Source organism: Arvicanthis niloticus, chromosome 3, assembly GCF_011762505.2.
Source record: "Arvicanthis niloticus isolate mArvNil1 chromosome 3, mArvNil1.pat.X, whole genome shotgun sequence".
NCBI classification, from domain to species: Eukaryota; Metazoa; Chordata; class Mammalia; order Rodentia; family Muridae; genus Arvicanthis; species Arvicanthis niloticus.
The window spans coordinates 84,515,099-84,803,456 of NC_047660.1; the positions used below are offsets into that span (position 1 = coordinate 84,515,099).

Below are 288,358 nucleotides of genomic sequence, written 5' to 3' on the forward strand. Positions count from 1 at the left end.
TTAATGCTCCCATCATGGGCTGGAGAAATGATTCAGAGGTTAGGGATGTGTAGTGCTTTCAGGGATCAAAGTTTGGGTCCCAGCACCTATGTCAGGTGGCTCCCAACTGCCTGTGACTCTTGCTCCAGGAGCTCCATCTTGAGCAATGGTACTCACATGCACATACTCACACACAAATGCACATATACACACAATTAAGAATAAAATAATACATCTTAAAAAAATAAAAGAAGACTCTTAGGACTGAGGCGGATGATGTTATTTTCAGAAAATGAATTTTCAGATATTCAAATGATGCAACCCATTGAAGGAAAACCACCAGTTTATGAGGCTCTCCTTAAATTCAGATGGACAATTAGGAATCCTTCCAGCTCCACCAAGTATGGAATCCAGGTCTGACATGTCACAGACTCACTTTGTCATGCTGAGTTCAGTGGCTGATGAAGATCATTCCCATGAGGCCATCCAGAGGACAGCTGCCCACTGAGGAGGTTGGTAACTCTGCACTGGATCCAACCACCTGGGCTCAGCCCCCACTGTTCAGGATGTGGGTTCTTGAGAGTTTCTTCAGCATTTAACTAACTCTTTATTGGTTGAAGGTGCTGGGACTGTTTCTCCACACATGAACTGATCCTAAGAAGAAGAAGAAATGCTATTGGCCACCAGGTGTTTGTCCCACAAATGCACTAATATCACTTTCATTTGGCTATAAAATCAATCTGACTATTAAGTTTTTTCACTGTTCTATCACCTTTCTTTAACTTCTTTCTTTAATACTAGCAATGGAAAAAAATCACAATGTAAAATTTAGAGGAAAATCCAGTAATATTATAAAAATGACAACAAATTTAGTTTAAAAAAAAGACTTATGTACTAGTATTAACTTGTTCAGAGATGGACTGTGTGCTGTATAGTCTTAGCCCTTGATCTACCCAATAGATATCAGTAACTATCCCAGTTGACACAACTGGAGACAAAGGAACATTTTGAAGACTTACTTTTACTTTTTCACTTGTGTGTATGTGTGTACCCCACATGTGTGGGGGTGCCCATGAGGTTAGAAGAAGGCACCAGATTCCCTAGAGCTGGAGTTGCAGGTGGCTGTGAACCACCACTGTGGGAGACATAAATGCCTACTTCTTTTGGAAGCTCTTAGCCACTAATCCATCTCCCCAGACCCAATAACATTTTATTTTTGTACAGAAAGCTGGTGTCAGCACTAGAACCAGAATCTAAAACTATGCTGAAGTTTAGCCCTGAGGTCATTAGTTAATAAGCAGTGTCTCATATCTTAGCTAGGGAGCAACCAGTTCCCAGAAATAAACATGTCACATCTTTCAAGTTTTTATATTAATCAGATCAGTATCTGGTCATTCAAATATGTACTCTTCAAAATGAGTAATAAAAAGACTGTCTTTGTGTGTTTCCCAACACATACCTGCAACAGTAACTACTTGTACATGAAGTACAGACTCTGACCTTTCATCCTGGTGAAAGCTACCACATAACTTTCAGTTACCACACATCTCCTACAGTGTGATTCCCAAGGAGTCAGTCCCTAGTCTGTCTCTGTTGTTCTTTGGTCCATAAACCGTTTTAATATAAGAATGAATCATTACATTTCTGTATTATTGTCTAAATTAACACCTGCTTCTCACAAAGTTCTGTGCTTTGGCCCAACTTACCCTATATTCATTTTAGAATTTATCCTTAAGACTGTTAAATTCCTTACTTAAGACTCCAAAGCACTAACTGAACTTTGGGTGGGAAGTAAAGGCATTTACCCCTTTCCTATTGCCATTCTTTTTTTTTTTTTTTTTTAAGAATTATTTATTTGTTAGTTATATGAGTACACTGTTGCTGTCTTCAGACACACCTGAAGAGGGCATCAGATCCCATTACAGATGGTTGTCTTTGTCCCACCATGTGGTTGCTGGGAATTGAACTCAGGACCTCTGGAAGAGCAGTCAGTGTTCTTAACCACTGAGCCATCTCTCCAGCCCCATTGCCATTCTTATTGGATACAAAGGAACATGAAACTATAACATTGCATCTAAGAATTAGATCTCAAACAAGGTATACTCTATACATACATTAGGGAAGCAATAAAATGCAATCTTCTGCCAGGCAGTGGTGGCGCACGCCTTTAATCCCAGCACTTGGGAGGCAGGCAGAATTCTGAGTTCAAGGCCAGCCTGGTCTACAGAGTGAGTTCCAGGACAGCCAGGGCTACACAGAGAAACCCTGTCTCAAAAAACAAAGCAAAACAAAACAAAACGAAAGAAAGAAAGAAAGAAAAGAAAATGCAACCTTCTAGAAATGTCCTAGAGCTCTAAACAGACTAAACTAAATATTAAATACAAGAAAAATGCCAAAAGAAAGAACATCAATTAAAATAACCTTTATGATAATTTTTCATTATTGATTAAGTCATCAAATTTCATTACAAAGCAATTTCTTTTTTTTTGTTGTATTTTGTTTTTTCGAGACAGGGTTTCTCTGTGTAGTCCTGGCTATCCTGGAACTCACTCTGTAGACCAGGCTGGCCTCGAACTCAGAATTCTGCCTGCCTCCCAAGTGCTGGGATTAAAGGCGTGCGCCACCACCGCCCGGCACAAAGCAATTTCTTTATTGCTCTCTCCAAAGTGATCATAAGTTACATAATTTAAACTTTAACAAGATTAGCATACAGCTACTGACAATTTTTAAAAGCATTTTATAAATAGCCTTTCATGTAGCACATGGTTAAGAAACTCTTCCAGGCTGGGTGTGGTGGTGCACACCTTTAATCCCAACTTTTGGGATGCAAAGACAGGCAGATCTCTGTGAACTCAAGGCTAGCTTGGTCCAAATAGTGAGTCCCAGTACAGCCAGGGCTACATAAAGTCCCTGTCTCAAAAAACAAACACCCACCCAAAACTCTTCCACTCTTTCTATCAGACAGGCTGCTTTAGGTCTTTGTCATTAGCTCACACCACCCATCATCCCCTTTAATATATCCCTTACTTTGTCATAAATCACTTTTATAATGAGTGAGCAGCTAGGACACGTTGCCACATCTTCTCCATTTTCCAAATCTTCCTACAACGCAATCAAACAACATATGGTCAGCATAGCCAACTTCCCACAAACCTCTCCTACGTCTATGTGAAAGTCTTTGGTTGGGTAACAGTACAAAGAACTTTCCCCCAAGTCTCATCTAGGAAAAGAACCAGGGAGATCAGGTTGGTTCAACCGCCTCCAAAACCCTGGGGAAAGTCGAGTTCCCTTCTCTAAAGAAGCTCGGGGGGGGGGGGGGGGGGGGGGGGGGGGGGGGGGGCGGGGGTGGAATGAAGGGCGGGCCTAGGGAAAACAGAGCATTTGACCAGACCCTGTATCTAGGGGCGGGGGTTCAGAAGAACACGTGGATGACTGAGCTGTCCCTGGGACACCGGAAGCGAAAATGCGCAAGTTCAAGGAGTTGCCGGCGGAGCCTTTAGAGTACCTTGGTGATGGAGAAGTTATCTCCACAGGGGCAGGGGTAGAAATATGTCTCCGAGTCCTCGTCATATTGAAAGTCCTCGATCTCCACCTCGTCGTGAAACACCGCCATGGTCACCGGGTCAGCACCACATCAGTTTGCCTAGCTGCGCCCAGGCAGGGTAGGCCGGGGCTTCGCGGCCCACCCTGGAGCAGAAACAGTCACTTCCGGTCGCCCAGGCAATGACGTAACTTCGACCGCCGCTGCCAAATGGGTGACCGGGTCGCGGTCGCCATGGAGATAATGCTAGTAAAGATGGCGCTTCCTGCGCAGCAGGGTTGCGCAGTTCTCCGTCGGGTTCCAACGACCAATAGTGTGAAGGGCTCCCTCACATGGTGATTACGTCACTCCGGGACCCGGGGAGTTTGGGCTTGGGATCTAAACAAGTTTTCTAAGCCGGTGGAGTCTTGTACTCCATCTCTGACTTCAGAGAACATTTAAAGAATCTGCAGAGGCTACGCCCTCTTGAGAGGGGGGTCACTGAGGCTCAGGGAGCCACACAGCGTCCTCTCCAGTCCTCCTCGACAAACAGCACTCCTGCAATTGCGTTTCAGGCGACCTTGAGCTCCTGGCCTGTTATGAGTTCCTGCCTGCAGGTACATCGCTGCCTCTCTCACCCCAGCCACCCTCAGATACCCCGATTGTGTTGTAGAGGCCCAAGATCTGCAAGACATGGACGAGTTCTAGCCATATTTTAAATATTTATTGCAGTGGTGGGTACAGTAGCAGTAATAACACCACTTTTAATTACTAATTTTAGTGGGTCACCTATACGTTAAACGTTGATCTTGAGGGTCAAAAATCCATTTTATTCATCCTTAATATAGATTCAGAGACCGGGCATCTTGCCCATGATTACATACCTAGGCCATAATGAAGTGCCTGATTGTCTCTAAAGCCTAGGAACAAGTTATTTACGTGAACTTTAAGTTCTTGATAAAAGGAATGGTGTTCCTGGTAGTTTCGTCAGCGTGCAGCCTCTTCTTTGAAGCTAGAATCGAATTACAGATGAAAAGCACTTTGTTCTGAAAGCTGTACTGGGCTTGTTTGGGTTACAACCAGGGACTTTGGAGCATTGCTGTATTACTGAGCAATTACTCATCTCACTGGAGGAGTGCGGTATAATGAAAAGCCATTGTGGCAGAACTGGATCAGAGTCTGACTTGAAGGGCTCTGGGAGTTGGAAAATTATGTTCTTTGGTTCTTACTTCCTCTTCTGAGAATAGATCCTTTGGAATCTAATATTCTTTTGCACGAGAATTAATAGTTCAGCAATCATGTATGGCTTATAGAGTTTACATTTCTGTAACAGTGTTTAAGTATGTACAGCTGTTTGCATAAATTACCAATGTTGTGCTTGTTGAAAGGACACTGTATTTTGAAGCCTTTTTGACGTGTGAAAACCTAAAGGCAAAGAAACCTTTGGGAGGAAGAATCCAGAACTTTAAACAAGTGTATGGAAGGTTGTTTCAAAGATCTCGATTTCTTTTTTGTCTTCTTTCCTTTTTTCTTCCTTTCTTCCTTTCTTCCTTTTTTACTTTTACATAATTGGAGATCTACACAGCAGTTAGGAGATATTTGTGGCCTGTTGCGAGTTAACTGTACCTGTCTGGGCAGAAGAGAAACCCAGTGGAAGTCTTGTTTCTTTGTAGATATAAATACTTCCCAGGTGGCCTATGGGACACAGGAAGAAAACTGATTTTCTAGTGTCTTTTTAGGTCAGATGATCTTTAGTTCTTAAGAGCCATTCTTGAATGTGCAGAAAAGGATGCAGTTGTTGGTAGGGAATGGCTTGGCAGGTATATCAATCTGTAAGCCCAGCACTTACGCAAGCAGGGGCAGAGGCACAGAGACGGTGGATCCCTGGAGCATAGTGGCCAATGAGTTGGTGAGCTCCAGGTTCGGGTAGAGGCTCATAGTGTGTATAAATTGTTAGGTCCTTTATTTAAAAAGCAAACAAGCAAAGGACTGAAGAGCTTTTTCATCAGTAATAGCACTGGCTGCTATTCCTAAACACCCAGGTTAAATTCCTAGCACCTACAGTCAAGTTAGTTATGTCTATAACTCCAGTTCCAGGCCACCCTTTTCTGGCCTCTGAGGGCACCAGGCATGCACATGGTGCACAGATGTACATGCAGGGAAAATACCCCTGCATAATAATAATAATATAATAGTAATAATTAAAATGGAGCTGGAGAACTGGCACACTGGCTAATAGCACTCGTTGCTCTGCTAGAGGACCTGGGTTCGATTCCCAGTGCCCACATGGAGGCTCACAGCTGTAACTGCAGTCCCAGGGGATCTGACTTCCCCTTCTGACTTCCATAGGTATCAGGTACACAGATATTCCTGTAGGCAAACACCATAAAATACTAAAATAAAAAGCTTTAAGTAATAAATTTGTAAAACATTTCTTTTTACCAGTACTGGGAATGCAGCCTTGGCTCTTTTGCCAGATGCATGCTCTACTGGCTCAGCTGGACTCCGAGTCCTGACCTTTCAGAAAGCAATTCAGACCCATCAAAAACAATTCTCTGGGGCATCTTAAAGACTGAAGCTATAGCCAGCTAGCTTTTCTCTGTAACTTCTCAACAAATCATTTGCGTGTATATTATTTAAAATAGAAAAAGAAAAACTAATGACCATTTATTTATGGTAGTTTATGGTTCTGGATAACTCTTATGTGTGTTATATCATTAGAATAACAGTGAGGTGCAGATGGGGTGTATCTTTAGTACTGGGAAATGAAGTTTAGGGACTAAAGAATTTGCTAAGACAAAGCTCAAAAGTCATAGTGCCGACTTGGACTCCTTTAATCCTAGAACCAGACTCTTAATAAATAACTCTGCTATGCATGGTCTGTTTCTGGCAGAATTAGAGGAAGCCAGCAGGGCTGTTCCTACAGTAGAAACCTCAGCAAGTTGTAGGGCTCTGATCCCCAAACATTTTTTATACTGTCCTGCCATCTCTGGCTCCTGTTCTACCAGAATCTTAAACTAGAGTCTTGACTTCCTGCTTCAACTTGGGCAACCATTTAAAATTACGAAGATCATGTCCTTGTTCTGAACTTTCTTCTGTTGCTTCGAGTTCCCTTCAGGGAAGTTCCCTACCTTCACATTAGCCTCCTCTGTGACCCGGGACACATAGACAGCTTCCTGCCATCCTCACCTAGCTCCTCTAACTCGCCAGGGTTGTTTCTTGCTTGGGCTTTGTTCTTGCCAAGATCTCTGCTGCAGTGTTCTTCATGTCTTCTGGCTGCCTCAGTCGGCTCTGCTCTCAACTCAGCTCCTGTCACCCAGCAGAGGCCTTCACTAATACTCCCCCGCCCCCCATCACTGGAATGTATCTCCAGCCCCCAAACTCTTTTTTACCTGCCCCTAACACAGTCTGGCATTTCTCTACTTTGTCTGAAAATGATTTTAAATTTCAGTTCCATTTGCCCAGGAAGCACCATGGCCCATGCTGTCTTGATTCCTGGGCTGTCTCGAGGTTCTGTAGGAGCCATCTGCACTCAGGCTGCTTTGTGGGGATTGACTGCCAGCACTTTTCGCCACCTTACCCTAGCCAGGTGAGTTGTCAGCCTGTGGTGTCATGTGGGTTGATTCTCAGAGGTCTGATCTGCTGATGGTTTGTGGGGGAGGGGGAGTCCTTCAAGCTGAAGAGAGACAGCATGCTGGCTTTAGTGTGCATGCCATCAGATTAGAAACTCTGTTGGGTGTGCAACTTATTGCTGGTAGAGTTTCAGTATTTTGTACAGTCCACAATTAATTGTATTTTAAATAGCCATGATTTGGCGGGCAGGGTCAGGGTGTTGACAGGGAAAGCTAGTTTTATTATTTTATAAGGATAATGCTTAATAACCCAATTTTTCCTTCTTTTAAAAAGCTTAATGAAATCCAGAAGGAAAACTGACCACCTAGAGAGAACCGCCAGTGTCCTCCGCCGGGAGGTTTGTGTCTGTGGGGAGTGGGGGGGTTCCTGGCTGGGCAGCTTGCACACTGACTAGCTCATAGGAAAGGCTTTAGGTGAGGCTGGACCCCATGAGGGACAGTCAGGGAGATTTTATCCTCCCGAGCAGAGTATTTGTACCTAATTAGAAAGCAGTGACTGAGTACTAAGATTGTTACCAGATTTGGCATGAGTGGGTGTTTCAGTGAGGGGGCACAGCCCCCTCCTCACAGGCCCCTCCTCACAGATACACTGAGGTGTGCTGCAGGAGAGGGAACTTGTAGAGCCTACGCACTGTGAATGGCTTACCTTCTTTTCTTTTTTTGCCATCATGTGTCAAAGTCCTTGTTTGTCCTGCTTTTGAAGCACCTCCTTTCATCAGAGCAGCGCTGACATCTGAGACAGAAAGGTGGCCGAGTTCATTGCCCCTCCCCTGCAGCCTGTCAATCATGCCCAGGCTCTAGAAAGCTAAGCGGCCACCTGAAGGGTGCTGAGACCTGGGAAATAGAGGATCCTCACCTTTGTCCCAGTGAGTAGCCCTGTTTCCGTTTCAGATAGGCAGTGGATATTTGCTTTGACTTTGTTGAGTAGTTCACACATACTCAGATGTACTTAGTTTAGTGCTGTACATCTCTGTAAAGCAAGGAAAATCCTATATCTATGTACTTCTACAAACATGGTCAGAAATTATATTGTTGTTTCAATATAAGGAGACACTTTAACATATATACTGTTGAGGCCGTACTTTTAAAGCTTAATTCTGCTTCAAAGAATTGCTTTGTTACTAAGGTGATTGTTGCTTCCACTTTGCTTTTTTTTTTCTTTTTGAAAAGTATTCAGCAGAGTAAGTTAGTAGACATATAGGAATTAGATGTTTCCCATTGATAGATCTGAAAGCACACACAAAAGCGCTGATTGTGTGAATATATAAGCTTCATGAAAGTGAAATCTTGTCAGATTAAAGAGAAAATGGTTTGCATCACAAGCCTGTGTGTATACTTTTTGTGGCCTATGGAAGCATGTAGCCGCCCGCGGCCACAAGTAAACTGGGTACACCTGAAAGGGGGGCTGGGAATTGAAGGGGGAAGGAGGGCGAGAAGAGATGAGGCCAAGACAAAGTTCTCTGATCAAGGCTCCAAGCTTTAATGTTCAGCTCTCAATTTAAAGGGGAAGACCCAACCCACAACCCCTCCTGGTTTCAGATGGGTGGGATAATCCATAGTCCGTTCCAGGTCATGGCCGGAGATGTCTCAAGGCAAGCCCAGGGGCAGTTCTGCTGTGTTCCGGGCAGCCAAGGTGGGTAACTCCACCTAGATCCTGTCACTTGACCTTGTTGTGGTAAACAAGGTCTCTCAGGCCTGCTCATGGTGGGGGGCAGGGTACAGAAGCAGGTAGATAAATTAGGACAAACTCTATCCAGAGGTCTGGGTAGTTAAGCAAGTTCATCACTGAACGGCATGTTTGAGGTGTGGACAGCCGTGGACGGATGTAAGCCAATCAGGCTTGCTGTGTCCAATCAAACATGACTCACCAAAGTACTGAGGTCTAGCCTGCAGGTAATGGTTACCAGAGTTTAAATTAGAATCACCATTCAGGATCTTATAGGGCAGAAGAACTGGGCTTTGAGGAGGTTCTTGTGATCCTGGTGTAGGACAAAGAAGGGCTAAAGTAAGTCCGACGGTGTGACTGAGAGCTGAGCACCTGGTACCCAGGAGTCAGGAAGCACAGGACTACAGTTCTGATCTTGTTGCTGTCTTTAGGGGAAGAAATTTCTAACTTCATTTCCCCCTTTATATTTCTAACTTTTCTTCTCCCAAACATAAAGAGAAGTGGGAGGAAATGGGAGAAGCTGAGGAAACTAGATGATCTCTGGGGCAAGCACCTCAGCATTGTGTGGCATTAAGGAGGACTCAGTCCCCTCCAGAGGGTCCTCCCAGCCACAGAGATAGGGCAATAAAGTACATGGTAACAAACAACATACACTTCCTATGGGCCAGCGACATTAGAAGTGCTTTTGTTTGTATTATCTACCTCGGCGCCCCCAGCAACCCTATGAAGCAAAGGTGTTACTGGTTCGGTTCATAGTCGACGGCACCAACGACATTAACTTGAGTAACATGGTGGTAGTGGTGCCATCATTTAAGTCCGGTCTTTCTCACTGTGGAGTCCATCTGTTGGCAGCTATGCTCTGCTTCTTTCTGAGCTGTTCAAGATAAAGCCAGTGGCATCGTAGGCCATGTCTGATGATACAGAAAGGTACTGTGAACTGTGAACAAAAGGCTGACTAGTAGTCGATAGAATAGAATATGTCACAGAAAGAGATTAGGATGGGGAGTATAGGTAGAAGGGACATTGCCTGGTGACACAAGTCTGTAATCTTAGCACTGAGGCAGAGGATAGCAAGCTCCAGGCCAGCCTAGGCTATGTAGACAGACCCTGTCTTTTTTTTTTTTTTTTTTTTTTTGTTTTTTGTTTTTTTTTTTTTTAAGGTGCAGGCATAGAGGGCTATCATAGAAATCACCCACTTGTTCTCCAAGACAGGAGGAAGAAGGGATTAACAACAAGCAGAGAAAGAGAGGCAAGGGGTTTTACAGCAGAGGATGAAGGATGGAAATTTCAGGAGCTAGTTTGAGGTAGTAAGACTTTTTCTAGTGAAATTTTTTTTTAAGTGATCCTCCTTTGAGAGTTGGTTAGACCTGGAAGTCCTGTTGAAGAAAAGGCCAGACTGAGCTAGCACCAAGGTGGCAGGTTTCCAAAGCATCCCCTGGTGGGTCTGGTTGGGGTCCCTCCGTTGAGGGGACTGCATTTGATCAGCCCCTGACCAGTGCCACAGGTGGAGTTGAACAGAAGGAAGTTGAGGGGAGTCATGTGTGTCTTCTACCCTTGGTAATATATCCAAGTTTAGAGGAGGAAGAGGAGTACAGAGCAGAGGCGGAATGAAGGCCGTGGAGACACCTTCCATGTGATGGTGCTAAGGCATGGATAACCTTCACTGAGTACTTCCCAAGTCACTCAGCAAAATCAGCCCAAGAGTAGTGTGTCCCAAAACTCCCAGTAGGAAAAGGCTCTGCGGCGTGCTTGTTTTAAGGTCATGACTGCTTATATTTTGGAAAAATATAATAATTTAAGACATAAGCACACGAGCCAAGCATCGTAGTGCACATCTTAATCACCACTCGGGAGGCAGGGTCAAGTGAGTTCAAGTCCAGTCTGGTCCACTTAGTAACAGGCCAGCCAGGGCTGCATAGTGAGACCCCCAACTCAGAAAACAAAGGCAAGAAGGAAGCACATGAGTACACACCCAGTTTCCTGTTTCTTTGTTCTTTAAAAAGTGCTTGATGCTTTCTCTCTGCTGTTAGTGTGCTGTGGACTTCTTACTCAGAAGCAACTGTGCCCTCCCTCGCCTGGCCTACTACTGAAGGGGACTTTAGATGCCAGGCAGGGTTGCTGAGGGCGTCGCACCACAGAGCTCTTCAGGGTGCCAACACCCAGATGGATACTGGTTACATAGTCCCTGTAAGGACACCCAGATGGATACTACATAGTCCCTGTAAGGATGTTTGTATTCAGAGTGAGACAGCATTGTAATACGTCTTATAAAGTTCATTCAGTTTACACACTTGATGCAGAGCAAAGCTATGTGTGCTGTGCCTTGTTGGGAAGTTTCCCAAAACCACATGTCTCTAAGCCCCAGACCTCTCTGCTTCAGGTCGTGGCTGCAGCTAAGGTGTGTGAAATCACTCACGAGTCTCCATCCGTGAAGAGCCTCCGTTTGCTTGTTGCTGACAAAGACTTTTCCTTTAAGGCTGGCCAGTGGTGAGTGGAACTTCCCTTGTCCACATGTGTGCATTTATGAAAGTGCTATCAGGCAGCATATTTTCTTCTGGAAAGGACTTTTCCACCAGGAGCGGAACTTTGGGTCATTTCTGTTTTGGCTTGAACAGCTTGATTCTTTTGGTTGGAACCCATGTGTCCCTCTGTCTGTCTGAAACCTACCTACCTTTTGTAGTCCAGTTTCTTACGAAGCAAAGTGTTAATCTGTGGAACCACAGCTCGACAGTTGTGTCTGCAGATAGTCACCTGATCTGCTCCAGTTATGGTTGCTGGGCACTGATGCCTAAAATCAGTCTTTGTTCTAATAGAAAAAAGTGGCTGAAAAGGGCCTTGAACTCGGAAGTCTGTGTGCACCACACAAGACTGCCTTATCTTTTTGAGAAACACGTCTCATTGAACCTAGCACTTGCATTGATTAAAAAACTAATGAGGACAGATGTTAAGCCAGCCTTGTATTCTTTGAATTTTCCTGTCTTTATTTGAATGGATATTGGTCTATAGTTTCCGTTCAGTGTCTTTGATTATCGGGGTAATACCAGCTTCATTAGAGTAAGTTCCACAGTGTCTTTTCTCTTCTGTTTGGGGCAGTTTCCAAAGGGTTGCTTTTAATTCTACTTTAAGTGTGTGTTGCAACTTCCCAGTGACGCCACCTGAACCGAAGTTCTTACTGTGACTTACATTTTATTAGTTCAGTTCTTTGAGCTTGTGTAGATTGGATCAGGTTTTTCTGTTTCTTTTTGGTCCATCTTTGCTTGTTGATACCGTCTTAGTAATATATGTGGTTCATCTAAATTATATCTTAGCATAATAATTTATCATAAAATTCCTGAAGAATTTTTTTTATTTTTATAAGATTAGTTATACTTGTTCATCTTTTATTAATGTAGTAGTTTATCTTTTTCTTAATCCAACTAAAATGTTGTCAGTTTTGTTTTGTTGCCTGCTGTTGACAACTTTTAAAATTACTACAACAGTGATGGTTTGTTTGTCTGTCCTTTTAGGGTTGATTTCTTCATCCCAGGAGTCTCAGTGGTTGGTGGGTTTTCAATTTGCTCCAGTCCCCAACAGCTAGAACGAGAGAGAATGATAGAACTGGCAGTGAAATATACAGATCACCCTCCTGCTGTCTGGGTTCACAATAAGGTGAGCAACTGCTTTGAAAACGTAACTTTTTTTAATGTGCATGAGTACTTTCCCTGTTTGTGCACCATCCACATGTCTCTTTCTCTCGGAGATATTCAGAGTCCCTGGAATTGGAGCCGCTGATGGTTGTGAGTCACCATGTGGGTGCCTGGAACCAGATCTGAGTCCTCCGTAAGAGGGACAAGTGTTCTGAACTACAGAGCCATCTCTCCAGACCCTCAACTGACTTTTTTTAGAGACCTGAGCATCTCTGCCTCTCATTAAGTTTGTGTTCTGCTCAGTTGGTTCGCTTGTAACCTGAACCTGGATGGACGAGGGTCTTGAATGGCAGGTGTCGAGTGGGAGGACCAGGGATGAGAAATAAACTTAGGCCAAACAGGTCTATTAAGAAGTACAGCATCCTATATACTAATTAAAATGGGGAAATGCCCAAGGTCAGCAGAGAGCTACATCAGACACTGTTGGCCAAAAGAACACAGGACACCTCAGACACAGCTGCCTAAGGACTGATAACCTCAGGGGCAAGAGTCGGGTTCCCAAAACTACAACCTTGATTCCTTCGAGGCACTGGCTCCAACCTCAGACAGGGCCTACCAAATTTATTCCTGGACAAGGACACAAAACTAAGTTCCTTTTGTCCTTTAATCAGAACTGCTGAGAAAGTCTTGGGTCGGTCTGGCCCCATGCACTTGGCGTTGGATGTGCAGGGTACAAACCACACACTTGGTGTTGGATGTGTAGGGTACAAACTGAGCTCCCCAGGAAAGGTGGAGAAGAAGAACTTCATTTGGTGAACTGTCTTAAAAGGATTGGTAAATGTTTTTTACCAAGCATTCTATACAGTGTTTGAAAATTACCTTTGTTATGTAAATAATTTTTTATGACCATCCTAAAGTAAGGAACTTCTGCCTAGTATTTGGAGGGGAACCATGTGCTGTTACTGATAGTCAGTAAACCTGAGTCTGTGGTGCTTACTCTGTCATGGAGGCCTCTTCACATGGGGTTCTGAGAGGGCCCAGATCTAACTTGCTTGGACCTGGTGCTGAATCCCGAGGCTCACCCTTGACCCTGCACACATTGCCCTCCATACCTGTTAGAAGCCAGGGACAAAATGAACTTCAGTTTTGGCCTTCTCTCTTTCCGTTGCCCCTTGTTGCTTACCATAGCGTGACTTATGTTTACCTACAGTCTCCATCCCATGTCAGCCTTTGACCATCTCCTTAACCAAAGTGTCCCCAGAAACACAGCACCGCTTCATTCCCCACCCTGGGAACTACTGACAGTCAACAAAAAGAGAACAGAAAACAAGAACTAACTTTATTCTCATCGCTGTGTTTCTAAAGGTTGCAGAGAATTCTTGTTTGTGTAGGAACTGCGTGTAAGGAGAGGAAGGAAGCCAACAGGAGCAGGTCTTACCTGAGCACCAGGACAAACAGATGGTGGGGTGGACACGGAGCATTGTTCTACAGAACAGCTGGGAGAAAAGGCTGACTGTAGTGACTACAGTTTGGTTCACTTGGGACAAGAGCTACCCAAAGAATCAGAACCAAGCCCTATTTGTAGGAAGTAACATGCCCTTGTGGCTGAAGAGACCTTCTGGGCAGTGAAAACTTGCAAACTATATCACGTTCTTAGTCCATCCCCTAGTATGGATCTTCAAAACAAGGAAACTCCTTCTCCATCCTGCATGGATCAATGCATTCAAGGCATGCAGTGTTCTTGGACTAGGAGGCTCAACACAAGGAAGGTGGTTCCCCTTAAATTGTTGGTGGATTTGTTATAACATTCAGCAAGAGTCAGAACTGGTCTTACAGATAGACAAGTGAATAGAGTCTATGAAGGGCTCTGGCTGGCCTGAGAATAGCAAACTTGGCTCTGGCGGGCCTTGCTCTCCCCTCCCCCACTCCCTCTGCTTTGCTAGAAACCATTAGATCACATTCCCTTATTGACCACTTCCTCCTCCTGAGGCTGACTGCCAAGGTCCAACTATCAAAGTATTGAAGCCCCCGCGATCAAAAGCCCCCTCTTGGCTCAACTAATTACCATGCCCAATTAAAATTAAACACCTCATCCTAACATGGGGTTTCCCTCTTCACCTTTGTAAACTACCATTTTCTCATGGGCCTCGTCTGTCTCCTCTCTATCAGGGGCAGTCCTTTGTCCCTTCAGAACAAATAAACATACCCCATCTCCCTTGTGCCTTTCCCCTTCTCTCTGGTCCTCTATCTCCTATCTTTGTCTCTTCTTCCCTGCCCTCTGTCCCTCTGGGGCAAATCAATCTCCTTTGTGCTGAGAAGTTTGTCTTACTCCTTTCAGTTTACTTGGGATGGAAAGAACTGGAACAATTCTGAACAAGAACAGGACAGGAAGGATGTGGACGGCACACACCTGTAATCTCAGTTGGAGGTTTGTAGTTCAGGGCTAGCCTGGTCTACTCAGTGAGCCCTGTCTTAAGCCAACAGTGACAACAAGAAGATCACTTAAAATTTTAGGAGTAAAGTAACATGATAATAATCAAAACAGTGCAATATTGGTAAAGGACAGACACGGGAGTTCAGAAAGACACTGACATGCGCCACCATTCCAGTTTGAACAAAAGCGCTAAAGAAGCAGGTGGAGAAGGGATAGCTTTTCCAGCAGAGAGCATAGGAACATTGTATATTTACATAAAGACGTGAAAACCTTGGGCCTAAACCTCATACTTTACATTCAGATTTAAATGGCTGTAGATACAGATGTGAAGCATGAGACTGAAGTTCCAGTTAAGAACACTGGAAATATTTGAAACTTAAGTAGAGAGTTATATAGCACCAAGAGGAAGAACTATAAAAGAAAAGTAAGATATTTTAGAATTAAGAAAGATTAAACCTTTTCTGCAAAAGACCGTTAACAGAAATAAATATAACCTCTGGCTGCTGGGGGTCGGGGGGTAGGGGGGGAGATGTTGACCATTCATTAACCACCAGGGAAATGAAGACTGCAGCCATACCTGTTGGGATACAGACAGTTGCCTGGTCTGAAGTCAGGTCTGTCCTGAAACCATTTTCAGGAGGCTCCTTCCCTCCTAAGCTGACTCTTACTGAGCTGTTAGAGTGGACAGTGGGAATGTGTCTGGTGGCAGCAGGCTGCTCCGTTGTCGTGGGATGGAGTGCTTAAAGTCATCTTCCATGGCCTTGGCAGAGCAAGGAGTTCAGGACAGCTGTTCCTGGTCTGTACCAGTTGCTGTGTAAACAGAAAATCTCTTTAAGCTTAAGACAGTGCTCTGTGTGGCCCAGAGGCCCTTTTACTGCTTGTGTTAGGGAGTACAGTGGTGTTTGACTTGCGTGTCTGTGCTCCGCTGGCAGCTTCTCACACTCTACTTCCTAAACTAGAGTGGCTTTCTTTGTTGTCATTGCTACACATACAGAGAGGCATCAGAGAAAAGGTCTTTTGGTCTCTTTTGCTCTTGGCAAAAGAGAGAAGCGCATATGGGTATGAGGGCTACAGCAGGGGGCGGAGCCTCTTCTCACTTAGGACTTGAAGGATGGAGCAGGTTTTCAGCAGCCTGTGGCCAGTGCAGCCACACCTAGAGTTACATTCTGAACCAGCAGCTCCCTTGCTGCTGCTTCTGTCAGAATGAAAGCCCACTCCTGTCATGTTAGACTCCCACATATTTAAGATAGGTAAGTTAGGAGTTCTGCCCTAGAGAAAGGGTTTCCATCCACTCAACAGTTCTCTACCAAATACCTATTTTATGAATTCATTAGAGTTTCTTTTTCCCTTAGATTTTTCTCTAAGTTTGGTCATCATAAGTTGTAGAATCTTGAATTAAATCCCTGTCCAGAGTGTCTCCTGTTATCTGGTTTGTGACATCCAAGGACTGAATGCCAAGGCTTTACCCTCCAAAATCGTGTGATGTGATATGTTACTACTTCTAAATTCTGTCCATTTATGCCAGGAGCTTGCTGTGAGGCAAAACTGTGCTTTCAGTGTATTCACAGAATCTTCCTGGATTCTGGTTTTAGAAGGAAGCAAGAAAGAGGTAGACACACCCGGTAGTGTTTCTTCTCTGAGAGCCATAGTGACCAAGACATCTTTTCCTATAGAATCTGATGGAGTGTCATGGTGGCTGGCATCATCCAATCTGCTGTCTTATTTTCACACTTGGCAGCAGAGGCTCAGAAAAGTTTAATGATATGTGGCTATGGTAAACCTCTCAGATTCATTGCCTCCATTCTGGAACCATCCCGAAACAAAATTTATAGTTATAGTAAAGAAATATAAAACTGAAAAAAGCACCCCCAACTCACAATTCTCTAGCTGAAATACAGAGGAGTAAGGAAGGAAAGTGACTCATAATTAAAGAATATTTCCAAACACTCAAGTTAGGGCATATGGAAACCACAAGATAGATTGAAGTACTCAGAGGAGTTTAAAAGCAGCTACCACAAATATATATGGTCTGTCTGTGCAGCTGGTACAGGCCCGATATGTGGGGACAGAAGGACATGCATGTCACCACCTAGGCTGTGGTCTTCAGAACAGTGAACAGAGCCAAGTGCAGTCTTCACACTACTTAGATTCTGGGAGGTCCAGGTGAACTTAGATTTCTGCAAAGCTGTTTGAGCTTATTAATAAACGAGTCATTGTCCGTGTGAATCTTGACTGTGAGCTTCGTGGAGAAGGGAGTATAGCATTCGTTAGTAAGGCTCCCTCTGCATGTGTTCTGAGGCCATTTCCAAAGAGCGTTAGGGTGGAATACACCCCCTGAATGTGGGCAGGCAGCACCATCCTGTGGACTGAGTTGGGGAAAGATACACTACAAAGGGGAGAAGACCCCCACCTGGGCATTCTCTTCCTGTACTTCCAGGCTGCAATGTGCTGAGCAGATTGGCTTCTATGTCCTTATAGCCCCTCTGCCTCCCCACAGCCTAGAAGCAATGGCTCCAGCTAGTTGACCATGCACAAAGACCTCTGAAGCTGGGAGCCCAAAGCAAATATTTGTACTTTTTCAGTTGTTTCCTCAGATAGTTGTTCACAGCAACAAAAACATTTGACTTAGCAAATTTAGTCTGTGGCCTCGGGTCATTACAAATTGGCTTTTGCCCATGTGAACAATCTGTGGGTCACTCAGAAATCCTCCTGACAGTCCTGTGCATTGCAATGATGCCTTGCAGGTGAGCCAGAGCTCTGAGTCTTAAAAAGCCCTCGTTTGTATTATGTGCACATTTTTGTGTTCTGAAAATTCCCACAGTGGCTGATTCCAAACTACCAATAAAGAATAACTCACAAAATTCCTGCAGATTTAGCCATCAGTTTAATAGGAGCCAAGTTATATGGGACATCTAGCCCTATCCTCTGGGTGCCACTTAAGTTCCCCAAATCACTGTGACAATGAAAAAAAAAAAAAAATGTTGCCATAGGTTTCTCGAACACTCTATCAGAGGCATCTGGAGTCAATTGTAGTGTAAGTGACCTCACCAACTACTGGTACATTACCCGGGCAGGGCGGTGTGAGACTCGGCCTGCTGTCCTCCTGGCCGCTAGAGGGAGATGTGACCAGCTAGTGCCACAGTGCTGGGGCAAGTCTGCACACTGGTGTGACTGGGTCTGCCAGCTCAGGAGGGACCCCAGGGCCTTACAGCTTGAGGGCACACCAGTCTCATCTGGTCTTTCTCAGCTCAGAACATAGGAACTTGACCAATGAAGGAGTGCATACCCCAGAGGTTGCCCTGCCTGAGTCCATTGCTGCTTTGTCATCTCAGCGCCTCATCTGTGATGCTAATGGCAACTCTCTGAAGCAAGTTCCCTTGCTTAATACCAGAATATCTAGGTCATATGGACCACAAAGTTAGAACAGCAAGCAGCACAAGTGTGCTGGATACGTAGAATCAAGTCCCAAAGCTCTGGGAGAATTGCAAACAAGCTGTGTAGATCAAACCAAATACTGATAGGCAGCAGAAAGTCAGCCCAGTGGTTTCACTTACATAGACGTTTGGTCTAAGACTTGCCCTGCACAGGACCAAAGGATCTTTTCTTTCTTGCTTCAGTGCACACTTGACTCTGAAGTGGCTCTCAGAGTAGGTGGAGAGTTCTTCTTTGACCCTCAGCCCACAGATGCCCCTCGAAACCTCGTCCTGATTGCTGGAGGGGTCGGGATTAACCCCCTGCTTTCTATCCTGCGCCACTCGGCAGATCTCCACCGAGACCACGCAGACAAAGGAAGTGGCTATGATATAGGAACAATAAAACTGTTCTACAGTGCAAAGAACACCAGCGAACTCCTGTTTAAGGTAAGATGGGAGATGTCTACAGTGCGATCCAAGCATGTGTGTAAACTTGTGTAGTCCATAAACAACGGGCAATATGACATGATGGGTGCAAAGGGGACTGCTGAGCTGAAGGATGCAGGTGAGAGCTTGGGGCAGGAGGTAGGAGTGGGTGTGGTGCAGTGCTGTGTGGTGGGGTGAGCAACCAAAATAAAGTGTGCCTAAGAATGCTGTAACCAAACCTGTTACATTGTATGCTAATTAAACAATGAAAAGTCCTACAGGTGGTGGATAGGAGGAGGAGGAAGTGAGGCTGAGGACAGAATGGAAGGGTGAAGGGAGAAGGGTGGGGTGAGTATGGCTGAAGTGCCTGATGTAACGCCAGACTGGATTATCCAGTCATCCAATAAAGATGTCTTCTATGAAGCCCATCACTGAATGGTGAATATATGCCAATACAAATAAGTAAACATGTAAATAAATGGGAACATGTTTTTTTCTGTAAGTTCAGATTTCTCTGCAAAGGTTCACAAAGAAAGCTTAGCAAGTCTTAATCAATTCACCCCAATTAACAGATACATTAATAGATACATTAATTATTAATAATTAATAGATAATTAATAATTAACAGATAATTAGCAGATACATTTCACCCAGGACAGATAAAAATGTTTCCAGCTAAGTGACAACAATAAGATGAGATCTGGGGGTGTCTTCATTACTTTTCTATGGCTATAATATAACACTGTGACCAAGGCAACCTATAAAAGAAAGTTTAACCTGGAAGTTCTGGTTTCCGAGGGTTATAGTTCATGACCCTCATGATGGCAGACAGGCAGGCATGGTGCTGAAGCAGTAGCTGAAAGCTCACATCTTGAGACACAGGCAGGAAGCAGAGCGGGCTAACTGGGAATGGGATGAGTCTTTTGAAATCTCAACGCCCACCCCGATGATACACCTCTAACATGGCCACACCTCCCAATCCTTCCCTAACACTTCCACCAACTGGGACCAAGTATTCACGCATGAGCCGGTGGGGCTCATTCTCATTCAGTTCACCACAATGGGATAAAATCTAGAAGTTAATGGAACAGAAAAGTCACTAGGGCCAGGCATGGTGTCATACCTGTAGTCCTTCCTAGCAATTGGCATGTTAAGGCCGAAAGTAAGGTGTTTGTGGCCAACCAGCAAATTCACGGCTAACTTGACTACCTGAGACTCTCCAAAAAATAGGAGGAGGAAGTGGAAGATGAGAAAGAGGAGGAGGAGGAGGTGGTGATTGTGGTTGTAGTGGTAGCACCAGGCAGTGATGGTTTTGAGACATTGGCCTTGACTAGCCTCGAAAATGTTGTATAGACCAGATTGGGCTTGAACTCTTAGAGGTCCACCTATCCTGCCTGCCAAGTGCTGAGATTAAAGGCGTGTGCCACCATACCCTGCTGTTGGGTTTGCTTTTTTTTTTTTTTTTTTTAAATTGTAGCTTGACTCAATTTGTTTAACATTCCAGAAGGATATCCTCGATTTAGTACATGAATTTCCTGAAAAGATTACTTGCAGTTTTCATGTTACAAAACAGACGGCACAAGTCAGTGCGGAACTTAAGCCTTATGTCACAGGTGAGTCTCTCAAGAGATTGCGACTAGCTGCGTAGTTACTGGATAGACAGGCCAGCTGTTAGGAGTCACCTGCTGGAAATCTCATTCCCTGGGAAATTGAGATGGTTTATACTTGGGTTTATTATAGATAGACTTCCTACTGTTCATATTAAATGTATATTTTTTACAAGTTTTAGAAGTCTTTGGCATCATCATTATAATAGTCAAAAAAATGATAGTGTTGCTTTGGTTGAGTCAGTTCCATATACTATTAATAGTTATTCAAATTACTCAGTTTCCTTAGTTGTAAGGAGTCTTCAAAGTTATTTTCTTTAGTTTCTTTTGTTTGTTTGTTTTAGAGTTTGGGGGAGGGGGGAGACAAGGTCTTACTGTGTAGCCTTGGCTAGCCTGGAACCCATAAGGTCCACCTACCTCTATTCTTTAAATGCTAAGATTAAAGGTTTGGATCACCACACCCAGCTAAAGTTATTCTAAATTCATGTGTGTTTGTGTGTGTGTGTGTGTGTGTTGTGTGTGTGTGTGTGTGTGTGTGTGTGTGTGTGGTGTGTGTGTGTGCAGGTCTGTATGAAGACCAGAGGACAACATTTGGAGTTGGTTCTCTTTCCATCTGTGAGTCTCAGGGATCACACTCAGGGATGATGCCAGGTCATCAGACTTGGTAGCAAGCACCTTTACCTGCCAAGCATCTTACCATCCTGAAAGGGTATAAAACAGCCATTCACTTTGCTGAAGGCAGTTTTCATCTCTACAGAGGCAAGTAAGCTTATAGGCCCTCTCTAAAGAGCAGTGGTGATGAGCCTCCTGCTCAGATTGCCTCAGGCCAAGCCTGATGTGGTGTTTTCCTTGTTTTCCTGGTTGTTTTTAGATGGAAGAATAACGGAGAAGGAGTTAAGAGATCACGTTTCAGCAGAGACTCTGTTCTATGTCTGTGGCCCACCTCCAATGACAGACTTTTTCTCTAAGCACCTGGAGAGCAGCCATGTTCCCAAGGAACACATCTGCTTTGAGAAGTGGTGGTAGGGAACCGGCCCAGGAGACCTGAGAGCCGCTCGGGACAGTGGGGCTCTCAGGTATCCAGCCAGGACTGAAAGAAGAACCAGCAACAGAGTTACATGAGAAACTTCCTGCAGTCTTCACTGGTCACACTATTTTTAACTGTATTGATTTTTCTTTCACTAATACCTATGTAATTATCTTATGATATTCATCGTTATAGAAGTTCTGACCCCTAGGGAAAGACCATACTCAATCCAATTTTAATTAGAAGATTGTTGAGCTGCTGGCAGGATGATAGTCTGAAAGCCAAATTTAAGATTGCCATAAAGGAGGATATAGGGAAAGGTTTTCTAAAGGGAAAACTTTGGAAGGCCCACAATATCTACACAAGCAAGCAAAAACTGGCGTGTTCTGCCAAGTTAAAGTGGTTAAAGCAACTCAGAACCATCTGAGTATCTGCATAAGTGAGTTACAGAAGCTGAAAAAGTGGTCTCCATAACAAGGAGACGGTCACAGCTGTACATTTCTGGGGATCCCCAAGCCGGGGTTGTTTTCTGAGACCCCATCTTTCTGAAATTTTGAGTCTATGGCAAGCAGTCATTAGATGGAGGGAGGCCTAGAAAATAATGGAGTCTCTCTGGTCGGCCTTTACACCATGAACTGGTTGATACAGGTATTTCTTTTGCCTTTAGGGGACAAACTGGTCTACTTACATTAACTAAAGGAAAATGTGGGTTTTGTGTGAACTGTATACTTCTTTAAATTGTTGGACAGAAGTTCATAAAATTTATGTTTAGTGAATTTATAATTTTAAATACATTCTTTATTTGTAAAAGGCTTCATGTTTAATGTTTCGGTTTTCTTTCACTATGGATGGCCTGTAGCACCACCAGGAAATGAAAAATCATTAGGAAAAGAGCTTTGGGTTGGATGGCCATTTTCTTTTCCTTCTTGGTGTTGACTCCCCTGAGTAATCAGCATTGCTAGTTCTTCTGTAATGAAACCTTTCTGTGTCCTGTCCCTGCCTTACCGCCAAGAAGGTGGCTTCTTGTTTGGGGCGAAGGTGTTGGTGACTGCTCTTTCATTTGAATCTGCTTCAGTGGCTGGGCTGGCTGGCTGTGGAACTATGGTAGGGGAAGAGAGCCATTTCTAAGACCTGCTTGTGTGCTTTGTTGTGTTTTGTTGTTGTTGTTTGGTTTTGTTGTTGTTGTTGTTTTGTTGTTGTTTTTGGTTTTTTGAGATAGGATTCTCTGTGTAGCCCTAGCTGTCCTAGAGCTATATCTGTAGACCAGGATGGTCCCAAACTCTGAGATCTGCCTGCCTCTGCCTCTCAAATGCTGGAGCATGCTGGATTAAAGGCACGCACCACCACCAAGTCTGGGTCCCTGGAGGGGTGGGGTGGGGGATAGGGGTAGGGGTGGAAAGTGATGGAAGCTCATCCCAGCTGCTCTGATGAAACCCTAACCCTAAAAGAACACTCTGTCTCTGTTTAGATTTGGAAGGGGAAAAACAGCCTAAAGTTCATACAATGATTGAAGCAAAATGTCTTGGGTCCATGGCATCAGCCCAGAGAACACAGGAAGTAAAAAGATCCTAGGCAAGCCCAGTGCTGGAGACCCAGTGGAAATTCTGTTTTTGAGCTGACAGGATCCTGGTGCTGGCACTAGCGGGGTCATGGGGGAAGGGTAGGGGGGATACGAAGGAGGAGGGTCTTGGAGTAACAGGTCCATTGTTGAAGGATCTTGGAGGATCAACTTCTCAGGTCCGGATGCCTCCTCCTGTATTTCCTTTTTCTTGACAGCCAGAACCTACAAGGAGAATCTTGGGGAAGAAAGGCTTTTATCCACAGGGGGATGTGGGATCCTTCACTAGATTCATCCATATAACTATATAGGGCACTTGGTCTGGGTTACATGGTTGTGAACCACCATATGAGTGCTGGGAATTGAGTCCAGGTCCTCTGGAAGAATAGCTGGTGTTCTTAATCGGAGCCATCTCTTCAGCACCTCCCATGCCTCTTGAGAGCTCAGTCCTGAAGTTTATCCCTCAGCAAGACACTTGGGGGGCTGATCAGTAAGCCACACCTCATTGTGGCAGCTTGGGAGCTTCTCACGAGTCTCTTTCCTCCAAAGGCGGATGACTCCTTGGAGTGAACAGCATTTCCCTCAGATCCCCATCCCTCCTACTGGATATGAGATACAATAAGGTTTGCACTGAGTGTCAGTGGTTTGGCTGGTGACAGGTCATACACCAGGGATCTCATAAAACTATCTCACCTAGTAACACCTCAGTTTGTGATGTGTACTTGATGATGTCTTCATAATGCTAAAAGCACAGTTCAGAGTGAATGCAGCCATTGATGACATATAACTTTAGTTCAGTCTGCTTAAACCTGAAAAACTCAAAGCAAGGCAGAGGCTGCATAGTGATGCCTTCTCTTTGGTCCTGTGACTGAACTACATCTAAGCCCACAGGCTATTAGGCTGTGTGCAGCAACAGGGATAAGGGCAATCTGCCAGCTCAAGAACAGACTCTCCACTGGGCCTCCTGGGTCTCCAGCACTGGGCTTGCCTAGGGTCTTTTTACTTCCTGTGTTCTCTGGCTGATGCCATGGACCGAAGACTTTTTGTTTCAATCAATTATGAACTTTAGGCTTTTTTCTCTCCAAATTTAAACAGAGACAGACAGAGTGTTCTTCTTTTAGGGTTAGGGTTTCATCAGAGCAGCTGGGGTGAGCTTCCGTCGCTTTCCACCCCCACCCCACCTCCATTAAAGTGGATGGAGTAACTACCTGGGTTCACGTAACTCATGTCAGATCAGCACCTGCACCTGATGCTGACTGGAGAGCAGCCAGACACCTGAGCAACCCCCTCAAGCTCAAGATCACCTGCCCTTCTGCAAAGCCAGAGAAACCTTTAAATGGCTATGGTGTATCTTCCTTCCCACGCTGACCCTCAGCACCCCCCACAACCCTACCAAAGTGACTTGGCAAGTACTCTCAGTCACTGGAGATGTGGCTTGGTCCACTACAGTGGAATGCCCACCTTGTGTCTGGTGGCCAGACCTTTTTGGGGAGCCTACAGAAGGCGGCTATCATCCTTGCAGCCATCTTGAGCCATATACCCTGATAAGAGACCTGATTACAATAGCCTACAACAGCTGAGCACACTCTGATAACATCTTGTTTTAGATACCCAGGATTTTCCCTTGGGTGTGTGAGAGTTAAAGGTGTGTGACTTAAGGGCATGACTTAGAGATCAGATTTAGAGATAAGACCTAAGGGCATGATTAAAGGCATGACTTAGAGGCATGGCTTAGAAGTGAGACATATAAAAGGCGAGAGGCAGACAGGAGAGTTCAGAACAATTTGGAGTAACAGAATCAGACACTTCAGAAAGTACAACTTGGAACTAGGAATTAGGTTAGAACAACTTGGAGTTAGTTATTAGGCACTTGGCACTTGGAAGAAGAAACTTGGAACTTGGAGGCACTAGGGACTAGGAACTCAAGACTTGGGACTTGGAGAGAAGAAGAGAGACTGAAGAATAAACGGGATTGAATCACACTCTGTCTGGTCTCCATTCCTCGAGTCCGTCCTCACTCTCTCTCGATGAACCCCAACCCACAGACCGGAGCTGCTTGGGGCAGTGCAGCTAACAAGTTAGTCCTCAAGGCTTTTGGCAGTGCAGATTCAAACACTGACAGGATTCAAACACAGAGCGGTCCGAGACATTTTAGCCCCCAAGCGTGGGCTAGAGCAATTCTCAACATTTTTGACGCCCAAGTGTGGGGCAGCTCGGGCCGCAACAGACCTTGTCTTTGAGCTCTGTAAGTTAGGGCAGGCCTTGACTCCTGGGATATCCCCACCCTAGAGACACAGGGATGGGGATTACCATGTCCTAGATGCAGCCTTAGAGGGTGGGGCTTAGGGTGCACACACCTGAAGTTGATAAGTGTCCTTCGAGAAATCCCCATATATGTGTGCCCCCAAGATGGGAGAAGCTGGCAGCAGGCCCATCAGTGTGTGTTGGGGGTGGGGGGGTGCAACTACTTTTTCTGTGCTACCTAAGGGTGTGGAAAATTGAGAAGCACATACTGGAGACCATTCAGGGGGTGGGAGAAGGATAGTTAAAGATTCAATGGCAAAGATACAGGAGAGACTAGCCAAGAGAGAGAGAGGGAGGGAGCAAGCCCAAAGATGGCTTGAGTCTTAGTTTAACCACTAACTCCCCTTGGCTTACTACCTTGATTTCTCTAAATTGTTAGAACCCCTGATAATTTTGTTCCTGCCTCTGACTTTTGGCCCTTGTGTTTTGGATCACTTAGTTGTTTTTATTAAAGATCAAATAGGTGCAGCACAGTTGATGGTCCTGAGACAAAGGTATCAAGAGCTAGGTACAGAGGACCAGGGATGTGAGCTGCATAACTATCCAATAGCTTCAAGATTGAAGCGTGCACTAAGAAAAAAGGGGAATGAAGAGGTCAGCTCAGGAACTTTTGAAAGGTCATGGGACACTTGCCCCCCTGGAAGGGATAGGCTGAATAACATTCCTCAGACCACGGGGTGGGGGGGGGACACCAACCTGCAGGTTGGGACACATTCCACAGGATGGACCTTTGGCCACCCACAGACCACGGAAGTTCTTGCCACCTCATTCCCTAAGGACCAATCAGTTTAAAAATCACACTGTTCTGCCAATCATTGTGCCTAGTTATTGTTTCTCTATTCTACCCCCTGGAAACTGTATAAAGGTCCACCAAATGAGATGCCTGGGGTCGCCTCTCCTTTTGGATGCAGGATGACCCCAGCATACTGGAACAATAAAATTCCTCTTGCTTTTGCATCAATCCCCACCTCCGCATTGTTCACTCGGGGTAAGGCTCATCAGAGTCTTACACCTAGGTCAATATGATAGAAGAGACTTTCTCAGATCTTGAAATGTTAGAACAAGTGCCAGGATTAACAGGGACTAGATTAAATGCTTGACCTTTTCCAGATAGTTTACTCTCCAATGGGGCTCTCTCCAAGGCAGGCAACATTTGCCAACATGACATCTGCAGGTGACTGGCTCCAGGAGCCTGTTTTAAAAGGACAGAAGTGGGGAAGGAGATATCTCCATGAACCTTTTTATTACTTTTCTCAATGATCCAAAAACAGAAACATGTTTGCCAGGGATGAGCCTCAGCTTGGAGAAGGGTTCTGAGAAAAGGGTGTTTGGGAGTGGTAAAATCACATGACTCAAGTCAAACTGTGGGCCCAAGATAGCTTAGCTGCCTAGGTTCTGCTGAGATGGCTTTCCAGATTGCACTTGCACTCACTCTCTCTCTCTCCCTTCCCCCCTCTCTCCCTCCCCCCCCCCCGTGTGTGTGTGTGTGTGTGTGTGTGTGTGTGTTCTGCTCTGCTTTAGACAACCTCTTTTGCTATTTTAAAAACTGGCTTAGACAGCTCTCACTGCTGGTAAAAATTCTAAAAGCTATCTGGATAGTTCATGGGGTTTCTGACCACAAAAATGGGGAAATATCTTAGAATGGGACATCTGAGTTGGGCAGCCCTACTTCATCACATGGTTGAAAGTTCATGACACAGGAATGCAGACCACTAACCACCTGTGATGCCCTAACACTCACTGATGAAATTTTAGATTATTTAATCCTCCTAGAGAGTTCCCTATAAGAAGGCCTGCATGCCTTTTTCTGGGGTTACCATTTTGGAGAATGGTTGGCCCCCAAATGCTGGATGTTTCTGCAGAATAAATGTTCTTTGTTTTTGCATACTGAGTCTAGGGTCTTCAGTGATTTTTGGACCCTTAAAATACACACACATCAACTCCCTCTAAATACCTCTGGACCACCCAGTCCATCTCCTTTCTACTTTGTGTCCTCTTTTTAAATTAGTGTTGTTATTAATACCCATTGAGTCTAAATTAGTGCTGACCATATGCTGATATTGGGACATCCACTGGGACACAAGGTGTCCTGCAGCATGAGCTGGCTTCAAATGCACCATGTAGCTGAAGCTGGCCTTACATTTCTGAGCCTTTTGCCTCTACCTCGTGAGTGCTACAATTATAGGTATGTACCATTATGCTGGGCTCTGGGCAGAATAATTTAAATCCCAAGCCTATAGATGGGCTTTGAGGGCAGTGACTCCTAAAATCATGGGTGCCCCTACATATGCAGGTGGCTTTTCCCATGATGCTTTGTTTCTAGTAGCTTCTATGACCCTGGGATCTATGACCCTAGTCTGGGATGGCTCTCTGCTCTGTTGGTTGGTGAGCTTCTCTTCTAACCAGACACCACACAGGGCTGGGATAACCCTTCTCTTCCCACAGTCTAGCACCATTATGGATGACCACTCCCTGTACAGGGAGGGTGGGAAGGGCAAGGTTAGTACAAGCTTTCTGGTCCTAGAGTAACCCAGCCCTGCCCCTGTCCTGTCAGAACTTCCCAGTGTCCTTCATTGCATGCAGGGTACAATGTAGGACCCTTGTGAGGAATGGTCTTTGTGACTCCATAGCACTGGGTAGGGGAACCCCTAGGCAACTGGAATGAAGGATCCTCATGCACAAAGCAAGTTTAAACAGTGGGGTTGACTAGGGAAGTGTCCTTTCCTTTCTAACATGGCTTACCTTCTTTGACTGTCAGAATTCATTTGCCTGTGTACTTTGAGCAAAAGGATTGCCAGGTAACAGTCAACCAAGACAACTGCACCTACACTCTGGAACAGAAAGACCCAGAAAAGCCCTGCTTTGACTAAGTAGATATGAATGTGCTTCTAGTGGGCCCAGCACTCCCATCCTGAAGTCTTTGTAAGCCAGGCTGTATTCTCTATTCTTATTCATGAATTATGAGATGTCCTTGGATGTCCTGCCTATTAATGTAAAAACATGAGCAAGGATTTGAATTGTTTATACTTAAAATTTGCTAATTACATGTATGTTGATTCAATGCATATAATAAGAAACAAGCAAGCACTAACGAGTCTATATTTTGGTAGGTTGTTGTGCATGCATGCTTTCCCAGGGGGTCACTATCACAGTCAGTCACCACTTTTGCCGTGTCATGTTCTTCTGCCTGTGTCATGCTGTCAGGGGACAATGTGGGGGGAAACGTGCTTATGATGAAATTAGATTCTTTCTTCGCCCTAGCTACTCACATTTATCTTCTGTTAACTTACTTAGGAATGTCCTCTCGGCCATGTTCACATATCCCTCTGTGTTTGCATAAAGTTAGAACATGTCAGAGACATCCTGAAAGGTGGGGTGTACAGTGAACCAACAGGTGTAGACCCCTGTTCTCCTGGGTTCAGGGTGGGCTGTGTGTACAGAACTGTTGATAACACAGGGAAGCACCTGCTAAGCATTCACTGGCCAGGCATGACAGCTCATCTTGGCTGTTAGCTTCACCACGTCTGTGATCAACTCGAACTCGAGCAGCTGGGCACACTTGTGAGATATTTTCTTGACTAGATCATTTGAGGTGGGAAGACCTACCCTAAATCTGAGCCATACCTTGTGGCAGATGTGGAAGATGCCCAGCACTGCCCTGCCCAGGCTCTCAACACAGTGCTATGGCCAGGGGTGGGAGGACCATAACTCTATCTCAGAAACTAAAACAGAATTAACACTGTCACAGTTTCAAGGCAGTCTTCTCTAGATGGTCTATGTGACACATGTAACTGACCCTAGAGCTAGTAGTCCCTACCACCACAGAAGTCTGGCTTCAGAGTTCCCTGTCAGACTGAGTGAGGTCCAGAGCGCCTCTTCTTGGATGTCTCTAACCTATTCTAACCTTATGCAAACACATACACGAGGGATTCAGGGACTCAATGAAGAGGACGTGCCTGGTAGGTGGAGGGAAGGATAAAGTGAGTACCAAGGGCAGAGGAGTCCAGTATCAACGTGAACACATTTCCCCCATCGTTCCCCAGAAAGCTTACTGCCTCTTTGCCCTCACTCTCGATGGTGAGTTTAGTTTATCTATTCTGAGGCATTCCTTTGCTGCTATTAGATTCCACTTCCTAGGGATTCCAATGCAGACCAAAACCCACATGCTCTCTAGGGACTTCTCCAGGGTTCCAGCACCAGATTAGGTTTTTGGATCATCCGGTCTTGTGGGCTGAACAACTACTGGGTTCTTTGTCTTTCTGTCGGCTGGCAGCCATTGCAGGACAACCCACACTCAGGCCACTCTGGATATTAACATCCTAATATTCTAATTGTTCTTTTCATGGTTCCTTTCCTGGACCCAGACTAACAGAGTAGGTGATAAGCTTGCTATTATCTTTTCCCTTATGTGTTTAAACATACTGTGCAACCCAAGCCAGTTTCATAGCAACACTCTGGCAATATGAAGTATTTTGGTTACTTTCATTACAATAAAAGTCACATTCCAGAGTCTGCATCTGAACTAAGGCCACTGAGGACAGGAGAGTGATGGGCACAGTGTGGCTTTTGCTATTTCTGCACAAGGTGATCAAGAATGGCTTGTTCCTGGGGTTTTGGCTGCTCTAGAACAATTCCCCTCTGGTTCTCTTTCTGCACACCTCCCCTTCCATTCATAGGCTACGACCATCCTCCTCACTTCCCGGGGCTCCAGTTTTCTGTTGCTGTTGCCTTGAGCCCTGTAGGAGTCACTGTTTTATAGGATTCATGAAGCTCTGGTACAGTTCTTTCATTTGCTTGGAAATGTAGGGACACAGTTGCCAGGAGAATGGGGTACATACACCCAAACATTTGGTTACAAATCAACAACAACAACAAAAACCAACATGGGAACAATAGAAAGACTATAAAGAGGACCGGCATGTTGGATGGAGCCTCGTGTGTTACATAGCCGTTTCCTCTGAGCTCAAACAGTCTGTCCTGGAGGAACACTTTTTAAGACTCTGGAAGCTTTTCCTAAAGGGAACCCTTATTAATTGTACAAGGTCCAAGTCTCAAGATCATAAGCAAGAAGGACCTCTTCAGAAACTCAGATCAGCCAAGCTGCCTGGAAAAAAGTGTCTAACCTATCCAGCTGCCATGTAGAAAACCCAAGGCTCCAGCTTTTGTGAGTTGTCGCCCATGCTGGGGGTGGGCTCTCCAGTGATGCAGCTGTCTTTGAGTCATCTTACCCCTGGAGTAGCCACTTGTGCAGACCCTGTAAGGAACCCTGATGAACTCCCTCATTCCCAAAGCTGCACCTTATCAGTATCAGTACTCTGGGCTGCTGTTGGCTTCCAGTCTGAGGTGAGTAGCCATTTCTTCACTTCTCTCCAGAAATAGTGTCAAGACAACAGGTGTCATAAACATATACTTTGGAGTCAGGTGACATGGTTTGAAATATGGACTGTAGCATTTACTTAATATTTTTTAAAAATGTAAGCAAAATGTTCCTAAGTTTAAATGTATCATCTGTCATTTGTAAGTGTTCTCGGAGTACATCTAGTTGTTCTTCGGCCTTCAACCCCATCCAACCTCAGAGCTTTCCATTAGCAATGACTCCCCAGTCACCCCTCCCCAGCACTGACTCCCCAGTCACCCCTCCCCAGCACTGACTCCCCAGTCACCCCTCCCCAGCACTGACTCCCCAGTCACCCCTCCCCAGCACTGACTCCCCAGTCACCCCTCCCCAGCACTGACTCCCCAGTCACCCCTCCCCAGCACTGACTCCCCAGTCACCCCCTCCCCAGCACTGACTCCCCAGTCACCCCCTCCCCAGCACTGACTCCCCAGTCACCCCTCCCCAGCACTGACTCCCCAGTCACCCCTCTCCAGCACTGACTCCCCAGTCACCCCTCCCCAGCACTGACTCCCCAGTCACCCCTCCCCAGCACTGACTCCCCAGTCACCCCTCCCCAGCACTGACTCCCAGCACTGACTCCCCAGTCACCCCTCCCCAGCACTGACTCCCCAGTCACCCCTCTCCAGCACTGACTCCCCAGTCACCCCTCCCCAGCACTGACTCCCCAGTCACCCCTCCCCAGCACTGACTCCCCAGTCACCCCTCCCCAGCACTGACTCCCAGCACTGACTCCCCAGTCACCCCTCTCCAGCACTGACTCCCCAGTCACCCCCCCCCAGCACTGACTCCCCAGTCACCCCTCCCCAGCACTGACTCCCCAGTCACCCCTCTCCAGCACTGACTCCCCAGTCACCCCCTCCCCAGCACTGACTCCCCAGTCACCCCCTCTCTCCAGTACTTATCATTTTCTGTCTTTAAGAACTTTATTGCTCTATTAGCCAGAGTAGAGTTGGACAGGAAAAACGGTGGCTAATGTTCTACAACACAGTAGGCAACTACAGTTGATAGTAATTTTCTGAAAATTTCCCTTCTCACTTCCTCCCTCCTCTTCTTCCTCCTCCTATCTGGGTTTCATATAGTCCAGGCTGTCTCACCCTCTCTCTCGGTACCCAAAGCTAGCTATGAATTCCTGAGTTTCCTACCTCTCGAATGCTGGAGTTAGAGCTGTATTGTGTCACCTCCAGCTTAACTGAATGTTTCAATATAACCAGAGCATAGGATTTTTAATATTAGCCATACAAAGAAATGATGCCTGGCATGATGGATTAGCACTTACCCACACCTGATCAACCCACAGGGTATACTTGTATAGGTCACATTGTACCCAATAAATATGTACAATTATCATGTGTCAATTAAATTGATGAACTACATAGTAATAAGTTTTACCAAACAGCATGCTCTGAAGAAGCAGTGAAGACAGTAAATGCCTACATCATGGTTGGAGTGTGTCAGCAACTCTTCTACATGCTTTAAAGGCATTAACTTTCAATTATTTTTAATAATAAAGTATATCCACCTTCAGAAAATGAAGGTTTTTGAGAAAAGGTTTTAGTTTTGTTTACATATAGATTAGATCATGCACTATACGTTCACTTATGATTTCAATAAGTGTTCTTGCATATGAATGATAAGAGTGAATAAAATCTACCTTGTGAAATTTGGGGTGAGGGGCTCACTTGTAACATATCTTCAAAATATGGCATGTTCATTTAGTTTAATTTGACTTATTTGCTAGGTGTGAAGAGAACCCAGACAGAGGGTGGGGACCACTGCATGCTTAGAGGCTTGTAGAGCTCTGCAGAGGGTTTTCCTGGGTGTGAGCAGAAATCTCACAGACTGTCAGAATGCAGTGGGGCTGGACTCCTTGGAGAACTCCACCCAAGAGTTGTGTGGCCCCTGTCAAACAAGGTCTCCGCTAGGTGGCACCTTCACCATCGACTCCTCATGAATGACCCTGTGCTAGTCACCTTAATACTTACTGAATGTAATGATCCCTTCAAAATATCGGGTGGGGCTAGGGTTGGAATCAGATTCAGTCTCAACTTGGAAGCATGTGAATATGGAATATATATTTAACCTTGTTGGACCTCAGGAGTGTTTGTTTAATTTTATGAGCCAGGCATGATGGCACCTAAAGAAGGCTTTAAAAATGCCAGCACTAGAGAGGCAGAAGTAAGTAGATCTTTATAAGTTAAAGTCCAGCCTGATGTAAATACTGAGTTCTAGGTCAATCAAAGGTATATAGTGAGACCCTGCCTCAAAGACAAAATAAACAAACAACACCAATAACTCTCTCTCTGTGTCTCTCTTTCTCTCTCTCTCTCTCTCTCTCTCTCTCTCTCTCTCTCTCTCTCTGTACAAGTGTTTTATGTGCACAGGTATTTTACCTGAGTGTGTGCCTGAGGAAGCCAGAAGAGGGTGTCAAATCCTGTAGAACTGAAGTTACAGACAATTGTGGACCACCTTGTGGGTACAAAGAATTTAACATAGATCCTCTAGAGAAGCAGCCAGTCCTCCTAATCACCAAGCCATCTTTCCAGCCCTAGTTCCTGTTGCCTTTTTAAGGTGACAATACCCAGCTCAAAGTTTTTTGAGGATTAAATAAGAGAATACATTAAAAAGCAAGAGGCCCAGCAAGATGACTCAGCTTGTAAAGGCTCTCACCACCAAGTCTGAGTTTGATCTCAAGGACCCACAAGGTGGAAGGAGAGAATCAACTTTGGCAAATTGTCTTCTGACCTCCACATGTAAACGCCATGCAATCAATCTGCTAATCAAAAATGTAAAAAGATTTTCTTTTCATTTTTGAAATAAGATTTCTCTGTATAGTTATGGCTACCCTGGAACTTGCTTTGTAGACCAGTCTGGCTTCGAACTCAGAGACCACCTGCCTCTGCGTCCCTAGTGCTGGGATTAAAGGTTTGTGCCACCACTGCACAGCTAAAAAAATTTGTTTTTATTTGCATGTTTTTATCTGTGTGAATATATGCTACATGTATTGGGGTATCTTCTGAAGCCAGAAGAGGGCATTAGGTCCCCTGCAGCTGCAGCTGGAATTATACCTGGGGGTTCTGGGAACTGTAGCACAGTTCTCTGCAAAAGCAGCAAGTGCTCCTAACTAAGCTTATAGCCCTCCAGCCTTACTATACTTTTAATTAAAAAATTATCAGGCATTGACAGTACACACCTTCAATCCAAGCATGGGGGGGGGGGGGGCTGAGACAAGGGGATTTCTGCTCGTTTGATGTTAGCCTTCCTATATGTAAAGTACCAAGTCATCTAGGACCACATAGAACCTGTCTCCAAAATTAAAAAAAAAAATTAAAAAGAAAGGACTTTATACATAGTAAACTATACGTAAATAGGCACTGCACCCCTCCCCCCACCCCATGTGAAAGTTAATAGAGAATATTCAAAAACAAACAGTTTCTACATGTCAGCCTGGGGTGAATACTATGGGAAATAAATAAAGCAGGGGAAGGAAAGCTGGAAGAAGAAGGCACCGTATCCCTATTTGCAGATGACTCAATTCTATATAAGAGAGAAGACTCCACCAGAAAACTCTCAGAACTGATAAACACTTTCATCAAAGTTCAGGTTATAAAATCAACATACCCAAATCAGTGGCCTTCCTGCACACCAAAGACAAGCAGGCCAAGAAAGAGATCAGAGAAACAGTCTTATTCAATATTATCTTAAAAAGGAGATGCCCTGGAATAAACCTAACCAAGAAAACAAAAAACCTGTGCAGTGAAGCTCTCCCACGCTGAAGGGGGTGAAGAAGACACCAGAAGATGCAGAGGCCTCCCCTCCACAAGGATAAGCAGGATTCATTATGTGAAAATGACTACTTTACAAAAGCAACAATGTGAGACTCAATGCAATCCCCATTAAAATTCCATCTCAGTCCTTCACAAAACTTTAAAAAAAAAAAAATTTAAATTCATGTGGAAACCCAAAAAATCGCAGAGAGCCAAAACAATCCTGAACAGTAAAGACAGCCCCGGAGGTATCATCCATACTGACTGCAAGTTATGCCACAGAGCCTTATAACACTGGCACAAAAACAGACATCAGTGGAACAGAATCGAGGACCTAAATGGGAGTCCACAGCCATATGATACACAACAAAGACAAAAAAAAAGACATAGTGGATACAAGAGAGCATCTAACGAAGTGTGTTGGGAAGACTGGATGGGTGCAAGAACAAAGCTTGATTCTTCTCCTTCATCCTCCACATAAATCAATCTCAAATGGACCAAAGAACTCAATGTTAGATTCTGAAAGTGGTACAAGAACGAGTAGGAAGTGCCCTTCTGGATATAAACTCAGCTGAGGACTTCCTGAATAGGGAGGGCTCCAGTGGTCTAGGAAAGAGAACCAGCAAGGGGATTTTATGAAATCGAGGATTAGTCTAAAATGAATACCTGAGACACTAAAACAGCTAACCTCTGAAAGACAAACAACCCATTTAAACAGCTGTGGACCTGAGGCGGGTTCTCAGGAGGAGAAATGCAAATGGCTAAATGATGTTTTAAAAAATGTTCAACACTTTAGCCTGTCCAGGCCAGCTGGACAATCAAGTGGGACCCTTAGACCCTGTGGAGAGGACTGAGATGCGAGAGAAAATAAGGAGGCACAGCAAGTCAAGAAGTCTGATCAAGCTGGCAAAGATTTTATTGTTCACACAGGTTATATACTCTGAAAACAGGATATGGGGAGGGGTAGGAAAGGAAAGAGGGCTTTGTAGGTGGAGGAAACTAGCTGCAGCTGTGGGGTCTAAGTTATTCTCACAAAGCCTTTCTGTTACCAGGGGTTCTAAAAACATCTATCTAGCAGGATGTTGGCTAAATCTAGAGATGAGGAGGAAGGGTTACTAAGGTGGGTTGCTATGAGGCCTTGTTTGAAGTTCTGAGAACTGACAAGTGAATCATGGAAGGTAAGCAGAAAGAAGAATAGTAGATAGGAGAGCCAAGGGTGAGTGTTTGCCAAGAGTAAGGCCTTGCCATGGCTTCCCACATCAGCCATGACAAAAGTACAGATTAAAAACTACCTCAAGACTGTGTGTGTGTGTGTGTGTGTGTGTGTGTGCATATAAAGGGAATTTATTAGAATGTCTTCCAGGCTTTGGTATGTATATAGATATAGATACAGATATATCATACAGATAATATATAGATATATCATATAGAAAAATACCAAGGCCTATGTCATTCTAATAAATCCCTTTTATTTATATATATATATATATATATATATATATATATATATATATCCCTGACTATTATTACAACCACCTCAGTAAGATAAGCCTATGGGTGCAGTAGTGGCACTAATATTTATGGGGATAACCAACTGCATTCTGATGAAAATTAAGACCACTCCACAGGAGGACATACATGCTTCATACTTTAAACAGGCCAAGAACCCATGGTTGGGAGCTCACAGGCCCCAGGGGTGAGGCTATTACTATTATTTTGTCAAATGGACATAGTATCAAACTGCCCTCTAAACTTGGACCTCTGTACCCAGATTTGTGTAGTTCTCTGTCTTCATCAGCGATGAATCTTCTGACAGTGGACTGTGGTTAACACACAGAATCATAACTGGTCAAAGAGTCAGTGGAGTGCCCAGACACAACCCGACCTCCACAAGACTGAGATGACATCAAACAAGATGGGGAGGAAAGACTGCAAGTGCCAGAAGCCAGTAGTACTGGAGTGAATTAGCGTCTTCTGGACATGTCAGGGTCACTGCACTCCTGTGCTCACAGAAGCTGTGGTTCTGTCACAAGTCCTGCACACAACCCAGTCAGTGTTCTAGCAAGAAAGTGGGAAGCTAGTGACAGATGGCTTCTGGGGAAAGGGGAGTCAGTTTACTTTTTGTTTGTTTGTTTGTTTTTGTTTTTTTTTGTTTTTCGAGACAGGGTTTCTCTGTGTAGCCCTGGCTGTTCTGGAACTCACTCTGTAGACCAGGCTAGCCTCGAACTCAGAAATCCGCCTGCCTCTGCCTCCCAAGTGTGAGTCAGTTTACTTTGAGGCCGTGGTTGAAGCTGTGGGCCCTGGGAGGTCAGCCACATGCCAGGGTATGGACATACACTCATGACTATATGGGAAGCATAACTTGGACTCAGGTGGTTATATTTTTTTTAATAACTTTTAAGACAAGGTCTCACTATGTAACCCTGGCTGACCTGTAACTCACAGAGATTTGTCTGTCCCACCCCATAAATGCTGGGATAAAGATCTTGTCCCATCACATCCAGATTAAGAAACAAATTGGTGGACATGAAGTTAAGATGGTGTGAGGGAGGTAAGGAATAGATCTGGGAGGGAGAGTAGAGGGGGATAGTTATGGTTAAAATACATTGTTTGAAATCCTCTAAGAAGTAATTAAAATGCAATGCTTTAAAGGGGAAAGAGATTCTGGTGGGGATGTGGAGTAAAGAACCCTTCTGTGGTGCTGATGGGAGTGTAGTCACTATGGAAACCAGAAGGTGGCTCCTCCATATAAACAGACCTTGAGACACAGCTATACTATTCCTAGAAGTTTACTCAAAGGACTCTGTCAATCACACCCATATTGATGGTAGCCAGTCTGTGTGTCCATCAGCAGAGGAATAGGTACAGAGAATGAGGCATACACACAATGGAATTTAATTCAGTCATAAAGAAGAATGCAATTATGTCCTTGGCAGGAATATGGAGATCACCATATTAAGTGAGTTAATTCAACCTCTGAAAGACAAATATTAGTGTTTCTTCTATCTGTAGTCTATTTTATACAGATACATAAAATTATATAGATGCATATATATTTCTCCTATCTGTAGATTGTCGGTTTTATAAAAATTCATTATATATATATATATATATATATATATATATATATATATATATTAGGTTAAAGTTTCCTAGAATAACAACAAAGGAGACCAATGTAAAGGGGGCACATAGTGGGGCACATAAGAGGAGAGGAGGAGGGTGAGCTGCTGTGCCAGGAAGCATTTGTGAACCCCAAAAAGACCACCAAGGAGCCAAATCCAATGCAATTGCATTAGGGTCTCTTTATTCAAGCTTGAGCTTGGGCTCCCCGTCAACCCTGACACAGGAGGAAGATGGAGCCCTGAGCCTAGTTTTAGGCAAGCATTTATAGATGCAAGAAGGGAGTATCTAGCCTGGTACACATCTGATTGGGGGGCTATTATGGCCTTTAACACATGAAGTATTTATATCTTCTCCAAAAGAGTGAAAATGGGTTAGTTTGTTTATATATTTTAAACTATATTAAAGAATCTTTCTTGTTTGTTTGTTTGTTTACTGTATGTACATGGGCATTTTGCCTGCATGAATCTGTGTGCCACATGTGTCCCTGGTACCTATAGAGTCCAGGAGATAGCTTTGGATCCCTTAGAACTACAGTTAGAAATGGTTGTAACCACCGTATGAATATTGGATGAATATTGGGAAGCAAACTCAGGTATTGAGGAAAGGAAGACAGTGCTCTTGATTAATGAGCCATCTTTCTAGCCCCTGATTTTGTTGTTACTGTCATTTTGAGACACTCTCACATACCCCAGGCTGACCTCAAACTCCTCATCTCCTGTTTCCACTTCCCAAGTACTGGGATTGCAGGCATGCCCCCACCATATGAACAAAGCTGTGCAGCTTGGTACTTTTTTTTTTTTGGTTTTTTGAGACAGAGTTTCTCTGTGTAGTCCTGGCTGTCATGGAACTCACTCTGTAGACCAGGCTGGCCTCGAACTCAGAAATCTACCTGCCTCTGCCTCCCAAGTGCTGGGATTAAAGGCGTGTACCACCACTGCTGGGTGCTTGGCACTTTTAAATAATAATGTGGGCAGGAAACATCACTTAGACTTACTCCACCCTACTCTGAAGGCACCATGAATCTTTATCCTTTCTGACCCACATCACATTCAAGATTATCATCTTGGAAGGAACTCAAAACAGAAGCCAGCACCGATACCCAATGTGGAGCACTGACCACTTACCCAAGGTAGCTGTGCCTCCTCCACCACACAGTGGCTGACAGGTAAGGCCATAGGTCCTCAAGGGTGTGAAAACACATCTATATGCATTTCCAACATCACCAGCTCTAGTATTCACATCCTCACGATCAGACCGTCTAGCCTGATGGCTCTTCCTGGAACAGGGGCAAGAGTAGATGTCTTGCCTGGGAGCTCAGGGGTCTGTGCTGTGTTGTGTCTGTGCCAGACTGGTACTAGTACTGTGTTTGATGGTGTGGGGATGCTCCAAGATTTCTCAGCTTCCCAAGGTCCCACAGGAGGTAAAAATATTTTTCCTACCCCTGAGTCTCTACTGCCTGAGATGTCCTCTAACACTCATCCCAGGACAATGTGCAATTCCCAACAGCACAATTCCCATATCAGGCTGACATGGTGTCATGTGCCTTCAGTTATACCACTTGAGAGGGTGAGGCAGGAAGGTCTCCATGAAATGGAAGCCATCCTGGTCTACATATTGAGTTCCAGGCCAGCCAGGGTTACATAGAAACTCTGTCTTTAGAAACAAAGGCCAAATCACTATCCCACATCTGCCTCCCACCCCTTGGCCTCTTGCACCATCCTCTAGTCTGGGTAAGCTTTAGGTCTCATGTGTCTATCAGTGCTAAGAAGTGGGTTAGCTGCTCATGCCTTCCTGTGCTAAAGCAGTTTTATCTGCTATAAACTAGGAGAGGTCATTTTGTAATGAAACAATAGAGCATTGGTACTCTCTCTCTCTCTCTCTCTCCTGATTTATTGTGAGATCCTTCCTGAGCTCAGAAACCGGGAAATAAATGAGAAGTGGACAGATCACTGCTTGTAAATGCCATAAAGTTTGGTTAATTAATTTGGAGGAAATAAACAGAGTGTGTTTACCTACCTTAAATATTGTCATTATTTAATCTACCTAAAATGTTATCTAGTTCAAATATTAACATTAGCTGTCATAATCATTTCTCCTTTGAATGCAGTACAAATTAAATATTTGTTAAACGTTTATAAGCTCTCATAATTCCTTCTGACTTTTAAGAAAAATCAGATTAGGAAATATCTTTATTGAGGCTTTTTTAATCCTATTTTTTTTTTTTCTTTAAGTGCAGCAAGGATACAACGGCACAGTAAAGCTAGCTTGGACAAGCAAGCGATTGCTAAATTCTGGGATGGGATGTACCTGGGGAAGAATGATAGCTTGGCGTTTGCTGCTTCTTGAGTCTTTCTTTTTCCCATCCTTTGTCCTCCCTCTTCACCCCAGCTTCACCCCTATCAATCACTAGACAGGAGACAAAACAAACAAACAAACAAACAAACAGGATATTGGAGAAAGAAAGAGGTAGCCTTAAATCTGATTTCTTTCTTCTAGTTTCTTCTCTAAGTAAGACTTCTTCTTTGACTACCAACACACTGCAACCAACCCTCTGAACAACCAGCCACCAACCAACCCCTCTTCTCGGGGCCATAGCATTTATATACCCTCTGAAAAGTTCCCAGGATTCCAAACATTACACAATGGCAGAAACTATCTGCAGCTAGCAAAATCACACCTCTGCTAGAGCATGAGGCAAATCATAGTCAGCTGCTTCAAAGCAGCCCCATAGCCCACATTCGGGATTAAAAGAGAAACATTCGTATATTTCTGTGTTTTTTAAAGAAACCAAAATTCCAGAATTCTTACTACAAAGAACATTGTTCCTGGGCCTAGAGGAGAAAGAAAGGAACTTTGCTAATGGGAAAGACTTTATGAAGGTAATTGGAGAGAAATCAATGTCTTCAGCATGCATCTCAGTGTAGGGGTATCTACTGTACTCCCAACATGATGAACAGGTAGATTCTTTCAGAAAGAGTCTTCTTTCCAGGACCATTATGGATACTTTCTCAGACCTCATCTTAGATATCAGGTGTGTGGCCTTAGTCCTCAGTTTCATCTTAGTGTCTTCTTGAACCTCCCTCAACATGACAATAATACGTCACACAAACAGGCTCAGGAATGGAAATCACGTGATTGTAGTAATAGATGCAGAAAAGGCCTTTGACATTATTCAACACACCTTCATTTTAAAAGCTTGAGACTGGGGATGAAGAGAACCTTGTACGTCAACACAACATACAAAGACAACATCATGCTAAATGGAGAAAATCACTTGGACATGACATAGCTGTTGTACTCCAGAACTCACAGCCACTTGCCATGCAACTCCATATATAACCATGGTTCTGTGGACACAGGTGCTGTGTGCTGGCCCTGAGAAAGCACACCCCAATCATCCAATGAAGCACAGGTGACTTTAACACCTTAGTGCTGATCTCTTATTAATCACAGCCGGTTCTTCAGCCTGGGATCAACAGCACTTAGATTCTTAGCCAAAATCTTTGCTCCCCTCTGAAACCTCCCAAACCAAGCTTTGACTGTCTACTTTTTCTCTCAGCACTCATGTCTCCCAAGCTTCTACCAGAGTGACCCGCTGAGCTCCAAGAACATCACTCAGTTGCTTTTTCAACCGAAAGTTTCAGATGCTTCTGAAATCAACTCGGGGGAGGAAAGGGTTGTAGGTTATAGTCCATCATTGAGAAAAATCAAGATAGAACTCAAGCAGCAACTTGAAGCAAAACCATTGGTGCTGGTTGCTGATTTCCTTTGGCATACTGATGGGTGCTTAAATAGCTCTCCTACATAGTGTAGGACTACTTGCCAGAGGAATGGTACTGACTACAATGTGCTAGGCTCTCCTACACCAATCAGTAGTCAATATAGGCTCCTAGAAACATGACCTCAGGTCAATCTGATTGGAACAGTCCCTCAATTGAGACTTCCGTATCAGGTCGCTGCAGATTGCATCAAGCTGAGAGCCAAAGGTAACTAAGACAAGGACCCATCCCCATTTCCAGGTAGCTTTAAGGCCTAAACTTTAGCTTGTGGTTTTAAGTACAGATGTATAACACCTGTACTTGTCTCCGGTTACTTGTGCTTTTAGAGAGGCTCTGGGAGGAACGTGCAGATAAAGCTGTATGTTTAGAATACCACCAACCAGCAAATGCCCCTGATAGCTAGAATGTTGTGTGGTCCCAGTCAGACAGGGACAAAACCTCACATTAGCAAGGAAGAGGTGTAGAAGACTGATTTTTTTAAAAAAGATTTATTTGTTTCTTATATATAGGTACACTGTAGCTGTCTTCAGACACACCAGAAGAGGGCATCAGATCTCATTACAGATGGTTGCGAGCCACCATTTTGCTGGGATTTGAACTCAGGACCTCTGGAAGTGCAGTCACTGCTCTTAACTGCTGAGCCATCTCTCCAGCCCCAGAAGACTGGTTTTTATCCTTCAGCTTTTTTGAAAGATTTCTGGGGCTACAAAACTCAGGAGGCATTGTCAGTAGTGTGGAGTAGAAACTGAGACAAAATTAATGTAAAAAGGAACAAAGCTGGAAAGTCCCCTCCACCAAGGCTGATGTGTACAAAAGTACAGATAATACAAATGGTCTATAAAGGTCCCACCTCAGGGCACAGGGATGCCACTTAAGCAGCTAAGCTTTCCTCCCACTCCTTATTTTGGAAGTTTCTCCTTCTTGATAAATGGTCTCTGTTTCTACTGCTGTCCACATGTCTCTGTCCAGTTTCTCCTTCCATCTCACAAGAACCTAAAAATGGTGGCAGTTCCCACCAGAGTCTAATGTTTGTCTGTAACACCAGGACATCCTCTTTGCCACCCTCCACTGTTTAAACATGTTACAAAACACATTGCTCCTGATGGTGGTGAAACAAGGTCACATTCTACAGAACAGATATGCCTTCAGCCATCACTGCTGCAAAATATGGTTGGCCACAAACAGTTTTGCACTTTGCTTTTTACTTAACATTTGTGTGGGGCTCTTTTAAAAATAAAAATCAGGACATAGCGATTACTGGTTTTTAAAAAGAGATAACAATAGTACTGGATAACTCATAATTTATGTAACTACTTCTCTGCAGATGGGTATTTACGGAACATTCTCCCTCCCCACCTCTTTCCTTTATTTAAATTTAAAACTTTTTTTCTCTTTTATGTTGAAGTCATTCTAGCATATACATTTTGTCATATGTTTGCCAATATATCTAAAAAGTAAACACATGTATTTTATTTTTGTTTATATTTATTATATCTGGCTTAATTTGTGAAGAACCATTTCACCACAGAATATCAAAAATCAAACATGGTATCCTAAGCAATCCTTCATGACATAGTGCCTGCTGCATCGGAATCAGGTGCTAGGCCTAGCTCAATCAGCATGGACACTTCTTAGTGTGGAATTATACTCTTTGGGGAAGGGTCCTAGGAATATCCTTTCAGAATATCTCCAGCTGGTTCTTCTCTTTCATAACATTTCAGAAGAATGATTTCATCCAGTTCCTTAATTGCATGTATAGATGCATATGTGTATGTATGTGGTAGAGGCCTGCTGTGTGATCCAAACTAGCACTGAGTTTGTAATCCTGCTGCCTCAGCTTCCTTCAGAACTTTCAGGTCTGCACCCCAAGACCTGGCTGTTTCCTCACTCTGCAAATGGGAAAACTTAAGGCAGACTGATGGATTTTGGGTACTCTATTATGATTTTCTCAACATAAAATGTGTTCTGTGGGCCCCGCATGGCACACCTACAATCCCGAAGCTCCAGAGGCAAAGGCAGGTTGATCTCACTGATTCTCACACCAACCTAACACATACAGAATTCCAGACCAACCAGGGCTAGAGTAAGACATTGTCTCAAAAGCAAACAAACAAAAACAGATGAAATATATTCCTCACAAAGCTAAGAATTATTGAAGACGGGTCATATAGTTGTGCCAGTACTTAGTAGCATGTATGGTTTCTAATAATGTTGGGTTTCCTTTTGCAGGGTCTCCATCTTCATGATCAGAGACTTTCAAAACAGAATCAGAAGGAACCTTGAGCATCAGCAGAATCTTGGAGGATACAATGGAGGGGGCAAGCTGTGAATTTGTGCACCTGCCAGGAGGAGAGAGTGATGGAGCTGTGTGTTTCAGTTAGAGATAAGTGTCTGTGAACAGCTATGTGGACTGATAGTACTCTTCAGAGACCCAGAACAAGCAGGCTTAGGATTTAGGCCCAAGTGATGATTAGTCTTGATGGGATTTAGAATCACCATTGGAAACAAACTTCTGGGCATATATATCTATGATGGAATTTTTAGATTAGGTTAGCTGAGATGAGAAGACACATCCCAATTGTGGCTGGCACCATTGCATGGGTTGAAATCTTGGACCGCATAAAAGAGGAGAGAAGTGATCCGAGCATCCACATTCAAGAATTTCTTCTTCCTGAAGATGATCATGTTCCTATCGCTGTGTCTTCAGCACCAAGATGGACGGTGGCTTTGAACTGTGAGCCGAAATAAACTCTTCCTTCCTTAAGTTGTTTGTGTTGTGTATTTTATCTCAGCAAGAAAAGTAAGAATGCATTTAGTGTCTGGAAAGGCAGGCAGAACCAAAGAAAGAAAGAGGGAGGGAGACACTCTCAGTGAAAATGGGCAGGCTTAGTAGCAAAGAACATCAGGCAAATGTCTTTATGGACCTTTTCCAGTTCTAGCCACTTGCATACTCAGGAATGCTTTCCTCCTCCTCCTTAATAAACTATCTCCATTTCTACCAATACCAGGGCACCTGATCAATCCCTTGTTCTGGGCTATGAGAATCTGTAGGTGTTGGTTGGTGGCTGCCACCTAGAGAACTATTCTTTGTTCCAAGCAAAACCTGACCACAGGCTCCTGACCTATCTTTGTCTCAGAACATCTATTTAGAAATTTTGAAGTTGCAAGTGCTCAATAAACCTACAACTTGGGCATGGCTTTTTTCCTTTCAAGCTTCAATCATCAGGAAGAAGGCCACATGTCCAGGCTGTGTAAGAGTTAGAACTCTCACAGAGATGGGTGTCAGCTGGCAAACACAGGTGGCCCAAGACACAGTGACCAAACTTCCAGGCGCTTTCTCCTTTTAACCTCCTCAGTGGGAATGATCAGATCAGAAAGGAGCAGACTTTCTGCAGAGGGTCAGACAATCAATACTTTTGACTTTGTGGGCTGTGTCCAACTGAGCGCCTAGCTTTTTAAAAGCACAAGTACAGTGTTCAGCTGTAAAGGAAACCAGTCCTGCTATTTGCTGCCAAATGGATGGAATTGACCATCCCATATTAAGTCAAGTGAGAGAAACACAGCAAGACCACAGCTACAGTTTTCCCTCTGTATATGTAATACAGATAGACGGCTAGTGGGGTTTTGTAATAGGGAAACTAAAAAATTGTTGGCTAGATAATAGGAGAGTGAATACTGGAAATTCGGAGACAACATGAGGAGGAAGATGGAAAGGGGTAGTTGGATTTTTTCTTTTCTTCTTCTAGTTGGATTTTAATATACACATCAGTTTTAGGTTTATGGATGGTAATGTGTTGCCCTTAGTTTAGATGGTTTTTATTGTAGCTTTCTTGTAAACGTTCTTACACTTCTTTTGTTAAGTGCACTCCTTAGCATTGTTATTCTTTTTTGAGCAGGTTTGCTTCATTAATGCTGTTCTCAGATTGTTCATTGCTAGTATGTAGAAAGGTAGATGGCTCAGTGGGCAAAATGCTTCCTGAGTGGGCATGAGAACCTGAGCCTGGGTCCCCAATACCCACATAAATAGCTCACATGGCAGTGTGCACCATTATCCCAGAACTGGAACCACTGTCATCCACTGGGAAGGTGGACCCAGGAAGGTCCTGGGAACTAGGTGGCAGCCAGTGTAGCCAGTCAGTGAGCTCCAGTTCAGAGAGAGCCTTTCCTTGTACAGGCCTACTTAGATTTTTTTACTTCTTGAGTCAGTTTGGGTCATCATAAGAATTTTGCTCACTTTCTTGTGGTTAAGGGGAGCTCAACAGAGATGACCACTCAGACAGTGTCTGGACAATTGAAAGGCTTTATTCCGGCCAGCCGGGACCACACCCAAATGTTTGGGAACCTAGGTGTGGCCCCAAGTGTCCAGATAATGGGGTTCAAGGGCAGAAATCTTGTTGAGCCACCTGGCTCAGCAGCCACAGAGGGAACTTTGAAGAGTAAGCAGTTTGAATCGAGCAGTTTTAACAGAAGCTCAGATAAGCAGTGTACTGGCTGGCTTGTGCCAATGTGACACAGGCTAGAGTCATCGGAGAGGAAGAAGCCTCAGTTGAGGAAATGCCTCCATGAGATCCAGCTGTAGGGCATTATCTCAATTAGCTATCAATGCAGGAGGGACTAGCCCATTGTCAGTGGGGCCAGCCCTGGGCTGGTGGTCCTGGGTCTATAAGAAATCAGGTTGAGCAAGCCATGGGAAGCAGTCCAGTGAGCAGCACCCCTCCATGGCCTCTGCATTGGCTTCTGATTCCAGATCGCTGCCCTGTTTGATTTCTTGTCCTGGCTTCCTTCCTTCAGTGATGAACACTGCTCTGTAAGTGTAAGCTGAATAATCCCTCTCCTCCCCAACTTGCTTTTTGATCATGGTGTTTCATGACAGCAATAGAAACCCTAAATAAGCTAAGCAGTTAGCCAGCCGAAGGGGGGGGGGTTCTTCACAAACAGGCAGCTAAGAAACAAACAAGCAGCCAGTGTAGCCTTAACAAAGGCTAAGGTAAATTAGCTAGGACATCCTGATCATGGGTTCCTAGAATAGAGTTGGGTAACTTTCCACGGGATTGTCCATCAAGGAGATCAGATTCTAGTTAAACCTGAAATGGCCTCAGCACGGATACAAGACAGAGGGAACCGCACCCTCTTGCCCAGGCACATTGTGAATGGATACTGATTTTATCTTGATATCTTGATAATTTTATAATATACATGCATATCAAATCAGATGTTAAGACATCTAATCTCAACTATAAAAGAATATAAAACTATAAAAGAATATAGTGCCAGATTAAGCAATAACTTTAACTTTCTAAAGCCTGAAATAGTCCAGTTCAAGGCTGACAAGTGGAGAAGAGATGGGTAGAGAAGAGAGAAAAGGGTTTCAATATCACCTTCAAAGGAATGCCCCTTCATGTCAATCCTCGGAGGTGGGAATCAATGTCTCTGTTTCATAAACAAGTAGACAAAGAGCCAGAGATGTTAAGACATTTCCCCAAGTTCACACAGCTATTCAAGGAAGGATTTGGATGAGAGCCCTTGTCTGCCTCAGCCTCTCCATGCACTTGGCCTGCACCAATGCTACATTCTTGTTAGCAAGTCATGTAAGACTATTAAAAGAGGAAATTCCTGGAGGAAGGAAGGGTGGAGCCATGTGAGCCATATACTCTATTGTGTGAGGGTATCACCAAAGACCCATGCCACCTGGGAGATGACCCTTACAAGAACCTGACCACAATGGCACGTTGATCTCAGACATCCAGCTTCCCAGTCTGTGAACAATTCATTTCAGCTATCATTTGAGCATCTCCAGTCTACGGCCCATGCTATGCCAGCCCTAACTAAGGGCATGGTTCACACCTAGTAAGACACATGGGAGGAATAAGGTTGGTATCTTCAGATTGAGGATTATTTTCCCCCTGATAAGATCTTTATTTAACATTTACTTTACAACATTTAAATTAGATTTTTGCTGGATGTATAAAATCATAAAATTATACATACTAACAGGGAACCATGTGAAGTTTTAACATATTTATGTTGTAATGATTCATCTTCCTATCTTCTTCAGTGCCGTGTGTGTGTGTGTGTGTGTGTGTGTGTGTGTGTGCGCACACACACACATTCTAGGTACACGAATACATGTGGAGATATTGTGTGACACTATTCCTGGGAATATATGAACACATATCTATTCACTCCACATAAGGAGTCAAGGACAGACCAAATTAACAATATCACCAAAGGAAACCATGGCAAAGTCAAGAGTTTAGTGGGCTGGTTATGTGAGAACCGGTAGGGGTTAGTTACAGAAGCAGGGATGGCTCAAAGGCAGCTGTGCTATCAGAAAGCCCATCCAAGTGGGGATGTGACTCCAGCTGCAGCTCTGGAATTCTTACAGGACTTATAGACTGATCAACAGGTGACAGGTCAGAGGCTCCACTAACAGTTGTTAATGGCTTTCATAACCTTGGGGGTGGGGCAGGCTAGTGAGTCTTGTCAAGGTTTCAGCTTCCTGGATTGTTCAAGTTCAAATACTTCTTGATTTTCATGAACCTCCCTTCTCCTTCCTTAAGGAAACGTTTCAGTTTGGAGGAAACTGCTATATACAGAGAGGACAGATAGCAACCTCATTTGTTCCTCAGCTGTCATCCACGCTGTTTTTGGAGACGGCCTGTCACTGGTCTGGGGCTCACTAAGACTTGACTTGCTGGCCCATAGGCCCATAGGCCTACAGGCCTGAGAATCCACACGTTTCAGCATCACTAGTGCTGGGATTACAAGCCTGTCCCATCGTACATAGCCCTTTGATATTGGGTTCTCCAGGCTGCAGCCAAGCACTGTAACTGACAAAGCTAGCTCCTTAGCCTTTATACAGGGTCTGGCTTCGGGTGGTGCTGGAGGTGAAACTCAGGGCTTCACAAGTGCTAGACAAGTACTCTACTAAGTGAGCTACATCCAACCCCCAAAAGTTCACCCTTTTCTAGCTCTATATGTCCTTGTGTATGCATCAGCTATAGACACGGGGGTGCTCCATCATGTGGCAATTGTGAACAGCGCTGCAGTAAACCTTCGGGAGTGCAGACAGTTTCTGAGTGGGATTGCTGAATCATAAGTTACTTTTCATCGTTCAAGGGAACACTATGCTGTTTTCTATACAGGAAGTCACTAAAGAACAGAGACAGGAAGGCCTTCTTGAGGAAGCAGAGAAAAGACCACACACCTAGGAGAATGAGATGGCTTGAGAGATTTGAGCATGTAGTTTGTCAAAAGACAGCTATGCTGGTATGCATGACTCATCCACATCGTGGAAGATGGGTCCTTGTACGTGTGCTTTCCCATACTGAGCCCTCAGGCCTCCTGGGCCCCAGCTCCCTAGCCAGTCAGGCTGACCCATGGGGCTAACCTTATGCCTCAGTGTTTGGCTGCTGTGAGTCACATTCCTGATCCCTCATTTCTTTGTCCATGAACCAGGAAAGAACATGAGGGGTACCCAGTAGTCTGCCAGTGCAGGATGAAAGATCAAAGGGAAAGTTCTTTCTCTGTCTGCTCTCTCTCACCAAGAGCAACAACTTGTCAAAGGTGAGGAACATACCCCAAATTGGTCAGGAGGCCCCACTGCCTAGGAAACCCCAGTGATAAACACATAATTAGGGTAGAAGCTTGATATTCGAGAGACTCATGAAGCAAGAGAAATTATAAGTTCCGGCTCAGCCCTCAGTAAATACCCAATATGTTCTTGGAACAGAATCATTCCAAGAACATCCACGAGTGGTCATTCTCACCTGTATAAATAGGGAGCTAGCACTCATGCTTGCTAAAACTTCGCTGGAGATACCCGCCTGTAAGGAGTCCTGCTTTGTCACCATGGTAGGGGACCGATTTTATACATAGGGCTCCTTTCTGTCTTTAGTTAAAAATGGGTCTTTAAGTATCTTTTACTTTTAAGTATTTACACTTTGTTTAAGTATCTTTTCTGTAATCAGGGAATCAGAATCAGGGAATGAATGGGGTTTCCCACAGGACTGGAGGAAGGAAGCAGGAGCTGTGGAAGAGGGCCACGTGAGTGTGGAGAGGGCCTCAGGAAGGGACGCTGGCCTCACTTCAGGACAAATGTACTTTGTGAAACCCTCCTCAGACAGAGCTAGGGGTCAAAGAGTGGTGGGCGGAACCCTCCCTATCCACTCAGATTCCTCCTCTCTTCCCCTCCCATGAGGCCTCGGAGTGAACTCAGGAAGCTTCAATAACCTTTCCCTGTCTAAGATTCTGAAGACCCCTGACCCTTAGTTACAGAGAGCAGGGCTCTCTTTCCAGGAATAGCTACTTAACAAAGGGGACACAATTCAGGGGACACTGACAGTCTGCTTCACCCCAAACTGGTCAGGAAGCCACACTGCCTACAAAGGCCCAGCAAAAGCTAGTTTCCTTTACTCTCCTGGGCCTGCATGCATCAGGTGGGTACGTGGTTACTGTCTGCAGCAAGAGAGGCAGGGCAGAATAGAACGCAGGGGAGGGAGGGGACTTTGCAACCTCCTCCTCAGGGATGGTCCTCAGACTAGAGTCTCAGCATCATCTGGGAGCTTTGATGGTAAGCCTGAAGACCCACTGAAGCAGATTCTTCAAGCATGTTCTTTGCCAAGGTCTCCCTGAGTTCATGTGCTTATGAAAGCAGCAGTGAGCAGTCAGAGTGGATTGATTTTCCACTCATGTGACACTCACATGGGAGAGCAGGAGACACAACAGTCCTGTCGGCTGCTGCTGAGGAACTTGATACCGCAGTACTTCATTAGGAATTTGAAGTGCCTTCCCTGGGAGGACAGACAGACAGACAGACAGACACACACACACACACACACACACACACACACACACACACACACACGGGGGGGGGGTAGGGAAGGAGGGGAGGGGGAAAGAGAGGGGAAGGGGAGGGAGAAAGAGACAGAAAGAGAGAATTTGTGCCATTGGCAGATAGGTAGGTAATTAAAGCATCATTTCCTTTACCCTGTCATGTCTGGACTCCACCCCACACTGCCTCAGTGTTGTGTGTGCGCACGTGAGCCTAGAGCTGCAGGAGGCCAGGGTGTCTTACACAGCTCACAGTCTTTAGGGTTCAGTTCTGCCTCTTTGATGCCTTTGTTCTGTGACTCAGCAAACCAAGACTGTGCACTTCCATGATCATCTCAGCATGGAAGAGTTTCCTTTCCATCTAAGGAAACAGAAGTCCTCTCAGCAGGCTGGGTGGGGAGACAAATAAATATAGAAGTTTTGTGCTAAAGATTGTGGAAGAAAAAGGATTAAAATAGGAACAACAATGAAGTTTAAGTCTTGGTGTGTGAAATATATTAAGAATTTTATGTAGGTTTTCCCTCTTCCTTCTACTTTTTTCGGAGGGTGGGGGAGGTGTCTCTCTATGTAGCCTGTAGTCACCAAGTAGAGCAGGAAGGCATCAAATTCAGTTGAGCCTCCTGTCACTGCTTCCCAGTGCTGGATTGAAATAAGTGAGCCACCACACCAGGCTCCTTCCTTCCCCTTCCCCTCCTTCCCCCTCCCCCTCCCCTTCCCCTCCCCTCCCTTCCTGTTCCCTTTCCCTTTCCATCCCTTCCCTTTTTCTTCTCTGTTTTTCACACCTTCCTTTTGGAAGGATTCACACATTTCTTTAGAGTTTTAGTGCAGTGATTGCACTGTGGAAGAAAAAAGCCCAAGAAGAAAGGCATTACAATCACATGGCCACAAAATGTCTTCTTAGCAGGCTCTAGTAGCCCACACTAGTATCCCAGCACTTGGGAGGCTGGCAAGATATTGTCTTGAGTTCAAAGCTAGCTTGGGCTACATAGTGAGTTCAGGGCAGCCTGGGTTGTGTCTCCATTTATGTCACAGGAATCACAGCCCCCAGGCTGTTGTGTGGCCTGCAGAGTTTCATTTTGAGATGCATAGTAGATCCCTGGTACCTGCCCCTCTCCTCTCACTTTTAGCTCATCTGTCATTGACTTGTTTGGGTTCTGTTGTTGTTTTATTGGGAGTCACTGTGCTCTCAGCTATTTCTTGGGTGTTGCATGGTTTTCCATCTTCAGTGAGCTGAGTTGCCTTGTCAGGAGTCTGCCTTCACCTCTGTGCTGTTCTTAGGGTTGTGTTAGAAGTGAAAATGTGAATTCCCAAGTGTGAGTGGTCTTAAGTTACACTTTCCAGTTGCTCCTCAGCCACTTCCTCTTCGGATTGTGAAGAGCGTTCTCTGTCCTCTTCTACATTCACATTTATCTTGCTTTAGGTTAAGTTGAATTTCCAGGTGTTTATCAATCTTTCTCTGTCTTCATACACGCACGTGTGTGTAAGTGTGTATGTATGTATGTGTATATGTGCATGTGTGTGTGCGTATGTGTGTATGTGTGTGTGCACGTGTGTGTGTATGTATGTATGTATGTGTATATGTGCATGTGTGTGTGCGTATGTGTGTTTGTGTGTGCGCACGTGTGTGTGTGTTGTCCCTTTATTGCCTTTGCTACTCTTCTACTATGACTTTATGTTTTTTATTGTTACATTGAAATTATTTCAGATGGTATTTTCTAAATTTTGATACTTTCTTAACTTTATTTATTTAGGTATTTAAACACCCAAATCTCTTATATCTTTAAAACACATTTTCTATAATTACTTAATGATCTTACTGTAAAATTTAACATGTGAGTCTTTAAAGAAAATTTTTAAATTATCCTGTATTAAGATAATTTCAGAGTGTACTGCAAGTGGGACTCAAGTGGGCAGCGAGCTGCTTCCTCCTCTGTAGCTGACTACTTCCAACATACTGCAACACTATCTGCTTTAAAGCTATTCTCCACAGAACCCCCTCATTTTGAACACAATGCTGATTTTCCAGTAACACTTCTATATTTTGTCATGAGTTATCTATTTTGTTCCTCATTTGCCTTTTTATTCTTCCATTGTAGGAAACACCTCTTCATGATTAAGCTTTTTTGAGACATGGCAATGTAGCCCAGGCTATGTTGCTGAGATGATCTTGAATTACTGAGCCTTTTGCTTCTGGAACTCTCTGGAGTTCTGGCATTAGGGGCATGTGCTGTTAGATCTGAAAACAAACAAACAAACAAACAAACAATTCCACAACTGTCTGATTAACTGAAGCTATATTTAGAAATGACCTGCTGGCTGCCTCTCCCACAGTCAGGACTTCAGAGAGCAGCCCCTCACTGGCTTTTGAGGTCCCTTTGATGGGGAAGGGCTGAGTTGATAGAAAACAACTCTGTTAGCACCTGGACAGAAGAGTGAGGAGCCCCATCTCAAGACTGCCCTGGGGAGATAAGTGCAAGAACACATCACGTGGAAGGGGAGGCATCAAGTTATCTGAACACTTTTGTAAGGCAAAAGGCAACCATAAGTCACAGGTTCCAGAGTTTAGCACTGAAAAGGGCAGGCATACATCATAGGGTCACAAGTTTGGTCTAGGCTGAAATGGCTTGTAGGATACATTAGACTTAGGAAACTTATTCTTACAAGGTTTAGAGACTTAATAACAATGTATACCAACATGACTCCTTAACAACAGTGTCGCTCATACTTTGGTTTTACAGAGCTACACCAATTCTGGTTTTACGTGTTGCTGGGGATTGAATCCATGGTTTTGTGCTTTCTGGGCAAACACTCTACCCACTGAGCTATTTTCCCAACCTCCAGCCACTTGGTATGATATCAATCTTCCTCTCACCCTTTGTCTTAAAAGGACTCCAAGAGTACCACACTATACTGTCTGCACTTATTTAGCTCCTCTCAAAAAGATGACACGGGCAATTTGCTATTTTGGGACTGTGGATTCCAGACCCTCCTCAGAGCAGAGGGGTGGCTGGTCCTGGCAGTTCTGTATCCGAGTGCCTAAACCTGAAGTTCCTGAAGTTCCTGATTACATGGCCTTGGGTTCACTCTGGTGCTGAACTATGTTCCTAGGCACATCTGCAAACTCAGCTCCAGCAGGCCTCCCACTCTATTTTGCTTGCCTCTGGGTTCATGTTAATGTTGTTGTTTTGGTTTTTTTTTTTTGTTGTTGTTGTTGTTGTTGTTGTTTTGAGACAGAGTTTCTGTCCTGGCTGTCCTGGAACTCACTCTGTAGACCAAAACTCAGAGATTCACCTGCCTCTGCCTCCTGAGTGCTCGGATTAAAGGTGTGGGCCACCAACACCTGACTTCATGTAAATCTTTTATTTTTAATTTTGCCTCCTTACAAACCTACCTAAGATTTTTCTTTTTATGTAACCAACTTATGACTTAGTCTTTGATTGCTCTCTACTCTGCTCTTCTTGTCAGAGTTCAGCAAGGATCTTGTAGGACAATCAGTCAAGAATGACTCAAGAATTGCTGCTCATTCTTCACTCCTACCCTTTTCCCTGCATTGCAGAAAGCTCGGCTGGGTAGCCTCCTATTCCTTGCCACCTTGGTGATCCCATCCAAAGCAGAATGCATTATCGAAAACCAAGAGAGACTTCCAAACCAAAAGTATGATGGTGAGTCCTTGTTTTCCAGTATTTTTAATGCCATTCCAGCCTGGTAGATACAACCCGTAGATATGACCTAGTATATAGGGTAGATGGAGAAGTATTAGAATATACGCTAGAAGAAGGATTTGGGCAGATACAAAATAGTAAGAAAGTTCTTCTCAACTCCAGCTAGATGAGATTGCCCAGAGAGCTTTGAAACTTAGCTCAATCAGGCCTATTGAAGAACAGCTGAGTGAGAATCTCTGAGGGCTAGAGTTGACCAGTAAACACTCTCTGACTTTCACGTGCAGTCAGGGAAATTTTGAATGCAGAGAAGCTGCATTCAAAATTCAATGTACATGATCATTCCTGTAATCTTTCTTAAATGCAGAGCATTCGTGTGTGTGTGTGTGTGTGTGTGTGTGTTATGAATGGTGGTCCTGGAGAGTCTCATACATACCAAACAAACACTTTAATACTGTACTAGTTTCATTCTGCTGCTATGAAATGCTATAACCAAAACAAATTTAGGGGAGGAAAGGTCTTATTTGCATTGCACTCCTGGGTTCATTGTTGAGAGAAGTCAGGTGGAAAAACTCAAGCAAGAACTTGAAAGTATTTCCCGGATGGCATTAGTCTGTATCAAGTTGACAACTAAAACTAAGTATGATGACAACTAGGCCATCTGCCTTAGCCCAGGACAAGTCTAATTGCCAGTAACTCCCTAATGGCTACTAGGTTAAAAAGGAAGGTCTTATTTGTTCTCCAATGTCTTCTCTGAAACAAAATCTAGAAGGATTTAAGCTTGCTTAAGAAACTATCAGGCCAAGCATGGTAGCTCAGGCCTTTAATACCAGCAGAGGCAGTTAAATATATGAGTTTGAGGTCAACCTGGTTTACACAGTGAGTTCTGGGCTAGCCAAGGCTAGCAATGCCTTGTCAATAAATAAATAAATAAATAAATAAATAAATAAATAAATGTTATCAGAGCCAAGAACTACAGAACTGTAGTGAGCAGGACTCTAGCCTTTTTGAATACAAAAATACAAAAGCATTCATTTTTTCTGACACTTTTTTTTTTTTTTTTTTTTTTTTTTTTTGGAGACAGGGTTTCTCTGTGTAGCCCTGGCTGTCCTGGAACTTACTCTGTAGACCAGGCTGGCCTCGAACTCAGAAATCCGCCTGCCTCTGCCTCCCAAGTGCTGTTTCTGACGCCTTTACAATTGCCTACAGTCACATGCCAGCAGCTCTGACTGACAAACTTCCTGTTTGTTCTTGTGTGTCTCTGGGATTTGCATCCTTTTAGAATGCATGGATGCTGATGGTGGCAAGCATTTCCTCAACAGTACCTGGAAGAAAGAGAAATGCACGTGGTGTTTCTGTAGCAAAACGTCAATCACCTGCTGTACAAAGTAAGTCTCTACCGCTGGTTTGGGCAGCCCAGAGAGCCATTCTTGAGGACTTCTGCTTTGCTTAGTTTAGTTTGTTTGGTTTTGAGACAAAGTTTCCTTAGGTGGCTCTGTCATCAAACTCCAGGGCTCAAGTAATCCCGCTACTTCTTGTCTGTAATGTGTGCACTGTCTGAGAAGCATAGACAGACATGTTTGTGTTTTATCCATATGAATTTACTGAATAACAGCAAATTCATAAGTGACATTGATTTATTTTTAACATAAATGACATTTCTCTCTCTGTGTGTGTGTGTGTGTGTGCGTGCGTGTGCGTGCGCGTGCACTTGGGCACCAATTTGTTGCTGGAATTTCCAACCCCAATAAGCTCATATAAAAACATATTATCCAGTTATTATAATTATAAGCTATATGTCTAGATTTGGCAGACCTAACTTATTCCCCAGCTATAAGACCCCTTGCTACTTGTGGTTTCTCCTGGCCACGTGGTTCTGGTCCACTGTGTCTTCCTCCTCCTCTTCCTCTGTCCTCTTTTTACCCTCTCATCCTCCTCTCCCCATCTACCTGTCCTCACTCTCAAACCTCCAGTCCCACCTTTCCCTTCCACTGCCCAATCACAGGCTCTAGCCTTTATTGACCAGTTAAAACAGGGAGAAGGTTCACATGAGATCACCTGAGTACTTGATGGACTGCTCAGCAGGGGAAACTCACACTGAGGACTGAACCTAGGACTTCACACAAGCGCTCTACCACTGAGTTGTATTTCCAACACAAAGAGCAATTTTAGACTCACAGGAAAATTAAGCATAGAACAAGAGGTTTCCCATATATTCTCTGGCCCCACACGCCCAGTCTTGTCCATTACCAACATCCCCCACAGAGGACACAGTTACCATAGTGACTGTGCCTGCACTGAGCTGTCACCAACACTAGGGTCTGCAGTATGATCTACTTTGGACTTTGGAAAGGAGTTTTTAGTCCAATTTCTCATGGTAAAATATACATAATATAGAATTCACCACTTTTGGCATACATTTCAATTACATTAAACATATTTATGTGTTGTGTATCCTAACTATCTCCAGTGGCTTTTCATCTCGAGCTGGTACCTAACTGTTCTCTTAGCTACCTGGGAAGCTGAGCCATGAGTGTCACTTGAGTTCAGGAATGTGATGTTGTTCTGATAGAAGCTCAGTGTGTCACTTTAGCTGGCCTGGAACAAGCTGTGCAGACCTGGATGGCCTTTAACTCAAGAGATATGCCTGCCTCCGCCTCCCAAGTGTCTGGATTAAAGTTGTGCACTACCCCCACACAGCCTTGAGCTCAGGAATTTTAAGTCAGATTTGGTAACATAGTCAGACCTCCATCAAAAAAAATTTTTAAAAATCAAGTGAACAAACTCAAACCTCAACCAAATAAAAAGCTAAGACTCCATATTCATCCACCATGCACTCCTCAGACCCTTCATCAGTCCCAGCTGCTGTCTTTTAGGAACGTGATTGCTGTAAACCTGGTGCAAGAAGAGAAATGATAGAGTGTTTGTCCTCTGAAGACCACTCTTCTTCACACAGTATAGAGTTTCCTCAGAGTTTATCTGTGCTGCTGAATCGTTGGTCTAGCCTTTCTAGGCTACTAGCCTCCCACTGTATGAACACCATCCTGGGGTGGTGCACACTCAACCTGCCCATTCCTGGGCAGTTGCTTTCTTCCAGCTGAGTTTCTTTTCTGTTTTCACGTTTTTTTTTTTTGTTGTTGTTGTTGTTTTGTTTTGTTTTTTAAGCTTGGCTATCATCTTGATTCTTAAATCTCCATCCCACACAGGTTCCTAAAGACAAGCAAGTTATCCGGTGATGTAGTCTTGAGGCTGGGCTTGTGGGCACTGTAGCCTTGACCTTACCTGTCTGTAACAGTGGTGCAGCCTGAATGAGGCAGAGGGAAGAGCTGTGTGGTGTGAGGACGAACCTTCAGGGTGCCTGGTGTGCTAACCCTGTGCTGCTGCGCTGTGGACGTCAAGGCCAGAGCCGGCCGGAGCTGGGCAGATGGTTTCTGCTGCATTGCTGTGGATGCTAAAGGTCTAGTCTTTGACTAAATGGATGACAAAGCACCTGCAGCTGAGGCCACACCAGCCTCTCCACTCCCAGCTTCCCAAGCTTCTGACAGCTTCTGTTTGTCTTCTTTGACCAGCTGAATCTTGCATGGACAGAAGTAGTTCTCTTTTTGTCTTAGCAGTGCTGGGATTAAAACCCAGGGCCTCAGTCTGGGTTTATGCCAACTCAATAGAGGTACTGTATAAAGTAGCATTTTCCAAATTTGCTTCTGAATCCGAACTTTACCAAGTGCCTTGGACAGACATAGAACTTTAAGCACAGTGCTTGAGTTCTGTTAAAGTTATATGTCTCAAAAGTTCTGCCTGCATATACTAAGCATGCCTCATGGTAAACATAGAGTCAATCAAGAGAAACATCCAACTGAGAAGTAGGCTGGCAGACAGACTGCCCCAGCAGGCTCCCAGGTATTGAACTGGCTGGTTACCAGGTGTCACAGCTGAATCTTGATTTTTTTTTTTTTTTTTTTTTTTTTTTTTTTTGGTGGCTTCAGATATCTAACTTTTTCTGTGACCCTGGAGTGTGGTTGAAGCCCCACAGTTTAAGGACTGGTGAACCATTCCTCCCTCAGATGGTAAATAGATCTCTATAGTGACTAAGTGTCCCCAGACCGTCAGCACTGCCATCACAGAATTTTGACACAACCTCTTCTGTGATTACCAGTGGGTCTGGGGTAGGAAACAGTGAGGTTGATCCTGGTGGTCACGTGGGAGGAATCTGAGGCTGGAGTCTGAGTACCTTTGTCTGACTCTTATTCCCTCTTATAGCAAGCTGTGTGTGCCGCAGCAAGGTTTAAGTCTCTTGTTCTCAGTTCCAACTTGCTATGAGAACTGAGATTCCGAACATAAACTCATCAACCCAATAGATATTGTAGGTCTTCTCTTGCTTGGCCTATACAGTGAGTCTGATAGTGGCTGGCACTTGGTGAAGGCTCAAATGCTCTTTTCCCCTTTCCTTCTGTAACACCTGTCCCATCTGGCACTGCTCCACCCTGGGGAAATGTGCCTATTTGGCAATTCTGTTCCAAACTAGTTTCTGAAATGGCCTAACCTCCTGTCTGATCTTTGTGCCAGCTGTTTTTATAAACTTCATTTTTCTAGAGAATATGCAGATTTGGATTAAGCTTTCTGTGTGGGAAATTCCTGGACCCCTTTGTACCTTCTATAGATGCTGCCCAGAACTGCAGATGTCCAGGGACTGGAGGCCTGGGCAGAAGGACCCAGGGGCAGGGCATGGGAAATATCTGGCCTTTGTCTATTGCCCTTTCTAGGCCCAGGTTGCTGGAATGGAATGTGAGAAGCAAGGGCCAAGGTCATCAAGACTCCAGTTTTGGATCTGCTGATATCTGTATCTTCCCTTCTCCATCTCCTGTCACAGTTTCTTCTACAATATTAAGTCTGGATTGCATTATAGTATGCATCCATGGGCTGGAGACATGGCTCTTCCAAGGGACCCAAGTTTGGTTCCCAGCACCCATGTCAGGTGCTCACAACCACTTGTAACTCTAGTTCTATAGGATCCTACACACTCTTCTGGCCTCTATCGGCACCTGCATACATGTGGCAAACACACACACACACACACAAATAAAAATAAACATAAAAAATAAGCATTCAGTAACACACCCTTTACCATAGCAACACGTACCCATACACCAGTGACAGAAGTATATTTCCTAACAGAAACTTGTAAAAATAATGGCTATCTATTTCAACCAGTTTTACTTTTAATCCTTAGACACTGATGACATTGACTTAGTTTGTATGCATATGTGCACATGTACATGCATGTGCTATGGCATGTGTGTACAGATCAGGGCACAATAAAAACCAGTCCACTAGGCTTGGCAGCCAGGATCTTTGCCCACTGAGTCATCTTGCCAGCCCGCTTAAAAGTCTTTTTTTTTCCTTTTTGTAGTACAAAATATATTATACCGAATTTTTCATTTAAACAATTTTCAATTGAACTCTTCAAGGACACAACATGGATTTCTAATATTGTGCAGGCACCACTACTCTTTCCAACAATTTCAAAGAGCCCAACTAAAACTGTTTCCATTAAGCATAGACCTCCATTCCTCCACCCTGCGCCGGCAGCCTCCCCTCTGCATTCTGTCTGCGGACCTGACTATTCTGGATCGGCCCTGTAACCACGAGGCATTTCTCTGTCTGGCTAATTGCTTTTAGCAAGTTTTTCAAGGTCAGTCCATGTTGCAGCATGTTATTAATTATTTCATTCCTTTTACACGGACTGATACTCTACAGGATTGCAGGGTCACGTTTTGTTTATTCTTTCATATGCTGATCAATGCTTGTTACTTTTTACTGCTAGTGAATAACACTGATGTTGTGAACCTTCATGTACATTGGAAGATGCTTTGCAATAATTTTGGGACAGAAGACTAGGAGTAGGAACCATTTTATAAATGGTTCTGCTTTGTCACATATCTCTTTGGCAAGTTTTCTAGAGACATTTCTTAAGAGGCCTTTTCTGCCAGCTGGTGACACCCTCTGCGTCTAAAAGGTCTGCACACTGCTTCTCCAGGATGTGCGGCTCCCTGGAGAGAGCCGAGCTTCATGCAGTTGCCACAGGTTCCACAGCAGGAAGAAGGTACAGCTGAGATTGTTGTTGTTGTGACAAAATCTTAGGAAACAGCACTCGTGCGTCACGATTTGTTCTTTTAGCTTCTCGTTAAAGAACTTCAGGTAGAACACACGAGATGGCCCATGGCTTCAACATCCAGTCTCTCTGCTTAAGCAGTAATTTCTTTATCAGCGAGTCAATTATGCGTTCTCCTTTGTAATCACAGGCTTTTCCACCTGTGCCCAAGTTCCCCAAAATAACAACTCTTGAGACTTAAATTATTCATGAATAAATGCTTAGACCATAAGCTTGGGCTTGTTCCTGGTGGCTCATAACGTAATTAACCCATTAAACTAGTCTAAGTTCTGCCATGTGGCTGGTTACCTCTCCTTCAGTTTCACGCTACCTGTTTCCTCAGCATTTGGGGCAAATCTCCTTTCCTACCTGACTCTATCCCAGAAATCTTCTCTCCCTATCAGAACTTCCACCTCCCCACTTCCTGCCTCAGCTAATGAGCCTATTATTGATAGGTGATGCTCCCACAGATTGCATAAAAGATTCTCTCAATCCTTCTTTCTTTCTCTTAACAAAACCGAACAGGATGTTGGCTCACTCACTTCTGAAGCCTCAACGCTGCTGTCGTCAGAACTTTTGCATGGTCATTTGTCTCAGGCATTCCACACCTCATCCCTTCTTCCTTGGCTGTCTCCTTCCCTGAAACAGCCTCCTCTTCTTCCACAGTCCCAGCAGACTAATTTCCCTTAGCGATGATGTCTCACTGTGGGATGCGGAGCCATCATCCTTGCCTCCGCCCTCAGTTTTTCTTTCCTTCCGATACCATGGTCACTAATCTCTGGTGGGAGTTTGAGAATGAATGTACAGAGTTTATGATTTGTATGAAGCATGGCTGGAGCCTGGATACTCACAGACTCAGAGAGAGAGAGAGAGAGAGACTTTTTAATGAATCTATCTAATATGTCTTGCAGCTTATTTGTCTCATGAGACCCACTGAAAATATATCTGTTATTGTTAGCCTCAAACTGTGTCTGTGCTCCGAGCCCAAAATATTTGGAGGGTCCTTGCTAGTCAAACTGGGAACCCTGCAACGACAGAACTAGTCTGACGCACTGCGGGTGAGAGTGACAGGCATTTTGGCTTATTAATGGCTCTATCAATAAGATGAGAAATCTTCGTAGTGTTTTGGTATCTTCTAACTGGAGAAGAAAGGGTGATGTAAACAACTACTAGAGTTCTAGTCTCTAACATGAAAAGGTTTTCCCCACTGAGGCTGTTAGTGTATTGCTTGTGGGCTGTTTCCCCAGTCAGGGACCGATGGCTGCAAAACTGCTTGTTTTCATTAAATAGAGACATAAATGCCAACCCTGGGAGTGGGAGGAAGGGGTGCTGGAGAGATGGTCCTGAGAAGCCAGCTGGGCAGGCCATCTACCCAGAGCAGCATCTAGTTCTAAGCCCGCAGAGCCTGCCAGCCTGGTGGAAACATGGATGTGGGTGGCGTCAGTGGAGTGAAAAAGCTCCCTAGGCAGAGAAGGAACAAGGGCTGCCACCCTTACGGACTCACCTTTGGAACTGATAATAATTTATTTCTGTTTCTTTTTATACATTTTTTTTTCGCTGGGCAGTGGTGGTGCACTTTAATCCCAGCACTTGGGAGGCAGAGGCAGGCAGATTTCTGAGTTCGAGGCCAGCCTGGTCTACAGAGTGAGTTTCAGGACAGCCAGAACTACAAAGAGAAACCCTGTCTCGAAAAAAACAAACAAACAAACAAACAAAAAAAAAACCCCATTTTTTTCTTTTACAACTAAATGTCAAACTTACTTTGCAAATTAATTTAGACCTAAAAGATTTTTTTGAGACACTTTTCATTAAATACTATATACTCAGGCTGCCCTTGATCTGGCAAACTTCCCGCTTCCTTCTCTCAAGTGTTGGGATTAGAGGTGTGTACCACCATTACTGCTTATATCACAATTTGGTGCTCTATTTTTTTTTATCTAATTAATATTTCTGCATTAATACCATCTAGCTCATCAAATGTCTTCAAAATGTTATATACTACAAGTAACCTGCTGTTAGCCTTACAAAGAATCAAACCAGAATACTCCATGTCACTGGGGGCTTCCTCTCACAGGACAATGTTCCTATGGGTTTGGACCATGCAGGGTTGGGTTGAGTGTCCAGTGTCCTGGTCAACTGTGAGACAATTTCCTGCCAGTGTCTCTCTGCATAGCCACTGAGGACTGTGAATTCTGATGTTCTCGGAACCAGATGTCTTTTTCCTTTAGGATGAAATTCTGGGTCTTTTAAAATAAGGAGGCATTGTTATAGAGGGCATCGAAATGGCTGCTTTTATATACTCTAGCCAGAGAGGTTTATCGATTCTTTGGTCTATAGGAAAATATTTATTATTTATTTATGTATTGTCTATGTGGATGTATATGTACAGAGATGCTATTACCCATGAAAGCCAGAAGAAGGCGTTGACTCCCTGGAATTCTAGGCATCCACGGGTGCTGAGAACCAAACTCCCATCCATTGAAAGACTAGAAATTGCTTTTAACCACAGACTACACTTCTCTAGCCCGTAGCTTTGCTTTCTGAGACAAGGTTTCTCATAGCCTAGACTGGCCTCAAAATCACTATGTAGCTGAGGCTGGTCTTAAACTTCTAATCTTTCTGCCTCTAATTCCAAGTGCTGTGATTATAGCTGCATGCCACCATGCATGGCTCTGGCAGGGCAATTTAAATTCCAAGCCTATAGATGGGCTTTGAGGGCAGTGACTCCTAAAATCATGGGTGCCCCTACATGTGCAGGTGGGTTTTCCCATGATACTTTGTTTCTAGTAGCTTCTATGACCCTTGGATCTTTGACCCTGGTCTGGGATGGCTCTCTGCCCTGTTGGTTGGTGAGCTTCTCTTCTAACCAGACACCACACAGGGCTGGGATAACCCTTCTCTTCCCACAGTCTAGCACCATTATGGATGACCACTCCCTGTACAGGGAGGGTGGGAAGGGCAAGGTTAGTACAAGCTTTCTGGTCCTAGAGTAACCCAGCCCTGCCCCTGTCCTGTCAGAACTTCCCAGTGTCCTTCATTGCATGCAGGGTACAATGTAGGACCCTTGTGAGGAATGGTCTTTGTGACTCCATGGCACAGATGGTAACAAATGCCTAATACATACACTTCATGATGCCCTTACATTCCAGGCGACAGGAATGTATGTTGTCTGCTTCTTGCATAGAGCAGGTCTGAGCAGCAGGGCTGGGTGAATAATGTTTCCTCCCCTTCTAACATGTCTTGCCTTGTCTCATTGACAGTACTGCTAAGCCTGTGGACTATGACGAAGAGAAGTGTTCCAAACAATTCCACCCAGAGAACTGCACCTATAGTGTGGTGGAACGGACAAACCCAGGAAAGACTTGTCGAGTCAACAGATGGACAGTGTAAATGTGCTTCTTGTGGGCCCAAAAGTGCAGCAACATTTGCACCTTGTATAATTAGCAATTATAAGCTTGCAAGGAGGTGACCTATAATCCCAGCACTCAGAAGGCAGAGGCAGGATGTCTCGAAAATCTCAAATAAATAAATAAATAAGTTTGCCAACCATACTAGTATTAACTTAATGCATGTTATACAACCAAACAAATCAACCCAACAATACCAGGTACCAGTTACAGCATCTTTCCTGTGTTCCAATGGGTTTCATGCACGTGTGCTTTCCTATGGGGCCCACGTCCATCTCCACCACTTCTGCTACATCAGGCTCTTCTGCCTGCATTCTGTTTCTGGTTTACATTGGGAAAAAGCATGTGTGTTCATGATGAAACCAGACTTCTTCTCTGCCCCTGGCCCTCTCATTTATCCTTCCTTCCACCTACTTAGGTACCCCTTCTTTATGGAGTCCCCACACCACCCTGGGGTCGCATGAGGTTAGAACAGGTTAGAGACACCTGAGAAGGGGCTCTCTGGACCTCACGCAGTCTGACAGGGAACTCAGAGGCCAGAATTCTGTGGTGGTGGGGCCTAGCTCCAGGGTCAGTTATGTATGACATACAGATCACCTAAAACACACTGACTTGAAACTATAACATTAATTCTGACATTTATTTACTCAATATTTTTAAAAAACTGTAGCGTTCTTTTTCCCTAAGTTATCAAGTTCATCAGCCTTGTCTTAGTCACTGTTTTATTGCCATGAAGGGACACTATGACCATGGCAACTCTTATAAAAGGAAGCGGTTAGTTGGGGCTTCTTTACTGTTTCAGAGGCTTAGTCCATTATCATCATGGCAGGCAGAAGTAGCTCAGAGCACTGCATCCAGACCAACAGGCAGCAGGGAGAAAGTGACACTGGGCCTGGCTTGGTCTTCTGAAGCCTCAAAGCCAACCCCCAGTGATATACTTCCTACCCAAAAGCCACATCTACCCCAACAAGGACACTGACCTTCTAAGTAGAGCCATTTTCTCATCAGTAAGCATTTAAACATATAGGCCTGCCGGGTGGTGGTGGCGCACGCCTTTAATCCCAGCACTTGGGAGGCAGAGGCAGGCGGATTTCTGAGTTCAAGGCCAGCCTGGTCTACAAAGTGAGTTCCAGGACAGCCAGGACTACACAGAGAAACCCTGTCTCGAAAAACCAAAAAACAAACAAACAAACAAACAAACAAAAAAACATATAGGCCTAAGAGGGGCATTCTTATTCAAACCACCACAGACCCCAAAGGCAAAAGATTTTATTTTCTTTATTTGCCTGACTTTTTGCCTGTGCATATACATTTGTACTGTGTGCATGTCTGGTGCCCTTGGAGGTCAGAAGGCATTGGAACTAGGGGTTATGCGATGGTTGTGAGCCATCATGCAGGTGCTGGGAACCAAACTGGGTCCTCTGCAAGAACAGTAAGTGCTTTTAACTGCAGAGCCATCTCTCATGTCCCCTCATAAGGAAACTTATTAAATTAACACTCAGCTCAGTCTTCTCTCCAGCCTGCTATGCAGCTATTTTCCTGTCTGTCCTTGAGAATTTGACTGTCCTATTAACCAGGGTAGAATTGGGTAGGAGGCATGGTAGCTAGTATTCTACACACTGTAGGACTATGCTGATAATAATCATCTGATATCTCTGCCTCCCTTTTCTCTCAAACTCTCAGTAGTGGAGGCTGGCCTTGAACTCCCATCCTCCGTCTTCCTCCTCCCAATGCTAGGATTGCAGCCGGGTGACACCACACCCAGATTAACTATTTCAAAAACAATTAGTTGAGAGAATTTTCTGTATTATCAATACGGAGAAATAATAAATATATCAATTACCCACATCTAGTCCTCACAGATTGTTTACACGTATTGAAAGTTAACACTGTACCTCGTAGATATGTAGTTAGTGTGGGTCAATTCAAAACGTTTTTGAAAAACAGGATTTGCCTTGATTTGAATAGACATGTAATATATGGCCTTTTGTGTTCTCTGACATATATTCTTGCATATGAACGTTAGAGTTAAATAAAATCTACCTTCTGAGAGCATTTAGTGTGAGAGACTCATCTTGCATATTTCTCTAGAGCATCTTCAAAATATTTAATTGACTTACTGATAGGCATGAAAACGATCCACATTAAGGGCAGGGAGAATTATTAGCGCCTCCACGTTGAGCCCTAAATAGGTTTTGCGCAGGCGCGGAAGGAAATCTCGCGAAACTGTCAGAACACTAACGAGAGGCGTGGTAGAGAGGCCATAGTATCGCGAGAACTCTGTCTTCAGGGTCCCGATCCTTCTGTGAGTAGGTGTCTGGGTCGGTCCAAGGTCCGCTCGGGTCACCGGAAGAAGCGCTGCCAGCTGGTAAGGACGAGAGAGCCCTGCGGGCGAGCTTCCTCTTTTGCCCTTCGCCCCTCTTCGCTCCGGCCCGTGGCCTGTCCTACCCTCAGTTCTTCCCGACTCTCGGGGTCCCGGGCCACCACCCCACCTGCCTGCTCACGGGCTCCAATCGCCTTTCCCTTCCCCAGGTCACGTCTGCCGTGAACTCCTTTCCAGTCCCCTTGTCGTGCCAGGCCAGAACTCCTCTCCCTCCCCTCGTCCCGAGGCTGCCGCCTTTTCCTTCATGCCCAAGCGCTGGGCCTGTCTCCTCTCCTCTGCCCTGTCGACATGCACCGTTCCTGGTCCCCGATTGCAGCCTGGATGCTTCTCTTCATCCCTTTCCTTACATTGCCCTGACTGTCCTCTGGGTTTTCAGTGGTGACAGCCTTGTTTCTCTGTCCCTTGTCTGGGTCTCTGGTCCCAGTGGGCCTGTTCTCCATTACTGACCCAGTGCATATTTGCCCCTATTCCTAATGGTTTGGCAAGGTGGAATGTTTTTTTTTGGAGGCCGACTATGTCCTGACCGTGTTACTTAACGTTCCGTTTCCTTCTCCCATCAGTCCCCGAAAATCGTTTGATTCCTCCCCTCTGCTGATGAGAAGACAGAGCTTGCAGGATCATTGATTCATTGCTCGGGCGTACATTTATAAAATCTATCCACAGAGTATTGAGGGTCTAGTAATGTAAAGAAATGGACATGCTCCTGGCTCTGATGTAACTTAACCCTTGTGGTGGGACCAGTACAGTCCTAAGTGCTATAGGCTGGAACTTGGGAGGATGGCTCAAGAATGACAAGTCAGGGGCTGGAGTTATCTGACCCTCAGTGCACACAGCTCTCCTGCTAGTGTTGTTGAGTAGGTAAGGCTTGGTTGGCCCCCTGGCGTCCTTTGGGAAGGACTTGGCTTTTCACTCACTTGGTAATTTGGAATATGGTCATAGGGCTTTTGAGTTACTTCGCTGGGTGTGTCTGGAACAGGTAAATCTTTTGGTTCTCCGTTAGGACCCCATTGTAACATTTCGTACATCAGAACCTCGGAAAGGATTTTACCCTGTGTGACAAACAGAAGGAGATTAATTTGTACTGCTCAAGCCACTTGATTTGCTCTGTGAATTTTTTTTGTTTGTTTGTTTAAAAGAGTGTCAGATACCCTTACAAGCCATTGTGAGCCACCTAATGTGGGTCCTAAGAACTGACCTCTGACCCTTTGCTAGCCACTGGGCCATCTCTCCAGCCTGGTTTGTTTAGTTTGCTTGTTTGAGACAGGCTGCAGGAATCCTGGTGGCTTTGCTGGGTTTACATACGTGCATGCCACCACACCCAGGTGATTTGCTGTTTGGAAGATTTACTAGCCTTAAGAACTGTTCTGATAAGTGAGATAATATGTAGCTTCTGGCACTGCTACCAGTCCTTGCATTTAGTTCTTTTTTTTTTTTTTTTTTTTTTTTACCTCCTCCCTTGGGTCTTTGTCTTTGAGTCTTTCAGAAAATAACTTAGACATTTAAAGTTTCCTGATTGAAGTTTGAAGATGACTTAAATCTCTGTCTCTACAGTTACATTATTCTTTTGAGGAAATATTTTCAAAAGTGGAAAATCATCAATCAGAACTACAGATGAACTAAGATGCTTCTCAAAGCATCTTGTATCTAGTTTTAGAAGTGTGTAGGACTTAACTCCCGGGGCCAGTTTATCAAACCAGCGCAGATTGCTGTGTCTCAGGGATCTGTGTATGGGTCTTATAAAACCCTGGGGATTCTGGCACACACCCCTTCTGTACTTGAGAATCTCTCAGCTGGCTTTCTGATGCTTGCCCATACAGTGTTAACACACCGGTCAGTACTTACAGCACCCACTGGGCCTGTTAAGTACCCTTTCTTTACCTGTGCCTCTTATTTCAGAAATCTGTTGTTGTCTATGAACCAGTGGCACAAAATTTCTGCTAAATGGCAGATTCACCATTGTATCCTCAGGGACAACGACACTGTGCCTTTCTGTTCAAGACCTTAAATACTTGAATGACTACATAAACCTTAAATGGCCCCTTCAAAATACATGGTGCAGCTGAGGGGTTTAGACTTACGCTAGATCTTAGCCAAAAGGCTAAGAGGCTACCAGACTCAGACTTTTTGGCTTGGAAGCTTGTGACAGTCGGTATCCTATTTAACCCTGTCAAACCTATAATAGCTGCTAAGTTGAGCACTTTTGCTTTGGGTGTGTCACCAGTAGTACTCTGTTGCTATGCTTGTCTCTTAGAGGAGCCATCCTTTGTCCTCAGCTTGCCTTCTGTGGTTGTTAGATCTAATGTTTCAGATGTCACTGTAAGCTTATCGTCTGTATACCCCAGAGCCTAGCATGTCATACATTCTCCCTGAATTAGATAGATTCATAGGCAAGTGAGCTAAGTAATTATTGTGTAGGTACTCTATTTTTGGCTCCATGAACGACTCATCAGGTGCTCATGACCATCTTCCTCCAGGTTGGCTTTGCTTGGCTTGATTGTGCGGTAGAATCAACATGTTTTTTGGGGACTAGCCCTACAGACTGAGCAGTTTTGGTTTAGTGTGAGTAAGTTAAATGGGCTTTGCTTGTTTGTCAGTAAGTAAAGCACAGTCTTTTAATACGTGGACAATTACAGCTTCCAAAATAATTTGTCAGGTATGTTTTGAGTTTTAGCTATAATGCTAGTCCCTTAGGCTTTAGAGAGGAATTTCTGTGGTACTTACTGCAAAATCTGAGGGGGGAAAATGTTGAGTTGGCTGTAAATACAGTGCACATTTTAACCAACAAGCCCATTGTTATTTTGAGTTTGTGGAACTAAGATTTTTGGGTCTGGCAGTTTTAAAAACTGCCTTTCTCAGCACTCACTCTGGACTATTTCTGTGGAGACACCCTCACTAGTTCTGTTTTGTTTGAAAACAAGGAATTAAGTTAATCTGGGTGTTGTTGCCAGGGTTCTGGGAGTCCAGAAGGTATACATACCAAGAGGCAAATTACTGAATTCAAGACCAGCTTGAACTACATAAAACTGTCAGAAACTAAGGGCTAGAGTATAGCTTAGTTACAGTGTTGTCTAGCATATACAGAATTCAGCATTGTACCCCCAATATTGGGAGAAAAATATGTTAGAAACATTGTCCTCTTCTAAATTATTTTCCTAAGTTAATACTACAGGCATTAATGGGACAACATCAAGTTGATTATGTTTATAACACAAAGATGATTTATTGCAGCTGCTCTGAATTTGATCATTAACACATTCATCCATTAATGAAAGATGTATTAAACCACTGGTTAGTTCAAGACCAGGCATTGGTACAAGTGCTATGGGTACCTTTCTTATTTAGGCCAACTCTGTTGCACATACAGCATGTGGAAAGGATTGTTAGTGCCAAGGTACAGATGATACCAAGCTATGTGTACAGTGCTGTGTGTTCAAAGCTGGGAGAGCCCTCAGGGTAAGAAAGCAGGCCTAACAAGAGAGGCATGTATTAAAGCATAGATTCTCAACCTGTGAGTCTCAACCCCCTTTGAGAAGTCAATGACCCTTTTGTAAGGGTCACTTTAGAGCATCAGAAAACAAATTATTTATATCATGATTCCTAACAGTAGCAAAATTACAGTTAAGAAATAGCAACAGAAATAATTTTATGGTAGGAGGTCACCACAACATGAAGGAACTATATTCAGGGATGGCAGCATCAGAGAGGTTGAGAACCTTTGTGTTAGAGGGTTCCTACTGAGAAACCTATATAGATGACAGTAGGCACAAGAGGGCAGCATGACAGTTCTATTTGCTGGTAATATTGAAGAATGGTGTGTTTGACCAGGAAAGGCTTTCTGTTGCTTGTGACTTGCAAAGCAGATGGCTAGAAGGAACTAACATAGCATGTTGGCAGAAAGAACTTGGAGAACCAAGCTGGACAAGACAGAAAGGGTGGAAAGAGGGACTTCTTAGTTTACTTAAATGGAAACATCAAGAATCACAGCAGTCCCACACACAGACGAGCTGTGCTCCTTTTCCTTTGGACAGGGTCTTGGTGTATATAGGCTTGCTTTCAATTCATTATTAGCCCAGGATGGCAAAGGTGATTCTCCTTCTGTAGCCTGCTGGGATTACCTTGCTTAATTAACATCAGATATACTTTATTTAATAGACTAAGAACCAGCCACTGTCATGAAGTACAGAGAACTGTACGTTTTTCATTCATCTAGTCTTTGTATCTTCACCAAATGTGCTGTCCAAACAGGATATCTGGAACTAGCTGTTTTCTGTCTTTCTTTTGTAATGAATGTTTGAATTGGGATCTCAAACTGCGCTTCAGGATAAAGGAGCTGATGCTGTGTCTGGGATGTTTGAGTCTTCTCTCAAATGGTTTTGCTTTACTCTTAATGTCCACACAGTCACTTTATATGCATATAGTCACTTTATAAGCATAGAAAATAAGTGTCTGATGTAGCTCATACTAGTAATTGTAACTACCCCCAGTGTCCTAAGTCAGCTCACATGCCCTTCCCTCCACTCTGTAAGGCTGGATCCTGGCCACACCTCAGGATAGAATGTTCTAACTAGTTTGAGTGAAGCCAAGTTAATGAGTTTATTAAGTAGAGATAAGAGATGTCCAGCCTTCTGTTCTGGCAGTAGACATCAAAGGCATAGGTAAAGAAAGGCTGCTTTAGAGTTTTGCACGTACATGTCTTTACCGTGATTTATGCTGCATTGTTCAAAAGTGATTTACAGCGAAGTTTAAAGATTAAGCAAGGTTTAAAAGTTGAGTAAAGTTCAAACATTTAAAAAAAATAAAAGCTGGTTTAAAGAATTAGTGTTTGTAAATGACAGTGTGGTGGTTCTATGAGGTGTGTTGTTGGGGGCTAGGGATGAGAAGAGTTAATACAGTTCTACTCCAGGTCAGGACGTGCTAGCCTCAAACAAGCATAGGGCTTTTGTTAATTTGTATTCTTTGAAGTGTGTCAGGAGTCCCGGACCAACCTTGAGTTCTTCTGTGGCTGTGCTTGCCTTTAACTCTTGATCCGATTTCCTCTTAACTGTTTAGATTCCAGGTTTGAGCACCACCGCTTTGGCAGTTGGTTGTTTCTGATAATCTTTTCTGAAATGCCTTTAGGAAAACAAACTCCATCTCTGTTGGCAGTTTCTGTTTTATCGTGTATTTGAAGTTTCTTTATTCTCAGCAGACAGGAAATGTAAAGTAGATCCTGGGGTGAGGGGCCTGTTTCTCTTTCTGTGTCCTGGCTCCCCACCCCCCACCCCCCACCCCACCTTTGTATCTGCCAGTCTCTGCTCTCTGGAACCCCTGGCACTGCCGGAGGCCAGCCTTAACAACGCAGCAAGAGTTTTCTGTTTTTTTCCCCTCCCCCCTCCGCTCCCCCATCCTAGGGTTTCACTGTGTAGCTCCAGCAATCTGGAACTAGCGATCTAGACCAGGCTGGTCTTTAAAACTCACAGAGCTTGCCTCTGCCATCCAGCCAGTAAAAGATTTTCTAAGCGCAAAAAATTAGAAATCTCCTAACTAACAAAATCAAAATAGTTCTGGAGAGAACCCCAACCGGAAGCTGGACCGTTATCGCGGTCAGTCTGCGGGCCCCGCTTGTTCTCTGTAGTTAGTGACTTGCTGCTGAGACCTCTGGACCGCGGCTGGGCCCTGGGGAGGGGCTGCTGAAGGCCTAGCGTCCACGGAGGCCCAGGGGTGGGCGGAGTAGCAGGTGTGTTTGTGGAGGGGGAGGGGAAGCGTGACGCTCGCAGGGCGGGGCAGACTGGCCGGTAGGGTATAAAGGCCGTCGAGCGGGTTCACGCAGCAGTTTTCGTCGCGGGGCCAGAGTACCCGGTAAGTGTACAACCTGAGTTAGACTGCGCATGCGTGCGGGAAGCCCTGGGAGACCGATTTCACCAGCCGCTCCTAGAAAGGGCAACGGGAAGTCTAGAAAGCTGTTTGAGTCACTGGTACTCTAGCTTAATTTTACCGTTCGGTTTTTAGTTTTTGAAACAAAAACTTTACTTAGTTTTGTCATTGGGTGGCAGAATTTTGCAGCCGTTTTTTTTTTTTTTTTTTTTTTTTTTTCCAGTTACTGCTTAGGGTTTATGTGCAGGGCCTACCTAGTAGCTACTTGTGTACTTGTGAATGCAAACTAGAGCGCTGTGGAGGGTAAAGAATTTGAACTGGACCTAACTTAAGATCTGTATACTCTTTGAGATAATGTGCTATGATTAAAAATCCCCTTTTCACCAAGAGAAGAAACAGCAAGTGAAGTCAAGTAATGGCTCAAGGTAAAACTGCGAAATACCATTTACTTTTACTAAATTGGTAGCTTTTTCACTCCAAGTTTGTACAAACGGTCTCATGTAGGTTGTCTCTTCAAACATAACTCAGTTGACAGTATTTTAAGATATATTTGTGTGTGTCCTGTTGTTTTCTTATGGCCTCTTGACTTCATTGTCTCACCTGCCAGGAAAATCAGTAAAAAGTGGAGGGCATTTTTTGGAGGCAGAGAGCAAGCTGACACAGAATGAGAGCTGGAGGCTAGCATTAAGAGATTATTTATTCTAGCCAGGGGAAGTGGCACCCCGCTTTTAATTTCAGCACTCCAGAAGCAGAGGCAGGCTTGGTCTACTTGGTGAGTCCCTGCATTAAATTAAAAAAAAAAAAAAAAAAGATAATCTAATTTAAAACCTATATCCAGTCAACAGCTAAAGCCCGGAGTGGTTATGATTACATATACATGCTGGAACCAAAGGTTCTCTTCTTCCATTCTTCCAGCTTGACACTTTTACTTGGTAATAGTTTGATTATTTTGAGCGTATTGTGACAGTGCTGCCTGTTTTTGTAGTTGCAGTTCAAGGGAGATGGTTCTGGAACACAGCTTATAATTTGTCAAGGACTATAAAATGTATTGAGACTTTTTGTGGAAATTAATACTAAAATCTTGAAAACATTAATCTGAAACTCTGATTTTGGCAAACATAATTCATGGGTTATAGTACCCTTGAGAACCCTTGTTCTAAATCCAACGCTCACCCCTTGTGGTTGTGACTCTTTAAAAGGGCCATTTAGGGCTGGAGAGCTGGTTCAGCATATGAGAGCACTAGGTTGGTTCCCAGCACTCATGTGGTTCAACCACCTGTAACTCCAGTTCCAGGGATCTGTTGCCTTTTGGCCTCTAAGGTAGAAGGTGCACTCATTGTGCATATAGTCTATGCAAACAAAACCTGTGCTGACCTCCAGGCTCATTGTTGTACACACACACACACACACACAATGTATGTATGTATATGTCATTTATACTATGTAGTCCTTTGGCTTCATGTATGAACTGTAGGTCCTGTATTAAAATAGCAAAGGCTTTATTTAATTATATTATTGTTGTTGAGAGTTGAACTCAGGACCTCGAGCATGCTAAACACTTTACTGTGCCCCCAGTAAGCTTTTCCATCTTTCAGTTTGTGGTTAGTGTGAATCATGAGAATTACAGCTTTTTGGAAATCTTATGGTTAAAGCATATGATATGAAGTTATCTTTAGTTTGTGGTTTGTTGCTCAATACTGGCTCAAAGGTCTTTGGACTTAATCACTAGATATGTGTGCTGCATATAGATACTACCCCTTCCAACTTGCTGGCATTTTTGGAGGAGCGGGGGTTGTGATGCTTGAGGATTGGGTATATTTCTTTCACATTTCTCCAGTACTCTAAAACTTGGTACAGAGTTGTGGCACAAGCCTGTAATCCAAGGTGTTGGGAGGCTGAGATAGGATTGGGAATTTTAACAAGATGACTTCCTTTTTGAAAGATAGTGCCCATTTTAAGTTGAAAAAAGTGGGTAACAATATAGTAAAAATCAATTTTATAGCTTCTCATTGCTGATAGGATAAAATCAACTAGGATTTTTTATTTTGTTGAGACAGTCTCATCTTGTAGCCCAGGATGTTTTAGACTTCACTATGTAACTCAGACTGGATTTGAACTCTATGCAGTTTTGCCTTAGCCTCCTGAATGCTGAGATCTGCCATGAGCCACTATTTGTTTTGTCTGTGTCCACTCCTGGGAACATGCTTGTAATTGGATTTTAAGGATTACTGTTAAGGATCTAGTGATACAGTCTGCTCTACTTATATTTGAGTGTTTCTGGCTTATCTAGAATTGTAGGGGGTTTCGCATTGTAAAGCAGAATTTTAATTAAAAATTTCATGGTGTCAGGCATTTTAGCATTCCACACAAGTAAGGACTTAGGATGTTTGACACAGGTGAAGACAGTTGGGAAAATAGTTACATAGGCCATGCATGGCTAACTTGAGGGCAGTGTGGAACAGTCTGTGGTAATGGGTGACACTCAGCATTCTGAACCTTCCAATATTGCTGTGTTGGCAGGGTGTTTTCAAAGACCCTACACTGTGTGCCCAGTACGCTTGAAGCCCACTTACCTTTTTTTTTTCCCCCCCGAGACAGGGTTTCTCTGTGTAGATCTGGCTGCCCTGGAACTTGCTCTGTAGACCAGGCTGGCCTCGAACTCAGAAATCCACCTGCCTCTGCCTCCCAAGTGCTGGGATTAAAGGCGTGCACCACCACCGCCCGGCATTTGAAGCCCACTTATAATATGAGATGGAAACAAATTAATACAGCTGCTGTTTCCAGGATTAGGAAAAATTCCACAGGGCTTTTGACAAATGTGATTGAGGAAGCTCTTTCTTCTGTAGTTCATTGTGGGTAAACATACTGAGGTAACAGAATTAGCAAGTGGGAAGTTAGAAAATTTACCGAACTTTGAGTATTCGGTAGGAACTCAGAAGTTGCTCCATCTGTGAGTCCTTGCTGAAGGGGATAAGAACGCCTGTTGAGCTTTATCTTTCTACTAGTTAGTTAGTTAGTTAGTTTCTTTCTTTTAAAACTATTTCATGTGTATGGGTGTTTTGTCTGCATTTACGACTCTGTACCACTTTCATGGCTGGTGTCTGAGGACCCTCCCAAGACTGTACCTATAGATGGTTGTGAGCCACCCTGTGGATGCTAGAAAACTGTCTCTGGAAGAGCAACCAGTGCATTTAACTGCCTAGCCACCTCTCCAGGCCCCTAGTTTATTTCCAAGGGTGAGAATTCAGTATTGCTTCTGTCCAGCTTTCAGCCTGATGTAAACCCTGTCTTGAGGATTTTGTCAACACCAGTCCAAAATGCTGCTTTGCCTCAAATGGGCAGCTAGCCATTGTGACTCCATTCATTGAGCTGGATGCTGCTACAGAGACCAAAGCAGGCTTCTTTGAAGTCATTGCCTTCAGGACTTTTAGGAAGTTTGTTAAGACAGTCCCCTCCTTGGAGCTATTCTGAAGTCCGATTCTATTAGACAGGTCTCCAAATGTTGGAGAGTTGTAATCATGTCCTCCCAGAGTTGCTTATCTAGGCCAAACAGCCTTCCTGTTTAGACATGTTCCCCTTCCACCCTCCATGGTTTTGAGGCCTCTTTCCCTTTTTCTAAATGTCTCCATAGCATGTTACTCAGAAATAATTTTCAGCCTAATAATCAAAGGACCAAGTAGCCTTGTGACAAATGCATTCAAATAACACATATATTAAAATTTCCCAATATCCAGTACAGTAGTACCAAGTCAGAATTTGCCTTCAACAACCGTCTCCATCTTTTATTTATTTCTTTTAATTAATTCTTTTCTAGCTGTCCTTACCCTTCAATGTAAACAAGTTATTTTTGCTTTATTAGGTTTAAAGCTACATAGAAATAGTTTTGGAATCTGTTTTTGTCACAGATCTATGTTGTTTTTTAACATCTGCCCTTCGAATTTTTAATCCCAGTAATTAAACAAACAAGCTAACAAACAAACCACTCCACACAAGCCTGGTGACCTCTTGGGCTATGACTATGACTGGCTTTACTTACTGTATAGCTGAAGATGGGTAATCAGATGACCTTTAATTTTTAATCTTCCTCTCTCTGTCTTAGGAGTACAAGGGTTCCAGGCATGCACCTCCATGCCTGGGCTCTATAGTGCTAAGGATTGAACCAAGGTCTCCATGCATGCTAGGCATCCTGTGTTTATATCTTAATTCTAAATCTGTCCAAGACAAACTCGGTTGTCTTTCCAATGAACTTTGTATACTTCACTTCACTTTGTGACACTCTTCTTTTTGTTCATCTAATTCTATCACATGCTTCTCCTTCCATTTGTGCTTTTCTCCCACTTCTGTTAGAGAACTCAGGGTACTCACTCACAGGAAATTCTTTTTTAGAAATCTTTTATATCTTAATTACATGGAATTGTTTTGTTAGATATAGCTTACTAGCTATAATATTGTCTGTTAAAAAAGTATTTTTGTGTGTCTGTCCCGTTGTTATGTGGGTACCCATGGTGGCCAGAGAGGGATGTTAGCTCTCCTGGAGTTGTAAGCCGCCTAGGTGGGTGCTGAGGACTGAACTCCGTCCTCTCTGAAACAACACTCTTACCTGCTGAGCACTCTAAGCTCCTGTGATAACATTTTAACTTTTCTGCCTTAGAATCCAACTCTGAGCAGTGTTTAACTAAAGCTCTATCAAATTACTGTCAGCAGATGGTTTTCAAAGTAATCATGGCTCCTCCCATACAGCTTCATCCTAGTCTGCAGATATAAGTGCTTTATGACTTCAAGTGTGCTAGCAAAGACATTTTCATTCTTTTAAAAATATCTTTATAAACTTTACTGTAAGAATACTTGCAAATATCCATAACCAGATTAAAAGTCTGTATTATTTTTAGTGAACAGTTTTGAATAGCAATTCTGAAAGCAATGTAGTTTTACATTGGATTTTATACTTTTACTATCAAATACATTTTTATGTACTTTATCACCATACAGGCAAAAACCCATGACAGAATCAGAACCAGAACAATTAGCTTTATATCTTTTTAATATCTCAAGTCCATTTTTATTGTCATTATTATTTTGCAGTGATAGGGATAAAACCCAGGGAATCATAGGTGTTAAGAGAGTTACTTCTACACTGAGCCACATCTGTAGTCCCGAAACTTATTAATGATTAGTTGTTTTGTTTTAGTTTTGTTGTTTTTTGATACAGGGTCTCAAAACCAGTGCTATGTAGTCCTGCCAGCCATGATCTCCTCCCCCACCTGTGCTGGGATTACACCCTGGAAGTATCAAACATGGCTTAATATTCTTCCGACATTTTCACTAGCATGTGTCCTGCTAATTCAGGGCCACTAGTGTATTTTTCTCAGATATATATGTTCACGTGTAGATTGTCCTTAAATAAAATAATCAGAATTCCCTCCCTCCCTCCCTCCCTCCTTTCTTTTGTTTTTTTGAGATAAGGTTTCTGGAACCTTGGCTGTCCTGGAACTCTCTCTGTAGACCAGGCTGGCCTCAAACTCACTGAGATCTGTCTGCCTCTGCCTCCCAAGTGCTAGGATTAAAGGCGTGCCTCCTCTCCATCTAAACTTTTCTAGCAGAAATAGGTTGGTGAGGAAGGGAGGCAATATGTATTAAGAATACATGTGTTGGAATCACCAAAAGTGTTAGTAATGAGAGCTGATTGGAGAAACCTTTGGGCCATGATTGAAAGATGGCTTGGGGATGTAATTATGGTGCTATTTGGATTTCTTTCTTTCTTTTAAAGGAACAGTGAGCAGAATGAACACATCCCTGGAACAGAGTGGCTGCTACAGTAATAGAGAAACACTTTTGAGGTGCAGTGATGCAAGGAGGGAGCTGGAGCTTGCTATTGGTGGAGTACTCCGGGCTGAACAGCAAATTAAAGATAATTTACGAGAGGTATGCTGTGTGTTTTTCTTGGTCTGGCTGTAGCACAAGGCTGGTTAGAGCACAGCAAAGGCCTTGTCAGTGCCACCCAGAAAGTTTGATCCCATATCCTGAATGGTTTTAGCCCTAATCCTCTGCCTGGTGTGTTGGAGCTTTTGATCTCACAGGGAATAAGTCCTGCTGGAAGAATCTGAGAATCAAATTGTAGGATGCCATTTACACACGGCTTTAATTACTCCTTTCTGTGGTTCTTGTACCTAGTCATACAAAGTAACAGAATAGGCAGCATTCTGCCTAGCTGTGTTTGTTTGTTTGTTTGTTTATTGAGGCAGGGTCTCTCTACATAGTTCTGATTGGAATTCTCAGAGATTTACCTGCCTCTGCTTCCCTGGGTGCTGGACTTAGTTAAAGTAAAGGCATGTGCCATAATGCTCAGGGTAAAACATGTCACTTCATTATGTGCCCACTTAATTTAACTTATTGGTAACATGATTTTAAGTGGTGTAGTCTCTAAATGACTGTCACTTTGCATGTCAGAATGAAATTTATTAGTTCTTATAGCATTCTGCTGGCGAGTGCTTCAAGTTGTATATAACTTAGAAAACAATTTTTTTTCCAAAGGGGAACTTTGATGATATACTTATGTGGGTGCCCATATGATTTATAGATGATTTGGATCTTTCCCTCAATATGTTTGTATATAGATAAAATGTGAATCGCTATATACATTCTTAGGAATGTTAGTTTATAAGTAATCTAAATTATAATACATTAATTAATTACAAACAATAATTAATTATAGTTTATAATTAAACCACTAAAACTATTGGTTGGTCTCCTTGCTTTCTAACTTACTCTAAAGGACTGTTTATTTTGTACATGTGGGAAAAGGACAGACTAGCTAGCATATCCCCCTCACCCCCACCCCCTAACCCCCAACCAGACAGGGTTTCTCTGTGTAGGCCCTGGCTGTCCTGGAACTTGCTCTGTAGACCAGGCTGACCTCTAATTTACAGAGATCAGCCTGCATGTCTCTCTAATACTGGGATTAAAGGTGTGCACCACCAAGTTTATCAATGATAAATTTTGTAAGACTATATTTTAAAGTTACAGGGAAAGCTGAGGGGAATTAGTATCCCTGGCATATCTTTTTCTTTTGATTGCTGATACCCCAGATAAGCCTGATCCTCTCAGGAGGAGGAGTAAAGGAGTTTAGAAGTTAGGTATGCTTTTTGGCTTGGATTTTTTTTTTAACTAGGATTCATAGGACTTCGTGGGATCACTGAAATTATAGGCAAATTTTTGAGTATATGTTGAAAAGGGGAGACCCTTCATAGTGGTCAGTGAATAATAAAGGATTTCTGACCCTCAAAAGTTAAAGAACATGAGCATTTTATGGGAATTGTCATTCTTTGGCTTATAACACTAGTTTATGCTACCATGCATTTCCTAGGTAAAAGCTCAGATTCACAGCTGCATAAGTCGCCACCTGGAATGCCTTCGGAGCCGTGAGGTGTGGCTCAATGAACAGGTGGATCTCATCTATCAGCTTAAAGAGGAGACACTGCAGCAACAAGCCCAGCAGCTATATTGGGTAAGGTGACTGTTTGAGTATGCCTTCTAGATCCTGGTGAATTTTTTTTTCTCTGCCTTGTATTATTATGTCATATAAAAAAGTTCAATCTAAAATGTTTTTTATTAGTTTGAATATTCCTGGTACTTTTAATATCTTTGTGGCTAGATGTTTGCATTTTTCTTGTAGCTAATGGGCCAATTCAATTGTCTTATTCATCAACTGGAGTATACCCAGAACAAAGATCTTGCCAATCAAGTCTCTCTGTGCTTGGAGAGGTAAAGACATTTTACTTGTTTTGACACTGGTCTATACTAGTAGGTATAAAAGCAAGTCATTTGTAGCTCATTGTATGTGTTGGGTTTAACTCAATTTTGTATTCTTGTGTAAAACCATCCTACATTTATATTTAATGTTACATTTGCTGATACTGATATTCCTTGAAAAATACCTACATTTTATCATTTTGGTAGACTGGGAAGTTTGGCCCTCAAGCCTGAAGATTCAACTGTCCTACTCTTTGAAGCAGATACGTCTGCTCTGCGCCAGACCATCACCACATTTGGATCCCTCAAGACCATTGTAAGTAATGTTAATTTCAGCTGTTTCCTAGGGCACTTTTCAAGTCTCTGACCTCATGGACGGTGGCTTGCTAGAGGCGGTGGCCTTTAGAACCTACATCTAGACGGAATTGTCGGCAGTTTGGAGACTCTTGCTGACTCACTGAGAATACTTGGATCTCATCTTCTGTCTTCAAAAATATTTTGACACATTTAAACATACATGTTAAAGATTTGGACAGTCAAATATAGTCTCATGGGTCTTGTTTTAAATCGAGGTACTGCTAAGTATAGGGAAGATATCTTACGATGACGTAGATAATTCAAACCTTATAGGCCATTGGATTTACAGTGAATAGTACGTTAGTGAAAATAGAATGCTTTGTTTAATTATCTTGAAATTTAGGATTATGCTATCACTTTTTTTGGTAGTAAATAACACAGTACAAAGAACACAATTCTCTTCTTCTTATAGCAAATTCCTGAACATTTGATGGCTCATACCAGCTCTTCAAGTATTGGACCTTTCCTAGAGAAAAGAGGGTGTATCCAGGCGCCAGAGCAGGTAAACTGCAGTTTTGTTTCTGGTAACTCAGTCATTACATTATGAATTCTTTTGTGTCTTGATAACTACTTTTTTTATTTGTGAAAATTATTTACTTGATTGCCTCTCTCAAAACATAGAATGTCAAATAGAAATTTAGTTTTATAAATTTTTAAGTTTTATAGATTGAGCCGGGCAGTGGTGGCGCACACCTTTAGTCCCAGCACTTGGGAGGCAGAGGCAGGTGGATTTCTGAGTTTAAGGCCAGCCTGGTCTAGAGAGTGAGTTCCAGGACAGCCCGGGCTATACAGAGAAACCCTGTCTTGAAAAACCCAACAACCCCCGACCCCCCCAAAAAAACAAACAAACAAAAAATAAGCAATTGAATAAAAGATTGAAGACATCCAAGTTGAGAACTCTAGCACTCAGACTGTCTACCTCAATCTGATTTAGTAGTTATATAGTACAAACTGGCTTCAATGTGGAAACCTCCTGCCTTGGCCTCCCAGAGTGCTAGACTGTAGGTGTGCACCACCACACCTGGTCTTGTTTTGTAACTGTGGAAATTGGGACTGGTAGGATGATGGCTCAGGGTTTAGTAAAGGCTTAACCCTGCAGGTTACCTGAGTTCAATCTGTGGAACCTATGTAAAGGGAAGAGACCCAAATCCACAAAGTTGACCTTTGACACATGCCATAGCATGTGTGCCCTCTCACACAATAAATTTTAAAAATTATATTTGTGTTTATGTATAGTGAGATGCACACACCACACTGCATGTGTGGAGGTCAGAGGACCATGTAGATCCAGTGGATTAAACTCAGGTCAATCATGCTTGGTGGCAGGTGCCCTCACCACTAATCCCATCTCACCAGCCCAGTAAGAGAAATTTTTTAAATTGAGTTTGGGGAAGTTTTAAGGTTAGTGGTAACACTAGGTTAGAGTACGGGTTTCTGTTTCTGATAAGTTTTCTCTTGCATTTGATACTGCCTTGTTATGAAACTGTTTCTTTTTCTTTTTTTCATGGCTTCAAGAAGTCAGCATCCAGTGGCACAGCTGTCTCTCTCAGTGAGTGGCTTCTTGTAAGCAAACCTGCGACTGGTCCTCAGGCTCCTTATGTACCCAGTACCAACCCACAGGACTGGCTCATCCCAAAACAGATGTCAGAGAGTAGTCAGGTGTGTGGCTGCCTTTATTATTTCTGAGGTAGATTGGGTTAACAGTAATTTGTGGTTTTTAGCATACATGTTTTAAAATTTTTAATTACAATAGTGAAATTACTTCACTATAGGTAGGAAGTTTAGGAAAAAATCTTGAAACATACAAATTCATAATCCTAAGTGAAATGACGACATCAAGATATTTTTGTTGGGATCTGATGCCCTCTTCTGGTGTGTCTAAAGACAGTGACAATGCACTCACATACATAAAATAAATAAATCAATCTTAAAAGAGTCACTCAAGCTTTGTATACATGGCTAAAAAATCATTAAAAAATATTTTTGTTTACAGCATTTTTCTGTACATGCATATAATTAAAAATCATTTTTGCCAGGTGGTGGTGGCACACACCTTTAATCCCAAGCACTTGGGAGGCAGAGGCAGTTATGAGTTCAGGGCCAGCCTGGTCTGCAGAGCAAGTTCCAATACAGCCAGGGCTACACAGAGAAATTCTATCTTAAAGCAAAACAAAACAATCATTCTGTATTTCATTTTGGCAAGTGTATAATGTTTGATTACATACAATTCAGTTGGCTGAAACTTAAGATTCTATTCCCTAAATATTTAGGAGCTATTAGTTCTTGGGAGTAAATTCCTATAAATTGAATTCCTAGGTTACTATTCTGCCTACCTACCCTTTTGACTTTTTGATACATTGTGCCAGTTTGGCTTTCTAGGAAGTTAGCAGTTGGTTGATAAGTGGAGTATTCACCACTGTCTTACTTTTTTCTATATGCTGCGAAGAGAAACCAGGTCCAAAGCAACTTATAAAAGAAAATATTTAAGTGGATACTTGCTTAAAATGTCAGAGGGTGAGTTCATGAATCATTATGGCAGGAAGTGTGGCAGCAGGCAGCATGGTGCTGGCCTGCAGTTGAGAGTTTACATTATCTGCTAGCTGGAGATACAGAAAAGAGAGACAGAAAAGACACTGGACCTGGCATGGGCTTTTGAAATCTCAAAAGCCCACACCCAGTGATACATCTCCTCCAACACCACAGGTCCTAGTTCTTTCTAAACAGCTTACCACCTGGAAACCAAACATTCAAATATATGATCCTATGTAGCCATTCTCACTCAAACTGCTAACCACCAAACCTCTCCAATAGCGGTAGTTGTTTTCAAGTTTCTTTGATTTTTTCAGAGTATCAATTTTGCTTTTGAAGCAGTTGAGTATTTTTGTTAGACTTTGTGTCTGTCCTATCATACAGCATTATACCAAGAATACTAGTTTCATCTTATAAAATCTAATACAATGCTCCAAATACTTTTAGTTTCAATTTCATACTTTGAAAAGATTACAATTTTCATTGAAAAGTTTTAGTATTTTTATTTTTTCAGGAAATTAAACATGAATTTTGGGTACTTCTTTTTATAGACTTCTGTCAGAAGCCGCAGTTTCTTCAGCGATGCCTTGGGTAATCTGAAGGGCTTAGAAAACTGGCTTCTTAACAGTCATCAACAAGAAATTCCTGGAAAACCAAGTTCCTCAAAATGTAACAGCCATTGTAGCACCAGTTCTTTCTCCACTGAAGTTGAAAAGGCTGAAGATGTGGAGCTCCTCGATCATGATGAGCTGGACCTGTCTGATTGGTTGGTGACTCCTCAGGAACCCTGTGAACTGGAGAAGCCTGTGAACAGCAGCTGTGAAAGCAGCGAGAAGTTTAAACTCTTATTTCAGGTGTTCAGAGAGCCCTACAATGTGAGTGATTGGCTTGTCAAGCCTGACTCCTGTACCAACTGTCAAGGTAACCAGCCAAGAGGTGTGGAGATTGAGAACCTGGGCAATCTGAAATGCCTGAATGACCACTTGGAGGCCAAAAAATTACTGCCGGTCCCCAGCGTAATCACTGAGAGCTGGCTTGTCCAGAACCATCAGGACACGTGTAAAGTAGAGGAAGTATGCAAAGCCAATGAGCCCTGTACCAGTTTTGCAGAGTGTGTGTGTGATGACAACTGTGAGAAGGAAGCGATGTATAAATGGCTTCTGAAGAAGGAAGGAAAGGACAAGAATGGAATGCCCATGGAACCCAAATCTGAGCCTGAGAAACACAAAGAGTCCCTGAGTCTGTGGCTCTGCCCTTCCAGAAATGAGCTAACTGAACAAACTAAGGCATCTAAGGCTATGGCTCCTGCTAGAATTGCTGATTCCTTTCAAGCCATAAGGAATAGTTCCTTGTCAGAGTGGCTTATTGGGCCTCCATGCAAAGGAGCCCCTAAGGAAGTGCCTAGTATGGAGGAGAAAGCTGGCAAAGAAATGCTTAAAAGCCCCATGACCACTTCCTGGTGTCCTTTTAACACTGCTGACTGGGTCTTACCAGGAAAGAAAGTGGGAAATCTCAGCCAGTTCTCCTCTGGGGAAGATAAGTGGCTGCTTCGAAAGAAGGCACAGGTGAGCAGAGACCAAATCTTGCCCATTTCATTACTGCTAAATTTGGGTGAGGTAATAATTTTCTCAAGTCACAATAACTTACAACTAGCTGCATTTTTTGTGAATTTCCCAGGTCCTTAGCATTCATGCTGTAGTAAAGAAAGTCCTACCTGTTTTGTTGCAACAGTTGGTACTTTTGTTCTTAAAAAAATTAATACTTACACTGTTCTTTACCTTTTGATTGGGAGTTTAGTCCCATGCCTCCCAGTAGTCATCTTTTTTATCTTCTTGCAGGAAGTATTTCTTAATTCACCCCTACAAGAAGAACGTAACTTTCGCCCAGACTGTTATGGCCTCCCAGCAGTTTGTGATCTCTTTGCCTGTATGCAGCTTAAAGTTGACAAAGACAAATGGCTGTACAGAACTCCTCTACAGGTAGGTACCTACATCAGTGTTGTTACCATAGTGGCTTATAAATGTTTCTTCTTCTTACCAACTTATGTTAATATTCCTGTTAATTTGTACATGAATAGAAGTCTCTTAAATTTAATGTAATTGTGTTAGCAAAATAAAATGCCTGATATCTGAGTTCAATTCCTAGAACCCATTAAAACTCATTCCACAGAATTATCCTTTGCCCTCCCTACCTACACCATATATAGTACACATGCCCCCATGTGCATCATATAATAAACTAAAAATAACACTTGAACTTTATCATCCTTTTCAATCTTTTAAATGCCCATAATTTTTTTATCCCTTCATGGCTTGTGGTAGCTTAAGACTTGAGTCTATTTCACAGTGGGAAGAATTTTGCTGTCAGCAGTGAACTGAAATTTCTGTGTCTTTCTTTACAGATGTGAAGGAATGGACTACTAGAATTGGGCAACTTTCCTGCAGATTATCACACATCCTTGAGCTGAGTGATCGCAACTTGCCAAACCATTGTGCATTCCAGGCCTGACTAGTCAGCTTAGTTTCTCTCCTGCTTAGTTCTGAACTAGTAAACAGAAATCATAAACGTTGAGTTGAGTCTGTGAAAGAGGCTTGAAGTGAAGGTGATTCATTCTTATGGAAGCAGTAACTTGATCGACTCTCACACTAGAAACCACATCTTGGTACACAGGCCTTTACCAGCTTCTTTAGCAAACACTAGTTTTAAACGTGAAATATTTCTATATCAAGTGTGTTGATGTGTTCAAGTTAGTAAAGTTCTCTAACATTGTCTTTTGGCTGTTTTTCTTGTTACAGGCTTCTAGTGATTTGAAACTTTTTTTTCTGTTCAGTTGATTATATAGACTATTTCACACAAATAGTTAACCTTGCTAACACAGTATATTTTTCCCTACTAAATGTCTATTAGTTACATTGTATTGCAAATTTTGATACTCATTAGATATTGTCATTTCTAACATTTCTCAGTTGAAAGAAATTAAGCTACTACAATTGTTGCCTTTCTTTCTTTCCAAGTCTCCAGTGAGCTCTGACTCTTACTGTTTCAAGACCACTCTTAGGGCAGTCAGAGCCCTTAAAGTCCTAAACCTTGGCTTTAACTAAAGAGCTCTAGGCCAACTAAAGCAGAAACGTAAAATGTGTTAGGAATGTAGTACCTGAACCACACTCATCATCCTAAGGATTTATTGGTGCATCCTGTGTATGGAAGCTGAGCTTGACACCTGGTGCTCTTAACTAGGGATAAAGTCAATGTCCTGTCACTTCAAGCACAGCATCCTGAACCTCCAAAAGTACAGTGCAGTGACATCTTGATTAACAGGCTGTGCTCAACACTTGTGCCTTGGAGTGTTTCATTGAAACTTCACAGAACTGACATCCTTGAGTTATTTATGTCTGCAGGAGAGTAGCAGGACTTATCTTTTATAATTCTCCAGGATAACTTAGCTGCTTTCTATGCTTTCACCTATTAATATTAAGCCTCCAAAATGCCCATGCTAGTACTTTTTGGAAATTTTTTTTTTTTTTTTTTTTTGGAAAATTTTATGGTCCCATAGCGACATTACCATGCAGCTTTACTAAAGCTCCAAATCATAGCTGAAAAGAGCCTCCTATTTTCTTATGTCCCCCACAGGAGCCACTGAGTATTATAAAGCTGGTAGGTAAGAACAACTTAAGGAGCCTTTCCAACATTTTAGGTTGCAGGGAACTTAGTCTCTTTTTTGATGTCTAACACTGTATTCACATTATTAAAACATAAAAATTTTAAGTTAATCACTATTGCTAATGATATATGAAACTTTCTTTTGCATTGTTAAGTTTTATATCTCCATTAAAAGCATAATGGTCACATGACAGTTGTTTGCGTTATCTGTAAAGCTCAGAATGTAACATTTGGTTAGGGGTACGATAAACAATATAAATATACAAAGAGTATATATATAGTTTATTATCTCCAGCCTTTCCCAAAAAACTACATATATATTAAAAACACACATCTCAGTGTGATCTGGCCACTTTTTAGTACTTCTGTTACTAGATATATTCAAAAAGGTCCCAGATACACTAGAAGAGCTGCTTAATATTTATCATGTTATGCACCCAACCCTGCACTGTAGTTGTGTTTATTACTTGAGTTTTTCTAGGCTTAGAAAACTTCCAGGCAGTTCTTAATTATTCCCAGAGAGGTCAAGTGTTGTACAGAGTGTGCTGTTCTAGCATACCATTCTTAATGATTAACTTGAAATATGTTGAGGAAAATCTTAGGTTATACTACCAGTAGCCCTTCATTTCACAGTGTATCACTTCATACTCAAGTAGATCTCTGTGTGTGTCCTTGTCAAGTTGACAAGTGTTCGCAAGCATTCTTCACCTTATCTAGTGGATAAGCAGTCTCTCACAATGCTCACAGTGCCAGCCAGCTTGCTCCAAGGGTTCTATCTCTGCTCTCTGAGCACTGGGATTATAGGTGGGCAAGTGTGTAGGTGCTGGGGATCCAAACTCAAAGTCTTCACATTTGCACAGCAAGTGATTTACCTGGCAAGCCATCTCCTTATCCCCCCAGATGTTATTAAATGGAGATACCATGTTTTATGTTGGAATTATGACTTTGGTTCTATTTTCACCCTTTATTTGGAAAACAGGGCAACATTAAGTTTTAGATTTTTAAATGAATTAACATGGTAATAAAAGTATGGCCTGAATTTGGAGAGTAAGTGGTTTTCCAGTTTGGGGATAAGAGGTGCAAGATCATCTCCAAAGGAGAAGAGAACACATACTCAGTGAACCACCAAAGGGTTTGGCTTCCACTCACTGAGGGCAAGCAGTGCAGTCCAGGCTAACCATCCATGATCTTTGTCACAGCAAATCAGAGTCTCCAATTGTTCAAAGTAATTGTAGGTACAAGAGAGAAAGCAACTCCAGACTGACTTATTAATTGATCTGGATGACTATGAAGTGTCCCCCACTCCTGAGGTGGCAAAAATCTTCAGAGTGACTGTTGGAGCAGGGAACCTTTCATGTGCTCCCAGTTGTTATACAGTGCATAGAGACTGGTGAGTGTCAGTCCTGCCAGGCCACCTCGTGCTATTCCTCGAAGACCACCTGGGCAAAAAAGGAGAGCAAATGAAACAACATTTTATATCACATGACCTAGCATTAAAGGTAGAAAAAGTACTGCAAAATACAGATACTGTAGAGAAAGCTCCTCTTTTAAGTAATATACCCTAAGCAAGAGGAAAGTTTTAAACTATTATTAAATTCAGGAGGTAATTTCCCAAATCACATAATACACATTTTTGTAGTTTTAAGTTGGGTAACTTCTTAGCACTTGTCATGACTTGTACCTAAGATCTTTTAAGACTGATGAGGTGGCTAATCCCAGTCCGACTTGTAACCATAGCAATTCTGGTTAAAATGTTGATGTTTAAACAAAGTAGTCATTCCATGTTTGTTGAAGAGTTCAGAATGGCACTAGCACTGTCAGTGGATTTAAGGCTGTAAACGAAGTGAACATTTTATGTGGAAACAGTATTATCAGCATTTGGACTCTGGACAGGTCCTTCAAATATTTGAGGACTCTAGTGGTGATAAACGTAATCAAGCACGAACACAGATGTGCAGACACATGAGAAAATAAACGCACAAACCAAAACCTCAATGGTTGGGTCAAAATTGGGTAATAAGCAACAAATTCTACTAGGACACAGAAAGAAGTATTTACTGAGCAATATGTTCTGCAATAAGTAACATCTTACTATAACTTTCATTAAAATGTATCACAATCTTTAATTAAAAAGTGTATTTACTTATTGTATTTGTGCATGTAGGTGTGCATGTGCTGTGGAGGTCAAAGGGGCAACTTGTAGGACTTGGTTCTCTCCTTCATCATGTATGTTCCAGAGATTAGATTTCTGGCACTGGGTTCAGCAGCAAGTGCCTTTACCCACTGAGCCACTGAGCCATGTTACGGCCTTGCATCATAATCTCTAAAGTGTCTCCAGATTCAATAGATGAATTCACTATTAATGCATTTTTGTTTTAAACAGATTAATTAACAATGTATGTTCTATATTTATGCCTCTGAAAGGTATCTTTGTTTGTATGATTGCTTTATGTGCATCATACATTATTTTGGGTTCTAGTAGTTCATCCATTCCAAATAGCAGTTGTACTTTATTGTAGGCATAAGATAAAACTTCAAAAGAATTGTAAGATCTACATTTTCCTGAGACATATACGAATAAGAACAGCTTCCTATATTAAAAATGGATTGTACTTGGAATTTTATTTTTTTATACAATACACAAATAGAACCTCTAGGGGGCCTGGGAATGTAGCTCAGCTGGTAAATAGTTGCCTAGAATGTCTGAAGCCTTGAGTTCAATCCCCAGCACCCCATAAATTGGGTACAGCAGTAGCACATGCCTCTATTCCATGCATATAAGCACAGCATTACACCAATGCCTGGGATTTCCAGTGCTGGGTTAAATATACGAACCACTATACTAGGCTTTAAATATTTAAAAACAGGAGCTAGTTTCTGTTTGCTGGTAACCTTAAACCTAAAAATGTACCAAACTTGCTTCTTTATGACAAAAAATTCTATGTCAAGTGATAAGGACTGCCAATTGTGAAACAGTTGGTAATAATATACTGAGCCAACATTGCAATATTAATTCACACGGAAGTCACTCCAACAAAAGCAGACCAGTTTCTTTTCTAATTTCTGATTTAAAGCAAAACTCAAGAGGACAGGCTGCCGGGTGGTGGTGGCGCATGCCTTTAATCCCAGCTCTTGGGAGGCAGAGACAGAGGCAGGTGGATTTCTGAGTTCGAGGCCAGCCTGGTGTACAGAGTGAGTTCCAGGACAGCCAGGGCTACACAGAGAAACCCTGTCTTGAAAAACCAAAAGAGGGCCGGGCGGTGGTGGCACACGCCTTTAATCCCAGCACTTGGGAGGCAGAGGCAGGCGGATTTCTGAGTTCGAGGCCAGCCTGGTCTACAGAGTGAGTTCCAGGACAGCCCGGGCTATACAGAGAAACCCTGTCTCGAAAAACCAAAAAAAAAAAAAAAAAAAAAAAAAAAAAAAAAAAAAAAAAAAAAAACCAAAAGAGGACAGGCTGACCACAGAAATAAACTCTTTGCGACAGAACAAAACGTAACTTCAACTTTTGGATTCAAGGACTTGGAAAAGAGTTCAGACATGTTTAGTGTAGCGTGTAAACTATTATGGAGCTCCTAGAGTAGAAGAAACTCAAGCTGAGCATGGAAGCACAGCACATAAACCTAGAACCTGGGAGGCAGAGGCTAGAGGATCAGCAACTTAAAAGTCTTTAGATACAGAGCCAGTTGGGGACCAGCCTTGGCTACATGACATTCTGTTTTAGAAGAGGAAAGATGAAGGGAATTTCACTATTTTAATTCAGTCAATGTCTCCAAAAGGATGTGAGTTAGAGTCCATGTAAAAGCATTCCATTATGATTACATTTTACCAGAAGAAGAACAGCTCCAGTTTTGCTATCAACAAGCAAGCATCTTAGAATGTGCTAATAAACATATATTTGGGAAATATGATTCAAGAAGCTAACAAAGGGTGATCCCGTTTTCTCTCCTAATGCCTTCCATTATTCTACCTTTCCACAAACAATGTCAGTTTACAAAAATAAAAGTTAGTTAAAGTATAAAAAGTATAAAAAGCATAAAAAGTTAGCATTTCCGTGTTGTGGATAGCTGTAGCCTTTTGTTTTCACGTTATTTCCACTCCTGGGAGGGGCTGCAGAGGAGGAGTGAATCTTGAGAACCTTCTGTCCAATTGAATTTGTAAAATAAAGGCTAGAGCCAGTGACTAGGCAGTAGAAGGGGAGGTGGAGAAAAAGGCTTAGGAGAGGAGTCGTCAGAAGAGGAGGAGTTAGAGCGGGGGAGGGGTAAGGGGAGGGAGGCAAAGGAGAGCAGAGAGGGAGAGGAGCCATTGGAGTTGTTGGTGGAAGGACAAGCAGGAGGAGAACAACATGGCTTAGAAAACCGCAGGTTTTAAGGGATCTCATAACTGGGGAATAGAGTAGTACAATGGTAAATCTGCCCAGTCCAAGGCTTACAGTTTATAATCATAAATATTGAGTTGTGCTTTCCTTGACTGGACGTGTTTGGGTCAGAGATTTACCACAACATTTCTGGGTTGGAGAGATGGCTCAGTGGTTAAGAGCACCAATTGTACTTCCAGAGGTCCAGAGTTCAATTCCCAGCAACCACATGGTATCTTACAACCATCTGTAATGGGATCTGATGTCCTTTTCTTGTGTGTCTGACGAGAGCAATGGTATACTCACACCCATAAGAAATGGGTTACAGTTGGTTTCACAAGCCCAGCTTAAAGTTAGGTAAAATTTCATGTATCATATGTAATAGGTAAAAGGCTAATTGTTGAAATGTTGGAAATGTTTCAAAAAGTAATTGAAGGCAAACCCAGTAGGAAAGGAGAGAAGGCTTCAGGGAAATTACAATAAATATCAGTAAGTTTCTCAATCTTACCACCAACTAGGGAAAAACAAAATGAGACACAAGACACTATTTTTGGCAGTCAGGAAGGGGTTGTGGAGATTCCTCACAAGTTTGAAGCCAGTCTGATACATGAGTGAGATGTTGTTTCAAAACTAAATCAAACCAATAACAACAAAAACTATCTTTCATCAGTTGGCATTCATTTCAACACAATGTAGGGCTGGAGACATGGCTCAGTGATTAAGAACACTCTTGCACTTCCAGAGGACTCAGTTAGACTTCCAGCGCTTATATCAGGCAGCCCACAACCACCTGTAACTGCAGCTTGGGGATTCCACGCCTCTGTCCTCCCCATGTGCACATACTCATATGCAGACACCAACACATTTATACATAATTAAGAATAATAAAAAATAAAACTAAGACATAGGGTAGATGATACTTCAAACTGATAATGAGTCTTAAAAGGTTATTTTGGCAATAGTTGTCATTTTAATATGCAAATTTTATACTTAAGTAATTTGGCTTTCAGTAATTTATCCTGCAGCACAGAATCTCATGTGCTACAGAGTTTAAGGGAGGTCTCAAGACAGCCATATATAAACAAGACTAACAGGACTAACAGATGAGAATTTGTAAAAACAAACAAACAAACAAACAAACAAAAAAACAACCTGGAAAGAACATTCTAAGCAAAGTGAACATCAAAAATAAAAGCCCTTTGTACCGAGGGATCAAATCATGTAGAAGAGTGAGCTTAATGGGAAGGCTGGGAACAAACTGGACTTCTGATTAAGTCTTATTTTCTAAATGATATTCCCACTTAATTATAAGCTTAAATGAGCTTATTAAAACTTCCAGAACTATATGTCCATCTTTCTCCAAAACAGTCTATATTGGATATTAAATTAAGATTTCTAAAGTCTGAAAGGATTCTCACCAGCTCCAGTATTGCGAGTACAGCTCTGGCAGGCCTTGCCTTTCTCGCCTATTCCCTTTGCCTTGTTAAAAACCATTAGATTACATTCCTAAAGCTAGCCCCCAAGGTCCAGCTACCAAAATATTGAAGTTCAGCAATCAGAAGGCAATTTTGGTTCACCTAATTAACATGCCAATTAAAATTAAACATCTCATTCTAACACATGGTTTCCCCTTTTACCTGTAAAAACTGCCATTTGCTTATGGGCAGTGTCTGTCTCCTCTATCCAGAGGCAGTCCTTCGTCCTCTTGGGACAAATAAATATCCACCCTTCCTTTCCAGTGTTCTCTTCCTCTTCTGTCTTTGTCTCTTATTCTCTGCCCTATGTTCCTCTGAGGCAAATAAATCTCTTTGTTCAGAAAACTTGGTTGTGAGTGTCCTGAGCCAATACTTTCCCTTTCTAAAACTTTCTCAAGAACAACATTGTACTACACTCCTCATTCTGCTGTATAAAAACAGCATTTGCAGAAACATTGCCCAAATGACTAAGAATCATTGGGAGACATAAAATGAAACAAAACAAAACATCACTTTACTAAAGGAATGTGGTACTGTGGTACCAGCTGACATGTTTTACTGAGTTTTGCCTTGAAGAGACTGCACACACACAGGCAATGGACTGGCAGTGCTGAGGAAGCCAGAACAGCAAATTCTTATGCTCCTAAAGCCACACTGTGATGCTTAGAACTGCTCCGCTCCTACAGGCCTTACCTGGTACTCTGGAACATTAAGTCCAAACAAATCTCTCCCTCCTTCAATTTGTTTCTATCAAGACTTTTTGGTTAAAAAAAGTCTTAGCCAAAGCCAACTAATGATACTGTGTTACAAATGGGATTTCTATTTGCTTTGGTTTCTATAGTGTCTCTTCCAGGCCACCTTGGTCTCAAATTTCCTACACAGCTAAAATGGACCCTCAACTTTTGGTTGTGCCAGGAGAGGGATTAGATCCTCTGGGACTAGAGTTAGAGATGGTTGCAAACCACTTTATAGGTGCTGAGAATCAAATCCAGGTCCTTTGGAAGAACAGCCAAGTAGTTTTAACTGCTGAGCTATCTCTCCAGCCCAATTCTAGTAATTCTTTGTTGAAGTATCTTTGATGACTTTTAACCTAAATTTGAACTTCTCACTCCAACTTCCTATGTTTCCAATCTAAAACTCTCTTCCAGACTTGTGTCCCACATCTTTTTCACGGCATCATATGATATCCTTGAAGTTCTGTCCATTGTTCAGGCCTAGCTCAGCTATTACCCCTCCCTTTTCTAGAGTTTCCTAATTTCTGCATTCTAGAGGAAATGTGGTTATGGGGAAAAAAAGGGGAGAAAAGAAAAGACTTTTGGTTTAATCCCAGAACTAGGGAGGCAGAGGCAGGTGGATTTCTGAGTTTGAGGTCACAGCCTGGTCTACAGAGTGAGTTTCAGTACAGCCAGGGCTACACAGAGAAACCCTGTCTGGAAAAAACCAAAAACCAAAAACAAAAAAAACAAAAAACAAACAAACAAACAAACAAACAAAAAAAAAAAAAAAAAAAAAAAAAGACTTTTGGGTCAGACTAGGATTTGCTTAGCCTAGGTCACAAAAGAAAGGCATAGCAGGTAAAGACAGCTTACCTTGTCTTGTTTATTTAAAAAAAAAAAAAAAAAAAAAAGTCCTGTGATTTTACTCCCTTCAGGTTTGTATATTAAGAGGACTTACAAACAAGACACCTCCCTCACCATCTTTCTGATAGAACAACAGATTCACAAATGATGGTATAAACACAACAGATGCTGTGTTTATACCTTTAAGTAGGGGGAGATTCTGAAGCATGACACAACATGTCATGGGCTGTAAGAAATGTTTGACGAAATAGAATCTAAGTCACAAAAGGACAAGTACTATCTTGTTCTATGTATTTGAGATAGCAAATGCAGAGTATGAGGCTGCCAGGAGCTGGTGTCAAAAAAAATAGTAAAATCCTTAATAACTATAAGGTTAGAGTACTAGATTGCTTTGTGTGTGTGTATGCACTTGTGTGCATTTTTTCCTCTGAATACTATATATTACAGGTAAAGCCATTTCATTTGTCAACTAAGTATTACTTACTTGTACATTTATACAACATTCCTGTCATGGTTCCAGCTGCTACTGTGTTGAGGTCATCTTCTGCACCCCGTGTTTTCTCAATGATAACACCAAAAGCACTATAGAGCAAAGCTGAAAAAGAAAGAGACCAGTGATGAAAGTCACAGTAATCGTTTTAGGTAAGTACACCCAAAGACAAACAGAACCATCCCCGGAGCACTGCTTTAACAGGAAAATTCTGGTAACAAATAAAATGTCCACCAAGAACATCTTCATTGCTGCAGGAATCCAGAAAGGGGTTTTCCATAATACAGAATACCACAGTCACATACAAGGTAAGAAGATGCCAGGCCATGGTGGCACATGACTTTATTCCTAGCACTAGGGAGACAGAGGTAGGTGGATCTCTTAAGTTCAAGGTCAGCCTGGTCTACAGAGTGAGTTCTAGGAGAGCCAAAACAAAAAAAACCAAACCAAAAATTTAGAAAAACCTTCATTTACTGATACATAAAACTAGGTACATGTATATCCAACTGACTGGTTATACACAGAAGGGGTTGTGAAGATGCAGAAATGTGAAGAAATAGTATTACTAGAAAATATTGCTGCAGAGTCTAAGAAAAATTTCAAATTTCACTTATGTTACCTATACCTTTTCTTTTTTTTTTTTTTAAATACCCATATATTTCTATTATAGAAAAACACTATAGCTAACATTGAGACACATCTTTAATCCTAGCACTCGTGAGGCAGAGGAAGGCAGCTCTCTCTGTAAGTTAGGGACCAGCCTAGTCTACATGGCAAGATCCAGTCCATTCAGGTATGTGCTTACCTACATAGAAAGGTCCTGTCACCTTCTCCCCCAACCAACCTGCTCCCCCAAAATATCAATAAAAGAATGAGGCCTGACTTTTACGTGTTACAAAACCCTTTAGTTGTACAGAACCTTTAGCCAAGCCCTTACATGTACTTTACCCATAGCTATCAGGCACAATATGCATTATATTGCTTTCTTACCATTTTTCAAAAACCACAGCTATATGTGTAATACACACCTTTAATCCCAGTACTCTAGAGGAAGAGGCAGGTGGATCTCGGTGAGTTGTAGGCCAGTGTGGTCAACGTAGCAAGTTCCAGGTCAGCCAAAACTAAAGGGAGACCTTGGCTCAAAAAACCCAAAACCAACTATAGCTATACTTGCCTTTCCGACATTCCATCAAGCTCAGCCTTGCCCTTTGTCTGTTGTGGAACTTCTATATTTTATGAAAACGATCACATAGATAACATTGTGACCAGCAACATCATATTACAATGGGAAACATGGTAACCACTGGAGTGATCATCTATTGCTCCTGCCTAGGACTATAGGGCTTTCTGGAATGCAGGATTTCCAGGGATAAAAATAAGTTGTAATGTAGGCAAAGGCTGCTGAGTTTTCTAGGTATATAAGCAATTACAATAGAACAGAGAAACATGACTTGTGTGTAGGAGGTTGTTTCAGGGTTGTAGACATAAGCAGAACACCAAAGCCATCATTTGTCAAAATATAAAATGTGATTTTGGCTTTCTGGTGTGAAAACACACTGTTTCCAAATTTCATAGCAAGTTCCAATAGTGGCCTTTTGTCTTTTCAAATTTGTCCCTTACTCAATCTGCTGTAAGTAGAAAGAGTACCATTAAATTCAGCTTGTCTAAAAATTAACAAAAATCTTAGATGGTAATGTTTATGCACTACAAATAGATTATAAATCACTAGCAATCAAAAGAACAAAGTATTCATGAACAGTATGATGAAAGCACTGGGTTCTGACTAAGCACCATTAAATCACCCGTCTATGACTGTGCATGCTTTCCTTATCTACAAAAGAGTTACTGCAACCCTGCCATTTAGGTCCTGGAAATCTACAGATGAACTCACAGGCCATTAGGAAAAGAAAGCATAAGGGCTGACTCAGTCTGTCACGTCTCACTACAGGACTCTGAACCTTTCTTAACATGTAGAGTCCCATGACTTGGACATCATTTAGTTTAAAACAGGGTTTACTTGGCATACTGTTTAGATAAGTACGTGTCTTTTTACAGATGATAGCTACAATACTAACTTGAGTGGATTTAAATGTTGTTTAGCCTAGAACCAGAATCTTGGTTGAATAAACTGCCCATTCTTTCTTTATATGAATGAGTTACTAGCTGGGGGTATGGCCCATTGGAGGAGAATTTACCTAGCATGCCTGGAGTACTGGGTTTGTTTCCTAGTGCACATCTGTAATTTCAGAACTTGGAAGACGGGACCAGGAAGATCAAAATTCCAAGCTTCTCCTCAACCACACAACAAAAGTTTGAAGTGAAATTGGGCTACATGAAGCATTGTCTTAAAACAAAACATTAATTGAACAAGATTTATACTTACCCAGGGAACCTAGAGTATTAGCCCAAAGTGCCCCTTGCCTAGTCACCATATTCAAAATCCTACCAGGAAGAAAAAAAAAAATGTATTTAGGATCACTGTTTCTCTAGTAATCTTATAAGCCATAATAGTAGCTATTTAAAACACATAGGCCCAAGCCTCAATGTTTTTAAGATTTTAATAAATATGATTGTTACTTTATATAGGTGAGGTTTATGATAAAATTTCCAACACGGTGGGCAATTACTAAAGTCCTTTAGTAAAGACACAAAATTATTTAGGACAGATTAAATACAAAGGTTTCAAACAGCAGCCTGAAATGTATTTACAAACTGATCTGTGTTAAAACAATGTCACTGTAACTGTGACAGAGTGGTTGACATTGTTTGGGAAAGGGAGTACACTTCAGGATACTAAGTAGGACCAATGGAAAAGACAGGGTGTTAGAATGCAAAACAGAACTGAAGAGAAAGGAAGAGCTGCCTTACTAGATTAGATCACATGGAGAAAGTACTGTCTGCTCCCATACTAGAACCAAGCAGTCAAAGTGAATGCTTAGCACACTCTCATGGAAGCAAAGTTCCATCTTACACCAGAGTCACAGCCTACCAGAACGGTGACACAGCAACCAGGTGAAGACCACATATTACTCTCCCAGCAGTGTAACACCATCACAGGAATGTGTCTGGGATGGCTGACTACTACTGGATAACAAAATAAGAACTTGGTAAAGCTCTCTGGCAGCTTATTTCCATTTGTGAGCCTTTATCACTATTTATCACCTGTCACCTGCCCACAACCCCACAAGGCAGAAAGTAGAGAAAGTTTACTCAGGATCACAAAATATTGGGCTGCAGAGATGGCTCAGTGGTTAAGAACATTGACTTTTCTTCCAAAGGTCCTAAGTTCAATTCCCAGCAACCACATGATAGCTCACAACCATCTATAATAGGATCTGATGCCCTCTTTGGGTATATCTGAAGACAGCTGCAATGTACTAATATAAATAAAATAAATAAATCTTAAAAAAAATCACAAAATAGTAAATTATTAAACTATGATTATAAAGCTATACACAATATGTTTGGCTATAAATTCTACCCTTTTCCAATTATTAAATGCTGCTTTCTAATACAGGAAGACGAGAAAGATTATGTTGCTGTAGTTTTCAAAAAATGAAGTATATAGAATTTTGTTAGACTTTCTACTTCTAAATTCATTATTAATATTGGTTGGGGATTTGTTTCAAAATGATACAAAGGAAGAAACTGGGTGACCGGCCAAGGCTGATGGTTGTTATAGAAGAGTTAGGGTTCACAGGTATTTATTACAGTATTTTGGCTTCTCATACTACAATATTTGAATTGTCAATAAAGGAGTGCATTTGCTAACATGAACAGAAAAAACTGGCAAGCCTTTAAAGTTTCCTAAGGCCAACTCCAGCACATCTGCTGCCACCTTCTGGCAGAACAATATATTCACAATTCAGAGATTAAGAATGCTAAGCATTAGTCTGGGCAGATGGCTCACTGGTTAAGTGGGACAGCTCCTGAGAAAGGACACCTTAGGCTGACCTTTGGCCTTTGTACACACCCACCCATGTGGACACCTGCACACATGCACGTACACACACAATAATGATCTTGGAGCTGTAGAAATTCTACTTACGAGTTTCTGTCCCTCCCCATTTAATTGAAGCATGTCAACAAGAAGCTAATCTAGCTTTATCACCAAGTTTTCCAGTCCTATGGGCCCAAGAACAATCAAAAGTCCCTATTAGTAACTCAACAATTTACAAAGTATGCCATATAAATTTGGAGAACAGAACACATGTAAGCCAAGAAATCAGGTTGGGGTAGTACCAGTTGAATGAGTACACTAACTCAAAATCCATTCTTCTGCAAAAGTGAAGACATAGTAACTTGGTTCCTTATGCTTTGAAACCAAAACCATATATTAAAGAGAGACAGGAGGAGGGGGATGTTAATTAAACATTTTATTAACATCAGATGGTGATTAGCAAAAAAACAAAAACAAAAAAACAACAAAACAAAAATCAAAGCAGTGGTTAATATGCAAGCATCTAGACTTACTGTACATTTCTTGGTTTGGACCAGGCCATGCTCTGGGTTTCCTTCAATCCTAAACGAAGACCGTTCATTGCCCCGAATGCAGCCCCTAGTGGCGAATCATAACAATTCAAAAAAAAAAAAAAAAAGCTATATATTAAAAATAATTCTGGTTGCTTTTTTATGTAATAAAAAGATGCAATACAAGTTTTAAAAATGGAAACAATATTCTAGTAAATTTTCACTTTAAGCACCATTAATGACTTGGATTTAAGGACATTAAAAATAAAAATACTGAGGCCGGGCAGTGGTGGCAGACACACACCTTTAATCCCAGCACTTGGGAGGCAGAGGCAGCTGGATTTCTGAGTTTGAGACCAGCCTGGTCTACAGAGTGAGTTCCAGGACAGCCAGGGCTACACAGAGAAACCCTGTCTTGAAAAACCAAAATAAATAAATAAATAAAAATACTGGGGCTGGAGAGATGGCTAGGCAGTTAGCAGCACTGACTGCTCATGCGTTCAGTTCCCACAACCACATGGTGGCTCACAACCATCTGTAATGGGATCTGATGCCCTCTTCTGGTGGGTCGGAAGACAGCAACAGTGTACTAAACAACCAACCAACCAACCAACCAAAAACAAAACAAAACAAAAACAAAACAAACAAACAAAAAAACCCAACCAACCAACCAAACAAAAAACCAAAACCACCTACCTGTCATGCAACATCCTCCAATGGTAAAGAAAGCTAGTTCAAATCTGCCTCGGGTTTTATTAGCTCCAGTTGGCAAAATAAATTCATCAGTATCCTAAGGGTCAAAAAGGAAAAAACCAAGATGAGTGTTCACTGAAGACTTAGATAGCTATAAATTTCTTCCTATTTTTCTCTTTTAGTTATGAGGCAATGTCTTATTATGTAGTCTAGGCTGGCCTGGAACTCTCACAATTACCCTGCCTCAGTTTCCCAAGTGCTTGGATTACAGGTCAACTTTTCAAAGTAGTTTTGAAATAAGTAAACAATCAAATTAATACAAACTCATCAAATTCAAGCAAAAGTAAAATTGCAATAACAGCCAGCACATAAATCAAAAGTGATGTGATAATTTCTTGGCTGTCAACTGGTCTACATACATTTCAAGTGGGAAGTGCTATTTTTAATCTGGATCTTTAGAGGTGGATAAACTTACCTTTATTCTGAGCCACAGCTTCTGGTGGCAGCCTATATAAAGGACATGAAGAAGAACGCTTGCTCTGTCTAACAAGTCCATTCCTTCATTGGCATTAGAGCCTTCTTCCCTATTCTGGCACATACTGAAGACCAGCTGAAACATCAAACCTCATAGATTGAACAACTACTGGATTCTTATACTTTCTGTTGTAGACATCCATTGTTGGATAACTGGATCTCTCTCTCTCTCTCTCTCTCTCTCTGACACACACACACACACACACACACACACACACACACACACACACACACACACACACACAGACAGATTCATTCTATAAATTCTGTCCCTCTAGAGAAGCCTGACTGACACAAGAGATATGAGCATGACACATTGAATTCTTTGGAGGGATTTCCATCTATCCTTTCATAGTATAAGTCTGACATAGTATAAGCTACTTTAATCAGCTTTAAGCTACAGTGCCAGTATCTAGAAACAATGACTCTAAAGGAAGAAATACTTAAAAACTGTAAGAAGTACTAGTTGACTATCAGTCTGGAAGCAAATAAAGAACAGTTTAGGTCATACAAGTATAAATTATCTCCTTAGTAACTTCTCTGCTTTTACAAACAGGACCTCAAGTAGCTGTAAACTTGCTATGCAGTTGGGAATGACCTTGAACTCTTGACTGTCTTGCCTCTACTTCCAAGGGCACAGACCACAGGTGTGCACCATCAACAGGGCCCTTCAGTTTGTTTTCAGTTCTGGAGGATGTAAGGTTTTGCAAGCATACCAGGTCTTCCATTTACTAAGTACAAACTACACAGGGGTATATATTTCTTTTATTAACTTTAGACAACTGTAGAACTAAACGCATACACAAATTCAGAATGTATCTCCACCCCTTTAAAAGGATCACTTTAAAAGAGATAATATGTTTCCCCTTAGATTTATTTATTTTATGTATATGAGAATTTTGTCTGCATGTATGTAGTTAAGTATATGCATGCCTGGTGTTCAAGGACATTAGAAGATAGGACTGTATCCCCTGAAACTGGAGTTAAGAATGACTGAGCCATCTCTACAGTCCCTAAACAAATAATTTTTAAAAACCCAACAGTTTCTAGCAAACAAATGATTCTTCACTTTTATGAAGAATAATTTCACTTCTGACAAGCTTCTTATAGTGATTTCAACAAAAGTGATACCCATAAGCTCATATTTGCACTCTTAGTCCCTAGTTGGACAGTTTGGAAGGATTATGAAGTATATCCTTGTTGGAGGAGGTGTATAGCCAGAATAAGCTTTGAGGTTTCAAAAAGTTCACACCAGGCCCCATGTCTTTCTCTGTGCATGCTGTCTATGGATCAGGATGTAAAACTGCTACTTCTCTAACGCCATGCCTTCCTGCTTTCTGCCATGACAATAGACTAACCCTCTGAAACTGGAGGGAAGCCCTCAATTAAACGTCTTCTTTTATAAGAATGATAGCACACAGGCAGACACAGTGCTGAAGAGGTGGCTCAAAGCTCTGTATCTGCATCAGTAAGCAGCACAGAGAGAAAGTCACACTATGCCAGCTCTGAGCACTTGAGACCTCAAAACCCACTCCCACCCAGTGCCTCCAACAAGGCCATATCTCCTAATAGTGCCACTCCCTAGGAACCTATGGGGCCATTTTCATTCAAACTACCACATTCACTCCCTGGCCCCCACAGGCTTATAGCTCTATTATAATACAAAATGTATTTAGTCCAACTTTTAAAAAGTCCCTAAAGGAGTTTTAAAAACTCCTTTCAGTTTTATTGACTGCAACACCCTTCTTTCTCTTGGGCTGGTTCTCAACTTTCCTCAGCAGGTATCCTAATACTCTGGCATCTCCTAGGCAATCCAGACTTCCCTGTCACATCTTCACACCCCTGACATATGCCTGGCCTCAGAGGCTTTCCTTAGTCACAGAGGGGGATTTTCCATAGCCCCTTCTATCATTAACTTAGCCAGAACCTCAGCCAAAGCTGCAAAGTTCTGCTGCTTGCTGAGGCTGGAGCATGGCCCCTTGTTCAATTACATCTTCACCTGCTTTCTGTCTTTTGATGTTTTTTTTCCCTAAATTTAACCTTCCTCTATAGACCAGGCTGGCCTTGAACTCAGTGATCTGCTTGCTTCTGTCTCCAGAGTGCTAGGATTAAAGGGATGTACTTTCACAGGCTGTAAACTTTTAATTCCTTTTCACTAGTTGGAAGCTTAGCTGGGTGGGGGTCTTGCACTGAGGTCACTAGTCCCTTTATTTCATTGAACATCAGGATTTTCTTTCATCTGCTTATCTCTATGAACACAGGACATAGCTCTGTTCTACTTCCTGGTATCCCTTTCTCCTCAAATCGTACAATTTTTAACTTTCCTCACTCCTTTTCATTATAGATCTACATACGCTTAGCCACTAATAACCAAATAACACAGTCAATATTAGGCTGTTTTGAAATTTCCTCTGCCAAAGATGTCAATTCATAACTCTCCAACTTAGCCTCAGGCAGATTTTTGGACAAGGGCAGAAAGTTACCACCATGCCCCAGCAACTCTTAGTGGGGCTGGGTTACAGTTCAGAGGTTTAGTCCACTATCATCACAACGGAAGCATGGCAGACATGGCCTCAGAGAGGTAGGGAGCTAACGGTTCTACATATGGATTAGCAGGCAGTAGGAGGAAAGTAGCTAGATCTGGCTTGAACATTTGAGACCTGAAAGCCCACCCCTGGCAATACATTTCCTTCTACAAGGTCACATCACCTAACAATTAGCCCTTGAGGCCATTTTCATTCATGCTACCCCATACTCTCACTTATGCTTCCTGAGTTTTCAAATAATGACCTGATTTTAACTTATTCTTAACGTCTTATTTTTAGAAATGTTTTATTTGACCAGAAAAGGTAAATGATTACCCTTCAATTTAGACATAGATAACTAATTAAAAATTGGAAATAAAAAGGACAAGCAAGAGCACCAGCCTACACTTCTACAGTATCAACCATAGTAAACACTGCATACAGGGGAAACAATCTGAGATTGTTCTTAAGTGTGTACTGCCGACACCCTAGGACACAATGGCACTAAAACACCAGTAAGCACTAGTATTGCAACTACAGAAGAGAAATGAAAGTGGGACGAGGTATCATTGTACCTGAGATAGTTACCAGGCCGAGATTATGTGAAATCTTTATAATTTCAAGCTGACAACAATATGTACGTTGAAAACAATTACATTTTGTTTTTACATCAGTTATTCCTGGGATTTCTAACAGGAAGCCTTGTTACTTAAGGTAAATTTAACAAACCATCTCAAGGTGAATGTAAGAGTGACTAGTAAGTAACTAGTAAGAGAAACTACAAATAATGCCTCATATCAAGATGAGTACTATTTAAGATGTCTATAACGTTCAAGTTAGATTTGTATCTAAGAGTAAAACTGCCAGGTCATAACTGTTTTTCATACTGTTAGAAAATGCCAAGCCTTTCCAAAGCAGTTCTAGCTTTTTTTTTTCTTTTCTGAGAGAGGGCAATTCTCAAGAATCTAAAGCTCAGGCAAAAGTAGTGGCACATACCTTTAATTGCAGCATTTGGAAGGCAGAAGCAGAAGAATCTGTGAGTTCAAGGCCAGCTTGATCTACAGGGGGCAGGGAGGCGGAAGAAATCTAACCCTCCTCCCAAAAAGAAGTCAAGATCATCATTCTCAAAATTACTATGTAGCCAAGGATTTTTCTGCCTCCACTTCTGAGTGCTGGGATTACAGGTGTTACCACCATGCCTGGTTTAGCACCTGTATCACTTGACATTCCTACTAGCTTGCTGGCTAGCTTCCCAATCTTCTTTATGTTGGTATATGTGAAGTGACATATCATCTATGATTATATTTAATTAATGTGATTATTAGACATTTGTATGGCTTCATGAAGACATATCTATTCAGACCCACTGCAATTTTATAACTGATTTTCTTCTCTTAAATGTAAAAATTTCAAGTCATTTATCAGATGTTTTAGAAATATTTCCCCCAGCTTTCAGGCTTTCCTGTCGCTTTCTTTTTAGGCCTATGCCCAGGCCTCTTGTTTCTCTCTCAATATTGTCTTAAGTACATACAGAAAAAACTAAATTTTGACTAAATTCAACTGTCAATTTTTCTCTTTATTACTTGTATTTTTAGTGGCATATCAAAGACACACTTTTTAATTTAGTTACAACCACTGGTACCTATGATTCATTCTAAGGAGCTCACAATGTTACCTGCTGATATGAGTTAACATTGCATATGATATGAAGTTGAGGTTCAACTTAACTATTTTGCTTATTCATTCTAGTTTTCCAACAGCATTTCAGAAAATGCTGCTGTTCCTGTCTTCATTGCCTTGGCACCCTCACTGAGAAACTGACTGCAACTGAAGTAAGGGTTTACCTCTAGTCTCAGTTCTATTGCACTGACTCACACATGTCTTAGTAATTCCATGTCAGTAAAAGGCTTTAGATTGATAAATCATCTCATCCATTTATTTTCACAAGTATCAGGTCTATGGTTTTGCACTAACATATGGATTTTGGGATCTAATTACCAATTTCAACTCCCCCCTCCCAATACCCTTAGGATTTTGATAGGAATTGCACTGAATCTGTAGGTCAGGTTGAAAACAGTTGCCAGTTTATCAATGCTAAATTTTCCAAGATGATGGAATGTCTTTCCATTATTTTTTTTTTTTTTTTTTTTTTTTTTTTTTTTTGAGACAGGGTATTTATATGTAGCTCTGGAATGTTTTTATGCTAACTGCAATAAAACTATTTCCCTAACTCTATAACTCTAAAAATGAGTGCTAACTGCTACTATATAGAAATAACATTGATTTATGTCTATAGACCTTACACTCTACAACTCTGCTAAATTCATTTATTAATTTTAAAAGGTTTGCTTGCTTTTCTTCAAATTTTTGTAGTTAAGCTTCCTTTTTTGTCCCCCATCCAAGAGAAGATTTCTCTGAATAGTCCTGGCTGTCCTGAACTTGCTCTGAAAACATGAGCTGGCCGTCACCTCAGGTATCTACTCATTCCCCCCCCCAGTGCTAGGAATAAGGGTGTCCGCCATCACTGAGCAGCTCCCCACCCCCAAAGACAGGGTCATATTTATGTAACCTCAAACTCAGAGCTCTGCCTGCCTCCCAAGTACTGGACTTAAAGGTATGCATCTCCAAACCTGAGCAAAATCCACTTTATTTATTTTTATTTTTAGTTATGCTGCCTAGTCAATTCTGAGAAGAGAATGGAAATGTCTGTATTGCTCTTGATCTTGAGGAATCATGACTCAGTCTCTTATTGTTAAGTATGACATTAGCTGTGGATTATTCTGTGGATGTCATTTAATAGGTTGAAGAAGTTATGGTGGTGCACACCTTTAATCCCAACACTTGGGAGGCAGAGGCAGGTGGATCTCAGTGAGTTCAAGGCCAGCCTGGTCTACAGAGTTCAGGCTGTCTAGGACAGCCAGGTCTTGTTAGAGAGCAATCAGTTTAGTTCCTCTAGGAGTATTTCACAGCTCAAGTTAGTTCTAAGCACTTGAGCCTTGTGGTAGAGTAAGGCATCAAACTAGTAAGCTTTATCTTACCTGAACAAGATAGCGTGGATCCACATTTAAATAAGGAGACAGGGGGTTCATACCAGTCACTAGAGAGAAAACAGAATGTCAAATAGCAACAAAATCCACCCAAGTATTTCATGCAGGACTGACTCAGCTGTTACATGTTGTGAAACTCAATGAATGTAAATTTTCTTTAGGAACTAGGCCTTGCCCCAATGCCCTACACTTTTGTAAGATACTGGCACTAACATCAAATTATGAAACTAGAAAATTAGCTTAGATTAATTATTACTGTTTTGGTTTATGTTTACTGTTTACTTTTTTTTTTTTTTTTTATAACATTTATACCTTTACTTGAGTTTGTCTCTGTGTGTGTTGGTGTACATGTGAAGGTAACACCCATCAGAGATCCTTCCATCTACCTACCAGTTTGGTTCTAGGAATCTGACACAGGACACCAGGTTTGGCGGAAAGTGCCCATACCCACTTCTTGTGTATACACACACACACACATATACATACACACACACACACACATATACACACACACACACCACACACACACACACACACAAAGCAGTTTCTTTAACTAGTATGACAACCAAGTATAATCAGTCTCTCTCAAGGAAAATAGTGGTTGGGCTAGGTTTTTGATTGTAGAAAAGTCTATCAAAGCAGTTTGTCCATATTACATTTCTTTTTTCTTTTCTTTTCTTTCCTTCCTTCCTTCCTTTCTTGTTTTGTTTTGTTTTTCCAGTCAGGGTTTCTCTGTATAGCTCTAGCTGTCCTGGAACTCACCCTGTAGACCAGGCTGGCCTCAAATTCAGAAATCCGCCTGCCTTTGCCTCCCAAGTGCTGGGATTAAAGAGGCATGTGCTACCACTGCCCAGCCCATATTACATTTCTAACAATTTTGCTAACAGAATCTTTTTATTATGGCAAGAAGAATCCTTGTTTTCACCCAGGGATGAAACTTAATAGAAAAGAAAATACAAACTTTCAGGTTAATTTTAAATCTGCCAACTTTGAAAACAAAGTAATCTAGCAAGAAAATAATTAATCTTCATAGATTTTATATCTACTATTTGGGTCCTTCTGTATCTTGGTTGACTGTTCACAAATGTGCGCTCTAAGCATGACTCTATTCATCAATTCTAAGTCCTGTTGTTTCAGATTTCCAAGTGTTACACCTAGCATCCCATCTCACACCAACTGTTTCTTACTAACTTACTTTCTCTTACCTCTTCAACTCACTTTCTCTGTAGAAATTAGGATCAGTCCCAATGGCTCCCATCAACAATTAGGTCAAATCCAATCCCCTTCCCCTTGCTTATAAAAGCTTGTATTTGTTGCTATTTCCTGCCTCTTTGCTCTTATAATTAATCTTGTATCAGTTCACTCCTTTGTAACTCTAAAGACAAACTGATCCAATGGCTGTTCAAGAAACATGTCAAGGTTGTTCTGTCTCTCAAACACTTGTTGCTAAATTTAGGTCACAGCTCAAACATCAACTCCCAAGCTGTTTTCCCTGATCTGTTCTCAAACAGCCTTCCTCTCCCACCACCACAACCACCATCATCTAAAGGTCCGATTTTATTTCCATCGTGACATCTAGCACTAACTGCAGTGTCCTTATGTTACTCTCCTCTGTAGCATGTGCACACTAAAAAAGCAGTAACTACTTTGTCACATTAAGTAGTGCCCTTCATTTTATGCAACTGTGAAATCCTAAGTAAGATACACATAAACTGTGTTCTGAACTCAATTCTGATAGCAGACATTAGGGTCATCAATGGACTTTCTGTACGTTTTTAAATAAAAAGGTTTTAGAGAAATACTGTGAGGCTTAGTAAGAAACACTTTAGTAAGGGCTATTCACCATCAACTCCCATGTTCTACTTATCCAGCTGAATAGCCATAATTACGAAACATTAAAAGCCTGAAATATATATTTAGGTGATTGAGAATGGCCAACAGGCAGGGTATTCATGCCTCTGCATCTTTGAATTTGTTTATTTCGCTTTCAAATTTTGTTTGGCTTTTTTTCCTTGTTTATAAATCTCCCAATAGTTTCGCTCGCTTCCCAGCTCCTTCTGATTTCCTGAATTGTCTCGAAATAAATAAAACGAACGAAAGATGATTTCGCCTAGCCAATTTAGAAATACTTAAAAGCCGCGTGAAAAAAAAAAAAGTAACTGCGGGCTTGTTATTTGGAATGTTTATTTCTAGAACAAGGGTCTTCTAACAGGGCCGATCATACAGAAAAGCGTGTGACGAGAAAAGGGACGAGGTGCTAAAGGAGGACATTTTGTGTTTCCTCTCGAAACTAGGTCAATAAAAGAACTTTCCGGGGATTTACGATCCCCCCAAATTCGTTCAATCTTAAAACCCGATTACTGGCGGTGAATCTTGTAAACGCGAGCAGGAAAAGAGACAGGGGACGCTACACATTTCTAGTTATCCCAGAAAGCAGTCAGAAAGGAGCGCAAGCTAGGCCCGATACTCACGCGGGACGCCGGCCAGATCAGCGTTCGAGTAACCGGCTCCTCCGGCTCCGAAAAAGCCAGCTAAACCGCTGGTAGATTTGTTGCTACTTCCTGCGCCACCCTCCATGAGGTCGCAGCAAACGGCGGTGGTCTTCCCACCACCAACCTCAGGCCGGGGTCGTGTGCTCGGCCGTGGCCCCGATAGCAACAGCGGGAAGACCCGCGTTGCTACTGCCACCTTCACACGCTGACCTTCCGGGCGCCGGCTCCCGTTAAGCACCGCACTTCCGCTTTGCGGCCCTGTGCGGCCCGGAAATCGGAAGCGCGAGACGGCTGCTTTCCGGTGGTGGGAAAGTGAGCCGGAGCCCGAGCCTGAGTGGAAGCGGCGCGTCCAGGGCAGGTGGGCTCCCTGTGGCCGAGCGGAGGCAAGCGGCTGCGCAGGGAGGGTCTGGCTCGGAGGCCCGAGGAGCAGCAGCCTCAAGAGCGGGCCGCTGCAGAGAGGGAATGGTGCGGGGGGCGCCGAGAAGGAGGCGCAGCCCGTCCCTGTCAGGGTTAGTGAATGAGGCTCTCCGCCCGGGCCGGCCCGGGGACTGTGCGCTGCGGGTCCCAGCATGAGTGCGGGCCCCGGCTGTGAGCCTTGCACGAAGCGGCCCCGCTGGGCTGCCGCTGGAACTTCTGCGCCGACTGCCTCGGACTCCCGGAGCTTCCCTGGCAGGCAGAGGCGCGTTCTCGACCCCAAGGACGCTCCCGTACAGTTCAGGGTCCCACCGTCCTCGCCAGCCTGCGTCTCGGGGCGGGCGGGACCGCACAGAGGCAGCGCCACCTCGTTTGGTACGTGGGAAAATAAAAAATCTTTGTCCTTGTTTCAGTGTGAGGACCATGGGACTCCAGTCACCACTTACTGATCTTGTGTCTACCACTCTGATGACCCCGTTGTTCAATCACAAGATGCCACTCGTAGGAGAGAGGGTTGCAGTTTTTTCTAGTGGCATGTGTGGTGTGGAAAACTTTGATGGATAGTTGCTAACCGGATGGACCTCACCTTCCTCAGCTTGGATAGAGAAATTGCCCTATTAAAGGAGTCTAGTTGTGTATGTAAAGCAGAAATCTCCAGAAATCGTAAAGTTCTTGCAGTATACTCAGATGCTGACTTCCCAGAGTGCAGAGCTGTTAGCCTTAGCTTGCTGACATTGTATTTGTCCCTGGCACACGATGTTGAACACGAGGAACTTGGTCTCTTCTTTCATACTTTAAAATCTATGCGGAGAGATAAACAATCACACAAGTCAAATATGTGTAACAGAGAATAATGGATGCTCTTGTTCGTGAGAAAGCCATTGTTTTGGTAGGAGTAAAGTATACTTAAGTTAGTGATAAGATCAAAGATAGTAGTCCAGAAGATTTGGTACTTACTGTGAGTACTGTACTTACTGTGAGTACTGGAGAAGAAAGAGTAAAGAGGTACTTCAGATATGCAGCTGGTACATAGAATAGCGAGAGAGGGGCTGTAAAGAGTTAGGAAAAAGCAATCCTACTCTGCTGAAGTATAGACAGTACTGTGGACATTACTAAGGATTTTGAATTTTATGTTTTCAGGGCAGTGAAAGGCCACTAAAGAGTGTTCAGTGTGTGTGTGTATGTGTGTAGGGGCGGGGAAGACAACAACTTGGTTAAACTTGTTTTCTTGAACTGTCTGTATATGGTTGGTGTATAGAAAATGGAAAAGAAAAATTGGTTGAAACCCCAGGACTAAAAGAGTTGGTCCAGATGGGAGACGATTTGCACTTAGACTCTGATGCAGGCAGTAGGGAACAGAAGTGGATACATATTGGAGGGAATGCTGCCTTTTTCTACCTCAAGAAATACACCTATGCTTGAGAAATTGAGCAGTTCTTGGCGTTAAAGTGTAATGGTAGCTATAAGTGTAGTTTAGCAGGCCATAGAGAAAGTAAAGCAACCAAGGAGCGGTCCTTTAGGAACTCGAGCCTTTTAGGAGACGTCTGAGAGAAATGCTCAGTGAGTATGAGAAAAGCCTAGCTGTGTTCTTTCATGCAGAGCCAAGAACATTGCTGAAAGCATGCATCGGTCCGCAGTGTAAGTGACCAGGCAGAGACCAAGACAAAGAGTGGACTCTTGTCTTTCTTGGGAACACTAAGAAGCAGACTTGAAGCAGGTGTTTTGTTCTTGTTTGTTTGTTTTGAGACAAGGACTCATTGAGTAGTCCAGTCTGGTCTGGAGCTCAGACCTGCCTCCCGAATACAAAAATTAAAGGGCCTTAATCAGGTACATTCCTGCCTCTGGCTTGATGCAAGTCTTGAAACAGTAGGATGTCTAGTATAAATGAAGCGGGTAGATACAATGTAGTTAGAAGGAGCAGCATACCTAAATACTGTTGGACCTGGAGAATGGGGTAGCAGAAGACTTAGGTGAGCTTTATTGTGGGCAAACTTAAGTGCCATTTAAAGGAGTTATACTTTATTTTGTATTTAATGAGCCTCCCGGAAGCTTTTAAACAAAGCAAAAGAATGCCATTTGGTTAATGTTTTAGAAAGATGGGTTAAGCAGTAGCTTTGGGGCTTTTTAAACTTTAGGCCACTGTATATTTTTCTGGTACTCAGAAATAGCTGTAACTTAGTATAATAAATATGCCATATTTATGACTGAAATATTTCATGAAATAACATCCTTATATGTGTAATTTGTATAATACATTCTTTTCCTTTATTTTCTATTGTTTGATTTAATAAATGCTTATCATTTTTAGTTTGTAAAACTTTGGGTTATAGAAAGTTTATACTGTAACCAGAGTGACCAGTTTCAGAAAATACAGAGCAGTTGTCCAATAAATGAAGTACTTAAGGGTATAAGCAATGAATGGATTTTAAATTTAGGATGTAGATTTCAGACAACTTTGCTATAAAGGAGTAGGAACTGAAGAACTATAGTAATGGCCCTGACTTCTGTGACTAACTAACAGTCTTACTAACGTTATTTGCATGCTTGCTGGGAGCTGTTGGGGCTACTAACTTTTTCTCATTAGTTGGACCTTAAGTTTTCTGCCAAAGAGAAATCAAGTTAATATTCTCATGGGTGGTGTTTTCTGTATACCTGCCAAAGCACCAGTGAACAGAATGTTCAAAGTCTAAATTTTTATACTAAACCATTGTTGCAAATCTTACAATTCTTTCTGGAACTTGGTATTTAAGTTTTTTACATATAGGTTTCCTAGAAGTGGGTGGAGTAGAGAAAGCCTATTCAGTATCTTTTTATTTTCATGGATACATCTCATATATTGATTGAAATCTTGCAAATCTCTGCTTCGCAGAACTCAGCATGCTATTCACATTCTGATGGCAAATAACTTAACCTGTTGGGTTGCTATAGGAGACTTCCTGGAAGTGAGGTACTCCTTGAAAATGTAGGTGAATCTTACAGTATTTTATGTCCTTTATGTTTATTTTTAACTATTTCGATCACTTTGTTAAACCAAAGTGGCTGAAAGTGTGAGTGATGTGCAGAATCATGTCAGTTATAAAAGAGATTGGATTTAAGTGTTGGGAGAGAATGTATTTATTGAATAATTCTTTTGTAGCCTGGACACAGTGTTTTCTCTTATTTTTGTATGCTTTTTTTTTTTTTTTTTTTAAAGATTTATTTATTTATTTTATGCATATGAGTACACCACTATTGCTCTCTTCAGAAACACCAGAAGAGGGCACCAGATTCCATCACAGATGGTTGTGAGCCACCATGTGTTTGCTGGGAATTGAACTCGGGACCTCTGGAAGAGCAGTCGATGCTCTTAACCACTGAGCCATCTCTCCAGCCCTTATTTTTGTATTCTTACTAATACATATACTCCTCATAAGTAGAGAACTGAATTCCTAGGTAAGGAAACAAACTCAAAGAACTGAAATAATAATAATGCTGACCATAATAATGCTGTTAACTAGATAGAGAGGTCTCAGTCCAGAACTGAAAGGGCTCATTGTGTTCATCTGTGTGGTCCTATTGCTGTGATGAAACACCAAGATCAAAAGCAAGCTGGGAAGGAAAAGGTTTATTTGGTTGACACCTTCACATCTTAGTCTATTATTGAAGGAATCCAGGGCAGGAACCTGGAGTCAGGAGCTGATTCAGAGGCCATGGAGGGGTGCTGCTTACTGGTTTGCTCACCATGGCTTGCTCAGTTTACTTTCTTAGAGCCTAGGACCACTAGTTTAGAGCTGTCCCTGTCCACAATGGACTGGGCCTTCCCACATCAAAACCTAATTCTTAAAATGCCCTCCAGGCAGCCGGATATTGTGGAGGCAGTTTCTCAGTTGTGCTCCCTTCAGATTACTCTAGCTTGTGTCCAGTTGACCTAAAACTAGCCAGCAGATTTGTTGTTTTATTATTATTATTATTGCTTCTTGTTTGCTATGATTATTTCTAGTTAAATGAAAGAAATTCCCTGGAATCATTTTATGCTTCCGTCAATAATTAGATGGATTAAACCCTACTGTTCTGTGATGTAATGGAAAAGAAACTTTTAGAAGTCAGAAGTAGTAGTATTGGAAAGAGTAAGGCAGTCTTTTCTCTGGGGTTCAAATGTGGACTGGGGCATATTTGAATAGCAGGATATATTGTTACCACTTGCCTTTCCCCATTCATTTTTGTCAGGCTTCAGGAATCATAATTGGAAGCCTAAACAAGAACTTTCCATGTTGGGGCTTCAGGAGACAGACAGTCCCCTAAGCTTCCCTGGGGAGCGGGGCTGGGGGGTGGGGGGAAAGGGAGGATTCAGGAGACAGATAGCCCCCTAAGCTTCCCTGGAATAGGCTTCCTGGGTTCGCATCACTTGAAGTTCAAGTTCTGTGGGCTACTTAATGTATATTGGAAGACTGTCTTAGTCACTGTCTGTTGCTGTGAAGAGACACCATGACCAAAGCAATTTTTTAAAATTTTTATTTATTTATTTTATTTTTTTGAGACAGGGTTTCTCTGTATAGCCTGGGCTGTCCTGGAACTCACTCTGTAGACCAAGCTAGCCTTGAATTCAGAAATCTGCCTGCCTCTGCCTCCCAAGTGCTGGTATTAAAGGCATGTGCCACCACTGCCTGGTGACCAAAGCAATTTTTAAGCCACCATATTGGTGCCGGGAATCAAACCAGGTCCTTTGGAAGAGTACCCAATGTTCTTAACCATTGAACCAAAGGACCACAGAGACCAAAGCAATTATTAAGCCACCATATAAACAATTCTTATAAAAGAACTGAAATAACTTGACCATAATAATGCTGGTAACTAGATAGAGAGGTCTCAGTCCAGAACTGAAAGGGCTCATTGTGTTCATCTGTGTGGTCCTATTGCTGTATTGAAACACCAAGATCAAAATTTATTGGGGCCTTATAGTTTCAGAGTCTTAGTCGTTACCATTATGTCCAGAGTATGGCTAAGAATGATTAAGATTTAATAGAAAATAGACACATTTAATTCATGTCCAGTATATTAAAACAAACAAGCATTTGTATTTCTAATGGTTATATAAAATGTAATTTGTATTTTCTTTGCATCACCCATTCCTGAGCTAATTTTATTTTATTTTTATTTTTTTGCCGCTGGTCATAGCCATTCAGTCATCATTTGGCATCTCAAATTTAGTATTTCATAATCAATGTAATAATATTTTTCTCAATACCTAATTAATTCTCCTATTTCCCATATTTCTGCTGAGTGTTATTATGCTCATTCAGGTCTTTCAAGCTTGAAGTCTGTGATATAGTTATATTCAATTGTAGTTATCTCAAAAGAAGTTATTTTTGTGCCTCAGCCAGTGATTTTTCAATCTAGTTCACTGTACACACACACACACACACACACACACACACACACACACACACACAGAGTTTAGAATTTCAGCTCCTCTCATTCTTCCCTCACACTCAAAGATTCTGAATTATTAGGTATGGGCATGGTCCTGGATTCCTTTATTGCTAGCCTTCTCATGATCTGGGTGGTTGAGAACTACTGACCTAGATCTTTCTCACTGGTTTGTGTTGATAAGTGCTCTTCTTGCCTCCAGGTTATCCATCATGAATGACCATGGGCTCCTTAGCCTTGAATTCTGGACTTATGGCTCGAAGTATGACTTCTAACCCAATTTTTCTTCTTGTGTTTCTGTGGGTCCTTCTGGATGCTCTCTGTGATATGGTCTTAGGTGACCTTCAAATTATATTTTTTATTCCTTTGTCAGTTCTTTTTACTTCTTTGCCATTGGTACCTTTCCTTTTATGTTGCTGCCTGTTTAAATTTCAAAGCAAAATTTCAATACTACCTCTTTCAAGAAATCTTTATTACCACTTTTTCTTTCTTTCTTTCTTTCTTTCTTTCTTTCTTTCTTTCTTTCTTTTTTTTTTTTTTTTTGGTTTTTCAAGACAGGGTTTCTCTGTGTAGCCCTGGCTGTCCTGGAACTCACTCTGTAGACCAGGCTGGCCTCAAACTCAGAAATCCTCTGAGATTTCTTGCCTGCCTCTGCCTCCCAAGTGCTGGGATTAAAGGCGTGCGCCACCACTGCCCGACCATTACCACTTTTTCTTAATCTTGATTTTTTTTCTAGAAAAAACCTTAATTCAGGTCAAGACCTTTTTAAATAATAATAATAATAATAGTTAAGGACTAACATTTTTCTAAGCATATACCACAGAGTATCCTAATCCTTTACATCAAACCTCACATTAAGCCCATAAAACATGCAGTTAATATGTATACTTTATAAGTGAGGAATCTGAGTCAGAGAAAAGTGTGTGTTTTTGTTTTTTTGTTTTTTGTTTTTTTACACAGTCACAAAGGAAGCCAGTAAGATAGACAGAATCCAGATATTCTGAGTCCAGAGCCTGTGATCTCAAACATTTGACTGTACAGCTCTTTAGGGGACACTTTCAATTCTGTACTGACACATTAGTTGTTTCTGTCTTATCTCTTAATACATGAAGTTGGAAAGAGTAGCTATTTTTTGTTTAACTCACAGAGCCTAGCAAAAGGCCTTATTTATATAATAGGTTATATATGTTTTCTATTTGAAAAAATTTATATGTATATATATTTAATTTTTAATTTTGATTTTTTTTTTTTTTTTGCAGTTTTCAAACAAAAGACTATTACCACTTGGATGGATACTAAAGGACCCAAGACAGCTGAATCAGAAAGGTATAAAAAGAAATTTCTGTGTGGAGAAATGAATAGCATATTGATGGAGTTGTTTTATCTTGCCTTTTCTTGTTTGTTTGTTTGTTTGTTTTAAATTTCTTTTTGTCTTTCTTCATCTACCCTCATTAACTTTTTAAAGTTTAAATATTTTTTAGTTTTTTTATATGCAAAGACCCTCATTTATTTGTGAGTTAAAGAGATAAAAGAGAAATAGTTTCTGACTTTAACATACTCATGTACAGTAGTGGTTACGGACACAAAACACAATTACTTCGTGAGGTGAATGCATCAGTGAAGGTATGAGCAAGTAAAGCTGTGACTGGTGGCTAGCATAGAGAAGAACAAGTCACCAGCTTTGCTTGGGCCTTGACATATGAGATAGAGGTAACCGTAAGATTTGAAGGAAAGGTAGCTGTTTACCAGGCACACCCTGGGGAGGGCATCGTGTGTACAAGTGCACAGATGGTGAGCAGTGAACAGTATGCTGTGTGTTTAGGTCATCAGAGAGCAAACTTCTCACTATGGTGCTGGTCAGTACTTTAATCACTTTACTTTCTATCTTTTATAATAAATTAGTTTTAGTTCTTTCTGTTCTTTTACAGCAAAGAAAACAACAATACAAGGATTGACTCCATGATGAGTTCTGTACAGAAAGATAACTTTTACCCACATAAGGTGGAAAAATTGGAAAATGTTCCTCAGCTAAATCTTGATAAATCACCCACAGAAAAGAATACACAGTATTTGAACCAACAGCAGACTGCAAGTATGTGCAAGTGGCAAAATGAAGGGAAGCATACAGAACAGCTTTTGGCAAGTGAGCCTCCAACAATGACTCAGGTACCAGAGCAGCTTAGTAATGCTAACATTGATCAGTCACCCCGGACTGATGACCACAGTGACACAGATAATGAAGAAGACAGAGACAATCAACAGTTTCTTACACCTATAAAGCTTGCAAATACAAAGCAAACAGTAGGAGATGAGCAAGCCAGAAGCAACTGTGAGTGCAGTGGATCTTGCCAGTCTGTGAAAGACTGTACAGGCTGTCAACAGGAGGAGGTGGATGTGGTCCCAGAGAGTCCTCTGTCAGATGTTGGTGCTGAAGACATTGGAACTGGACCAAAAAATGACAAGTTGACTGGACAAGAAAGTAGCTTAGGTGATTCGCCTCCGTTTGAGAAAGAAAGTGAGCCTGAGTCACCAATGGATGTAGACAACTCGAAAAACAGTTGTCAAGATTCTGAAGCAGATGAAGAAACAAGTCCAGTCTTTGAGGAGCAAGATGATCGTTCCTCCCAAACAGCAAATAAACCTTCCAGTTGCCAAGCAAGAGAAGCCGATGGCGATCTTAGGAAACGGTATTTGACTAAGGGAAGTGAAGTTAGATTGCATTTCCAGTTTGAAGGAGAGAGTAATGCTGGGACCAGTGACTTAAATGTCAAGCCATCTGGGAACTCTTCTAGCCTTAATGTAGAATGTCGAAGTTCTAAGCAGCATGGAAAAAGGGATTCTAAAATTACAGATCATTTCGTGAGAATTCCCAAATCAGAAGACAGAAGGTAATCCCCTCCTCCTCCTGTAGCATGATGTAGTTTTAAATTTTGTAGAGGGAATTAAGAAAGTAATTATTCATAGTAAATTATTTGCATTTATTTTAGTAACAATTTATGCTAAACTAAATTTAAGTCTAGATTTCAAAGTATAAATTCTAAAAAGCCAGAAGCAGAAAACAAGAAGTAATCTTTACTTGGTAGTCAGGTTTAGTTTCATGGACTTTGTTATGGAGTTTGTGGGCATTATTAAAAGATGAGAATATTTTGTTGACTGTGGTTGTTATTTAGCATTCCTCTAAGGCTTCTCTTATACTTTCTAATGCTCTGACAGGTGGCAAACATGTAATACTGTATTTTCTAAATGAGAAAACTGAGATTTGGGTTAGAAATTTCATGTATATTTAAATATATATTTTTGCGGTTATTCTATAAGAAAATTTCTAAGGTATTTTTTGTAGCTTATGATACTCAGTTACTTTGTTGAAATGATTCTATGAAAACTCAAGAAGTAACCAATTCTATGATCTGTGACATCTTTGACTCACTTCTGTTTTTTTGTTGCTTTTTGTTTTTTTTGGTTTTTCGAGACAGGGTTTCTCTGTGTACCCCTGGCTGTCCTGGAACTCACTCTGTAGACCAGGCTGGCCTCGAACTCAGAAATCTGCCTGCCTCTCTCATTTCTGTTTTTAAAGGTGATTTGTATGTTTGAAAGTTTTTTCTCTGAGCTATTGGAAATGAGCTCTGGGGTTTTTAAAATAAGTTTGTCACACAAAGACAGTAATATTCTCTGTAAGATTTGTACATGCATATTTAAGAAAACTGAAACAGTAAATAGTTTGTGACTGGCTATATTTGTCTTGACCGTAGAAAAGAACAATGTGAAGTCAGACATCAAAGAACAGAAAGGAAGATCCCTAGATATGTTCCACCTAACCTTCCTCCAGATAAGAAGTGGCTGGGAACTCCTATTGAGGAAATGAGAAAAATGCCTCGGTGTGGGCTCCGTTTGCCTCCTTTAAGACCATCCGCAAATCACACAGTAACTGTTCGGGTGGGTATCGCCTCTTACCCACGAGCAAAGATTTTTCTTTTTATTTCTTTTCTTTCCAGTTGATTATATTTTTACACCCACTACATGTTAGGTATTGTTATTTTGTAAAATAAAGTTCAGAGTTATTTATGGTTTAGTGCATTGTCCATCTTTGCTCTTTTCTTAGATCCTCCTGATTATCCTCCGTTACCACTTCATAGGTATTCAGAGTCTACATGTCTGAAACCAGTCTCACCTTTTGTTAAGTTGTGGTAAAATATACATCATATAAAGTTTATCACTGTAACCATTTTTATGTATGTGATTCAGTGACATTAAGTGTATTGACAGTGGTGAACAACCATCGCTGATATCCATTTCCAGAACTTTCCATCTTCCCAAATGGAAATTGTGTGTCCATAAAGTAGTAACTCCTCATTTCCTGTTTTCCGTAGCTCCTTAACTACTTTTGTCTTCATCGTTCCCCCGCTCTAGTCGGTTTCCTAGGGTCTCCAGTGGAGCTTTGGCTTCATTGTCTTCATGCAGGGGCTGTGACCTTGTCACATACTGCTTGGCCTTCTAGACTCTGCTTTGAAATCTCAGGAGAATTATCCACCATGACTCTATAACTTTCCTGGTACATGGTATAAAATCAAAATCATGGACAGTGCTAAGGTCTGTTGCTGGTGAGAGCGGCATGGGATTCCCCTGCACTATAGCAGCTTTGAATCCTCTGACTTAACCTGGGAAAGCAGTTCCTTGGTGACCTTGTACAGGCAAGAACTCTAGATCTCTTCCCCAGTGACTGTCTTGGAAAGTCTTTGAAACAAACTCTACTTTTTATTATTTTATTTTTAATCTTTGATCTGGGAAAGGCCTTAAAGTTTTTGAGAAGCCCTCAGATATCTTTCTTATTGTCCAAGTACAAAGTACTTGGCCTTTTTTTAGTGGTGATACTCACTTTAGCAACAATACTTTCCTTTCCCCAACACACACACACACACACACACACACAGACACGCACACGCACACGCTTTTTTCCCTAAACTATTAGCTTTTCAGGTCTTTTTGTTCTCTATTCTTGCTATAAACCTGGTTAAAAGCAACCACAATGAGCCACAGCACAGTTTCACTGTTTTGCTGCTTTAAATTTCTTTCACATTTGATAAATCAATCTTGCCATTTTAAAACTCAGCCTCAGAGAAAGTCTTAGCAGATGGATAAAACAGACAAATCATCTGCCAGAACGAAGCACACATGATCTCTAGTCTGATTTACAATAGAGTCTTTGTTTCTGAGACCTCATCAACACAGCCTTTACTGTCCACATTCCTGCCCACATTCCTATCTGAATTCTGGTCTTCTGAGCTACCTGCATCACTTACTATGGCCCGTTTGTAGCATTCTCAGTTTTTCTCTAGCTTGTTTCTCCAAATTTTGCCCATAAACCAATACCTAATGTTTCTGAGCTGAATCATGAGATACTGTACAGAGTCTATTTCTTGTTCCAGTTTTGTGGTCAGATTTCTGTGACTATGACAAAATACTTGAGGTAATAAACTTATAGGAAGCAAAATTTGTTTTGGTTCAGGGTTTCCGAGACTCGGTCCATGATTGCTTTTGTCTACTGCTCTTGCCCTGTGGCTACGTAGTACCCAGCAAGAAAGTAGGGGAGAGGAGGTTTCTTTCTCTCTTGGCACTCTGCAAGTGAAGAAGAGAGAGGAAGAGGTCAGAGACTTACTTCCACTAGAACTGGTCTCAAAGGTTCCAACACCTTCCATAGTACCAGATCCTGGGTACTCAGCCTCTAATATATGGTCCTTTGGGTGGTGCTCTGGATCAAAATGAACTGAAATAATATCATGTGACTATTGCCCTCCAGCCCCAGTTAGCTTCTCTTTCTTCCTTATAGTTCAGCTATGCTGTCATAAACTTAATGAAGTCTTTCTCAGCTCACCCTACTAAATCTTTCTAGAATAGTTCTGTATAATATCACATATCTTTCATTCATAGCATATTTCACTTAAAAAAGTTATGTGATTATTCTCTGCAGTGAACTGTAATACATGATACCATTGGGGTGAACATTGAAAAACATTTCTGAGAAATGAAAATGACAGACCCAAAAACCAACATGTTGTGTGATTTCATTTATTTATCTAGAATGAAATAACCTCAAAACTTAATGTTTATTGTATGTTTGCACCAGAGCATACATACACATGTATGTGTATGCCAGGTTCTATCTTAAATCTGGTGAAAAAATTTAAATACTTACTCCTCAAGAAATTTAATTTTATCGAAGGTAAAAACCTGCATTAGGGCTAGGGAGATGACGTACTTGGGAAAGCGCTTGGCACATAAGCATGAGGGCCTGTGTTTGGATTCCAGAACTCATAAAAACCAGGAGAGGGCTAGAGAGATGGCTCAGCAGTTAAGGACACTTGCTGCTCTTACCGAAGACCTCAGTTTGAGTCCCAGCACCCACACTGGACAGCTTACAACTACTTATAACTCCAGTTCTGGGAGTTATGACACCCTCCTCTGAACTTGATGGACACTCTTATGCATATGGTATTAGACACAGACGTATACATATAAATAAATGTAAAAATAAATCTTTAAATAAAAGCTGGGTGGGACAATGTCTTACCTGTAATTTTAAGAGGTGGGGGAGTGGTATATCCTATATGGAAAATCCTTGGAGTTGACTGGTCAGCCAGTCAGTCTAGCCAATTGAGTGAGCTCCAGGCTTAGTGAGAGACCTCTGTCTCAAAAACTTCAGGCGATTAAGGTGGATGGCTTGTGGGTTGGCTCAGCAGATAAAGGTGCTCGCCATTTGTATGGCACATGTGTCATGCACACATCATATGTCATACAAACACAATGGTTTTTTTTTTTCAAGTTAGGTGGATAGTGATAGAGGAAGGCACTTAATATTGACCTATGACCTCTGGCTTTTACATGCATGTTCACATACCTGCTCATGCAATCTGCACTTGTGTGAACACATACAAACACACACCAAAAAGAAAAACAAGTGTTGTCTCGTATGATAGTGGTCTACTAAAACCAAGAACTATATTAACTACTCATTTAAAGTTTCTAAAGACTTGATGATGGTGAAGGAAACAAAGCCAGCTGTGGAGTTGAGAATTCAGGTTTAAATGATAAAGTAAGGAGATGGTAACTGTTATTAACGGCATTAAAAGAGGAGACCATGTACACACAAGCATAGAGATAGCTGTGATAGGAAATAATTTCCTGTTTCTGGACTTGTGATACTTCTGATTTGTATAAAATGAATGGTATTTTGATAGGAGCTTGGGCAAAGATTCTAAAACGGGCTATTTTTCAGAGATGTTATTCTAAAAGGTGAAGAAGAGTTTTACAGGGTGTCAGTATCTAGAGCTGCTGGAGTTAGAAGAGGCAGATAGGAAGCTGTCAGCAGAAGTTTAGGGAAGCAGTAAGGTAGCAGACTGCAGGTAAAAATTCACTGGTCATGGTGATGGCTAAAGTGAGGTGTGGCAACATCCTAAGAGAGATTGGTGAGCTTTCTTGCCTGGAAGCTGGCCTCCACTTTATAGCATTTGCTTGAACTGCTTCACTTGTATTGTTTTGTAGAAGGTATGCTTAGTTTTTATCTTAACTTTTTTTTTTTTAATTGACATTATATTTCAGGTAGACCTTCTGAGAGCAGGAGAGGTTCCAAAACCTTTTCCAACACATTACAAAGATTTGTGGGATAACAAGCATGTTAAAATGCCTTGTTCTGAACAAAACTTGTACCCTGTGGAAGATGAGGTAAATAAAACTGGACCTGGGTCATGGTTTAGTATGTTTGGCTTTTGAGTTTGTGATGCAAAACAACTTAAAATGCTTTGACCTGGCCTTTTTTTTTTTTTTTTTTTCTCCCCCTGTAAGAATGGTGACCGAACTGCAGGGAGTAGGTGGGAGCTCATTCAGACTGCACTTCTCAACAAATTCACCCGACCCCAGAACCTGAAGGTATGTTCTTTTCAATCCTGTCTCCTATATGGCTGAGAGGTAGGTCCTTTCGTTTTTTTCCTCAAAGACATTTTTTGAGCATAATAGACTAGACCCGCTGACAGCAGTCTTCATATGCAGTGTGTATGTCCTGTCACTTATGACGAAGACTCTTTAGAAAAATTGTTGGTTTCCATAGTGTCACTAGTAATAAAGTTGGAAAATTGAGACTTGTAAATAACTTGCCTAGAGTCACATAGAATAATTTGTTGAACTAGCAATAAGAATTTAGTTTCTTGGTTCTGTCCAATTTTCTTCAGTTTAAGCCTCTTTTTTGGTTTGTTTTAAAATTATTATGCTTTTGCAATGTGTTAATAGGAAATCAAGAAAGAATTATGACCTCAGCACTTTTTGCCTAAAGGGAAACTGAGCCTACCAATGATTAGAATACACATTAAATATTCTATTTTTATTGCTCTTATTACTTTAAGAATTTAATTATTTATTAGTCTTACATATGAGCAGTGAATTTTTTATTTAAGAGCATAGGGTAATCATTAGATTTTTCCCCTAATATCTACAATAGCATGTAGAAAAACATGTGTATTTTGTTAGAGAATTATAGCCAAACAACATAGTACTTATATAAATAGTGACACAGGTATCTGTGATTTATGAAAATGATGTTCATTTCCTTTCAGGGGCTTGGTTTGTTATGATCACTTTCTTGGGTTTTATGGTTTCTGCCAAAATAACTCTAAGCTTTTATAGTTCCTGTGGGTTTTTTTCCCCTATTTTCTTTACATGAAAACGATATGTGTACAGTTTGAACATTTAACATTTTAACCCTTTCAAAAGGCATTTTTTTTTCCCCCCCAAAACAGGGTTTCTCTGTGTAGCCCTGGCTGTCCTGGAGCTCACTCTGTAGACTAGGCTGGCCTTGAACTTACAGAGATCCAGGTGCCAGGATTAAAGGTGTGCACCAGCATGACCCACATACTGTGTTCCAGTGATACACTTGTAAAGCTGTATTTAAAGTTGTACTGAAAGCTAAGGGGCATTAGTATCCCTGGCTTTTTTTTTTTTTTTAATTTTGTAGTAAACTCTTTAAATTGGCTCCTTCAAAATGAAGATTTTCAAGGTCTGGCAGTTGTTTTAAGATGTTAATTTCCTATGTACAAACAAAACTCCATGTAAACTTACAAGCTCACACAGTTCTCATGTAGGTATATATCATTTTGGGTTTTGTTCCATTTTAAATATAATAAACCAGCATTTGATTTGTTTTCATGATAAAGGTAAAAACAAATTATAGTTAATATTTTTTCTCTGTCTCTGTCTCTCTGCATTTTTTTTTTTTTTTTTTTTTTTGGTTTTTAGATACAGGGTTTCTCTGTGTAGCCCTGGCTGTCCTGGAACTCACTCTGTAGACCAGGCTGGCCTCGAACTCAGAAATCTGCCTGTCTCTGCCTCCCAAGTGCTGGGATTAAAGGCGTGTGCCACCACTGCCCAGCACTCTGCATATTTTTAATGATTTATCCAAGTCCCAAATTGGATATTGACAATTTTTCAAATACTCTATTCAGAAAAAAATATTACTTTGTTTTTAATTTTTTCTTTACAATTGTAAACAGTTGATAGATATTGGTGGGTACAAAGATTAGACCTTTTTACTGATTAACTTGGAAATAAACATGATGGTGACCACTTTGATTTAGATCTTCTAGGGTTCCACATGGTGCAGTCGGTTACTAGGATTGTTTTTTCCTATGTAAAGCACCACTAACTTTCATGTGTGTTGTGTTTGGGCCTTTGTCTTCACAACCCAGACTCATGCACTTGGAAACACTTTGTGCTAACACTATCCAAGTGCCATTGGGAAAGCACTGTTCTTCTAATTGGCCTTTTTTTTTTTTTTTTTTTTTTTTAAGAATTTTCATATTTTTTCTTTAAGCACACAGAATAATCATAGCATTCCGAATTAGTCTGCTCACCTCTTCAGTAGTTCCTTAGTGCACTTTGATTACTTTTGGATGGAGCAACTGCTTTAATATAAATTTATCTTATCAACAAAACAATGTAATCTGTCAAGATTTCTTATATCTGCTTATAGTAATTTCTTCTCAAAGAATGGTATGTGAAAGGAAGAAGTAAATATTAAGACTGTGATTTCTATAATCTTTGTGCTATTTATTCATTCAGGGGAGCTTTGGAGAAATCAGATATTCAAAGTTTAAAGTAGAAACAGTATCCTTAGTACTATTTCTGTTAATAGTCTGCTAGATAATTTGTACAGAAAGAACCTTGTGTTTGTTATTGTGAGCTAAAAGGAACTTGAGTAGTCGATGGTTGGTACAAACTAGTACCCAGCTTTCTTAATGAAGGACTCATGGTAGACTACTGGTGGGGTTTGAAGACTAGAATAAAAGTAAATCCAGTCAGCCCACTTAATAGTCTCACAGATGGTGAGTAAGCATTATTTATTATTATTCCTCATATTTGGATTTGACCAGCTTAAAATAAGAAATCTGAGTTAGGCATGGCAGCACTTCCTGTGGTTCTAATCCCAGCACTCAAGTGTGATAAGAAGTTTGCTGTGAGGTTGAGACTAGTGTGAGACATGATAACTTCATATTACAGTGTGAGACCCTGCCTCCAAACAAGAGAAAAGAAAATTGTGGCTAGAATCAAAAATGCTCAGCTTTTTTCTTATAGTTATTCCTTAAACAATAGCCTATAGCCATCTATATATTATTTACATTGATTTAGCAATTATAAATAACCCAGTATAAAGGAGGGTGTGCCTAATTATATGCAAATACTCTGCTACTTATATAAGAGAGTTGAACATGCTCATTTGGTATCCTGAAGCAGGCTTGAACCAATCTTCCATAGATATCATACAATAGCTTTATTGGAGTTAATTTAACTATAAAATGTGATGAAAGCATTAAAAAATAAGCAGTCTCTAAAATATTTTTTCTATCAACTTTGAGGAAGCATGTAAAAGCATACTCTTTTGATATTTGTATCTACTGTTGAAGTCACCACCACAGTCAAGATACATATCATTTCTGTCATCCTCAAATGTGCCGTGGTATTTGATTTAATTGAAGATTTTTAGATTCATCTTTGTGATTAAATATTTACATGCATTATTAGGCCATCTATTTGTTTGTAGACATTACTATTTACTATATCATACAGCATTTTGAAATAACCTACCAAGGCCTAGAAATAACTCTTTAAAAATTTTTCCTTCCCCCCTGCCACCCCCCCACCCTTCCTCCCCTCTCGCTCCAGCCTAAAGTACACTGTAACTGTCTTCTGACACCCTTATGAAGGCATCAGACCTCATTATGAATGGTTGTGAGCCACCATGTGGTTGCTGGGATTTGAACTCATGACCTCCTGAAGAGCAGTTGGTGCTCTTAACCACTGAGCCATCTCACCAGCCTCATCTTTTCATTCTTAACAGAAAATGTTATTTTATGGCTTATGAGAGAGAAATAAAAGCTTTTACTTCTTGTTCTATGGTTAATGTTTTTCTTTTTTGAAGGACTGTGGATATCCCTTGATTCCTAATAAATGCAATATATTTTTATAGATTTGGGTTTTAATGTAGATACTTGTTCATTTTGTGACATGAAATATTTTCTAGGAAGCTCTTAATAAATGTTTTTAGTGATAAATTATCATGGAACCTTTATATTAATAATTTAACAGTGAATTTCAGACTTGTATATTCCCTCAGAAAAAAATTAAATTATCAATATAGTTGTTATTGAATTCTAGTTATTAGTTTATTAATGATATAAAATATGAACAAAGTAGCTATTTAAAAGAATTAGATAAGAGCTAATTATAAATAATAGTTTCTCCTTCACAACTAATGGATTGCTTTATGCATATCTAACTGGAAACCCAGTGTATAGTATTATTTATTCAGGATATTTAAAACTTCTACCAGTAGATGGCATAGTTTGACTTATCCTTCTATATAAATATATAACTGATAGGTTTTGTATTACCATACAAAGTTTTTTACAGCTGTAATCGATTTCTGTGATAAAATAGAAGTGTGCTTACTTTTTTGGCTGTAAAATAATTCAGCTCTGTAGGAGAATTTGAGAAAAGTATATAGACTTTTTCTATACTAACAAAGTTATATTTTATACTTTATAAAAATAGTTAATAGTAGGGCCTAGCGAGATGGATCAGTCAGTAAAATACTTGCCGTGCAAATACAAGGATCTAAATTTGGCTTACCAGCACCCATTTAAAAAGGCTGAGTGTGTGTCTGTAACTTTAGTGCTTAGGGAAATGAAGATAGGCAGATACCTGAGGCTCTCTGGCCAGCTAGTCTTCAGTGAGTTCTGGGTCAGGGAATCTGGGTCTGTCTCAGAAATTAAGTTGAAGAACAATTGAAAAAGACACTGAACATGGACTTCTAGCCTCTGTACTTATATGCACATACTCACACACTTATCCACAGGAACATATCAATACAATGCATGCACACATACTCTCTCTCTCTCTCTCTCTCTGTCTCACACACACACACAGAGAGAGAGAGAGAGAGAGAGAGAGAGAGAGAGAGAGAGAGAGAGAGAGAGAGAGAGACAGAACTGATTGTAAGGGGGAAAATACCATTTTGTAATTTAAGATAATGTTCTTCAATCTTTTTTTCTTTTAAACATTTTTTTCTCTTATTTCCTCCCCAATGGTATTTTAGTGCTACAAGTAACTATGTATCTCTTGTGTATGAGAATATCTAAATGAGTAAAGTATATATAACTCTGTGTGTATAGTGATCTTAATATACATACGTGTGTGTGCACAGAGAGAAATAGACAACACTTAATATATATGCACACAACATATGGTGTCAACCACAAATCATTGTAATTTCTTTATTTTTTTTTAATTCCCTAAGGTCTGATTTTTGTCCAGTTGGAGTACATTGTCCCCATTTAGAATGCATGCTTTAGGGTAATTATGTTTTCCTGTTGGTTAACATTTCTAATCTCATTTATCTTATGTGAATAATGAATTAGTCTGCATTCTGTCTCTCCATAGCTACTAATATGGAATAGCTAATGTCAGAAGGAAACTTGCTTAGCATTAAGAAATTTACTGGAAGCAATTTGCAAAAGATAACTTACATGACTGTGTTATAAGATTTTTGTTCCTATTTTTTCCGTAGGATGCTATTCTGAAATACAACGTGGCATATTCTAAGAAATGGGACTTTACAGCTTTGGTTGATTTCTGGGATAAGGTAAAAGTGTGCTTTTGTTGTTGTTGTTGGCTGTAAGATGATACTACTTTTTAAAAGGGTCTGAGGGAAGTACATACAATTCTTCATACCAGTAAAATTTTATTTTACTTTAATGTTTTTTCAAGTGCTTGTCTTAGGTAGATAATTTGGGTCTGAAATTTTGTTTTATTCTCTTATTAAAGTAATTTTTTCTTATACTGTTAATATTATCATTATCAGTGGAACTGTTTTTCATGACTAGATTTTCCCTCCCTGTTTGGGTTTTTAGGCAGGGTCTCACTTTTTAACTTAGGCCACCTCAAACTCCTGATGGTCCTGCCTAGTCTCCTGAATGCTGGGATTACAAATATGAGCCACCACACAGGTATCATGACTTGATATATAAAGTCACTACTATGTAGGTTGCTAAATTTTATGCAATAGTAATGTGTGTGTATGTGTAATTATACAGTAGTAACTTGTGTGTTATGTATATGTGTATATTCCCATAGTTCAGGTTGTTTCTTTAGATTACTCCAGAAATTAGATGTTTAGATGAAAAGATACAAAAGATACATAGCTTCTTCTACTCTGCATGTATGCTGTAAAGTGATTTTCACTAGCTCCTGCCTCTCTCTATGCATTCAGTGTGATAAGAGCACCACAAGGGCAGAATGGGCAGCAGCACCTCTCTCTATAAAAAAAATGGAAGAGTTTTAACACATTTTAGAGTGAGGTATGGTGGTGCATGTTTTCATCCTAGCACTAAAGAGGTTGGAGGATTGCAAGGTTAGGACCAGCCTGCACATAAAGAGTTCTAGTTGAGCCTGAACCATGCAGTAAAGACCATAATTTGTTTAAGACATTTGGGTGGTTTCCTTATTTTTTTGTTAAATAAAAGTTGTTTTGAACTTTGTATCATTTTTTGTGTGGACATGAGTTTTTGATGCTTTGAGCTAAATATCCCCAAGTGTAGTTGCTAAGATGTTTTAAAGTGTCAACTACTTACCAAAAAGAGCTGCCTCAAACAATGGCAACATACTTTTTGATTTGCATTTCTCATGTTATTTTGGGTCCTCTCAAGTATTTAGGCTTCATTTGCTAATAATAGGAAATTGGTTTAAAACATTATAAATTAAAATACCTTTAGTATTGCCTAGTTTTGATTATATAAGAGAGAATATTAACAATGAACATGAGCTATTTTGTTTTTTCATGTTAGAGCCTTTTCCTACCTAACTGTCTTTCAGGTAAATACTTTTGAGGTAATTAAAATCATTATTACTTTTCTATTTTATAAATGAATAGCTGTGATTTCAAAATGGGCTTGGTCCAAGGTGACATAGTTTGTCCCTGGTGGGAACAGGCTAGCCCAGTCACATGTAGTCATCCTGTAATGTTCCTCTATTCATGGCTTGTTCCTGCCTGCTGCCTTACTTCCTAAGCAACTCTCCACATTTAGACTTTGCTGCATACCCTTTGCAAAATGAGATGTCACTTTTTTCATTTCTATGTCAGGTGCATTAATTTGTTTTTTGGGACTCTTAACTTTATTATTGGCATCATTTAACTGTTTGAAGAATTCCTAGTAGAGACTTGAACATTCTGAGCTTTGTGTCTTTGGTAGCACTTGGTGCAATGCCTTATATAACTGTCAGGTACTGTAAATGTTTATGGTTGTGGCTTCAGCTGTGACCAAGTGGACAGATTGGTTTGCAGAGTTATCAATCAATCAATACAGGAGAATATTAGATGAAAACTGCTTTAAATTAACAAGGAGTGAAATGCTTGTGATTTCTGTCACCAATCCCTCCCCAAGCCCACAGCACCCTCAGATACAGTGACCTCTGAGCTAATGACATCTCTGGTATCCTGTCAGTTCATTTCCTGTGATATTAATAGACTAAGAGTCTATGTTCTCTAGGACTTCTGATGGTGATCCAGATGAACATAGTTGGCTACTTTGTCCAGGGGTAGATGGGACTATTATTTAAAACTTCATGTGTTTACGGGCTGAGGTTCATGGAGCTCTTCTGTGCCACAGTTCCAGAGAGCTTCTGAGGCCAGGCAATGAGTGGCAAGGTAGGAGTCTTCTAGAAGCCAGAGGACATCGAATCCCCCTGGAACTAGAGTTAGAGAGGAGTGTGGATGCTAGGAAAAAAGTACAGGATCCCTGTAAGAGCAGCAAGAGCCCGCCCTTAGCTGCTGGGCTGTCTCTTCAGCCCTTTTCTAGGAAGTTTATATGCTTGTACATATGCTTGTATACATTACCCAGTTTTTTTTCTGATGTCTTTTTTTATTAATTCTTTTTTTTTATTTTATTTATTTTATTTTTTATTTTATTTTATTTACATTTCAGATGCCATCCCCTTTCCCCATTTCCCCTCCCTAGAAAACCCCTATCCCATGCCCCCTTTTCCTTTTTGCTTTTATACAATTTTTTTAAAAATGTTAATCAAAGGCTTTATAAGTTCGTAATGCTCAATCAGAAGTGTAACCCGATACCCAACCTAGATATATAAACTATCTTTGACTGGTGGAGAAATGTGAACATCTGCCTTCATGCCCCCCCCCTTTCTCTCTCTGATCACCTAGCTTCTCCTCTCCTTCATCTTCTCCTCTCCTTACTCCATCTCTTCCTCTCGGTACTCCTTTTCCCTTAGCTCCTCCTACATATCGCCCTTCCTGTTAAAATAATACTTTTCTCTCAAAGTACAATTAGAGCATAATTATGTCTATTTGTACCAGTGAGGTACAAGATAGTCCTAATACCCAGTCCATCATTTAGTTGACTAACCAGAACCTCTGTCATCTCTCCTAACTAAAACACCTAGTTTTGAACCTGGCTTTTTTCTTGGCTTTAGAATGAATGTCAGCTGAAAACCATCCACTCAGATCTTTTTTCTCAAAGTAAATAGCCAGGATTGGCTATGAGACTATAGGTTCAACCCTGTCAGAAATCCAGAATGACTGAATTATCTGAAATTATGGGAAGCACTAAGCATAGCTTCTAAAACTTAGCCAATTTATAGAGACCGCTGAACACCTGGACACTCCCTATACTACCGAACGTTGGAGCATCAAATCTTCAGCTTTCTGGCCCAGAATCATCTGACAGACCTTAGTGATGCAGAATTATTAAGGGCTGATTACTCTGTCTAGGCAGGTGTAATCAGTCAACTATTCTGCAAGTGTGTCCTTTTCTGGACAGTAATTTATCTGTAGATGGAAAGAGGCAATTCTTGCCTAGTGGCTGTCTCCCCACAATTGGAGTTAACTCCAAGGATGCTCAATTTCATCTTAGAATCCAAGACAGGAATCTGTCAGAAGCAGACAGGTCTCTAATCAAAATGAACATTAATATAGAAATGTTTGTAACGTCAATTCTATGGACTTCTGACATTTTGAAAATCAACTATTCATGTAAGGTAACCTGGACTATTGTCTGTTAACTCCTCTCAGATATTTCTAAATAAAATATAGAAAACACCCTAACAATAAACTCAAAGCCATGAATTTGCTATAGTCCCTTAACTCACAGGCTAACCATCTCAAATCAGTTAAAAAAGTTAAAGAAGGACTAGATCTAACTAAGCCTTGTATTCCTAAATGTGTTATACAGGCACAATGCCCATGAGAGTATCAATATTCATCTCCCTTTTATATCAATAAGAAGCTCATACCAATAAAAACCTTAAATTTGAAATCAAAGTAAATTTTGTGCCATTTAAGAAATTATAACTTCATCTTAATAATAATTATACAGATTTCTATCAATAGGTTATGGCTATGCAATAAATCCTAGCTAATCCTCCCTGTTCCAACAAAACCACTACTTTTCCCTAGAAAGACAGCCTAATATTAACCACCACCTTAGTCCCCAAGCCCAGGGACTAGGGGCGCTGACTCTTCTTTAACTTCTTCAAGCTGATTATGGGTGTTGAGATATTAGAAGAGGGTTGGGGGGAAGAGTAAATTGATAAACCTCTGATGCTGTGTCTTCACTGCATCCAGTTGGAATTCAAGGACATCGGAGGTTTGAGCAGGTCTTATCCCATTCCCCCCACCACCCAGGAACCCCTTATCCCATCCCCCTTCCTTGTGCTTCTATGAGGGTGTGATTTTCCAGTTTCTATGATGCTGTTTCCATTAACATAAACTGCCTCCTAAATTTCTAAATCCTTTCATTAAAATTTCCTATTTTTCTTTTTTCTTTCTTTTTCTTTTTTCCTTTTTTTCTTCTTTTTTAAAAATTGGATATTATATTTACATTTCAGATTTTATCCCCTACCCCACTTCCTCCCACCACCCAGAAACCTCCTATCCCATCCCCCCTCCTCATGCTTCTATGAGGCTGTGCCCGCACCTACCCTCTGCCCCCACTACCCCCTCCCCATCCTCACAATCCCCCCATACTCTGTGTTCGTTTTTCATCGACCAAGAATCTTCTCTCCCACCTATGCCCGACAAGGCCATCCTCCCCTACATATACTGCTGGAGTCATGGGTCCCTCCCTATGTGCTCTCAGGCTGGTGGTTTAGACCTTGGGGGCTCTGGTTGTTAGGTATTGTTGCTTTCCTCCTGGGGTGACAAACCCTTTCTGCTCCTTCAGTCTTCTCTCTAAGTTCTCCATTGGGAAACTCTTGATCATATCAGTGGTTACCTGTGAGCATCGTCCTCTGAATGTGTTAGTCTTTGGCAGACCTCTAAGGAGACAGCTATATCATGTTCTTGACAGCATGCACTTCCAGCCATCCACATCAGTGTCTAGCTTAGGTGACTGTACATGGGATGGATAACCAGGTGGAATGGTCTCCTGATGGCCCCTCCTTCAGTTTCTATTCCATGTTTTGTTTACATATTTGCTCCCTTGAGTATTTTTGTTACTCATTCTATGTAGAACTGAGGCATCCCCTCTTGGTCTTCTTTCTTCATGAGCGTCATGTGGTCTGTGGGTTGAGTCTTCGCTATTCCAAGCTTTTGGGCTAACATCCGCTTAACAGTGAGTAAATACCATGCATGTTCTTTTGTGATTGGGTTAACTCACTCAGGATGATAATTTCTAGATCCATCCATTTACCTAAGAATTTCTCAAATTCATTATTTTTAATAGCTGAATAATACTCCATTGTGTAGATTTACCACATTTTTGTATCCATTCCTCCGTTGAGGGACATCTTGGTTCTTTCCAGCTTCTGGCTATTATAAATAAGGCTGCTATGAACATAGTGGAGCATATGTTCTTGTTATATGTTGGAGCATCTTCTTGGTATATGCCCAGGAGTGGTATAGCTGGATCCTCAGGTAATGCTATGTCCAGTTTTCTGAGGAACCGCAAGACTGATTTTCAGAGTGGTTGTACCAGCTTGCAATCCCACCAACAATGGAGGAGTGTTCCTCTTTCTCCGCATCCTCGCCAGCATCTACTATCACCTGAGTTTTTGATCTTACCCATTCTGACTGGTGTCAGGTGGTATCTCAGTGTTGTTTTGATTTGCATTTCCCTGATGACTAAGGATGTCGAGCATTTCTTAAGGTGCTTCTCGGTCATTCGAGTTTCCTCTGTTGAGAATTCTTTGTTTAGCTCTGTACCCCATTTTTAAATAGGGTTATTTGGTTGTCTGGGGTATAATTTCTTGAGTTCTTTGTATATCTTGGATATTAGCCCTCTGTCGGATCTAGGATTGGTAATGATCTTTTCCCAATCTGTTCGTTGCTGTTTTGTCTTATTGACAATGTCCTTTGCTTTACAGAAGCTTTGCAATTTTATGAGGTCCCATTTGTCAATTCTTGATCTTAGAGCATAAGCCATTGGTGTTCTGTTGAGGAACTTTTCCCCTGTGCCTAGGTATTCGAGGGTCTTTCCCACCTTCTCTTCTATTAGTTTCAGTGTATCTGGTTTTAAGTGAAGGTCCTTTATCCACTTGGACTTGAGCTTTGTACAAGGAGATATGAATGGATTGATTTGCATTCTTCTACATGTTGTCCTCCAGTTGAACCAGCACCATTTGCTGAAAATGCTGTCCTTTTTCCACTGGATGGTTTTAGCTCCTTTGTCAAAGATCAAATGATCATAGGTGTGTGGGCTCATTTCTGGATCTTCAATTCTATTCCATTGATCTTCCTGCCTGTCTCTGTACCAATACCATGCTGTTTTTATTACTATTGCCCTTTAGTACAGTTTGAGGTCAGGGACGGTGATTTCTCCAGAAGTTCTTTTATTGTTGAGAAAAGTTCTCGCTATCCTGGTTTTTTTGTTGTTCCAAATAAATTTGCAAATTGCTCTTTCTAGCTCTGTGAAGAATTGATTTGGAATTTTGATGAGGATTGCATTCAATCTATAGATTGCTTTTGGCAAGATGGCCATTTTTACTAAATTAATCCTGCCAATCCAGGAGCATGGGAGATTTTTCCATCTTCTGAGATCTTCCATTTCTTTCTTCAGAGACTTGAAGTTCTTGTCATACAGATCTTTCACTTGCTTGGTTAGATTCACTCCAAGATATTTTATATTGTTTGTAACTATTGTGAAGGGTGTCATTTCCCTAATTTCTTTCTCAGCCTGTTTATCTTTTGAGTATAGGAAGGCTACTGATTTGTTTGAGTTGATTTTATATCCAGCCACTTTACTGAAGTTGTTTATCAGGTTTAGGAGTTCTCTGGTGGAAATTTTAGAGTCACTTAAGTATACTATCATATCATCTGCAAATAGCAAAATTTTGACTTCTTCCTTTCCTATTTGTAACCCTTTGACTTCCTTTTGTTGTCTAATCGCTCTATCTAGGACTTCCAGTACTATATTAAATAGGTAGGGTGAGAGTGGGCAGCCTTGTCTAGTCCCTGATCTTAGTGGGATTGCTTCAAGTTTCTCTCCATTTAGTTTGATGTTGGCTACTGGCTTGCTGTATATTGCTTTTACTATGTTTAGGTATGGGCCTTGAATTCCTGATCTTTCCAAGACTTTTATCATGAAGGGATGCCTTTTGTTATCTTGCTGTCTCTGACTGAAGCATGTCTTTCCAGTTATCTTGCTTGTGTCTGATCTCCTCAGGGTTCAGATGTCTCTGTTATCTTCTCCAGCTGCTCTGAGTACAGTGGTACCTCTAGGATGCCTCAGGATGTCGTGCCTCCAAGGTAGCAGACCAGCTAGGTGTCTGCTGTTCTGGGTGCAGTGTCTCCTCTAGGATGTCTCAGGATAAGGCGTCCACTGGTCCGAGTGCAGTGGTTCCTCTAGGATGTCTCAGGATATGGATATGATGTATGTTGCTCTGAGTTCAGTTGTTCCTCTGCCACCCTGGGTTCAGTGGTACCTCTGCCGCTCTGGATTCAGAGGATCCTCTATCACTCTGGGTTCAGTGGATCCTCCTGGTTGTCTCGGGAGGAGTCCAGCGTCTACCCAGGAGTGGACAGGCAGATCCGGGAGAGAGGCAGAAGGGGAGAGCCACTCCGCAGGGGTGGAGGTGGGGTTGGGTTTCTGCTAGATTCTGAGTGCTCCCCGCACTCAGCTATGGGCGTAGGGCGCTGTGTGGGTCTTCTTACCTACCGCTCTGGGTTCAGTGAACCCTCTATGATGTCTTGGGAGGACACTGGTGTCCACCCAGGAGCGACTGGGCTCGGGTCTGCACCAGGCCTCGGATCCGGGAGAGAGGCAGAAGGCCATTATCCAGTTTTTAATGTGTTTTTATTTTTGAAACAGGGTCTTACTGTGTACTTCTGCTTATCCTAAAACTCACTACATAGACCAAGCTGGCCTCAAACTCACAGTATGAACTCAGTTTTATTATACTTTAAATAAAAAAATATATTTACTGTGCTATATGTGCATGTAGGGACACATATGTGCACTCTACAGACACATAAAATGTGGAGGTTTGAGAACAGCTGGGCGGGCAGTGATGGCGCACGCCTTTAATCCCAGCACTTGGGAGGCAGAGGCAGGTGGATTTCTGAGTTTGAGGCCAGCCTGGTCTACAGAGTGAGTTCCAGGACAGCCAGGGCTACACAGAGAAACCCTGTCTCGAAAAAACCAAAAAAACAAAACAAAACAGCTGTTTACAGTCAGTTCTCTTCCACCATTTGAGTTCCAGAATGGAGCCCAGATTAGCAAGGTTTTGAAAACTTCCTTTATCTGCTAAGCTGTTTTACTAGCTGTCTGTTTATTTTCTAGTGAACATCAATTTCTAGTTAATTTTCATGTATTTATTATAAGAAATAGGGGTCCAGTTTCATTATTTTGATTATGGCTAGTCAGTTGTCCAAGCACCATTTGTTAGAAACATGTTCTCTATTTGGCTTGGTACCCTTCTGAAAACCTAAGTTCCTGTATGTGTGGAAGTTTACTCTAGGTTGGGTTATTCTACCTTTGTAGTAAGTTTTACAATCAGGAAGCATGTGTCTTCTAACTTTCTGCTGTTTATTTGGCTTTTTTGAATCTTTTGCATTTGAATATGAATTTTTGGATTAGTTTGTTAATTTATACAAAAAGCAAGCTTCTGGGGCATCTTTTATAATCATGTTAGAATCCAAATTAATTGTGCCTTTTGAGTTAGTGCCAGTAATTTTAGGGTTACTTTATTGAGCTTTTGACCCTTGACAGCCATAAAGTAATAGATTCCTTATCTATCCCTCTGACAAAGAAAATTGGATATCTTGGTATCCTTGAATCTTAATGAGTCTGCTTTTTAAAGAGATTTAATTTCTGATGCATTGAAAGGTTAATCAAATTGATACAATATTTTCTTTGTCACTTAAATTATTGAAAGTAACATTTGTATTTTTCTTGTAATTTTCTTGGCTTTAAGTGGATTTAGTGTTCATTTCCTTTAACTAATATTAAATTTGATACCTTGAAATGGCAGTAAAACATCCCATTGGTGCCTCTTTGACCTTGCTGAGTACTAATTATTTCATCCTCTCATTCTTTTTTCCCTTTCCTGTCCAATAAGAATGCTCAGCTAGGACTTCCCTTTCTCTGGAGACCTTGCCCCTAGCAGGCACAAGAGGGTCAGGATGATATATATATATATGGCAAGTTTGTGTAGATTTAGTGTAGATCGTAAATATAAGGTGATTACCCAGGTGCAGATGATGGTTTTATAGTTCTTTAGGGAAAGGATTCATTTCTGTTTTTATTTACCTTGTCAACATGCAGAGGGTTAAAGGAACTTAAAACCAGATCAAATACTTAACTGTCTTACTGAATTCTTCAAATCTTTGCCTGTGTGTATAATGTCTTAAATATTTATATTTGTCTGATATAGTTATGTCAATATCTAAATATATGTTTAGAATGTCTTATTGTATATTACAAAATTTTTCTATAGTTCATAGTTTTTAGACTTAATGATTGCACAGTACTCTATCAAATTGACATTTTCTAAGCCATTACATTGTTACAGATTTGAGAATATCTGTGTAAAGCATATTTAGAGACTTAGGATATATCTTCTCTGATAGAATAGATATTCTGTCATTGTTCTTGTAGTTAACCAAATAACTTATATGTTGAATAAGTGTGTGTGTGTTTTCTTATCTGTCACATCTTAGAAGAATACAGACTTTTGCTAAGCATAGGCCACAGGGACAGTGCTACCCAGGCCTTTAGTGGTTAGTGAGAAGTGGGTGTCGGACATTACAGATGGCAGCAGCAGTGAAAAAGGAGTGCTTTACTGCAGGGGAATAATTGTTTGGCAAGGTTTGAAATTACAAGTGAATTATGTTTGTTTTATAGTTTTTCTGTTAACCTGTATTTACATTCTGGAGTAGGGATGCTTTTCAATCTAAAGAATTCTTAAATATTTTTTACCTAAATGAATTAGAATTTGTCTTTTTTTGTTTTTTGATTTTTAAATTTATATTTTAACTGATAAGAATTAAGAACTTGAGGCTGGAGAGATGGCTCAGCAATTAAGAGCACTAACTGCTTTTCCAGAGGTTCTGAGTTCAGTTCTCAGTAAACATGTGGTTTACAACTGTATGTAATGGAGTCCGGTGCCCTCTATTGGTATGTCTGAAGAGAGTGACAGTGTACTCACATACATAAAATAAATAAATCTTTAAAAATGAAAAGAATTAAGACCTTTAAAAACTATGTATTTATAGACACCAATGTGACATTTCAGTACATGTTTATTCTGTATAATATTTAAATCAAGTTAATGATTTAACTTGTAATGATTTCCTAAAACATTTATTATTTCTTTGTAGAGAAAATAGTGAAGATCCTTACTTACAACCTTTTAAACATTATTGTTATCATTTGGTCACCTGGAATGCCGAATGTCATGCTTCTTAAAGAGGAATATCCAATGAAATTTAACATTGTAGTAACCCTAATAATAAAGCATGATGCTTCATTACTGTTACTACCTGCAGACCTCTGTCTTTGTAAGACTCACGGGGCCCATAGTTCCAGTCGTGACACATGAGCACCCTGTTTGGGAATGGAAGTAGTATTGCTGAAGCCATCATTATTTTGTCAGGTGCCAGCAAAAAAATCACAGACATCAATCTGTTAATTTGTAATTTATAGTTACCTATATTAGGTACACCATGTTGAAATTGGCAGTTATTTAATGGTTTTGAATCTTGAGTGCTAGTGTTGGGCTTCCTTATTGCCAGCTGTTAGAAGTATTGGGAACAAATCATGTTTTTTATGGTCCTCCTGTGTGGCGTTCCACAAAATTAAATCCAAGCACTTCAATAATTTATATTCCAAATGGATCAATATTCTTACTCTTGGCATTTTTCACTGGAGATTTTAATGAAATGGCCTATATGTTAGTGAAGGTTCTCTTATTTTAATGCATTATAAAGGAGCTTTAAATGTTTCTATCTTTTATCACCTGTGGCATTATTTTATTTCACTCTTAATGAGTGAACTTAAGTTTATGTTGTACATTAAAGCCAGAGACTGAGGAGAAGCCTGGGTTTTATGCTTGAGGAGCCTCTTATATTTAAGAGAGTAGACAGTAGGCGTGAAGTGGATGCTTGCTTTGCAATCATTCACTAACCCACATACAGACTGTTTCAATTTAAATATTTCACACACTGTATTCTGATCATGTTTTCCCTCCCTGCAGCTCCACATCCTCCCCACCACAACTTAGCCAACCTGATGTTCTTGCTCTTTTTCTCAAAAACAACACAAAAATCAAAACAGACAAGAAAAAAAGCTAACAACAACAATAACAAAATATATGCCAAGATGAAACAAGAGGCTTTAATGAAAGAAACCATGGGGTTTGTTTTAATATGTATAAATTTTATGAGTATATATTTTATGATATGTGCAAAATATTTGATAAAGAGCCTAAAATTGGGTTATGTAGCAAACTTTTTTTTTTTCAGCAACTGGGTTAGTTGTAAAAAGTAAACCTATAAGATTTTAGTAAGTAGTTTATTTTCCACTCCATCTTTCATCTTATGCTTGAGATAAAAGATGTATATATTTATATTTTTCTCATTTCTTTACTTTGTTAAATTTTTCTCTTTCTTTTTTCTCTGTATAGTCCTGGCTGTGGTGGAACTCACTCTGTAGACCAGGCTGGCCTTGAACTCAGAAATTTGCCTGCCTCTACTTCCCAAGTGCTGGGACTAAAGGCGTGCGCCACCACTGTCCGGTTGTTAATTTTTTTTTTTTTTTTTAATAAAGGCCATAATACGCAGCAGATGCTGTTTTTTGGTTTGGGTTTTTTATATGTGTCTCCAAAAGTAGACGGTGAGAAATGGATGGCGGTAGAACAGTGAGAGGACAGATAAGAAAAGAATGAAAACCTTTCAAGCAGACAAGCTTTGTTCACTATATAGTATAGATGTGATGTATTCTCTCTTGGAAACTATTGTTTTCTTTGGCAAGTATAGCAAAGCCTGTACCTTGATTGAACATATAAAATTATCTTTATGTAACTTAGAAATTGTGTGTATTTGGGGCACTGCAGAAATGGCTCAGCAATTAAGAACATTTGCTCTTCTTTCAGAAGACCAGATTTCTGTTGCCAGCAGTTCACAAATGCCTATAACTGTAGATCCAACAGACTGACATCTTTCTCTGGCCTGTGGGTACCTGCATGCATGTATATGTACACACAGAGACAAACATATAAATATAAATTAAATTGTTTAAAAAGGAAAAAGAGGTGGTGCATTTTTTTGCTTTTTTTTTTTTTAAAGATTTATTTATTTTATGTATGAGTACACTATTGCTCTCTTCAGACACACCAGAAGAGGGCATCAGATCCCATTACAGATGGTTGTGAGCCACCATGTGGTTGCTGGGAATTGAACTCAGGACCTCTGGAAGAGGAGTTAGTGCTCTTAACTGCTGAGCCATCTCTCCAGCCCTTTGCTTTTGTTATAATTCTAAAAATACCAAACGCGCTTGTTGCACAATTGGGTATTGTCCTGTGAGTTGTTAGAGAAGGGCTACTTACAGCCACTTTCCCTGTGAGAAAGACTGTAAACCTATCAGAAATGAACTGGCATTCTTTCTTATGTGCTGCTTACTTTAAACAGTAGATAAGGGTTATACTTAATGCAAATTAATGGGATAAATTCTATGGCTAGCTTATTCTTTTCTTCTGAGTTTTAAAATTTAAAATTTAAGGTTCTAAAGCAGTCCCGACACAATGTATTGTCTCCTGGGCTGAAGTATGTATTGTTATTACTATATGTAAATAAGGGTTTTCAGGTGTTGTAATTATGTCATATATCAGCAGAGCATGAGGGTAAACCCAGAAAAGCAGCATAACTTGTAGAAAAGTAGCTTAGCAAAATTCTCACATGGGGAAATTAATGGCCTTATGGTTTTAGAAATTTTTTATTGATTCTTTGTGAATTCATATCATGCACATCAATCCCACTTATCACCTTCCCTTATATCCACCCTCTGCCCTTGTATCCTTCCCATAAAAGAAAATAAAATAATCCATCATGGAAGCTGCAGTGTATCACAGTGTATTGTCTGTTCCACAGTATACCCTCTTGTCCACACTTCTTTTATTTGCAAATGTGCACTACAATGATCCATTGTTTGGTCCCAGGCCTCTGGCTTTTACTACCCTGTCAATATTGAATCCTCACCAGGACTCCTCTCCGATATCCTGTTGTCCTCTGTCATAGACATCCTGCAGCTTTGGATCTGCAGGATCTGTGCCTTCTTGTGCTTCAGCAGTTCCTAGATGGAATAGATATTGGGATGATCCAACTCAAAGCCCTAGATCTGGGCCTGGGTGGTAGCTGGGTTGGTCAGCCCACCAGCTCTCCCGCACCACCCCTGCTGACTCACCCAATGCCACAGCTGGCAAGGTATGGGCTCGGCACTCCCACTCTCATGCCCTTGGGGCTAAGCTTACCCACCATAAGCTTACCCACGCTCATGCCACCATAGCCAGCTGTACTGGGCTGCCTAGGTGAAGTACAGGGCCAGCTCTCCTGACTTCATGCCATCAGGGTCAGCTCACTCACTTCTCTACCACCAGGATTCTCTCTACTGTGCTGTATAGGGGAGGTGTGGTTCCCACTCTCCCAAGTGCTGCACCTGGTGAGGGGAGGGGCCAACTCTTGTATAGCCAGTGGACATCAACATGGTCCAGACCAGGGACGTCCACATGGCCTTTGGTGGTAACATGGGCCGTAGACATTAACACCAACCCCTGCTGCTGCATGACCACAGACCCAGACATGGTCCTCAGTGGCAGCATGGGCCAGGACTTCATTATGGTAGAGCAGGCTACTCACATCCGGCTGTTCCTCACCACCTTTACAGCTCCAGTTTCACCTCTCTTAATGGTGGTCAAACCATTCAGCTTTTCTTTCTTTCCCATCTCCACCACATACTTGCATATTGTAGTGGCTCCTGCTGCATGTGAGCCAAGTGGTGGGTGGGCCTCTGGGTGTCAGTTTTGATTAAAACCTGAATCATATGCTATAGCATAAAAGTCAGTAGTGTGAACATATTTGTCACTTGAGTATCAGTATACTTACACATCACAGGGATATATTCTAGAATATAGCATATTGTTGTGAGTAAGTTGTCTCATGATGGTAACAGTATCAAAATGCTTAGAAACTTTTGTGTATTAAAGATTTGCCCTTCCTCCTGGCTTATTCTCTATAAATATTTTTCTGGATTTTAGTGGTCTTTAAAGAAGAAAACTAACCTAAGACAAGTAGTTGTGGTGACCACTGTTTCAAACCTAAACAGACTTCTGTATCCAGTAATCAGTAAGGATGTTGGCTTTCTCCATTGTAGCCCTTTGGCATTGTGGGTTTTTCTTTTTATTCCTCCTCCCCTTCTCCTCGTCTTCTTCCTCCTCCTTTTTGGTACTACAGAAATACGCTTTTGTTAATGAACACATACTTTGTAGCTTCTGATTTAGAATTATTAATAGATAATCTGTTTTCTGGGTCTGTTGTAAACACTTAAAAACTGTAAATGTCCTTGTTCTATTTGTCATGAAGAGCCTGTAGCCATTCCCTAATCAAATGAAAGCAGCCTGGGATGTTTCATAAGACTACAGCTAATGTCTTTATCTCTGTAGCTTTCAAGCCTCTGACTTGGAGTTCAGTGGAAGTAGCCTTTTTGGATTTCTTCCCTTGGTGACTCAGAGTCTCTGGAATCAATAAGGTCTGCATTACTTTACAGCACAAACTAATTTAATTCATGAGAACTGTAGAAGCCAAAAGGCATCTAATCAGAGTCACTAAAATATTAAAGCAGATAAATTATAACTTTTAGGTTTACATGGAGTATGCCATGTTCCATCATCACTTCCACACTGGGGTTATGTATGCTGGCGTATGGGTAAGGTCTGCATTCGTGGTTCTTCTAAATGTAGTTCATAGCCCTCCCATAGAATACATTCATACAATTGCAGTGAGGCACTTTGCTTTGAAAGTCAGAAGCTCATTCTTAGGGGAGCTCTCCATGTGTGTCATTGATAAAGTTATCTTCTGATTGTAAAGTACTAGATTGTATTTATTACTTGGCACACAAGGTTGTCAGATGTAATGGATACTCAAAAATAGAAATCAATTCAGTAGAGTTTGTTCTGTATTCTAATAATAAAAGTAATCTAGTATACTGATGTCTTCTAACTGCTGTCTTTTCATTTTTTAATTTGAATTAAGTACTAAGTAGCCATTCCTTTTAAATGTGGCTTTGGTATTGATGTCTTTATTCAGATGCCTGCTCTGTTAGAAGGATGATGATTCCATGCTTTAATTCACCCTAGACTTACATCTCTCATTATGATCTAGGCTACTTTTTTGTTTGTCTGTTTTTGGCATTTTATGTACCCAGTTTGATGTGATGCTTTAATTCCTATTAAAGTAATCTGCATTTAATATTGTATGTAGCAACCCATTAAGAATAAGTCTTATGTATTCCCTTTTTGTAAGTGGAATGTCATGGTTCCTGGTTTGCCATTGATGTTCTTTGATTATAAGAAGAGTACTATAAAAAGACATTTTCTAAAGCAAGAACCATTTCCAGTATAGTAAAATATGGAATATCTTCAGAGCCCTGGGAAGAGCAACTTAAAGACAAACAAAAGGCACCTTCGTCTGGCAGTAGAACCTTGAAGCTGTTCAGGCTCTGTCATACACAGCCTTTTCTTGGCAGTTGATTCCTGTCTTCCCATAAGAGGGACTTACTTTCTTATATGCATGTTGCATACAAATCACAGAGTATTCCAGTCTCAGTCTTAGCTCAGTTTCCTCTAAGATTTGGATCTACTGCAAGATATTCCTTTTTCTTTCTTTGATGGAACATTCTCTGTGGCTATTTGATGGAGACAGTGGCAGGCCTTATTTTTGAAAGCTTTACTTTGTGTGGTATAAAGTAGTATCCTTTTCCTCTTCTAATTCTTACAACTCCCCCATGGCTAGGCATTGTTAAAGCATTTGTTTTACAAGTGAAGGACTGAAAACCAAAGCATAGAGGGGTTTTGTTGATGGTGGTAGCGGGTTTTGTCTTGGTTTTAGAGGCAGGGTCACACTGTGTATCCCTGTCTAGCCTGGAACTCACTGTGTAGACCAGGCTGGCTTTAAACTCACAGAGATCTATCTACTTCTGCCTCCCAAGTGCTGGGATTAAAGGCATGCACCACCATGCCTGGCTTAGACAGTTGCAGCTACATGGAATTAGAATTTGTTAATCATTTTAGCTGACCTCAGCTTCTAGTTCCTGTCAGCTGTTCATCCCCTCATCTTATCCGATGCTGTAATTGTCTTTCCTGAGGTTCCTGATGCTCAGCCGAGTGTTTATTGCATGGTCTCATCCATATTGTTATGGCTCAGTTGGTATACTGCAGTCGCTGTTTAGCTAACCCTGTGTACTGTGCTGTTCTCTTCAGTGTTGCCTCTGTGCACCTCTATGGCATCATTTCCTGTCCCTCAACTCATGGTCTAAAAACCTCATTGTGGTTCTCTGGTAAGCTATTTGCTTCCCTCCTTCCATCCTTAAGGCTCAGTTTGGATTTGGTGTCTCTTCTATCCCCTCAGCCTCTTCTGAAAGTTCTGTGTGCTCATAGTACTGTTTTTCACTCCCGGCACTTGCTTTGTTTCTTATATTCTGTATGAAATATCTATATTTCTCCTGAGGCCAAGCTTCTCCCAGACTGGACTTGTGTTTTATAATTCATGACTCTAGCAATGGAAGTGTGAGCTTTGAGCCACAATCTCTGAGACATTTCAAAATAATTGTGTAAGGTGACAATTGACCTCAGATTGACAACTAGAAGAGAAAAGAGGGGGAGTCAGTAGATATGACCCTTATGATTGTTGAATACATGTTTTATGCCAAAAGGAAAAGATTTTGTAGTGTTTATGTTTATTCTTCACAAAGCTCAACTTGATGGTCTAGACATATAATAGATGAACAATGACATCTGTAACTCCTTAGCATTTTTATCACAGCTTGAATTTTTCTAGATGATATATTACTTGAAATAATCCTGTTCCTACATAGAATTTAATGAATTAAAAATATTTTTATCGTAGTAGTGCTTGTCTTGCTAATGAATTTTTTTCTTCTAAATAATATGCCACTAGGGGGCGCCCTCAAACCTTTTGAGAATTAGGTTTGTTTCAGCTTTAAAGAGAAATTCATATTGTAGTTTTGTTTACTAATATTAAGTTATTAAGAATGAAGCACTCCATGTATGTACAGTTCTTTATTTGTATGCAATTCTTTATTGCATTATAAGTTTGGTAAGCTGTCATTTAATTCTCTTGAAAATTAAAAGTTCAAAAGTATTTTCAAAGTATTTCGTAGAGTGCAAAAAACATTTAAAAGTACAAACTATGAAGTTTATTGTTAGCTTGAAAAATAGTGATTATACAGTAAATACTATGTAGGAAAGAACTTCATATCTTATGAAACTGCAAAGGTCTTCATTTTTAATTAATTGAAGTCTTAGTTGTGACATTTTGATCAAAGTCCTATTTTTTCTCAAGAACTGGAGTGGAGGTATTTTTTCTAAGAATGTTTCCAAATTAGTTGTTACTTATTTGAAATTAGAATACATATGGTGAAATTTGTCTTATTCATAGAAGTCTAGATTCATAGAAGTCATTGATGGCTTATTTCCTAAAGCTAGAAATGAATGCCAGTGAAAAACTCATTAGAAGCAGACGTGTTTAGGAGCAGCTATAAGTGGGCTTTAGTGGGGTCTGAAAGCAAGTCTTTCCCCTTGTTTTCCTTTCTTTGTTTTTTCAATGAGTCTGTTGGTCTGAGTGGAGATTAGTCTAGATCTTATTGCATGCTGAGTGCTTTGTGCAGCAACTTGAGTGTTGTCTGACACGATTTTTGGTGAGACTTTGTATAGACATCTACTCACTCCAGATAGGGACCCAAAAGTAAAGTCCATCAAAGTCCAGCTTGGTGAACCAGTGGGTTTATTGGGGTTACTTACAGGAACAGAAGTGATTAAAAAACAGATACATCACCAAAAGTCCTCCTTAGCTTGGGTGACCATTCTCAAAAGTTGGAAACCTGGAGTGCACTACACAACTTACAGGCAGCTGAACAGGTTGGTAAGCGTCTCTTCTAGGCAACTCAGGTGGTCTCTCCACTCTAGGCAGCTGGCCTGATCTGAGAGAATACTCTCTAAGCAGTCCCCTCTGTTTATATAAATTTAGGGAGAGAGAGGCCTTAGTCAGTCTGGTCATTTTCAGGGACTTGCTGAAGTTATTGAACTGTTTATTTACTTCCTGAATTAAATGAGCTTCCTCCAAAATAGAATGTATCATCTGGTAGGAAATAGCTGTGCAGTGTTGGCTCTCTAAGTAGACTCCAAAGGCCAGAAACGCCATTGTGGCTTTGAGGCCCAAGCGCAACCATCTGAATTTCCATCCAGAAGATGCCACATAGAATCCATGAGATAGGTATTGGATGCCATTTGAATCATTTGATGACAACTCTTTGGAAACAAAAGAACAGTTACATAAGTTGTAGGTGGAGAGCTGCATGCTGTTACAAAAAGCACATGGTTGAAATCGACAGGATACAGTTAGTACGGACCTGAAGCATTCTCTACTACACAGTAGAAACCACCACATGTTTGGTAGACCTGAAGGCAAGAACCCTGAATGACATGCATGTGGAAGACACTGGGACTGTTAGAGCTGTTTATCACTTCCCCTTAAAAAATGGACAGTCGATGAAAGGCATTGTTGAGCATGGCCTGAAGGCTGATTCCTTTTTTTGTGTGTTTGGAAAGCTTTTTAGGAACAACGGACAAAACCCTGATAGTCAGCAATCTTGGAGACATAATCTAACCACAAACCATCTTGACTCTAGGAAAGGATATCCCTAACATTCTGTCTGCGTTTCGTTTCCTCTAGTAGTATTTATACAATTACGAGATTCCTTGAGCCCAGAAGTAAGAAGCTACCTTCTGATGTAATCTATGGAAGACTGCCTATGTTTTTTTTTATGTCCCAGAGCAACACAGCTATCTGAGTATGAACTTGTTCCTAGTTAATTGGCAGTGTCCCAGTGATGCTTTACTTGACCCCCATCTGTGTTTCTATACTGTATGTTAAGTTGGGCTTTTAATGCTTCCCACCCACTCCCTTTTCTTTTTTAAACTCAGAACACAGTTTTTATGGAATGTGTTTTTTGAAACCCTTTTGGGGAGGCTGGTATATGAGTTATATCTAGTTGGGCTGCTAATGTTTTGTAGTTATTACTGTCTTGCTCATAGGGTTGACAAGATCTCATGCTTTCCCCAGAGCTCCTTCTCTTCTCTTTATATAATCCTGACTTAGAGAGTTTCTGTTGCCATGAAGAAAAACCGCTATCAAAGCAACTTGGAGAAGAAAGGGTTTATTTGGCTTACAATTCCACATCACTGTTCATCATGAAGGAAGTTGGGACAGGAACTCAAACAAGGCAGGAACTTGGAGGCAGGAGCTGATGCAGAGGCCGTGGAGGACTGCTGCTTATAGACTTGCTCCTCATGGCTTGCTCAGCTTGCTTTCTTATAGAACCCAGGACCACTAGCCCAGGGATAACACCACCCACAAATCGTCTGGGCCCTCCCCCATCAAACACTGGTTAAGAAAATACTCCGGCCCCAGATATTATGGGGACATTTTCTCAATTGGGGTTCCTTTCTTTCAGATGACTCTTGGCTGTGTCAAGTTGACATAAAACTAATCAGCAGAAACTCCTGTCTTTGCCTTACCTGGCTAGCAAACCCCAGGGATCCAACTGTACTTCACCTGTTTTAATGTTTTCTAACATACACAATGTCTATTAAATAACTGCCCTAAGCTACATAGTAAGTCAAGTGATAATAGTGAAAGTAATTGTACTAAAAAAAATAAATAAATAAAGAATTTACCAATTAGAAATAGAAAGATTCCATTGCCTACCATGCCCTCCCCATCCCTTACCCCCCCCCCCCCCAGCCAAAAAGAAAGAACAGTATCTGAGCAGATAACTATCAGATTAATCTAAGGACAAATGTAGATTGTATCTGTTAAAAGACAACTACTTTAAAATTCAGAATACCTCTGTTTTCTTTAGAGCATATAATTTCAGATGCTTTAATGAGTTACGATTTTTATCAGTATTTCCCAGATTTGAGTCATGAGAAACCATGTATAGCTCATTAAAGAAGGAAAAAGAGGAAGCATAGAGTTGGGGTGGCTCTGTAGACAGCATGTGCTTTGTCTCTACTGCAGACCCCTAAGGTCATTCAGTCTTCACAGCATCTGCTCTCTGCCATTGCATTTATTTTATAGCTCTTTTGATGCTATGAAATAAAGTTTGAACAGTCTTATTCAGAGCTACAGATTAGTTAGCTGCTAATTTGTGAAGCTTTCCTTCTTAAATATGAAAATATTAGACTGGCTATTTCCTGAAAACCAGTTGTATTCTATTAAAATTTAGAGAATGTTGTTATTGAAGCCATAATTGTGATGGGTGATACACATGAGAGATCACCCTGTGGCTGGCCTGTCAGACTTTCATGAGCCTTCAGAAATTAAGGAGAATGAGTAAGTTTGTTTTCTTGTAAGCTGTCACATCCCTCTTTTCAAAGTGTCAGCCTGAGTTGTACACAGATAAATGTTAGAAATATTCACCTTCTCTAGCTGATTTTTTTACTCTTACATAATTTAGTGATATAATTTTTCTTTTTCCTCTAATGTTTAATTTTTCTGTACTCTGAAACATGCCTAAAGAATAAGTTAACATGGAACATCTTAGTAATTTTGACTTACTTTTAATTTTTGAAGTGGGAACTTGCCTCCTGAAGAGACTTGTAATATGCTCGTGAAATTTTCAGTAGGCTTAAGATACATTATAGAAGACTGAGCTCTTACACAGTTCAGCCAGCTTTAAAGAGCCTACTGTAGTAACTTGTCTAAGCTATAGAGACTCTGGACAGCAATAGAAAGGAGGACGAGCTCTGTAAAATAAGCTGAGTGAGATAGATGGCTGTTACAGTATTTTTATTAACACTGTCACACATGAGCATCACTGTTCTAGACATGAGGAACCAGCCATTAATCTTGTCTTAAAGGAGCTTCAAGTAAGCGATAGAAAGCATGTCCATAAATAACAGGGTATGTCCAACAGAAAATTTTAAGGCTCTTATTAAAACACACACACACACACAGACACACAGACACACACACACACAGACACACACACACACACACACAGAGAGAGAGAGAGAGAGAGAGAGAGAGAGAGAGAGAGAGAGAGAGAGAGAAAGAGAAACAGTGCGGGAGAGAACTAGAAAGGAAACATGGGTGGACTTTGAAGCAATTATTATTTGAACAAGATAGAAAGAAAATTGTTTAAGAATTAAGGAAAGGCATTACAGTCATGGAAGTATAAGTAGGTGCTGCCGAAGACTGAATAGTTGAGTTGCTATGTTTGTAAAATGCACAGGAGAGTGGATATGTGTCTGTGTGGATATCAGCTTTTTTGATATGCTAAATTAGACCAGGTAAGCATCAAGGTCAAGATAGACTAAATATTTTAATATTTAGGTAGACATCTAAAGCTTAATTATCTAATATCAATATTTAACATTATGTAGATACATAGATATCGTAAATTATGAAGTTTGTACTATATTGAGAAGGCGATGAAAACCATTGAAAGTTTTCTAGCAGAGCAGGGACACATCAGGATATACTTGGGCAGAAACCAAAGGGGATTGAGCAGCAGGACACAGTTACATCATGTAGCATTCCTGTTAAGGGTGCGTGATGGGCTGAGTCAGAGTAGCTTAGTGGTTAAGAGAGAGTGTGAATACAGGTGGGCCTGCCGGATCAGTCAGGATTCAAAGGTTTATTGATGCGGGGTTCTGTTTTTGTTTTTAAGAGAAAGAGGCTTCAAAATAGTTGTGAATAACTGGCTCATTACCTAATATCCTTTGAATTTGTGCATGGAGCTATGGAGCTATAGTATCCATCAAACACTATTACTAGAACCTTAATAACTGGGAATTAAGCAGAGCCATAGGATTGTCCATTTCTATTTCCATAAGGAAAGGAGGAATTTAGGGGTTTCCTGTGTTAGAGAATATATGTACATCTGGCTCTATAGTTAGTTTTCAAGTTATGTTAGCACTCCATTTTCTAAAATACTCTTCATTGTTATCCTGGAGAAAACCCTGGCATCCAATCTTAATGTCTGCCACTCAGTTTTTTAGTATAAAACAACTTGTACCTGTGAACTTTTTACTTACACTTGAGTGTTCTTGTATTTTCTGTTTTGCGGGGCTCTTTTGGGGCAAACTGTGAGTTCATGACCATCAACTGTATGTGGGTTCTGTGTGAGTACACATGTATGTGCATGTGTGTACCCAGTGCCAGAGGTCACATTCAGGTGCCATTCCTCAGGAGCAATCCATCTTAGTTGTTTTGTTTTGTTGTTTGGTTCTGTTTTGTTGAGACAGGGTTTCTTACAGGTCCTGGGACTTGCTCCCTAGGCTTGTCTAGCTGGCTAGCAAACCCCACAGATCCAACTGTCACTTCACCTGTTTCTCTGCATTGCTTTTGCTGCCCTTTGTTTTTTAAATATGGTTTCTGGTCATCTAACTCAGTTCCTCATGAATACGGTATACTTTACTCACTGGACTCTACTAGCTCCCAAGCTCCACCAACCTTGTTTTACTGTGTATACTGGTACTGGGGACAAATCAGTGGCCTTGTACATGCTAAGAAAGGACTAGGTCACTGAGCTACCTCTCCAGCTTCTCCATTGTCAGCCAGCTCTTCCTCAGCAATGATGAGTGTTCTATACTGTGCTTGGTAGTGGGGATCCAAGAGGTTCACAGCACAGTCCTGATATAGTCAGTGTTTTGTACATTGAGGCAATGGGAGAAAAACTAATAAAATAATTATAAACTCTAATAACTGCTCTTACAGGTGTGTGTGTTCAGTTACAGAGTCATGGAAGAAGGACCCATTAAACAAGTGGGAGAAAATGTCACACAAAGATGAGAATGAATTCCTAAAGTTTAACTAGTGACAGTGTGTGTGAGATGTTAAATAAGGCAGAGAGCTACATAATGTGCCATCATAATCATGCCTGCTGTTTGTTGAAAATCCTGTAATTCTTTAGGAATTACTTTTACTTTATAAATAAACAGACAGAAATGTAATGGTATAACTTAAAAATGAATTTAAAAGTGAATTCCCAATAATACAGACAAATGGAGAAGCAAAAGTAATAAAAGATGAATATAGAAACTAAACAGTATGCATTTGGGTATTCTGTGCACAGGTATTTTAATTTTTCTGTTTAAAAAGATGCAATCTGAAGATTTTTTTGTTTCATTTTTGATACAAAAATGAAATTCTCTCCTGTTCTAAAGTAACCTATAAGAAGGAGAAAGGAAGCATAAAATTAGAAGTGAGTGGTACTTTATAAATCAAAGAAACTTTTTATTTGCCCAGTTCTTGAGGTTCAAGGGCCTCTTAGGCTCTGTCATGAAAATGGAAATATGGTGTAATAGAGTAGACATAGTGAGACAAGAGGCCAGGAAACAGAGAAAGGTTTGTGGATTTTTTTTTTTTTTTTTTTTAAATTTAACAACCCTCTTCTGAGAATTAGTTAAGGATCCAGAAGAACTATATTAATGCCTCATGAGAGCAGTACTCTCAGTGACCTTTTAATAGGATTGGTCACCTAATGGTTGAGTGGCAGACAAAGTGATGAAAGATTTGACAGAATAGGATTGGCCCAATGCTGAAGAGAACAGAGAGAAAAGGGAAGCTACTTAAGAGAGCAGTGTGGGGTCAGGGGCAGGTAATACGGGAGATGAAAGAGGAAAGAAAGGTAGTTTTCAGTTTTACTGGGACAGTTATAAAGAAATAGGTTGCACAGAGTACAAGCTAGATGCAGGTGAAGCCATAAAGGAGCTAGAAGATTAGAACATATTTCTAAAGTTAGTATGCAACCAAGCAGAGCAATTCAGTCAGAGGCCATGAAAGAAACCAGATTGAATCAGTCAGTTTGGAGAGGAGTTTGAGCCAGAACAGCTGAGTTAAACCAGCCAGCCAGAGTTCAGAAAGAACAAGAAAGGGTGAGCTTACTCATCAGTCTCGGAGGCTAAGAACATTCTAGGCCTAGATAAGATTGTAAGGAGGCGACTAGAAGCTTCCAGGACTAGGCCTAGGTTAGCAGACGGAGCCAGTGAGCTTTGGAGACGACAGTTAGATCAGGTGAATAAAAGTTACTTTGTCAGTATACTGGTTCTAATAATGTGGTAAAGGGCATATAAAATGTGATTATTGAGGGAAAGTGTGTAAAAGGTATAATGACCTTCGTCATGCTGTTTTTTTTATGACATCCTATCAATATTTAATTTCTTCAAAATGAAAAGGCTTACAAAGCATAGAGGAACTATGAACTAGAAGATAGAAGAACCTGAGTGTTGTAAACAAATACATTAACATGTCTTAACATTTTCAGATGTAGGAAAACAGTCATCTTTACTTTGTAGCTATGGGGCAATAACTGTCCACTATGGATGCATACTTTTAAATTTTAGTTTTTGCTTATAGCAGACTTAAAAGACTTTTACTATAAAGATGTAGCCACTTAACTGTTCTGAACTGGGTAGAATTTCACTCCATAGCCCAGGCTGGCCTAAAACTTGTAACAGTCCTCCTGCCTCAACCTCTGGAGTGCTGGAATTACCGGTGGTCAGCTACCATATCTAACCCTTTTAGTGTATTGACTTTCTCTCCTGTAAGGACTTAGGTCTTGGCTTTGGTTCAGATTCCTCATCACCACTAGTAGAAGGCTTATTACTGCCTCCTCATTGTTCTGCCAATGTTACCAAATGTATTTTAGCTTCATCAGTCCTGTTTTTTCCAGTGATTGTTGACAAATAGTACTTATGTTTATTACTACTTGTTTCCTCTAGAATTAATAATCATCTTGCTGTAGAGTTCACAAATAAGTGAGCATGGACCACGGGTGTCATCTTGGTGTGCTTTCTGCTGCGATACAGGGAGATTCTGGGATCATAAAGAACCCTATTGTTTTGTGATCAGTGGTTTAGTTTGGGGACAGATAGTATGCTTCAGAGTAATTATGGTACTTTTATGTTAATAATTGTTGAGATTAAGTGGGTCCTCTGACATAACCAAGGTAGACTGTGCTGTTTTTCATTTACAAGTATTAAATTTTTAAAAATCACATTTATTTATGTATTTATTTGTATGTGCAAGTGCTCGTGTGTGTATGTGTGTGTGTACACGCACACACATATATGTGTGTGAATATGGAAGTCAGAGGACATTTTATAGTAATTGGTTCTCTCCTTCTACCGTATAGGACCTGGGAATTAAACTCAAGTTATTAGGCTTGGTGGCAAGTACCTTTCCCTGCTGAGCCAACTTGCTGGTTTTACAAGTATTACATTTATTGGTGAATGTTGTTATGTGAGAGAGACTTGATTTTGAGATACTTTGTTTTTGGAAGACATTTAGGTAAACTATATGAATTTGTAAGTTCATGGTAGACCTGTTAGTATGTTTCTATATGTATTTGTTGGTAATGATACTGTACCTTTCAGTGGGAATTCAAAATCAGCACAAATGTATATACATTAGTTACTATTCACTAATATTAATACACACAATGTATTTCATTGGTTTTCAGGTTCTTGAAGAAGCAGAGGCCCAACATTTGTATCAGTCCATTTTACCTGACATGGTGAAAATTGCACTCTGTCTGCCAAATATTTGCACCCAGGTTAGTAAATGTAACTTCCTCAGTGCTTTCCTTGGACTCACATGGCAGAGCTGGGAAAGAGGGTTCTGCTAAAGAATGGGACAGCTTTGCTGCCCTGGAAAAGTCAGAGGCTAGAGAGGACACTGCCAGAGAACATGAAAGATGCATCACTCAATTTCCAGCGTCCTTTCCACTGCTGCACTTTGTTTACTCAGACTCCTTTTCTTCCGTTTGTTTAAACAATGTCTTTTAGAAACCATTATTTTAAAACAAACTAGTGGTTTGATATATTTTTTCAAGATTATTTAAAACTACCTACGTTTCTCACCTTTCTATAAAATGATACATTGCTATAACGGTTGAATTCATGGTACTTTTTAACTTTTAAAACTAAAAGAGCCAGGCAATGGTGGCGCACGCCTTTAATCCCAGCACTTGAAAGGCAGGGGCAGGCAGATTTCTGAGTTCAAGGCCAGCCTAGTCTACAGATGGAGTTCCAGGAAAGCCAAGGCTACACAGAGAAACTCTGCCTCAAAACAAAACAAAAAACAAAACAAAACAGAAAGATAGAAAAGAAAGGAGGGAGAAGAGAGAAAGAAAGGAAAAAGAGAAAAGAAAAAAGTACTATATTACATCATTGTGTTTGGAATGCATTAATTATATGTTGCTCCCTAACAGATAACCTCAAAGCTTTAGTAATTTAAAATAGTAGACATGCACCATCTTAGTTTCTGGTGGTCATGAATTTAAGAGCAACTTGCTGAGTAAGTGTGGCTTATAGTCTCCCTTGTGGTTGCAGTCAGGATGTCAGTGAGGACAGTGGCCATCTAAAGCATGTGCTGGTTAGGTGTCCTTAAGGCTTGGTAGCTGACTTCCTCAGAGCATAGGGAAGCTGCTGTGCCTTTCAATGCCAGATCTTATCCTGTGTCACTTCTGCTAGTTTTCTGCTTATTGGAAGCTACTCATTTAGTCTAAACCATACCCGGGGAGAGAGAAATTAGACTCCTCCAGGTTTTTTTTTAATGTAATCTTTATTATTTTTTTGATAATTCCATATATGTAAACAATGTATTTTGGTCATATTCTTCACTCCCCTCAGGGCCTCCTTTCAGATGCCTTCCCTGTTACCTTCCCAACATCATATACTCATTATTTTTTCCTTTTTTATGATGCACTAAATCTAATTAGTGCTGCCTGTGTGTGCACGTGTGTGTGCACGTGTGTGTGCACATGTGTGTGTGTGTTCACATGGCTGTGGAATGTCAATGGAGACTCCATAAAGAAGAAGTATTAAGGAGCTTGTGAACACACTGTAAACTCTGTAGAAGGTTGTGATTTTGTTTTTCATAGTTTTTTCTCTTCTATTTCTAGGGTTAGCTCACTATACTCTATTGCTAGCCAGGATTCTGCTCACACTGGTTCCACAGGAGCCCTGTGGATATTTTAGGCTGAACCATTTCTGGGTGTATAGGATGATAGCACTCATTGCACATCTAAAACTTAGAAGCACATATCCTGGGGATAGCCACAGATATCCTAAACATGTCCAGGTGCCTACTTGGGGCCATGTTTTTTTCAGTCACGATCCGATGAATGTTCTCCATTATGCCGTGTTGATTATTAGCACTAGCATTTTACTGTGATGTTTCCAAGGCTACCTAACTTGGGTTTCACCTCAGCAATGCACTATGCCTGATATAAAGGTTGCTGTTATTAAATAGAGAAATATATCTTAAAACAGCTCTTGTTACTTGTCTTGGAAGCTGCTTGCTAATCCTCTTCATCCTTTTCCCTTACTCTGCTTGCTTTGAGTCACATTAATTTATGTGTGTGCAGCTTCTCATCCTGGCTTAGATTCCCTTTGTTCTTTCCTTACTATATTGATGGGGAGAAAGTTTTAATCTCGAGCTCTAGCTGGGTTGCCAGTAAGTCTTGTTTCACCAAGTGTGAGCTTTTTTGCAGCTCTTCTCACCCAGAGAACAAGAAATTACTTATTCTTTTTTAAAAAACTATTTGATAAGGGATAAATATTTTTGTGTCAAGTCGATTAAGCCTAAAATATTTACTAATTGAAATAATTTTTATTGATAACTTGGTAAATTATAGTTAAAAGGTGGAATCATCTCCAAAAACAAAACAAGCAACAAGGTAGAATTAATCACGAGTGTGTTTTAAGCTGTTTACACTCTGTGGCCTTGCCTTGTAAGTCAGTGTTTTGAAGAGAAAATAGAGATCACTGTGAGCTTTCTCATTACTCTGCCTTGCCTTGTGTTTTCTTTTTTCTTTTCTTTTCTCTTATTTGCTTACCCTTGAATTTTTTTTAGAAGAAAGAGTTGAATCATAAGTTTAACTTTTTTTCTTACCATCAAACTGTTGCTCTTGCACCAGCATGTTTCCTGTGACTTCTGACGGTGCAGTTCTGCTGTGTTAACTGCACTTGGGTGGTGGTGCCTTCAGTGTGACCAGGATGGATCCCTTGAGGCAGCTGGCTTGAGACTTGTATGGACAGCAGCACTCTTGGTTCTGAGTATAGCTGAAAGGGAGAAGGGAAGATCTCTGAGACTCTAAGGGGATTGATTATTTTAAACTCCGCAACTCAAGGACACTGCTAGATGACGGTCTTTCATTTTACCAGCATGTATTTAAAACCACAGTTTAAGCATTTAAATTAGAACAAAGCACACTGAACACAATGCTCAGATCCTATGTCTTGTACTTACAGCTCATGATGTTGAGGTTGGTGCAAGAAGACATTTTAGATTAAAAAACTGAAGGAAAATGTCCTGTGTCATCCCTGACTTGGGGTGTTTGATTATGTAGAAAACGCCTTCATTCTTACAAGTTTCATATAGTTAGTTCTATGTGGCAAACTTCACATGTTCTGTTAAATGCTTAGTATTTGGTTCTCATAAGGAAATTATTAATAGGCAGTTTGATTTAGAATAAGAGGGAATTGACTATTTATTCACTCATATTAATTTTATTTATGACTAAGAGAAAGTACTTCATTGTAACATTTTTAATGTAAACATAACTTATATAAAATAATAGTTAAACTCAGGGTTACATTTTTATTCTCTCTTTTTAAAATTATATTTACAATGGCAATTTGTTGTTTATTTGTTGAGGCAGTCTTGGTTTTCACTCCTAAGTAATATTTTATGTTCTCTTCATGTCATTATTGATTAGAAATCTGCACCTTGTCCAATAAGTGCATTTTTCCAACATCTCTGATAATCAGCCCTTGACTTTCACAGTATTGCTGATTTAAGGGCTCTAGAGTAGCTTGAAATTATTCCTGCCTTAATTTAGAAAATGTGATTTGGTTCCTCTGTCTTCAGAATTGCTAAACTAATTATTGCTTTCCTCATCTGTATTTTTGTTTTCCTCCATCAGCCAATACCCCTCCTGAAACAGAAGATGAATCATTCTGTCACGATGTCACAGGAACAGATCGCCAGTCTTTTAGCTAATGCTTTCTTCTGCACATTCCCTCGACGGAATGCCAAGATGAAATCAGAGTATTCTAGTTACCCAGACATTAACTTCAACCGGTATGTTTTCAGAGAGTAACTCATGAAGCGTGGAAGGAACAGATGTTTTTGAATGATTTATCATAGGGTTAATAAACACTTTATTTAGGTTATGTTTTGACCTTTTTTTTTTTTTGCATGATAATTAAAGATCACTGAGGTAAAGAGCTTGAATGGAATCTTGGAGTCAGTAAATCACAACCAGGTTTCCTCTCAGTTACTCCAGTGACTGTGTTCCTCTCTGCTCTGCTCTTAAGACAGACCATCCTCCTCTGAATGCTTGTGTTCCATCTGCTACTTTTTTTGACTATTCATTAGAGTGTTGCATGTTATAATCCTATGCCGAAACAATTTTTAAAATGGGAATAAAGGCCTTCATTTTTGTAAAGATCTTACATAAGTATATAAGGTCACTGGGCAGGGTGGCACGTAGCTTTAATCCCAGCATTTCAAAGAGTTCAGAGGCAGGTGAATCACTGTCAGCTCAAGGCCAGCCTGGTATACAGAGTTCCAGGCTAGCCAGGGCTACCCAGTAAAACTCTACCTCAAAGCAAAGGATATAAAATCTTGAAGGAAATATATATGTGTGTACATATATATTCTCTGTGTTGTGTATGTGATGACAAGTGGGAGGTGTTTGTATTTTTTAATAGACATTTATCTGTAGTTTGTGAGGAAGATAAAGGAATATTCAAATTATTTGTCAGATTAACACATTATAAAACTGTCAATAAAGTTTTAGACTTCAGCTACTTTCCAAATGAGTATTCTGTCATCTGCGCCAATGAAAGCATTATAAGAAACTTCATTTGCAAATAAATACCATGTTTCCCCCCTTTATTCGCCGTCCTAATTCTTCAGCTCTCAGTTTTTCTTGCTTTGAGCATATCTTTATGGAATTTGAATAGAGTATGAATTTTTCCCTAGTAAAGGGCAAGCCTTCAGAAAACTCTTATGTGCTCCTTCTTCGTGTTAGGTAGAGAGTAATGTTCAGTTGTACTGTCTATAATCACCTGTGCTTTGGTTCTGAGGGTGTGTTACTGTAGGCAGTGTGCCAGTTAGGTATGGCCATACCATAAGCATAGAAAACATATCTCAAAACAGTTTTATCTTCAAAGTAGAATGCTGCAGTGGAGCCACTTATTGTAACTTACCTTTTTGTAATAGTGTAGTTTCTTTAAAACTTACCTTTAGATTTTAAAAACCGTTGCAGAAATAAAACCCAAGAGTTCTTGTATACAACTCACTTAGTTTCACTTTAACATCTTTTGTTCCATAGTAAAAATAATCACAACTGGGCAGTTAATCCTGGTTTAACACAATTAGTTGGCCTGCATTGCAGCCTTATGAATTCTTACAGTTTTTCTATTACCCCTTTTCCTAATCTATCTCATAACTAGTATCTTATATTACATGTGTCTGCTTAGATTCCTCCAACCAGTTTCTTAGAATTTTTCCTTCCTTTTATGACTTTAACCTCTTTGAAGAGGTCATTAGTCATCTTGTAAAATGTTTTCCATCTGCTTGGCTAATGTTATTTTACAATTAGAATGAGGTCATGCTTTTTTTGGTTGTTGTTGTTGCTTTTATTTTCTGAGATAAGGTCTCAAGGCTGACCTCAAATTCTCAATGATTGTCCTTCCTCAGTCTCCCTGGTGCTAGAGCCATGACATAGGGCTAGGCCATGGATTTGAGCAGAAATATCACAGAATTGGTCTTGTGTCCTTTTCAGCCCTTCACATTAATGGGTGTATAGTTCATTTTAGGGTTGGTTCAGCTGGCCAAGGTAATGTCTCCTGGGTTCTCCCACTGTAAGAGAACTACCTTCTGTATTTTCTTAGGAAAAGTAAAACACTGCAAATGATCTCACAGTTTTCCGCACTAACTTTATCATCTATTGGTCAATCTTTTGTACATTTATTATATTAGTGTTTGTCGATTGTAATTTTTCTATTTTATTTTCTGTTAACTGGCATTCATTGTAAGGAAGATCTGTTTCTTAACTCCTATTTTTTTAAAAATTACGATGGACTAATGATCTTTATTGTACATCATAAAACTTAATGCAGTTATTCATCTTGTTATTTATAATTTTCTTTGACCATTGAGCCTATTAAAGAAATGGGCTTTTGTACTTTTGACAAAATTCCATCATTTTTTTTCACATTTTTAGAGTCATAAAATGTTCTAGGTTTATATTATCCATTCCCCAGACCTTGAATCAACTATTATTTAAGGGTCCTTGATTCCTTTTATTTAGAGACTAAGATCTGAGTCATTGTTTTCAATGCAATTTATTTTGTATGGGCAGCATTTCTAACAGCTCTGTATGTCAGTGGGGAAGTATATTCGTAATTCTGTACAGTGTCATAATGCTAATTCCAAAGTCCTTGTGTTAAGTCTTTTATAATTACAAAATGCTTCTCTTTCTCTCTAGAGATGAGAAAAATCCTAGAATTCAGCTGATTAGTAACTGGTACAATTTTTTAATTAAAACAAATTAAAACATTTCAGTACATTTATAGGATTTTGGGGTTTTTGGATTTTTCAAGACAGAGTTTCTTTATATAGCCCTGGCTGTCCTAGAACTTGCTCTATAGACTGACCAGGTTGGTCTCAAACTCAGAGATCTACCTGCCCCAGCCTCCTGAGTGCTGGGATTAAAGACATGTGCCACCACTGCCAAGGTCCATTTATTGGGTTTTTAAAGCAAATGAAAAATACGAAATTATTTAAATATAAGAATAGTCTCAGGCCACTCTAATTCTCAAGTTATATTAAGGGCTCTCAAACACTAAGACATGAATGAGAGTTTCTGTTATATACACACTCTGTACTATCAACTCTAAAGGGAGCATTAGCAATAAAAAACATGTTAGCAGTGTAAGAGAATTTCCTTAAAATCCCATTGTTGGCAAACAGGATGGTAGCCTGCTATATGTCATGTGCTCTTTAGTCCCATCAGTGTCCATCGTGAGGAGGGTTTCCAAATTCTAACAATGGTTGAGCTTACAGTGTGGTATTTATTCTGTGTAGCCCAAGTAGACAGTGAGCAGCCACTGTATTTCTCACTGTTTGTTAAGCACACTAGCTAGGGTTACAGAGACCTGACAGGCTGAATCCCTTGTTTTTACTCTTATGTGGAAATTGTCTCATTTTTAAATCTTGTAGCTTTCTGGACTGCCCTTCTTTCTATGTGGCTTTTATTCCTCCTTCAAGATTCATTTCAGAGATCAAAGATCAAGTTTTTAGTTATCTCTGACTTTGTCTGGATAGTATTCTTGAGCCCCGAGTACCTACCTTTGTGAGGTGATGTGTTTTAATAACCCTAACCTAACAAATGACAAGAATAAGTTCCTAACCACTGATATATCTGTTATGGCTCACTGTCCTTCTCTCTGAGGGAGTTTCTAGGCAGGGAAGGTTGTATAGGAATAGAGTTTTGGAGAGCATATAACTCACGTATAGAAATAAATGAGACTTGAACACTGTGTTCTGCTCGGGCCTGTGCTTTTCATGTCTGACTACCTTACAAAAGCAGAGTACTCCGAGAATGCTGAAGAAATGAAAGGCAAAACAAAGTTCCCTTTTCCCTACACTTCTAGAAGATCAAGTACAATCAGCCATTTGTTAAGCCAATTATGTACTATTTTCCTTCCTTCCTTCCCTTTCTCACTTCCTCCTTCTCCCCTCCCTTCCTTCCTTGCTGGTTTTTATTTAGTTATAACTCCTGGCAATTCAGGAGAGAGAGAGAGAGAGAGAGAGAGAGAGAGAGAGAGAGAGAGAGAGAGAGAGAGAGAGAGGGAGAGGTGTTAGTTTAGTCTCAAGTGAGATGTGGCTAGCTACTTGAATGAATATGAAAAATGGTAGAAGTATTCGGTGGGAGGCTGACGTCAATAAATTGAATAAGCCTTTCTTCTTTTATTTATTGTTGTGTTCTTCCAGGCCTGCTTAGTTATGTTAAATACCTCTGACCTTTTCCCCTGCTTGCTTTTCTCAGCCTGAATGTTTATATAAAGGCTTCCAATGTGATTAGCATTGATGCTTCTGAAATCACATGGAAACTAGATGGTCAGAGATAAATTGTGGGCCTCAGCAGTGGGCAGCCAAGGAGGCTTTTACATCTGCCTCTTCCCTGAATCGAAAATGTTGCTGGGGCCATATGGCAGAGTGCCTCACAAAGAAGGACTTTCTGGCTAGATCCCATATCATTACTTACTTCTGTTTTTAAGTGGAGGTTATAGTGCTTTGGGCTTGATTTACTATATACCAGTGGAGTTTAGTCTTAATTTAAAGAGGTGTGTATGCGTGTGTGTGTGTGTGTGTGTGTAATCTAATTCCAGTAATGTTTTCCACTCATGGGAAGATTTTATTTAACCATGTTTCTCTATAAGTATGGAAGGAAAAACACATTAATAACTATCTGACCCTTTACTGACTTCTTCCTTTGACAATGCAAAATGTTTTATTTAGGACAAAGTTAAATTACATGACTATCTTTTTAATGTTGGCTTTTCAAAATAATCTGTAATTATGTAGTGAAGTGTGTAAATGTCTTCTCTACATGAGCAAGGATTATTATGGCCTGGGTTAATGTACAAATTTGTGTACATGTTGCTGCCTGAAAAATACATGTCAGCTTTGTATATCCAGAACTTAGAAAAATCTACAGTAGAAAAAAAGGTGTTGGAAGTTTTAATTAGCTGATACTTGATAACTGTCGGCTCCCCCATCTTTCTCCTTGCTTGTCTGATTGTCTGTGCTTGTGTCTGTCTCACATTCTCTCAGTGTCCAGGCCCAGGTCTCTCAGCCTCACTCCTCCCTCTCTGCTCCTCTTAGGCCTTTCGTCTTTTTCTTTACTCCCAAGGCTCTGTCCTCAGATTGTATTCTCATGATAACATTTTTCATGTCCATTTCCAATGAATTCTGCTATTTTTACATGATACAAAAATAGGATAATTCATTTTATTTGGGTGACAATGCATAGTGGAGCCAAACTGGAGAATTGTCACAAAGATTTTAATCTTATTTCTCCTAATTGACTGTACTACACACACGCACACATGCACACATGCACACAAACGCGCACGCAGAGTTCCTTCTAGGAAAATGAGAAATACAGGACATAATGGTGCACACCTTTCATCTCAGCGCTCTGAGGTAGAGGCAGGTGGATCTCTTTGAGTTTGGGGCCAGTCTGATCTACAAAGGAAGTTCCAGGCCAGCCAGGCTATATATGAAGGAGGAGGAGGAGGACCATAATGATGGTGAGGATGGGCTGAAGGGATGGCTCAGCAAGAAAGGTGCTTGTCATGTAATCCTGCTCTTTGAATTCCATTCCCTGATTCCATGGTAGACAGGAAGAACTGGCTTCCAGAAGTTGTCCCCCGATCCCTACACATATACCAATGACATTTGTGCAGCAGCTGTACATGTATGCATACACAGAACAATATTTTTTTTAAAAAAGAAACTTATGTTTAAAAAATTATATTAAGAAAGGTTATTTGGTTACATAGTATTTCGAAATTGGGCTTGGAATAGTAAATAAATTTAATACATTCAGGAACTGTTTGATTTATATCACTAAGTCAGAATTGGGAATATTTTGCTTGGGTGGTAAGATGGTTGATACAGTGTCATGTAGCTCAAACTATCCTTTAACTCAGTAGCTGAGGTTAATCTTGAACTCTTGATCTTCATGCAATCCTAAATGCTAGGATGAACTACCATGTACTACAATGCACTATCTTGCCCAGCTCTGTACCTTTAAGATTTAAGTTTGTAAAATAAAGTGTTACACTCATTTGTAGTGATAATGATAGCCATATAATATTTTAGAAAATTCCATGTTGCCAAGATAATAAGCTTCTTATCCCAGGGAGCTCCTAAGGTTAATAATTTATGATTATGGCTATGAAATATGAGGGCTTTTATCTGATTTTACAAGTAACTGACCATGTAGGGGACATTTTTTCCTTTGGGGGAATTATTTATTAAGGGCAATTGTCATTTTTTCCTCTTTCCATGATAGTCATTAAAGACTTTCCCCTTAGTTGAATTGTATAGTACATCTGTCCCTAAAGAAAAAAAGGACAGTGCTGTGTTCTCTATTCACATGCCTTTTTTTCTATTGAGTAGTAGTTTTAGAGAGGGATTTTGCGTAGAGGCCAAGTTATTCATTTAGTAAATCATATTTATTGATACAGGATGTTTAATTAAGCGGTCATACGATTTCTTCAGTCGCACTGTCATTTTCTGTTCTAATTAGCATATTACAGAAGAGATCAAGCTGAAACCCTCACTTTTGCAGTCTCTTTTTAGCTTCCAGTTAGATATAAGCATATTTGTGTTAAGTATTTTAGAACAACAAATCTGAAACGAGTAAAGTTACCTTATAGGTGCTATTAAACTGTTTTTTAAAGTAGAGCATATGTTAGGTTAAACTACTGTACAGTACTGGCATTTCTTTTAGGCGATGGTCATACAAATTGTTTCTCCAGAAACTGACTCTGAGTTCAGATCCTTCTACACAGAATTCCTTGCTGTATTTTCTTTCTACTTTCTAGGGTTGTCTGAGAATTGCCTTGCCCCTTTCTACACTCTTACATAAGATTGTACTTCTAATCATGAAAAATGGCACCCATTTTACCACTTTCTAAAGAAGACTTTTACTTGAAGGCTTTCTGGATGTAAAGGCAGAATGCATGACTAGGGGCAGAGACTCTTCATTATTTATAGCCACTGAATCTTCACATGCTTTTTAAATGCCTTTGGAAAGCTAGGTCTTATGCCTAAAAGTGTGCTTTTGTGTGAAATCTTATAATGAACTACTTACTCAGGTCATATGCTTCTAAAGCCCTGCATTTCTTTCCTTCAGATAAATTGAATTACATGTTAACAATAACAATGCCATGCCATTACAAAGAAAACAGAATTAAACCGCGCAAATCAGGGTTGCTGGACACTGCAGCACAGAGAAGGCTTGGCTTTTGTGGCCAAGCAAAGGATCTGTATTAACTCAGAATGTTATGGCAAAGCATCACAGGCTCGGTGGCTCAAACATTGAGGTTTATTTTTTGACAGTTTGGGATCTAGAGATTCCTGCATCAAGGTGCTGGTTTGAGCAAGGTGCCGTTTGAGGTGAGGGTTCTTCATGACTTGTAGACCGTGCCTCCCCCCCCCCCCCGCCCCCTCAAGTCTCAGTTGCTGTCTCTTTTTCTAAGGACCCTAAGACTGTAGGATTTGGACTCTTCTTATCCACCTCAGCGTTTTCCACTGAATACAAGGCCTTATTTCCAAGTAGAGCCTTGTTGGGGGTTTTTAATTCAACACAGGAATATTGGGAAGACAGAAATATCTAGTCCAGAACAGAATCCGTTTAATTACTAGAGACTACTCATTCTGTTCCCAGTGTCTTGCCAGAGCTGTCTGTGACTTGACTCTCATACTTACTTTATTGTAGACAATGAGGATGACAGTTTTTCTGAGTTGTCATTTGTTTAGTTGCATAACTGCTTAGTAATATTATGTATTATAAATAGTACTTGCCATAAAAACTTTAACTGTGGCCCTAATTGACACGGGAGACAAGTTCCTGGAGGAGCAGTAGGTGGAGGAAGAGCAGCATTGCTGGCTCAGCGGATGTGGAGGAGCCTGCTTTCAGCCAGGTCAAGTTCTTTCTAGATACCCTTTGAATCCACATCAGTTTTCTCTCTAGTTCCAGGACTGCCTTCTGCAGGAATTGATTTAGTGTTTGATTGTGAATCACAAAGGCGTTGTAATCCTTTTTCTTTTGACCTCTTTCAGGTTGTTTGAAGGACGTTCGTCAAGAAAACCAGAGAAACTGAAAACACTCTTCTGCTACTTTCGAAGAGTCACAGAGAAAAGTAAATTTCTTTCACACATAACTATAATTTTCCTTGTTGATAGTGGAAATTCAAATCAAATAACCTGGGTTATATTTTATATTTTGAAGTATAATTGCTTGTTTAAACTTAGTTTGACAGTAACAATTTAATATAATCTAGATTTTATACTGTTTATGTAGAGATATAAATATATACTATAATAACCAAAATTAGACCTATGTACTTTGAAATACATACCCAAGGTTTGTTGTGACTCAAAATGACTTTCAAAGGAGAGTGTAATGACCAGAAAATACATTTAGGATGCCTTTTTATTTAAAGAAGCATTAGCTAGCGTAATTTTTGTAGATCGAATCATTTGTTTTTTCTTTTGTTCCTTCTTTCCTGCCTTACTGTCCTACTTTGATCTCTATAACTAATGATAAACACCAAAACAAAAGGCACCCTGGTGGGGGGAGAGGTTATTTTAGCTTACACTTCAGGTCACAGGTCATCACTAGGGAAATCCAGGCAGAAATGGAAACTGTGCCTGATTGCTACTGGCTCAGTGTCTTACACAGCTCAACCCACCTGCTCAAGGATGGTACTGCCCAGAGTAGGCCAGGCCCTCCCTCCCAGTCTGTCAGGAACAGCAACAGACAAATTTGATCTGGATTCCCCAACTAAAATTCCTTCTTCCAGGGTGAATTTATTTGTGTCAAGTTGACAACCAAAACTGAGCAGAACACCCAGTATGAGACTGAGTTACACGTATTGTGCATGTCTCTTTCTCTGTGGGACCTGACTGCTTTACTCTCCCTGATGCAGGCTCTCCTCTGTGAGATAGAAGTGTAGCTATAAGCACTCTACAGGGTAGTTGGGATACTGGGCAAGAGGATGCATGCTTACTATAGTAACTATTGCCAGTAGGTAGACTTTCTTACAAGATAAAGAAAATCAAATTTGCTTAGTCACTTAGGTCTATTGGCCAAGTGAAATGAGCTTTCTTCCTTTCTAGTCTTTAAGCTGTGGGATTGTCTGAAATCACATCTTGAAGTCATTTAAAGATCATTTGCCTCTTTAAGTGCAATGTTGCTAAATATTGGTCAAATTTTTAAAAAGAAGTCTGGTAAAGAACATTTTGATATTTAAGGGAAAACCATATTCTTTTTAATAAAATAGTGTTCATAGCTTCCTTAGTTTTGCACCCTGTACTGAAATGTTAAAGAAGATACAGCATTATCAGGCTTATAAAAACACAATTAAATTAGAATTTTCAATGTGACCTTGGGGCTGAGATGTTTATAAAGTGCTGGCAAGGAAGGACCTTAGCTTGGTTCCCTATTGCCCAGATGGATAAAAAGCCAGAGTGATGACAGGTACTTGTAATTCCTGCATTGGAATGATAGAGACAGGCTATTCCCTCTGTTCTCTGGCCAACCTAACCTACTAGGCCAGTGAGAGACCCTTTCTTAGACAGATAAGCAAACAAATGAGGAAGTCAATAAATGGATGAACGAATGAATGAATAGTAGTTGGCAGTGCCTGAGGAATACCCTTATGTTTTCTGGTTTACACACATAAACACAAATATATGAATATACATATACACACATGTGCATATATATACATATGTGCACATTATATACATATGTGCATATTGTATATACATATATACATATGTGCATATTCACATACACATATACAGAAATATAACTCTTTATCGAGGTAGGATCTCATTGTGTAGCACAGGCTAGCCTTAAACTCAGAGTCCTCCTATCCCCACCTTTAAGTGTTAGAATTACAATTATGTAATTCAGTGTAGTATCAAGCTATTAATTATTTTTACTAGCATGTTTTAGAGATAAATAAGTAATTGAAAGCTGACTTTTCTATTCTGAGGATCAAATCGTATATTTTCTAAAAGCTAATTTTCTTTTCTAAGTTTTAAGACTTCATTTATTTTAGGGAAAAATCTAAAAGCTTTTATTTGTTTAACTAGAAATATATAAACCTTCTAGAAATTTATAAATCATAAGCCTTGGGATGTGGAGTGAAGAAATAAATTATGTATAAATAAATAAATTTATATGAATAAAAAATGTTTCTTTTTGCCCCTTCCCTTCTGCACAGTTATTTCCTTCTTTGCAGAAATACAGTGTGGTGTTACTGTAGGTCTTGATGTAACTCCAGTGGATGAAGGGGAATGAAAGGCTTGTAGTAAAGGTTCTGGATTCTACTGTGCAGAGACTTCAGAAATCTATTTAAAGTTCCGTAATGCAGTAAACTCCAAGACACCCATCTGTGGTCAGAAGTTCCATCATACTGTGTGTCTCTAAGAAGGAAGAGACACTCAGAAGTAGTGACTGTTACAGGGGAGCTGGCACACAGAACTATCACACAAGGATAAATGAGAAATTAACCTGGCAGTGCAGAAAGGAGACAGTGGAAACTTACACATCTCAACTGTAATCCTGGATAGAGGAGTAGGAGATTCTCTGAGAATATAAACCATAAATTTTAAGTGTCAAGTCTGGAATCCTACCACCAACATGATCTGCAAAGGCCTGCAACAGGATTGAATCTAATCTCAAGTCAGTGGTGCCTCAAATTGAATATAAAAGCACATGCTGATCTTTTTGGGGAAAGTTTTATTTTAATCTAGACCCATGCCTTGATAGCTCCACTGTAAAAAAGTATACTAGTTTCAGAAACTTAATATATGAAAAAACAAAAACCATAGCTTTAGAATAGATAAGATATAATTCTAGCAGGACCTACTTCTCAGTTTTGTTAAACATATGTATTTAATATTCATGATGAAGACTTTAGGACTATAAAATACAATAGTCTTCTGAATTAAATTATTGCATATAGTTTAGAAATAAAGAATCTTATAGGCTAACTATTTAAAACGTGGTAACTCAGACATGCTCTCAAGGTGCTATATTACTGTTTATTGTAGAGCTGTGCCTTTCCCCCCATCTCTTGCTTTGCCTGTAGTATTTATTTATCAATGTCTCTTAGTCTCTTTGTACATTTGTCTTTAAAAATCTAAACACTATTTTAAGATCTGTGTTAAAAAGAAGTCCTGGTTCTAATACCACCACCCCCTGTAATGTTTGAGTTGTTTGTATGTTACTGGGAGTAAAGAAATGCAGAATTTTCTATGCTGAGCTTTCACTGGACTCAACACCATCACTACTAATAGTTTCTGACATCTCTTATGCTTAAGAGCCTTTCCCCTCCAGAAGGAAGAAGACATGGCATCAGCCTTTTAGTTTTTTCTTTTTTGGTCTGAAGCAGACAAATTACTTCTGGCTAGATGACTTATTTTTTGCTTTTGACTGGGGGAAAAAAAAAACCAACCAAACAAAAAACTAGTTTTTTTTGGCTAGTAAATCTAGCCAAAAAATTTTTTTCTTCAAAATTGTTGACTATCTTACTAATATTTAATTTTAATCCTTTTTAAGTCCATTACTTATTTAAAAACAGATTTTTTCCTAAATTATTTTAATTTCTATTTTTAAGTGTAATTCCCTTAATTACTTTTATTAACACACTGATTCCTCCTCTGTAAAGTGCCTATTTATCTGAGCAGACTATTGATTAATTTGTAAGCCAGTGACATTCTCTAAAATGACATGCCCAGAAATTAATTTTTAAATCTTGAAGACATTTTACCTCACCACAAAGCACATAAATGTAGATCACAAAGCACATAAATGTAGTTTTTGAGTATATGGTTAAATTTTTTCTTTGAAAGGAAGTCTATAAACTAGAATTCAGTCTTGTATTTATTGTTTATACTAAACCAACTTTTCAGTTTTTAAAACACCACCCAAAACTACCAGCTCTCAAGTCATACTATTTTACTGTTATCTGTAGTTTTCTTTTGTGAGAGATTATTGTTTTATAAGAGAGCCTAATGTTAAGAAGGAAGCATATTTTAGTCATTATCTTGATGTACAGCTGATCCTCCGTATCCAAAGAATCACCATCTACAAATTCTGTATGTCACAGAATGAACATCATCTAAAAATGAATTTGAACTTCTGATCCTCCTTTCCCCAGGTCTGTGATCATACACATATGCCACTATGCCTGATTCTACTTATTTTTATAGGTGCTGTTAGTTATAGTCTTTTGTTGAGTATATTTAAGTTAAAAATTAATACTTTGTGTATGTGTGTGTCTTTTCTTTTATTACTTCTGTAGAACCTACTGGATTGGTGACATTTACGAGACAGAGTCTTGAAGATTTTCCAGAATGGGAAAGGTAATAATAAAAATAGCCATCACCCTGAGAATTACAAGTTCTGTTTGATCATAGGAGGATTCTCTTTTACAGCTCTTAGGAAGTTGGGTTTTAGTCTCTAATTGCCCTGTATCCAAGGAGTTTCCTGCCATAAATAACTTATCCATGGTTCTTATTGTTAGCATGTGTCTTTTAAATAAAATTCTCATCTTCTGACTTTGTTGAGCCTTCTGAAGTACATTCTGTTTAGAATTGAGGTTTCCATGTGATGGTGCTCTCTCTCCCTGGCACCTTTTGCAGCCAGAGTTTATATTCTAGTGGATTGTCTTCTGTAGGACAGTGCAAGGAAACATGTCTTTTACTGTGTTTTAAAATTGGCATATCAGGAATTTTGAGGTTTTGATTTTTTTTCCCCATGTGCACAATTGACAGATTTTGTGGATTCCTCACTTATACAGGTTTTTCTTTTAATGTTTTTATCTGTAATTCTGAACAGAATAATAGCCAGTTTGATTCAATCCACATTTGTAAGATCTTTATTACTCTAAAATAACAAATACATTTCCTAATCTAGAGCAAATTTCCAATGATTAAAGAAAATGGGCCAGCTTTTTAAATACAGAGAAAGATACAATAAAACTTACTATGTGCATATTTTAGGTATATATTTTATGTTAAGAAATGTCTCTTATTTTAAATATTTTTTCATAGTTTATAATTTTGTTCATAATTAGTGATAAAGGAGAATGATTTCTATGCTAGTTAACCTGCTAGGGCCTGTCTGCTTAGGTGGTACTTTGGTCATCAGAGGTGGTTATTTGTGAGGTGAAAGAAGAACTTCAGAAGGCCGAATGCGTGATTGACATGATTCTTAGTAGAGAACAGTGGGTAGAAGAAAATGTGAACATATTCCTTCCCCAGTTCTCGTTCTCTCTCTCTCTCTCTCTCTCTCTCTCTCTCTCTCTCTCTCTCTCTCTCTTTCTTTCTTGTACCACAAATTAGTGAATCTGATTTGTGAAGTTCTTCAGCATTTGACCTTTTCTCAAACCTTAAAAAAGTGCTTTCTTGATCTCTCCTTCTAACATTGACATGAGTCTGTACTAGTTTTGGATCATAAATTCGCCTTTGACATACCTTGATTTCATTGGTTTCTCTTAAAATGTGGTGTCCAGAACTAAACATTTTACTGTTACCTGTCCAGTCTAGAGTAGAGAGCTCTGCTCTCTTTGCTCTTCTTTGCTTATCTATTATGCTGAGATACAGGAGTCAAGGAATACAGTCTGTTTTTCTCGATAAGTCACAGTGCTCACTAGCCTGCACTGATGTAAAGGGTTCTACATTGTAGAGAAGGGACTGGTGGAAATGCAAGCACTAGAGTGGCTGCTTTGTGAAAGGAATATAGTAACAGCCCCCATGTGACACTGATTGTTCTCTTAACTCTGATGGGCAGAACCTAACTTGGTACCTTTTAGCTGCTTCATGAGCGAGTTGGGGAGTGTCATTAAGTTCAGTCTCCTAGACTCCATAGAACAAGGAAAGTGGATCTACAGAGGGAGGATGGAGGAGAGATAAGGACTGTTAGTACTGCCAAGAGTACTGGACCACACCGGCCCTTTCTTGAATCTGTTTCTGCCATGTTCCAGTTAGCCCTGCGATTGTTAGTTAATCACAGAGAGCTGTAGTCTGTCTTTGGTTCTTGGTATGAGTGCAGAGTATTTTCAGAGACTAAACGTGGAGAACTACTAGGAAGTTAAAGGATCTATCAAACTATTTCCTAATTACAGTGAGACTGGTACATGGTTACCAACTTCAGTTTTGGAGAAATATTGCCAATCATAGTACTTCCTGATTGACAGCTTACAGGTTTCTGGATCATGCCTCTTTGTCTTTTCAGTTATATCCTTATAGGCAGTGTTAGCTCTGAAGAAAATGACTGGGAAAGTAAGACCATGAAAGGGAAGTTTTAAAAAAAAGAAGCCTAGTTTAGTTCTGTTCCCAGAACTCACAAGAGTGAAGGAGAGAACCAACTCCCATAAGTTATACTCTAACCTGTACACAAATATTGTAGCTATTGTAGCACTTGGGGACTAAGACTAAATAGAAAATATAATAAAGATGCTATTATATAACAAAACCTATAGACTTATACAAAAGATTATATAACCTTTTGTAAAAGCATGAGATACTATTAATGGTTTCAGTCAATGAGAGGCCACTTGGGTTCAGATCTCTACTGTTTTTTATTTACTAGCTTGAGTAAATCAATTAAATACTTTATGCATTCTTATTTTCTATCTATAAAGTGGAAGTTATTCTGATAATTAAATGAGTTAATACAAATAAAAGTTTTAGAATAGAAGTTGTACTAAAGAATCTTACATTAAATTTATCTGTCAGGCTAGATAATTGTTTAGCCACAATTATTTGTGAGCTCACATTTGGACATTAGTAAATCTCAGCAATAAACAGTACTTCTAATTTGTGTGTATGTGTGAATGTGTGTGTGTGTTAGTGTTAGTGTGGGTGGCTGTGTGTTAGTGTGGGTGGATATGTGTATTTTGTTTGTTTGTGTGTTTACCACCTACTCCAAAAACATTATAAACGTACTATTTAAGTTAGTTTGGGTCTCATCTCTAATGTATATGAGACCCTAGTGTAGCTTAAATCTTTTTAGTCAGTAAACAATTGGGGAGCTATTGGAATCTACTAAGAAAAAAAAAAAAGTAATCTTGAACTGTTGTTCATGCAATGAAATTATCAACTAGATATATAACAGGCCAATATCTCAGTAACTATAGTTTATGAAAGAAAAAAAAATGTACTGAGTACTTAGTTATAATCTCTAGGTTTATATATAGGTTTAGTGTTAATATAAAAATTCTATAGATCAGAATCTACTCTCCCTAAACACTAGGTTATCAAACTAGTAAAAATAGAGCCCATTTAAGAACCAAGCAGGCAATTGTCAGATTTTATATATTAGATTGCAAACTCTAGCATAATAAAATTTCATTTTTGTATCTTGAGAAAATTTTTAACTGTTGCTATCATGTAGGGGAGAATAATATTCTGCCTCACTTTAATGCTTATATGCATGCGTTAGTGAAAAATGAGAGGGTCAACTGAAGGGGTGTTAACGTCTATTTCTGGCTTTAGATTTGGATGGTTTCCTTTGTTTGTTTCATAGTCGTTCATATTTTCAGATTTATGTGTTGTGCATTACTTATCTAAGAAAATACTTTCTACATTGTAGATGTGAAAAACCCCTGACACGCTTACATGTCACTTACGAGGGTACCATAGAAGGCAATGGCCGAGGCATGCTACAGGTAGGTTGATATCACAAGGATGTGTACATTTATGACCCCTCATACCAGGTTTCCGACAGTAAAGGAAATTTGAAAACCCATTTGTCTCCTGAATTGATTTAATGCAGAAAGGTATAGAGGAAAACAGAGCAGATCACTTTGACAGCTGCTTTGCCCATGTGTACTCATGTGCCTTTCACAAAAGCTTTTGACAGAAAATCCCAAAGTCTGGACAACATCAGTCCTCTTGGTTCAGATATTGATTGTAGACTGACAGAGGATGAAGTTCCTAGGGTATGGTCTTGACAAGCTGTCAGCAGGCAATTTTGTTCTTTTTCTTTAAAGGCTTGTTTTTGCCCTAAATCATGACTAGTTTGAGATGTTTTTATGCCACCGAAAGCCTTGTTTGGGTGTAGGAGGCAGACATCTAAGACTGATTGATAAAACGGATTTCTTCCCATATAGAACACTTTCAAAGCACATGATGTAGCTATTTGTACTATCTTTTCCCTGTTGAAAAACAAGTAATCCTGTCTATTCCTTCATCTTTGCTGTGAAGTCGTTACTATCATCACCTTTCCCCAAAACCTGAGAGAAATAATAGTTAAGAAGCCAGGCATGATGTCACATTTCTGTAATCTTAACATTGGAGAGTCCGAGCCAGAAGCTTAATGAGATCATGACATTAATTCCTAAGTAACTGAAGAGTCATATTCTTTCTAGAACTATCCTTCAGGAAGACATATTTATGTATAACATCGGAAAAGAAGCATCCTCTGTTTTCTGTTTGGTTTTTTTTTTGGGGGGGGGGGGGGGTTGTATAAGACAGCTTCTCACCGTGTTGCTCAGACTGATCTTGAACTCACTGTGTAATCCAAGGTGCTCTCAACCCTATGATCCTCCTGCCTCTGCCTTCTGAGAACCATTATAGATTATAGATATGCTCTACATTGTCCAGTTATGTTTTGTTTTAAATAACTTTTCAGACAGATATGCTGGCACATGCCTGTAATCCCAGTATTTAGGAGGATCACTGCAAGTTCAAAACATAGCATGTTCAAGATCTGCATGAGCTATAGCAGGGCCCTATCTCAAATACAACATATATACATGTATACACATGCACATCATACCCACACAACACAAACATGTCTGTTCTTTATATTTGAAAAGAATTTAATTAATCATATAATTTTTCTTGAAAAATAATTTTTCAGTGTATTTAAAAATTGTTTCAAATGAATATCACTTTCTGCTACATTTTCTTCTTTATGAAGTTCTTTTCTACATTAAAGTCTTGGATAAAATGAGAGAGGCATAATGTACCTAAGAACTAAGCAAAGCTAATGCTAGTTAGCACCACAGGAATGCTGACCTCTCATTACAGAACAATTCAATAAGAAATCATTCACCAACAGTCAGGGTTGAGATTCTCTCCACTTGCCTGCAGTATATTATAGTTGAAATATGGGGCTTTGGTAGGTTAAAAGACTACTATAAAGGCTTCTAGCAGTATTAATTGCTTTCTCTATCCATGCCACATCTCCCCAGGAGATCAGGGAATATTGTATTGCAGTGCTCTGAAAGCTCGTTATGCAATGTATGAATTATGTTATGTTGAATGGCAACAACAAAACCTCTGTAAGGAGTGTTATCATTTCTCTCTTTTCACCAAGTCACAATGCAGAAACTGAGTAATCGGAACAAGTACCTTTAAAGCAGAGGCTTAGAAACACTCGTGTGCTTGTATTTGTGTACGGGAGCAGGTTTCCCACCTGTTACAGAGAGCCCTTTATTAAAACTTTTCTAAGTACTGAAAGCGTTAGGTTTCTTTTTTTTTTTTTTTAAGCTATTGCTTTAACAGTGTATTTCTGTGTTCACCTTTCAAGTAATGACTGTCTTTGATCTTTTTGTCAAAGAGTGAACAATAACATCATGTGGTATATTTTCACAAGTATTATTGAGTAGTATATAAGTTTGAGACATTGTATTTTTTTTATTTCAGTTATGTACTTGATTCCAGATAAAATCAAGTTATAATTTCAAACCCCATCTGTGTTCATAGAAATATAACGATGGACATGCACTTAGTTTTTCATTTCTTAAATGCTATCCATTTCATTTCTGAAGTTACTAGGTTTCTCCTTTCCTATATTCTACCACAGCCCTATTTGAGGCCCTAACAGTTTCTCAGTAGATATCTAGTTAAGCTCTTTGCTGTTAATTTTACTTTTTTTTTTTTTTTTTTTTTGTTGTTGTATTCTTGAAACTAAAACTGCACCCTGAACTAATGAAACACTGGTCTAAGTTGCTAAATGAATCCTTCTCAGACTACCCTATCATTCTCTGTAACCCCAGTGTGATGTCCTCTACATTGCATGAATAATGAGGAAGCTGTTTTCAGTCCTCTTGAGCAGTTGTTCACAGTATTCTGTGTCCACTCCACCTGTCAGCAACTCAGGACTGAATGCTGCTTCCTGTTGTAAAGCTGCATTGCCCTCCTCTGCTCAGAGTTTACTCCAGTCCACTACTGAGGAAGCATAGCATCCATACTCAGAGCTTCTTGAGTAGTCATTCGGTCTCCCTGCTTATGTGCTTGACTCCCACCCAGATTGCAGATCCTTTCAGGCCAGGGACCAGATACTTTTGAATTTATTTTTGTGGCAATAGGCATCAAACCCAAATCCTTGTACATGCCAGACAAGTACAGTTTCACTGCAAGCTACATCTCTAGTCCTAGGACTACATAACTTCTTATTTATCTCATAGGTTCCAGCATAATGTTTAGTAAATGTTTATTAAGCTGGATAGTTTTAAGACACATTACCTAGTTCCGGACAACTCATATGTAGGTATATAATTTGTCAATAGACTAGTTTCACCAAAAATTTTTTTTCTATATAAGATAAATAATTATTCTAGATGTTTAGTCTCAACTTTGGTACTCTGGAGCACAAACCTAAATATGTAGTTTTCTGTATAGTCATTTCAATAATTTGTCAGTATTTATCAGTATTTTCTGTGATCTTATGGGTAAAGAAAAGAATATGTTGTCCCTTCTTAATTTCTATGTTTTTATATGTTTTGCTGAATATAAGATTTGTATTCTTGCTCTATTCTTCTGTAAAATTGGCTTTATATTTTCATTCTACTGCTGTAGAAAATATGAACAAGTTTTGAGAGATCTTATATTTTATAATAGTTGAAAAACTTTATGATAAATTGTTTTACTGGTGTGTCTGATTTTATATACGTACATATATATATATATACACATATATATGTGTGTGTGTGTGTGTGTAATCCAACTCTTTAGAATAATCTAAACAATCTAATTAAATAATGTAAGTAATCATTCTAAAACTGAAGTACTGTGGCAGCTGACTTTGCCTTCCTCTGAGGATCATGAGATTCTTTAGTAGGGAATCAGGCTCTTACTCTGAAGAACACTTGCCTATACCCTGAAAGAGGAACAAACATGTTGTTTATACACTTAGAATAAATTAAAAATATTAATGGAGTTAAACCTTTTTTCTTATACTAGATTTTATCCCCCATTCCTCAATTGGTTATATTTTCTAAAGTAGCTGGTAATATTCCTGCAATTTGGTGTGGGGTTTAATTTGAAACAAAAATTTTATATCTTTATGGGGCCATGGTGTCACTCAGAAGGCAGAGGCAGGTGGATCTCTTGAGTCGGAGACCAGCCTGGTCTACAGAGTAAGTTCCAGGACAGCTAGGGCTGTTACACAGAGAAAAAAAAATCCCTTTATTCCTCTACAGAAGAAAAACAACTACTGAAAATAAAGGTTTGATTGTTTGAAAGTCACTTAAAATAGTCAAAGGGAGGCTGGCTAGTAGATGTAGGGAAATGACCTGGAAACCTCACAGCCAGGCTAATCTGGATCAATGATCCCAGGGTCATAGATATGGTGTTTACTTAATATCTTATCTCAAAAGCTCCATTTTCCAGGTTTCTTAGGAAGTTTTGAGACCTAAAGAAATATGTAGAGTTGTTTGCTGTCCTGACATGGAAGTATTAAGCAACTGGGTCACTCTTTAGGAAAATTTGGAGACTGGTTTTTATGGGGAAGAAATGGTCCCGTAGAGTATGTATTTCTCTGTCATGTGTGTGGATGCTCAGACACTGTTTAAACACTACATTTTCTTTAATAGGTGGACTTTGCAAACCGTTTTGTTGGAGGTGGTGTGACTGGGGCAGGACTTGTACAAGAAGAAATTAGATTCCTGATCAATCCTGAGTTGATTGTTTCACGGCTCTTTACTGAGGTGCTGGATCACAATGAGTGTCTTATTATCACAGGTTAGTGTGTGTGTGTATGTGTGTGTGTGTGTGTGTGTGTGTGTGTGTGTGTGTGTGTGTTTGTGTCTACGGCTACACAATGGGGTAGTTTTTCCCCATCTTGAATCCCCGCTATGAAGATTAAAAGCTGCCCAGACAAGGTGTTTCTCTTCTATGGGCATTAGACCCAATATTTTATTTTTATTAAATATTTTTAAAAATTTGGGGCGTGGGTGAGTCGTGTTGTCTTGCATACCACAGCTCATGTAGAGGTCAGAGGAGAGCTTGGGGTGTTGGTTCTCTCCTACCACATAGGTTCCAGGGTTGAATTCAGGTCACGAACTTGATGGCAAGTACTCTATTCACTGAGCCATCTTGCTGGTCCCAGACCAAGTAGTTTTAAATTTATTATTTATATGTGTTATTTTTTTCATTGCTGTTATCTTATTTTCTTAAAATGTCTTGAGTAGTAATACACTTTATCCCCCCATTTTTTATTTTTTGGAGTATCTAAGTGCACCTTTTATTTGAGTAACTAAAAGAACATACCTCCAGAAAGCCAAACATTTCCTTAGTTACTGCTGCCTTTTTAAGCCTATAGAACTGCATTTTGTTTTCTGTTATTGCTTTGAGATTGATAAAGGATCAAACTAAAGTTGTCTGGATCAATGGCAGGTACTTTTACCCACTGAGCCATCTTGCACCCCTCATATATCTGTGTGAGGATTACATTCTCACACTTACTTACATACTTACTTTTCTTTAGTACTGAGACATAGGGTTTTGTTTAATTTGGCTTTTTCAGTTCTTTCAACATATTTAAAATAATTGACTTGTGTTGTTATACTGAGTCCAGCATTGGTTTACTGATTTACTGTTGACTACTTTATTTCTGGATATGGGGCAACTGTCTTATTCTTTACATATGATGACTATGATTCTCTGTTGTAGTTGATGATGAGATCTGAACATTTTAAATAATATAGCGACCCTAGAAATTAGATTCCCCCTATCAGAGTAATTGTCATTGGCCTAGATTGTTTACTTCATTTCTTCTCTAAACAAGTTCTGAGGAGTCTGTACTGCTTGTTGAGTGTCGTCATTAAGGTTTCTGCTCATTTTATAACTGGCTAGCTAATGATTATGCAGACTTCTTAAGTGACTGGAATAAGTCAGTTTCCTGCTTTGCTGGGGGGCTCTGTGTGATGCTTGCCATCATGACCCTTCCACGAGGTCGTTGATGACCCAGTTTAGCCTTAACTTCCTGCTTCCAAAGACTCAAGGTGGGTTAGTAGGGAAAAGTTGAAGGCTTTCTCTGGTTTTTCTGGGCATTTGTATCACATGGTGTTCTACATTCCCAGAAATATGCTAGAACTTTTCTATGCTCCTTGTTGGCATCTTATTGTCAGCTTTCCTTGGACATTTTGGTTAATCTGTTACTTGCCCCATGTGGTGACCCCCACCTTAGCAGTCTCTATGGTAAGCAGGGACTTGTGCTGTCCTTCTCTAGTGGTTGGAGACTAGCCTTCCACACTAGGCAAGCTCCAGGTTTGTGAAGTCAAGACAGCTTTTGCATGAGATCTCCCCATGGGAGAAAGGTCTAATGACTGTTCTCAGAAAAATGGGACTTTGAAGGAGCTTCAACATTCTTGCATCTTCCCTAGTGACTGCTGGGTTGCTGATTTGTACAGCAGTTACTGTTTTAAAGTTATCTTGCTACTTTGCAGAATGGCTTCACATCAGATAGACATTCTTACCTACATGATCTGATGGTTTAGGGAGGTGAGGCAAACAACATAGTTTATTTAGTTTATATGGGAATTTAAGATTAGAACCTCAGCAAAAGAATTTCTTCTTAGATCCTTAGATTGTTATTTCAAGTTAATAACATGAAGAATTTCTTCTAGAATTCTGAAGTTTTTTCCACAATTTATTGAATTGGAAAGGTAGACCCCTTCATTCTCAGCGTTGTCTCAGTTCCTGCACTGCTTGTCTCTATAGTTGCTGATTACCATGTAGGTACATCCATAAAATGGATGGGATTGGGAAGTTACTGGGGGAGGTGAGCGTGCACATATGATAGAAGGGAAACAGAGGGAAGGACTGCTGAGTGCCTGTTGCTGGCAAACTAAACTGAACTTATCTTGTTCTTTTCATGAACTGTGGACATTGAGTTTGTTACTGTTCCTATCACTTACGTATATTGATGATAATGTTTTTTTTTTTTTTTTAACCATTTTCTATCTTAGTTTTATTCTTTTTAAAAAAATTTTTTATTGGATATTTTATTTACATTTCAGATATAACCCCCTTTCCCCATTCCCACACACACACCCAGGAACCCCATCCCATCCCCTCTTCTCCTGTTTTTATGAGGATATGCCCCCACCCACCCTCCCACTCCCAGTTCCGCACACACGATTTCCCCCACACTTGGTCCAGCCTTCACTGGACCAAGGATTTCCTCACCCACCTATGCCTGATAATAGATGATAATGCTTTAAAATTTTTAATTTTTATAGGACTTAAATTGAAGACTAATGACAAAATAGCCCATCAGTTTTGGAGAAGAATTTACACCCTTTAAAAAGGGGTTGGGGGGAGAGGACGGAGAAAGGAGGGAGGGAAAGTTGTGATTGGGATGTAAAGTGAATAAATAGTTAAATTAATTAAAAATTGATTAATAAACCTTGGTAAAATGCTGGGCATTTAAAGCCAAAGCTGGTTTCTTTCATTTGCTTATGGTAAACTTATTTCATTCTCTTATGGTAGGAAAAAAACCTTATCTACCATTAATGTTACAGTAAGTAAGGGATATCACTTTCCCTGGCTATATTAGAAGGAAAGCATTAGCATAGTCTCTCTGTCTCTTCCCCTCTTACCTCCACCCTTCTCTTGCTTAAGATAGCTTGTCCCTACAAAAGGATACTCTGGACTTGTCAGTGACCTCTGACTTACCTGCAGCTATTGTAAAATGAGTGGAAAATTGTAGATTTGTGACTTCCCTTCAGATTTGTAATGACCTCAAGCTAAGGACGTTTGGGGTGACTTTTAACTCAGCGTTTTTTTCCCACATGCACTTAACTTTATTACAGTGCTTTCTAATTAATATCTGTGATGTGATGTTCCCTTAATGGAAATGACCATTTCATCATCTGTTTGGTATCTGGACTTCTGCCATCTCCCTTCTTAGGAGACTCTTAACCATGTGCTGTAATTTATCTGCCTGATCAATTCCATTCCTTCAGTGATGTGGCTAAGCTCAGTGACCTAATGGCTGTGACTGTGCTGCCTGAATCTGTAAAAGAATTTGGAGAAGTTGGAAATAAATTAAATTTGTCATCATTGTGGGACATCTGGTTGCTATCAGACTTTTAAATGAATATGAAACAGGTCATGAAAACGACAAATACTTTTGTTCAGACAGTGTTATTTCCATTTGCTGTGATTCACCCTATAGTATTATGCTATGAGTTACAGTATAAATGGAGTAAAAATTAAACATCTAGAATACAGCTTCAGTATCAAGTATTAGTGGGCTCTACAGGGTTCTCCTCTTGGTTCTGTTTGTTGAGCACATACAGCAGATAGATGTGTACACACCCCTACAGATGAAACTTGGTCAGCAGAAGAATAGTTAATTTACCTAAGACCACCCAGCAGTGAAATTGTCTCACGTGTCATCAGGCTGCTCTCTAAAAGTCCCAGCGGTGTCTTTGCCTCTGCCTTCAGAGCCACTGCCTGGCTTCGAATGTGAGCTTCTAAAGAGTCCATCATGTGTCCCTGTAGAGTACTTCTGAACTTACTGTTAACTTCAGTTAATATGGTACTTTCTGTTTCACTTGCTCTGTGGATGTTGAACATACAAGAGCAAACTCAAACTTACTGAGTTATCACAAGAAAAATATATTGAATTTTCACCTGGGGTGGGGGTAGGGCCCTACTTTGTAATACTATACTTACAGCTATACTTACAGGTCCAGGCAGGCCCTGCACAGGAAATAGCAAGGACATTAGACTTGTTTTCTTGGTTTGTAGTGTAAAAAAAATTCTAAGTAAATTTATGGGAATTATGATATAAATTACTTTAAAATTATTTTGAAAGATGGTATGTTAAAACAATAAATTAGAAACTGTACTTAACCTTTATTATAAGAAATTATAAATCATGTACCAAAAATGGAATACTTTTCATAATGTTGCATACATATGCCTTTTTTGTATGCATATAATGTATTTTGAAGAAACTCCAAACTTACTGAGTTATCACAAGAAAAATATACTGAATTTTCACCTGGGGTGGAGGTAGGGTCCTACTTTGTAATTCAGGCTGTCCTTGAATTCAGGATCCTCATGCCTCAACTTCCTGAGTTAAGATTACAGGTGTATGTTACCACACCCAGCTTTTCATACTCTTTGTAAAAATGTACCAGCCTACCTCTTTTCTTCTCCACTTTCTTTTCCTCAAATATTTAAGAGTATATTAAAGACATTGGTCCTTTTTACTCCTAAATATTTCATCTTATATTTCCTAAAGATTAATGAGTCTGCCAGGCAGTGGTGGTGCACGCCTTTAATCCCAGCACTTGGGAGGCAGAGGCAGGCGGATTTCTGAGTTCGAGGCCAGCCTGGTCTACAGAGTGAATTCCAGGACAGCCAAGGCTATACAGAGAAATCCTGCCTCGAAAAACCAATAATAATAATAATAATAATAATAATAATAATAATAATAATAATAAATAAAAAAATTAATGAGTCTGCCTACTGAAGCTCGTCATGTTTTGGGGTGTGTAGTGGCTCTGTGCTTTATCCTAAGTAACATCCGATGCTCTGTGTAAGCACCACTGGTTTTGTATCGTCTTGTTCATTTACTTTTGAACTGTTTACACTCATGCCCCCCTTTCTTTTTTTGTTTTTTTTCTTTCTCTTGTTTGTTTGTTTTCAGAAAGAGTCTCATTGTAGGCTAAGTAGCCTCAAATTTGTGGTGATCCCAGCCTCCGCATGAGACACTATGCCAGGCTTATTTTTAAGTTTATTATGGGTTTGTATTAGCTTAGCCACAGCCTCTGTGGAGTCAAACACTGAATTCATATGTTGCTATAAAGATAATTTGTAGATGTGATTACAAGTCCACAGTAGTTTAGTTAAGACTTAAGAAGGGACATTATTTGCCTTACTCTGTGAGGTCTATTCCAGTCAGTTAAGAGAGAAACTTCCCAGAAGAAATCCTCTTGTGGACAGCAGCTGCTGCCTGTGTCTGAGAGTCCAGCCTGCTTGTTAAACCTGTTTGTTTAGCTCCCAACATTGTGTGAACCAAGTCCTTGCAGTAAATCTCTTCCTATGAATCTTACTGCTTCTGTTTCTGTGGTTGGCCTATGACTGACATGTAGCTCTTGTGAGTAAACCTGCTATAAGCATTCCTCTGAGCAGTTTTTCTGTACATTGTTTTTATTTCATGTGTTTGGTACTTGGCCAGCATGTATGCTACTTGTACACCTGAGCTTACAGTGGCCAGGAGAGGTCATCGGATTCCCTGGAACTGAGGTTTTGAGATGCTTTATGAGTGTTAGGAATTGAATTTGAGTCCTCTGGAAAAACAGGCAGTGTTCTTGGTCACCAAGGAGTTGTCTCTGTTGCCCCTTCTGTACAATTTTTATTGGTACACATTTTTGTTTTCTATCGGTAAATACTTACAAGTGACATTTCCCGATCAAATTGCTCATGTTTAATTTATAAGAAATTACCAGACTATTTTTCAAAATTATTGTGCCATGTTGTTTCACCAGTAGTGCAAGATTTCTTCTTGTTCTATTTCCTGGTCAGCCCTTAGTGTGGCTTTTTCATTGTTTGCCTAATTGGTTGTGTTTGTTTGGGTTTTTGTTGTTGTTTGAGACAGGGTCTCACCTTGTAGCTCTGGCTGACCTGGAACTCACCACCCGCTTCAGCTTCCCCTATGCTACCACACCTGACCTTTACTGTGACCATTTCTATTTTAGCCATACATTGAGATTTATTATGATATCTCACGATGGTTCTAATGTGATTGCTAATGACTGATAAAGTTAAGCATTATTTCATAAGATATTAGCCAACTATGTACTTTCCATATGAGGTATACATTCATGATTTCTGTTCATTTTTGTAGACTGAGTTGTGTTTTTACTTATTTTGTGTTTATTTTTCTTAGCTGGGGTCTAAACATGGGGCCTTACACATGCTGGAAACAGCTCTGTCTCTAAACTCCACTTCCTTAGAACCTGTTTGTTTTTATTATTAATGTTTGAGACTTCTTCAATATTCTGGAATAAGTCCTTGTCAGATACCTGTAAATGTCTTTCCTCTAAGCCTTTTTTTCCTAAAAATGTTTTATTGACAGTATCTTGAATTTTGATCCGGTATAGTTTTTGTTTCATTTATAAGTCTTGTGATCACTGCTTTTTTTCCTATTCATTTTAAGAAATCTTTGGCTAAATACATACAATGATGCTGTTTCCTGAGTAGATTTGTTTTTGTTTTGAGTTTGTTTTTTGAGATAGAGTTTCTCATGCTGCAGTTTGAACTCCTGATGTTCTAGCCTCCACCTTCCGAGTGCTGAGATTAGGAATGTCCTCATTGTATAGTTGTATGTTTATGTCTATCCTCCATCTCAAGTGTTTATTCATGATGTAGCTGTTGAGGTCTGTATTTTTATATGAATTACCATTTTGTTCCAACAATATTTGGGGGACCTATCCTTTCCTTTTGCCTTATTCTAGTTAGTCATCCTATGGCCTCCATTCTGTTTCATAGGTCTTTTCCATGTCTTTTCTTAGGCTGAGATCCAATAATTATTGAACTAAGATAGTTGAGCATTCCAGGGTTTGTTTTATTTTGTTATTCTTTTTCCTTTTCTTCTTGGCTGGCCATGAAGTCATGGCACAACCACACCTAGTTTAATTACTGTTTTTAAAACATGTGTTGCTGAACCTGTAGCCCCAGCTACTTAAGAGGCTAATGTGTAAGGATCACTTGACTTCATGAGTTTAAGTTAGTCTGGGTAATACAGCAATACTCTGGGTCAGGAACATGGGTTGAGGGGAGCTGTTTGGAACTGGGATTGTTGTTAACATTGAGATGACTATATAGTTCAAGAATTACCCTTGTAATAATATGGAGTTTTCTGCTTCAAAGGAATGGTCTATTTATCTATTTGTCACTTTTAGTTTTCTACATCTGTTGCTCAGTTTGCTTAGGTGATTGATGTTTTCGTCACTGGATGTTTGGTATTTTGTTTTCTCATTGTCTGCTGTTAATATACAGAGACATCTGACTTAACTCTTATTTATTTATGAGTTTTTCTATCCTCACACCACTCTCAGCAATTCTTTGGGACTTGCTGTATAAACAATGATGACATCCAGCAGACAGTTTTACATTTTATTTTATTTTTATGATATTTTGTGTTGGTGTTAAGCCCGGGGTTCTGTTCATACTATTTCAAGGAGCTACTTCCCCATTCCTGCTTATCTCTTCCCATTCTTTTTGTCTTTTATTTCTTTTTTTGCATTATGGCAGCAGGGATTGGGGGTGGTGAGTGAGTGATCTTATCTTATCCTTCAGGTACAGTGCTGAATAGAGATAAGAATGATAAGTCTCCTCCTGGACTATGTAGTGAGTTCCAGGACAGCTAGGACTATGTAGAGAGAGCCTGACTTAGGAGAGTGGGGGGAAGAAAGAAAGAGAATAATACTCTCACCTTATTGATCACCTTAGGTAGAATGCTTTGAGTCTGAAGTCAATGGTGTTAATAGACATTTTGTTTCAGGTACTGAACAGTACAGTGAATACACGGGCTATGCTGAAACTTATCGTTGGGCCCGGAGCCATGAAGATGGCAGTGAAAAGTGAGTGTTTCTGATTTTAGTATCGTGTGGCTGAAAGTAAAGGAGCATGTGCTTGACTCTGGTGCACTCTGATCCTTCCAGATAGTTATTGTTTTGGTTTGGTTTTTATTTAAAATACTATTTTCATATAATATATTTTGATCATATTCTTTCCCCTTCACCAAATTTTAGGTCCTCCCTACCTCCCTATCCACCCAACTCTGTGTTCAGCATTTCCACACAGCACTAAGAACAAAACCATGAAGTCCATTTTTTATTTCTCAGCTACTGAGCATGGAGCCTAGAGCTTGTCTTGGAGAATGGTTGACATACCTGGTAACACTCCACTGAGAAAACTGATTTACCCATTCCCAGCAGACATCAGCTGCAAAGATCTTGATTAGGCCTGGAACTTTGTGTCTGCCTCCCCTTCTCACTGCTGGGATTTTGTCTGGCTTAACCTTGTGTAAGTCTTGTGCGTGTTGTCACAGTCTTCTTGAGTTCATTGTATCTGGAAAGCACTGTTTCCTTGGAATTATTCATCACCTGTGGCTTTTTGAATTTTTCCGGCTCCTCTTCCATATAGATCTGCCAGACTTGAGAGGGATTTAATGATGGCATCCCATTTGGGACTGAGTGTTCCAATGTTTATTACTCACTGTACATTGTCTAGTTGGGGTTTTCTGTGTTAATTATCAACCACTGAAAGAGGCTTCTCTGAGTAGGGTTGAACAATGCACTGATCCATGGGTAATATGTCATTAGGAGTCGTTTTATTGCTATGTTCCCTTAGCAGAATAGTAATATAGGGTTCTACCCTGGGCACGTGCTATCTAATCTTAGGTTCTTGGCCACCTTAACAATGTCAAGTATAGATTCCATCTCATGGAGTGGGTCTTAAAGCCAATCAGAAAGTGGTTTGTGCCACAGTTGTACCGATATCTCTTGCAGGCAGGTTGCTGTTGTAGGTTGCAGGATTTGTAGCTGGGTGATATTGATGATTACCTTTCTCCTCCAGTAGTGTGCAGAGCACCCTCCAGCACCATGATCGCTAGTCAGTAAGGGTGAAGCTTCTAGTTGGGCACCAGCTCCATTTCTCCATGCTCGATGATATAAGTAAGTGTTGTCTTCAGCAACAGGGCCTTACATCAGGTTGTGGAGAGTAATCTATAGTCTCTGCAATAACCTATAGTGTTTGTGGGGGAAATCTATGGGACCCCTTTGGCCAATAACTCCACAAGCTCTAATCTGTTTTTCCAGCACTGGAGGCTTTACTTGGTGGCATAAGATATCTAGTTGGGGGTCATTGTCTCCTCCATTATTGGTGACTCCATTTAAATTCTTTTTAAAGTCAGTATTCTAGATTTTTGGAAGGCAAAACAGTATTGCCATGTACCACATGTCAAAGAGAAGAATAAAAATTCAAAGTTTGAGGCAGAAGCCATCAGGGCATCTTCATCTCTAAGCTGTAGAGGTTAGCTTCCAAGTCCAAACTTAGAATGAGCTCTAATTAGTTTAGAGCCTTTGACCAGCTTATTTAGCTATCCTTAACTTATCTATGTTATCAGATACTGGGGGAATGTATGTTGAGACAATATGTTACCCTGGGCCAGATACTAGTTGACAGCAAAGCCTGTAGTGAATATTGCTGCTTCTGTCTGTCCCCTTGCTTCTTGAAATAGACTTCATATGTTAGCATCCCTGCTTATTCACTAAATGATAAAGAAAAAAAAGACAACTTGCTTTGTCAAGTGGGGAGAGAAATTACTTTGTGCTTCACTTTAAAATGAAAAAAGCATTCTGACAAAAGGAGTCAACTCTGTCTATATCACAGTCTTACTATTTGTAATGTCAAGTCTAAGCTATGGTATCTTTTTATTTTATAAAATGGTGTTCTTGTTTGGGCTCTGTTGGTGTGATTTAAAAAAAAAGAAAGAAAAAGAAACAGCATTACAGACTAACTTGGGGAAGGAAGGATTTATTTATTTGACTTACAGTTCACAGTCCATCTCATCATAGGAAGCTAAGGCCAGAACTTGAGGCAAGAACCTGAGGCAGGAGCTAAAGTAGCTGAAAGATCATAGAGCAGTTCTGCTTACTGGCATGCTCATCTACCCTCCTCATTCAACTCAGGACCACCTGCCCACCGATGACATTGCCAACCAGTAAACACAGGGGGCAAAAGTCATCTTCCCAGGTGTGTCAGGTTGACAACTGAAGCTGACTCTGACACATGTGCTTGTAATGAAACAGTTATCTATGTGGATGCTTATTTCCCATAATTACCCAGACTATCAGAAAGGGTTGGTGTTTGTTTGGTTTGGGTTTTTTTTTTTTAATCTTTATTATCAAATCGTACTTGGTTACCAATACATGCAAGCTTATTAACGCATGATCTATTTGGAAATTTATGGGTTTCCAAACTCATCAGCTCAGATAGTCCTTCATATTTCTGTAGGCATCATATCTTGTCTGCGTTTGTGTCTGGATCATTTTAAAGATAGTTTTTGTAGCTGACAGTTACACAGTAAGTAGAAGGTTAGACTGAATGAATGTTAAATATTCTTTTGTAATACTTGATTCTCAGGATTATTTTCTGTACAGTATAGAGAAATGTTATATTCCAGTGATTTAAAACAGATCTCTGAAAAAGACAGAGTAAATGCCATGTCTACGGTATTTAGAGGAAAACAAAGACCAGGATTCCTTTTGTTTCCTCCCAAATCCTTTAGCCTCTGAGGTCACTGTAACTGATGTACATGTTTACAGTGTGTCATCTCATGTTGTCTCTTGGTTTTCATTTTACTCCTCAGCAGTCTGCAGTGCACACACCTCTGAATCTGAAACTAGAGTGCTTTCCTGCCCGCCTGCTTTGCTGGGCCCCATGGTTAGGATTTGTTTGTTTTTAATATCTTAACACTGCCAAAATGTCAACAGCATGACTTTTTCAAGGGTCTTACTTAAAGGCTTCTACATGTTCCATATCTTTGTTCCTTTTCTGTCCCATCACAGGGACGATTGGCATCGACGCTGCACGGAGATCGTTGCCATTGATGCACTTCACTTCAGACGCTACCTCGATCAGTTTGTGCCTGAGAAAGTGAGACGTGAGCTTAACAAGGCCAGTAACCCTATTTCCGAGTTCATCTGGCAGCTGTCATCTATTTACTGCCATTTTATTAATGCTGAAATTAATGCTTTCTGGTAATTCTTACAGTGTCAGTACGTCTGCCCAGAGCTCCCTGACTTAATGGTTCTGTCAGCTTGTACAAGATGTACTTTCCATTTTGTAATTGTTTGATTACTGGCCACTGTACCAGTTAGAATATTGCCTGATGTCAAACCTGCACATGCATTTATCTCATTGGGTATTTTAGTGGCTTTGAAACATTATCATTGTAAAGCTATATAGAAAGGAATGAGGGTGGGGGTAGATCTGTCACATGGCATTGTCTCTATAAGGTATGCTGATATCAGGATTAAAAAAAAAAACACTTTAAAAGACCCACAAGTTATGTTTCAATATTGAAAAGAAAGCATGTTATTTATTGATTTAGTAATCTGACATATTTATGATATGATATGGTAGTCTATGATGCATAGTTCTGCCTAATCATGTTCTTTCTTTTGCTATCTTGAATTAAAAGTAACCTATACCTCTAGTTTATCCAAATCTTCACTTCTATGAGCTATAATGAATATATTCCCTCATGAAATTGAGTGTCAATTCTATTTTGTAGATTTGGAGCTTTAACAAAGCAACAAAGGTGTTCTTTAGTTTTTCAAATTACTCTCATGGCCAAGAAAATTAACTTGGTTCTACAAACCATTATTTAATTCCTGCCAGTATGATTTGCTAGGATATTATTGATGAAGGTAACAAGTTTTGTGGTTTTGCCTGCCTATATCTGCAGGTATCTGCAAAGAAACCTCTGACAGTGACTGCAGCCTGGGTAGACAAGCAAACCACAAAAGGCTTTTCCAGCCCTTAGAGTTTAGTAGGTATTTAAACATAATGATATTTTTATTTCCTAGACCATTTGAGCAGCTAATTCATTGATAAACTTGTTTTCTATTATATAATTTATTAGGTTATTTGAATGTTTAATGTTCTCAAATGAATGTCATAAAGTGTTTTAGTAATATGCTGTCACCAAAGTTAGACCCGTATAATAGATGTTGTTTCTGAGATTTGTTTAAAGTAATTCCTCAGCACAACTGTCCAGCAGGCCTGTTCTGTGTATGTTAGCAGCTCTATACTGCTCACTCCGCACACTATGGGTCTGGCTGGTACTGAAGTTCTTATTTTGTAAGTAGCTTTGGACATTTTAAATGCTCTGGCTGGTGGTGTAGCTTGATGGTAGAGTACTTGCTCAACATGTGTTGAGGCCCTGGGTTACATCTCCTGTATTCAAAATAAACAAACAAACAACAAAACCCCAGATAAATATAACTTGCTTTCACTGTTATAAATTTTCAACCTGAAGCAATTGCCTTCAAGTCCAAGATGTTTTATGATGGAATGTATCAAGACAGTTAGATTGATCTTCAAATTCTCATCAGGTGTTCCTTACATAAGTATGTCTATAGGACCTTGTTACATAGTTTTTGAAACTAAAAGTTATTTGTTTAAGGAGGTGTTTTGAAAGAAATATCTGAAGGAAAGGTAAAATACAATGTGCTCAGTCGTAGTTGCATAACATAATAACATAAGTTGAAAGATTCCCATTTTTATGGCTGAAGCTTATGTTCTTATATACACTTTCCTGCGAGAGAGTGGAACATTCACTTTTAAAAGAAGTTATTAGGGCCAGTAAGATAGCTCAGTGAGTAAAGGCACTCACCACTAAGCCAGATCTCCTGAATTTGGTCTCCAGGACCTAGGACCTAAATGGTGAAAAGAGAAAACCAACTCCTTTAAATTGTTCTCCACCCTCTATGTGAACAAGGTAGTCATGCACAGACAGGCGTATGCACGCACGCCTGCATGCACGCACACACGCACGTACGAATGCACTGGTGGGGATGGAATAAATGTCATTTTTAAAGGAAATAAATCCATAGTTATGATATTTTAATGCAATCCTTGAGCATAAACATATCTTAAAATTCCTTATGGTTAATTGACACTCTCTACATGTACTTGTATCACTAACCTTTAGTTTATTGTCCCAGAGACATGAGAAATGTTATATATAGGATATATATGTATATGCACACACATGTGTGTATAGTAATATATATAGATGAATAGGCTGGCGATACATATCTCCAACATGGAAAACATTATCTATAGAACAGTGGTTCTCAACCTTACTAAAGCTCTGACTTTTTAGTATAGTTCTTCATTTTGTGGTGACCTCCAACTATAAAATTACTTTGTTGCTACTTTATAACTGTAATCTTGCTACTGCTATGAATTGTAATGTTAATATCTGATATGCCACCCCTGTGAAAGGGTCATATGACCCCCAAAGGGGTCACAACACACAGGTTAAGAACCACTGCTATAGAATATAGAGTACTTACAGAGTTTATGTACAAAGAATGAGTCTTGACATAGCCTGCAGGTGGGGGGATTTTATTTCATTCAAGTCAGTTTGGCTGGCACACTGCCTGTCTTATGGAAGTATCTCAGGAAGAATTTCAGCTAACTTGGTCAATGATTAGCATTACTTAGGTATTTTAGAAGTTATAATTTAGAGGAAATAATGTATTATATTTCAGTATGTTTTATAAAATATGTCAGATCCTATTAGTGATAATGTACATATTTTTTTATGTGCTTTATCAAAGGTAAGTGGGAGAGTGATAGAGTTTTCTAAATGAAACACTAAAACCTAAGACCATACCGTGGTATGCATCTTAGATCCAGCATCTTGCTTGCCATTAGGCATTGCTGAGGAGAGGACAACTAAAGTAGAAATCCTCTACAAGAGATCATTCTACAGAGGCTCCACCTATCCTGTTAGACCTGCATCAGGATACAAAGAAGAGCTGTTCTCTAAAAAGCAGGAATCAGTTTCACTTGATCCAGTGGGTACTGGGAAGCTATTTCTAATTCTGGGACAGATCAGTTGGGTGACATTTTAGACACTGGTGTTGGAAAGATTTGTGACTCTGGCTTGTAAAAGTGGCAGATATCTCTGCAAAGGAAAAATGATATGTTGATAAAATGTCCTATTTGTCTTCTTAGACTTGGTTAGCTGAGGTTACACTGTGAATACATTTCCTGGAGCTGTGGGGTAGAAGCTGAACAAAGTTGATTGCAGCTGTTTGCTATTTTATTGAGTTTTGTTGAGATCCAGACTTGGAGTAGGGTTGTTACTAAATCAAAGCTTAATAGCAAAACCAGTCAGTACCTTCTGGTATTTTTCAGAAGTTCAATATCTGATCATTTATAATCTTAAAATATGTGACACATTCTTTTTCTGGAGTATTAGTTCAAAGTGTATCATTTCTGATAAGTTTTCCTTTAACTTTCTCAATACATAGAACCAGAAAAACATATCTGATTGTTTTTTTTTTCCTGTTTTTTTTCTTTTATTTTTATTGGATATTTTATTTACATTTCAGATGTTATCCCCTTATCCCATTCCCACCCCCACCCAGCAACCCCCTATCCCATTTCCCACCTCCTGCTTCTTTGAGGATGTGCCCCCACCCACCTCCCCACCCTGGAATTCCCCCAGACTGGGCATCCAGCCTTCATGAGACCAAGTACCTCCTCTCCCACCAATGCCCAAAAAGGCTATCCTCCTCTACATATAAGCTAGAGCCATGAGTCTCTCCCTATGTGCTCCCAGGCTGGTGGTTTGGACCCTGGCAGCACTGATTGGTTGTTATTGTTGTTTTCCCCATGGGGCTACAACCCTTTCAGCTCCTTCAGTCTTCTCTCTAACTCTTTCATTAGGAACTGCAGGATCAGTTCAATGGTTAGCTGTGAGCATCCGCCTCTGTATATGTCAGACTCTGGCAGACCTCTAAGGAGACAGCTATATCAGGCACCTGTCAGCATGCACACCTGACATCCACATCAGCGTCTACCTTTGGTGACTGCATATGGGATAGATACTCAGGTGGAACAATCTCCAGATGGCCCCTCCTTCAGTTTCTGTCCCACACTTTGTCTCCATATTTGCTCCCATGAGTATTTTGTTACTCCTTCTAAGAAAAACCAAAGCACCCACACTTTGGTCTTCCTTCTTCATAAGCTTCATGTGGTCTGTGAGTTGCATCTTGGGTATTGTGAGCTTCTGAGCTAGTATACAATTATCAGTGAGTGAATACCATGTGTATTCTTTTGTGATTGGGTTACCTCACTCAGGATGATATTCCATTTACCAAAGAATTGCTCAAATTCATTGTTTTTAATAGCTGAGTAATACTCCATTGTTTAAATGTACCACATTTTCTGTATCCATTCCTCTGTAGGAGGACATCTGGGTTATTTCCAGTTTCTGGCTATTATAAATAAGGCTACTATGAACATAGTGGAGCATATGTCCTTGTTATATATTGGAACATCTTCTGGGTATATGCTCAGAAGTGGTATAGCTGGGTCCTCAGGTAATGAATGCTATGTCCAATTTTCTGAAGAACCACCAGACGGATTTCCAGAGTGGTTGTACCAGCTTGCAATCCCACCAACAATGGAGGAGTGTTCCTCTTTCTCCACATCCTCACCAGCATCTGCTATCACCTGAGTTTTTGACCTTAGCCATTCTGACTGGTGTGAGGTGGAATCTCAGGGTTGTTTTGATTTGCATTTCCCTGATGACTAAGGATGCTGAACATTTCTTTAGGTGCTTCCCAGCCATTTGAGTTTCCTCAGTTGTGAATTTTTTGTTTAGCTCTGTATCCCATTGTTTTTACCTTAAAATTTGTAATCAAAGTAAATTGGTTGACATGACAAACATTTCAGTATTAATGTTCATTTTCATTAGAGACCTGTCTGCTCCGGACAGCTTCCTATGTTAAATTCTAAGAAGAAATTGAGCATCCTTGGAGTTACTCCAGTTGTGGTGAGACAGCCACTAGGCAAGAATTGCCACTTTCCTTCTATAGACAAATTACTGTCCAGAAAAGGACACACTTGCAGAATAGTCGACTGATTATATCTGCCTAGACAGAGTAATCAGCCCTTAATAATTCTGCAGCACTAAGGTCTGTCAGATGATCCTGGGCCAGAAGGCAGAAGAACAGATGCTCCAACGTTTTGAAGTGGAGCGAGTGTCCAGGTGTTCAGAGGTCTCTATAAATTGGCTAAGTTTTAGAAGCTATGCTTTGTGCTTCCCACAATTATAGTTAACTCAGTCATTCTGGATTTCTGACGGGGTTGAAAACTTATAGCTATTTACCTTGAGAGAAAAGATTTGAGTGATGGTCGTCAGCTGACATTCATCCTAAAGCCAGGTTCAGAACTAAGTGTTTTAGTTAGGATAGATGACAGAGGTGCTGGTTAGTCAACAAAAGGATGGACTGGGTATTAGGACTATCTTGTACCTCACTGGTACAAATTGGCATAATTATGCTCTAATTGTATTTTGAGAGAAAAGTTTCCTTTTAACAGGAAGGGTGATGTGTAGGAGGAGCTAAGGTGGGAGGAGTACTGAGAGGAAGAAAAGGAGTAAGAAGAGGAGAAGAAGAAGGAGAGGAGAAGCTAGGTGATGAAAGAGAGATAGAGGGGGGAGACAGGGAGGCAGATGTTCATGTATCTCCACCAGTCAAAGATAGTTGATATATCTAGGTTGGGTAGTGGGTTACACCTCTGATTGAACAATACCAAACTTATAAAGCCTATGATTAACATTTTTTTAAAAAATGTATAAATGCAAAAAGGAAAAGGGGGCATGGGATAGGGGTCTTCTAAGGGGGGGGAATGGGGAAAGGGGATGGCATCTGAAGTGTAAATGAAAGATTAATAAATAAAAAAAAAGGAAAAAAAAGAAATTATATCTTCATCTTAATAATAATTATATAGATTTCTACCAATAGGTTATGGCTATGCAATAAATCCTAGCTAATCCTCTCTATTCCCACAAAACCACTACTTTTCCCGAGAAAGACAGCCCAACATTTACCACCTTAGTCACCAAGCCCAGGGAATAGGGACGCTGACTCTTCATTAACTTCTTCAAGCTGATTATGGGCGTTGAGATATTAGAAGAGGAGTGGGGGGAAGAGTAAATTGATAAGCCTTTGATACTGTGTTTTCACTGCATTCAGATGGAATTCCAGGACCTCAGAGGTTTGAGCAGGTCTGCCCAGCTTGCTTGATGAGTAGATACACCAAGGCTGATTATTCTGCAATATACAATTCTCAAAACAAATTTTAGTATCAAGATAATTTTTTTAAGAGGGCTGACGTTTTATTAAAGATATTGGTTCTAACAGCTTTTCTTTTTTCCCCTCTTTTATTGAATATAATATTTACATTTCAAATTTTATCCCCTTACCCCATTCCCCCCACCACCCAGGAACCCCTTATCCCATCCCCCCTCCTCTTGCTTCTATGAGAGTATGCACCCCCCCTCAGCTCCTCCCCCCCCCACCCCACTCAGTGTTCAGCCTTCATGGGACCAAAAATCTCCTCTCCCACCTATGCCCAACAAGGCCATCCTCCCCTACATATACAGATGGAGTCATGTGTCCCTTCATATGTGCTCCTAGGCTGGTGGTTTAGACCCTGGGGAGCTCTGGCTGGTTGGTATTGTTGCTCTCCTCATGGGGCCACCAACCCTTTCAGCTCCTTCAGTTTACTCTCTAACTTCTCCATTGGGAACCTTTGATCAGATTAATGGCTAGCTGCAAGTATCTGCCTCTGGGTATGTCAGACTCTGGGGGACCTCTAAGGAGACAGCCTTATCAGGCTGCTGTCAGCATTCCCTTCCTGTCATCCATATCAATGTCTATTTTTGGTGACTGCACATGGGATGAATACCCAGGTGGAATGGTCTCCATACAACCTCTCCTTCAGATTCTGTCCACACTTTTTCTCCATATTTGCTCCCTTGGGTGTTTAGTTACTCCTAAGAAAGACCTAGGCATCCACACTTGTTCTTCCTTCTTCATGAGCTTCAAGTGGTCTTTTAGTTGAATCTTTGTTGTTTCAAACTTTTGGGCTAATACCTGCTTAACAGTGAGTAAATACCATGTGTGTTCTTTTGTGATTGGGTTACCTCACTCAGGATGATATTTTCTAGTTCCATCCGTTTACCTAAGAATTTCTCAAATTCATTATTTTTAATAGCTGAGTAATATTCCATTGTGTAAATGTACCACATTTTTTGTATCCATTTGTCTGTTGAAGGGCATCTGGTCCTTTCCAGCTTCTGGCTATTATAAATAAGGCTGCTATGAACATAGTGGAGCATATGTTTTTGTTATATGTTGGGGCATTTTCTGGGTATATGCCCAGGAGTGGTATAGCTGGGTCCTCAGGTAGTGTTATGTCCAATTTTCTGAGGAACCGCCAGACTGACTTCCAGAGTGGTTGTACCAGCTTGCAACCCCACCAACAATGAAGGAGTGTTCCTCTTTCTCCACATCCTTGCCAGCATCTACTATCACCTGAATTTTTGATCTAAGCCATTCTGACTGGTGTCAGGTGGTATCTCAGTGTTGTTTTGATTTGCATTTCCCTGATGACTAAGGATGTTGAGCATTTCTTAAGGTGCTTCTCAGCCATTCGTGTTTCCTCAGTTGAGAATTCTTTGTTTAGCTCTGTACCCCATTTTTAATGGGGTTATTTTGTTGTTTGGTGTCTAATTTCTTGAGTTCTTTGTATATATTCGATATTAGCCCTCTATCGGATCTAGGATTGGTAATGATCTTTTCCCAATCTGTTGGTTGCTGTTTTGTCTTGTTGACAGTGTCCTTTGCCTTACAGAAGCTTTGCAATTTTATGAGGTCCCATTTGTTGATTCTTGATCTTAGAGCATAAGCCATTGGTGTTCTGTTCAGGAACTTTTCCCCTGTGCCTAGGTATTCAAGGGTCTTCCCCACCTTCTCTTCTATTAGTTTCAGTGTATCTGGTTTTATGTGAAAGTCCTTTATCCACTTGGACTTGAGCTTTGTACAAGGAGATAAGAATGGATCGATTTGCATTCTTCTACATGTTGTCCTCCAATTGAACCAGCACCATTTGTTGAAAATGCTATCCTTTTTCCACTGGACAGTTTTAGCTCCTTTGTCAAAGATCAAGTGACCAGAGGTGTGTGGGTTCATTTCTGGGTCTTCAATTCTATTCCATTGATCTTCCTGCCTGTCTCTGTACCAATACCATGCAGTTTTTATCACTATTGCTCTGTAGTACAGCTTAAGGTCAGGGATGGTGGTTCTCCAAGAAGTTCTTTTATTGTTGAGAATATTTTTTTGCTATCCTGGGTTTTTTGTTATTCCAAATGAATTTGAGGCTTTCTCTTTGTAACTCTGTGAGGAATTGAGTTGGGATTTTAATGGGGATTGCATTGAATCTGTAGATGGCAAGATGGCTATTTTTACTATATTAATCCTGCCAATCCATGAGCATGGGAGATCTTTCCATCTTCTGAGATCTTCTTCAATTTCTTTTTTTAGAGACTTGAAGTTCTTGTCATACAGACCTTTCACTTGCTTGGTTAGAGTCACTCCAAGATATTTTATATTATTTGTGGCTATTGTGAAGGATGTCATTTCCCTAATTTCTTTCTCAGCCTGTTTTATCTGTCTAGTAGAGGAAGTCTACTGATTTGTTGGAGTTGATTTTATATTCAGCCACTTTGCTGAAGTTGTTTATCAGGTTTAGGAGTTCTCTGGTGGAAGTTTTAGGGTCACTTAAGTATTCTATCATATCATCTGCAAATAGTGATATTTTGACTTCTTCCTTTCCTATTTGTATCCCTTTGACTTCCTTTTGTTGTCTGATTGCTCTGGCTAGGACTTCCAGTACTATATTGAATAGGTAGGGAAAGAGTGGGCAGCCTTGTCTAGTCCCTGATTTTAGTGGGATTGCTTCAAGTTTTTCTCCATTTAGTTTGATGTTGGCTAATAATTTGCTGTTTGCTAATGGTTTGCTGTATGTTGCTTTTACTATGTTTAGGCATGGGCCTTGAATTCCTGATCTTTCCAAGACTTTTACCATGAAGGGATGTTGAATTTTGTCAAATGCTTTCTCAGCATCTAGTGAGATGATCATGTGGTTTTTTTCTTTGAGTTTATTTATGTAGTGGATTACATTGATGGATTTGCAAATATTGAACCATCCCTGCATTCCTAGGATAAAGCCTACTTGATCATGATGGATAATTGTTGTTGGATTTGGTTTGCAAGAATTTTATTGAATATTTTTACATCAATATTCATAAGGGAGATTGGTCTGAAGTTCTTTTTCTTTGTTGGGTCTTTGTGTGGTTTAGGTATGAGCGTAATTGTGGCTTCATAGAATGAATTGGGTAGTGTTCCTTCTGTTTCTATTTTGTGGAATAGTGTGAAGAGAATTGGTATTAGGTCTTCTTTGAAGGTCTGACAGAACTCTGCACTAAAACCATCTGGTCCTGGGCTTTTTTTGGTAGGGAAACTTTTAATAACTGCTGCTATTTCTTTAGGGGTTATGGGACTGTTTAGATGGTTTATCTGCTCCTGATTTAACTTTGATACCTGGTAACTGTCTAGAAAATTGTCCATTTCATCCAGATTTTCAAGTTTTGTTGAGTATAGGCTTTTGTAGGAGCTGATGATTTTTTTTTTTGAATTTCCTCAGTTTCTGTTGTTATGTCTCCCTTTTCAGTTCTGATTTGATTAATTTGGATACTGTCTCTGTGTCCTCTGGTTAGTCTGGCTAAGGGTTTATCTATCTTGTTGATTTTCTCAAAGAATCAGCTCTTGGTTTTGTTGATACTTTATATAGTTCTTTTTTTTCTATTTGGTTGATTTCAGCCCTGAGTTTGATTATTTCCTGCCGTCTACTCCTCTTGGGTGTATTTGCTTCTTTTTGTTCTAGAGCTTTCATGTGTACTGTCAAGTTGCTAGTGTATGGTCTCTCCAGTTTCTTTTTGTAGACACTTAGTGCTATGAGTTTTTTCTTAGCTTTCTTTTCATTTTGTCCCATAAGTTTTGGTATAATGAGCCTTCATTTTCATTAAATTCTTGAAAGTCTTTAATTTCCTTCTTTATTTCTTCCTTGACTAAGTCAACATTGAGTAGAATGTTGTTCAGTTTCCACATGTATGTGGGATTTCTATTGTTTTCATTATTATTGAAGACCACCCTTAGTCCATGGTGGTCTGATAGGGTACACGGGATTATTTCAATCTTTTTGTATCTGTTTACGCCTGTTTTGTGACCAATTATATGGTCTATTTTGGAGAAGGCACCATGAAGTGCTGAGAAAAAGGTATATTCTTTTGTTTTAGGATGAAATGTTCTGTAGATATTCGTTAAATCCATTTGGTTCATAACTTCTGTTAATTTCACTGTGTCTCTGTTTAGTTTCTGTTTCCATGATCTGTCCATTGCTGAAAGTCGGGTGTTGAAATTCCCCACTATTATTGTGTGAGGTGCAATGTGTGCTTTGAGCTTTAGAAAAGTTTCTTTTATGTATGTGGGTACCCTTGCATTTGGAGCATAGATGTTCAGAATTGAGAGCTCATCTTGGTAGATTTTTCCTTTGATGAGTATGAAGTGTCCTTCCTTATCTTTTTTGATAACTTTTGGTTGAAAGTCAATTTTATTTGAAATTAGAATGGCTACTCCAGCTTCTTTCTTGGGACCATTTGCTTGGAAAATGGTTTCCCATCCTTTTACTCTGAGGTAGTATCTGTCTTTGTTGCTGGGGGTGCATTTCCTGTATGCAGCAAAATTCTGGGTCCTGTTTATGTATCCAGTCTGTTCGTCTACATCTTTTTATTGGGGAATTGAGTCCACTGATGCTAAGAGATAGTAAGGAAAAGTGATTGTTGCTTCCTGTTATTTTTGTTATTAGAGGTAGAATTATGTTTGTACAGCTATCTTCTTTTGGGTTTGTTGGAAGATTACTTTCTTGTTTTTTCTAGGTTGTAGTTTCCCTCCTTGTGTTGGGGTTTTCCATCTATTATTCTTTGTAGGGCTGGATTTGTAGGAAGATATTGTGTAAATTTGGTTTTGTCATGGGATATCTTGGTTTCTCCATCTATAGTAATTGAGAGCTTTGCTGGGTATAATAGTCTGGGCTGGCATTTGTGTTCTCTTAGGGTCTGTATTATATCAGTCCAGGATCTTCTGGCTTTTATAGTCTCTAGTGAGAAGTCTGATGTAATTCTTATAGGTCTGCCTTTATATGTTACTTGACCTTTTTCCCTTACTGCTTTTAGTATTTTTTTTTGTTTTGTGCATTTGATGTTTTGATTATTATGTGACGGGAGGAATTTCTTTTCTGGTCTAGTCTATTTAGAGTTCTGTAGGCTTCTTGTATGTTCATGGGCATTTCTTTCTTTAGGTTAGGAATGTTTTCCCCTATAATTTTGTTTAAGATATTTACTGGCTCCTTAGGTTGGGAATCTTTACTGTCATCTATACCTATTATCCTTAGGTTTGGCCTTCTCATTGTGTTCTGGATTTCCTGGATGTTTTGGGTTTGGAGCTTTTTGCATTTTGGATTTCTTTGACAGTTGTGTCAATGTATCGATGGTATCTTCTGCACATGAGATTCTGTCTTCTATCTCTTGTATTCTGTTGGTGATCTATGACTCCTGATTTCTTTCCTAGGTTTTCTATCTCCAGGGTAGTCTCCCTTTGTGATTTCTTTATTGTTTCTACATCCATTTTTAGATCCTGATGGTTTTGTTTAATTCTTTCACCCATTTGGTTGTGTTTTCTTGCAATTCCTTAAGGGATTTTTGTGTTTCCTTTTTAAGGGCTTCTACCTGTTTTCCTGTATTTCTTTAAGGGAATTGTTTATTTCCTTCTTAAAGTCTTCTGTCATCATCATGAGAAATGATTTTAAATCTGAATCCTGCTTTTCTGGTGTGATTTCTGCTTTTCCGGTTCTTACTTGGGTGAACTGGGTTCTGATGACGCCAGGTAACATTCTTGCACTTTTATTTTTGCTATCTGGTTATCTCTCATGCTACTTGCACTCACTGACTCTGACTGGAGCCTGTCTTTCCAGTTATCTTGCTTGTGTTGGAACTTCTCAGAGTCCAGGTGTCTCTGTGATCCTGTGATCCTGAGCCCCTGTATAATCCAATATTTTATTTTCTATTTCATCAGACTCTGTTGGAATCTCTTGTGTTTTCTTATCTTCATGATAAAATATTTATAATTCTTTGGATTGATAAGACTTCACTTACCTACTATCCTAGTTGTGAATAGTTCACTGATTCCACAGTCTTCTCTTTGATGCATAAGGTACAAACTAGTGTCTTTATACAAATAAGTATTTAGGAGTTTATAAAATATATTATGATTGAACATGAGATAATTTTAAGGCTCTTTAGTAATAAAACTTTATTCTCTTTTCAAAAAAAAAGTGTGTCTTTTTAACAAATCAGAAAATACCAAAAACCTTCGTATCAACTGTGTCTTAGTTTAGATTAAACAAGTATGGTAGTTTGAATTCATATGAATAAGCTATTCTTTAGGAACAATAAGTATTAATCTAGGGGAAAGTATATGTTTACATGATAGTGAAACATAATTGACATGTATCTACTTGAATGTGTTACAAATGACCTTGAAGTCAAAGTACTTATTGTGTCTGCATGTGCATGTTTGTGCCAGAATAACTCTATTGCCAGTTTGTTTTTTTTTTTTTTTTTCTGGAAATTACCCTGATTTCTTTCATTTCTTTTTCACTTTCTTTGTTTCTTGTTTACATCTCTGTCTTCACTATTTTCTGGTCAGTCTCTAGTTTTTAGTTCTACATGCCAATATTTTTCTTTTGTTTTTTGTTTTCAACACTTTCTTTTGCATTTTTCAGGATCCAGAGTTATCTTTCTCTTCCCTTCTCTTTCCCTTCCCTTTTCATCAGATTTTGTTCTGGCAGATTTTGTTCCTTGATTCTTTTCCTTATTCTCTTGGGGTATGAATGCTTTCCTCTTTTCAAGTTATTTATTGGGGTGAATAAATTGCTATGTTGTCGCGTATCTTGAGACAGTCAGTACATGGCCAGAGTTCAAGTTGGTTTTCCTTTTTTCTGCCAGTTTCCTCAAACACTCCAGCTTTGGTTGGGGGAAAAGAAAATTATTCACCAATATGGCACTCTAGAGAACTTTTAACAACTTTGTGGGGTGAGAACTTGACAAAGCTTCTGAGATTGCTTCTTTTTTTGTTTTGTTTTGTTTTGTTTTTTGTCAGCAATGTAAGTTCAGTTTCTCCTGTGAAGGGAGAAAGAACCTCAGCACTTATGGGTCTGCTGACCTCCTGAGGAATAGTTGTGCCTGGGCAGACCCTCTAAGGGGTTCAGGCACCTTACTTCAGTTGGTTCAGGCACCTTACTTCAGTTGGCCCTCCATATCTTTTGGGCTCTGCATCCATAAATTGAATGAAAGCACATTGAAAACATGTTTTACTTCATTCTAAACATGTATAGATTTGGTTTTTTGTTATTACTTGCTAATTAATACATTATAGCAACTGTTTGCAAAGCTAGACATGGTTTAAATTTTTTAAAGTATACAGTATGGTGGTATAGGCTGTATAAGAGTGTATTATCTTGTGAAAGTGATTTGAACACCAGTGTATTTTGGTATCCACATTGGTATCTACATTGGTGTCCTGAAATACTCCTGTAAAGGATACTGGGAGACTACTGTACTTCTGAACTTATAAATGCATTTTATCAGAATGGAAGCATTTTACATGTAATCATTCTAACCAGTCCTTTATACAAGTATGTAATTCTAAATCATTTAATTTTTAAAAGTTTTATCTGATAATAATATTATTTTGATAAAACCACTAACTGCATAGTTTCCATTTCAGAGTTCTTATTGTTGACATTTTTTTTCAAGATCACTTTTCAAAAACATATGATCTTTATGTTCATGTTACTTCTAATAATTTAAGTGTTTTAAACTCTCCACTGTTGAGCCTGGTTATTGCTAATCTAAGCTATTTTTTGCTCATTGCAATGACTTAACTCCCAGTTATTTAGAGAGAATGTTAGAGCTTCTAATGTCTGTCAGTCCAGACATGCTAGGTTTAACCATCCATCTCTAGTACTCTAAAGAGATAGGTCATAGTGAAAAACAGAAAGAGAGGGAGAGAGAGAAGAGAAGAGAAGAGAGGAGGGGAGGGGAGGGGAGGGGAGGGGAGGGGAGGGGAGGGGAGGAGAAGAGGAGAGGAGAGAAGAGAGGAGAGGAGAGGAGAGAAGTGTTTAATGTAGCCATATAGGGAAGAAAAACAAATAGGGTCCTGACATGAGATTTAGCTTTAAACAGAGGGCACTGGGGTATAAGTAAACACCCCTGGTCCCCACCCATCATTGACCTATTATTGTCTTGGTTCATTTGTCCTTCAGAGTTGTCCAGTGAATTGTTAGAACTGTGTGAATTGCTTCTCTTTCTGGTAGGCAAGTTCCTCCATTGGGGGTCAGCCTTTCCCTTCTACCAGCATGAGATTCCTGCGGAAGGTGTAAGTCTCTGGGGTGCATTGTTTCAATATTCTAATGACCAAGAGAAAAACCACAAATGTCTGTCTCTAGAGTATTGTCTCTCCTGCCAGGATGATTGCAATGGAGAGGCGGAGTCTGAAACCATTCTCATAAGGCATAAACATAAGCTTGAAAGGCTGAGAACTCCTTTTTGTTTAGGCATGTTAGGAAAACCTGACAGGAAACAGAGTGGCAGAGTTATCTTTATTCTGACAGAGAGTTATTCTCCTTTACATTCATATAATGAATGTCAGATGCTTCATCTTTTAAGAACCTACCAAAACCAAATGGAGCTTGCTCATATTGTTGACCAGAAAGGGATTTTCAGAACCTTAGTGCATCTGATTATGCAGGTAATTTGTGAGTTCTTATATAAGCTCTGCACCCTGGTATTGAATAATGGTTTAGCAATACCTTATAATTAATATCTATCAGGATTTATAGTCTAGGAGGGGGTAGAAGAAATAGCCTTGTTAATTCATCCTGACAGTGTATAAATTATATCTTTATACCTTCATGGTGACTTCAGAAAACAACTTACTATATTTCTGCTTGTGGGGCTTCACAGAAGCATCTTTCTTTGTCCTTGCTTTTTCTGTAGGGGTATTTGCCACAGATCGTCCTTTTAGTTTGGTTTAGTCTGCAGACTATATTTTTGTCTTTGTTTGATACCTGAGACAACCTAGAAGAGATTTGCTTAGCTGTTACATTAAGCCTCTTTAACTTGTCTGATAGTTTCACAAAGTTAAGAACCCTTAAAAGGCAGAAGACTGACTTGGCTGATAGCAAAGGAATAAAAATCAGAAACTTTGAGACCTTAAACTAGGGTTCTCGTGTGTCCAAATGAGCTTTTCATTTAGTTACTAGTTAGCCAACATGCTTAGGATACATGTATTTGTCTGGGGTTGCTAGCAAATTCTTAAATATGCTAGCTTAGAACAGAACTGTGAAATTGGAGACTAGGACTGAGAGTTAAAGGCCATTTTGTTCTCAGTACTCAGGAGCAGGGTGAGGGGGCGTGTTAAGTGACAGTCTGCACTAAGATTTTGTTACAAATTAGAAGAATGCCTTTTCAATTTGTGGTTGTTAGTCTAACCCTGGGGTCTCATTTAGCTAAGTGTAGGAAGGTCAGGAGGAAGGATCTGATGCTTCAAGCATAGTGAGCACTGGAGTCATTCTTGCTCCATGAAAGTAGACGCTGCTCAGAAGTCTAGAGGCGTGTTGGAGCCGTGCTTTGTTGACAGCTTTAATTCCTAGCACTTTGTCACAGGTCCCTGAAGTCTGTCTAGTTAACTCATTTGTGGTCATTTCACCTGATAGAGAAACTAAGAGTTGTCTTGGTTTGAGAGGTTGAATCTGCCCAATATCAACACAGTTACAGCCAGACACTGGACGTTTCACTCTGTACTCGCTCCCTCCTCTTACTCTGATTCTCTCTTTCCCTTCTGTTTTGGCTCTAAGAAAAATGAGAGTGAGAACAAAACTTGATCGTGACTGCCACTCTCAGACCGTCAGCCAGTGGGTGCTGTTTGCGTCTGCTCACTCATGTGCTGTGCTGTGTCTCCTACAGGCTTACTGTGGATTCCTCCGTCCTGGAGTTCCTTCTGAGAATCTTTCTGCAGTGGCCACAGGAAACTGGGGCTGTGGTGCCTTTGGGGGTGATGCTAGATTAAAAGGTAAGTCAGTCACTGTAGGGAAAGGTAATAGCTTGCAGACTGGAGGTGAGAGGGTTAGAGAGATAAGTTAATCAGTCTTTACAGCCCGGTTTCTAATGTTCTGGAATAAGAGACTATAAAAATCCAAGGATGTAAGAACACTTGACACTATCCTCCTTTTTATTGCTGCATTTGGAGAAATTCTTAGCTTCAGTTACTATTTCCATGCAGAGGTTGCTTATCTCTTTGATTAACCAGATCCCACAGAATTTACTTTGGCTTGAGGGATTCGATCTGCCCAATGTACAAAGGTCAGTGGGAAGGAAAACTGTAAAATCAACTCAGATGTTTCAAACCAAAGTACTTTGCTCACAGGAGAGTTGTTTATGGCCAGTGCTATTCACTGAACTCATTCATTCACTCACTAAACAGATGGCCCATCTGCTGTGCTGTGGCACTGAGAATGGAGGTAAATAAGATGTGACCCTGCTCTTGACAGTCACAGCTCAGTATGTGAAAGAAAGGCCTAGGCAAATGCAGCACATGTTGTTAGTGCTGTGATGAATACAGTGCCATGGGAGTGTGGCCTGGAGGAGCTGCACGTATGCCACAGACCAGGGGGCATTATGATACTCAAGACGGATGAGACATTACTATTATAGCATCTACTGGCTTTGAAAGCATCAAATGTAGAAAGCAATACTGTCATTAGCTAAGAAAGATCACTGCTCCATTTCATCCCAGCTGGTCTGACAGAAACTAGAAGTACCACAGACAGTTCTGGCACTTAACTTCCTGGAATTAGTACAGATTAGAAGATAGTCCTTGTAAAGGTGGCACACGCCTTTAATACCAGCACTTGGGAGGCAGAGGCAGGTGGATTTCTGAGTTTGAGGCCAGCCTGGTCTACAGAGTGAGTTCCAGGACAGCCAAGGCTACACAGAGAAACCCTGTCTTGAAAAAAAAAAGAAAGAAAGAAAGAAAGAAGATAGTCCTTAACATGACTGCCTTTACTTCAGACTGTAGCCACAGGCTCAGAGGGTCCCCAGGCCAACTGCATTTTGCCTCCTGATCTCTTCAAGTTTGAAAATTCACTAGAATAACCCACAGAATTCTTAAGCTCCATACTTTGAGGAGACACATTACACTTACAATAAGGCCTGGAATCTTTGACATCTCTTAATAGTGTCAAATCACTTCTCCTTGAATGTCAGTATGTTCAGCTAGAAAATTCTGCTTACTTCTGGTGCTCAAATTGGATTTTCATTGTGTAGGCTGCTGATTGAATCATCACGTATATGACTGAACCCATTCTCCCTAAGAGGTTGGTGTCTTGTTTAAGGTTTCTGTTACTGTGATAAGACACTGACCAAAAGCAGCTTGGGGAGGAAAAGGTTTATTTCAGCTTATAGTTCCACATAACAGTCCATTATTAAAGGAAGTCAGGGTGCAAACTCAGGCAGGAATCTGGAGGCAGGAACTGATGCAGAGGCCATGGAAGAGTGCTGCTCACTGACTTGCTTCCCATAGTTGAACCAGCCTGATTTCTTACAACATCCAGGTGTCCAGGAGTGGTGCTGCCCACCACGAGCTGGGACCTCTCACACCAATCATTTTTTTTTTAAATGCCCCCACAGACTTGCCCAGGGGTCCATTTGGTGGAGGCATCTCAAAGAAGGGGTTCCCTCTTCTCTTGACTCTAGCTTGTGTCAAGTTGCCAAAGAATTAATCAAGACAGTTGGGGTTATCTGAATCATCTCGTTAGTGCCACAAACTAAGACTAAAGCAATTCTGTTTCAGTGTTCGCTCTAGGAACATAGTGCTAGAGCCAGCTTGGAGTTGCCTGGGAACACTAAGGGCAGTCCCAGCACACAAAAGCAACTATCCTTGACAGCCACACAAGGCATAGATAAAAGCCAGCTTATTAGGAGTAAAACAGGTGAGTCTGTCATTGTGGAATCATCCCCATAATGAAAAGCTTGCTATTTTCATAAAAGTGACATATTCACTGTTCTGAACCCAGAAAAATACCATCAAGTATGTAAACATCACCTAAATCCACTGTCAACATTGAATAGCTTTGTGAAAACATTCTGTGTAGCTATTTGACGTGAATGAATTTACACCATAATTCTGTCCCACAACCCCTTTTTAAAACCTGCACTCTGATAGTTTTCAACACCAAAAAATATAGGTTTATTGCCAATTATTTTAATAGCTATGTATTATTCTGTTCTATGTACATATATATCACAGTTCAGAGATTCTCTACTCGATACAATTGATTCATTCACTGTTTTGATTTAAGTTGCATATAATAACCTTCTCGGGATAAATTTCCTCAGGTAAGATTAACTCCTAGAATATGAGGACTTAGCCGGGCGGTGGTGGCGCATGCCTTTAATACCAGCACTTGGGAGGCAGAGGCAGGCGGATTTCTGAGTTCGAGGCCAGCCTGGTCTACAGAGTGAGTTCCAGGACAGCCAGGGCTACACAGAGAAACCCTGTCTCAAAAAACAAACAAACAAAAAAAAAATGAGTACTTTATATTTTCATACCTAATATAGATTGTCCCACTGAAGGTCTGTAGGATGAGCCTTAGAAAGGTGAAATATATCAGTATCCAGTTATCCTGATAATCAACAGTTTCCATGTTTATTACACTGTTTTGTTTGGATTTGTGAATTGTTTTTTTCATGTCTCCTCCCCGTATATTCTTGGGACAATTGTTCTTTCTCCAGTCAGTAATAATTCCTAGTACATTAAAGAATATTAAGTGTTCAGTAGCTTGTTGTTACAGGCATTTTTGTTCAGGTTTGGCTTTTTTCCCCTGTGTATTTCAGCCTTTTGGTCAAATGCCATATTGAGTTCATTTTTATGTGTCCACATTTTTGATGTTTTTGTGACATCTTTAAAATAACCTTCTTGTCCCCTCATTTTAAAGACTACTGTATTTCATTCTGGCTCAGAAATAAAAATTGCCTGGTAATTTGAAGTTTTTTTGAAGTTTGAAAGTCTACAAAAGAAGGAATTTGTGAGATTTATTTTATGAAATTCTTTATTGTCTTGAATTTGTTTGAGGAAACCCGTTTTTCACTCTGGAGTTATTGATCTTTTGACAGATACTTCCTTTTTCTGGTTTTTCTTTTAAGTAAAACAAATGACTAGATTCATATCATCAATCCAAAAGCCTGGTCTGCCACAGACCGTGGCCATGTGTGCTGGACAGCAGGAACGCTTTATAAGTGTGCTCATTTGTATCCTTTTATTTGTGGCTTAAAACCCCTTTCTCTCACTGCAGCAGCCTTGCTTGCTCCATCAGGGTAGTGTTCTCAGGTTTCTCCTGGGTGACTCACCTTCTCAGTTATTGAGATTTAGCCTAAGAGTCACTCTCACTCCCTCCCATGCACTTGGTTGAAAAGGCAGTAGATTACTAGTCACTATGAGGTATTGGTTGCCTATACATAAGTTTGTTTAGGGTTGTTTTCTGACTGTGCTGAGGATCAAGCCCAAGGCCTTTTGCACTTTGATACAGGAAAAAAAAATATTTATGAAATAAAAGATTGCACATTTAAACCATTACAGAAATCTGCTAAAATGGGAAGATATCTTTGGACTATTCCTACCTAGAGGGAAAATGAAAAAACATATCATGTGAATCATCTTAAAAATTAAATTATGCATGTAAAACAATACACATACAAGTCTGGGGTTCTTTATGTTTATCTGTATGTGCAAAAATTAACTACGATTTCCTTTAAATGGATAATAGAAACATATTTTCTTTTGTGGTTGTTGTTTTATGTATTATTTTTGTAACAACAATAAAAAACAGATTTTTGTGGAGAACATAGACACGTCCAAATTCTTAAGCTTGCATTTTCTTAATTAAAACTAGAGACAAGTATTTCTGAATTAGTGTTGACTAATAGCACACAAGTCTCACAGCTCACAACAATTTGATATCAGTGTCTCTAGTTATACATTAGTATAATCATTTCTTGTTTGTTTAATCAGTTGTGGTTTTTTTGTTTTGGGGTGTTTCTTTTTGTTTGGTTGAGACAGAGTTTCCCTATATATCCTAGCAGTAGACCTTGTATGCGCTATGTAGCCCAGGCAGGTCTTGAACTCATGATCTTGCCTCAGCTTCCTAAGTGCTGGTGTTAAAGGCATGTGCCTCCACACCTGATCTATTATGAAAAAAAAAGTTTAATCTCTTTATGTTGTCTCTTAATTAATTGACTGTCATTTATTACAACTGCTGTCCTATAGAACAGAGGGTATTTGTGCTGGATCCCAGTGAGGCTTTATGCCCTCCTGCCTGGCTGGGCTCTGTTTTTCTGGAAGACATGGGAAAGTGCCTTTCAATCTGAGCTCTCTTCCTGGTGTACCTGCCTAACAGTGTTTCTTTAGGAATTCAGTAGAAAACTTGCTTCAAATCTTGATTTTGATCTTTTCCCAAACAGATGACTAGTGGTATATAAAACTCCTGTGCTGTTGTGGTACTAGGCTGGGATATTCACTAGGCTGTATGATTAAGTGCATTTTAGGATGGTTTCACTAGAAATTCGTTTATTGAGACATAAGCCCTCATAAGTATAGTTCAATCAGTATCCTGAAGTGCCCTCCACCCTTGGAGTTCCTACTTAGTGTTACACCTTTGTTAAAGTTTTAGGTGATTTATTTGTCCCCACTTGTATGGTGTCCCTGTCTTTTACCAATGCTCTTTTAAAGATAAAACAGTGTTTTGTCTCCTTGGTATATCTGGACACATTTTATAATTTTGTAGATTATTTGGTCTTTTCTCTTTGTTCAAGTGGAAACGACTTTGTGTGTTTGCTTTATAAACCCTTTTGTGAGTTTTTTTTGGTTAGGATTTCTATTGTTGTTGTTATTGTCATTGCTATTGTCGTTGTTGTTGTTGTTGTTGTTGTTGTTGTTGTTATTATTATTATTATTATTATTATTACATCTCACTATTATATAGCCCTAGCTGACCTGGAACTCATTAGGTACAACAAGTTAGCCCATAGCTCACAGCAATCCACCTGCCTCTGCTGGGATCAGAGGTGTGTGCTACTATGAAGAATTCTTTTTGCTTTTTTTGAGTATAGTTTTTGTTGCTGCTGTTTTTTAACATCCTACCAGAACAGACTATGAGGTCGGCTTCTGATAACTGCTCCAGACATCCTGAATATACACTGTCATTTAAAATCTTATCTAAGCATGTTGCAAAAGACTGTTGCAAGAATGTAGAGTATTCTTACTCAAGGAAGGCTGGGAGAGAAATAGAGAGTGATGTGCACCAGTCCTGAGCTCCATAAGATGTTTCTAAGTCAAAATAAGTTTTTTTCTTTCTAGACTTACTGCATTACAATAAAAGAATAAAGATATTATTTGTGCCTTAAGAGTTGATTTTAGCTTGTTTGACTTAATTATTGCAGATATACTGGCACTTGTAAAGGTGTCTCTGAAGAGGATAGCACTTGCTCCATGCCCAACAGACTCTCTCAATGAAACACTCATTGTTCTTATTGGTCTCTGCTCCCTTCATGAACACTCTGTTTAAGGTTCCTTGTCAGTGTCTCCTGATGCTTGCTTCCTTGCTTATTTTTTACTATCTCCATAAGGTATTTACTTGGCCTGTAAGAGATTATGCCATCGCTATCTTAGTATACTAAAGAGTATCTTGACATCATAGTCTGCTCATTTTCTTTTCTATCCCTGAGCCTTGCCTAGTAAGGGAATCATAAATAAGATGTGTGTCAGCATTCCCACGCAGCTGCTTATTACTCCCAGACACTATACACTCTTTTCTAGCTGTATCTGTGCCTGACTAGCTCCCCCCACCACCCCTCAGTCCCCACTTGAATGTTACCTAAAGCAGAAGATTCTATGTCCTGCACATGCTGTATGTGAAGTTCAGACGAGTGGTAGGCTGACAAAGAAAAGTCTAATGTGGGTTATCTCTTTCGCCAGAAGGGAAGGAAGGGTCGTCCCATTTGAGTGTGGCCCTTTCGTCTCACCTAGAAGGGGTTATTACATGTGTCTGAGGAAGGCCTCATGGAATTGACCTAACATATGACCAGATTCTGAGATCAGCTCCTCCATCTCTGTAACATACATATTGATTCCCTCCTGGGGGCTACTCAGTGTGGTAGCCACAGCCTCTTGTTTTCATCAGTGTACCTGAATGGCAGGAACCAGAACTACATAGTTACAGGCTTGACATGCATTGCAACTGGGTGGCCCAAGATTAAAAGAAAGACTCCATGGGATTTTTTAAAATTCCGTAGAAATACTGCTAATTAGACCAACTTGGATAGGATTCCATCCATGAGACCAAATGAACATACCCAGTAAACATTAAGTTTATCTTTTATTAACTAAGATTTCCATTGGATCCCTTGACATATTAAGTGAAAGATTGGTGAAATGTAGAAACGTGGTATACATTTATTTTCCATTTGGCCATCCTTATATCCACTTAAGTCAAACCTAATAATGTCTTTACTAATTTCTTTCCTGTTTTAGAATCAAGATGGCTTAACTCAAGCCAGGCATGAAGGTACATGCATGCCTTTGGCCCCAGTACTCTGACACATATGACATGTGAATCAGCAAATCTAGACTACATAGGAGAACATGTCTCAAAAAAATGCTAAACACCAGAAAAATTATTAATCCAGAATGGTAGTAGGGTAGTGTCAGTGAGTCATTTTCCGCCGTGCTATGGTTTTCTGCCGTGCTATGGTTGGCCTGACCTGTGGCCCTTTAACTGAGAGCTGTGGAAATTGTGGTTGTAAACATAGGGAAAGAGTGAGTCCTTGAGTAGGTAGATTTGGGGCCAGATCACCTCAGGTACCAGATCGCCTGGTACTCTGCTTCCTCTGTAGTAGGAACAGACCACATTTCCCTTTCTCTCTCAGCTTCCCATGAGTAAGAACACACGGAACAATTCTGCATTGTTCTTTCTGTATTCCAGTGTTTTGTGTGATGATGTAAGGTCAAGGATATGTGGAGTGTTTGTCATCGATACCTATAAGATGCCGCTGTATTCCTGGATCTGGGAAATGGCTTGCATGCTTTGTTTCATAGCCTCCAAGTTGGTGGTGATCAGTCAAGTGTCAGAATCGTCGCACTTTGTATTTTTATTTGCATAGCTACTCTTTGTAACCTTCTTTGTGAGACTGGAAAGGCAAGATTTGTAGACAGATTCACAAAGGAGCACAGCAGGTAAGTTTCAGAACTGACCAAGCTGACCCTGTCTGCCACCAACACCAGATGCCAGTTATCATTGTGTTTCCTGTTGTGACCTAAGTACATGCTGACTGTGTTCTCTGTTCTAGGAGATGTACATTAATGGGTCATCAGGCTTGGCGACAAGTTAGTTACTTGTTGTATAAGCACACAACTTTTTAGGAAGACCTTTTGTTTTTATAGGTGACATACTGAGGCATGGAGAGTGGGTAATCAGCCTGACATCACAAGCTTTTAATCTGCACTGGATCTGGGTCTAAATATAAAAGTTGACATTTGTGATGGTAGATTGTCAACTTGATGGGATTTAGGTTTACTATAAGAACAAACTTCTGGACATGTCTATGATTGGGTTACCAGTTTAGGTTACTTAAGATGGGACAACTCACCCTAAATATGGGGAGTACTGTCCAATGGGCTAGTTACTGGGCTAAAAGAAAGCAACTGGGCACCAGCACCCACCTCTGCTTTCTGCCTGAGGATCCACAGTGACCGCTGTGCCATGCTTTAGCTGCCACACCTTCCCTACCCTCCCTACCTACTCTCAATGTGAGCCAAAAGAGACCTTTCTTTCCATAAGTTGCTTTGGTTAGTAGTGAGGAAAGTAATACAGCATTGCAGGAAGAGTGGTGGGCTTGAAGAAAGACTGTTTAAAACAATGAATAGACTATAAAGGTGGAATTAGTGATGCCTATAGGAAGAGGGAGGGGGCAAGTCAAGACTAAGAGCAGTAGCCAGGGGATGGGGGTGCTCTAATGTAAGAGTTGACCTAAACGCCATGTGTGTACTTTGGAGTTTACAAGCAGAGCTGAAGACCGTCAGTGCACCCAAGGGTGTGTGAGCACTCAGAAGTCTGAGTTCACTGGGAAGGCATGGGCCATGCTTTCACATCTCTCGTATCTGAGCCTTCTTGCCAGAATACACTCAGATAATGCAAATAAACAGCTTAAGGAAATCTTGTGTCTGACTTATGATAAAGTTTGCTTGGCCTCATGCAGAATTATTTTGCATTGCAGCTTGAAAGCAGCGGAATGGGTAAGAGCATGGGGCTTTGAGTCAGAATACAGGGTTCAAATCTCAGCTTTACCGCATTCTTACTAGTTGTCCTTAGACAATTACTTAGTCCTTCTCAAAATGGCAGTAATGCTAGTTATCTTGTTCTGGTTCTGTAAAAATTAAATGAGCTTATCCTTAGAGTTTAAGCCCTGTGTTAGCAGATACTACTTATATTACATGTCCATGGCATCAGACACCACCTCTGATATGTTTTGGTGAGACAGGGTCTCTCTATGTAGCACTAGCTGTCCAGGAACTCAGTATGTAGACAAGGCTGGCCTTGAACCTACAGAGATACACCTGGCTCTTTCTCCGTATTGCTGTAATTAACAGTACGTGCCACCATACCCAGTGTCTTAGCCATACTTGCTTGGTTCATTTTCTGTAATGGGACACAGTAAAGTGTGTTTTCAGGTTATTCATATTTGTTTTTTTTTTTTTTTTCCTCATGGTGTAACATGGTTGCCAAAAAGAAAATTAAAACCAAGCTCCCTCCAGGTTAATTTAAGTGATTAGTTTGGCACCTATGTATGCTTGAGCTAGAATTGTATGCTTTTATATTAGACTTGGCATCTTTCCACATATCCCATTAAATTTATTCTCATCTAACTTTTGATGCAAGAGAGTTCACTTAAAACATGAGGCTTAATTCTACAGTTTTACCAAGACCTTGGAGATATCATAGGCATTAGGTGCTGTAGATAGTGCCATTTAAAATACTGGAGAGATGACTTAGCATTCAGGAGCACTAGCTGCTCTTCCAAGGGACCTGGGTTCAACACCCACATGATAGCTCACAGCTGTTTGTAACTCTAGTTCCAGGGGATCCAACACCCTCACGTAGACAGACATGCAGACAAAACACCAATGCAAAAAAAAAAAAAAAAAAGAAGAAAAAAAATTAAAATACTTTGTCAATGACTCAGTGATGTATTTAAGGTCAAGATTAATTTATTTTCCTGGAAACTCATTTGTGTACTTACAGTCTTAATGCCTGATTCAGGCAGAAAAATGATAACAGTAATTATGGAATCCTAACTGAGAGTTTCTAAGGATCATCTGGTTCAATTCTGTTGTGTAACTGAGAAAAATGAGGCCAAGAGCTAAGCAAGTGGCTAAATACAACTGGCAGAGGGTGGAGACTGAATTGGACCCCATCTCTGTATCCTTACTGGTCCAGCATATGCCTGTGCAGCAGGATAAGTAGAACAGAGACAGGCGTGAATCAAAACCGACTCAAGCCAACTTTTCATTCTCACTAAAAGGTAAAAACATGATATGTTTTGGTAAAGGACAATTTATTTGCAAGATGACAATTCATTATTTTTCATTTTTATATGTACTTTAAGGTTAATTAGGAACCTTTTAAAACTGGGTGTTCTGAAGTTTTAATGTATGCATAAGTTGGTTGAGCAATTTTAATTAAAACTTACCTTTGCTTTGAAATTAATTCCTTTCAACATTCTAAGATTAATGAGACCTAATCATGGTATCTCCCAGGTTGTAGATAGTCAATAAATATAGTCTAAACAACAGGACAGGACTTGGATGGTATTTTAGAATCTCACATGCATTGTCAAAAATAATCATAGGTAGGCATGGTAGTATACTCTTTTAATCTCAGCACTCAAGTCACTGAGGCAGGATTGTGAGTTCAAGGCCAGCCTGAACCTACAAAGACCTTATTTAAAAATATATATATATCACATCCCTCTGTATATGAATATGTCTGTGTTTTTATGCCAATGCATTTATTATTTTAATTGTGTGTGTGCATAGACTACATGTGAGGGCAGAGAAAAGTTTATGGGAATCTAGTTTTTGCCGCTCCCATGTGGGTCTGGGGTTTTAATTCAGATCATCAGGCTTGGCAGCAAGTTCATTTTGTTACAGAACCATTTGAACATAAGTTAACATGCATTGTTTCCCTTTTTTCTGAAATACAGCAGTGTGTATTTCCTAAGAAAAATATTTCATTATAATTATTAAACTCATACAAGTATAGGTTATGTTTATCTGTCCTTTCCTCTGTGTCATTATGCCAGATGGCCAAATAGATAATAAATTTAGCCTTTCTGGACACCCCAGTGTGGGGGAATTTGAGGGTGGCGAGGTGGGGGGGGTGCACATCCTCATAGAAGCAGGAGGAGGGGGGCTGGGATAGGGGTTCCTGGGTGAGGGGGAAATGGGGTAAGGGGATAACATCTGAAATGTAAATAAAATATCCAATAAAAAAAAGAAATAAAAAAATAAATCTAGCTTTTTCTCTCCTCCGGGAGTCCAGGATTGGATGCAGTTCTGTGTCTTACTCTATTTGAGTCTGGGTATTTCCGAAAGTGTTTTATGACACTCACATGCTTAAGGTCTACAGTGTTTTGAGTCTGGGATTGGGCTATGCCTTCTCAGATGACTGTAGCAGTAGGACTGTGGAGGCACTTAATAACGTTGGACACCATTGACATCTCACTGTATAGTTACTGTGATCTCTCCCCCTCTTTGTGAGCTTTTAATGGATCTATGAGAAGACACTGCAAAACAATTTCCCCAGTGGTGGCACCTATTAACGCTTGCAGTTGGAGCTTCTGCCCTACTCTGAGTAATGTTAAAGGTATTTGGTTAGGTGTATAAAATCCTAACTATAGAAAAATTCTTCATCATGCTTTAACTGCATTCCTGCCTTCTGTGTTACAGAGTAAAACATACCTAGCATGAGGGCGAGAGTTGTTGCCAAGTTCAGGTTTGTTCATATTCAAATAAATATTTCTTTGAAATAAATATTGAAAAGAAACTTAATTTCTAGAAACATACTTCAGGTTCAGAGGTTTGTAGCTTTGATTGGAGATCAGTAGTTGTCAGTTGTTTTTCTGTTCTAACACTCCAGGAGTTTACTCATCGAGTGTCTTCAGTAACACTGACTCCTGTGCCAGGGACAGATCCGTGTGAATGCCAGAGGGACACAGGTGTGCTTAACAGCTTAGCAAGTGTGTAAGGAGACAGAAGTATTAAATCAAGCAAACAAAAATAATTCAAGATTAATAAAAGTAATTATATATACTACCTTGTTTCCTTGGTTGTTACTTCAAGTGAACTTTCCTTTCTTTGTGGCCCAGAGAAGTAACTGTGAGGCTGCTGCAGTTATATTTATCCTCCAAACCATACCTGACGAGCCATAAACTGAATAATTAATGTCATCATCTACTCACCATACCTAGTAACATATGCATTGGGTTTGTAAATCCTTGATCCAGGTAAAAGCTGTGGCATACCAGCCTCTGTAGCTGGATGAAAGAGAAGTGCCATGGTATAACTGCCTGTTCTCTTTGTTGCAGCCTTAATACAGATACTGGCAGCTGCTGCAGCTGAACGAGATGTGGTTTATTTCACCTTTGGGGACTCAGAATTGATGAGAGACATTTACAGCATGCACAGTTTCCTTACTGAGAGGAAACTGAATGTTGGTGAGTAGGAGATAGTTTGACACTCGCTATCTAGATGGATGTGTACCAGCCAGGAGGAACACTTGCTACTCTGGATGGATCATAGTAAGAAAAGTTATCTGGGGCAAGCAGAGTGACAGCACACTTAAGCAGGCGGGTTCTGCAGAGGTTTGTTTTTTTGTTTTCTGGAAGAATTTCAGTTATGATATTGACATAAGTCTGTTATCTTAGAGTGAGGTCTCTGGCCAGGCATAGTGGTATGTACCTATAATCCCAGCCAGTTGGAGAATCATCAGTTCCAGGCCAGCCTGGGATAATAGCCCTATCTCACAAAAAAGAAAGAAAGAACAAGAGAAAGAAGGAAGGAAGGAAGGAAGGAAGGAAGGAAGGAAGGAAGGAAGGAAAGAAGGAAGGAGGGAGGGAGGGAGGGAGGGAGGGAGGGAGGGAGGGAGGGAGAAAAAGAAAAGGGGGGTGGGGAGCCAGAATTAATGTTTATTTTTACTTTTATTGATACAGAAATATAAAGAAGAGTGCGGGTATACAGAGTGTATATTTAAAACATACATGAGAGGAAGATAAATTCAAACCTGACAGTCCTCAAGTCCTCAGTCTGTCAAATTTCTGAGAATGTACTGTGTTCATATAGTGTGTTGCTCCTGTGGGAGCCTGGTGTATAGCTGGGGCTGCAGTGAACTCAATAGACAAGACATGGACAGAGGATCATGGACAGCCCACTATAATCATAGCCTGTGTCGCTTTCAAGTGTTTTTAGAATGTTAAAGTTTATGTCAGGAAATCCTTCTAGGCATTAGAAATTCATACTATATTTTCAGAAGCCAAATCTGAACTTATACTTGTAAGATAATTTAAAATAGCAAGTTTTTGTCTTAAGTTTTTCTATCAATATAACTTAATATGCAAATTGTTCTGGTCTTTCACGCTCTAGGAAAAGTGTACAAGTTATTGCTTAGATACTACAATGAAGAATGCAGAACCTGTTCCACCCCTGGACCAGACACCAAGCTCTATCCCTTCATATACCATGCTGTTGAGTCAAGTGCAGAGACCACTGACCAGCCAGGACAGAAGACAGGCACCTGAGGAACCAATGAATAGGACTTCCTCTCAGAGTCATCCTATTTGAAATGTGGGGTGTGACATATGAACTGACTTAATCTGATCTAAATGTGTATATAATCCACATTTGTAATCAAGGGTGTAGTCTCTTCTACATATGCAGTTGTCACTTGTTCATCCTGATGGACATGGGCTTAGACATGGTTTCTTCCATTTTTCTTCTCCTTCAGTCTTTATTCTTTATTTTTTTTTCTCTTTATTTTGCCAATCTGATTTCTTGAGAAAACCCACAAAAGGTTACATTCAGCTTTTAGGCATTGTTCTTTCTGTCTGTGTATTATCCAGACTGCTTTGGTGGCTAGTGGAGACCATCTCACCTGAATGAGTTAAAATCCAGAAATCTGAGTTTACTATGGTTACCTGTGAGCTTCTCACTCCCAAACCTTGTTAGGCTTGCGTTGTCTCCATTTTGAATTTTGAAAGTTGAAGTTTTTCTTATGTTACTTAATACCAGTCAGTATCTTTTAGGCTAAAACTATTTTCTATTTAAGACAGACTAATTTCCAGTTTCTCTTTTGAAACATCATCCCTATAAGCAATGGGGGGGGTTTTGTCCCTTTTTTCCCAGTGCTATTTTAGAAGCTGACCAAGAGGAAAGCAAATGTAGAATAAAAGGATTTTCCTTGTTTGGTATAAAGAAACCAGGTTCAAGAGCATTGGGGTTTTTGTTTTTTTCATGACTTGTTTTTCCTTTGCAATTAGGATCAATGTTTGTTCTGTGGTGCTTAAGGCATATTCATGTAACCAAAGGTTGGGGCTGGAAACTTCACGCTGATTTGTACATATGGAAGTTTCTCTGGCAGTAAATATTAGAGTTAATAAATTTCATTAATAAATCATTTGTCAGAAACTCCCATATCACTTATATTTTATTTATACATATAAGCATGTGCTCTTTAATTGTGTCTGCAAGAGTACATAAAATCCACCAACTGAGGTCGGGAGACAGTGAGGTCTGGGCTTTTGAAGAGCCCTGTTTCAAATCTCTTACTCACACTTGTATTTTTAAAACCACCAACAAGGTAACCTATAATCAATGTCTTTGTGAGGTTAATCTGGAAACCAAAGCCAGTCTGACATTAACTGATTAGAATGTAATCCCAAAAACACTTTTTCAGATTTCCAAAGTAGTCTTAAACCGTTAAAGTTCTGGTTACTGTCTAGCTGTCAGGAAAAGCCAATAAAAGTCAAGTCCTGTTACCAAGAAGCTTTTGTTAGATGCTCTAAGCTTCTTTGCCAGCATTGGCAGAAAAAAATGGGTCCTGGTCCAGAGTCTGAGCTCTTCCTTTTTGTACAAAAATCAGGTGGATAATAATAGGCTTTGTCCCAAAGGCTACCAGTTGTCACTGACGAAGCTCCTTACTGCAACAACTAAGACTTTTGATCAAATCCCAAATCTAGAGAAGTCTGGCCTTATCCCCACTGACACGAAAATCTCTTTCCCTTCCAGCTATTCTATGCTTTGCTAACAGATTTATAGCTATATTTTATTTTCTTCTTTTTCTATTTCTGTCTGTCTGTCTGTCTGTCTCTCTCTCCCTCCCTCCCTCCCTCCCTCCCTCCGTCCCTCCCTCCCTCCCTCCCTCCCTCTCTCTCTCTCAGGTAGTTAAATGATGAAGCATATAATTCTAGCAGAAACTATAGAGCCAGGCTAGAGGACCCACTGATATTCCAGAGTACAGAAGCTTACAGCTGTAAGCTGTCAGTCTGTGTAGGATTAGTGATGTAGCCATCCACTAGCTGCCGCTTGTAGGCTTGCCAGGAATGAAGCCTGATGGGTTGTCAGTGTATCTTGATGTTAGTGTGTCCTGCTGAGCTCAGGTTAATGAAGCAGAGCCAACTGATGAGGGACAGTCATGCAGAGAACACTATTACCTTGTCCTTAAAGAGCCTCTGCTTGAATGGGGTGGGGGCGCGTAGCTAGTATTCATATCTGTCCTGTTTAACATACTTGGTATTCTCCTTCCTGTGGCATCTGTTTTATTTCATGCTGTTGATTCCTTCCTCCTTTAATTTACCAAGTTAAAAATCTTACATTTTTAATAAAGGCCACTTTTAGTTTCTGTCTAACTCACCCACTTATAGAAGCAGTGTACAGTAACACATAGGGCATCAAATCAGGAAAATAAAGTGTAAATTCTAGCTTATATTCTAGTTTATATTTTAAGCTTGTCTATGACTCTCTTACCTCACTGAGCTAGTCAATGAGCTTGAAGCAACTACTGGGAAATAAGCATAAAACCAGCAGCCAGATATCTACACAGTTTAGCCAGTTCATCTAGTGAAATAGTGGATGCTCAGAGCCTAGCACAGTGATGCGCTTTCCTCTAGGAGTTCATGAAAGGTAAAGGAACCCCTTCTGCAAACCACAAAACAGATCCAGAGAGCACAGGTCCCACACACAAGCAGTCTGACTTCTCTCCCACCCTGCACTTCCATAAAACAGTTTCTGGGTCTAACAGAGCCATGCCTTGTCCCTCCCTAAGCACTGCAAAAACTGTTGTCCTACTCTACGAGGTACATTCTCCTGTACCTTCCAGTCCCAAGTCACAGGATTTGAGGGTGTCAACCTCTCAAATCAACAAAGGTTTGCTCTTGGCATTTTGAGGTTGATCTAAGTCTCGTCTTTCATTTTCTTCCACTGATTTCTTTCTTACAAAGAGGACCTACCCTGTCATCACTCCTGAGGATGGAACTCAGGGCACTGTGTGTGCTCTAGCACTGAACTGTGTACCCTGAGCTGTATAGATCAACCCAGGGCTGACAACAGCTAGTTCCTGTTTCATTCTGTCCCAGCCACATGCCTAAGGCTCACTTAGGAACTAGTTTCAGTGTGCCTCCATGCCAGTTAGAGCACATTGCATGACTGCAGATGCTGGGACTTGGCACCGTGGCATCATGTTTGTGCCCCTAAACGTTTTGGATTTGGGACCAGTTCGGAGCTGGAGTTTTCACACAAAGGATGCTCAAGCTGAGTAGTTCCACTTCGCCATGGGTGAGTATTTACAGTGGGGTACATTCAGAGAATGTTCTCTGCTCTTGCTGTATACAGTGGCATCTGTATTCAGAGGTAAGCTTGAAAAGGAGATATAACTAACCCCTGTGTTTATAGGACCAGATATTTCTTTCTAATATGTAATGTTCTAGAAACCAAATGTCGAGTCCCACTCTAGAATACACTTTAAAGGCTAGGCTGTGGTAGAACTAATTGTTTCTTGAAACCTTAACTAGAAATGAGGTGGTATCTGTGTAGATTCTTACCTGCTCCCTTCTCCATCCTCCCGCATCTGTAACTTCACTCTCATGCCTTTTCTCTGATGCAAGAGAGACCTGGTCTGTGATACCCAGTTTAAAGAGGAAGCTCAAAAAGGCTTGAACTCCGAAGCCTGTAGGCACCACACACCCCTTTGCTTACAAGGAGGAAGGAGCAAGTCTAGTCATTGCTGAAACAGGTGCTCACAATAGTCCCATACTTGGAGGGAAGAGGCATTCCAGCGTGAGACCCAGTAGACCAAACTACTCACAGACATTGCCTACCACTGTCCACTGCCCAATATCCAGGTACCCTGAGTCCCCCCTGTTCCCAAGTGCCACAAGAATTTATGGAGTCATCAAGTGGCAGGTTTCTGAAACTGGTCAGAAAAACTGCATGTTTGTATTTAATAACTGGTTTTGTTTTTCTGCCTGTTTATTTTACATGTACAAGTAATATGAAGATTCTAAATTTGGGCAGCAGGCAGTCTTAGGAATTTGTAGGGACAGAGTTAAGAAATTGTGACCCCCATTTATCATGGCCTTCTTGTCTCTTCCAATTATTATTTATTGTTTGAGATTTTGTTTGCATGTCTTGAAATTTTGCTGAACTTTTTGCTTGTACATTTGTCAGCGTGTGTGTGTGTGTGTGTGTGTGTGTGTGTGTGTGTGTGTGTGTGTGTGTGTGTTAGGAGCATAGACAGCCACCAGCACAAGGTGCTTTCACACATGACCAGCCTTTTTGGGTGCTTTTGAAGTCACATTGCCTGGCAATTAACCCCTTCCTCTAGTTTTCATACCTACAGAGAGCTTGAGTCAGGGGCCGAGTACATATGGTGACAGTTCTGAGGACCATGACCTGGGTAATTCACAAATTCATAGGTTCTAAGAACTTTCTTGGGGCCAGCCATTGTACTCTGCTCAGGAGAAGCAGAGTCAAGTGACTTGTCCCCTGTACTCACAGAGTAAGGTTGATTGACCTAGAACCCACAAATGGCATTTTCTTTTTACTGCTTTGTTCCAGTTTAACCTAGAGAAACCAGTTGCATCTCTTTGCTGTTGGTTGGAAAACCAATAAGAACCCACATTATGTCCATATACCAGAACTGAACTTTATAGATGCTTGACTTTGAAGAGTTTTATAGCAAATGGCTTAACACATAGTGTGGGGTGGGCTGTCTAACAGTGCTCAAGTCAGTAGGCCTGAGCTTGGAGGAAGCAGCTCTGAAAGATATGGAGGACAGTGGAACGCACGTGACATAGAGGTGGGAAGGTGTCCACCAGGAGTGGAGGTCCAAGGGGTGCAGGCACGTGCACAACAACACGAGAGGAAAAGGAACCAAAAAGTGCCGTAATGAAGCCTCGTACTTTGTATGCTAATTAAATAACCAATTTTTAAAAGTGGCTTTCTGTTGAAAATGCTCATTTTTCTGGGGTGAGTCCATGCAGCCTGGATAGAGTTAAGCTTTTTTTGCTGTAGCTAAATTGATAGCACCTCGGTCAGTTTGAACAGTACAAATTTAATCAATAAAAGGTAAAAAAATTAATAGATGAAGTTCATTTAATAGCATAGTATTTAAACTGTGGGGGCCTGAGGGATGGAAAATACTAGGGAGTCCTCCATGAAGAAATAGGCCTGCATAGCCGGTTATTGTTTTCTGTCAAGGTTGTAACAGAACATGCTAAAAACTGGGATACAAAGTTTCAGTGTGCCCATCAAAGCCTCTTGACTAGAACTGTCCACCACAGAGCTATACCCTGACTCTGGTCTTGAATATGTGAAGACGACACCAAAGCCTTGGCCTTGTGTGCCTTCAGAATACATTGCATTCTAGCATCTAACATCAGAATATTTCTAAAAACTTATAGTACTTAATGATACATAAGTGTAAAGTACGTTTTATAATCCGAGGAATCTTATGTTTGAGGAACCGTGGTAATCTTAGTGGCAACAATATGCCAGTCAGTTCTATGCTCTGCTAGTATAACTGTAACTAACAAATGGAGGGAGACCCTGTTATCACGCTTATGCTCTAGAAGGAATACAGACGCTCACTAGTCATAAAGTCCTGTCGTGTCACTTAGAATGAGTAGTTAGGAAATTTTGTTTGTTTATAAAGGATTTCACACATACCCAAAGACTAGAGAAATGGACTTCAGTGTATCCACCATCTTCTCCAACACTTAACTTACCCCTCGTTTTCCCTTCACTACATTCCTGCCCATTACCTATTCTTAAATTATCGAGGTCGTCCAAGACATTTCATCTGTAATCAGTACATCTTAAAAAGATGTGCTGCAATAACACACACATCTACATAATAGAGGACTTCTAGTTTAAAAGAGCATTAGGCATAATTTTCAATATCCTGGTTAAATACAGATAAGGCCCATGGACTGACTGACTCTCTCTCTCTCTCTCTCTCTCTCTCTCTCTCTCTCTCTCTCTCCCTCCCTCCCTCCCTCCCTCCCTCCCTCCCTCCCTCCCTCCCTCCCTCTCTCTCTCTCTCTCTCTCTCTCTCTCTCTCTGTGTGTGTGTGTGTGTGTGTGTGTGTGTGTGTGTGCAAAAAGAAAAAAAACTGAAAGATGGAGGAAGGAAAGGGTCAGACTAGTTAGGGACCTTGGTAGGCAACAACACAGGGTTTCTGCGGATTTTCTTGTTACTTTGTAAACTCGCTGTTCCCACTGTAGAAGCCAACAACCCAGAGCCGAGTGCAGAAGGAAATGAGAAAGAAGATGTTAAAAAGGTGTTCAGAGAAGTAATTACATGTTTCCCAAATTGGTGAATGACATATGCTTATGAAAAACGTCTCAAGCTCAAACAAAATGCCCCCAAATACAAGCTAATACAGTCAAACTTTCAAAAACTAAAGAAAAAAAAATCTTGAAAGTAATGAGCAAGGACATATTCTAGGACAAACAGTTCAAATGACTGGATTTACCAGAATCCATAAAGATTGGAAGAGAGTGCTACGGACTGCACAGTTGCCAAAAGAATTCAGCAAGAACATTATTCAGGGGTAGAACGCATCATGACAGTCTTGGATGTAGGAAAGCCAAGAGAACCTATTGCCAGCAGACCTGACTAATAGCCTGGCTGAAGCTCTTGAAAGAAATGAAATGGTTTTAAAAAAAAAAAACAAAAAAACAAAAAAACAGAAGAGTAGAAGGAGAAGATGATGATATTGGAAGATCAGAAAAATACAAAGTTGAAATACGGTATGACAAACGTCAAATTTTTCAAATGTTTATCAAAGCTAAAAGTGATTTTATTATATGTAGGGGAAATGAAGCAATGACTCAGATATAAATATTCGAGGGCAGGAAGCATGAATGGATGTAAAGTTTCCACATCACACAACTGGTAAGATGCAACACTGTTCCACTGTGACAAGCTGTGAGTGCCATACATGCAGCTACCACTAGAAGAGATAGACTTGGCAATTACTATATGTGTATATCATTGGAATCTGAGAAGTGCTATATTTACCTATAAGAAGGCAGGAAAAGAAAACAAGCATCCCAGAAACAAAACTAAAAGGCAAAAAAAAAAAAGTGTTAAATGATCAATAGAACAAATAAGCCTTTATTCCAGCTAAGAAAAAGAGTAAATGTATATGTTACTAATATCAAAAATGAAAAGGGGGCATCACTGCATATCCTAAGACATAACAGATAATGGTTGAGCATTATGAAGCTAGTGCTCACAAATTTCATACATTAAAAAGATGGATCTATTATTTGAAAAATATCTGCCACAAATTACAGGGAGAATCTAAATAGGCTTACCTTTAATAAAGAAATCAGTAGCTAATGACCTTCCAAACAGAAAGCTCCCACCCCATATGGTTTCTAATGAATCCTGTAAAATGAAGGAAGAACTTAAAGCAATTGTCTACAGCCTGTTTCGGAGAGTAGAAGGGAATGCACCTAACTCCTGCTATAAGGTAAACACTACCCTCAATGCCAAGCAACACCTTTAAAGAGAACAAATTATAAACCAGTATCTCTTGACTTAAATGTAAAAGTTTTGAACAGACTATTAGCTACTTGAATCCAATAGCACAACTTTTAGATGTACATCATCACCAAATGGAATCCCAGGCTGAAGTAATATTTAAGTTCATAAAATCAAGCTATCATATTAACAGTCTAAAGAAAACAGTGGTTGAGGAAATAGGCTTCTGCACTGCAAGGCCCTGAGTTTGGTCCTCAGCACCACCAGAAGAAAAGTAACATCACATCAATAGACACAGAAAAGGTATTCAGTAAAATCCAGTTTTCATTCATGATTTAAACCTTTGGGAAACTAGGACTAGACAGGGAATTTCCTACCTTGGTAACATATACAAAAAGTGTTACATCATATTCAATGGGAGGGACTAAAGCCTTTCTGCTATGGTCAGGAAGAAGGCAAGTATGTTCCATTTCAATGCTGGAAGGGCTAGCTACAGCATAAAAATAAAAGAAAATAAAGAAAATCCTGCTTTAAAGAACTTTAAAAACGGCTTTAATTAGAACATTATGTCATGGCCTCTCAATATGTCATAGCATATTTAGGGGGCTGGACCGATGGCTCAGCAGTTAAGAGCACTTACTGTTCTTGCAGGGGATGCTATGCCCTATCCTGACTTCAGTACCAGGCACACACTGGTCTACAAACAGGCAAAACATTCGTACACATAAACCAATCTAAAATTTAAAAACCCACAACGTGTTTATGGGCTAGGAAGATGGCTCAGTGGATTAAAGTACTTTCCCTACAATCTAAGTTTAATCTCTGGAACCCACATGGTGGAGGAAGAAAACCAAGTCCCACAAGCTGTCCTCTGTTTTTCATGCACACCATGGTATGTACACCCATAAATAAACAAACAATGTAAAATTATATGTATTTACAAATCTAAAAACACAAGACCTGGAACTAACAAGCAGTCACCTAAAGGCTGTTGAATACAATGTTAATGCACACAAAATCACTCTCCTATACTAACAATGACAAGAAGAATTTAAAATTAGAACATTATGTCATAGCCTCTCAAGATAAAGCAGATAGGAGTCTAACAAAATATTAAGATTGACAGGAGTTGAAGTGATATCAAAGGAGAGCTATTGTGGGCATGGTGGCACAGGTTAATTTCAGCACATGGGAGGCTGGGGGATCTCTATGAGTTTGAGGCCAGCCTGATCTACAAAGCAAGTTTCATGACAGGTTATATAAAGAAACCCTGTAGTGAGGGAGCACTATTGAGTTATCCCATGTTCGTGAATAGGATGGCTTGATATTGTTTAGATACTGTTTCCCCCAATTTGACCTATAGATTAAACAGAAGCAGAGAACAGCCCATTTCACACTCTGTTCTCCCCTACCCGCTATCCTTACTGTACTGGATACAATACTGCAAGTACAGCAAGGATCCTTTACCAGGGGAATGACAAATGAATTGTAATACATCCACAGATTGGAGTGTTATTCCAGCAATAAGAAGTTATTAAATTACTAAAAGCCACAAGAAGCAATCCTGAGAAAGTTCATACTGTGTGATCGGAATTATATGACTTCTGGAAATGGTGAAATAGAGAGAAAAAATGGATACATGGCTTATAATAGACAATAGACATACAATAGAGGTTTAGGATAGAGAGAGGCAAGGGGCATGGATCATGGGACTTTTCAGTTGAGACTATGATTCTATGTAAATTTATAATAGATAGGTGACATTTGTCAATAACACTAAGACTGGCTCATCAGTTACAAATGTGCCATGCTAAAACAAGGAGTTAATAACAGAAGGGAAACGGGGTAGGGGGTAGGGTGAACGAAAAATAATGTATCATCTGGGCCCAGACAATTATGTTTTTACAAGAGTAAATCCTTCAGAAGCCTAATCCCGATAGCCAGCGTTGGTCTTGCTCCTGAGAAGCCCGGCCTCTCTGCTGCTCAGGTCCCCCTTGGTCCTGCTGCTCTGCAGTTTGTTTGGCTCTCCTTTCATCCATTCTGCTTGGTATGCATTAAGTTTCCTGGCCCCGATGCGTCACCAATTCATCTGTACCAGAATGTTCCCTTCCTGGAACTCTGGATGTTTTCGATGTCACTATGACCTCTATTTCTCTTAGTTAATTGTTTTAAATGCATACAAAAGCAGCGTTGTTCTGCCCATTTGGTCCACAGCCACACACAGCCACATGGTCCTCAGAGCCCTGCCAACCCATATATTCCTTCCATAGAATGAGATAGCATTGCTCAGCCCCTGTGTCAAGGAGAAAGGGACCACCATGTAAGCCCTGTGCCCTGAACAAAGGACTTTAAAGGGCCAGCATCTACACGTACTGACAATAATGAGAGCCAGGGGGAGGAGCCAGCATCTAGCCCCCTTTTCCAACCACTTTTCCTTCCCCCTTTCTTCTCTCTTTTTGCCCTTGTGCACATTGCAGTGAACTTTTGTCCTAATAACGAAACGCTCCACTTTTTAGTCATATACACTACCCCTAGTTATCACTCCCAGTGGCTGAAGTGCCCCTGGGAAATCTACATTTTGCCTGCTCTGCAGCATGCCCAGATCACTCACATGGCCAATTTTAAAGAACAGAATTTTCTTAAAGGAGGCTCCATGTACAGGTGGGACAATGAGTCTGAATTCACCTCCCTAAGGAGGGAGCTTGGGGATACTCACGGGCTGAGGTGTGGGAAGGTGACTGGAGTTAGGAAGTAGGAAGAGTCTCTGCATGGGCAGTCTGTCTTCACCATCACCATCCTCATAGCTCAGTGGTATTAATCTACCCTATAAATGGATGGCTTAAAAAGTCAACTAAAAAGCAAGGAACCAAGAGCTGGTGAAACCATTAAGTCTTGAGGGCTTATATAAGCTTTCCTCAGCCTGACAAGGGTGTGCTGCAGTGAGGTTTAGTGGAGTGCTGGTCGTTAATCTCTCGGGAGGGCGGTCTCTGAGTTACCCATGCTGGACTGGATGGCTGTATTATTCCACACACATACACTCATTTAGGAAATCAATAATGCTATAATAGCAGAATATGACTAATGTCCTCTGCCTTTCTTTAAAACCTCTGGCTTCCTCTAGCTCAACATTGAGAGGATCTGTTCAGCCAGGGAATGAAGGAAGTCCTGGGCCTGCACAGGGAAGGAACTCACACCCAGACAGGATTCAGGGTGCAGGCCACCCACCTGACACGCACCAGAACAGACCTTGAATCTCACATCAGAACTGATTTCCAGCTGGAGCTAGACAGGTCTTCTCTGCTTTGCTTTTCAATCTGTGAGAAGGGTTACAGTTGCTACTTTGCCTCCAGGAAAAATTACCACTGTATTTTATCATAATGTTTAGGCCTTTCTCGTGTTCCTTGCCTTGTGCTGGAATTTGTGTATGTGTGTTTCCCTTCAAAGTCATGGACCTTCCCACCCTCTGAACAAACCTGGAGGGAACTCCTCTTTACTGATTTTTTTTTCTTCCTTGAAAACATAATTCCATTCTGAACCAGGTTGCTGCCACATCTGTCATGCACTGTCCGATCTGTGTTCAAGGGAGGAAAGAAAACTTAAATTCCTTAATATAGTAGATAGATAGGTTCAAAAGCCAGCTCTTCTCCCTGTACTGTACAGTCTCATGTAGCCCCTTCCTCCGCTTTGGATCTCCTTTCTCTCTGTCTCAAACCAGTATGTTCCCAGGCATCCTACAAGAATATCCAGGAGCAGCTTCCCTGGAGATGCCTTCCCTGACCTCAGTCAGACGTGGACAGCCTTCTACTGACCCCAATCTTCGCACAGCCCTGCACTATGTGTCCAGAACACAAAAGGCAGGGATGCACTCAAGCCTCCGGCTGCATTTCTAACCATCTCCTGCACAAAATATGCTGCTGCCATATTTTGGGTGGTGAAATGATACTTTTCTTCTTGCCTGTGTGCTTCACCAGAAACTGTGACCAACTTTTAGTCTTTGATTCCCAGCACTGACCACCGAGTCAACAATGCCACCATTCGGAGTGGTTTTGATTGACAGTTGGTGAGTCTGCAGATGCAGAACCCGGGACAACAGAGAGCGGAGTGATCATGAGAAGGTGATAAACTTTGTACCGTGGAGGTGGCCTGTGTGAGCATTTGAAGGATTGTAGCTCAGACCCACTCTGAGAAGCTATGAAGCTTGCAGAAATCCTCTTTTTTGCTTTTTAAGGATTTTTAAAAATTTTGTTCGAATGTGTGTATGGATGTATGAGTGTATGCGAGTGCTCTTGGAGGCCAGAAGAGGGCATCAGATCCCCTGGAGCTAGAGTTGCAGGCAGTTGTGAGTCATCTGATGTGGGTGCTGGGAATCAAACTCCAGTCCTGTGCAAGAACAGCCAGCATTCTGACCGACTGAGCCATCTTCCCACACCCCCTAACTCTACCTTTATATAGGGAAACAGGTCCCAAAGAAACCAGCTGGGGCCTCACAAGCAGAGAGAGCAACTAAACTAGAATCAGATGTCAGTTCTTGCTTGTGGAAAGGCTTTTCTTTCTTTCTTTCTTTTTTTTTTTTAAAGAGATTTATTTATTTTATATGTATATGAATACACTGTAGCTGTCACACACCAGAAGAGGGCATTGGATCCCATTACAGATGGTTGTGAGCTACCATGTGGTTGCTGGGAATTGAACTCAGGACCTCTGGAAGAGCAGTCAGTGCTCTTAACCGCTGACTCCATCTCTCCAGCCCCAAGGCTTTTCAACTTAGGTTTAAGGTCTAGACCCTTCCAGTAAATGTCTGATGTCTTTTGAAAACTTTTTTCCCCACTTCTGGGGATGGAGCCCCAGTGCTTGCCATGTTAGGTAGGTAATCGCTCTACCACTGATGTACAACTCCAGCCTGAAGCTGGGTCATTTTTATTGTTCCAAGTGCATTATCTCTAGTTTCTCTGAAGGTCCACTATTCTTTCTTGTTTCTCTTGCCTGGTGTTCTGTGGGTTGTAATCACAGGCGGTGGAATTCTTGCTTCTCAGCTCCTGAGCCCCACACTTGTCATCAGACCTGACATCAATTTGAAACTTCCTTTCCCTTTTGCCTGTCTCTATTATGCAGACCATGAGACTCACGAGCAGGCACTATGAGCATATGGCACAGTCTCTGTAAGGTCAGCACCAGCCCGTTGGGACAAGGGGAGCCTTTGGCATTTGTGTGGCATACACATTTGCATCCAGACTGCTCCAGCAGTCACGGCAGGCTTAGCTCATCCCTTTGAATGCTATTGGACTGTGACCCATGGGTGACTTTATTAGACACTGCTCTTTCTCTGTGTCTCTCCCATGATGACTCATGCATGTCATAAATTGTTGCTGGTCTTCAGAGTCAGTGAGACTATACTAGTCTCAGGAATGTCAAAGAAAAGCACAGTTCATCAAAACAAAAGCCACTGTGCAATCACCACCCACTCATAACAGAAGTGTTCAGATCGTAATGATTGAAAACAGTGGCCTGTAGGACAGTTACACATTGTTATCCCCCTCCATGGGCACAGCTGGTATTTCTGATGGGGCTTATGCCTTTATTTACACACCAGGGGATGACCAGGGTGACTCAGTGACAGAGCTGATGTTTACAGTTAAGTCCTCCAGCATCTCTTGTATCCTGGCTCCTTTTCTGCAATAAAGAGCATGGCATTAATTGTGGGCTTCCAGCAGTTAAAAGGTGACAAGCTCAGTATAGTCTCACTTCGGAGGGGACAGCTTTATGTAGCAGAGTGTCATGTGGCCACCAGCCTCCTCCATCCTTCTTTTGTGAGACAAATGAGGAAACCCAGTGACCTGCTTTCTGGATAATGCGTGGCTAATGCTGTGGTGAGGCTAGAATTCTGTTCTGCTTTACATTTCTTTGTGCTTGTGAGCACACGCACACACATGCACACATGCATGCACTCATGCATACAGTCACACACACGCACGAGTGCACACAGGCACACTTAAAAACGAACAGGAAATTTATCCAAAGAAATAAAGAAGCAGAACACAATTGTAAATTAGTGCAGCCATTTTCACAAGGCTTTTTGGCAGTATCTACGATGCTCTAAGACCTAACTCATGGATATGTGTCTAATGGACACGACTCATACTACACTGCAATAGAGATGCACTATAATGTTGTAGATCCATTATTTATAATACTAAAGAACTAAAATTCCAACTAGAGTAGATAGGGCAAAAATAATGTTGTACGTCCCTTCAAGGCATCACTCCGAGCAGTGAGAGGAAGCCATGCCGATGAGTGACCATGTAAGTTACAGACACTGCACTGCCTGAGAGGAGCCAAACACAAGAGCTTGTCTCTGCCCATGGGCTCAACACTGGTGGCTTCAACCAAACTTAATTAGAAAATAATCGCTAAAGAAGGGATTGTGGGACCCAGAGAGATGGCTTTATGGCTATGAGTACCTGCTGTTCTCGCAGAGGACCTGAGTTCAGTTTCTTGTACCCACATGGTGTATCTGCCACCCAACTCACAGCAGAGCCATCAGACCTTAATTGGCTTGTAGGATAGTTGTACACCTTTATCCTTCTGTTGTAGTGACATGTACAGATTTTTTTCTTTGTCATTATTCCCTAGATACAGTATAATAGCTATTTGCATTAAGCATCATAGTCAATCTAGAGATGACTTACAGTGTGCAGAAGGATATGTATATGCGGCATGCACATGGGGCCGAGGGGATTCACATACTGGAGCTAGAACCCACAACTTTGTGTTAGGCAAGAGCTTGATCACTAAGCGACATCCCTAGCCCAGAGTTATATATAAATAATATCCCTTGTCCATAAGGGACTTGAGCACCCGAGGGGTTGGGTGTCCATGGACGGAGCTCTACAGTGTTGTTCCATTTCTGCAGTTTGAAACCAATCAAACTTGGTGCACGGTGAGCAGCGGGACCGTGGCTGCCTCTGAGGAGCACTAACGAACAGGGCAGCAGCACATGCAGCCTCTTCAGGATCCTGGGAACTAGTCCCATGTCAGGGTTACATGAGTGTATGCCACGGAGCGCTTTAATCTGTATGTGGAGGATTTATGTACTTAACTGAGTATAAACTACAGCTCAATAAAAAATTAAAGGGTAAGTCAAAGTGTTTTATCTATGCATACATGAAATTTTTCCTATCTCTTACTGCCTTTAGGTATTCTTAATGTCTGAGTGCCCTGATGTTTTTTAAAGGGGGATGATAGCAGTAGTGATATTTCTTAGACTTGTGTTTTTATCATCTTTCTATTATTGCACCAAAATACTTGAGATAATCAGTGTAGAGGAAGGTCTGTTGGAGCTCAGAGGAATATAGATTTCAGTTTATGGTTGCTCAGACTTGTTGTAGGGCCTATGAAGAAGAGCAGCATGGCGGGAGCACGTGAGGAAAGAACTCATCTCATGGAGAGAGTGAGAGGGAAGAGAGGCAGGCCAGGCCTTCAGTATTCCCTATTGAGGCATGCTCTCAAATGATCTCACTTCCTTCTAGCAGGCTCCACTTCCCAATATGCCCGGAGCTGGACCAAGCCTTTAAATGCATTGGCTATCCAAACAATTTCAAGTTTCTAGGAGAATCGAATATGCTATAGAGTATTTCATAGAGAAAATCAAGTACACTGTAAGTGCTTAGTGATTGTCAACGATAATTACATTCTGTCAGAAGCACTTTATTTTGTGGGGGATGTGCAGGTTGTAGCCCTGGATGTTCCTGAACTCATTCTGTAGACCAGGCTGGCCTCAATCTCAGAGATCTTCCTGCCTCTGCCTCCCCAAGTGCTGAGACTAAAGGTATGTGCGACCACACCCAGGCAGTAGCACTTTCTAACACCAGTTCACATCACAGAACACTAGTGACTTTGAAGAGTGAAGTTCTCATGCTCCTGGAGCTATAAATAGATCCCTTGGTGGTGAGAAAACAAGGGGCCGTGGGCTATTTACTCTAAACATCCTGCAACTATATTTTTTATTATTTCCAGGTTGGAGCTGCAGTAAATGTCTCTAAAGCTTGGTTCTTTGGGATAGATTTCCAGAGGATTCTGTATCACGGTTTTGAGTTTTCTCATACCTATTCATAACTAGTTGTGACAGGTATTCCTGGAATTTGAATGTCATAAGGGAGTATCTCAGGGTTCCTGGTAGGACACTGTCAATTTGAATCCTCAGTATCCTCAACACTGGCTACACATCAGTTAATTTTCTTCCCCTCCCCCCCTCAAGACGGAGTTTCTCTTTGTAGCCCTCCCTGGCTGTCTTGGAACTAGCTCTATAGACCAGGCTGGTCTCAAACTCACAGAGATTTACCCTCCTCTCTCTCCTGAGTCCTGGAATTAGAGGCATGTGCCATCACTGCCTAGCTCAGTTAACTCCTTTAAAAAAAATCAATCAATCAATCAATCAATCTTGAAGTAGTGAGACTGTTGAGAATCTCACATCGCTCTGTTGGTCTGTTTTCTGATGCTGTAACAGAAAACTGAAGCCTAGGTAACTTATAACTGGAAGAAATTAATTTTGGCTTATAGTTCTGAAGCCTGGGAAGTTCAGGAGCATGACAGCCGCTTCTGGGGAGGTCCGCACTGCTTCAAGTCACAGTGGTCAGCAGAGAAGCTAATTGGCCCAAGTCAGAGGGCAATTAGGAGGCAGCCTTGCTTATAGGAACTTGCGTTTGTGTGCACAAACCTGATTTCTTCTTAAAGCCCCACCCCTAGCACCCCCACAATGGTGATCAGTGTTCAGAGTGAGTCAGATGGGATAAACCATATCCAACCCATAAGGGGTAACGTGATGGTATACATCTATAAATCCAGATCAAGAATTGTGCCTGTGGTGGAAGGAGTGTCCAGGCCACCAGCTGACCAGGGACTAAAAGCCCAGAGGCCTTCTGGTTGCCCATCATCTCACTTTAGGCAAGTGCACCAGCCTTTCTTCCTCTATACACCAAACCCTACTTCCTTCAGTAGCTACAGCAGAAGCTGTTTTACCCCCCGCCCCCTCAAGACAGAGTTTCTCTTCGTAGCCCTCCCTGGCTGTCTTGGAACTAGCTCTAAAGACCAGGTAAATAAGAGCACACCAGTCAGGCCACACACACACACACACACACACACACACACACACACACACACACACACAGAGCACCAGGAGTTTAATTTTTTGGTAGTGTCATCAAACAGGGGCTTGCCCATCTCTAACCCCAGCCTGGCCTCTTTCTCTAAGTCAAGGTCTTGTCCATAATGACTATGGAGAGATATCAAGAAGCCAAAGGGAAAGAATAGTTAGCTACAGATCAACTAAAACCCATTTAAACTGTTTCTTTCAATGTAGAGATCACAAATCTATGAGATAAAAAACATAGAGGGGAGACTGGGGATGGGGTAGGAGAACGGAGGGGACCTGTCAGATGATATAGTCAAGGTACATAGCAAGCTTGAATGTATGTGTCTTTATGAATCCCATCACTAGTACAATGAGTATATGCCAACTACAAACATGAAAACAATACATATAATACATTTTTTTTTCAGAATAAAGGGAGTTTGTGGAGGAAAATGGCCACTGCCAGGGGTTTGTCCTCAATGGCCATAACTAGCACAGCGGCAAGCTCCTCGCCTTCAGAAAATGTGGTCTTCTAGCCCTGAGGATTCCAGACAATAGAATGGACACCTGCATCCAGAGGCTTCTAGAAATCCTAGAATGGTCAGAACTCTCCAGTCTGTAAGTGGGAGGGAAGAAGATGCTGGAGGGCCCAACACACACCATCATTGGGAACAGTTGTGTGCCCCAGCCACAGGGCCATTGAGCAGTGGGCCCCAGTGGACAGGGAGAGGTGATCTTGAGATTGCTATCATCCAGTTGTACCTACCTGAAGATCCTGGAATATTTTAGGATTCTAAAGGGTTCCTTCTGATTTCATCCTTTCTCAATTGTTCCTGGCTTTCCTTCCTCTCCCCAGTGTGGCCACAAGCCAAGTGAGCAGATGCTATTGTTCACATATACTCTCTAGGAGAATCACCGTGTAATCTGTAAATCCTCAGGACTCCAAAACTTGAAGTCACCTCATTGGCTCTCAGGATGACTTGTACATATGCGTCTAGCTATGTATAAAGCTTCGTTTTAAATTAACATGTGTAATACAAACCATCGTAAGAAGAGTGGCTTGTCTGAGAATCATGCATAGGCAAGACCTTCACACTTCATAGTCCTGTGACCCTCCATATAAGTCATAATGGAAAATGCTACAGAGTTGTAATTGGGAGAGGAATAGTTACCTCCCAAGAAGGAGCAGAAGGCAAGATACCCCTCAACTGCGATTCTTAAGTTTAAAGGATGAACCCACTGACTGTTAAGCCACCAAGCTGATCCCCTTAAAGTGTCCTTTGTGCTGCCAGCCTTAGTTTTTCTGTACACGAGGCAGGATTCTTGGATTATTGAAAGCAGTGCCTCCGGCATCTAATAAAATGTGTGCATTAATGGGAATGCTAGAGAAATAGAGACTTCACTTTGGTAAGTCAAGACAGAGATCCTGTGCTGCCGACAGGCTCCTAACTAATGCCAGGGTACCACATCCTTAACAGCCAGCGTATAGGTAGTGATGAAGCTGAACTCGTGGAAGACGCTGAGCAATCCACTCCTGAATCTCAGGGGCAGAAACATGGGAGCTGTTTCCTGAGGAGTCCACAAAGCTCTTCTTTCTTACTGCCACCACGGCGTGAATGATGACAAATGTGTCCTTACCTCTTCTGGAACAACGGTAGAGAATGCGTTGCAATCTTTTCGTAGTTTAAATAGCAAGGCGTTGGCCCTGTCTGATATTTCAGTAGCTCAGTTCTTGTTTATGAAATCAATCTAAGTTCCAGCAACAAGGGCATTGATTATTCCCTAAGGCCCTCATCTCTAGCCCACACACTTCATATACTATGGGAGCCTAGCACAGTCTTATTAACTACAGCCCACACTTCCTCCTTGCTTCCACTGGAAGTTAATTATACTGCTGGGGTTTCTAAGTCACTGTGCTTACAATTGCCTAAAGAGTTTGCAGGAAAAAAAAAATAGGGCTAGTAAGTGTGAGTCGGCCAGCACTAACTTCTGCAATGCCGGTGGCACCTGCATTTATAAAGTCCCTAGAATTTGGGGCTCAAGACCTACCTTAAACCTGGCAGGCCAGATCTTGAGTGACCTGTCCAATGCTGATGTTTAGCTGACCCCGAAGTTCATGATACAGTGAGAATGTCTCCTGGTCATTTTAAGTGAAGAGAGACTGAAATTGTGACAACTTTTACAGCTGTGTCGAACATTTAAAACAAAGACAAAGGAAACTGTTACCTTAAGAACTCAACTGATTGCGTTGGAATGTGAAATTTTGTCTTTTATGTTTTTCTGAGCCTTTGAACTTCTGTAACAAGCAAGTCTTGATGATGCAATATAAAAAGACAGTCTGGATGCTAGAACCAGCTCGTGGGAGAGATCCTGCTTCAGGTGACTTTGCCAATCACTTCTGTGTCACTTCAATTCTCTTCTCTGTTCTCTTTCTGTCACCCTGCCCATCCAGGGCCTAAGGCTTCTGGACCTAGCTAGAAGTAAGCTATACCAGGGAACCTATCCCCAAAACAAGGGCCCCTTGGGTAAACCCTTGACTTGTACTCCAAGGGTCCTGAGAAAGTAGTTCTTTTGGTCTCGAATACATGATAGAATTCAGTCCTGCACCCCCAACAGTGGGTGGCAGGGTTGATGCACCTCTAGGCCCCTGGAAAGCATGCTGACTCTTACCCTCTTACCCACTACCAATCAATACACTTACAACCTCACTATTCCTACCGTTGTAACACGTATTCCATTTCTCCTCCCCTGCCCGACTGGTACAACCTTTCTTCCCTGGAGTCCTTCATTAGGGAAGCCCCTTCCTGGACTTCACTGGGTCTCCTATTGGTTTTGAGCAACTTCCAGAATGATTTTTCCAAAATAGACTGATTGTCCTTCACTGAACCTTGAAGAGGCTATACAGAGCCTTGGGTACTCCAAAGGTCCTTAGGAAGGCCTGACTAACTCCTAGCCCTGTTAGAGAGCACCTGATACCCAGCCAGACAACCCTACTTCCCAGAATATGTCAGACTTTGCTGCCTGATGGCTTTGTAAGCAACACTCCCACTGGTCTAGGAAGCCCCCTGCCTTCATTTGCTCTTCCCAAGAGATATAAAGGGGTGGGATTGCCAGGCCAAGTACTGAGCCACCATAGTGCAGAATGGGACCCCTGGCTTCTCTCCTGGTCCTGTTAGCTTTCTCATATTTCAGGCAGAACTTTCACTCTGGAAAGTTTGAGAACTCTGAGGTGCATCTGGAGGGCTGCCTTGCCAGCACCCACTATCACACCTGGAATGTCTGTAGAGATGAACCCAACAGATTAACATAGAGGTCAACGACATTCTTTAATGTACTTTAAATTGGGCCTGCGAGATAACTTTGGGGTCTCTTTTTCTTGGTAATGGGGAAACCCCAGCATGCTGGACTTCTGCAGAATAAAAACACTCTTTGCATTTACATATTATTTGAGTCTGGAGTATCAATCTTCGGTGAATCATGAACCCTTATAAGATAGACACCGGTCAGGTCAGGCAGGGACCCCAAAGCAGCAGTTAGGTAACGCCCTTGCTGAGAGAGTGTCCCTTCTTTTCCCTCATCTTCTACATGAGGATGTGACCAAAACTGAGTGGAGACACCTGGATCCTGTGCTTGACAGACTGACCAGTTCAAATCTCTGCACAAGCTTCTTCCCAGTCTCTGCCATAAGTTCTTTTTAAAGCCCCTGGACTGGCAGCTCCAGGGGAGCCTATTTCTTGGGAACCCCTTCTGCTATCAGGAGCCCTGCCCACCCCTGTAAGCACCAGCCTGTGACTCTCTGATAAACTTCATTCTAAAACTCACCCTTTGTGGTCCATGAATTTCAATCTTCAAATTTTCAAGAAAAGAACCTGGAAGCCACTGACTCAGTGGATGCTTTGTGTGACTGTCAACATCTGGCATCCTAATTCTGGGGTTAAAGACTACCTGAGAAGAGGCCTCCTCTGAAGTCAAAGACACCCCACAACTATCCGCCCACTGTGGACACCCTCTAATAGTTGTAGTGTGTGTAGCATATTCTCACAACTCTCAGGATACTACACTAACAACCACCAAAGGCACATTTTAAAAGGATGGCTTGACTAGCATGTGAATTATATCTCAATAAAACTAACCTCAGAAAAAGAACCACATAAATAAGCCCAAGTCAGTTTTTGACAAAGGCACAAAAGAAATTCAACACAGGAAAGACAGTCATAAATGTTGAAATGGATGGAGCGACTGGACCTGCCTTGAAAGACAAAGAAAAAGCTCAACCTAAGAGCCACTCCTTATACATATATTAAGTCAAAATTAATGGTGGGTTTTAAATATAATATAATACAACCTTCATGGGGAAGTGGGAGGAAATGTACTCAGGATGTACAATGATGTGAAAATTTATCAGACAGGACATGGCAGGAACTCAGTAGTAGAACAGTTGCCTAGCATGACATTTGCAAGGCTATGGTACTATTGAACTCTGAATGGCTCCAACAAGCCTTGATAAGCCAATAAACGAGTCAAATTACTAATGAAAAGGAGACATACTCAACGTGGCCACACTGGTAAAAGGTCAGAAGAGATGCATTGACACACACACACACATGCACATACACAGACACACATACACAGACACAAAGTCAGACAGACCCCCCACACACACACACAGACACACAGACACATACACAGACATATACACAGACACACATACAGACACAAACACAGACATACACAGACACACACAGATACACAGACACACAGACATACAGACACACAGAGACACATATATACGCACACAGATATACAGACAAACACAAACACACATAAAGACACACAGACATAGATACACACTGACACACATATAGACACACACACACACACCTACACACACACACACATACACACACATTCACACCCCAGTCCATCTTTTGAGGCCTGGTGTGAAGATTAAGATTAAATAGAAGGCATTTAATTGCTTAATTAGGCAGTTGAGTCATTGTGGTCCCACCCTTCATTGTCTTCCCAGCAGACTGGAGCCCCAGCAGGAGGTTCCTAGGAGATCATCCAGTTCCTGATGGGAGGAGGCGCCAAGAGGGGCCAGTAGGGTGTTCCAGTAGTCCAGATGCTAGAGTGAGAGACACACTTTTCAAGTCTCTTTTGAATGTCCTTAGTTTTCCTAGGCACTCCACTTGCACTGATAATCATCCTCAAATAAACAAAAACACTTTACACAGGCATCAGAAATGTAAACAATGAAATAAATGAGAAGCTGAACACATTAAAAATAATCACACTCACCTAGTAGACCATTTAAGAGGCTGAATAGACAAGCCATAGACTAAGACAAGTCTGTCTGACAGGGACCAGTGTCTGGGTTACTCACATAACTCTCAAATCCAACAGCAAGAAAAACACAAAACAAGAGCAATTTGATTAGAAAGGGGCTAGAAGACACAAAGAGGCATTCCTTTGAAGAAGTCGTACAGATGACAAGCCATCATATGAAAAGATATTCATTAGCCATTCAGTAAAGTCTCATTAAAGCCACAGTTAAATATTATGACATACTCATCAGGATGGCTAATACATGCATGCCTATGCACATGTGCATGGCACACACACACACACACACACACACACTCAAATGTTGACAAAGATGCAGAGAAACTGAGTCACATATATATTTGGTTGGTGAAGATAGATATAAAATGGAACAGACTCTGGGAAAGAAATGGGAAGTTCCTTAAAAAATTAATTGTATGCTGGGTACTGGTGGTGCATGCCTTTAATCCTAGCACTCGAGAGGCAGATGCAGGTGGATCTCTGTGAGTTTGAAGCCAACCTGGTCTAAAAAAGTTCCAGGACATCCAGGATTGTTACACAGAGAATCATATGACTACCTATTATGATCCAGCCATTAATTATCTAGGCATTTATTCTTTGTAAAATGAGGCCTTAGGTCAACACTAGGAAATGATGCAGCTATCAGTGGTGGTTTGAATATGCTTGGCCCATAAGGAGTGGCACTGTTAGGAGGCGTGGCCTTGTTGGAGGAAGTGTGTCCCTGTGGGGGTAGGCTTTGGATGTCTCCTCCTATGGTCAGGCTCCACCCAGTAAGAAAAAGACAGTACTTTCCTGGCAGCAGTCAGGTCAAGATGTAGAACTCTCAGCTCCTTCTCCAGCACCATGTCTGCCTGGATGCTGCTGTGCTTCCTGCCGTGATGATAAGGGATTGAACCTCTGAAACTATAAGGCAGCCCCAATTAGTGTTGTCCTTTATAAGAGTTGCCTTGGTCATGGTGTCTCTTCACAGTAGTTGTTCTAAGACAGAAGTTGGTAGCAGAAGTGGGGTATTGCTGTGATAGGCATGAGATGCTTTTGTCTGGAGGAATGTGTGCTTTGGGACTCTAGGATATTGCTGTGGTAGGCCTGACCATGTTTTTGTTTGGAGGAATGTGGATTTGGGGATTTGGGGTGTGGGAAGAAATGGAATGCTTTAAGTGGGGCTTAATGGGACATCCTAATAGGAATATGGAAGACATTGGTGCCAAGAGTGATTTGAACTTTGGGGACCTACCTGGCTCAAAACATTTCAGAGGAGAATTACAATATGTTGCCTAGAGATCATTCCTGTTATATTTTGGTGAAGAGTCTGCCTGAAGCTAAGGTAAAGAGATTCAGACTAATTGCATTAACAAACAAAGTCTCAAATCAACCAAGTTTAGACTTTATCCTGTGGTTCACTCTTATGAGAAGCATTTTGATCAAATGTAGCAAGCTTAGAAGGTAATAACACAAAGTATATGGAACAAAAAGTAAAGGGGCACCAGGAAGTAGAATGGAGCTAAATCCTGTGATCAAGGATATTAAATGGAATTAAGGGAGGGGTGACCTTGGGGCAAGATCCTACCCAGTTAAACTTACTGTTTATGTATTTGTAGTTGAACAAGGAATAATTATATCATGTTACGAGTTATTATTGCCTGACTATTGTCTTCATTTGGACTTTTAATCTGGAATGAACTACAATCCAAAAATGGAGGGCACACCTGTGACCCAGATCCTGAGGCTGGAAGACCCAGGCTTTTGATCTGGATCTTGAAGCATGGTGACGACGAAAGGTTAGGCATGGTGGTACATGCCTTTAATCCCATGTTTTTCTGCACTCTGAGATTGCCCTCAATTTAGGATGGAGGATTAATAATGGCCTCTGGAGGAAAACGTCAAGCATAGTTTTCTGTTCCCTTACAGCTTGATTGCTCTGTAGGAAGAAGGGCACTCACTAAGTTTTGCAGGTTACCTGCCTCCCTTTGCAGCCTAGAGCTACTTGATCTCCCCTTCAGGCTTTTAGGTGCTTGGTCATTCCCAAGTCTAGCCAGGGAGTCTCTCAAATTAGAAGTGGGGAAGACACACCTGTTAGTCTGAACCTTCTTGATTATGGGTGTTAGCTGCTACTTGCTCATAACCTTAAAAATTAAAGATAGCTGAGGAGAGACTTCAAAGTCAATTACTCCTCCCTTTTCAGATTCAGAGAACTAGACTATATCCTTTACTTTTTGCCAATACATTGTTCCTATTCCCAACACAACAGGCAATGCTCACTTGACTATAACCGTAATCGCGGTTCAACAGGGATTTCTGAATCGATTTCGGCTGACTGTTATGCACATGGATTTAAAGATGTTTCACTGGCTACCTGCCACCTGTTTTCTATGTGCTTAATAAACTCACTCATTCAAAACCAAAGGCATGTCTGTGGTAGGTCATTTTCTGGGCTGTACTGAACCTAAGGTGACTTTTGGCTATCTTTTGTTTTCTATGAGGTTTGCTCGGGAACTTAATTAAGTTTCACAGTTTAACATATGTATACAGCTAATCTAATTTTATTACATTCTATGTGTGTGATTTTGATTTAATCCGTTTCCCGTAAGGTGGCAAGTCTGTTCGTTAGTATTGACCGCGCCTCATTATGTTAAGAAAATAAAAAGGAGCCAACAGATAGAAGAAGTAAATCTCGAAAGGACATAGAAATAAAGATATGTTTGGCCTAAAATTAAGATGGCTAGACTTTTTCAAAATTAAAAAGACATATAAAATTTTAGAAACTGTAAATAAGGGACTGGAGAGGAGGCTCAGTGGTTAGGAACACTTCTTTCTCTTGCAGAGGACATAAGTGTGGTGTCCACTCCAGAGGATCTGATTCACTCTTCTGGCCTCCCTGGATGCTTGTACACATGTGGCATTCACATATGCACGCACCTGTGTGCACACACACCCACGGACACACACACATACATAGTAAATATTTTTTAAACTTTGAAGAAAGCCTAAATAAGTCCCAGAAGGTCTAAGCTATATAAGGTATGTAAAAGATAAGACGTAGAGATGATACGTGTATGATGATCAAAGGTTATTAAAATGTCTAAGGTCAAAGTTCAAGTGAAGCTCTGTTTAAATTAATAGTACTTTATTATTATTTATTCTGGTCATGGCAACATTTGTAACAACTATCTTAAAAGACAGAAAGTATATGCCAATTTAATCAAAGTAACTACATTAAAAAATGAATCTTAACAAAATTGAGATTTATTTAGAAGTATTTGGTTTTTGCCCAACTTTTATCTAAATGTTATATAGTTCTAAAAGTGCCAGGGAGATATAACTATATACTATATAAGGTATAACTGACATGAGTGTTCAATAACAATCCCCTGGAAGCTTGTACTAATGTGGACAGAGGGACTAGAAGGGACAATATTTTGACCTTTGCCCTCCAAGATCAACTAGGTATCAGGGGGCTATGGAATAACCCAAAGGGTCCATGAGTTTCATTTGAATGTGTGAGGGAAGAACACAGAATCTACCAACTCAGTGGAAATCTCTTGTACCCATGAGCATCCAGTACTGTAGCTCCTGAGTTAGAGCTCACCTGAGGTGAGAAGAAAGGCCTCTGAGGGCCTCAAACACACTCAACATGTCCCATCTTCCTTCAAGATTATTTGTATAGGCTATTCTTGAATGGCAGCAGTTGGAGGTGACATGGATCCAGCAACCCTAGTCCTGAGCCAGCATTGGGAGTCCAGAGCTCAGCTCACATTTTCAGTTGATATTCAGAGCAATACTCTGCTTATCCCTGTCAGTTTCCTAACTCTTAGATATAGCAAAGATTTAAGGTACTGAGCCCTGCATCATGCTCTGTAGGTGACCTGGTAGCACGTCAGGAATGGGAGTCAAGGTAATGATAAAGCAATCACACCGACTTCTGATCAGAGATCACAGGTCAGTGGCTCACACTGGAATGTCTGGTAGAAATCTGCACTAAAGGAATTGTTTATACAATGATACATGTCAATCATTAAAGTCATGTCTACTGAATATTTAGCAATATGAGAAATTGCTTATGTTATTCTGTTATAGAAACTATTTCTACTCTTTATGTAAATGATGTTTGAAAAACAAAAGTGACTCAGAGGTCAGAGATGCCACAAGTGTTTGGGACTCTGATCCCTGATCTGGATCCTGAATGATTTAAAGGTTACTCTTTTAGTAAGGGAATGTTAAAGCAGCAGTAAATGACCTTTAAGGAAAAATTTCATCTGGTCAATAGAATAAAATCACTGCCTGAGTGGACACCTAACAGTTTGGTTAGGCCAAGTCAATCATCTGGCAAAGGGGACCACTCCTAGAAAAGTGAGCTCACATTAAGTCATGCTAAAGAAATAGGTGGGGTATTTTTGTTTACTGAGTGTCTTAGTTAGGGTTTCCATTGCTGTAAAGAGACACCATGACCAAGGGAAAGGGTAACATTTAATTGGGACTTGTTTACTGGTTCTGAGGTTCAGCCCATCATCACCATGGTGGAAAACATGGCAGCATCCAGGCAGGCATGGAGCTGGAGGAGCTGAGGGTTTTACATCTTGTTCCAAAAGCAAACATGAGAAGACTGAATCTCTCTTTTCCCTACTAGGCAGAGCTTGAGTTCTGGAGCCTCAAAGCCCACCCCCACAGTGACACACTTCCTTTAACAAGGCTACACACCTCCTCCAACAAGGCCATATCTCCTAATGGTGACACCTCCCATAGGCAAAGCATATTCAAACCACCACACTGAGAAACTGCTTTTCCTTTCCAGAATGCCTCCTCCAGCTTGTCCCTGAGAGCACAGCCATTGTGAATTCAGCTGGGTCTGTCACCTTTCCTGACTTAGGAAGGGTCAACTTTCCTTCTTCTTTTTTCTTTTTTTCTGTCTCTTTCAGTTGCTGTCCACATCTTTAGGCAATAAAGACACCACCACCACCACCACCACCACCACCACCACCACCACCACCATCTGTCTACTTGTCCACCTTGTGTCTGACCTCCACACCAGCTCACATGACATGGCTCTCCCCTCCCGCTTCTCTCTCCTCTTCTCCTCCTTGGTGTAGCTGCTGAGAGCCACAGCTCAGTTGCCTTGGGTGTTTTTCTTTTAAATTTGAATGAAATTGTCCTTGAAAAAAATTTGAAAATTTTGTTTTTCTAGAAAAACAAAAGTGAAGACAAAATTAGTCCCCCCCCCCCTAAAAAGAGCAGAAATCTTCTGGGTGGTAACCTGTTCCTTTGACATGCTTCCTCAAAATGGTCAGATAATGAGCTGGTGGAAGAACAGGAGAGAAAATGCACAGAAGCCTTGTATGTGATGGGGCTGTCCTGCTCTTCCTGGGAATGATCCTGCATGTAAACCCAGTAACCAGGAGGAAAGGGGAAGCAGGAACAGAGAGGAAATCATATCTTGAGTGTGGTGCTCAAGTTGGGAACAGTGTCTGGAGCAGAGGTTGCACACGACCTCACACTGGTGTGCTCCAGCTGACAAATGCCCCAGGCAGGTTGTACCACCAGATCACCTTTCTTCACCATCTTCAGGGCAATGTAAGGCTGTTCTCCCAAGGCCTCTTTTCTCCGCTGGCAGATGCTATCTTTTTTCTGTGTCTCACATGGTTTACCCTCTCTGTGTCTGTAGGCTTCTATTTTTCAAAACCTACTTTAATAAGTATACTTAAATGCTTTAACCTCTCGTCTAGCCCACCACCCACCAGAGGTAGCAGAAAGGAAAGGTTAATAGGGCAAAGGAGGATATGGCCCTATTTAGAAATTGTTCTTTGGGATGAATCCAATCTGCATTGTCAGGATACCAGCAGTTCAGTTCACACAAATCAGCTCAATTCACTCACAAACACCATTCACGAATCAGCATCAGCAATTCAATCCAGAAAAAATTGAGAGGGTCTGCCAATCAGCCAGAGTCCAAGAAACTGCAGCCATGGGAACACCACCAGAACTTCTTTGGTTCATTTCTCTCTACAAAGTCACGACAAACAATGATCAATAAAGGGTGGTAAGGCGAACCAATACAGCTTCAGCGGTGGCGGTGGCGGCAGCAGCATTGTCTACTATATGTTGACTTATATTTATACCATTTCCAAACATAACTTGTTCTCTCAAGTGTCCACGCTAGCAAAACATCACATGCCTTTTTTCAGGCAGCTTCCACAAACACCATGTGTCTGTTCTCAGCAAAACGTCCTCCCACATGTCTGCTTCAGCAAAACATCCTCTCATAAAACAGTTTCTAGGAAAACATCACATGACACAACTGAGTCTCCAAAGAAACTAGAAATTTCCACTTCAGTGTCTGTGCCTGAATTTCCTCTACTTATAAGGATATATTTATACTAGTCCTACTTGATTGGGGCTACTGCAATGTCCTTATTTTAACTCAATTTTCTCATAAATACTGATCTCTAAAGGTAGCGACATTCTGAGGTACCTGGGGTTAGGACTTTATCTTATAAAATTGGAGGCAGGGACACAGTGTAACCCTTAACAAGTTGTACTTGCCAATTTAGTACAAACTAGAGTCATCTGGGAAGTGGGACCCTCAATTGAGAAATTGCCTTCATCAGATACCTCTGTAGGCATGTTTGTGGGGCATTTTCTTGAATCCCAATTGATGTGGGACTAGACCATTATATGCTTCCTATTTCTGAATTAACTACTCCATACTATCAGAATAAATAAAAATGTGTGTCTGTATCACACATCTGAGGAAGCAAAGACAGGTTTCTGCTGCCAAGGTTTTTGTAGAGCTCCAGTCCCTGCCTCAAGTCCTCCCAGACAAAGCTCCTAAGAATGGCAGCCACCTTATGGGAGCCTTGATTGTGCCCAAATAATTACTTCAATTGCTGTAATTAGCAGAACAACAATCAGACTGGAAGACTGATCTACCAGCAGGCTTCCCAGGCAGTGGTTCCTGGCTCTGGCAGCCTCTTCCCCATCCCATTCTATAAATGATTCCCCTTCCCTCCAGGATGTAGATCTGTCTTTTTGTCCCTCTTATAACTTTGCAAAGGGCTATGAACAAACAGAAAGTTCTGAAGCCTTCTGATTGGCTAGGGAGTTGCCCTGCTTACGGACACTGGTTAACTTTCCTTCTTGGCTCATTCATTCATTATAGGCTCTCAGTTGTAAACTTATCTGATGTGCCTCTCAATCCATCTCACCTGTTTCTTGCTCAACAAACTCCAGTCAAGAAAACCAGAAATCCATGTTATTCACACCCTGCCAAACACCCTGCAAGCCACTGATCTCCCAGCGTCGCTTCCACCTGTCAATCAAATTTGTCCCAGCTTCTTCTCTAGCCGTGCTTGACTGTCTCCCACTTAGGACAATGCACACTTTTACATTTTCCCCTCCATTTTCCCCACAGTGGCCAGAAAAAGATTTCAAAAATGTAAGTTTAGACATTCACAGCGGCATAGAGCCTTCTGGACAGAATCTGGGTGTCATTTTGAGACAGGTTCTCAATATGTATTTCAGCCTGACCTTGAACTCTTAACTATCCTGTCTTAGCCTTCATGGTGCTGGAATTACAGGTATTTATTACCTTGTAGGGAAGGAAAAGGGATGATTTCCCTGCTGCTTCTCACAAAGGATGCTGACCAAGACTCCTATAAATCAAGGACAGGTTGGCAAGAGAAAAACATAAAAATTTCATTCGATTATGGTTTTATGTGATGTAGGAGCCTTCAGATTGGACACTCAAAAACACGAGGTCAGTTAGCCATAGTTTGCTTAGGATCAGTGACTCTTAAACAGCTATGTAGGAAGATGACTGTACAAAGCTGTGACATGAAATTGTGCTCCACGAGGAAATCCCTAGCTGTTATGTTGGATTAGGATTAAGGGATGCAAACACAGAAGCCAGTTAGGGGCGGTTACAGTCATCCTATAAAGGACAGCTGATAGCATTTCTAGCCACGGATATACTGTATTTGCTTATACATGAAACAGAACCCAGTACAAAAAAGAAAAAGGGAGAAATACAACAGAAAAACTCCAAATTGACAAATAACATAAGTTGCAAATCACTAATAATAAAAGTGCCGATCAAATTTCCACAGGTTCTGTCTATATGTTCTTTGTTACATTGTCTATGGCAATGGTTCTCTGAGAGGGAGACCAGGCCACAGTCCCTCGGAAAGTGAATAGGTAGCGTGCTAAGCAGTTTTTCATAAACTACTTCATCCTTTCTTCAAAACAGCCCGAAGACAGCAGGATTTTTAATAGCATTTCCATTTTACGGGCGATAGAGAGGACTCTATCTTTCCCCCAAAACACACATACAAGTCTACTTTATTCTGGTACGTTCTTCTTAGTTTCAAATCGAGGACTCTGGCGTTTATGGGTCCAGCAGTGTCTCCATTCACTCAGACAGGGCGGGCCTGGGCTCCTGCTGGCCATCTGGAGAAGCCAGCCTCTTTGGGGACCACATGTGGTCTTAGATCGGGGAGGTCAGCACCTCGGACAGCGAGGGCCGCAGACGGGGCGGGGCGTCTACCGAGACGTCACGACGCGCGGAATCCCGAGGGTGCGCGCTCACGGCGGCCTTGTCACGTGACCTAGGTAATTGATACAGCGCGCGGCTCGCGACCCTCCGCGCAGTCCCCGGACCTTCAGCCCCCCTTCCCCCGGACCTCGTGGCCCGGAACCTCGGCTAGCCGGTGAGCGCGGCGGCGCGACCCCCGTTCCTGCGAGCTGTCCCCTCTGCAACTCGATCCTAGGTCCTGGGGCAGCGCTGCCCGCTAACCTCAGCCAGGCCCTTGGGGAGGGGGTGGGGGGGGGGGGGGTGTGGGGAACGGGAACGTGACCTTGGTTTCTCCTTTGATGAAGTGCGGCATTCCTTAGGACCCCCGGCCCTTTGCGCGTTTCAGCAGGCGGAGTGCAGATTTCATGGGAAGGAGTGACTTACCAGTAGTGGGGCTTCAGGCCGGAAGGCTGCAGACCCCCCTCCCACTCTTTACCAGCTCTATGGGGTTCAATTCCAAGCCGGTCTGTGTAACTTCTCCATTCATCCACCAGTAACCTTCAAACAGGCCTCACCCACCTTTGTACATTTCCCAGTTCTGGGCTTTAGTTTTTCCTTCCTCCCTGTCAAGAAAATAAGCTTGTACCCCGACCCCCATCACAACCTGCTGCCTAGCTCTTTGGAGTTCCACATTCTCCAGTCAGGCAGTGAGTCCAGTTTCTAGTACAAAACAGTAGAAATACAGAATGCAGGCTCTGCTGCTACGCGCGGCTTCAGGGCTTGGGGGAAAGGGGACCTACCTACTCTGACCTCTACTAACTGATTTTCCCAAGGGATCCATTGTGAAGCAGCCCTCCCCTGTGCACCCCTGCGGGAGTCCTCGTCTTAGGTTGCCTGAACTGGCTCTGATGTTGGGTCGGGACAACATTGTTCCAGAATGTATGCCCCAAGATCTTCTCATTAGAAACTTGCACAGGGCACGTTTTGGGGTGTGCTTACTGCCATCTTGCCCTGTATGGGCAGGACCTAGCAGGGCTAATTTGGACTCTGGCTATAGATTTATAGCTCAGCAAAGCTCTGGGGTCCTCAAGCCCAGCTGGCATGGGGGTAGGAATGGCTGGCATCTCCTGCCGGGTTGGGTGAAGGCCATAGCAGTGTCTGGCTGCCCAGACTGTTCTGTATTTGTAAAACACAGTGTTCCAACACTGGGCCAGGCTGGATACAGCCAGGCATTGTCCCTATCTGGCCTGAATTGTCCTAGCTATCACCTTGTGGGGGTAAAGCTGGCAGAAGGAGCAATTGGGGCATTGTCCCAAGGAGATATTAGGCTGACATCTTGGTGCTGCCATGAGGAAGACACAGGCCCTGGAACAGATAGCTGGTCACCCTTCATCTCTGTGCCCCTCTGAGGATGTTGAACACCGTTCCAGCCTGGTCTGACTGTGTACTCTTACTTTCATTACAATCTGTTTTCCTTGCTATGTGGAATATGGATGCTGAAGCCCCATGGTTGTTTGCGTTCTCCCCATGTCTCCATGTTGCGACTTGAACTGTTTGACCCTAGGGTCCATGCTGAACCTTTGGAAAGCTGCTGCTCCAGGAGGCCCAGCCCCAAGTGACTCCCTACGGGACCTGGCTACATTAGCTTGGTGGTTAAAATGTTAGGAGGGAATCCTGGAACACCTGAGGTTCAGAGTTCGGATAGCCACCTCCTGTAGAATGTATCTTCTAGTTATTCATTTTTCTCTAATTCAGACTTGCCACAGGTCACCCCAGGAAATCAACTTCCCTTGACTGAGGAACTCACCTGTCCCTCCAGCTCAAGTGAGTTTGCAAGGGGGAGGGGAGGCAGCCCAGGAGAGCCATACCTGCCCTTTGGTGGACTTGATCCCTTGCAAGAACTCTAACCAGTGGCGTTCTGACTTGGTTTAGCCGGTGGCAGGGGTAGGGTGGAGGGGTGCAGTTGGTGGACAGTTGGCTGAACAGACCTTGGAGTGTTGACTCAGGGCTAGTTCTAACTAGGACTATATACCCTAGAATATACGTGTTCTGGGTCAGTGAGTTGTTTAAGGGACCATGGGCTTCTGGACTCTGATGGGTGGTTCTAGGGTTGTACTCTATATTGAAGCTTGGGCTCCCCATGCAGAACATTAGTATCCAGTAGGAAGGATCTACTCCAGGCTGGGGCTGGGCAAGGCTGGGCTGGGCTGGGCTAGGCAGGGCAGGGCAGGGCAGGGCAGGGCAGGGCAGGGCAGGGCAGGGCAGGGCAGAAGAGGGCCTCCTGCTCAAAGCCATGGGGTAGGGAAGGGCAACAGAGGTCCCACTTTACATGTGGTGGCAGGACCCTGGGGCAGCAGAGGCCTCAGTAGGTCTGGGCAGGGAGCCTGGTAGTTCTCTACCAGTAGAGAGAGATCTTTAAAATTCCTGGGGAGTTCTGGGGAGAGGTGGCTGAGGTTGTCTATCCATTGAAAGCCTGTCCATTATTTAGGTCTCTTCCTTGGGGAGGGGCAGGTAATTTGACAAGTGAAGAGAACCCAGTATTGTGTTTTCCTGACCTGGGTGGCCCCTGACCTGTAAAGAACCCTGGGTTGACAGCTTCCTTGGGTGATGTTTGTCCAGAGTGTGAGTTCTAGATAGCACTTGGGAGCCACAGAAGACAGCTATAGCAGGATCTCTCACTAGGCTACCTTCAGTTCCACCTCCACCACAGGGACCACCAGTCTTCATTTCTGTGAAGTGGGGCTATTGTTGAGGTCTGGGTTTCTGACCTTTTGGCTTTGCCCAAGAGCTAGGACACCCTGCCCTAGGGTGCACTCCTAGGGAGTCACTGGTCACTTCTGGCCAGTGATCAGAGACTCCAGGGATAGTGGGCTTTGTCTTCTCCCATCCTTCTGAGCCTTTGCTCCTCAGCACCCTTACCCTGCCTTTTCTGACCATGTACAGCCAACCCAGTACCTGGAGGACCCCTGCCCTATTCCCAAGGTGGTAGGCTATGTGCCCAGCCCTGTTTTGAGTTATGGCCTACACATGTTCTGTGATCTTCTGAGTGGGCTCCAGGGCCTGAACTAGGTTCCCCCTGAAGCAGGGCTGTGTATACAGGTAGCAGGGTTCTGAGGCCAGCAGAGAGGGAGCCTAGGCTGGAGGGGAGGCTAGGAGCATTGGGTTTCAGAGTCTTTGGGAGGAGGTTACTGAGTTGAGACCTCTTGCTTGAAAATGAAGCGGAAAGAGATAGGAATTTGTCACCTGTGTCTCACTTTGGCTTAGTCTGGGGGCCACCTTTCCATGGGACCGTCAGTGCTAGGCGTGAACAAGCATGTATCCACGCTTTCTCTTGACTGAGTCCTGTGATTTGTGTTTCTTCCTTTTTGTCTATGTTCAGAATGAGCCAGCTGAGGCTGCTGCCATTCAGGTTGGGGCCGCAGGCCACAAAGCTCTTGGCCACACGGGATATCCCAGTGTTCAGTGGGCGCAGAAGGTCTTCTGGGCCACCAGCTACCATCCCAAGGAGCAGAAGCGGAGCCAGCTCCAGTTATGTGGAGGAGATGTACTTTGCCTGGTTGGAAAACCCACGGAGCGTTCACAAGGTTGGCACCGACATTCTCCGTTTTATGGGAAGGAAGTTGCTGGGGTGGATGGCAGGATGAGGAATTGCCAGTGACCAGCCATGACCTCAGTCCCTGTGTATTGTGTGGGGGAGAAGGGAGAGGCTTCTTGCTTTCTTATTGATCAAAGTATGTGTGAGTCCATCCTACTAGATGGACCACAAAGATCTCCCGCTTGATATGCCAGAGACCTGCCCTGCCTGGTTATGCTGAGCTTTCTCCAGATGGCTCTTGGGATGAAATGAAGAAATAAATACATATAGACGTGTCATCTATAAACTATAAACTAACATGCCTTGATATCTAAAAGTGAAATGGGAGAAAAGGCAGAAGTCACATGATCCAGATGCAAGCAGCATGAAAAGTCAAGAGGCCTCTCTTAGCCCACCATGGGGTTTGTTTTTTAGTTTCTGCTCTTTCTGAGATTTTTCTCTCTGTAAACGTTTGTAAACATAACAGAATTTCTCTCACTTTTCCATCAGTGTTGACAGGGAACGATCCTGAGTTTTTTTGTTTTTTGGTTTTTTTTGACTTTCATTTGGTGATCTCAGCTCTTTTCATGTCAGTACGAGAAGAGCCCCATTGTTTGTTCCTGCCTAAATAGTATGTCGCCTGTCCCCAGTAATGGACTTCTGGTTCACTGCTTGTCTTGATCGCTGTGAATAGTGCTGCAGAGTCTATTTGTATGTATGTACACAGCTGACTGTAGAAAGAGTTTTCTAACATCTGAAGAGTATATCTGTGAGCAGATGTCCCTGTCATAACTGAACCCGCATCCTGAGGAAAGCTGGGGAACATGTAAGGGACCTGGACTGGTAGAGGGGTCCCTGAATGGAGGTGCTGGAATGTCCCTAAGCACTGTGGTTCCTAAGAACACTGAATGCTTTGGGTATCCCAACTCTTCTCCACCTGACCTGGCTGGGTTTTTTCTTCTTCCCTACCTAGTCCTGGGACAGCTTCTTCCAGAGAGCCAGTAAGGAGGCCTCTATGGGTCAGCCACAGCCTCCAGCTGTTATCCAAGAGAGCAGGGCATCAGTGTCAAGTTGCACCAAGACCAGCAAGCTGGTAGAAGACCACTTGGCAGTCCAGTCTCTTATCCGTGCCTACCAGGTGAGAGAGATGGAGGATGGAGGTGGGGTTGGGTGCAGGAAGTCTGAGCCTTAATGTCACCTCCACTGAGAACCAGCCTTTGTCACATGCCATTTAGAGCTTTTGAGTGTATTGTTTTGCTGGCTTGTCTATTTCTGTCATCTTGCACATGATGGCCTAAGTACTTAGAGGAGCACTTAGTAGGTTGCATTTAGCCTTAAGTGACTGTGGAGCCCTCTGACACTTGATAACCATTCTCTAGTCTGGGTATTCCAAGAAACGGACTGTTTGCAGCAGGAGCTTCATTAGTGAAGACGGAATGAATTAATAATTTACCAGACACAGCTCCCCCACCAGCTGCTCATTCTGGAGGCTGGGGCTGTCTCACACTGGGTTCCCTAGGCTGGGCCTGGTGGTTGGCAGTGTGTCTTGGTGACGGTCCATGTTCTCTCAGCTGAACAGGACTAATTGGAGGCCTGCACTGGTATTGACGCTGTAACAGGTGCAACCATTGAGGCTCTCTGTGGGAATTGGTGGCAGAAGGCATTTGACAAGGGAAACGTGGCACACAGAGGGAGATTCTAGGGGTTCTGGGCCCTTGAAGAGACCTGGTGGGAGGACCTGGGAACATCAGGGCATTAGCAACTGGAAACAATGTGCTGTCTCCAACTAGACATCCTCTGTGTGGGAGTGTGGAGTGGGAGAGAATTCTCCAGGCACCTGGTGCCCAAGGGTTGCAGGGGGCTCTCACTGGCCAGAGGACCCATGGGCTTCGTGCAGCCTGTAACTCTTATACCAACGGTGCATTAATAATAGTAATAATAATTAATAATAATAACAAAAATAAAATCAAAGAACTCCAACACCTGAGACTTCTTGAGGACTGATGTGATGTCTCAAGTGGAAAATTCTACACCTCAGCTCATGTGATGGGTTTTAGTCAGAACGCAGGCATCCTAAGAACATTGTCCAAAACCACATTTCAGTGCTGTATACAAATTGCTGGTGAAACAAACAAATTTCATGTTTAGACTTGGGTCCTTTTTCCAACATATCTCATTATGTCTAAATATCCCCAAATCAAGAAGAGTGTGAAATGCCAAGTGCTGCTGGCCCCAAGTATTTCCAATAAGGGATCTTCCAGTTCATTGTGCTTTCCTAACTGGGTGAAAGACACCGAGTGACCTCATGGGTGATCTTGACAAGAACAAGGACAGTCAAACTAGAACTGTCTTGTATGGAGATTAACATCCAGGGTGCTGCTTGAGGCTGGCCTTATCTCAGCATAGTGCTCAGTCCTTTTGGTTCTGTGCATGTGAGTGTGCAGGTGTGTGTGTGTGTGTGTGTGTGTGTGTGTGTGTGTGTGTGTAGGGGCCAGAGCAGGATGCCTGGTCTCTTTACCTCTTCTTTATTGCCTTGAGACAGTGTCTCATTGAGCCAGAGTGGGCAGTGGGTCTGAGTTGTGTAGGAAAGGTTGCTGAGCAAGGCAGTAGGCAGTGATCCTCCTGTCCTTTGATCCGCCCCATGGTCTGTGCTTCAGTTCCTGCCTCCAGGTTCTTGCCTTGAATTCCTGGCTTCGCCTCCCTTCATCATGGATCTGAAAGCTTAATAGCCATTTCCTCCCCAAATTGGTTTTGGTCAGTGTTTTATTATAGCAACAGAAAAATAACTAGAATAGTCTTATATTTTTCCTCCTCCCGGAACCAGGTTTCCTGGGAGTTCTGAGAATGTTCTCTATCAGTCTAGTCAATTGCAGCGATCAGAGCTGGAAACTGTGCTTTTTAGAAAGATAGCATGCATTATGGATTTATTTTAATGCAGCTATGTACTTCAAATGCAGGGCTAAGGGTTTGACCTCATCCATCTCATAGCACCTTCTCCTTTCAAAGATGCCAACAATAGATGTTCTCAGAGATGCCATGCAGTGGCTTATGTGATGTTTCCATAGCCCACACGCAACAGGCTTAGAATAACAATTCCCCACTGTTGCTACTGATTGGCAATAGGAAAGTATGAATTTCCCCCTGTAGTTCTGCTTGTCTTTAGGGAATATTCCACTGGCCAAATGGAATCATCCTTCTCTGCATGGGCATGCTGCTGGGGATATATACTGTTTGTTATATCTCACTATTCGTATTAAATCTTAATTTAGTTTTATAGTTAAAATGTTTATAGGGTTCCAAAGTCAAATCTTCAAAATATGATATTCTTAAAAAGCCTGGTTCTTTGAAGTCTTATATCTTCAATCCAGTTTTTACAATTCCAATATCGTCCCGTCTCTATGTACAATAACTTTTCTTACTTCATGGTTTCTTTTTAGTTTATGATTTCTCGTAATGCTTATAATTTTTGAAGCCCTCTGCTTGATCTCTCAAATGTTCTCTTTATTATTGTTGTGTATGTTCGTGCACAAGTGTGGGTATGGGAGATTGTGGAAATGGTTGCATAAGTGCAGGTGGAGATTTTTTCCCCACTTTTGTGTGGATTTTCCTTGTTCATGTGTCAGACACTTTGGAAATTCATAGTAATGGTGTATGGCATATAACTTCAAATGTAGGTCTTTGCTTATGTTTGCCAGCCTCATTTTGTGCGTTTGAACTGAAGCTCCCACCATCTGCCATCAGAGGATTCACTGTGGGTGACAGCACAGTGGGATGTGTGACAACTCAGAACTCTGAAGCTGGAAGTGGGGTGGGGCTCTGAGCCTCACGTGGAATAAATATCTGTCCAGCGGTATTATTCTTCCTTTCCCTAGATCCGAGGCCACCATGTGGCCCAGTTGGACCCCCTGGGCATCCTGGATGCAGACCTGGATTCCTTTGTGCCCTCAGACTTGATCACAACTATTGATAAATTGGGTAAGAGTTGGGATCCTTCTCTGTCACCCTGGCTAGCTGGTGCCTATAGCCCAGTGAGGAGTTTGCAGGGCCTAGAGCCTAGCTTGAGCCTCTGTCTGTGTGACTCTTGCTCTTGGATCCATTTTACTCACAATACAGTGTCCCCAAGGGACTATACAGTGTTGCAAGAGGTATGTGTTCCCACCTGCACTGGGGTTTACCACTTGTCCAAACCCACTCTCACGGCAGCAGGGGGGCAGATCCTTCCCTCTCTCCACTGATGAGCGTTCAGGGCTTCCAGACAGGTCTCAGGGTGGATACAGTGGGTACTGCTGAGGTGCTCTCCGTCTCCCAGCACAACCTCAGTCTTTCTTTTTCTACTGCCTTGGGCTCTTTCCAGCCTTCTATGACCTGCAGGAGGCTGATCTGGATAAAGAGTTCCGGCTGCCCACCACTACATTCATTGGCGGCTCGGAGAACACACTCTCTCTTCGAGAGATCATACGTCGCCTGGAGGTGAGCCCAGGAAGGCATGTCTGGCTTAGCTCTGGAGCTCTTGAGCATGTATAGAGGGAGGGAGGAAGGGAGGGAGGGAGGGAGGGAGGGAGGGAGGGAGGGAGGGAGAGAGGGTACTTCCTTTTTAGTCTCAGATTCTGGGGCTATCACCCCTCTTACCCGTTCCTCATAGACTCTCCACCTGTCCCTCTTAGAGCACCTACTGCCAGCATATCGGCCTGGAGTTCATGTTTATCAATGATGTGGAGCAGTGCCAGTGGATCAGACAGAAATTTGAAACTCCTGGTGTGATGCAGTTTTCCATTGAGGAGAAGCGGACCCTGCTGGCTAGGCTGGTGCGCTCCATGAGGTCAGCACTACCTGATGGACAATCTGCATGGCTGGAGGGCCATGCTTGGTACCCAAGGCAGGGAAACTAGCAGGGCCTAGCAAGGGAAGGCAGACTGACTTTTTCCCACTGCTGGAGGCCTGCAGAATCCCTTAGGCAAAACATCAGGACCATATGCTCAGTTAATGTGACCATCAGAGCCACATAGGTGGGAGGGGATGGCACTGAAGAGAAACACTGCAGCAGAGGTCGCACTGAGCATGGGTAGAAGTGACAGCCTGTGGCTATAGGAATGACATGACAGAATACTGTTCCCGGTATGGGGTGTGTGACAGCACCCCTGGCAAGGCTAGTGCAATACTCCCTACTGATGCCTTGGAGGAGGGGACGTCTAGAGCTGCAGGGTCCTGGAGGTGTACCAGGTTTGGCTGCTGGATGCTGATTGACTTTTTGAGCAGTGGGGTGTGGGCTCAACTTAGGCGTTGGCAGGGTAGAGTTGCTTGAGGCTTGCAGGACAGTAGTGGGGTGGGGGAGCACTGAAGGATGGGCTCTTAGGGAATCTGACTGTGGAGAGAGGAGAGAGTGGTATCGGGGAGTGGGTGGCAGCTAAGGTTTTGGGAAGACTCCCAAGGTACCCTGCCTTGTGCTTTTCGTTGGGTGAGTGTGACATGGTATCCAGGCTGGGTCCTGGATTATACAGGATAGAGGTGACTTTGTCCTTCCTATGTCCTGGGCATTTAGCTCCCAGTGCTTGTGAAAAGTTCCCAACCTTGTCCCTTTCTACCCCTTCCCTCCCCTTCCCTTTCCCCAAACAGGTTTGAAGACTTCCTGGCTAGGAAGTGGTCTTCGGAGAAGAGGTTTGGCCTGGAAGGCTGTGAGGTCATGATTCCTGCTCTCAAGACCATTATCGACAAGTCTAGTGAGATGGGGATTGAGAACGTCATCCTGGGGATGCCACACAGGTAGGGCCACTGAGTCCCCTCGCCACAATGCTTGCTTGGAGGAAAAGGGAGGTGGCAGTCAGAGTGAGGGGCATTGGTGGGATTTGAGGTAAAAAAGCAAGGAACTTGATAGGTTCTCAGGGCCCCTGGTCTGGCCTGTTCTTGACAGCAAGAGCCAGATACTTGGCCAAAGCCACATGCAGCCAGGGCCCAATCAGATTCTCTGGTCATGTTGCTGCTTTCTCTAGGAAGGGCAGGAGCTCAGACTATGGGACATACTGTGTTCAAATCCTGTAGATAAGGAAGTCAAGGGTGTGTGTTAGGAATGTTTGAGTAGATGGCCCTGAGTGGGCATCCCATGGACATTAGGTCTATAGAGGTGGGTGCACAGTCTGTTCCCAGCTTAAGGTGACTGTGTTTCCCTTGAATTTTCATTCACCAGCAGTCTGTTGGATAAAGCCCTGTTGTGATCTAGAAAGCTGGTTGTGGTTGGGCTAGCACAGGACTGTAATGTCTAAGGGTCTCTAGATGTATGGTGTGGACAATTTCTATCTTGGCAGGTCTTCCAGGAGTCTGAGGTTTATCTGTCATGGTCCTTTGAGGTGTCTGGAAATGCCCAGTGTCTGGTAGGAGGTTAGGCAGAGCTGTCCCAGTAGCCATGGAGGCATGGAACACATGGCTATTAGAACAGTAGGAGAAGATGACACCTGGAAGACAGAGATGGCCCAGACATCTGCTGGGTGGACATCACATCTGATGATCAGAGGGGCCCTTCTGGGTTAGTTCAGGCTTCCATGGCATGAATGGTAACCTTGGGGATATGAAGGGCTTTGCCCAGAGCAGCTGAGGACTGTTCTTTGTTCCTGGGTGTCTGTGGGGGCAGGTGTGTGGAGAGAACTGACCAGGAAGAGGCTCTCCCTCCCTGTGTGGAGCTGGGAGGCAGGCTTAGGGTCACTGTCACCCTGAAGCTAATGGGCTCTGAAGGGAATTTCTTGAGTCACTTATGTGTTCCTATCAGGCTGGTGCCCACCCTGCAGTAAGTACCTTGAATAGTAAGTTCAGGCTGGGCTGAAGAATCTGGTCCATGGATGCCTGTTCTTTCTGTATTCGCCCCTATCTGAGTTGCTTCTGCCCCATCCTGCTCAAAGCTGCTACTGGCTGGGCTGGAGGGCATGTGAGCCTTAGCATGCTAGTTTCAGTATGCAGGAGGTGCCTATGTAATGGTCGGGTCTTTGGGGCATGCTATAGGTGACTTGGTGGCTCTCTGCCCCTCCACAAAGGGCTTTCTAAATCATTGGTGTGCAGAGAGTCTGCCTAAAGGAAGCTGGCGAACCGGGACTACTCCAGGGCCTGGTAATGTCAAGGCAGGATGGGAGGATTGGGCCTTACTTGGGCTCCAGCAGGAAGGGTTCTGATAGGTTCCACAGCAGGTAGGGAGAATGGCTGTACTTGGCTAATATAGGAAGGTGATCACCATGTCAGGTGATAGTCCTGGACATTCTGGTCCTCAGGGGCAGGCTGAACGTGCTGGCTAACGTTATCCGAAAGGACCTGGAACAGATCTTCTGTCAGTTTGATCCCAAGCTGGAAGCAGCAGATGAGGTGGGTGCCACACACTGTTCTGGGGTACCCCAGAGGGCGTGGTGTTTGGGAGGTAGGCTGGGAGAGTTTGGGACTTGAACTTCCAGGCTGGAAGTTCATGGACATGGAAAGAGTCCTAGGGGCTGGGATGCTTGCATCAGGTCCCTAAGGCTTTGGGAAGTAGGTGCTGCAATGGATCATCCAGGCCAACCTTACTATTTCCAGTTAGAAAAACTGAGGCCTAGAGAGGTACAGGAGTTTCCCAGAAGTTTCTCCATTGAGATTTTGTAGCTGAGCCTTTGTGTCCACAGTCCTTTTATCAGCCTCGACTTGTTGGCTCCAGAGCCAGGCATGGGTGGGCTGATGGCTTCCTGTGCCTTTGGCCCACAGGCCACAGCTGGTTTCCACCCTGCGGCTGGATGCCGCTGAGGCTCTTAGCCATGCCTAGCCCTCAGCCCTACTGCCTGCCTTCCTCTCCTTTGCTCCATTCAAGTCTCTAGCTGAATTTCTTGACCTGGACATATTGTCTGTTCTCTCGTCTGTATCCCTTTGCACTGTCTCTTCTCTGGCTTTTTTCATTCCCCTCCTCCCATTGTGTGTGTGTGTGTGTGTGTGTGTGTGTGTGTGTGTTCTGTGTCAGTGTGTGTGTGTGTTCTGTGTCAGTGTGTGTCTGCATCTTTGTGTGTGTTTGTATGTTTACATCTGTGTGTCTGTGTGTAACCCCATGTGTTCATCCATGTCTATATGTTTATCTGTTTTCCTTTTGAGAGGGAGGAAGGAACTTGGTCTTTGAAGCCCTTACCACCTAGCACAGGTGTTTAGTTGGTTAAAGAAACTGGTCCAGGAGCACCTGACACATGGTGCCAGTGCAGGCCTGGTGCCCACATGGCTGGCTTCCAGCCCAGGATCTTCCTGCATCCTGTTAGTGTTGCTTAGCCGCCTTCACACCTGTAAGCCTCTGTTCGTTCCTCTGCCCAAGAATGGTGTGAGGAAGTGAAGGGAGGATTTGGGGGGAAGAACACTGAAATTTTTATCTGAGTAGCACTTTTTGTAAAGGACTTTTTAAAAATTTAAGTATTGTTGAAAGAAAAAAAATATAATCTGAAAAAGAAATAGAACATTGTTTAAAGAAAATTTAAAACATTTTCTCCGTGATACTTCATCCCTGTGGTGTGTCTGTGTATACTTGCCTGCATTTGTGGTGAGGTGTGTTCTCTGCAGACACATATATTTGTCCAGGAGCCATGAGAACAGCTTGGAACACTGTAGGTATCTGGCGGTTTCACTCACCACGTTGCCTCTGTTCCGTGCCAGCCTGTATCGAGCTTGGCTTGTTGGCTTCTTGCAGCTGCAGTGTTCTGTGTCAGGACTCTGCCTGCTGTAGTGAGCACATGACCACAGCTGTTAGGTGGTGCCTGAGAAGAACAGGAGCCTGGGCAAGGAGCAGACACCATGGAGCCTCCCCTGGGCCCATACACAGCACGTGCGGCCCACAGCTGTTACCCTTTCTCTGTTGGTTTTTCTTTTGCCAATTGGATGGGTGAAAAATGATTTAATTTTAACACTTTAAAATGAATCGACTATTTTGAATCTCTGTGGTTCTTGTTCTGTAAAATCCCTTCATAGCTTTTGTTTATTTTCTTGGGACTTTGGGATTTGACTTTACTAATTACAAAGCCACTTTGCATATTGATAGCAATTAGCTCTTTTCCTGCATTTGACATACCAGCTTGTTTCCCCCCTTGGTACTGTGCCTGGATTTTCTCCCCCTTGCTAATGGAAGATTTGTCCTGGCTTAGCTATCTTACCACATAGGGACTATATATTGTTTAGAAAGTACGCTTTCTCTACTCCTAGATCCTAAAATATCCTCTAAAGTCTATGCATTTGATTTCATTGGTGTGAGGAATAAGGTACCATTGAGCTCTGGTACATTCTAAGAAGCCTGGCAAGCTGGCTCAGCATGGTCATGAGATGTCCTTCATTCCACACTGGAGGTGGTATGTTCATCATATCCCACCCTTACCTTCAGGGCTCTGGTGATGTCAAATACCATTTGGGCATGTACCATGAGAGGATCAACCGTGTCACCAACAGGAACATCACACTGTCACTGGTAGCCAACCCTTCCCATCTAGAAGCTGTGGACCCTGTGGTACAGGGGAAGACAAAGGCAGAGCAGTTCTACCGTGGGGATGCCCAGGGTAGGAAGGTGAGTTTTTCCAGGTCCATAGAGTGGCACCTGAAAATCAGACTTTGAGAACAAGGCTCTGAGAAACTAGATCCTAAGGTTATGGATTCTGGGTCTTGGTGGAAGAGGAAACAGGGTGGGCTTCATAGGCTGGGGTACAGGATCCTGTTTGTTTATACCCTGCCATGCAGGTTATGTCCATCCTGGTCCATGGGGATGCTGCCTTTGCTGGCCAGGGTGTCGTCTATGAGACCTTCCATCTGAGTGACCTGCCTTCCTACACCACCAACGGCACAGTGCACGTTGTGGTCAACAATCAGGTAAGGTATCGGCTCCACGCCAGGCTGCACGCCCGTTCCTACAAGTCCAGGCTGTGGGTTGGTGGGAAGTGTGAAGCAGCCGTGGTGGTGGTGGTGTTCATACCTCTGCCCTGCAGCTTCCCAGCACATGTGACTTCAGGTAGAGAACCCATTCCTTAGCCCAGCATAAAACGTCAGGCAACGAACCAGACTCCAGCCTTGTGTCTTGGTCTGAGAAATTGATAGATACATAACATATATGTGCTGGACACATCTGTATACATTTATAGACAGTTTTGTAACTACTGGAGGTTATACATCCATAGCCTCCATTGACTATGGATCCAAAATATTCAGGTGTGGTGGGTGGTACCTTCCATTCCAGCTGGTACTTCATAGAAAGTTCATGGACATTTTGAGCTGTATGTTGAGATTGTCTCAGAAAATCCAGGAAGGAGGCGTGCCTGGCATATATAAGCCTTGGGTTTGAGCCACACATCACACATACAAAAGTAACCAGGGAAAAACAAACACTAACCTGTACAAAACAACAGGCTTTTTTTCTTGTTCTCTAAAGTTTATAATATAGTAACTGTTTACATATGGTTTACATTATATTATGTATATGATTAAAGGTGTAGAGACAGATGTAGGTTCCATGCAAATACTGTAGAATTTTGTATCTAGGACTGAGGTCCTGAAAAAAAATCTCAGAGGCACCTAGAGACACGTGTATGTAGCAGCACAGAGGACAGCACAGTGGCTGGCTGTGTAGCTGAGGTGACCTTGAGCTCCTGAGCTCGTTGGTCTTAGTTGGTAGTCATCTTCCTTCCTTTCAGGCAGCAGTCTCATACAGCTTGAAGTCTGGTGTTCTCCGCCTCATTTGCAGCATTTAATCTTTCTTGAGTTTTGCTGGGGGCAGGACTTTAATGACACTTCCTTATAGATGAGGACAATGAGGTTGAGAACCGAAACGCCTTGCCCAAAGCTCCGTAGTCACTCTGGTGGATCAGATTCCCCCAGGCCTGTGTACCTGTGCAGTACAGAGGCTGGTAGAAAAGCAGGACAAGCCTCCCTGCTGCAGCCGCTACCACCCCATAGCAACTGCTGTCGTAGCTGGTCAAGGACTCATTGACTGTCACCCTTCATGTCCTCTGTATGTCCTAGGTACCTTGATAACACCCCACAAACTAATCCCCAGCTCCCTGATTTGCATGTCACCATATGTCTAGCCTAAAGTAAGCAGGAATTCTGGGCACAGCAGTGTATGCCTGTAGTTCCAGCTACTCTAGAGCCTAGGATAGGAGGATTACTGGAGTCCACACCTAATGAAATCCTGTCTCGAAAAAGAATACACAGAGGGGTACATCTGGCTTCTCCTGCTCTTGCAGATTGGCTTTACCACAGATCCTCGAATGGCTCGCTCCTCACCTTACCCCACTGATGTGGCACGAGTGGTCAATGCACCCATCTTCCATGTGAATGCGGATGACCCAGAGGCCGTGATCTATGTGTGCAGTGTGGCAGCTGAGTGGAGGAACACCTTCAACAAAGATGTTGTTGTAGACCTGGTGGGTCTAGGGTACTGACTGAGGCCAGGGCAGGGGTGGAGTAGACGGCTTATTCCGGCTATGCTGGGTATGATGGGTGTATCTGTGCATGCTGGAGCCAAGGATGGAGTGAGTAGCCCATTCCTGACTTGGCAAGAAAATCTGGAGTGTTTGAGGGCGCTGGTACCAGAGCAGGCTTAGTAGCCCATCCCTGCTGGTAGCTAACAAACCAGGTGATTCTGAGGTATGAGGGCTCTTTTCTGCTGTGCTGATCAAGCTTGGTATATTTGAGGGTGCTGGGGTCATGCTGATGGCCCATCTTCATGTGTGGTTTGGGCTTCAGTCATATTTTCAGCATTGAGGACTAGATGCTTTTAGACTGAGGGTTGGTGTCACCAAGAACCAACCATCTGTACAAAGGTCTGGGCAAGGAGCATTCACTCAGTGACAGGTGAGAACGGGACCTTTGGAATGCGTCGGACTGGCCTGTGCATGCACTATGCACTGCAGTAGGGACTGAACCCTTGGCTGCCCGTGCAGGTCTGTTACCGCCGGCGTGGTCACAATGAGATGGATGAGCCCATGTTCACGCAGCCGCTCATGTACAAGCAGATCCACAAGCAGGTACCTGTACTGAAGAAGTATGCGGACAAGCTCATAGCCGAGGGCACAGTCACTCTACAGGAGTTTGAGGTAGGTCGGGGGACCTGTGGGCACAGACCTCAGATGGACAGAATGGGAACGTGGGGTGGCTGTAGATGCCATCAACCCAGTGCCAGACATCGAAGGTTTAAAGGAGTAGCTGATGTTCCTTGTTTCCAAAAGTCTCTGGTTTTAACAGGGCACAGGAATTTAGGGCATGGGTACACCTGGGTGTGCAGTGTGTCCTGGGACAAGCCAAGTTTCAGGCAGGAAAGGGATCTTTCTGTAGGGATATCCTGTAAGGATTCTCTAAAAGGTATTATTATATTGAGATCATGCCTAAAATTGTTATAAACATGTTAGTTCTTCTGCCTTTATGGTAGAAACTCTGAAAACAAGGTGAGAGTCTCTCCTCTGGCTCCCTGGCTCTCCTTCCATACCATACTCGGGCTCCTCAGGCTTTGGAGTATCTGTCCAGGACCATTCTGAACTCTGAGGTCTAGGCCTCTGATCATGGCATCCCTATGAACCAAGAAATAGAGAGTTCTAGAACCTGGTGATGGAGATCAGGGCTTTAAGTCTAGGCTGACTGACCCTCTTGGATACGTAATATTTTACTGTCTGTTCACATCTTCCTCTCACTTCCAGGAAGAAATTGCCAAATATGACCGTATCTGTGAAGAGGCGTATGGCAGGTCCAAGGATAAAAAGATCCTGCATATAAAGCACTGGCTGGACTCCCCCTGGCCTGGTGAGTGAGGCACATGCAGCTCAGAGATCCCCTTGAGCCTCCTTTGGGCATTGGTGCAGGAAAAGGACTGTGGTGACTCTGGGGAGCAGCCAGTTCAGAGCTAGAAACCCAGGCTTGTGCCTGGCATGCAGGAGTGAGCTGTTCTGCAGATGGAGGCAGGCCAGTGTGGAGGAGGTAGCATTAGAGCCCTGTGCCTTGCCAGGGACGGGATGGGTAGTACTGGGGGTGTCTACCATGAGGGCTCCTCTGGTGGGGCCAAGATGGGTCAGCTGTGACCTCAGGGTCCTGGGGAATATCCGGGCGGGTGTAGGAGCTCTGGCTGCGGCTTCTCATCTGTGGCAGATCCCCAGGGTACATACTGTTGTCTCTGGAGGTAAGGAATTGCAGCCTTCCTATTCTGGGTCAAAGTCCCCTCGCCTCACCACCAGAGTATGAATGGAGTCTGTCCCCTCAGGCTTCTTCAATGTGGATGGGGAGCCCAAGAGCATGACATGCCCTACGACTGGCATCCCTGAGGACATGTTGACCCACATTGGCAATGTGGCCAGCTCTGTGCCCCTGGAGGACTTTAAGATCCACACAGGTAAGGCCGCTGTGCAAGCTCCAACATGGTTACTTTCAGAGCTGACATTATGTCCCTTGGGGAGATTTGTTGGGATACCAAGGGAGAACAGAGATTGTGGCATGTCCATGGGTAGCCCCTTGGTCTCCTGGTTTGGCTCTCAGAGCATCATGTGGGCCCCTTCCCATGTTACTAATTCCGCTCCCAGTGGAGATGGGGAGTTAGGCATTTGTGGCTACCACATTCCAGCTGGGTGCCAGGGCGAGGTCTTAGATTGGTACCTTGAATCTTCCAAAGACAGCCTCTAGGGTATCCCTGGGCCATTTAGGGGAACAGGGAAGTAGGGGAAGAATTCTGCTGGCAAGGAGGACGTGGTTGTGCCACTAGCTCAGGCTCATGCCAGAAGGTAGCCCCATGAGTTCCTGGTCTGTGAGTCTGGCTGGTGACTGACTGTAGCTCCTTAGCTGTAGCCACCGTTTCTATTTGAGAAGCTTGAGGCCTCACAGCTATGCTAAGCTGTCTGTGTCTTCTCAAGATAGCTTCTGGGATGCAACTCTCACAGTATGCATGAGGTACCCACTGATGGCACCCAGGCTTAGAGCTGTATTCTATACTCATTGCAAGGGTCTTGCTGGGTGTATGGTGTTTGTTAGCTTAGTCTTCTCTTCTGGAGAACAGGGACAGTCCTCTATGGAAGTGCCAAAGAGAATTCTGACCCAGTATATTACCACATCCTCCATTGGAGAGGAAGCTCAGGTTAGCCCTGGTCTGGCTGCAGGCTAGGGAGGAGAGTCTGAGGGAGCACCCACAGCTTTTGCTTTGTCACTGAGCACCTACCCCATGGCTCTGGTGCTTCAGCCCTCCAGGCCTGAGGCTGAACCGTGCTCCTCATTCTCACAGGCCTCTCTCGAATCCTGCGTGGCCGTGCAGACATGACCAAGAAGCGCACAGTGGACTGGGCATTGGCAGAATACATGGCTTTTGGTTCACTGCTGAAGGAAGGAATCCATGTGCGGCTCAGTGGCCAAGATGTGGAGAGAGGCACATTCAGGTGAGGCTGAGGCAGGCTGGACCCTGGTCCCTTGAGCACTGGTCTTGTCTTCATTGAGCCCGTGGATCTCATAACTCAGTAAAACACAGGCATCCCAGGGTTAGCCCTAGAGATTTGAAGTAGACCTGGCTCTCCTGCTCCAGGACCTCCCTGGGGGGACATTTGTCTGGCTAAATTCATAGTCAGGGCTAAGTTTTCAGACGGTCCCTTTCTTGACCCTCACATGCTGAACTGACTGGTTGTCCCAAGCTGGTAGTCATTTGTGGCCCTCAGAGCCTTTATTTCTGTAATCAGTGACCTGCATCAGCCTGGAGTTACCGCCTTGCTGCATGAGTTTTGGGATCTGAGAGAGGACTCATATTTCTTCTAGGTTGGGGCCCTGAATATTCAGTCTTGGCTCAGTGTCAAGTTCATTGGCTTTCAGGACCACAAGTTATTTTTCCATTCCTGGAGCTCATTTCTGCCAGCCTTACTTCAGCTTGGATCCAGGCAGCCATCAGCCACATTCTGAACTGCATGCCAGTCTTTGTTGGACTTGGGCCTCAACCCGGTGGTCCCCTTACTCTTTAATCTTGGGGTCTCTTCCCAGTGCTTCCCAACTCCTCTGAGCGTGGACAGGGCAGGTGTGGTGGTTGAGATGGTAGAACATGTAGGAGATGCTACCTGGAAGATGTGGCTGCTGGGGTCTCAAGAGACACCCTGCTTCTGGGATGCTGGCAAGGCAGGTCTTACTGGTTCCCTCTGTGGCTGAGAAGCTGAGGCAAGAGATGTCGCTTTCAGGTCTAGGCCTGGCACCTTTAGTATACTGTGTGGGTGACTGGCAGGCAGGGAGCAGGGCTGGTAAGACACTGCGGGAAAGGAACATGTTGCTGGGTAACCTTCTTGGTGTGGCCATTTCATAGGCCCTTATAGGCATTTTGGGACACAACAAGATCTACCTACTTGCTGCTGCCCATGTGACAGCCTCCTTGTTCTTGTCCCTATCCTGATTTCTCTGTCCCCAGCCATCGGCACCATGTTCTTCATGACCAGGAAGTTGACCGGAGGACGTGTGTCCCAATGAATCACCTGTGGCCTGACCAGGCCCCCTACACTGTGTGCAATAGCTCCCTCTCAGAGTATGGAGTTCTAGGTGGGTGGGGAGCTCACTGGGATGCCTCAGGGTCTGGGAGGGCAGGCCGTCTCGGAGATAGGGGTGGAAGACAGAGATAGTAGGATGGTCCTGAGGAACTGTGGTTGGACAGTCTTTTTCCAGAGACATTTGGGAGATGAAATCATGTCCCACATAGTCCAACAAACATCTCAGTTGTTTTTGTTTGTTTGTTTGTTCAAGACAAAGTTTGTTTCTCTGTGTAACAGTCCTGGCTGTCCTGGAACTCACTCTGTAGACCAGGCTGACTTCAAATTCCCACAGATCCACCTGCCTCTGCCTCCCAAGTGCTGGGACTAAAGGTGTTCACCACCACACCCAAATTGCTTTATTTTCTATATGATACCTAAACTCTTTCCCTGGATGCCAACCACAGAGGGTCCATAAAAAAGTCCAGTAGAGTCCATAGCAGTCCGTAGCTACTGACCACCTAGCAGGAAGCCTGGCCATGAACACATGGGCTTAAGCCCACCTTCTCTATCCTGCACCCCAGGAGCCCAGTGTTGAGGTTCACCTGTGACTCTATGGGGATGTGCCTCCCCTCAGCTTATCTGAAGCCAACACACTTGTCCTTTAACTTCCCTGTCCTGGGGTTCAGCCCCACCTGTGGGAGTTGCCTATGGGCTTGTGCCTGCCCTTTCTCAGGAGCTTTACACATGTTTCCAGGGGTCTTTTTGGCTGATGTTCTATGTGGTGTCCCCAAGGGCCACATAAAACTGCACACGGCAACATATGGTGTGAGAAAAAAATGCTTCCACATCCAGGAACACACAGCCAGGCCTCTGAGGCGCAGCGAGCCTCTGCCTCTTTCTGGTGTGTTGGGAAGGTCTGGTTGGGACTGGTAGCATATACTGAGGAATTTAACTGGAACCACTGCTACTTGGTGACATTGCACTGAGCTCTGTCTTGGTGTCCTTTGCCTAGGCTTTGAGCTGGGCTATGCCATGGCCAGCCCCAACGCCCTGGTCCTCTGGGAAGCTCAGTTTGGTGATTTCCACAACACAGCCCAGTGCATCATCGACCAGTTCATCAGCACTGGCCAGGCCAAGTGGGTGCGGCACAATGGCATCGTGCTCCTGCTGCCCCATGGCATGGAAGGCATGGTGAGGCTGGAGGCCCTTGCAGGCCTACCACAGGAGGGCAGGGTCACCCCTTGATCCCTTGAAGAGCCTTTCAGGCCCCTGGAACTTATGATCCAAACTTGTGGGCAAGGTGGGAACAGGCACAGACAGGGTTAACCTGCCCTTGAAGCCATCTGGACACAGCAAGCCTAGGGTTTCTGCAGGCTCATTCTGGGTCATGTGTACTTTCAGGGTCCAGAGCACTCCTCAGCAAGGCCAGAGAGGTTCCTGCAGATGAGCAATGACGACTCAGATGCCTACCCAGTGAGTGCTGCCTGCTGTCCCCAGGCGGGGAGTAGAGTCCAGGTGTAGAGTGCCACTCCTAGCCACTAGGTGTTCACTGCAGGTGTTCACTGAGGACTTCGAGGTGAGCCAGCTCTATGACTGCAACTGGATTGTGGTGAACTGCTCTACACCAGCCAGCTACTTCCATGTGCTGCGCCGACAGATCCTGCTGCCCTTCCGCAAGCCTGTGAGCCGCCCTAGCCTTTTAGCACCATGACGGTGCAAGGGTTGGATGTGGGAACCCATAGATGGATAGGAGCTACTGGCAGCTGGCTTTTTTACCTTCCAGCTCATTGTCTTCACACCCAAGTCTCTGCTGAGGCACCCCGATGCCAAGTCCAGCTTTGACCAGATGGTGTCCGGTATGTGTCTGATCTGGGTCTGGTGGGCCTCCTTCATTGGGGTGGTGGCCTGTGAGGTTTAGTGGTTGGTGTGTGGATTCTGCCCCTGGAGCTCCCTTGTCTCTTCAGCCTCTGCCTTCATTGTCCCTCCAGCAGCTCCTGTTCTGGTCTCACCTGTGACAGCATAGGGGGATTGGCACCTTGCCTAGATCTGATCATTTGGAATAAGCTCCAGGGTCTGGGGAGTTGGCGGCCTCTTACCTGTCAGTAAGGGCTCGCAGAGCAGTGTCTGGCTTGCTGGATACTGAGTGCCCCTCACTCATTTTCTATCTATAGTTTCACTCATGAACCAAATAGACATCACTGGGAACCTAGCTGCCCTCTCCCACAGGAATCAGGGGCCAGGAAAGCACATGGAGACTTGAAGGCTGATCTGGTAGGGAATCAGGGAGGCACAAGAATGAAGCTCTGAGGCAAACAGCAGATCTGGCTTGGCTGAGTCCTGAGTAGAGACAGGATCTAGCCAGTCAGGGACTCAGCAGCTGGACACATGAAGAACGGTTTATCGTTGGTTTTTTATTTTGTTTTCATTTGTGTGTCCATCGTGGGAAGGCAGCTGTAGTAGACAGATCCACCAGTACGACTGGCTTCCTGAGAGATTGGTAGCTCTGTCCCTACATCTGGCAGCAGCTGCCCTCTGAACTTCAGTGCCCTCAGAGGGCTGGTGATACAGGGACATCACAATAGCTCTCGGAGGAGTTTTACAGCATGTTGACTTCAGGAAGATGAAATGGCCAGGACTGGGAGACGGAGGCTCTGCTGTGGGACTATGGGAGGAGTGTACAGTGGCCTCCCAACAGCTCACCTTGGCACATGGGGCTGAGTGCCATGAGTAATGTGGGCACAACTGGGGGGGTGTGGCAGATCTGGAACAGGATGGTGCTATCCTGGGCCTATCATGTTACATTCTCTGTAACATGGGGTCCTTTCCATTCCTGTACCCCATACCTTGAATGTGCTCCTCCAGCTCTGCCCTTGACCTCAGACCTGTCTACCTTCCACCTCTGACAACGCAGGGCATCATTTGTCCTAAAGTCCATCTTTGGGATCAAAAACTGTAATGTAATCAGCCTGACCTGAATCAGCTCAGTTGCTGGGAATAGCCCAGGGATGGTTGGGCTGCTCAGTGTCCCATTGCCCTTCTGGGTGCTGATGCCCCTGAGGTGTCTGGTCCATCCTTTAGGAACTAGCTTCCAACGGCTGATTCCAGAAGATGGCCCGGCTGCATATTCTCCTGAGCAGGTACAGCGGCTCATCTTCTGCACGGGAAAGGTGTACTATGACCTGGTGAAGGAGCGCAGCAGCCAGAGCCTGGAGAAGCAAGTGGCCATCACACGTCTAGAGCAGGTTTGCTGAGTGTCTTGCCACTGTACTGATAGACAAGGTCCACTCACCAGCCCCTGGCTCTGTGGTGTGTGGGTGTGACTAATGAGCACAGAGCAGGCCCTGCAGGTGCCCCTCCTTGACTATGCCTTTGTATCTCCACCTCCCCAGATCTCTCCATTCCCTTTCGACCTGATCATGCTGGAGGCAGAGAAGTACTCGGGAGCTGAGCTGGTGTGGTGTCAGGAAGAGCATAAGAACATGGGCTATTACGACTACATCAGTCCACGCTTCATGACTCTCCTTGGCCACTCCCGGCCCATATGGTACTGGGCTAGAGAGCTCGATATCTACCTCCCACCCCTGCTAGCCTGCACTGACTCTTGATCCTGGCAATCCCATACTAGGTTTTCCTGCCTTATTGGCAGTACCACCGAGAACTGGCTTTCTCTTGGCAAGCATCTGAGTCTCTACAGGTTCTAAGCTCTCTGTCAGCATACCAGGGTTGGGGGGATTGCCAGTGGGACCTTCAAGGATAGTAAGCCTAAGGATTCCGCAGCCAGGATCAAATTTCAAAGTCCTGTGTGACTTGGATCTCCTCCCTTTAGTCTTAGCCCCTAGCCTTGGCACTGACTCCTCTCTGTGAGAAAATGATAGTATCAGCAGTGTGTGCAGGCGAGCTTCCTGAGGTGCCTTGTGGGTAGCAGCCACCGGTGCTCAGTGTGAGCATCTTTGCCTTTGTGAAGATGGTGACAGGGATGAGAAAAGTGGGGAAAGCCAAGTCTGTGGGCTGAGGCATGATTGTTGTCTCCATGGTCACAGAGTGGGCAATTTCTGTGTTCTGTGGCTGGGTAGCTGAATTTGGTGTGGGCCACAGTGCAAGTACCTCTAAGTAGAGGACCGTCTAGGCAGGCAGTCTTCTTCGTGTGTGTGTGATGGTACCAGCCCTTCCCTAAGCTGACTCTCCTCCTCCAGGTATGTTGGCCGGGACCCAGCAGCCGCACCAGCCACTGGAAATAAGAACGCCCACTTGGTGTCACTGAGGAAGTTTCTGGATACTGCCTTCAACCTGAAGGCCTTCGAGGGCAAGACGTTTTAGAGTGAGGCCACATGTGCTCAGATCTTGCTGAGGGAGTTGTCTGGAAACTCTAGAGCCCCAGATGAACCACATTCATGTAGCATTTGGGACTAAAGAGTAGCACTGCTGGTTTTGGTCTCTGTCATTTCAGAGTTGGTCAGGACCAAGGCTTAGCCTTCCTCAGATGGAGGGCACGTAGATGTGGTGTCTCGCCAGCCCTACTAACCTTTTATTTTTTTGGTGGCGGTTTCTTTAGCTTTACTGATCATATCCCTAGACAGCCACTGGAGCTGTGTGGGATCGCTCCCATCCTGGCAGACTTAGTTACTGGTCACCCTGTTGTAGCCATCTTGTCTGTAGATCCAGAGATACTCTCTGTTGTGCTCTTGGAAGCAGAGAGTTGAACAGTAACAGTAGGTGAAGCTCACACTGGGAGATGCAGTGAAGTGCAGCACACATGTCTGAACCAAAGTGGAAGACCAAAGCACAGAGGAATAAAGACATGCCTGAGAAAGCACTGTTGTTCTCCTTTCCTACCACAGAGTTGGGAGAGGGGTGGCTAGGAGAAGAACAAATCCATAGAGACTATGTCTGCTCAACAGATTCTCCCTTGAGCCATAGGCAAGGGTGTCCTGCTTCTCCCTTGCTAAGTCTGTACCTGCTAAAATGCTGGGGGAGCCAGATGTGTGCGTGTGCATGTGTGTTGGAGTTAGGATGGCAGTTTCCATGGTAAAATTCAGGCTACAGAATTCATGGCTACCACATCATCCCTGTGGAAGGCACTGGGGGAATACCTAAGACTGGAGAGAAAGATGAATAAAATAAGGGATACTCAGCAGGGAGAACTAAGAAAGACCCAAATGCCACAAAGCAACAAACACAACGACAGGAATCAATATACACCTTTCAGTAATAATGTAATATTAAATGATTCTGCTCTCATCAAAAGATAAGGAAATGGCATATTGAATTAGAAAAAGAGTATCTTCTTCTTTTTTTTTTTTTTTTTTTTTTTTTTTTTTGTAATTTCTGTCTCCAAGAAACACATCTCACTATCAATAGGATAAAATGATGGGCAATAATATTCCATGCAAATGGACTCAGGAACAGGCAGCATTGCTATCCCAATTTCTGACAAAATAGACTTGTCAGAAGAGATAGAGACACTTTATTCTGATCAAAGAACTAGTCCATCAGGGGAAATTAAATACATACCAAACACAGGCTTACCCAGTTTCATTAAAAAAAAAAATGCTGTAATATTTAAAGTCACAAATTAATCCTAACAGCAATACGATATTTCATTTACTAGGTGACTGGAAAAAAATGAATATAGAAACATTGGGATCAAATTATATCATAGATCAAATGGACTTAACAGACATCTACAGAACATTCCACCTAGCCACCAAAGAATTTGCCCTCTCACCAGCATGTGGAACCGTCTAAAATCACATATTAGGACTCAAACCAAATCTCAATTAGTGCAGGAAAATTAATGCCCTGCATCCTATCTGACCAAAGGGGGGTAAAGACATAAAACAGCAAGAGAAACTATAGAAAATTACAAACGCATGGAGAGTAAACAACATACTGTTAAATGCTGTGTAAGTCATTGAAGAAGAAATGAAAACGAAGACATAAAGCCCTAGAACTGGATGGAAAGGAACAGTTATGAAAATCTGGGATACAGCAAAGGCAGCGGCAGGGCCAAGTTTATAACTAAGTATCCACATAAAATAAAAGTCAGGCGTGGGTGGTGCATGGGATTAAGGGCTCTCTTACAGAGAGCACTAACCCAGCGGCAATCCAGAAACAAAACACTTCTGAATCAAGAAGGTGGAGTTATGGTAAACAGCTGGGTGAGGGGGTGGGGTTATGCTAAACAGCTGAGTGAGGGGTGGGGTTATGCTAAACAGTTGCGTGAGGGGGTGAGGGTGTGGTAAACAGCTGAGTGAGGGGGTGAGGGTGTGGTAAACAGCTGGGTGAGGGGGTGAGGGTGTGGTAAACAAATGAATGAGGAGGTGGAGGAGCAGTTTCAGGTTGTAGTCATACTGGAGGAGGAAGCTGTAGTTGACAGTTTCTGTATACACTGTGAACATTGGCACTTGGACCAGAGAAAGGCTTTGCTATGCCTCTGAGCCTTAAATGAAGAAGGCTTTGTCACTCACACAGGTCAGAGTCATTGGGGTCTTTGATATGGCTATGCCATGTCAAAAATACACAGTGACTCAGAGCTACCTCCCCTCCTCCACATAGGTCATCTGAGAGCTGAGTGCAAAATTCTACCAGTTCTTCTTTTAAAGAAGACCACAATACCTTGGTTATTCTGTAAATAGAAAGGGACCACTTCTAAATTCTTCTTATGAAGCCCTTAGTGCCCCGCTACCCAAGCAAATAAGAATTGTAGGCTGATCTCCCCATATGGACATAGATGCAAACATCCTCAATAAAATATTTGCAAACCTAATTTAAGAACACATCAAATAGATCATTCATCAAGATGGTTTCATTTCAGACACACAGGGATGTTCACTATAACCAGATCATATAATTCATCACATAAATGGCCTTGTGCTGAAAACTTCACTATACCTGGAGTCAACTAAAACCCAAGCTTCTGGGCATGCCTGTGGGGTATTTTCTTGGTTAGATCCACCCTAAATCTGGGCCACACCTTCTGATGGCAGTTCAGACATGGACGATGGCAGCTTTTTGCCTGCTTTCCTCACGCTCACTGCAAGTTTGTCTACCCTGCTGCTGAAGCATGCCTTTGCTGGGAGTACAGTCTACTTCTTTGGGATTTCAATAGAGACCATCCAACTTCATAGACTGAACAACTGCTACATACTTGTCTTTTCTGTCAGGAGACAGCCATTGCCAGACTAGCCAGACTACAGACTGAAAGGCACTCTAAAAAATAATGTATATGCATATATATTATGTGTATCTAGTAAATCACACACACACACACACACACACACACACACACACACACACACACACACACACACATTCATACCTTCATGTTTATTCTACCAGTTCTGTTCCTCTAGAGAACCTTGATCTATATAGACTCAAGGTTAGGAAACCGCATAATCATCTCAATGGATGCTGAAAAGGCCTTTGCCAAAACCCAGCATTCTGTCATGGAATACCAAGCAAGTCAAGATGGGAAGTGGGGAGCAGGCCGGAACACATCCGTATCCTGTACCCCACTCAGCTCCCTCCACTAGTGTTTATTTTTCCTTTCAGTGCCAACATTGTGAGCCAGCTTTGTCCTGCTCTGCTTGGAAGTTTGCACAGCACCTTCTGGTATTATGAAAGCTAGTCCTCAGGGAAGATGTTTTTTGGAGCAGATCTAGCTGGTTTTCCCAAAACCCTGTGTCTGAATACATGATTCATGGGGATAAGCCATGGGGACTTACCTTCAGCTTCTGGAAGGCACCAATGGCAGCAGCAATGGCTTCTATTGTTTTGGGAGTCTCTTGGACACCCTTGGCCAATAACTTAAGAGTTATTTCTCATACTTGGTACCAGGGTTATTGTTAGATAGGATATGACTCGTGGGGGAAATATTATTATCCCATAGCTGCATTAAAACTACACATGTATATATACAGAAGTACTTACATGTATTATATGTAATTTTAGGTAAATATAAAGTAATATGATTCCTTTGGGCTTTTTTCAAACATCTTTAGAATTATTTATTCTATCTCCTTCCTTCCATATTGACTTCCCTCCCCAATTATATCCACACCTTTTCATTTCTCCCTTCACATGAGTGGCTTTGGAGAACGAAGACATAGAGAGGGAAATGATGTAACTATAGTTTTTTTTTTTTTTTTTTGAAAATGCAAATAAAAACACCAATAAAATTACAGTTAAATAAATTACATAAAATTTCTCTGAATTGATTTTTAAGTTCAATGCTATCCCAGTGACAATTCCATAGATACATAAAGGTCGGTATGTGTTTGTGTGTATATATACATATATGTTTATATATATATATATGTTTATAATAAGTACATATATGTTTATAATAAGTTAACAAGTCACAAAACAATTTATTTCTACTTGTTTTTAACATACCATCTTTGGCTTTTTGTTTCTGTTCACCATGAGTTGAAGAATCTCTTCTAGGGCTGGAGAGATAGCTCAATAGTTAAGAGCACTGGGTGCTCCTCTAGAGGACCCAGGTTCAATTCCTGGCACCCATATGACAGTTCACAATTGTATGTAACTTCGGTTCCAGGGCAGTCATGGCACCAGGTGTGCATGTGGTACATGTATATATGCATGCAGGCGGATGCCCATACACATAAAATAAAATAAAATAAAATAAAATAAAATAAAATAAAATAAAATAAAATAAAATAAAATAAAATAAAAAGTAAATCATAAAAAAGAGAATCTTTTCTGTAACACTCTCCTGCTCACATGTTCTCCTCAAGACCATGGGGCCAAGTGATTATGGGCTGAACCCTCAACAAGTGAACAACCAGATATGTCTCCTGATAGCATGAAATATTACATACACAGCATTATCTAGCACTTAAAACTTCCAAAAAATGTGTGACCTGAATTTGATCCAGCCTATGGGTTAACGTCCAGTTTCTGGGAAATTCAGCAGTGGATGAATAGATTCAAGAGCATTTTAAGAAATAACCAGGCAAGGTTAGCTGCCAGGGCGCTGCCAGAGATCTCACCCAGTCTAGTAACAAAGGCAATGTTAAGAAAATAAGGTGCAAAGACTGTTGTAGATGAAAGAAAATAGAAACAACTCAACACCTAATATTCATGTGTATATACCATTTAAAAATAGGTACATTCTTCCTAGGAAAAAATCTGAATAAAGACAGAAAGCACAGGATAAAATTAATGATTATATATAATCATATTTACATGTGTTATCTGTTGGTGTTCTTCCAAGGCCTGGAGAGGGCTCCTGGTCAATATTAAGGAAAGATCCTGTCAATAACCAGACATGATTCAATCCCAGGAGAGCCAGGAGCCTCATCCAGCTAAAGGAAGACTCATCCCCTCTCCTTAGCATAAAGGAGAGTCATTTGTTCTACTGTTCTCTTCACTACTTCTAAGTATAAAGGTGTTTGTGTTCCTTATTTTATAAAACTATAAAATAAAAAATTCAACAATAAATCTACTATTTAAACATTTTATTCTGTGTATGTGTTATCTAAACACATGTAAAACTAGAATTTGCTTTGTTTTCTTTCTTTTTGCTTTTTGTTTTTTTCTTTTTGAGACAGGGTTTCTCTGGGTGTATCCCTGGTTGTCCTGGAACTTGCTCTGTGCATCAGGCTAGCCTCAAATTCAAAAATCCACCTGCCTCTGCCTCCCAGGTGCTAGGATTAAAGTTGTGCACCACCATCACTTAGCTTAAAATTAGAAGCTTTAAATATACATATACATGTATATATATATATAGGTATATATATTCACACACACATGCACACACATATACATACAACACACCACACACACACACACACACACACACACACACACACACACACACATCCATGATGCTACAGAAAAGAATAAACCATGCTGTCAGGTCCAAACAAAACAAAACAAAACACTCAGAACAAATCACATAGCACCTGTGGCTCCTCTCAGCTCTTCTCACCCACCCCTTAACCTCTCCAGCCCAAGGGCTTCCCTCCCTTCCCCCCCTTCCCTCCCCTCCCTTCCTCTTCCCCCCTTCCCTTCCTTCTTCCTATATAACTCTGCTCTCCCTGTTGTTTCTTTGGCTCTTTCTGCTTCTCATGGCCTTCTGTTCTTTTGCTCTCTGTCTCTCTGTCTGTCTCTGTCTCTGTTTCTGTTTCTGTCTCTTGCTCTCTCGACCCCACCCCCACCCTGCCCCCCTGAGCATGCTGGCCAGGTTTAGTGTACTGCTCTCTCTCCCTGCTCTGGGCTCCTCCAGATGCTTCTGACTGAAGCTCCCTCATATCTACCATAAAATCCATAGCCTCACCTCACACCGTGGAGTGGTCATGTCCTTGTTTCAATCACAGGCTAGGACAGTAACTAAGCAAATGAACAAGAAGAAAAAAAAAAAACCCTACAAATCATCAAGAGGACAGACAGCAACCACACCTTTCAGTAATTAACTACTGATAGTCTCAATTTCCCAATCAAAGGACATAAATTAGCAGGTAGGATTTTTAAAACAGGATCCAGCCCGGCAGTTAAGAGCACTGGCTGCTCTTCTAGAGAACTCAGATTCAATTTCCAGTACTTACATGGTCGCTAACAGCCAAAAAACAACAACAACAACAAGAAGTGACGATTTCAACACCCCAGTCTCACATACATTGACTTGTGTGACACTACTACTACTACTACAGAAGGCAGAACCATACATCACCCCAAAGATCACCTGTATCCACCACCATTGAGTCTACTCACTATCCACTACCCCTGACTCTGACAACTGTTAATCCATCTCCATTCATATGGGCATGTCATTCGTCTTATGAATGGAATCACCCCCTTAGTCACCTTTTGATATCAGTGCACCCCACCCGTCCTCCATTCAGCACTATGCCCTTACCTCTAAGAGGGACTGCATTTCTAGGGGATAAGTTCATTGTAAGCAGTGAAGCTGAAGGCTACATGTTGGACATTGATTGTATGGAAATGTTTTTGGCTTTAAGTTGGGGTTACTGGTGTCTTATGGTTTTTTATTACTGTAACAAAACATGACTTAAAGCAACTTGGGGCATCACTTCATCTTAAAGATCTCAAGTCAGAGGACACCCTTGAGGGACACCAGGGCAGGAACTCAAGGCAGAAACCTGGAGGCAGGAGCTGATGCAGAGGCCTTGAGGGAGTGCTGCTTATAGGCTGGCTCTCTATGGCTTGATCAGCTTTCTTATACCACCCAAGACCAGCAGCCCAGGGGCGACACCTCCCATAGTGGGCCGGGGCTTCCCGCATCCATCAATAATTCAGAAGATGTACTACAAACTTAACTACCAGCCAGTCTTATGGAAGCATTTTCTCAACTGAGAGTCCCTCTTCACAATGATTCTAGCTTGTATCAAATTGACATAAAATGAGCCAGAACACTTGTCTGTTCCCTAGTTGTCACTCAGAGACTGACTTTTATAAATGTTGTAACTTTGGTAATTAAATTCCCTGAAAAGCACAGGGTAGTGCTTCCAGCTAACAGTGGAACAGAAGTTTCTTGTATTGAGAAGAGCCATGAACATTACTGAAGAGGCTGTGGCTATGGGGCTTCTGCTGCAGAAAGGATAGCCTAGACCTTTCTCCAGACCCTGCGAGCCCCATACAGCAGCCTGTGGCTCACCACCGCCTTGCCCTACATGGCAGTAAGGCACACCCAAGGTGTCTGGATCCCCATAGTGAAGCCAGAGTCAGGACCACATCTGCCACCCATGGGGAGTTGTCAGTGCCTCTGAACACTGGCAAGACAGGGACTCCACTTCTTGCAGTAGGGAAGCAAAGCTGATGGGTGAGCCCAGGTCCATAGGGCTTCCTTCCTTCACCATCTAGCCTGCTGGGGCTCAGGATTCAGCCCATGATGGGGAGGGAACAGTGGGCATTTTCTGTCTATGTTTATGGCCAAGGTAAAGACAGGTGTACATTTGGATCTGCTACGACACTTACAACTCATTCTGATTTTTAGGGGAAAAAAATGTTAGAAAAGAAGGCACAGGAACAGACACCAATAAACCCATGGACCACTTACCTTGATCAAATCCTGATTTCTTGCTTTACTTTTTATCATTTTTAATGTTTTTGACACATAAATATACCATATTTTCACACATAAATATACCATATTTTCATAATTTAAAACCCTTCAACTTTCCTCTGCCTTCCATCAAATTCATGACTCTCTCTCTCTCTCTCTCTCTCTCTCTCTCTCTCTCTCTCACACACACACACACACACGCACACACACACACACACGCTCGCGCACACACACACACACACACGCACGCACACACACACGCACACACACACGCACACACACACGCACGCACACACACACCCTACTGAGTTTTGCTCATATGTGCTGATGTTTACATTTATGTTAAGACAATAGAGTATAGCAAATATAGTTGAAATTCTATCATCTTTTTCATATTGAGTTTGAAGAGTTGTTTGTAAATGTTGGCATCTGACAAGTCATCTTCACTGTATTTACCCAATATTTAGTTAAATCAACACAGCCTAAAGGCTGGGTTTCTGCATGTAAAGCAGCCATATGCCCACCCCCACCCCCAGCTACCACCTCCAAGCCCTTTTGCCAAGTACCAGACAACTAGAATAACCATGATGCCCCCCACGTATCCCCTGCCTGTCACAGCTATGCACTATGCTTGACTAAGGTTGCTGGCTCCTCTGGCTCTTCCTGTTGAAACTACACAGGCCTCTGCTCACCCATGGCCTCTATTTCCTGCTTCTAAGGACCCAGAAGGGTAAGAGACATCTTCTTTTTTTTCTTTTTTTTTTTTTTTTGAGACAGGTGTGTGTGTGTGTGTGTGTGTGTGTGTGTGTGTGTAACTCACTCTGCAAACCAACACTGGCCTCAAACTCAGAAGTCTGCCTGCCTCTGACTCCCAAGTGCTGGGATTAAAGGTGTGCTCCACCACTGCCCTACAATATCCTTCTGTGCTGCAGTGCTCCCATGCTGTGTCTTCTGTGCTGCAGTGCTCCCATGCTGTGTCTTCTGTGCTGCAGTGCTCCCATGCTGTGTCTTCTGTGCTGCAGTGCTCCCATGCTGTGTCTTCTGTGCTCTAGTGCTCCCATACTGTCTTCTGTGCTCTAGTGCTCCCATGCTGTGTCTTCTGTGCTCCAGTGCTCCCATGCTGCAGCTTCTGGACCATCTACTATTTTCTCCTTTTTTTCTGATCTTGGGATGTTTATTATTTTTTTGGAACTGACTATATGTTACAGGACTCCTCTCTTAAAATTCTACCTGCTTTGTGATGTCTGGGAGCAGAACAGCATGCTGACGTATGATGCCTTCGTGCTGAGTGTCTCAGGGTGCACTCCTTGTGGGTCACAGACATGACTTGTAGAACTTGCATGTGCAAAGTCCATAAGGCAGTGAGCAGAATGGATCAGAGCATTTTTGCTGCCAGGGCTGACAGCACGTCTGTTCCATGTTTGCTTCCCAAGGTTTTCTATTTACTTTCTTTCAATTTGTCACCAACTCTTAGAGTCATAGCACTTCTTAGCCCCGTCATACCTTTCCTGGGGTAACTTGATTGACAGTTTTCATAAGACTATGTGCAGCGCAAACAATTTAAGCTTATGCCCTAATAGTTTACAAATAAATGAGACTCAGACAGTGGTTATTTATTTATTTATTTATTTATTATTGGCTTTTACAATTACTGGAGGGTAACCCCTAATCTACTCTTCTAACTGGTGTACCAATAGTTTTAAGTCAAGGAACAAGGATTTCACAACAAAAGCTGGCAAACAGGAGTATAGAATTCAGCATTACAACACATGGCAATAGACCAAACCTCCACACACATGCAGGGAATGGTGGAAGGACCCAAGCAAAGCCTTCTAGAAGAAGGGGATATGGGTGTTGGTCAGAACACCTTCAGATGGCTGTCCTCTGTTGCCAGAGGCAATATAAAGACCATGACAATACCCAGTAGTCACCAATGTTTTCAAATTTTTTACTGTGTGTCTGCTCTGGTTTGGGGCCCCTCTGCCTAGCCTGGCCCCTCAGCCTCACCCACCCTGGGAGGTGTGCCTTACTTAAGTGCTTTTGATTAAGAGGCTGAAGGTCAGAGGGAAAAGTTACTTTCCTGGGGTCACATCCAGGGTCACCATTGACTTCACTGTCTCTAGGGGATGTCTTAGGGCTGTTATGAGAACTAATAAGGGTAATCTAGAGAAACTCAGCCTGTGCCTGCTCAGTGACCGACCACGTAGATCAGTATGGATCCAACTATGTCTCATCTGGTGGTCTCCTTCTGTGGGGAGCGAGACAATACAGTGAGCCAGTTTCTTTTTGAACAACTTTCCAGTGTTATCAGAAGGAATTCTCAGAATCTGGAGGTAAGAGAGGAACTAGGTTGCAAATTATCCCCCTCCACAGGCTGTTTGCACCTCTCTGTCTAGTTGAAGTGTAAAATGAAAATCCCCTGTAGTTATTTCCTTCTCAGAATGTCAGACCCAGAGAGGGCTGGAAAGAACAGAGACCAGGCTTCTGTGCTGTGGATCCCAAACAATAGGCTGTGTGGACAAAAAAAAAGAGGGGGCAATGCAACACTCCTCCACCTCTGCTGATGATGCAACACTCCTCCACCTCTGCTGACGGCTTCACTTGTGATTTGAATCACACAGTCTAGGCTACTTTTTAAAAAATGGGGTGACCAGGCGTGGTGCTGCATGCCTTTGCTCCTAGAACTCAAGAGGCAGAGGCTAGTGGATTTCTATAAGTTCAAGGCCAGCTTGGTATAGATATGGAGCTCCAGGATAGCCAGGGCTACATAGTTTCAACAAATAAATATATCTGTGCTGCTATGAAGGAACTCAAGAAGGGAAGTGTTATTACTGCTCCATTTTATAGTCGAGGAAACTGAGAAATAAGAGGCTGGTAAATTTTCAGTCGTCTAGACAGGTGGTACTGGGAATCTCTATCTGGAGCTGTGCGTGCAGACTGGGTGATCAACAGTTTCGGTTGTGAGCTTCTCTTTTAAAGACAAACAGGAAGAACCTCTGAAATGTTTCCCACATACAGGTGTGAACAAATGGTCTTGCTCTGTAAAGGGATTTGAGGATGCCGGGCAATGATGGCTCACGCCTTTAATCCCAGCACCTGGGAGGCTGAGACAGGCGGATTTCTGAGTTTGAGGCCAGCCTGGTCTACAGAGTGAGTTCCAGGACAGCCAGGACTACACAGAGAAACCCTGTCTCGAAAAAAAACCAAGAAACCAAAAACCAAAAACCAACCAACCAACCAAACAAACAAAGAAATTTGGGGACTATCATGTAACCTGTTGACATGTGTGTTTTGAACAAAATAGTGGCCATCCGTGCTGGGTGAGGCCAGCTTGTCTCTGATTAAGTCTGGAAAACTGCAATAATCACAGTGACAAACTGAACCGAGTACTGGGGAAGGCAGCTGCTTTCCCAAACACGTCACGGTGACAAATTGTTTTTTCTCGGGGGAAAGCTCCACAGCACACTCTTGTTCCCTCGTGCTAACACCTCCATATCAAATTGGGAGAATCCAAAATCCACATTCTTCCAAACAAAAGCATAATCAGGCCTATAACAGCAATAACCCACTCCTGGTACTAACTTCTGTCTTATGGTTTTTCTGCTGTGAACAGCCACCATGACCATGGCAAGTCTCATAAATGACATTTAATTGAGTCTGGATTATCGGTTCAGAGGTTCAGTCCATTCTCATCAAGGCTAAAGCATGGCAGCATCCAGGCAGGCATGGTACAGGAGGAGCTGAGAGTTCTACATCACTCAAAGGAAGCTAGGAATAGACTGGACATCCTCAGGCAGCTAGGAGGAAGATCTCCAAGCCCACCCCCACCATGACACATTTTCTCCAAGGCCACACCTTCTAATAGTGCCACTCTCTGGCATGAGCATATGCACACCATTGCACAAGCCATCTTCCTAGCTCCATCTGGGTTACAAAGACCTGAGTTCGAGGCTTGACTCTGCCTCTAGCCAACCCTGCCTCCAGTCAACTCTGCCTCTAGCAGGCTGTGGGGCTGTGAGAAGTTTCATTCTCTGAAATAGTTTGTACCATAATTTAGCATATTCTGAAGTTTCAATTCTGAATGTTGTCATCACAAAGAAATGAGGAATGCAGGTTCTGAGCAACATTTTACTGTACCCCAGATAGATACATAATTGTTATATATTAACCAATAGAATCCACAGAGTAAGGCTTGAAGGCTGGAGAGATGGCTTGGCAGTTTTGAGCACTTGCTGCTCTTACAAGGACCCAGTTTCTGTTTCCAGCTCCCACATGGCAGCTAACAACTGTCTGTGACTACAGTTCCAGAGAATCTAATGCCCTCTTCTGGCATCTGTGGACACTGCATGCTCAAACACACACACACACACACATACACACACACACACACACACACACACACACACACACATATACCCTTGGCACTCATGCACACGTGCACTGCACGCTCAGGTAAAATATTGATATACAGAAAATAAAAAATAGATAAATCTTTAACACACTTGCTTGTGGGTGCAACAAATAAACTGTTTTTTTTTTTTCTCCCTGGGGAATCAGAAATTCTGCTTGGTGCACAGGGGTCTCTGGGTGAGTGGGCTGATTGGAAGATATTCCTAGTAGGGGAGGATCAGTAGCCAGTCCCTACAGGAATGTGTGGATGATTCAAGTCCAAGACTTGAGTGGAACATGTTAGGAGCTGTAGGAGGCTGTCTGGCTCCTGTGTGAGAGGTGCATTCGCCCTCCAGCATCTTGCTGAGTACCTGCAGGGTTATGTTTGGAAGTGGTTCTAGGGGAAATCATATTGGTTCCAATGGGTGGGATCTAATTCATTCAAGCTGGCCTAAGAATATCTGGGTCCTGTGAGATGTCCTACTCTGATTGGCCAGATGTGAGTCAGTAGCAGCAGCAGGATGGCATAGAGTCCCATAGACCAAGGGGAAGAGAGGTGGATTCTTAAAACAGTAGGCCCATTGCTTTGAAAAGGTCAGAGAGAGACAGTCACTGCCCACTACTGTGATGGAAGCATCTTGAGAGTCGGGCTTCCATGTCCCTCAGTCAGAGCTCTTCCGGACACCAGGACCTGAGGGAAACAGTTTCTCAAAAGAAGTCAACTGTTCCCCCAAAGAAGATGCTAAGTAACTGTCAAGAACAATTTGTACTCGATATTTCCATGGCAACATTTAGATCCTCACCAACAGGCTTTATACAGGGAGAATGCCACGCTGCCCCCTTGGGGTGTGAGTGGTGTCTGCTCAGTTTGCAACAGATGATTGCAACTTTTTGTCTTAGTTACTAATGTTGTGACCATTAGTTTCCATTTTTGTCACTGTGACCAAATACCTGACAACAGCAACTTAAGGAAAGGATGGCTTTAGCTTCTGGTTTGAGGGCTACAGTGGATCATGGCAGCAAAGGCATGGGGACCAGATTGGGATGTAGTTAGTTACATTGTGTCTATAGTCAGCAAGCCAAGAGAGGCTACTGCTGATGCTCAGCTCATGTTTTACATCCTCATCAGCCCCTGTGATGGCACCACCTACGCTCAAGGTGCATCTGCCCTCTTCAGTTACTGCCCCCGGGACCTCCCTCACAGTGATGCCCATGGATGTGTCTCCTAGATGATTCTAAATCCAGGCAAGCTGACATTAAAGATGGGCCATCATATCTTCTGGTGTTCTCCATGTGCCTGCAGAAGACTGATGAGGTGACACCTATGTGTTTTACTTTTGGGTAAGAGGCACAAAGACCAAAAAATATGGCTGCTGTTGTTAGGTGCTTTTGACCGTCTCAGGAGACAGACACAGCTACCGTATGTCAGATATTCTCTCAGAGACTGTGAAGCATGCAGGCTGTGTGAGACCAGAGGAGGAGCCTACATCTTTCTTTCTTTCACTATCCTGTGTCATAAGCTTTAGACCAGTGATTCTCAACCTGTGGGTTGTGATGATGCCTTTGGGGGTCGAATGACCCTTTCGTAAGGATGGCATTTCAGATATTTACATTACGATTCATAATAGTAGGAAAATTACAGTTATGAAGTAGCAACAAAAATAATTTTATGGTTGGGGGATCTCCACAGCATGAGGAACTGTATTAAAGGGTTGCAGCATTAGGAAGGCTGAGAACCACTGCTCTGGACTCTAGAGTCAAGGTGTGGAGCGGAAACTGACCACGTATGGACTATCTGTTCATGTCTCCCAAAACCCATGATCATGGCAGGTTTCCCAAATAACACTAGGACAGGAAGGGAGTGGGTTCTGGGGACTGTAGAGGGACTCTTGGTAGCCATGTGGGAGGTGCTTTGCAGGTGGACGTCCTGGGGACTGAGAAAGGCTCTGTTGGACAATGGAGCTGGTGGATGTTCTTTCTGTCAAGGGAGAGGCAAAGCCTCACAGGCAAGAGTGGGCGCCAGCCAGACCTGTCTCATTTCCTTGTTCACCAGACACACATGAGTGGTTTGCTCTGCTGCCCACACCTGCTGGGATGTGTTGCCTACTCTGAAATAAAAACAATGGGGTGGACTGAGGGGAACTGGAAACTCCACAGAACTGTGAGCTTAGTGGAGCTTGTTCTCTTTCTAAACAGATCCTCTTAGCTGTTTGTTACGGTGATGGGAGGTTCACACTGCAGGGGAGAAAAAGGCAAATAAATTGGTGATAGTTTAGGAAATCAGACTTTCCAAAGAGAGCTTCTGACGATGAATCCACATGGAGAGAGAAGCAGCTGGGAATCATTATGACGACAGGTGGGGTTCTTGCTATGTGTCTTGGATATCCAAGCTGGAGATGTCCAGAATACATGGAACAATTCAATCAGGGCAAATCACAGTTAGGTGATAGGACTCTTTCTGGAATTAATTGGGAAAGAAAAACTTCTTTTCTACAAGGGGCTTCCTAGCAGGCAATTCTAGCCAGTTTGGAGCTGCTGGTCAGCATCTTCTCACTCATTTGGGTGAGCCTGCCTGGGACAGCATGACCAGCCAATGGAGAGAGGGCCTGATGTCATCTATGGAACATTCATGGCTAGCTATGATTGAAGCTGGATTTCTGTGACACAGAACAATATAGTCTTTTTTTTTTTTTTTTTTTAATCAGTTGCAGTTGACTTAAACTACTTAGCTCAGCCACTGGGGTTTGGAATCTGGTCTTCTAAAGGGAAATGGAGCTTGATGAAGACATTGGGGTGCTAGACTGGAGCTGTGGGTGTGAACTCAGAGTCAGAGGAGAAACTGTGGGTGTGGACATGAGACTAGCCATGATTTGGGAGCTGGCATAGAGACGTACTCAGAGACACATCTAACTGCAACACACTAACACTAAGCTGTTCTTATAAAACACTAATGTTTATAACAAATTGAGAGAATACTTTAAGGCACTTAAAAAACAATAAAAGCACAGTAGCTCAATTAGTAAAGAGGCTTGCTACGTAAGCGTGAGGACCTGAGTTTGGAGCCAGGGCCAGGTGTGGGCAGCTATAAAGTCAGCAGTGGGGAGGCAGAGCGAGGAGGACCACTGGGGCTTCCTGGGTCAGCTAGTCTAGCTGAACCGGCAAGTTCTAAGATCAATGAGAAACACTGTCTCAAAAACTAACAAGGTGATTGATGATCAACAGAAAAAGACAACCAGTGTCAATCTCTGGTCTCCACAAGTACCTTCTACTCCCATGCCCACGCCCACAATGCAATAAGACTAGCAACGTTTTGTTTTCTGTGTTTTTTTTTTTTTAATAAGGAAGATAAAATCAGACATTTTAGAAGCAGTTTTTAGGAGAGTCAATAGAGGTTCCCCTGAAGACAGTTTCCAGAATTCCTACCACTCCGATGCCATTCTGCACCAATGGGGGTCTGCAGTGGTGTATCATATAAAAAGCAGTTTGGATAAGTCTCTGCTAGGGCTTGAAGCACTTAAGGCATTTTCCCAACGCTGCTGAGTCCCCGGGGAATAATTGAATGACTGGAACAGTTAAGGGTAAGGATCAGTTAGGTCCTGGAGCCAATCTACTGCTCGGAGTCCCCTGTGTGCTATTCAGGCTCTTTGCCTACGCTTTGATGATACTTGAAGTTTGTTGCATGAGACTGGTTTGTCACACACAGGTGCTATAGCTTGGTTGCGTTTGTCATTCTTTGTCGATAAGGGGTCAGCTGGGGGGAAGTTACAATAAAAGTCTGAGTCCAACTCCAGCAATAGGAGGGGGGCAGAGCGAGAGCAGTTGAGCTCAGTGTCTCGTAGGACTTGGTTCTGCCCACAGGTTAGGCCACGTCTCACCTGAATGAGCAGCTTGGCTGGCTCCTCAATGCCCCTGAGACTCGGTTTCCCCATCTATTAAATAGAATACTGTGTAGGGTTCTATGTGAGGATTCAGTGACATTAGCTGCTATCAGGACACCGCATGAGCACACGCACACAGCCAGGGTTCAATACTCGCTAAGCATCAATAAAGGAGCGTAACTTTATTATTTTAAAATGATATGTGGTGGTGGGAGGGGTGTGTGCATGGGTGCCCACGGAGGATGGAGGTGTTGGCATCTTCTGGAGTTACAGGCAGTTGTTGAGTCTTAACTGCTGAGCCATTTTTCCAGCTCCAAAGGAGCTCTCTCTCTCCCTCCCTCCCTCCTTCCCTCCCTTCCTCCCTCCCCCCTCCTCTCTTTGCTGTTTTACTCTTTTTATTATTGTATACAGACAGACATGTATGCATGTGGTCCCAGGGTAGTGCAAGTTTGCACAAAGTAAAGGGGGACCGTCCTTTTTCATCTCCCTGTTCACCTTGCCCTTGGCTTCTCCAGGAAAAAATATTCTTCCAAGTGTACTTTTACCTGTGCAAGTTTGTGTGCCTACAACACACACCCATCTACCTACACATGTGCACACAGCCTTTCACACCTACCACACACCAGAGCATGGTAACATATTTATGACAGTGACATCTTTGTAAAGCCAATACATATAGACAAGTGTGAGAAACAAATTCATTTTTAAGTTGTTCAAATAGTTTAAATGGGGGCATGGCTGATTTTTTGTTGTTGTTGTTGTTGCTAACACACACATATGCTCACAGATCATGCCACTCACCCATTTAAAGTGCACAGTTCTATGGATTTTTAGCATATTAGTGGACTGGTATAAGCATCACCACAATTAATTATAGGACATTTTCTTTTTTCTTTTTTCTTTTTTTCCCACGAGACGCGGGAGGCGGTGGGCAGGAGCGAGCGAGATTCGAACGCACGCAGAGCCACCGCCGGTTCGCTTAGGACATTTTCATTATGTAAAAAATAAGCCCCCTAATTTTTAGCTCTCAGCTTCTCAGCACCCTGTGTCAGCCTTACACAGGCACCAATCTACATTGTGTCCCTATACATTCATCTGGTTTGGCATTTTATTTTCATATAGACATATGATTCATGGTCTTTTAAAAAAAGATTCATTTTTATTTTGTGTGTGTGTTTGCCTGCATGTATGTATGTGTACCATGTGCATGCCTCATCAGAAGTCCTAAATGCTGACCAGTTTTCCTCTGATTCATATGTAGGGGACATCCTGTGAGCACCTGGCATGCTTGTGGCCAGATTCCAAAGGGCTTGGAAGAGCTTGGATATTCCCGCAGGATGAGCATAGCTGCTGCTGCTCTGCTGGGCTTGGATCCAAGTTCCTGGCTCGGCTGGAAAGATTCTTGAGGCTGGTACTCACTGAACACGACCAGTTATCCCTGGGCCTCCTTCTGGCACTTGCTAATAGCTGAGATGTGAACAGGTCTGGTCTTCTATCTACTCTTAGACTTAAGGGCCAGTGTATGGAAGGAACTACTTCCAGACCAGAATGAGGCAGCGGCAGTGGTCTCAAATACCAGAGCCTGTGGATCTTCCTGGAGGTGAGCCAGGCAGTAAGTAAGGTCTCCTATAGCCATGGTGCCTACAGTCCTTGACACTCCTGTCCAGAGTCAATCTGGCTTGGGGGACGGGCTTGTCCTTCTACATGCAGGAAGATACTTCAGATCAAACTGAGGGTTCTCTTTCTGATCTTTCACACAAACCCCCAAACCAGGAAGAACCCCAGAATCTGGGTGAGGTACTTGAAAACTGCTCACTTTTCTAAAATATCTGTGTATTAAAATGCATGTTTTCATTTATAAGTCTTTTGGATAAAGAGCAGTAGATACCTGCATTCCTGTGAACAGAGGCTGGGGAGCGGTGATTCTTGGAGAAAGGAGTGGGGCTGAGACCTTCCCCCCAGGATGTATTCAATTTATAACTTTTTCATCTGAAGTCCTAAAAGAGACTAGTATGGCACCCAGATAGTGGAAGAGCAGCTTGTTGAGCCCCTAAAACCAATGTGGTCAAGTGATGAATGAAGAAAGCTAAGCTGAGAACCAGTTCCAGATTCTGTCTCATGTCCCTTTCTCTATGGGCTTTGCGTTAGACTTCTGAGCTGCTCTAACTATTGTACTGGGAATATTGTACTGTGAACTGGGCCCCAGATGCATTACAGCTTTTTTTTTTTTTTTTTTTTTTTGTGACATTTAAATCCTACCACTGGTCTACCTTTTATTCTATATACATAGCATCTTAGTTACTTTTCTATTGCCTCGACTGAACAGCACAATCAAGGCAACTTAGAAAATAAAGCATTTAAACTGGGGCTCATGGTTCCAGTTAGAGGCTGTGACCATCATGGTGAGGAGTATGGCAGCAGGCAGACAGACACGGTGTAGAGCAGCAGTTGAGAGCTCATATCTGATCCACACGAACAAGGCATAGAGAAGAGAGAGAGAGGGAGAGGAAGGGGGAGGAGGAGGGGGAGAGAGAGGGGGAGGGGAAAAAGGATAAAGAGGGAGAGGGAGGGTTAACTGGAATGACATGGGCTTTTGAAACCTACTCCAGTGACATACCCCCTCCAGGGAGGCCACATCTGCTACACCTTCTAAACAGTCTACCAACTGGGGACTAAGCATTCAAACATGAGCCTATGGGGTCATCCTCAGTCAAACCACCACACACCCCATCAGGATACCCTAACTTTCTCATGTTTCCTCAAAGGAAGGCACAGCCTTTCCCTGTTCTCTGCCTGTCTGTCTCTTCCTGGGATTCCCACACTGCTTTTTGGCTGACAGAATTTGTACAGCCTCCAGGTCTCCATTGACCTGTCACGCAGCCTCTGAGCCAGCCTTCCCTTCGCCCACTCCATCCCTGAAGTACTAGATAAAACCTTGCAGACACTTCTGTCCTCTGGTATCACATTCTGAGGATTATGGGGTTTGCTTGGTGGCCTCCCTTACATCTCTGCATGACAAGCTCTGCAGTGAAAAATCTTTTTTTTTCTGCCTCTGTGCTCTAGAAGAGCCATCAAGGTTAGCAGCCTGTTGAGGGAACATCTAAACAACATGATTGAAACTGGCCATTAGTGGCAGGTGCTAGTGGTTAACTTTATGATAAATTTAACGTAGACATAGTGCCAAGATATGTGGTCCCATTTCTTCCCCTTCTTCCCTGTCTGCTTTCCAATACCCTCCTCTCCCCTCTCCTTTTCTGCCTTTTCTAGGGTGACTGATAGAGGCAACTGTTTCCCTGATGTGTGTGTGTGTGTCTGCCTGTTTGTCTGTCTGTCTGTCTGTCTGTCTGTCTGTCTGTCTGTGTGCACTTGTGCACATGATGAAGTGCCCACCTCTAACTACA

At 41.7% G+C, this 288,358-nt stretch overlaps 7 protein-coding genes and 1 non-coding gene across 19 annotated transcripts; 5 read left to right on the forward strand and 3 right to left on the reverse strand.

Moving 5' to 3' along the window:
* Window positions 1-244: 244 nt before the first annotated feature.
* Window positions 245-3,730, reverse strand: Dph3 (diphthamide biosynthesis 3). Of its 2 annotated transcripts, XM_034498151.2 has the most exons (3): window positions 3,485-3,714; window positions 3,007-3,081; window positions 245-633 (listed from the first exon to the last, which is right to left on the reverse strand). In XM_034498151.2, the coding sequence occupies exons 1-3, from the start codon at window positions 3,590-3,592 to the stop codon at window positions 568-570; spliced, it is 249 nt and encodes an 82-aa protein (XP_034354042.1). In that variant the 5' UTR covers window positions 3,593-3,714; the 3' UTR covers window positions 245-567. The 2 variants fall into 2 exon arrangements, with proteins under 2 accessions (XP_034354042.1, XP_034354043.1); XM_034498152.2 differs by lacking the exon at window positions 3,007-3,081 and having other exon boundaries at window positions 3,485-3,730.
* Window positions 3,731-3,855: 125 nt separating this feature from the next.
* On the forward strand, window positions 3,856-44,023 carry Oxnad1 (oxidoreductase NAD binding domain containing 1). Of its 3 annotated transcripts, none has more exons than XM_034498150.2 (8): window positions 3,856-4,116; window positions 6,951-7,088; window positions 7,406-7,469; window positions 11,178-11,284; window positions 12,304-12,445; window positions 18,475-18,717; window positions 20,201-20,309; window positions 43,489-44,023. In XM_034498150.2, exons 2-8 carry the CDS (start codon window positions 6,973-6,975, stop codon window positions 43,503-43,505), a joined length of 798 nt encoding a protein of 265 aa, XP_034354041.1. In that variant the 5' UTR covers window positions 3,856-4,116; window positions 6,951-6,972; the 3' UTR covers window positions 43,506-44,023. The 3 variants fall into 3 exon arrangements, with proteins under 3 accessions (XP_034354041.1, XP_034354039.1, XP_034354040.1); XM_034498148.2 differs by lacking the exon at window positions 43,489-44,023 and adding an exon at window positions 21,175-22,143; XM_034498149.2 differs by lacking the exon at window positions 43,489-44,023 and adding an exon at window positions 21,175-22,143 and having other exon boundaries at window positions 6,965-7,088.
* Window positions 44,024-49,045: 5,022 nt separating this feature from the next.
* Window positions 49,046-63,436, forward strand: Msmb (microseminoprotein beta). 2 transcript variants are annotated; one of them, XM_076931431.1, is made up of 4 exons: window positions 49,046-49,113; window positions 53,648-53,753; window positions 55,033-55,138; window positions 63,159-63,436. In XM_076931431.1, the coding sequence occupies exons 1-4, from the start codon at window positions 49,054-49,056 to the stop codon at window positions 63,286-63,288; spliced, it is 402 nt and encodes a 133-aa protein (XP_076787546.1). In that variant the 5' UTR covers window positions 49,046-49,053; the 3' UTR covers window positions 63,289-63,436. The 2 variants fall into 2 exon arrangements, with proteins under 2 accessions (XP_076787546.1, XP_076787548.1); XM_076931433.1 differs by lacking the exon at window positions 49,046-49,113 and adding an exon at window positions 49,553-49,697.
* A 2,097-nt stretch (window positions 63,437-65,533) lies between these two features.
* Ncoa4 (nuclear receptor coactivator 4) lies at window positions 65,534-86,024 on the forward strand. Of its 3 annotated transcripts, none has more exons than XM_034497316.2 (10): window positions 65,534-65,673; window positions 77,309-77,463; window positions 78,905-79,045; window positions 79,214-79,302; window positions 79,498-79,606; window positions 80,060-80,149; window positions 81,163-81,306; window positions 82,728-83,741; window positions 84,015-84,155; window positions 84,578-86,024. In XM_034497316.2, the coding sequence occupies exons 2-10, from the start codon at window positions 77,323-77,325 to the stop codon at window positions 84,581-84,583; spliced, it is 1,875 nt and encodes a 624-aa protein (XP_034353207.1). In that variant the 5' UTR covers window positions 65,534-65,673; window positions 77,309-77,322; the 3' UTR covers window positions 84,584-86,024. The 3 variants fall into 3 exon arrangements, with proteins under 3 accessions (XP_034353207.1, XP_034353208.1, XP_076787552.1); XM_034497317.2 differs by having other exon boundaries at window positions 81,166-81,306; XM_076931437.1 differs by lacking the exon at window positions 65,534-65,673 and adding an exon at window positions 71,392-71,526.
* A 73-nt stretch (window positions 86,025-86,097) lies between these two features.
* On the reverse strand, window positions 86,098-107,741 carry LOC117705039 (mitochondrial import inner membrane translocase subunit Tim23). The gene is made up of 7 exons (XM_034497318.2): window positions 107,479-107,741; window positions 104,999-105,057; window positions 98,905-98,998; window positions 98,212-98,296; window positions 96,122-96,180; window positions 93,733-93,843; window positions 86,098-87,275 (listed from the first exon to the last, which is right to left on the reverse strand). Exons 1-7 carry the CDS (start codon window positions 107,582-107,584, stop codon window positions 87,160-87,162), a joined length of 630 nt encoding a protein of 209 aa, XP_034353209.1. The 5' UTR covers window positions 107,585-107,741; the 3' UTR covers window positions 86,098-87,159.
* Window positions 96,631-96,827, reverse strand: LOC117706380 (small nucleolar RNA SNORA74). Its single transcript, XR_004606491.1, has one exon. It is a non-coding gene; the product is annotated as a small nucleolar RNA SNORA74 (small nucleolar RNA).
* A 29-nt stretch (window positions 107,742-107,770) lies between the features above and the next one.
* Parg (poly(ADP-ribose) glycohydrolase) lies at window positions 107,771-216,312 on the forward strand. 5 transcript variants are annotated; one of them, XM_076931434.1, is made up of 19 exons: window positions 108,166-108,288; window positions 113,522-113,581; window positions 114,579-114,645; window positions 115,248-116,207; window positions 117,069-117,252; window positions 120,913-121,035; window positions 121,156-121,239; window positions 126,425-126,499; window positions 152,121-152,213; window positions 155,589-155,746; window positions 163,535-163,614; window positions 167,794-167,854; window positions 171,087-171,162; window positions 175,318-175,465; window positions 183,249-183,327; window positions 186,319-186,427; window positions 202,488-202,593; window positions 214,218-214,346; window positions 215,272-216,312. In XM_076931434.1, exons 2-19 carry the CDS (start codon window positions 113,536-113,538, stop codon window positions 215,424-215,426), a joined length of 2,733 nt encoding a protein of 910 aa, XP_076787549.1. In that variant the 5' UTR covers window positions 108,166-108,288; window positions 113,522-113,535; the 3' UTR covers window positions 215,427-216,312. The 5 variants fall into 5 exon arrangements, with proteins under 5 accessions (XP_034353935.1, XP_034353934.1, XP_076787549.1 ...); XM_034498044.2 differs by lacking the exons at window positions 108,166-108,288; window positions 113,522-113,581 and adding an exon at window positions 107,771-107,857; XM_034498043.2 differs by lacking the exon at window positions 113,522-113,581 and having other exon boundaries at window positions 107,784-108,288.
* A 29,287-nt stretch (window positions 216,313-245,599) lies between these two features.
* On the forward strand, window positions 245,600-269,117 carry Ogdhl (oxoglutarate dehydrogenase L). 2 transcript variants are annotated; one of them, XM_034497873.2, is made up of 24 exons: window positions 245,600-245,740; window positions 247,398-247,466; window positions 249,022-249,226; window positions 250,190-250,354; window positions 253,089-253,191; window positions 253,571-253,686; window positions 253,881-254,035; window positions 254,830-254,976; window positions 256,467-256,557; window positions 258,569-258,748; window positions 258,919-259,047; window positions 260,418-260,597; window positions 261,117-261,269; window positions 261,867-261,969; window positions 262,424-262,552; window positions 263,432-263,582; window positions 264,587-264,714; window positions 265,657-265,835; window positions 266,046-266,117; window positions 266,200-266,325; window positions 266,428-266,500; window positions 267,723-267,886; window positions 268,034-268,188; window positions 268,838-269,117. In XM_034497873.2, exons 3-24 carry the CDS (start codon window positions 249,023-249,025, stop codon window positions 268,959-268,961), a joined length of 3,027 nt encoding a protein of 1,008 aa, XP_034353764.1. In that variant the 5' UTR covers window positions 245,600-245,740; window positions 247,398-247,466; window position 249,022; the 3' UTR covers window positions 268,962-269,117. The 2 variants fall into 2 exon arrangements, with proteins under 2 accessions (XP_034353764.1, XP_034353763.1); XM_034497872.2 differs by having other exon boundaries at window positions 245,718-245,838.
* The last annotated feature ends 19,241 nt before the right edge of the window (window positions 269,118-288,358 follow it).

Bases quoted from the DNA above. Each gene is read 5' to 3' on its own strand.
- Dph3 (XM_034498151.2), bottom strand. From the start codon at position 3,592: ATGGCGGTGTTTCACGACGAGGTGGAGATCGAGGACTTTCAATATGAC. The intron at 3,082-3,484 runs GTACTCTAAAGG...ATTGCGTTGTAG, and splicing joins ATAACTTCTCCATCACCAAG to GAAGATTTGGAAAATGGAGA. The intron at 634-3,006 runs GTAAGGGATATA...TCTTCTTCTTAG, and splicing joins TAAAAGTGATTTATGACAAA to GATCAGTTCATGTGTGGAGA.
- Parg (XM_034498043.2), top strand. From the start codon at position 108,069: ATGAGTGCGGGCCCCGGCTGTGAGCCTTGCACGAAGCGGCCCCGCTGG. The intron at 152,214-155,588 runs GTTAGTAAATGT...TTCCTCCATCAG, and splicing joins TGCCAAATATTTGCACCCAG to CCAATACCCCTCCTGAAACA. The intron at 171,163-175,317 runs GTAGGTTGATAT...TTTCTTTAATAG, and splicing joins ATGGCCGAGGCATGCTACAG to GTGGACTTTGCAAACCGTTT.
- Ncoa4 (XM_034497316.2), top strand. From the start codon at position 77,323: ATGAACACATCCCTGGAACAGAGTGGCTGCTACAGTAATAGAGAAACA. The intron at 79,303-79,497 runs GTAAAGACATTT...TCATTTTGGTAG, and splicing joins GTCTCTCTGTGCTTGGAGAG to ACTGGGAAGTTTGGCCCTCA. The intron at 80,150-81,162 runs GTAAACTGCAGT...CATGGCTTCAAG, and splicing joins GTATCCAGGCGCCAGAGCAG to AAGTCAGCATCCAGTGGCAC.
- Ogdhl (XM_034497873.2), top strand. From the start codon at position 249,023: ATGAGCCAGCTGAGGCTGCTGCCATTCAGGTTGGGGCCGCAGGCCACA. The intron at 249,227-250,189 runs GTTGGCACCGAC...TTCCCTACCTAG, and splicing joins ACCCACGGAGCGTTCACAAG to TCCTGGGACAGCTTCTTCCA. The intron at 258,749-258,918 runs GTGAGTTTTTCC...CCTGCCATGCAG, and splicing joins GGGATGCCCAGGGTAGGAAG to GTTATGTCCATCCTGGTCCA.
- Msmb (XM_076931431.1), top strand. From the start codon at position 49,054: ATGCTTGCTAAAACTTCGCTGGAGATACCCGCCTGTAAGGAGTCCTGC. The intron at 53,754-55,032 runs GTGAGTCCTTGT...GCATCCTTTTAG, and splicing joins TCCAAACCAAAAGTATGATG to AATGCATGGATGCTGATGGT. The intron at 55,139-63,158 runs GTAAGTCTCTAC...TCTCATTGACAG, and splicing joins TCAATCACCTGCTGTACAAA to TACTGCTAAGCCTGTGGACT.
- Oxnad1 (XM_034498148.2), top strand. From the start codon at position 6,973: ATGGCCCATGCTGTCTTGATTCCTGGGCTGTCTCGAGGTTCTGTAGGA. The intron at 7,089-7,405 runs GTGAGTTGTCAG...TCTTTTAAAAAG, and splicing joins CGCCACCTTACCCTAGCCAG to CTTAATGAAATCCAGAAGGA. The intron at 7,470-11,177 runs GTTTGTGTCTGT...TCTCTGCTTCAG, and splicing joins CCAGTGTCCTCCGCCGGGAG to GTCGTGGCTGCAGCTAAGGT.
- LOC117705039 (XM_034497318.2), bottom strand. From the start codon at position 107,584: ATGGAGGGTGGCGCAGGAAGTAGCAACAAATCTACCAGCGGTTTAGCT. The intron at 98,297-98,904 runs GTAGGTGGTTTT...ATTCGCCACTAG, and splicing joins TGGAGGATGTTGCATGACAG to GGGCTGCATTCGGGGCAATG. The intron at 87,276-93,732 runs GTAAGTAATACT...TTTTTTGCCCAG, and splicing joins AATGTTGTATAAATGTACAA to GTGGTCTTCGAGGAATAGCA.